The 257,635-nt window shown below is 44.4% G+C and overlaps 1 protein-coding gene and 1 pseudogene across 1 annotated transcript; one reads left to right on the top strand and one right to left on the bottom strand.

The window, feature by feature from the left end:
* Positions 1 to 27,634: 27,634 nt before the first annotated feature.
* On the bottom strand, positions 27,635 to 160,252 carry LOC124556183 (suppressor of Mek1-like). The gene is made up of 11 exons (XM_047130178.1): positions 160,237 to 160,252; positions 160,090 to 160,188; positions 159,005 to 159,103; positions 145,304 to 145,405; positions 117,465 to 117,548; positions 108,064 to 108,147; positions 91,234 to 91,320; positions 78,949 to 79,011; positions 64,678 to 64,743; positions 40,218 to 40,301; positions 27,635 to 27,786 (listed from the first exon to the last, which is right to left on the bottom strand). The coding sequence occupies exons 1-11, from the start codon at positions 160,250 to 160,252 to the stop codon at positions 27,635 to 27,637; spliced, it is 936 nt and encodes a 311-aa protein (XP_046986134.1).
* LOC124557482 lies at positions 68,453 to 68,570 on the top strand (annotated as a pseudogene).
* Positions 160,253 to 257,635: the final 97,383 nt, after the last annotated feature.

Here is a 257,635-nt window from a genome sequence, read left to right as displayed (position 1 = left end):
GCAGAGGGTTCATCGAACCATCTTCACAATTCCCTATTATTCCAATCTCGTATTGCGAGCGGAAAGAATGAACACCTATATCTTTCCGTACGAACTCTGATTTCCCTTACTTTATCGTGGTGATCGTTCCTCCCTATGTAGGTCGGTGTCAACAAAATATTTTTCCGTTCGGAGGAGAAAGTTAGTGATTGGAATTTCGTGATAATATTCCGTCGCAACGAAAAACGCCTTTCTTTTAATGATGTCCAGCCCAAATCCTATATCATTTCTGTGACACACTCTCCCATATTTCGCAATAATACAAAACGTGCTGCCCTTCTGTGAACTTTTTCGATATACTCCGTCAGTCCTATCTGGTAAGGATCCCACACCGCGCAGCAGTATTCCAAAAGAGGACGGACAAGCGTAGTGTAGGCAGTATCCTTAGTAGATCTGTTACATTTTCTAAGTGTCCTGCCAATAAAACGCAGTCTTTGGTTAGCCTTCCCCACAACATTTTCTGTGTGTTCTTTCCAACATAAGTTGTTCGTAATTGTAATACGTAGGTATTTAGCCGAATTTACGGATTTTAGATTAGACTGATTTATCGTGTAAACGAAGGTTAACGAATTCCTTTTGGCACTCTTGTGGATGACCTCACACTTCTCGTTATTTAGGGTCAACTGCCAATTTTCGCAACATTCTGATATCTTTTATAAAAAGTTTTGCAATTTGTTTTGATCTCCTGATGGCTTTATTAGTCGATAAACGACAGCGTCATCTGCAAACAACCTAAGACGGCTGCTCAGATTGTCTCCCAAATCGTTTATATAAATAAGGAACAGCAAAGAGCCTATAACAGCCAGAATTGGTACTGACGAAAACGTTGACTCGTCGGACCATATGACGTGTTTCCACTGATCAGCCGTCCGGATTTATGCTCCTGACAGCATGTTTTACGCTAATGATGTCAGTATAGCAGCTCATCCATGAATATTCGCTTTATGGAGTTCTCGCCAGACAGTATCGATAGATACGGGGTCTCGAAGATGGCTATTGATCTCTGCAGTCACTTTAGCCACCGTAGTTTCGTGTTGTTTTGACACAATTCGTGTTAGCGTACGACGATCTCTGTGATTTAGTTTTGATTTACGCCCACTATTACGTTTACACGATGATGTGTTTCCATGTTTTGCTTTGGCTGTTATGACTGTTGAAACAGTTGCTCTTGAAACATTCAATAAGTTGGTTGTCTTGGTTACTGAAACTCCAGCTAATCGGGCCCCCACACACTGCCCTCTTTGGAACTCTGTTAGGTCTTTCAGTGCACGTCGGCCTCGGCCTCTGAATGCAAATAAGAAGTGTGCACCAATCGTAAACAACCTGCACTGATACCTAGTCCGCACTGAACACGCACAGTCCAGCACGACATGTGACTTACCAGCGTTGTTGACCGTCAAACACAGCCATCCCATTACTACCGCTGTTCACATTATTTCGCCTATCCCCTGTATCTTATCTTGACCAATTTATTCCCGAAATTTCATTACTGTATATTAATTATTCCTTAGTGTAGAGATTTTTCCGTCAGGGCATATTAACAGCGTGCGGGATTTACCATACCCTGAACACAGTTCTCATGACTGTATATGGAACGCTTGTGCGTATAATTTCGCGTGTATGAGAGTCGAAGCACCAGTGCATTAGAGATTATTTTACTGCTGGTTGTGTTTATTGTCGCACGTGGTAGACATGATTCTTTTTTTATTTCCTGTAATTACCTGAAATAATGAACAGTATTCCACGTTATGGTTAGTGAGGAAATACTGCTTCCAAACTTCAAATATTTGCACATTGGTTTACACAGGTTAATCCTTTGATAAATAAATTCTGTACTGATGTGTTCCATATTTGTATACATTAATGCACTCCAGTGCTTTATTATCGGATTATTTAATATTTACTTGGAATCCGCAGTGTTGTAAGGTCATCAATCAATTATTACTTGTTGATTATAGCAAACATTTATTTCAATTAAATTATAATTCTACTGTGATGGTTACCATGATTAATTCGATAGAATTTATCCATTCATTTTATCACTAATTAATTGCTAACATGTTTATACAGTATTATACCGACAGATCAGTTTGTAAATATGTAAGGTCATTACAATACGTGAGTGCGACCAGTTCCTTTGACACAAAAAGGTGAGCCAACCATTAGTCAAGGCCTTCTCTCGTTTCATGGTCCTGCACCTGTGCAGACACTTAACAAAGGGTAAGCTTTCTGATTTATTTGGAAGGTAATTTTAATAAATAACCGCACAAGCTTCTAAATGAATGTTGCAGTAGTGCACGGTACAAGTTTGAGACTGCTAAGCACGTGTGTCGCACGCTGGCGTGGTTGAGCCGCAAGTTGGTCCCCCTGCTACAGACAGTGGGCTGCATGTGAGCCTGTCAGCTCACCAAAGAGTGTTCTGTTCACTCTGCTTACGGATTCATAGCTCCAGCTCGTTGCCTGTAGACTAACGTGACTGTCGCCTGTCTGCAACATTCTGGGAGAAAATATAACACTGATGTCGTGTATAACTTGATGTTCAGTATGTGTCAATGGATTCTTACATTGTCATCATCAGTCGTTTCAGCTTAACAGAATACAGGGCCATTAATTTAGTCACTGTTAGATTGATCTAAACAATACAGTAAGTGATACGAGGTAAGAAAGTATAAAGTGGCACTATGGTTAAGCATGCAAGTTCAAAAGTTAACTGAAATCGCCGCCCACATGCTTTTACAAATAGTTGTTAGACAAAAAAATGGGAAGTGTGTGACAAACGCATTCTTGAACATACACTGAAGTGACAAACGTCATGGGGAGACAGGCCGGCGTAGTGCAGCAACTAGGCGTCGCACGGACTCAACAAGTCGTTGGAAGTCCCCTGCGGAAATACTGAACCATGTTGTCTCTCCAGCCGTCCGTAACTGCGAACGTGTTGCCGGTGGAAGATTTTACAGCTCGTAAAAGTTCGATGGGATTCATGTTGGGAGATGTGGGTGGCTAAATCATTCACTCGAACTATCCAAAATGTTCTTCAAAGCAATCGCGAACAACTCTGGCCTGGTGACATGGCGTAGTGTCATCCATTAAAATTCCATCTTTGTTTCAGAACATTAAGTCTATGAATGGCTGAAAATGGTCTCCATGTAGCCGAACAGAACCATTTCGAGTCAATGATTGGTTCAGTTGGGCCAAAGGACGCAGTCCATACCATTTAAACACAAACCACACCATTATGGAGCCACAACTAGCTTGTACACAGCCTTGTTGACAACTTGGGTCCATGGCTTCGTGGGGTGTGCTCCACACTCCAATCCTACCATGAGGTCTTACCAACTTAAATCGTGACTCGTCTGACCAGGCCACGGTTTTCCAGTCGCCTACGGTCCCTGGCCAGGGAGCGGCACGGCAGCCAGCAGGCTCGCTTCACTGCATGGACGGAAAATGCACAAGCCGGCCAGTCTGCAGTGTTTCTCGAAAGATTTTCAAGAAACTACTCGCTAAAAACATCCTCCTCGCGCATCTCATAGCTTTGTCAGCTTCATGATGAATTGCTTCTCATTTCGTTAATTGTCGTCACAGTTATTGAGATATTTCAAAATTAAGCAAGCTACTGCAAGAAAATCGAATAGTTTGCAACGAAAAATAGATTTCACTATGAATTTGTGTTTGGTGCATGTTAGGCCATATGGTGCTGCGTATCAAATGTAGTTAACATATTGAACTAGTCTTTAAGCTTGGGATGGGATCTGTAATTCACTCCATTCTCAAGAAAAAGGGTCGTATATAACGCACTCCGTTCCGATCGCGTGCCCAGACGATAAAGCGAGAACGAAATATTCGTAACATTTTTTTATCTCACAAACAGTTTGATATCTTAAAACAATATTTTGGCAAATGGTAGCACACAAAGACGAGAGTATGTTTCCATATGGTTACCGCAAGTAACTTCCTTATGTAGCGCAATATACAAGTAACTACATGTTTTTTTTTTTTTCATGGAATAATGCAATTCTCTAAGGGTCATCGGCAGCTGATCAAACGACAATTACAGGTTCTCCGAAACCACAAGATGTTTTCGAGACAGGGCTCAGACAATAACAACAGGACTCATAACCATTGTAAGAATTCGGTGTCACCTACCAAAGTGTTGTGGGATTGCCTCCACCCATATGAGTGCCTTCTGAAGATGATTTCCCAAGCACTGCAGATGATTTATACAACATACAGACCTTTCCAAATGCAGTCGGTTACGTCGGCAGAAAACACATTTGTCTACAATGCTCAGAAAATTGTGGTACAATGTTTACTACTACAAAATATTTTCAATCAATCATCCGACAAACAGTTTCAGATCCTCACAGAAATCCGTTGTAATCGATATTCCGTGATATGTGAAAGAAAGTGAATGTGGCAGATTTCGTTCTTCTACTGTATTTCGCTTGCTGCAAGAAGGAGAGCTTAATATACCGTCAGATACCCCACTACCAAAGACATCACGTGGGTTGCCTGTTGTGTTCATTGGAGATGAGGCATATCCATTGTTGAGGTATTAAATCAACTCTTACAGTCGATTGGTTTTAGATACAGGAAAAGGACATTCAGACAAACGCTTCTCCAGACCACAAATCTTAATTGAATGTCTTTTTGGATTAATGAGCACTAATTGGGGCCAAATCTTGGAAGCCATTAAAACATTACTAGAATTTGCTGATTATATTGTGGAATGTACGTGTTCTCCACAACACTGTCATTGTCCTAGATGGATCCCTCAGTGTCGATGAAGAACATACAGTCGAAATCTACCGTTCTATACACGGCGCTCATCAGGCAGGGCGAAACTAATAGAGCTTCAAATGCAGCTGTCCAAATGAAACGGTTTTGAAAACATTTTCTCACAAAACAAAACATTATTTTCATGTGTTTGTGAACTATGCTACTTCAACTTTATTATAGCCTCCCGTTTTGAAACAATTGAAGAAATAAGAAATTAAGAAAATGCATATGCTTGTAGTTTGTAATTCTGCTGCCACTCATCATATAACTTACTCAAAATGGTCTATTGTGATAACAGTTGTTTCGCTGCTCCCATAAATGATTCCGAGTACAAACAACTGCTATCAAGGCTTCCGCTGACGCCATTTTCTCAGCCGTGCATCAAAACAAACACAAGCGCCAGCAGCAGTACTGCAGAAACAACCGAATGCTGCCGGAGTCACTCGAACGCTTTGGTCACCGCTCTCAGAAACAAACACGTTTCATTCGCTCGGCTGCTCTCTGTGCCGCTCTGCTTGCAGCGCCAGTCGCATACTGACAAGGGAAACCCCCCACCGTACCCCTCTCAGATTTAATGGTGAAGAGGGCCCAGTGGGCAGCCCGTCGAAAACTGAACGCAGATGAAGCGTAAAAACAGGAAGGAGGTGTACTCAACTGTGGGGAAAAAATGCAAAATAGAAAGAGTGAACGGTCCAAGTATAAGAAGAGTAGCCTAGAGCAATCAAACACCGATGGCGTCGTGGTAAAGTGGTCACGGTGTTGGACTGCAACGCAGGTGAGCCATGTTCAAAGCATCCTCGTATTAATTTTTTTCATGCTGTTGCTGTATTCAAATTGGTGTCTGTGTAGTGGTGTAATGTCTGTTTGCAGCAGCGAGGTGTAAGGAAAGAATCTATAATGAAATCTGATTCTCCCCAACTACTCTATTAGCAGCCGAAAGGAAGTGGCTTTCGAATGGGTACCGCAAACCTTTAATGATAAGGCCACCAGTTAACCAAATCCTCCACCGGAAAGTGCGTCTTGTATGTCATACACGGCATTAGTGATCGTACATGTGTCATATGATAGGAATTTCTTATCTACCCAACTAATTTGCACGCCGGGTGAGTGGGAGATGCCTCCTTGCCATATTTAGGTGTTAATGTGAATGTGCTCACTCCCAAGAAAATGTTTGTCACATAATCTGCAACAAATAAACGCAACAGTTTCATAATTTCACAGTTTCTCTGTGCTCTGTCAAAACAAACGTTCTAACATTTTTGAAGTTGCGTTCAGTTTTGGTAGCTTTCAATCTTGAATTCATTTGTTGTAACATAGTTCACACCCATTTATTTGTTGTTTTCATTTCTGTGAGACGTCTATGTGGTATCTCGCCTGATTTCACTATTCATCACATTTACTCGCGATGGTAATGTATGCTCACCACATGACTCATATTCTATAACCAGTGCATAGTATGACAACTGCCAAGACTACAGAAAGGTAACAAACATTTCAGTGAGTGGACGGACATTTCATAATGCTGGGGAAAGAAAATAAAAATAAATGGCGCAGGGGAGTCAACAACCCAGCCCGTCCGCTTTGTAGTCCAGCACAGTGACCATTTAACCACGACGCTGTAGCCGTTTTACTTCACTCGATGGTGTACTTGTTAAGCTTGAGACCTCCAATGTTTCTATTTTGGTTTTTCATAGTTCAATACCACTCCTTCCTGTTTTCAAATTTGATCTTCGTTCAGTTTTTGACATCCTATCAACTGGGCCATCTTACCACTAAATTTGAGGGGGTCCGACGGGAAGTTTCCCTTGTGAGTAGCAATAGTTGGTTTCGCCGCCACTGATCTGCTCGCCGCGCCGCGCTGCTCTGATCGTACCGCGCCGCTCCGCTATAACTGCAGCCGTAAGTCTCAAGGGCCAGACAGACGTGCCTGTGTGAGGGACGTGGCACGGAGCCAGACGTATGCTGAAACCTGCACCCTGCATGACTACCATAGAGACCGACGTAGAATTCTGATGTCCTAGTTGTTGTTGTTGTTGTCATCTTTAGTCCAGAAACAAGCTTGATGCTGCTCTCCATGCTACTCAATCCTGTGCAAGCTTCTTCACCTCCGAGTAACCACTGCAACCTACATTCTTCTGAATCTGCTTCGTGTATTCACCTCTTGGTCTCCCTCTACGATATTTAGCCTCGGCGCTTCCCTCCAAAACTAAATTGGTGATGCCCTAGATGCCCTAGAACGTGTCCTACCAACTGAACCCTTCTTCTAGTGAAGTTTTCCTACAAATTCCTCTTCTCTCCAATTCTGTTCCGTGCCTCCTCATTAGTTACATGAGCTACCCACCAAATCTTCAGCATTCTTCTGTAGCATCGTTTCGAAACCTTCTAGCCTCTTCTTGTCTAAACTATTTATCGCCCATATGTCGTTCTATACATGGCTACACTCCATACAAATACTTTCAGAAAGGACTTCCTGACACTTAAATCTATACTCGATGTTTTTCCCTGCTTCAGAAACGCTTTCCTTGCCATTGTCAGTCTACACTTCATATCCTCTCTACTTCGACCATCATCAGTTATTTTGCTCCCCAAATAGTAAAATTCATTTACTACTTTACGTGTCTCATTTACTAATCTAATTCCCTCAGCATCACCTGATTTAATTCGACTACATTCATTGTTGTTGTTTATCTTATATCCTCCTTTCAAGGCACTGTCCATTCCGTTCAACTGCATTTCCAAGGCCTCAGACAGAATTACAATTTCATCGGCCAACCCCAAAGTTTTTATTTCTTCTCCATGGGTTCTAATTCCTACTCCAAATTTTTCTTTTGTTTGCTTTACTGCTTCCTCAAAATACAGGTTGAATAGCATCGTGGATAGGCTACAACCCTGTCTCACTCCCTTCTCAACCATTGCATCCCTTTCATACCCCTCGACTCTTATACTTGCCATCTGGTTTGTGTACAAATTGTAAACAGCCTTTCGCTCCCTGTATTTGATCCCTGCCACTTTCAGAATTTGAACGAGAGTATTTCAGTCAACATTGTCAAAAGCTTTCTCTAAGTCTAGTAAGGTACGAAATATTGGTTGGCATCGTACTAGGAATTCTGTTTATCCTTGCCAGGTAACTATGGTCCTTTTCGTCTAGCAGAATATTCCCCTGTACATAGAGCCTCAGAGCCTTAGAATCTAGCGACTGTTATTCCAGAACAGACCAAACGGCAGGAAATTCACTATACGTATTATTCTGTCGTTTGTCGCATGATGGTGAAAGTCAAAGGCACTCTCATTCAGCTTGGCTCTTCTTCGCGGGATTATCTGCCAATATCTCTACCCAACCTGATATGAACTGCGCAAGATAACTGTGATGAGAGGTTTACTGGGTGTGGTTGCGTTTGGGCTGTTATATAAAAAATGAAGGGATAGGGTGTAATCCGGTGTCACTACATGGTCTATACCACTGCAAGAGGACCAGCGATGCTGCACGGCGTAACGTGATGCCCTGAAGAACGCATAATTATAAGCAATCTCATATGGTCTAACTCAATGAAACACATCCATAAATTCTTTTACTTTAACATAGGGCATAGACCAGCGATTTAAATTTATTCTACAGCAATTCTCCGCTTCTTGCTGCTAAATGATGGCAATGGAAGTTTCCTCCAGGAACAGGATTAAAACCGTATAAATATGAGTCAAGAAGCACAACGCAAGGGTACGCGATAAACTTCAGTTAAAGACAAATTGCACAATGATAAATCTCTTCGAAAGCTTTATAACTGATTCATCAAGTGCGGTGGCGCAGGGGATAAGGCTGCATTGCAAAGGCTGCTACACCCGTGCTACTGCCATTCCTTCGACAGGACGGTGACTCCCTTTTTCAGCTGAACAAAGAACATCCACATGCGGCTGCTGCGACGCATATGCAGCAAATAGGCTTACCAGCAAGAACCAGAGTTCTCGCCAATTGAACATGTATTGGACATGATGAAGTGGGAACTGACTCGTTCTCCAGGGCCTGCAAAAATCATAACCGAACTGCAACAAAACGAGTAAGATGCTTGGAACAATCTATCGCCGAGTGCCATTCGGCACCTCTACGATCGCTTGCATGCGAGAATACACGCCTGCGTTAACGCCCGAGGGGGTACACTGTGTGCTGATGCGACTGTTTGGTCATCCTTTACTGTGACACGTCTTTCATTTGATCTGAATTTGTTAGTATACAAGGTGAGTCACCTAACATTACCACTGGAAACACCTCCCAAACCACATCAAACACAGAGTAACCAATTCCGCAGACCGAAAGTGGGGAGGGGGCTGTTATAACTGGTTAATACAAACCATTGAGAAATGCACGGAAGTTTGATTTTCAACACATACCTATGTTTTTTAACGGAAACTTGTTATTATTTTTAGCACAACCGAAAACAGAAACAATTACTTAATCAATGCCATTTGTTCCATTGTAAAATGTTAAGTACAACCAGAGTAATTTGTAACGTAAGGTCCCAGAATTAGTATCGCTTATCGAAGGTTATAATGCACAGATAGTATTGGGAATAGAAATCTGGTTGGAGCCAGACGTCAATGACAACGAAATCGTAAGTTCAGACTGGAATGTTTATCATAAGGATAGGTTGGTCACCAATGGTGGTGGCGTGTTTAATGCAGTACAAATTCGATAAAATCTAGCGAGGTTATCACGGATTCCGAATGTGAATTAATCTGGGTGAAATTGAGTATCGATGAACAGTCAAAAATGGTGGTAGGATGCTTTTATAGACCACCTGGGTCAGGATCTGTAGTTATAGAGCGTTTCAGACAGAGTTTGCGAATATCATTAGTAATTTTCGTGATCATGCCAGGTATAGATGGGGAGTGCTATGCCATAAAAATTGGTGCCAGATACAGGGCATTGTTCTGGATGTCTTATCCGAAAATTACCTTTAGCAGATACTTAGAGAACCAACTCGTGAAGGTAACGTCTTAGACCTCCTGGCAACAAACAAACCTGAACGTATCGAATCAGTTAACGTAGAGGAAGGTATCAGTGATCACAAGGCTGTGACAGCATCTATGACGACGGGTCCTACAAGCAATGCTAAGAAAGGTAGGAAGATATGTTTTCTCAACAAGGCTGACAGGATACAAACTTCAGAATATCTCAGCAGTGAGCATCAAATATTCGGTGATGAGGATGAAGATGTTGAGAACAAATAGAAAAAAATCATAGGCATCGTTCAATATGCCCTAGACAAGTATGTTCCGGGTAAGGTTTTAAGGGATGGGAAAGATTCGCCATGGTTTAATAGCCGTGTTAGAAAAGCGCTAAGTAAACAAAGAGCACTTCATCACAGTTTCAAGAGAACTAAAACCTAACTGACAAACTAAAGCTGAACGAAGCGAAAACGAGCAATGAGAGAAGCGTTCAATGATTTCGAAAGCAAGACGTTGTCAGCCAACCTGAGTAAAAAGCGTAAGAGATTTTGGCCGCATGTAAAATCAGTAAGTAGGCCAAACGAATCTGCTCATTCTCTCAGCGACCACACCGGCACCGAAACGGAAGGTAACAACGAGAGGGCCGGAATACTGAATTCGGTCTCCCGAAGTTGTTTCATCGTGGAAGACCGTAATACTGTCCCTCCTTTCAATCGTCGTGCGAACGTCGAAATGGCAGATATTGAGATAAACGATCGCAGAATTGAAAAGCAACTACAATCGCTTGGTAGTGGAAAGGCTATAGGACTAGATGAGATACCTATAAGATTCTATAAAGATTATGCGAAAAAGCTTGCTCCCTTTCTAGCAGTAATTTATCGTAGATCACTTGAGCAACGAAAGGTACCTAACGACTGGAAAAAAGCGCACGTGATTCTCGTTTTTAAGAAAGGCCGTATTACAAATCCACACAATTATAGCCTATATCGTTGACGTCAACCTGTTGCAGAATTATGGAAGATGTTTTATGCTCAAGAGTTATGACGTTTTGGGAAAATGAACAGCCCCTCTATAAAAATCAACATGGATTCCGCAAACAGAGATCCTATGAAACTCAGCTCGCTCTGTTCCTCCATGAGATCCAAAACGCAGTGGACAACGGCGCTCAGGCTGATCCCGTGTTCCTTGGCTTCAGTAAGGCATTTGACAACGTCCCGCACTGCCATTTAATGAAAAAAATACGAGCTTACGGTCTCCGGCCATCCTGATTTGGTTTTCCGTGATTTCCCTAAATCGTTTCAGGCAAATGCCGGGATGGTTCCTTTGAAAGGGCACGGCCGATTTCCTTCCCAATCCTTCCCTAACCCGAGCTTGCGCTCCGTCTCTAATGACCTCGTTGTCGACGGGTCGTTAAACACCAACCACCACCACCACGAGCTTACGGAGTATCGGAGCAGACCTGCGATTGGATTCAACACTTCCTTGCAGATAGAACTCAACACGTCGCTCTTAACGGAACTAAATCGACAGAGGTAAAGGTAATATCCGGAGTACCACATGGAAGTGTGATAGGGCCGTTGCTGTTCACAATATATATAAATGATCTAGTAGAAAGCGTCGGATGCTCTTTAAGGCTATCCGCAGATGATGCAGTTGTTTATACCGAAGTAGCAATGCCAGAAGATGGTAAGAATTTGCAGAACGACCTGCAGAGAATTGATGAATGGTGCAGACTCTGGCAGTTGACCCTGAACGTAAATAAATGTAACACACTGCGCATACATAGGAAAAGAAATCCACTACTGTACAGCTGCACTATTGATGACAAACAGCTGCAGACAGCGTCTGCCGTAAAGTATCTTGGCGGAACTATCCAGAGCGTCCTTAAGTGGAATGACTATATAAAACAGATAGTGGGAAAAGCAGGCACAAAACTCAGATTCATCGGAAGAATCTTAAGGAAATGTAACTAATCCACGAAAGAAGTGGCTTATGAGGCGCTTGTTCGCCCGATACTTGAGTATTGTCCATCTATCTGCGATCCCTATCAGGTAGGACTGATACAGGAGATAGAGAAGATCCAACGAAGAGCGGCGCGTTTCATCACTGGTTCGTTTATGGTTCAAATGGCTCTGAGCACTATGGGACTTAACTGCTGTGGTCATCAGTCCCCTAGAACTTAGAACTACTTAAATCTAACCAACCGAAGGATATCACACACATCCATGCCCGAGGCAGGATTCGAACCTGCGACCGTAGCAGTCCCGCGGTTCCGGACTGCGCGCCTAGAACCACTAGACCACCGCGGCCGGCTGTACTCAGAATAACTGTAGTACACTGTGTTACCGGACGTCTGTGGGATTTTACTGTACGCAAGTAAGAATGGAAGTACGCATAGTAGGAACGTGGAAAGGTATACAGTGTTGTAAGAACTGTGAACATGGTGTATTCTAACTCTGCAAAGGCAGAGATTACACTCATCGATGGCGAGTGTAGACAAAACGCAGCTGCAGCCTGCAGGTTGTATACAGAAATGTATCCGGACAGAGATCACCCAACGCGCAGCACATTTGAAAACATCTAGAAACAACTGTATGCAACAGGTATGGTCGTAACATGCAAACGGATCCGTAACAAACCCATCACAGGAGAAGCAGATGCAGTTCGTGTGTTAGCAGCTGATGCCGTGAACCCACACATGAGTTCATGTGGCATCGCTACAGGCAGTGCAATGAGTCAAAGTAATGTAATGCGCATACTTCATCGTCACAAATTTCACCTGTACCATGTGTCGCTGCATCAGCAATGACATGGAGATGACTTTAATAATCTAGTGAATTTCTGTCAATGGGCATTAACAGAGAATGTGTTGCAGTTCTACCCGTTTACCGACGAAGCACGTTTTACAAACCACGGTGCAGTGAATTTACGAAACATGATTTTCTGGTCCGTGGACAACCCTCGCTTTCTTCGATAGCTAGACCGACAGCGACCGTGGAATGTAAATGTATGGTGTGGAGTAATTGGCGACCATCTCATTGGTCCTCACTTCATTGAAGGCACCTAAACAGCTGCAAAATACATCGACTTTCTACAAAATGATCTGCCAACAATGCTACAAAAAGGTCCCGCTGGAAACGCGTAGACGTATGTGGTATCAAGATGATGGTGATCCTGCACATTCTGAAATGAACACTAGGCTGACCCTTGACAGAATGTTCGACGGGCGTTTCCTAGGACGTGGCGGACGCATAATTTGGCCAGCCCGTTCTCCAGATCTTACACCTTTAGACTTCTTTCTGTGGGGTACGTTAAAAGATAATGTGTATCGTGATGTGCCTACAACCCCAGAGGATATGAAACATCGTATTGAGGCAGGCTGTGGCGACAGTACACCAGATGTACTGCGTCTTGTAAGACAGTCATTACGCGGTAGATTGCAAATGTGTGCAGCCCTGATGGTCACCACTTTGAATATTTACTGGCCTGAAATGTCAGAACACACTCTTTTACATTCTGTAATTGAAAGAAAAACAGGTTTGTAAGTTTAAATAAATTCTCATGATAATGTTCATTTTCCTCTAACAAACCAGTACTGTACTGTATTCTTCAGACAAAAAGACTAATCAAAATGTTTGCATGTGGACGCAACGCGCTGTTCAAGTCTCTTCTGTACCTACTTTCTTTTTGTATCCCTAATTCATTCAGTTCTCTCCGATACTCACGATTGAACTGCTGAGAAGTTACTAAAGCGTCAACTTTACGTTATGTCGACCGCTGTGTCCGAGCGGTTCTAGGCGCTTCAGTCCGGAACCGCGCTGCTGCTACGATCGCAGGTTCGAATCCTGCCTCGGGCATGGATGTGTGTGATGTCCTTAGGTTAGTTGGGTTTAACTAGTTCTAAGTCTAGGGTACTGATGACCTCAGATGTTAAGTCCCATAGTGCTTAGAGCCATTTGAACCATTTTCAACTTTACATTACAAATCACTCTGGATGTAATTAACATTTTACAAAGTAAGAAACGGCACTGAATAAGTATTTATTTTCTATTTTCAGTTGTGCTAAAAGTAATAACAGGTTTCCATTTAAAAATGGTTCAAATGGCTCTGAGCACTATGGGACTTAACTGCTGAGGTCATCAGTCCCCTAGAACTTAGAACTACTTAAACCTAACTAACCTAAGGACATTACACACACCCATGCCCGAGGCAGGATTCGAACCTGCGACCGTAGCGGTCTCGCGGTTCCAGCTGTAGCGCCTAGAACCGCTCTGCCACCACGGCCGGCGGTTTCCATTTTAAAAAAACGTGAAGTATGAGTTGAAAATCATACTTCTGTGCATTTGTTAGTGGTTTGTATTAACCAATTACACCAGCCCTTCTCCTCACTTCCGATCTGCGGAACTGGTTATTCTGTGTTTGTTGTGGTTTGGGGTGTGTTTCCAGTTGTAATGTTAGGTGACTCACCCTGTATACTCCTACTATGATGAACTACCTGCCACCCCACCTGCTAATAAATTGACCTTGTCCTTGAGTGTGTTGCATAATTTTTCTGTTGTGTGTAACACCCTCAAAGAAAGCAAATTACCGTCACACATTGCAGTTTCATATTTTCCATTTCTTTAACCGTCTCAGTCATTTTGAGATTGTTAAATTCTACACTGGGCATTAACTCTTAAAGTTTCCCCGTAAGTAACTGTAATAACACAACGCTGGAAAGAAGACATTATTACGAAAAAGTAAGACTGAAAGTTTCGTGCTAAACAGCATTTTCATTTCATTCGCACTTTTGTTTTCTTTAAATCGTGAAATCATATTTGAGAACATTTCGCGGAGCGATCCTCTAATCGGTACCGATGGGTCACGCAAGCCCTTTGAGGCATCTCTGTGTAAAATACCGCTGTATCTAAGCTTTTCACCTTTTTCGAGTTCAGCTTTGTTCGGCCAGTCGTGCGCGAGAGCTGTTGTGTGGGCTACGAAGTAGATAAAGTTTGAATAGACCGGAAGATGTTCTGAACTCGGTGACCTTGAGTTGTACGTAAGCTGCCTGCAGTTTGAGATTTGGTGAGATCGTTATAGTTGCTTGCAGGGATTATTAATGTTATTTCAAGATTATGTTTCAATCGAGATGTTTCAATCCAGAGCTATTAGTGCACACTAAAGTAGCTATCATTTCGGCTGCTAGTTTAATGACGAACTGTGTCGCTTGGACTTTTATTCAGTCGCGTGGTATATAAGAGGCGATCAAATAGTTTCAGTCTGAGGGCCTTGCTGCAGCGTACATGCAACTTAATGCGACTCCGATGCGGGAGATAAGCACGAACACGCAGGCTAGCGATTAGTGTGGCATTCGCTTCTTTCCCGCGTAGGTGCTATAGGCTAAAAGCGGAAACGTGAATTATGGCGACATTACTACCAAAGGTGTCCAAACAGGACCAACGTGCTGTTATACTTTTCTTGGATGCCGAAGGGCAAACACAGGTATACAGCCATCGGAGAATGAAGAATGTGTATGAGGCAGCATTTCTGTCGAAAACCGAATGGTGCGCCAAGTTCCGTCCTCATATGGCAAATTTCATAACGGATAAGTTACGCTAACTTAAGTGGGAGACACTCGAGCACCCGCTCTTCAGTCCTGATCACTCCCCCATGCGATTATCACAACTTTGGTCCCTTGAAAGAGGCCTTGAAGGGCTGGCAATTTCTGTCGAACAAGGATGCACTGCAGGCAGTTACGGACTTCTTCACCAAACGAGTATCTTCAACATTATGCATTTCCTCAATGCTCACGGCGATTCTGCCTGATTGGCTTAGTGATAGCGAGCTGTGCAGCCTTCGTACGGAAACTTTTTTATCGCCCCTTATACAAAGACTCAGAGATCGATTGATTTTCATAAGCTGGAAGCTGATTATATTTGTTTAATTATCCTATCCTGCATTTCAGCTTATTTAGTCCACTGTTGGAATACATGTATAAGTAACTTGCAATTATGCGATAGCTGAAAGTTCGACTGATGTTCATGTGTGTTATAAAGCACACGTGGGTACATCTATTGTTTGATTCTTTTGAGATTAATAAAGGGCCAATTCAGCATTGTGGCTATACATTTATGCACTTTTCAGTCACGTAATTAATTTTCGCTCATAACACTGAAGCACATGTTTCACACGCCATCTTGGTGATAACTGTTTCAAATATTCCCTTAATCATTGAATTGATAATCCATGGAACAGACATTAAAATATACTGAAGGAAACAAAAAATCGCGACACCAAGGAGGCGTTACGCGACATAAACGAAAGTTGGCAGCCGTTCTTCTAAATCTCAAAGATGACGTCTATTCAAATTTTGTTCCAGTCGCATAAGCATATGATGATGCAAATCAGATTTGCTTTAAAAGCACCCTGAAACGGCCGTGAGCATTAGATACCTTTGAAATTGGACGTGATGAGTTGATGTTAGTCAAGAATGCCGATAAGGCAACAAACACGCCATAGTCAACACTACGTTCAGTTTCGACGAGATTGTGTAAAACTGCTACAAGAAGGTGAATGTATCTTCTGAGATATTTCGCAGAGACTCGGCAGGGATGTAGCGAGAGTGAAGACCATCCCGCCCGGCGTATGGCACTGGGGCATCGTACTACATCTGCAGCAGTAATCTGAGAAGCAGTTGGCATCACAGTGACACAACGAACTCTTACAAATCGTTAAGATTCTTCTTCCGTCGCGATCCACAATCTCTAAGCGTTTAATAAAAGAATACATGTCCGTTGTAGACTGTACTATGCTTTATTAAAATCGTGCTATTAGCTAATAGTGGCTCATGGTCGAAATTATCTAATAGCACGATTTTAATAAAGCACAATACAGCCTACAATGGACAGTATATTCTTTTATTATGTTACAAAGCGGTTGCTACAAGGGCAGCTCCGAGTCATATGCCCTGTAGCGTGCATTCCGCTAACCACCAACAACCGCCAATTGCGACTTCAGTGGTGTCAAGCGAGAGCTCATTGGAGGGCAGGAAGGAGGTCTGTTGCGTTTTATGATGAAAGATAGTTGTGTCTCGGCGCCAATGATGAGTGTGTATTAGTAGGAGGAGGTGAGGGCCAGCAACCAAACGTGCCTGCGTGCTACACACATTGGACCTACACCGGGAGTTACGGCCTGGGGTGTGATTTCGTATGACAGCAGGAGCACCCTCGTGGTTATCCCATACACCCAGACTGCAAATTTATACGTCAATCTGATGATTCGACCTGCTGTGCTGCCATTCATAAACAGCGCTCCATGAGGTGTTTTCCAACTGGATAACGCTCGCCCTCATACCGCTGTTCTAACTCAACGTGATCTAAAGGGTGTCGACATGTTTCTTGGCCCGCTCTATCACCACACTTGTCTCCAATCGAGCACATATGGGACAGCATAGGACGACAACTCCAAAGTCATGCACAAAAAGCATTAACCGTCCCAGAACTGACTGACCATGTGCAACAGTCATGGAACCCCACCCCACAAACTGACATCCGGCACCTATACAACACAGTGCATGCACGTTTGCCTGCTTGCACTCTGGCGATTACACCGGTTATTAATGTAACACCAATTCACATTTCCAATGGCGTATCTCGCGCTCATAATTATCTGCGATCTTGCAATGTTAATCACTTACACATGTTACCTACTCTAATGTAATCCCGAAATTTCATTACTCCACGTTAATTATTTATTAGTGTTGCGATTTTTTCCCGGCCACTGCAGTTCAGTCAGTTTCTCCCATGAACTCGTACATCCATATACACGGTGGTCGGAAATTCCCGTACCAGAGTTCTAGGACATTTAGATGAGAGTGAGTACACCGTGAGGAGCTATGACCATTCCTTCATCTTCGCTAATGTGAAACACATCTCCTCTACTGAGCAAGGGCCGGCCGGTGTAGCCGAGCGGTTCTAGGCGCTTCAGTCTGGAATCGCGCGACCGCCACGGTCGCAGGTTCGAGTCCTGCCTCGGGCATGGATGTGTGTGATGTCCTTAGGTTAGTTAGGTTTAAGTAGTTCTAAGTTCTAGGGGACTGATGACCTTAGATGTTAAGTCCCATAGTGCTCAGAGCCATTTGAACCATTTTTTTACTGAGCAAGGTACGCACTTTAGAGCCCACGTTTACTGGACATTTTTTCTCGTTTTTGTCCACACTACCACCACACTCTTTGCAACACAAGAACCGGTACATGTATTCAACTTTCAGAGCTATCAGAACGGTTTTTGTTTATAACTTTCGACTCGTTCGTTTCCGGTACAGGGATCCCTACTTCAAATTAATACATTTGTCGTTCTCCATCATCCGAAAAAGTCTTTAACATCATCACGGAATCACCCGGTGTATAAGTACATTTATAGACGCCCGAGCCTGTAACTTTGACGCTCTGTAGTCTCGTTGCATGACGTTTCCGGAGATGGGTTCCTATTCAAAATACGATGTATTCACTCCACTCTACAAGTCCTAGAAGTCTGTTTCGGGAATTTCCGACCACCGTGTATATTGTAAAGGTGCATGGACGTATGTACGTTCCACGTCTCCTAACCCAATGGACACGCAAATAACCAGGCTATATCCAACCAGTATTTGAGAATGAGAGCGCTTAAGTTACCTGCAGCTACCTTTATACATAATTTCAAACACTTACGAGAATTTCTCTCGCTGATACGCCCACAAAATGATGAAAGGAAAAAAGTTTGTATATTACTACATTTTCGCTGTTCATGCAGTAAAACTGCACTTTTAATTTATTACTTCTATACTACACACATTTGCAGACAAGATTCACATATGCCACTGACTACACTTGCAAAAAAATATTACACGACACGTAGTTCACAAGATATTTGATAAATCAATGAGCTGTGTGAAAACGTAACTGTAGGGCGAAATTCGCCAGAGATACAGGTGAAATACGAGTAGAAATGCGTGTGAAACATGCTAAATATGTGTGAAATAGATGCGACATGTGCATACGCGGGCAAATCCACGGCTGAAGAGCTCCTCGTAAACCCCTGGATCGATTTCAGTCACACTTGGAACGCATATTACTTACTATCTGGGGGTAAAAACTGGCAACCTCCAATTTCAGTGGGTGTCATAACATGGAGAGAAGAGGATATGGACAGAGCGAGGGGTAGGAGGAGATGGCCAGAGAGGAGGGGCAACAGGATATGGACTAATAGCAGAGTGGAAGAAATACATATCCGAGCAACGCCTTCTACTCAGCTAGTTAGTAATAAACATCCCGCTCTCTGCATATGTAATTTCCAGGCTTCGGAAGGTGGGTTTCGCCGAGAATGCTGGGACGGAACTTTTCTGTTGCAGATTTTTATAAAATGTATGTTGATCATTTTCATCCAATAATGTGTACATAATAAGTTAGATGGCAAGAATAGCGTTTCTGAAGAAGGGAAATTTGATGATGACTAATATATATTTTAATGTTAGGCTGCCTTTTTTCAAGGTATTTGTCTGGAATGTAGCCTTGGAAATGAAAATTGGACGATAAACAGCTCTGACAAGAAGAGAATAGAAGCTTTTGAAATATGTTTCTGTAGAAGATTGCTTAAGATTAGATGTGTAGGTCATGTATGGAGGTACTGTGCAGAACTTCAGAGAAAAGATATTTGTGGCACAACGTGACTGAAAGAAAGGATCGGTTGATAGGACGCATTCACACACATCACGGGATCATCAAAATTAGTACTGGAGGGAAGTGTGTGTGTGTGTGTGTGTGTGTGTGTGTGTGTGTGTGTGTGTGTGCGTGCGTGCGGGGGGGGGGGGGGCGGGTTAATTATAGAGGAAGGGATGAATACAGTAAGCAAGTCGAAGAGGATGCAGTAGTTATTCGGAAATGACGATTCTTGCTCGAGATGGAGTAGCGTAGAGAGCTGCATTAAACCAGCCTTCAAACTGGTGACTACATCAACAACGTAGTGGAAAAGCCTTCGGCTTTTGCTGTAGTCTGTGTAGATTTTGTTCCATGACGATGTCATTATTCATTCACTTTAGTGAACTGTTTTCCATGCTGTACATGTTATGACGTCGACGAACGAATAATCTCCAACATGAATGACTGGTGGCCAATGCTAAATCTAAACATACAAATCTCTTCTTTGCATATACAGCAGTCGATAAGGAGTTGGCTGCATGGTCTGGGTCTACAACGACTAAAATAATTAGAAGTCGTTGGTAAAAAATAATATATTGTACATAACAGGTGGTACAGTAGTCTTCATAGTCAGGAGGAATATAATTAGAAACAGAGAGCTATAGAGGCATCACATAGGCCATACTTTAACTAAGCGCCTTGATAGAGGTTGCTTCCTATTAGCTGAAGGCTATACTACTTTCCTACTTGATGTCCCGAGTAAGAGTGCCAGAGCGGACGCTAGAGACTTGTTGCAAGCCGCGGAGCTGCGCTAGTCTCGACTCGCGTGTCCAGCGATACCAGTACGGACCGCGGGCGGTAACTGCAACCCCTAACAAGTGTGGTATCTAACGTTGATACCACAGTATCATTTCTGGATTATAGTATAGTTACTACAGTCAAGTGAAATTATCCCACAGCACCGTGCTTAGCTACTAGCTAACTACATTACATCCTGTAATTTTCAGAGGTTTTTAAGGGTGACAATGCAGCTTTTACTTTACATTTATAAAAGCTATGCTAGTCAAGTTAGTTTTCCATTGAGCAGAATTTGTGTGTGCTGTGGTGTTCACTTCTTTGATTAATTCTCAGTCATATAGTGTTTCAGAGTTTATTATTGGTTCATGAATATTCTTATAACACAGTACAGCTTCTATTAATCAGGGCTTGGTTGTTGTTGGCGACGGAGCACAGACTTGGACTGGGGAAAGATGAGGCAAGAACTCGACTATGTCTATATTAAAGTGACCATTCCGGAGCTTTCCTTCAGCAGTTTAGGAGACCACGCAAAAATTTAAACGTGGATAGCTAGACGGGGTTTCGAATCGCAATATGAGTCCAGTGCCTCAACGGCTACCCTTGCTGCAGCAATTTACTCGATGCAATTATTGCTGTTTGTTTAGTTAGTCGATAGTTAGTTCCCTGATTTCTTCAGCTCTGATATTCTCTGGTCATCCATTAGAAACGAAATACTGAAACGAACGTAGTAATGATTAGTTTTATGACACCAAAATAGTTCTTGGCGTCTAATACCTCCCATCTTTGAGTTAATGCAGTCCAATATTATATCAGAACTGCGATCTTAAGGCAAGCAAAGCTTTTCAATAAAGAATGATCATAATTTTTTTGACAACATACCTTTACTCATCCTCATGATTCTAATGGTTCTTCTCAAAGTAGTCTCTAATTAATGCGATGCACTTGTCCTAGAATCTCTGCCAGTCTTCAAATACATGCTGGAAATCATTTTTTTAGAGGACCTTCAAAATCGCCGCAACCTTCACAGTTGCTTCTGATAATTGATAATGCCTCCCACGAAGGCGTCTCTTCATGTTAGGGAATAGAAAAAAGTTACATGGGGCTAAATACGGACTATAGGGAGGGTGAGGGATGCACTTCACGTTGATTTTTGAAAGATATTCAACAAAAGCAATGTCAATAAGCGGCCGCTCATTATTGTGGTGCAGCATCCAGCCTGCTTCACGGAATTATGGTCTTTTGCGCCTGATACGGACTTGCAATGTTTCCAGGACATCCATGTAATATTGTCCAGTTACTGATGTGTGTGCAGGTACATGCTGATAAACCATTCCATGAATATCAAAGAATGAGATGACCATAACTTTCCCAGCAGAAGCAACCAATTTTGTAATCTGGGGGTTGGTGATGAAGGAGATTTCCACACTGAGCTTTGCTGTTTGCTGTCAGGATCAAAATGATGTAGCCAAGATTCATCAGCAGCGATTACATTTTAAAGAAACTGCGGATCTTCCTCTAACATCAACTTTAACTGCATGCAAACCTGCACCTGTATGTCCTTTTGTTCGGCAGTGAGTAGTCTTGGAACCCATTGCGCACAAACACATGTCATGTGTAATTTTTCTGTCACCAACGTGTGGGTGACACCCAATCAAATGTTCAGTATTTCGGAAAGTGATCTTAAGATAATTCGTCGATCCTCTCTCACAATGACAGCAGCAGTGTTGATGTTTTCTTCCGTAACTGGAGCACCGGATAGACTTCCCTTTGAAATTGATTGTCTCCCCTCTTTAAACACTGTAAACCGCCTTCGAGCTGTGCTGTATGGAAGAACAGACTCTCCATAGGCCTCCTGTAACATTGTATAAGCCTCAGCTGAAGATTTGTTGAGACGGAAGCAGAATTTCAAAGCCGCTTATTGTTCCTCGCGTGTTACCTCCATTGCAGCGGTAGGCGATACTGCACATGTCTGACGTTGCCTGCCTCACACAGGCGAGAACCATGAGTCCAAACAATGAAACTACTATGGCGTGTTTGCTGCACATTAAGCTAACAGAATATCACAAGACTAAATTTTAGCGCGAGAAATTCTGACCAAAAAAATTATGATCATTCTTTATTGAACAGTACTTGTATTTTAATCTATTAAATACAATAAATTGAAGGCTCGTTATCGCAACAGTATTCAGACCTACCAGAGAGACAAAATTAGTGAAAGTAGTAAAAATAAAGAGCAGTCAAATGAAAATGAGACAGGTAGAAAAAATAAGTAAACTGTTTATTATTTCAGAAGTAATCGCCACAACTGTTAAAACATTTATCCCACCGTGAGACAAGACGGTCTGTGTGTTCATGGGAAACTGTCTGCGGTTGCCTATACAACCATGATTGTAACCAGGCGTGCACTACTTCTTCCGAAGAAAATCGACGGCAACGAATGACGTTCATCAGGGCTCCAAAAACAAAGAGAGAGATCGGGACTGAACGGAGGATGTATAAGAGCTTCCCAGCGAAATTTCTGCAGCACTGTCGACACAACCTTGGCAACATGTGGACCCGCCCATGGGAATACAGTTATGAATTACTACCAATGCTAACATAAGAAACGTATATGGGAAAAATCTACGTAAGTCTCTACACACTATTCTACAGTGCTAAGGGGGAAGTTGAGTCTCAGTCATCCTGTACGACAGCTTTAGCGTTCTTCCGGGCCCCCACCACAGGCGCAGTTGGCTTTTCATTTGGAAGACAGTTGATACCTCCCCAGCATTTCCTGCCCCGTTGTCATGCGTGAGCAGACAAAAAGCTCCACTCGTGTCGTGTTTGTATAGCGGAGTTATTTTCAGTTTATTAAATGAGTACTTATTTGCAGTCTGTTAATTGAGCTGTTATGCAAAAACGTTCAACAGTGGGAGCTGTCAACTGTGCACTGCAGTGAATAGACTCCCAAATGTAAAGTCCTGTCAACATATGTTCGAGCAGCACCTGTGGTGCAGAAAGTTGCCTTTCCCACAAGAATTTTATGGCTTTTGTGTGGGTTGACAAGAATCAATTTTCCTGCTAGCAATGTAGAAGACTGTGCAGAGGTTTCCGTAGATTATGTCTTCCCCCTGCAACAGGAGTAGGTCACCAAAGTGTTTTGGAACTTCAGATATTTCAACAAAATTCAAACAATGTATCCCAGAAGTCTACTGTTCTGGACTTGAACATGATCAGTCCCATTCCGTCAGCTATAGTCACACCACACCCACCTTGGAAGATATACTGCGGACGTGTGGTAAGTTCCTCCACTCAGTGCTGCCCACTATACAAGTGGCAGCAGTTAGTGAATGGAAGAGATTTATGCTGTCAGTCAGTACCAGAATAAAATATACGAGAAGTGCAGTAATTCTCTGGTTATTCATTGAGTCACAACTACACAATACGCTTTCAGCTGTACATAGAAGCAAGATGCCAAATTTACCAATCCCATCTCTTTTCCACCAACACTATAAAGGTAACTGATAACGTCAAACTTACGAATTATACACACGTCAGTCACTGTTTAGCGGAACGATTTTACATAAAAGTTCACTTAAGAACTGCTAATAAGTACTCATTTAAAAAAGTGAAAATAACTCCACTATACAGACACGAGCTCAGTGAAGTTGTTTTGTCTACTAACATAAGAGAACTGGACAGGCATTGCTGCAAAGGAACCATATAGCAAAGTAGTCTGTCTGCAAAACGAAATGCGAGCAGCACTTGTGGCGCAGAAAGTTGCCTTTCCCAGATGGATTTTATGGCTTTTGTGTGGGTTGTCAAGAATTTTATACAACTGACACATTATTTTTATTATTCTGTGAGTTTTCAATCCGGTGCAACACGGAAACTATACTGACGGGAAAAAAATCGCAACACCAAGAAGAAGTTGTGCGACATTAACGAAAGTTGGTAGGCGTGTTTCGACATCTGAAAGATGATGTCCATCATAATTTCGCGCAAGTCGCTAAAGAGTGGCGATGGTAGTGCCACTATGAGGGTGTTAATCACGTTTGCTTTAAATACGTGGTGTAACGGTGGTGAGCGTTAGTTATCTCTGAGGTTGGACGGGGTGAGTTGCTACCTTTAAGTCAGCAAAGACGTCATTATCAGCGCCACACTGAGTTTGAACGACGTCGTGTAATAGGGAGACGAGAAGCTGGATGCCCCTTCTGTCTGTCATATTGCAGGACTTGCCAGAAATGTATCTATTGCACATGACTGCTGGCAGCAGCGGTCGCGAGAATGCACGGTCACAGGAAGACCGGGCTCCGGACGGCCGCATGGCACTACCGAGACATCTACGCAGTCGGCACCACAGTGACAACAAACCGTTACAGAATGGTTACTTCAAGGGCAGCTCCGAGCCAGACGCATTTTAGTGACCATTCCACTGGCCGTAATCCACCTGCATTTTCGCTAGGAGTTGCGGTTTTCGAGCTGCTAACGTAAAGGAAACAAAAGAAAAATTCGGAGTATGAATTAAAATCCATGGAGAAGAAATAAAAACTTTGAGGTTTGCCGATGACATTGTAATTCTGTCAGAGACAGCACAGGGCCTGGAAGGGCAGTTGAACGGAATAGACAGTCTTGAAAGGATGATATAAGATGAACATCAACAAGAGCAAAACGAGGATAATGGAATGTAGTCGAATTAAATCAGGTGATGCTGAGGGAATTAGATTAAGAAATGAGATACTTAAAGTAGTAGATGAATTTTGCTATTTGGAGAGCAAAATAATTGATGATGGTCGAAGTAGAGAGGATATAAAATGCAGACTGGCGATGGCAAGGAAAGCATTTCTGAAGAAGAGAAATTTGTTAACATCGAGTATAGATTTAAATGTCAGGAAGTCGTTTCTGAAAGTATTTGTGTGGAGTGTAGCCATGTATGGAAGTGAAACATGGACGATAAACATTTTAAACAAGAAAAGAGTAGAAGCTTTCGAAATGTGGTGCTACAGAACAATGTTGAATATTAGATGGGTAGACCACATAACTAATGAGAGGTATTGAACAGAATTGGGGAGAAGAGAAGTTTGTGGCACAACTTGACAAGAAGAAGGGATCGGTTGGTAGGACATGTTCTGAGGCATCAAGGGATCACCAATTTAGTATTGGAGGGCAGCGTGGAGGGTAAAAATTGTAGAGGCAGACCAAGAGATGAATACACTAAGCAGATTCAGAAAGATGTAGGTTACAGTAGGTACTGGGAGATGATGAAGCTTGCACAGGATAGAGTAGCATGGAGAGCTGCATCAAACCAGTCTCTGGACTGAAGACCACAACAACAAAGTAAAACTTTAAATTCCTCCCTCCGCATACACACCACCAGCAGGGATTTTAATAAGTTTTTCATGACTCCCCCTCCTATCCCTGTACAAAAATTTGGGGCTACGCGATGTTTCCCCCCAGTTTTCTCTCGTTCGCCTGACTAATCAGGCTTGGAATTGCCCTTTTTTTTTTTTAACTGCCATAGCGTGATGCTGATGAATTATGGTTTTAAGGGGTAAATCGTTAGAGAACATACTACCGAAATCTAAGGGGACGTTTCTGCTCCATGGCAACGCCGGCTCATTCCGCGCAGGACGCAGTCACCCACGCTGTTTCCTTGGACTACAAAATTTTGCCTCACACCCCGCGTTCTGCTGACACGGCACTCAGTGACGTCTTCCTCTTTCCTGACATGAAGAAACAACAACTGCGTGGCAGTGATTCCTAGAACGGCGACGAGATGATCTTTGAGGGGGAACATTTCTTGAACAGTCAAAATGCAGGCTTCTACAACTAAGGAGTGCACTAACCCATTAATCGTTCGGTAAATGTGTTTAATGAAGAGTGAATATATATAGAAGAATATCACTATCATTAAGTTTCATGGTCGCAGCTTGATTTTGTCGAGGGGATAATTAAAGCTTTCTGACAGCCTCGTACAGCATATGATTAACGCAGTGCTTCTGAGTATGATTTATTCGAGCTAGTGGCGTAAGTGCCTTCGGGTGCCACTGGATATCATGGACAATTCGGGCTCCATCATGTTTCAAGTGCTCTCGGCTGCAGTCGCTACATCAGAAATGTTGTAAAGCATTACTTCGTATCGTACCTTCAATGCATTTCAGGAGCGGTATTCGTACAGAGCAATGCTCACCCACGTATTACACAGCACGACGGCTATTACTTCCTCCCTGGGCTCCTCACTTAACTAACAGTTCAGCAACTGAACACAACTAGGGCTATATCGACCAGCGAAAAGTTCCGTGAAAATGTATAGCAGCTACGTAGCTACATACAGCCATTTCTATATCTACATACGTAACGCTTCAGAAACCGTATGGTGCGTGGCGGAGGATACCCTGTATTACTTATAGTCATTTTCTTTTCTGTTTCATCCGCAAATAGTGGAGGGAAAAACGACTGTGTGTGTGTGTGTGTGTGTGTGTGTGTGTGTGTGTGTGTGTGTGTGTGGCTCCGTACCAGCCCTAATCTCTCTAATCTTATTTTCATGGTCCTTATGCGAAATGTACGTTGGCGGAAGTGGAATCGTTCTGCAGTCTCAACACTGCTTCTCGAAAAGAATGTCGCCCTCCAGCCAACGATTTCTGCTTGAGTTCTCAAATCATCTCCGTAATACCTGCGTGTTGTTCCAACCTACAGGTAACAAGTCTAGCAACCCGCCTTTGAATTGCTTCGATATCTTCCTTTAATCCGACCTGGTGCAGATCCCAGTCACTCGAAGACTACTTAACAATGGGTCGCCGTAGTCATCTATATGCCGTCTCCTTTACAGGCGAACCACACTTCGCTAAAATTCTCCCAATAAACCAAAATTTATCATTCGTCCTCCCTACTACAGTTCTTACATGATCATTCCACTTCCTACTACTCTGTAACGTTACGCCTAGATATTTAACTGACTGTGTAAAGCATCTCACTACTAATACGGTATTCGAACATTATGGCTTTGTTTTTCCTACTCATCTGCATTAACTTACATTTTTCGACATTCAGAGCTAGCTGCCGTTCATCACACCAACCTGAAATTTTGTCTAACCCGCCTTGCCTCCTCCTCCAGGCACCTTCAATACACCACAATATCAACAGCAAACAACCACAGACTGCTGATTACTCTGTCCGCCGGGTCATTTGTGTGTATGCAGTAGACAGCAGTCCTGTCATACTTCCCTGGGGCACACCTGCCGATACCCTTGTCTGCGAGGAACAGTCACCGTCGAGGAAAACATGCTGGGTTCCGTTACTTGCTGTGATTCTTCTCAAGAACACATTCAAAGCCAGTGTGATTCGATTCCACGACTTAACTGTTACAGCGCTGTGTGTAGAATTCTACCAAGAAACCGAGTTAAATCGTGTTCACCTTATGTCGGATATAAGCGACAGAAGTGTGATAGTTACTCACCAGGTCCTTGTGGTACAAGGAGAGCCCCTACCACTCCAGGGCCGTTGGCGCGGTGTGCCACCACGGTAATCTCTTGCATGGGAATCCAGTTGATGTTGTTGTTGTTGTTGTTGTTGTTGTTGTTGTTGTTGTTCCCACCGTTGGCTATAGCAAAGAGCAAATTTGCTTAATACCTCAATCCGACAAGACAGTGGCAAGCACTGTTACACGAAACACATCAGCAGTATAATGCAATTTGCAAGCTAATGTAATGCATATCGAAAATGAGTATATACTGTAATTTACGGACCTTTGTGATGAATAAGCCATTAAAGCGAAAATCATCAAAACAATCAATATGAAGCACTCTACATAGTGACGTTCAGTGGAAATTGTTCTGGCTATCCTCCATGAGAAGTGATACAATATACCCTTTGTCTTATTACTAAGCTAGTTGGTAACGGCAAAGCTGTCTTTTATCGAATGCAGAGTCTCTGATTTTCTTGGGTCTTCGAAAAATGACTTGAATACATAGAACTAATACTGTTTCGGACAAGAACGACGACCTGCATTCCGAGTTCATGTAATTGGAAAAGGTGTCCCAGAAGAATGGCTATACTGAACGAAATATTAAGTTGACAATCTCTAAGAAACGAAAAAACAGAAGTAGACATCGTAAGATTATCAGCCTACAGTACTCCATCCTTTCTCCAGAGCAGCAATAATTAAAACAGGAAGATTCCAGGACGGACAAGGAACTCCATCATTTTTCTGACCACCGAAGAATATTAAAGAGATGTTGCACCCAATAAAGGGTTGGTCTAAGTGTTCCTGGTATTTATAAAATTGGGCAGTCTATGCGTACGACTTCAGTGGCCTGCACACAGCACCGACGCGACATTAAATATCCCAATTTATATAATTCTGCTGCTTCAGAAGATAGCATGATAGCCGGCCGGTGTGGCCGAGCGGTTCTAGACACTACAGTCTAGAACCGCGCGACCGCTACGGTCGCTGGTTCGAATCCTGCCTCGGGCATGGATGTGGGTGATGTCATTAGGCCAGTTTGGTTTAAGTAGTTCTAAGTTCTAGGGGACTGATGACCTCAGAAGTTAAGTCCCATAGTGCTCAGAGCCATTTGAACCAGTTTGTTAGCATGATAAACAAACATACGATTATGTTTCACGAAACGAGAATCTTATCCCATGCATCTACCTACTGTGAATCTCGTAGTCACTACTACTGAAAATGTTTCAAATGGCTCTGAGCACTATGGGAATTAACTTCTGAGGTCATCAGTCCCCTAGAACTTAGAACTACTTAAACCTAACTAACCTAAGGACATCACACACATCCATGGCCGAGGCAGGATTCGAACCTGCGACCGAAGCGGTCGCGCGGTTCCAGACTGTAGCGCTTAAAACCGCTCGGCCACTTGTGCCGGCCTAGTCACTGCTATTCGTGGATAATTTGTGGAAAGGTATATTACAATCTGCGAATATGAAAGTACAAAGATTCTCATTTGAAAGTAACTGCGAAAATTAATGTATGAAAACAAAGGATTACGGATACCGTAAACCAAAGCGGGAAGAAGACTAAATATGCTGATGCGACGAGGAAGGATACGTTTCTCAACAAAAGATAGCGAAAACTAACGATGCTGCTACATGTAAAATGTAGGAAAGATGAACGATCTACGTGGACTGTAATTTCATTTCATGGAGAAAGAAAAAAAAGGTAAAAGTGTTGGGTAACTTAGAAAAAAAATGTTTTAAGGATAAATATGCCTCTTGTTATACTATATGACTTACTAGTTATTCTTTTCGGGTGGTTGACTGACCGGTGGAGGGGGGGGGGGGCAGGTAGGAGAGGTAAGGGAAAAAAAATGAGGTCACCAGTCCCTCGATACAAGAGTGGTGCAACCGGAAGAAGAGACGTTCACTGAGAACTTTTTCTGATCTAGTCGGGAGATTCGTAACAGTAAAGGAGATAAGTCTAAAAACGTAATGGATAGCTTGTGTACCTTCGATAAAAGAAACAAGATGAAGGAGATAGGGAAGTCACAGGTGGGCGTTCCCAGGACTCTGCACACGACACGAAAAGTTCCACCCACAGCTGTCCGATCCTTGGTCCACTACAGCCAAGTGTGCCAACTATTCAGCAAACTTCGACACCCAGAATAAAAAACTGGGTCCAGCAGAAAATAGGCAAACGGAATCTAACAGCGATTAAAACAGAGTAAAAGAGGGATGAAGAAGTAGCCTGGTAGTAGGGTCGGGGATCCCACGGACCTAGCATATGGCGGGAGGTGCCCCATCACCAGCCACCCTGCTCCTGCTCCCGAGGTAGATTAAAACCTTATAACTGAGAATTAAAACCACTTTCACGGAGAACACTGAGAACTACTTGAACTATTCGTGAATCATTCGCAGTATTAGAGCCAACGAGTCGGGAAATCCAGCCGGCCGCTGTGTCCGAGCGGTGCTAGGCGCTTCAGTCTGGAACCGCGTGACCGCTACGGTCGCAGGTTCGAATCCTGCCTCGGTCATGGATGTGTGTGATGTCCTTAGGTTAGTTAGGTTTAAGTAGTTCTAAGTTCTGGGGGACTGATGACCTCAGATGTTAAGTTCCATAGGGCGCAGAGCCATTTGAACCATATTGAACCGAAAATCCATACTGAGCACGGAGGACCAAATGAAGAAATGTAGGAAGTGCTATGTCCCCTCCCTGCAGGTGTATACCTCTTAATCTCTGGCGTGGTCTAATCTCCGTGGTCTTGTGTGCCACCAGTGTTCAACAGCTGTTCCGTGTCTTGTCCTACAGGTTAGTCTCTTTACTGATTCATCAGTTCTTCCAGCATAATCTGTAGACAACCATCCTTTCAAGCAGTTTACAGAGTATGTTGGTCGGGCTAATCGGCTGGTAATTATCGAGAGCAGTTGGGTTCTTGCCTGGCTGAAGGATTGGGACATCTATGACATCTCGCCATTGCAATGGGAAGACACCTCAGAGCCAAAGATGGCTGAAGGCCCTGAACAGATGTTGCCTTTGTAGGACATTCAGGTGTTGGATTACCTGATAGTGAACTGAATCAGGGTCTGGGGCTTTGTCATGGAACGAGGCAAGAGCCTGAAGTTGTTCCCAGCACGTGAAGGGGTCACTGTAGGATTCAGGTTGGTAGGGAGTGAAACAGAAGGGGATGCCTCAGCTTATGCTTCTGCAGTAGAAAGTCAGCTAGATAGGAGGCGACAACATCAGCGTGCTAATCTGTGGCCTGAGCACCATCCACGGAGGAGTGCACTAGAAAACACTGGGAGCACATCTTGGCAGAGGAGAACAAGGTGATCTCCCACTGGCAATCTTACTCAAGGGCAGGAATGAGGAACACCATACCCACTGTATGTAACGAGAATGGGATACATCGGATGAACAGGGCACTGTCGAATGACGATTGCATAGGAGACCAAGAACATGATGGCAGAAGATCGCCACTTTAGCAAGGAGACTGTCTACAAGACAAGTGCGAAAGGCACTGGTAGACCGACACACGCCACAATGATGAAGTGGGTCTAACATTTTTAAAGCTGAAGGAGCTGCCACACCACAAACCCGACAACCGTACACGAACTGGGGCGAAAGCAAGGCCCAATAAATACAGCTAAGAACAGCACGATCTGCACCCCACGTTATAGGCTCCTAAATAGCAATCGGACAGAGTGATAGCTCATGTAACAGCAGAGGCATACAAAGGCCAACTGGCTCTGGAAAATGTGATAGTCGTCTGTTTGGCAGTGGCAAAGAAACGAAGGGTCACTGGAAAGTGGTCACTGTCACAAAACTCATTGTGTAGTGACTAATGCAGCGAAACCACAAAATTAGGGGAAGAGACAGTTTGACCAATATCTGAAAAGGTGCCATGATTGGCACTGAAGTGGTTCGGAGAACCATCATTGAAGAGGCACAGACCATGATCTGCAAAAAGCTGGTCGTTTACAAGATCCCTACAAGCTGAAGTGGTAGTCCTCCGGCCCCCCTCCCAGGGGTGGTGCGCATTGAAGTCCCCAAGCAGGAGGAAAGGAAGGGTTTGGGCGTTGGTGAATTAATGTGGTCAATTAAACATAAGTAAATGGCTTGGATGAAGGTAGGCAAACGTTGCAAATGGTAATCGCTGAAGTCATTTGCACTTGCATCGTTATTGCCTCCAATAGCTACGACGAGCAATCCATTCACCGATAGCATCGGTATGAACCAATGTGCAGACCTCTCCAAATGCCCTCTCGGGACCAGCACAGTTCTGACAAGCATGGAGCGTTGGAGAATAAATGGTTCAAATGGCTCTGAGCACTATGCGACTTAACTGCTGAGGTTTTCAATCGCCTAGAACTTAGAACTAATTAAACCTAACTAACCTAAGAACACCACACATATCCATGCCAGAGGCAGGATTCGAACCTGCGACCGTAGCAGTCGCTCGGCTCCAGACTGTATCGCCTAGAACCGCACGGCCACTCCGGCCGGCGCGTTACTTTCGTTTTGCCTTAGGTTACAGTACGAAGTAATTATGTTTCCTATATCGAGATAAAAGTTATTCTTTGATTGCTAGCAGCTTCAATACTTCGCTGGGCGAAAGGAATATTTAACGCATTTGTTTATTTCTTTTTATCATTTCACTAAGAGGTCACACGCCGTCTATATGTATACTCCTTATTCTATCCTGTACGAGTGTGAATGGGGATGAATGGAAGTCAAATGTAACGGGTGCATGGACCAAAGGGAACAGTTTAGGGGAATAGCAGTCAGTGCCAACAAGAATAACGGCAGGTAGGCCAGCGCAGCAAGCAAAGATGATAACAGGCACGAGGGGAGGTTATAAAGTTGGTGCGGGGGTGAGGTGAGTCTCCCCACCACCGCGTTTGAATAGGAACGTTGGGCGGATTTCGGCGCGTGGAGAGCACTGTGGGACTAGCCATGAGACGGACCGGACGCGGGAGCACAGCAGCTCGCAGATTTGGTGAGATAAAACTGAGGTAATATGGCTAAAAAAAAATTCACGACATGGTATGCTCATAGTACGCATTCAACATATCTTCATCGGTACAGGTTACGGTTTTAATTTATTTGCAATAGTTCTCTCGGAAATGTGTTTGTAAAATTTGCTTTGTGGTAGTGAGCATGCAACAGGAGCCATCAGCTCATGTAGCTATTTCCCAAGTTTTAAGCTTCACTTTTAGCTCAATGAGTGCAGTTTGCGTATCATATGGTAGATCGAGAAATCTCTATCGCGAAATTTAATTACTTTTGGTACTTTCTCTGTGAGTTTAGTTCGCATTTCATTTTGGCGCCAATGGTACAAAATCCGATAAAGTGGTCAGTTCTCGAGTTTTCAGTATGCTTACAGTTGTTTTCAGTGACATATTTAACCGTTATCAGTGTGCTACTGTGCTTTTAACTAAATACACTCCTGGAAATGGAAAAAAGAACACATTGACACCGGTGTGTCAGACCCACCATACTTGCTCCGGACACTGCGAGAGGGCTGTACAAGCAATGATCACACGCACGGCACAGCGGACACACCAGGAACCGCGGTGTTGGCCGTCGAATGGCGCTAGCTGCGCAGCATTTGTGCACCGCCGCCGTCAGTGTCAGCCAGTTTGCCGTGGCATACGGAGCTCCATCGCACTCTTTAACACTGGTAGCATGCCGCGACAGCGTGGACGTGAACCGTATGTGCAGTTGACGGACTTTGAGCGAGGGCGTATAGTGGGCATGCGGGAGGCCGGGTGGACGTACCGCCGAATTGCTCAACACGTGGGGCGTGAGGTCTCCACAGTACATCGATGTTGTCGCCAGTGGTCGGCGGAAGGTGCACGTGCCCGTCGACCTGGGACCGGACCGCAGCGACGCACGGATGCACGCCAAGACCGTAGGATCCTACGCAGTGCCGTAGGGGACCGCACCGCCACTTCCCAGCAAATTAGGGACACTGTTGCTCCTGGGGTATCGGCGAGGACCATTCGCAACCGTCTCCATGAAGCTGGGCTACGGTCCCGCACACCGTTAGGCCGTCTTCCACTCACGCCCCAACATCGTGCAGCCCGCCTCCAGTGGTGTCGCGACAGGCGTGAATGGAGGGACGAATGGAGACGTGTCGTCTTCAGCGATGAGAGTCGCTTCTGCCTTGGTGCCAATGATGGTCGTATGCGTGTTTGGCGCCGTGCAGGTGAGCGCCACAATCAGGACTGCATACGACCGAGGCACACAGGGCCAACACCCGGCATCATGGTGTGGGGAGCGATCTCCTACACTGGCCGTACACCACTGGTGATCGTCGAGGGGACACTGAATAGTGCACGGTACATCCAAACCGTCATCGAACCCATCGTTCTACCATTCCTAGACCGGCAAGGGAACTTGCTGTTCCAACAGGACAATGCACGTCCGCATGTATCCCGTGCCACCCAACGTGCTCTAGAAGGTGTAAGTCAACTACCCTGGCCAGCAAGATCTCCGGATCTGTCCCCCATTGAGCATGTTTGGGACTGGATGAAGCGTCGTCTCACGCGGTCTGCACGTCCAGCACGAACGCTGGTCCAACTGAGGCGCCAGGTGGAAATGGCATGGCAAGCCGTTCCACAGGACTACATCCAGCATCTCTACGATCGTCTCCATGGGAGAATAGCAGCCTGCATTGCTGCGAAAGGTGGATATACACTGTACTAGTGGCGACATTGTGCATGCTCTGTTGCCTGTGTCTATGTGCCTGTGGTTCTGTCAGTGTGATCATGTGATGTATCTGACCCCAGGAATGTGTCAATAAAGTTTCCCCTTCCTGGGACAATGAATTCACGGTGTTCTTATTTCAATTTCCAGGAGTGTATTTTATGAATTTGAGGTAGTTTCTTTGATCTCATATGATCGACCACGTGTTGGCGCCCTCAGCGTAGCACATGCTTTATAGCCTAATAATCGTTGCTACAAAGCAACTTTCAGCATTCAAAGCAAATTAATCAGTTCACCTAACAGCATTCGCTGATTATACCAGAATAAATTCTCATTCTTTCTTACTTTCGCGATGTTGGAAAGTGAATCCAGTGCATAGCCAGTACCGTGCATCTGCCTGATAATTGCGTTCCTGCTTGCACGATTTCGTCACGTATTTCCCTCACCGACAAGCCCTACCGTCTGAGCTCGTGGAGGGGGAAGAAGGGAGAACTGCGAACACGTAGCGTTTAAATGGCACAGCAGTCATACTGCGCACGACTTGGTTTTATATTTAACATCCGTCAATAACATAGATAACAAACTAAACAATTTTTTTCTATTATTCAATTATTATTGGCACGCTAAGGACATAGTATAATTTTTATCTGGTACAAACTGTCGGCTCATGGACAGACACAGACTATTTCATAGAGTTTCGCATTCAGGTTCCACGTAATCGTGACTTGTTTAGTTTCATAATGGAAAAAAGATACTTCACACAAATATTGCACCACTTTTCCACTCGAAATTGCATCACTTTCAACTAAATCGGCAAACGGTCTCGAAAAGAGATTAAAGGCTCACACTCTTCTCAAAATCTTTATAAAAACTATCCTTGTAATTCGTTAGAGGCCGCAAAGAATTCTTCAAGACAAGCATTTTCTTTGACACCACTGAGCTAAGGTAACTGGACTGCCTTTGTCAGAATGTGTCACTTCTACAACGCGAGTTTCTTTCTAAATGCATCCCCATCAAATTAGAAATAAATTACAGTATCTTGCCATGTCTTCCTTTCGGCACTGGGCAATCAAGTCCACTTAAAATCCGAAATTTGCAATCCATTCCGGGAGTTCTGATTTTCGTTCTTGCACTCCTTTTACCTTCATAAATTCAGCAATAGCGAGTTTTAAATAGAAAAATCGTTCCTTACATGTCCCTTGGCTAAACGATCGTATTTTGCAGCGATATATGACGTCTCCATACGCTTCGTTCAGTTCCACTGAAAACGGTTGCAACTGACAATGGCATAATGCGTGCAAATTCAGAAGTTTTACTATTCGTACCACCAATTTCTTCACGCGCTCTATGACTGTCGATTTAGCACAAAGTGTTTTTTTTTATGTACAGAACTATGACTCCCGTCTGTCGATTGTTGTTATTTTCTGCTCTTTCAACATAACCTAAATCTCTTAATTCCTTCTGCATCGTACTATAATGTCATTTCATAGCAAATATGCAACACCCGCCCCTTATGAGAAGTGACAATTCTCATTCATCTCTCGTTCTCTCATTCTCATCCATTTTAAAGGATTCGATAGTTCGCTAGACTGTCTCTTTTCATTCAGACAGCAACAGGACCTGTGAACATCCTTTGCACCACCCACAAATAGCGAAGAGTAAACGGCTCAGACACCACGACTGGAAAAAACACTGACTGGAGTGTCATTACGACACCAGGAAGAAAGACGATATCATGTAGTTGTCTTCTGACGAATGACAGTGAATGCTGGTTGAACTGAAGGCGCCCATTAGGAGAAAAAACTGAGTTATGGCTAATTTGAGTGGTGACGAAATCTTTCATGTTCTGCATCACCAATTATTTGAATTCATTAACTGTCCTAATGCAAAGGGGAGAATCATTTAGAAACAGATATGGAGGACAACACTGATGCTATCAAATATAAAGCAGTCCTCTGGAAAACTCACTTTGAAGTCCATGACATGGAACATTTGCTGTAACTTAATGCAGTCATTTGTGGACCAGACATGACTGACTACGATACAGTAACTGAAACATTTCCTGATGAATCCTCAAACAGATTCTAAAGCATTAGAAGACGGATTTTGATTTATTGTCTAATATTCTAGCTTTTGGCTGCTTATGTACCTCATTACTTCCCACTTGGGATGTTACCCTAAGAGCAATATTTTCGACTGCACAGAGAAGCCGCTTTTTTTTTTCTTGTTGCGAAATTGACGAAGTCCCACCAACGTTCAAATTCAACAGATGTTAGTCTGCGTAGCTCCATGCTTTTGACTATACCACGAACCACAGTTACAGCTACATTACATACTCTAAAACAAATACTAGTACAAACATAAGAACTTGATGTCAAATACCCGGATGTAAGGTTTTTGTAGCTCTCCTCGCATCTAATAAATTTATTTAATCAAGTTATAAAACTTACTGCTTTGGTAGAAAAATAAAAAGTCGAAAACACAAGTGATATACTCTTAGAAGTAGTTGCACTGTAATACAAACACGTCTTCCGAAGTTTCGCGCGTGTGCAGCCTTCGAGACATTGCCTTCTCACACACCTGATCGGAATAGAGCACTGCTGGGGAAAGCCAGAACGCCGAGTCGGTTCGGTTACGCTCACAACGTTCAAATGGTTCAAATGGCTCTGAGCACTATGGGACTCAACTGCTGTGGTCATAAGTCCCCTTGAACTTAGAACTACTTAAACCTAACTAACCTAAGGACAGCACACAACACCCAGCCATCACGAGGCAGAGAAAATCCCTGACCCCGCCGGGAATCGAACCCGGGAACCCGGGCGTGGGAAGCGAGAACGCTACCGCACGACCACGAGATGCGGGCACTCACAACGTTCCAATGATAGTATCAACAGAATATAACACCTCAGTTAAGCTACCCAAGACAGAACACGACGGTAACAAGAGTGGATAACGAATATTAAAATGTACTTTTCGGCCGGCCGGAGTGACCGAGCGGTTCTAGGCGCTACAGTCTGGAACCGCGCGACCGCTAAGGTCGCAGGTTCGAATCCTGCTTCGCGCATGCACGTGTGTGATGTCCTTAGGTTGGTTAGGTTTAAGTAGTTCTACGTTCTGGGGGACTGATGACCTCAGAAGTTAAGGCCCATAGTGCTCAGAGCCATTTGAACCATTTTGTACTTGTCTTTTGCTAAACCGTAAGCATCAGCTTTACACATCTTACACCGTCCAGCCAAAAAATTCCGAGAGTGATTCCATTCCTGGAGTATAGGTGGCATCCGTGCAGTAATTAGGGTGGCAGTTTGAACTAACAACTGTAAACACCAGATGCGCATGCGATGCACCATTGTGAACACTCATTGTTAAGCAGCGTTCGTGAGGCCGTAGTGTCTCAACACTGTTTTGCCACAAATCAGAGCGATTGAGTATCTCTAAATCAAGTGTTGAAGACATTCTGCAGACTGTTATGATTTTGCCAGGACTCCTTACGAGATGTGTGGACATCTGCCGTGACTTGATTCAAAACCAGAACACGGACACTTCATTCCTGGAAAAACATCATCTCGGGAGCAGAGACTAGATGATGTTAATAGGAACATACCACAAAACGATGAAGTATAGAATTTCTCATAAAGGGTCACTGCTAAGCGACAGTTAATTTAATGTGACGTGTGAGCTGAACAACAGTTTCAGATGGCTGTATGAACGTTCTGTGCGTTGTACTCAAGTGACGAGATACTGTGAATAATACCTGAAGCACAAAGCCACCATTTTAACTTTTCTGTAGCTTTTATTAAGCCAGTCTCTAAACTTTGTGGACTGATGGGTGTGTATTTCAGATCCAGTAAGTTAGGAAGAGTAGGAACACATACACTGTGGGGAAAAAAGTCATTGGAACTGGCATGCACATATACAGATTCCAGTTGTATCGTGTACATACGGTATAAAAGGGGAGCCCATGGGCAGAGCTGTCATTTGTACTCAGGTGATTCATGTAAAACAGTTGCCGGCCGTGGTGGCCGTGCGGTTCTAGGTGCTGCAGTCCGGAACTATGGGACTGCTATGGTCGCAGGTTCGAATCCTGCCTCGGGCATGGATGTGTGTGATGTCCTTGGGTTAGTTAGGTTTAAGTAGTTCTTAGTTCTAGGGGACTGATGACCTAAGATGTTAAGTCCCATAGTGCTCAGAGCCATTTGAACCATTTTTTTTTTTTTTTTTTTTTTTTTTTTTTTTTTTTTTTTTTTTTTGTCAAACAGTTTTCAACGTGATTACGGCCGCACGAAGGTCATTAACAGACTTGGAACGCGGAATGGTGGCTGGGTCTAGATGCATGGGACATTCAGTTCCAGAAATCATTAGCGATTTCAATATTCTGAAATCCACAAAGTCAACAGTGTGCTGCGAATACCACAATTCCGGCATTACCTCTCACGATGGACAATGTGGTGACTGACGACATTCCTTTAACGACTGAGAGAAGCGATAGTAGCGTAGAGATGCCAGTGCTAACAGACAGGAAACACTGCGTGAATTAACCTCAGAAACCAATGTTGGACGTACGATGAACGTATCCGTTAGGTCAGTGTGGCGTAATTTGGCGTTCAAGAGCTATCGCAGTAATCGCCTAACGCGAGTGCCTTCACTGACAGCATGACATCACCGGCAGCGTCTCTCCTGGGCTTGTGATGATATCGGTTGGATCCCAGACTTCTGGAAAACCGTGGCCTGATCAGATGAGTCCTGATTCCAGTTGTTCAGTATTGATAGTAGAACTCTTGACCCCTCCCAATGCCAAGAACCCAAGTCATCAACATGGCATTGTGGAAGCTGATGGTGGCTCTGTAACAGTGTTGGTTGTGATTACATGGAGTGGACATAGTGCTCTGGTCCAACTGAAACGATCACTGACTGGAAATGGCTATGTTTGGCTGCTTGGAGAACATTTGAAGCCATTCGTGGACTTCATGTTGTCAAAGACGCAGTTGTTATGGATGACAATGGGCCATGTCACTGTGCCACAACTGCTCGCTATTGGTTTGAAGAGCATTCTGGAAAATTGGAGCGAATGATTTGGTCAACCAAATCGAGCGGCATTAATCGCATTGACCATTTATGGCACATAATCGAATCTTCAAATGTGTGTGAATTCCTAAGGGACAAACTGTTGAGGTCATCGGTCCCTAGATTTACACACTACTTAAACTAACTTATGCTACGAACAACACACACACCCATGCCCGAGGGAGGACTTGAAGCTCCGGCGAGAGGGACCACACAGTCCGTGACATGGCGCCTCAAACCACATGGCAACTCTGCGCAGCGAGACATAATCCAGAGGACAATTCGTGCACAAAATTGTGCAGCGAGAACACTTTTGCAATTATGGACAGCTTTAGAGTCAGCTTGGATCAGTACTTCTGTAGGGAACTCCCAACGACTTGTTGAGTCATGCCACGTCGACTTGCTCCATTACGCCGGTCGAAAGGAGGTCCGAGAAGATTTTAGAAAGCATTCCATGACATTTATCACTTCAGTATACAGTGGATTCTAAGAATGGTTCCGATATTCAGTAATTTTTGTTCGCAGATATTAATCAAAACAGTCATTAGCAGAATGCAACTGATACTATTTAGGAACATGCAACTTACTACAGAACTTAAAGGAAGGCTACTAGTTTTGCATGGTCCTACAACCATATGTCATAAATTTTCTTAACATACACAAGAGCCCGCCGTCCTTACATCCCAACCGTCTTCGAAATATTACACTTTTAGGAACTGATGAACAGCAGTGCTCTGATTTTAATTCATACTCCCTGCACCAACATATATATGAGAGTTATCAAATCACATTTAACTATCGTCAGTACTTACCAGGCTCAATTTTGATGTTGGGTTTTGTATCTGCCCGATTTTCTTCATTATCTCCACTGGCTGGCTGTGCAGCTTCAATTGGACCTGAAAATAAAGGTACTTATAACGTAACAGTATGTAATAAGCTCATGTTTGGCATAGTTAATCACCAGATACACAGAGAGACTGGTTACAAGAGACCATCTGCCATTAACAAATGAAAGCGTTTAAGAAGAAGATTGCACTTTTGTAATCCGTATACCCATACATTTGTTTTTACAATATTTACGGTTACACGAATTTTTTAGTTCCTTTGTGCACACCTGGTGATAAATAGTAGAAACGGCTGATTTACGGCTCAAGTGACACAATCGGACCCTTGGGGATGCCTAGTTGTTGAGGAAGGGGGGGGGGGGGGGGGGGACATCAGAGGCAACCTGTAAACAGGGCGTTTCATAATTCGTTGTGAGAAGTGACCCAAGTGAAAGTATACGATAACAGAATTAAATACGTTCTAGTAAACATATCTCCGTAGACGAGACGTTTCAAAGTTAACTGTGAATGTGTTGTTGCGAACCGCCACTGACATCAGTAACAAAAATTGTCCAAATGAGTAGAAATGTATTTCAAATATAAATTTATCCATCAAACTGGACTCTAATTTCACCCAAAGACTACCTTAACAACAAACACAATCACAGTTCAAGACGATATATGCTACAATTTACAGTACTGATATATAAAGAAAAGTAGTTGTTTAACACTGTTACCAAAAATCTCGGAAAGTACTTAACCAATTTACTTCGAATATACGCGCAATACTCCAATGAACATTGGGACAGACAGAGTCTATATATATTTTTTTAATATGATTATTATATAAATAAATGTGTAATATGTAGAGAGGACGCTTTCTTACCACCAGTATCGAAAACTGCATGACCGATTTTCTTCAAATTTTCACAAAGTACTCTGATAAACATTTATACACAGATAGGTTACACTTTGTAAACAGCAATGTACGCGTCTTCCGTTAAACCGACTGCGAGAATGGAAGTGGCGCGCTGTGCTCTGCTGTGAATATGTGCTTTTTTTTTTTGACCAAAACTGTAGGGCATTTAAACCATTAGAGAAATCGTTTCTTCCATACATATGGTTTGCAAGATAAGAGGAAAATTGTATTTATGGCTTATCAGCTTATTATTAGAATACTATTACGGAATCTGAATTTGCAAGAACAACGAATAAGGCTCTAGGTCAGAGTGAGTGGGAGGAGTTGATGGACAGAGGGGAGAGGGATGAAATGGACGTAGAGGGGTGGAAAGGAGGAGCTGGTGAATGAGAGGAGGGTGGATACAATGGACAAAGAGAAGGGGAGGAGCAAATTCATTCAAGGTCAGTATTTAACCTGTCACGTGTCCACACATGCATACAGGCCAATTGCATGCCTTAAAAATGGCGGGAAAACCAACCACTCCGCTTTTTTCTCGAGAGCAGTAAAAAGACTACAGCCAAGTTCCACCTCCCCCTCGCCCCTTTTATCACTACTGCAATTCTGAGAGTTTCATCATTGGTGGTTTGTACGTCTTAGTGAAAGGTTTTTCATGTGTCTTTACTTAATATTTTTGTTTTTAAAAGACCAATGCCCTTTAACACGACACCACCAGAAATAGTGCACCAGGACAAGAAAGTGTTTGAGTTTCTATTGTCTGCACCTCCACAATAGCAGCATCCCACAGTAGCCCACCAGATTTATCGTACCTACCATTCGACTCTCCTTCATACCAGCAGCAGCAGCAGCAGATACCTGAACTGTGTGTTCAGGAAACACGGCAGGAATATCCACAGCAACCATCAGTTTTTCCTCAACATGCCAAGCTGTAATTAAGTGGTTCCAGAGTATTGCTCTTTGCCAATACTTACAACATGCCTTCCAGCAAGTCGAAAGTGTGTGAACTTAAACTTAGAACCAGATGGTGACTGATGTAATAACGGAATCTGAAAGCGCTCAAAACGCTGGTGCTAAAGCTCAGTATGCAATATGAGTGGGATTATTTACGTGCACTGGAGTCAAAAATTAAAGTAACAAACAGCTGTTTCCCCGTCCTGTGTCTAATTCACGATACAATCACACAAACTGTCAACAGATGTCTGTACGATCGTGTTCTACATGGAAAATGGCATTTCAGTCAACGGGAAACAACGCCAATGATGATATCAGGGCACCTGTCAAACGGAGTGCTGTTTGCCAGGTAGTCCCACATCCACAATCGCTGTGTACACAGTCACAGATGGTGCAATATGGCACAGAGAAGATGTCTACCAGACAATCTGAGGTCAAGGGCCATGGGAAGAATGGAAGGAGGAGTCGAAAACTCTTGGGGCCTGATGACTTAACGTGAATTTTTCTGTTCTTTCCCGGATGAGGCGATAGTTTAGAGAGACTGAAACTGTGTAAGGTGTCAAACAAATAACACACCTCACACTGAATTCGTGAAACAGTTCCGGTTAACTCGATATGTCACATGACATAGTTACGTGAAAATGTGTCAACTTTATTGATAAGTGAAGCAAATAAACAAATTGACATTTCATGAGTATAAACCACTAACGCACATACAAGTAATATCATGGAAGTAATTTCCCAGTCCCAAGCTATGAGACGCATTTCTGAGGGAAGGAGAATTCTTACAAGTGAATGCCCGTCCCACATTCAGCTGAAACTTTCACAGCATGACACCTAGCGTACACAATGAGATGCTGGAGCCACTGTGTAGGCCGCCAGCAAAAGCATCCATGGTCCCTGCTTTTAACGATGAGACTTCGGGAAACCTGTCTACAGAAACACAGCGGGAAATGCCAGATAAACGTGCGGAGAAACCCAACTCAAAACATTGGTGACTCACTGTAGCCATCTGTGTTTAAACTCACATGACAGAAAAGGCTGCTTATCTCAGTATTATGTAGCAGAAGTTAAACTCTGCCCTACAGAAGAAACGACGCCTATGATAGGCTACAAAACTCTAGTGGGTGGAGTCATAGCAAGTACAAATGCTCTGATTGGCAAGAAAGAAAATGCGTGGCCACCAGCTTTGATATAGGAAAACTACAGACAGATTAATTGGCTTCTTCTCTTGCAGTATTTGTGCAAGATGACTCGCGCCATCCTGAGACGATTACGAGAGTCATTATGTGAACACTTGTTCACAGCCCCGTCTTAACTCATAAGGAGTTAGACTCCAAAGTCTCCTAGTATGGAGAATCGCACTGAGCCTTGACAGTTAACGCTTGCTAACGATTTGAGGGCAACGACGTATACACTATTCCAGCCAAATAGCGTGTACCATGCCAATTAATTTAGCTAGGAAATAATTAGGAGTCTGGGCTTCACCAAAGATGTAGGAAATGTGTCCAACTGGCGCTGATCAGTCGACAGAGACTTAGGACAGATCCTCAGGTTCACAGCTCGTTCCAACAGCAGCCACTGTCATCACTGAAGGAAGGTAAACATGAGTGCTTGCGCTACGTCAGCAAATGATATTCAATTGACACTCAGTTCTGCGATCGTCTCCGTCTTTCCTAATTTTAGTACATTCAGCCATAGCCTGTAGTTAAATATATTCACGACTGTAGGGCTTAAATGAAGCGGAAGAGCAACATACCCAGTTTAACAAAAAGAATTTATCAACCATGGTAGAGTGCTTTATACTCTTAAGTTATGGGATTTTTTTAACTGTGTACTTCTTTTTGATTGCTCTTTACCGACCCCCATTCAATTTTGGGTATTTCCGTTGTGCATTTTAGCATAATTGAAATCTGTGGCCCCAATTGTATTTCATTTGCTCGTATTTTATCGACCCCCAAACACTGTCATGAATCATCTTACATTAAAGAACCTTATAACAGTTAGGAACTTCGCTTCACAGATGTCAACCGCAATCTCTTACCATCCTGTACGTAATTTTGCTATCATTGTTATTTCATGAATTCATACTTCGAATAAAAATAAAACTCAATAACGAAAATCGAAGATTTTCATTTTCGCTAACATACAGTTATGCCTGAACCCGTACACTAATTTCTGTTAGCGATAACGTTTCCTTTACGGGCGGAGTAGTGGGATCGACATTGAAATTATTGCCTGATGACATCACTGTCCATACTGCTGCACTCTTCTGAACTCCGCATGCGTGAGATGGTATCTTCCTACCTTATAGGCCGTAGGTTCAACTCCAAATCCCTAACACACTCACAGAGCGTCCTTGCACAACTGTGGTAGGAAGATAGATCAGAACCAGTCTCACACGTGTTAGATAATGGCGACCCCTCCAGTATGGTAAAGTAATTACTAGGACAAAAAGAATATCCTCTTAAAAAATGTGTGCAGTATCCCCATAGTATAGTTGTAACGACATTGTTAGCTTTAAGTTTTTGTTGCAAGTGCACAAGTGGCCGACACAGCTTTGGTAAGTGGGTTCTATCCCAACTGGTAAGTGACAGTCGTACAGCCTTGTTATTGTGTTAAGGGAACTAGAAACAGTAGAGAAAGGATGAAGGTAATACGTTTATGAAGCGAGTATGGTCGTATGATCGCATGATTACGCGAAGGAAACCTGCTTTCTCCGATCGCTAGACAACATTCAAAAAAATCGTATTAATGAGTTTTATCAGTTGTATAATTTTGGAACACGTATTATGTTCGAGTATAACGACTTTTCTGGAGACTAGAAATCTACTCTGTAGGAATCAGCATGGGTTTCGAAAAAGACAGTCGTGTGAAACCCAGCTCGCGCTATTCGTCCACGAGACTCAGAGGGCCATAGACACGGATTCACAGTTAGATGCCGTGTTTCTTGACTTCCGCAAGGCGTTCGATACAGTTCCCCACAGTCGTTTAATGAACAAAGTAAGAGCATATGGACTATCAGACCAATTGTGTGATTGGATTCAAGAGTTCCTAGATAATAGAACGCAGCATGTCATTCTCAATGGAGAGAAGTCTTCCGAAGTAAGAGTGATTTCAGGTGTGCCGCAGGGGAGTGTCGTAGGACCGTTGCTATTCACAATATACATAAATGACCTTGTGGATGACATCGGAAGTTCACTGAGGCTTTTTGCGGATGATGCTGTGGTATATCGAGAGGTTGTGACAATGGAAAATTGTACTGAAATGCAGGAGGATCTGCAGCGAATTGACGCATGGTGCAGGGAATGGCAATTGAATCTCAATGTAGACAAGTGTAATGTGCTGCGAATACATAGAAAGATAGATCCCTTATCATTTAGCTACAAAATAGCAGGTCAGCAACTGGAAGCAGCTAATTCCATAAATTATCTGGGAGTACGCATTAGGAGTGATTTAAAATGGAATGATCATATAAAGTTGATCGTTGGTAAAGCTGATGCTAGACTGAGATTCTTTGGAAGAATCCTAAGGAAATGCAGTCCGAAAACAAAGGAAGTAGGTTACAGTACACTTGTTCACCCACTGTTTGAATACTGCTCACTGGTGGGGGATCCGTACCAGATAGGGTTGATAGAAGAGATAGAAAAGATCCAACGGAGAGCGGCGCGCTTCGTTACAGGATCATTTAGGAATCGCGAAAGCGTTACGGAGGTGATAGGTAAACTCCAGTGGAAGACTCTGCAGGAGAGACGCTCAGTAGCTCGGGACGGGCTTTTGTTAAAGTTTCGAGAACATACTTTCACCGAAGAGTCAAGCAGTATATTGCTCCCTCCTACGTATATCTCGCGAAGAGACCATGAGGATAAAATCAGAGAGATTATAGCCCACACAGAAACATACCGGCAATCCTTTTTTCCACGAATAATACGAGACTGGAACAGAAGGGAGAATCGATAGAGGTACTCTAGGTACCCTCCGCCACACACCGTCAGGTGGCTTGCGGAGTATGGATGTAGATGTAGATGTAGATATAGATGTAGAAGGATTGACACGAGCTGTTTTAAATAGTTGTTTGAAAGCGGAATGCCTGATTCCTTTGTTCACTATTCCGCTTCTCATTTAGTTGGCAAATCCCGAGATGCGCTGGGCCAGCTGCAGAAGCGTCACCATAAGAGGATGTGTAACCTCGCAAGATTTTTGTCGTATACTGTAATCTGATCCATTTACGAACACAATGAGCGCATTTGTCGGATACAAAGCGAATGCGACCTCCCATGACCTGAGGTGCCGTAGAGGGTAAGATAGGCTGAGTTCAGACGTACCACTTCAGTATCAACGAGGGTAAATGAAACGGACTGCAGTGAGATTTTCCCAAATTTTCCTGTAATAGTGAAGCAGTAACAAGCCAGAACCTGCACAATCCACAAACGACGATGTTATTACTACTTCCCACGCCTCTCAAGTACTAAAGAGGATCATTTTGAAAAACCTGTCTCACTGCTAAATACTCACCCAGAAATTCCTGAATCACTGGGAGCCATTCTCATAATTTTGACTGAGCAGCGAACACAGCACTATTTGAGAAAGAAATGCTTAGCGGCCGTTTCTTGATCCGGTGAATTACGCCACAAAAGCAGTATTCAGATACAAATTTGCACTTTCGGGCTAGAAACATTAAAGCAAAGTCAGCTACAGAGTCTCACAAACTTTTAATAGAGTTAGTTTCTGTTTATCAATAAAGACCAGTTCGGTTATAAGCATTACGTGCATGATTAGTGCGGCCCGAGTATATCTGCATTTTTTTTTTCTGGCTGTGTACGCGTCCTATGTGATAAAACTACCACGTTGTTCCACAGCACATATGACACCGTCACGTATCGTGAAAAATCTTATTGATATCCTTAAAGCAGCCGTTAATACAGCACGGAAAAGTAGCACAAATTCTTCGCAGCCTTAATGGATTCAGACCCTCGGTTTTTATCAGACGTTATTTGAGCGCAAACATCAGGTGTGACCACAAAGAGCGACACCCATACCTGCTCCGAGTGCAGTTATCCGTTAACAACGGACTGAAATTTGAAGAAAACCTTTCAACATTCTATTGTAAGCAAATTCTCATAGAAGTAGGGAATCACAATATTCGCTGCCACAACATGAAACGGACACATATAGCTAATACAACAATATCTATTTTCAACTTGGTGTTTGGGAATTTTTATACACTTGGTACACGTAAATAATTCATATACGTACAAACAAACTGATCACTTCTCATTTCTCCTATAAATGCTTTGTGGAAGGTATCTTCCTGGCGACTTTGGCCAGGGTGGGCAGGCAGTGGAGGAACAAGCGCTGTTTTCTCCATTACTCAGGTACTTTTTTAAAGTGTCATTTAAAGAAGCATCGCTCGATTTGCAAACGGCAGACGACTACTTATCTTAACAGGCAGAAATTCTAGGTCAACCCTCTGGCACTCTGACAGAACGGACGCTAGAGGACAAATAATAGTCGACGTTACAAACGAATGTAATCTTTTCGTTTAAAACAAATCAGCCCAGCCACCAAATTACCACAGAAATAGTAGAGTAGGCAGCAACATAAACATTTCTCTGGCAAACAGCGCATCATTAATAAAGTTAGCGAACTGGCAGGTGCTCGATAAGAGAATACTCAGCGGTCATAGCTCAATAAATATACACACTAAACCAAACACAGACACATCAGAACACTCCAGGTCGCCGCTACGCAAAGGAAACTGGCACAAACTAAGTAAGGTACGTGACTGAAGAGTTTCCTCTATGTCTCACCCAAGGAATTATATATTACAGAGCTCATGTTCTTATAGTCTTAGAGAGAGCACAAGCCACAGCAATACCTGCAGCACGCGACGCCCCGTAACAAAGAGTACCATGATCAGCACTATTAACAAGATTAAAAAGAGACACTCGTGATAAACGACGATATTAAAAATCAAAGGCAGTTCATGTAAGAGAAATTAAGCTTCAACATCTGAGGGGAGCCGTTTAAACTGCAGACTGAACGTATAAAGACTATCACAGTATTATCAACATTGGAGAAACCACATGGTACTACAACAAGAGGCTGGATATGTACAGCACAGTATCTCCTCAACAAACTATTTCATGACGATGACCACACTGAGGACAACCAAATTCACACCACCATTCGCAGACCACTTCATGAAAAATATGAAAACAAAGGTATCACCATCCCCTTTACTCTTGAAGAAGTTGCACTGGCAATACACAAAATAAAAAACAAACTCGCACCGGGCTCTGATGGCATCCACCCCGAAACCATCAAGCAAGCTGCTTCACTTATCGCACCATATCTGACAGACATACTGAGTGATGCTTTACCAGAAGGACGAATATCGAATATATGAAAGACGGTAAACGCAGTTGTAATCAAGAAAGCGGAGTACGAAGACCCGACTGACCCTAAGGCACACAGACCAATATGCCTCATTAACATTCTGGGAAAGGTACAGGATAGACTGCTGTGCGACAGATTTCAGTCGCACCGACTGCTCTTCGGCTTTGGCCCATATCAGTTTGGTTTTCGACCACACAAATCCATCGACGACACAGTAAATAGGGCCATAGAAATGACACTGACAATAAATGACAAATACATAGTATCAATCGTAATTTACATAGCTGGTGCTTTCGACAACCGTTGGTGGCCGGCGCTGTTTGTGAGACTTACAGAGATGAATGTTCCACTGTCTCTATACAACAGGCTTAGAGATTCTTGTAAACAGGTTAGTGAATGAAAGACTGATTTCCAAAAGTTATAAAGAGAGTAACAAAGGGTTGTCCGCAACCCCATATGCGGACCGATTTTCTGGGACATAGCTGAATGCACTAGAAGACAACGACAAGGCAAACGTGGTGGTTGCGTTCTCTGATGACCTTATGGTCAAGGCCTCTGCAAAGATCAGGTCCCAATTAGAGAGTAAAGCCACGCGGCTTCTGGCGTTCATCCATGAATTGTGCACGAACAACAAACAATACCAACAAACAAAACTGTTTACCTACTTTTATGAGGCACTTTGAAAAGAAATCCAATTATAAAGTTAAGCAACATATCTATAAAAAGGAAAGCTATGACAATGTACCTTGGCATTTATATAGACGAACATTTACAATTTAACAAACATGCCAGACTGACAATTAACAAAGCAACGTAATAGATAAACTTGCAAGACTGAACGCTATAAGATACAGACTACTCTTTGAGACAATGAGGACATATTACACAACACTATTTGAGCCAATAACTTGTTCTGCGGTTAGTGCTTGGGCACATCGATGATTCTTAAGTACGTATAAAACCATTGTGAAGAGCGGTTAGAGGAGTTTCCTACTCAAAATCTCGGGGGCTTTCAGCACGATCTCGATTGAGGCACTGTGCGTGTTACTGGGGGTTATCGTTATAGATATTACAATTCACCACAGAGCAGCTACCTACTGCCTGAAGAGGGGAAGACGCGACAAAATAAGAGAAACAACTGGACAAGACATAACTGACAAACGTAAATTAAACAAGGGAAGAATTGATACGTGGTAGCCAGAATGGGACAACTAATAAGGGAAGACGAGTCTGCTCTTTCTTCCCCAGTACACGAGAGCGGATGAACTTGAAATACATAAATCCAACACGCGGCATGGTGCACTATCTCAAGGGCCATGGACCGTATCCTGTGCATCTACACAGGTTTGGCCTAACACAGACTCACACTTGTGCCTGTGGTGAGAATGGCACACCTGCAATGCCCTATGACACATAAGACCAAGTTTAGGAAACCAGGACATACAACAGTTAATACGCAGGCAAGATGAATGGACTCTATAAACAAAATCGTAGACGAAGTATCGCGAGCACCATATGCTGCATACAAACAATACAGACCTTGCGCTAGAATAAAACAGGCTCCATATCAGACAGATCAGCAGTACATAGTAAACGACACAAACACAAGCACAGACATGGAAACGGATGCTGTATCACACACAGGAAGTGAAGACGAGACAAACGTACAAACATAGCAAACGTAAGTGAAGATTCTACATCACTAAACTAAATCAGTCTGAAAATGTAACTCTCGATATAGTTATTTTTATACCATTTCGTAGCATGTAATAAACTACTGTCCATTAAAATTGCTACACCAAAGAAGATGACGTGCTACAGACGCGAAATTTAACCGACTGGATGAAGGTGCTGTGATATGCAAATGATTAGCTTTTCAGAGCATTCACACAAGGTTGGTGTCAGTGGCGACACCTACAACGTGCTGACATGAGGAAAGTTTCCAACCGATTTTTCGTACACAAAAGGCAGTTGACCGGCGTTGCCTCGTGAAACGTTGATGTGATGCCTCATGTAAGGAGGAGAAATGCGTACCATCACGTTTCCGACTTTGATAAAGGCCGGATTGTAGCCTATCGTGATTGCGATTTATCGTATCGCAACATTGCTGCTCGCGTTCGTCGAGATCCAATGACTGTTAGCACAATATGGAATCGGTTGGTTCCGGAGGGTAATACGGAACGCCGTGCTGGATCCCAACGCCCTCGTATCACTAGCAGTCGAGATGACAGGCATCTTACATGCAAGGCTGTAACGGATCGTGCAGCCACGTCTCGATCCCTGAGTCAACTGATGGGGACGTTTGCAAGACAACAATCTGCACGAACAGTTCGACGACGTTGGCAGCAGCATGGACTATCAGCTCGGAGACCATGGCTGCGGTTACCCTTGACGCTGTATCGCAGACAGGAGCGTCTGCTTTGGTGTACTCAACGACGAACCTGCGTGCACGAATGGCAAAACGTCATTTATTCGGTTGAATCCAGGTACTGTTTACAGCATCATGATGGTCGCATCCGTGTTTGGCGACATCGCGGTGAACGCACATTGGAAGCGTATATTCGTCATCGCCATACTGGCGTATCACCCGGCGTGATGGTATTGGGTGCCATTGGTTACACGTCTCGGTCACCTCTTGATCGCATTGACGGCGCTTTGAACAGTGGACGTTACATTTCAGATGTGTTACGACCTGTGGCTTTACCCTTCATTCGATCCCTGCGAAACCCTACATTTCAGCAGGATAATGCACGACCCCATGTTGCAGGTCCTGTATGGGCCTTTCTGGATACAGAAAATGTTCGGCTGCTGCCCTGGCCAGCACATTCTCCAGATCTCTCACCAATTGAAAACGTCTGGTCAATGGTGGTCCAGCAACTGGCTCGTCACAATACGCCAGTCACTACTCTTGATGAACTGTGGTATCGTGTTGAAGCTGCATGGCCAGCTGTACCTGTACACACCATCCAAGCTCTGTTTGACTCAATGCCCAGGCGTATCAAGGCCGTTATTACGGCCAGAAGTGGTTGTTCTGGGTACTGATTTCTCAGGATCTATGCACCAAAATTGCTTGAAAATGTAATCACATGTCAGTTCTAGTATAATATATTTGTCCAATGAATACCCGTTTATCATCTGCATTTCTTTTTGGTGTAGCAATTTTAATGGCCAGTACTGTACTACCTGAAGATATGACATTTCTTCTTCTTTCACTGCAAAAGGTGTGACTGGCTGGATGTTTTACCGAGCCCTCACACCTGATGCAGCTGACTGTGAGATTTTAAATCAAACCCCCAGTCTCCACTGGTACCTTACGTTCGTAAACACATTATAACCTAACTAACCAATACATTAAATTATTACCACTATCAAGACAACACACAAAACAGAAGTAACCCTACACGCAAAACAAGCCAAATTGCCACCTCTTGTTTCTTCCATTAATAAATAAATAAATGTCGTGTGACTATGGCCTCCCGTCGATTAGACCGTTCGCCGGGTGCAAGTCTTTCGATTTGACGCCACTTTGGCGACTTGCGCATCTATGCGGATGACATGATGATGATGATTAGGACAACACAACACCCAGTCCCAGAGCTGAAAAAAATCTCCGACCCTGCCGGGAATCGAACCCGGGCCCTTAGGATTGACATTCTGTCGCTCTGACCTCTCATCTACCGGGGGCGGATGTTTCTTCCATTAAATACACTTTTAATTTCAATTTCAAATACATGCGCAACCTATATGTATCTTATTTATTATCATTATATAAACTAGCAACAAGTTTAAACGAAATTGTGTACATGCATTTGTACTTATTTTATATATTTATATATTTTTAATTTTGTCCATTTGTGCAATTTTCGACAAAAATATGTACAAGTACTAAAACTGAATTTGTATTATATAACATGTAAGATCACATGCTATATAATAACAGACAGCAGTTTTTTTATTTGAGAAAAAAATAAATAAAAATTATATAAATTAAAGAACCAAGTATGATTTCAACTGAAGATGAGCGTTCTAGTGCCAGACTCTTCGTGTACATCAGTTAATAGAAGATGAAGAGGAAATGTTAATGGCATTATATTTTCCTTTGAGTAACTCTGTGTATTTTCATGAATACATTGTCAGACACATGCTGAACATGACAACCTTACTTCTCCTATCGGTTTACTGCCATTAACCTCCAGGATGTTGTCAGCTAAGGAATAAAGTTTGCTTTGACGTGCTAATACAGGAGTTGCACGTGAAAAAAACCAGGCAGAAGATAACGAACAAATGAGAATCTTCCTTCTCACTTCCGATCTTAACAAGACGTGGAGTTATCCAACACCAAGGGGCTAACAGAAGCAACCATCTTATACAACACGAATGGTATGGACATCATGCTCTATACACAGAGAGTGTAGACATTGCATTAGGAAGATTTTCGAAGCGTGTGCTCGAGGTTCGCGTTCTATAGACCAATGCCATGCAGTAAAATGAGGGTCGCTGAATATTCTGAAAGGAATGAGAGCGTGGAGAATGGCGGACAGAAATGAATGTCTCGTACAAATTAGACAACGAAACCTGATCATCTAGAGAAAGAAGCACACGTTGTTGTTGTTGTTGTTGTTGTTGTGGTCTTTAGTCCAAAGACTAGTTTGATGCAGCTCTCTGTGGTACTCTATCCTGTGCAAGCCTCTTCTTCTTCGAGTAGTTACTGCAACCTACATCCTTCTGAATCTGCTTAGTCTATTCACCTTTTGGTCTCCCTCTGCGATTTTTATCCTCTACACCTCCCTCAAATACTAAATTGGTGATCCCTTGATGCCTCAGAACGTATCCCATCAATGGACCCCTTCTTCTAGTCAAGTTGTGCAACAAATTCTTCTTCTCCCCAGTTGTATTCAGTACCTCTTCATTAGTTACGTGATCTTCTCATCTAACCTTCAGCATTCTTTTGTAGCACCACATTTCTAAAGCTACTATTCTCTTCTTATCTAAACTACTTATCGTCCATGTTTCCCTTCCATACATGGTTACACTCCATACAAATACTTCCACAGAAAAATTACTGACACGTAAATATATACCAGATGTTAACAAATTTCTCTTCTTCAGAAACGCTTTCCTTGTCATCGCCAATCTACAATTTATATTCTTTCTACTTCGACCATCTTCAGTTATTTGCTGGCCAAATAGCAAAACTCATCTACTACTTTAAGTGTCTCGTTTCCTAATCTAATTCCCTCAACAGCACCTGGTTACATCGACTGCATTCATTACTCTCGTTTTGCATTTGTTGATGTTCATCTTACGTCCTCCTTTCAAGACACTGTCCATTCCGTTCAACTGCTCTTCCAAGTCCTTTGCCGTCTCTGAAAGAATTACAATGTCCTCGGCAAACCTAAAGGTTTTTATTTCTTCTTCCTGTATTTTAACTTCTTCTCCAAAATTTTCCTTTGATCCCTTCATTGCCTGCTCAACATCTGGGACAGGCTACAACCCTCTCTCACTCCATCCTCAACCACTGCTTCCCTTTCGTGCCCCTCGATTATTAACTGCCATCCGGTTTCTGTACAAAAATAGTATATAGCTTTTCGCTTCCTGTATTTTACACCTGCCACCTGCACAATTTGAAAGAGAGTAGTCCGGTGAACATTGTCGAAAGCTTTCTCCAAGTCTACAAATGCTACAAACGTAGGTTTGCCTTTCCTTAACCTCCCTTCTAATCTACATCTACATCTACATCTACATCCATATGGTTACTCTGCAATTCAGACGTAAGTTCCTGGCAGAGGGTTCATCGAACCATTTTCATACTACTTCTCTACCATTCCACTCTCGAATAGTGCGTGGGAAAAAGGAACACCTATATCTTTCCGTTCGAGCTCTGATTTCTCTTATTTTATTGCGATGACCATTTCTCCCTACGTAGGTGGGTGTCAACAAAATATTTTCGCATTCGGAAGAGAAAGTTGGTGATTGAAATTTCGTAAATAGATCTCGCCGCAAAGAAAAACCGCCTTTGTTTCAGTGACTGCCACCCCAACTCGCGTATCATATCAGTGACACTCTCACACCCGTTGCACGATAACACGAAACGAGCTGCCCTTCTTTGCACTTTTTCGATGTCTTCCGCTGATCCTACCTGGTAAGGATCCCATAACGGCAGTAATATTCCAGCAGAGGACGGAAAAGTTTAATGTAGGCTGTTTCTTTAGTGGGTTTGTCGCATCTTCTAAGTGTTCTTCCAACAAAGCGCAGTCTTTGTTTCGCCTTCCCCACAACATTATCTATGTGGTCTTTCCAATTTAAGTTGCTCGTAATTGTAATTCCTAGGTATTTAGTCGAACTGACAGCCCTTAGATTTGTGTTGTTTATCGTATAGCCAAAATTTATCGGACTTCTTTTAGTACCCATGAGGATGACCTTGCACTTCTCTTTGTTTAGTGCTAATTGCCATTTCTCGCACCACACAGGAATTCTCTCTAGATCATTTTGTAATTGGAATTGATAGACTGATGATTTTACTAGACGGTAAATTACAGCGTCATCTGCAAACAATCTAAGGGGGCTGCTCAGACTATCACCTAAATCATTTATGTAAATCAGGAACAGCAGAGGGCCTATGACACTACCTTGCGGAACGCCAGATATCACTTCTGTTCTACTCGATGATTTATCGTCTATCACTAGGAAGTGTGACCTCTCTGAGAGGAAATCACGAATCCAGTCACACAACTGAGACGATACTCCATATGCACGCAATTTGATTAATAGTCGCTTGTGAGGAAAGATATTAAAAGCCCTCTGGAACTCTAGGAATATGGAATCGATCTGAGCTCCCTTGTCGACAGCACTTATTACATCATGGGAATAAAGAGCTAGCTGTGTTGCACAAGAACAATATTTTCTGAATCCGTGTTGGTTATGTATCAATAAGTCATTTTCTTCAGGTGATTCATAATGTTCGAGTACAGTATATGCTCCAAAATCCCACTGCAAATTGAGGTCAGTGATATGGGTCTGTAATTCAGTTGGTTACTCCTATTTCCTTTCTTGAATATTGGTGTGACCTGTGCTACTTTTCAGTCTTTAGGAACAGACCTTTCGTCAAGTGAGCGGTTGTATATGATTGCTAAGAAAGGCGCTATTGTGTCTGCATACTCTGAGAGGAACCTGACTGGTATACCATCTGGAACGGAAGACTTGCCTTTCTTAAGTGATTTCAGTTGCTTCGCAACACCTAAAATATCTACTTTTATGTCACTCATGCTAACAGCTGTTCTTGTTTCGAATTCTGGAATATTTACTTCGTCTTTTTTCGTGAAGGACTTACGGAAAACTGTATTTAGAAACTCCGCTTTAGTGGCACCATCATCGGTAACATTTCCATCGCTATCGCGCAGTGACGGTATTGACTGTTTTTTTGCCACTGGTGTACTTTAAATACGACCAGAATATCTTTTAGTTTCCTACCATATTTTGAGACAATATTTCATTGTGGAAACTATCAAAAGCATCTCACATCGACGTCCACACTAAATTTCGAGCTTCCGTGAAACTTAGCCAGTCTTGGGTAGTTTAGGTTGTTCTGTATTTGGCATGCTTTTTTCGTTGCTTCTACAACAGTGTTCTGACGTGTTTTGTGCGCCATGGTGGATCAGTCTCGTCTCTTATTAACTTATGCGGTATGAATCTATCTATTACTGTCGATACTTTATCTCTGAATTTGAGCCATATCTTAATTAGCCTGGAAGGAATGGAGACTCTCTCTTAGGAAGGCATCAAGCGAATTTTTATCTGTTGTTTCAAATAGATATATTTTGCGTTTGTTTTTAGTGGTTTTGGTTGATATGGTTTTGAGCCTCGCTACATTGACCTTGTGTTCACTAATCCCTGTATCCGTCATGACAGTCTCTATTAGATCGGGATTATTTGTGGCTAAGAGGTCAAGAGTGTTTTCGCAACCATTCACAATTCGTGTGGGCTCATGAACTAATTGTTCAAAGTAATTCTTAGAGAAAGCATTTAGCACAATTTCGGAAGATGTTTCCTGTCTACCACCGGCTTTGAACATGTATTTTCGCCAACAAATCGACGGTAGATTGCAGTCTTCACCAATTATAACTGTATGAGTGGGGTACTTATTTGTAATGAGATTCAAGTTTTCTTTGAACCGTCCAGCTATTATATAATCTGAGTCGGGGGGTCAGTAGAAGGAGACAACTATTAATTTGGTACGGCTGATGAGTATAACCTCTACCCATAGTAATTCGCAGGAACTATCTCTTTCATCTTCACTACTAGATAAACTACTACCAACAGACACAAACACACCACCACCTACTTTCCTTAATCTATCTTTTCTGAACACGGTTTGCGCTTCTGTAAAAATTTCGGCAGAATTTATCTCCGGCTTTAGCCAGCTTTCTGTTCCTATAACGATTTCAGTTCAGTGCTTTCTATCAGCGCTCCCAAGACTGACTAACCTAAAAAACCGCCCAGTTCACGCCACACAGCCCCTGATATCCATGTAGACGCGTCCTGTATGTAGTGGACACCTGACCTACCCGAAACCCCACCACCCTATGGCGCAAGTTAAGGAATCTGCAGCCTACACGGTCGCTGAACCGTATGAGCCTCTGATTCAGACCCTCCACTCGGCTCTGTACCAACGGCCCGCAATCGGTGCTGTCGACGAAGCTGCAGATGGTGAGCTCTGCCTTCATCTCGCTAGCAAGACTGGCAGTCTTCACCAACTCAGATAGCCGCCGGAAATCAGAGAGAATCTCTTCCGATCCATAGCGACATACATCATTAGTGCCAAAATGAGCCACCACCTGCAGTTGGCTGCACCCTGTACCCTTCATGGCATCCGGAAGGAACCTTTCCACATCTTGGATGACTCCCCCGGTATGCACACGGAGTGCACATTGGCTTTCTTCCCGTCCTTAGCTGCCACATCCCTAAGGGGCTCCATCACCCGCCTAACATTTGAGCTCCCAATGACAAGTAATCCCACCCTTAGCGCTTGTCTGGACATCTCAGGAAGACAGGCCACTGCCGCAACAGGCGAGGCCGCCCTTGTTGGCTCAGAAGTACTTTCAGCAGTGGGCAGCACCTCAAACCCGTTACGGAGGCGGCCAGCACCAACTTTCGCCTTCCGCCCAGGGATTCGCGACCCCGCCACGGTTCGCCAGTCACCGTCAGGCAAGTGTCGACCTGCAGGGACGTCCGAATCCGATGGCGCAGTTGCATCAGAGATCCCAGGCGATGCTACAGGTTCCAGAGGCGCCAAAGCGCTCGCCTCGGGTGTCCCAATGTCACCGCGGCCCAGGGCAACAGCCTGGAGCCTGTTGACCACGGCCAACACAGCTTCCAGCTGTTTACGGACAGTGGCCAATTCCCTCTGAATCCGTACACAACATGCGCAGTCCCTATCCATCTCTAACAATTTTTTTCCTCTCTTTTATCTCACAAGCCGTTCAAAACTAACAGAGATGACTGACGACTACGCTAATTTACACTATTCAGGTACTAAAACGCGATGCTACAACTCTCAAATACTATAATACGCCCGAAATTAATGAATTAAACTATGCAAGTACCCAAAAACACGCAGATAAATTAAAAATTAAACTGTGAAACAAATAAGTGAGCTAAGAGTATACGACTTGCTGCTGACTGCTGCTTATCGAACGGCGACAGGGTGCTCACACTTTGTAATGTACGTTGTAGGGTCAGTATTCGCTCGCGTGTTTCTGATTTTCTACGGCATCCAAACAGATCTTCCCCTAGATCGGCTTCTGCCAGTCTTTCCATTCGTCTGTAAACAATTCGTGAGAATATTTTGCAACCATGACTTATTAAACTGATAATTCGAAAATTTTCACATCTTTCAGCACCTGCCTTCTTTGGAACTGGAATTACTAAATTCTTCTTGAAGTCTGAGGGTATTTCGCCTGTCTCATCATTTTGCTCACCAGATTGCTGGCTCTCCCAAGGCAATCAGCAATTCCAACAGAATATTGTCTACTCCTGGGGTTTTGTTTCGACTTATGTCTTTCACCGCTCTGTCAAATTCTTCACGCTGTATCATATCTCCCATCTCATCTTCATCTACGTCCTCTTTCATTTCCATAATATTGCCCTCAAGTACTGCCCCTTGTATAGAGCCTCTATATACTCCTTCCACCTTTCTGCTTTTTGCTTTCCCTTCTTTGCTTACGGCTGGTTTTCCATTTGAGCTCTTGGTATTCACACAGGTGGTTCCCTTTTCTCCAAAGTTCTCTTTAATTTTCCTGTACGCGGCATCTGTCTTACCCCTAGCGATATATGCTTCTACATCCTTACATTTGACCTATAGCCATTCCTGCTTAGCCATTTTGCACTTCTTGCCGATCTCATTTTTGAGACGCTTGCATTGCATTTCACCTGTTTCATTTACTGCACACCTCCCGCCAGACACAAATCCTCAGTTTATCCACATACTACTGATGTAGTGCTCCTTGCCCATTATCTTCGTTACTCGCGGCATTTCGCCGATTCCCGTACGAGTTCGAGCGTGGTGTGCATTCGCCCTGAAGTGATCATCGGCCGTCTTTGTTGTATTATGTACAGGGGGTTCCGTGTGAGGTACTTCTAGAGGTTGTCGTGGAGAGTAAGTCGATCAAGTTTAACCTAGGAATCCACGTCCGGGAACGTCATCCAACGACGCTACAGAGCGTCAAAGTTATAGGCTCCTATATACTACATATACAAGGCTGATCCCGTGGTGATGTTACAAACTTTCTAGGATGAAGGAGAAAGATAAGTGTATCAATCTGAGGTAAGGGTCCCTGGCCCGTAAACGAACGAGTTGAAAGTTATAAGCGAAAAGCGTTCTGATATCTCTAAAGTGGAGTACATGTAATGATAGTGTTATTGCTAAGAATATACGGTAGGCAACTTTCAGAGGTGGTAGTATGGATCAAAACAAGAAAAACATTCCTGGTAAACATGAGCTCTAAAGTGCATAGCTTAAGATATATGGGCACTTGTTAGACAGAGAAGATGTCTTTCAGAATAGCGAAGATGAACAAATGCTCATAGTTCCTCAGGTATGCATTTTAGAGTCCATGTTTACTGGACTTTTTTCCTTTTTTTGGTCCATACTACCACCTCTGAAAGTTTACAGAATGAGATTTTCACTCTGCAGCGGGGTGTGCGCTGATATGAAACTTCCTGGCAGATTAAAACTGAGTGCCGGACCGAGACTCGAACTCGGGACCTTTGCCTTTCGCGGGCAAGTGCTCTACCAACTGAGCTACCCAAGCACGACTTACGCCCCGTCCTCACAGCTTTACTTCTGCCAATATCTCGTCTCCTACCTTCCAAACTTTGCAGAAGCTCTCCTGCGAACCTTGCAGAACTAGCACTCCTGAAAGAAAGGATATTGCGGAGACTTGGCTTAGCCACAGCCTGGGGGCTGTTTCCAGAATGAGATTTTCACTCTTGAAAGGAGTGTGCGCTGATATGAAACTTCCCGTGAGGACGAGGCATGAGTCATGGTTGGGTAGCTCAGTTGGTAGAGCACTTGCCCGCGAAAGGCAAATGCCTCGAGTTCGAGTCTCGGTACGGCTTACAGTTTTAATCTGCCACGAAGTTTCAAAAATGGTTCAAATGGCTCTGAGCACTATGGGACTGAACATCAATGGTCATCAGTCCCCCAGAACTTAGAACTACTTAAACCTAAGGACATCACACAACACCCAGTCATCACGAGGCAGAGAAAATCCCTGACCCCACCGGGAATCGAACCCGGGAACCCGGGCGTGGGACCACGAAGTTTCATCTCTGAAAGTTGCCTACCCTGTAATCTTAGCAACAGCAGTACCAGTACATGTATTCCACTATCAGAGGTACCAAAATAGTTTTCGCTCACAACTTTCGACTCGTTCGTTTCCGCTAGAAGGACCCTTACCTCAAATTGGTAAATTTGTCCTCCACAACCCTAGAAAATTTTTATCATCACCGAACCACGCTGTCCATACATACTTTTACAGGCGCCGGCGCCTATTACTTTGGCGTTCTGCAGCGTCATTGGACGACGTTTACGGACACGGGTTCCTACGTAAAGCTTCATCTACACTACTGGCCATTAAATTTGCTACACCAAAGAAGATGACGTGCTACAAACGCGAAATTTAACCGACAGGAAGAAGATGCTGTGATATGCAAATGATTAGCTTTTCAGAGCAATCACACAAGGTTGGTGTTAGTGGCGATACCTACAACGTGCTGACATGAGGAAAGTTTCCAACCGATTTCTCATACACAAACAGCAGTTGACCGGCGTTGCCTGGTGAAACGTTGTTGTGATGCCTCGTGTAAGGAGGAGAAATGCGTACCATCACGTTTCCGACTTTGATAAAGGCCGGATTGTAGCCTATCGCAATTGCGGTTTATCGTATCGCAACATTGCTGCTCGCGTTGGTCGAGATCCAATGACTGTTAGCACAATATGGAATCGGTGGGTTCAGGAGGGTAATACGGAACGCCGTGCTGGATCCCAACGGCCTCGTGTCACAAGCAGTCGGGATGACAGGCATCTTATGCGCATGGCTGTAACGGATCGTGCAGCCACGTCTCGATCCCTGAGTCAACTGATGGGGACGCTTGCAAGAAAACAACCATCTGCACGAACAGTTCGACGACGTTTGCAGCAGCGTGGACTATCAGCTCGGAAACCATGGCTGCGGTTACCTTCGACGCTGCATCACAGACAGCAGAGCCTGCGATGGTGTACTCAGCGACGAACCTCGGTGCACGAATGGCGAAACGTCATTTTTTCGGATGAATCCAGGTACTGTTTACAGCATCATGATGGTCGCATCCGCGTTTGGCGACATCGCGGTGAACGCACATTGGAAGCATGTATTCGTCATTGCTATACTGGCGTATCACCCGGCGTGATGGTATGGGGTACCATTCGTTACACGTCTAGGTCACCTCTTGTTCACATTGACGGCACTTTGAACAGTGGACGTTACATTTCAAATGTGTTACGACCCATGGCTCTACCCTTCATTCGATCCCTGCGAATTCAGCAGGATAATGCACGACCGCATGTTGCAGGTCCTGTACGGGCCTTTCTTGATACAGAAAATGTTCGACTGCTGCCCTGGCCAGCACATTCTCCACATCTCTCACCAATTGAAAACGTCTGGTCAATGGTGGCCGAGCAACAGGCTCGTCACAATACGCCAGTCACTACTCTTGATGAACTGTGGTATCGTGTTGAAGCTGCATGGCCAGCTGTACCTGTACACACCATCCAAGCTCTGTTTGACTCAATGCCCAGGCGTATCAAGGCCGTTATTACGGCCAGAGGTGGTTGTTCTGGGTACTGATTTCTCACGATCTTTGCGCTCACATTGCGTGAAAATGTAATCACATGTCAGTTCTAGTATAATATATTTGTCCAATGAATACCCGTTTATCGCCTGCATTTCTTCTTGGTGTAGCAATTTTAATAGACAGTAGTGTACTAAGTCCTTTCCACAATCTATAGAATCGTGTAACATGATTTGTGACACACCAGCATGTGGTGTCTGTTCTTTCAGAAATACCCAAAAGAACAGACACCATTTTGATCTACAGTCACTTCAAACCAAGACAAAAGGAATCAATGGCATCAGCTGCCTCTGGGCATTTATTTAAATAGATGGGAAAAGTTGAAAATTTATGGTGAGCTGGGATTAGAACCCAGGTCTCTTACTTACCAGTCAGCTGCACTGAACAATGTGCCATCTGGACACAGTGGTCAGTGCATCTATCTAGTATACAGGGAACCCAGGTTCGAATCCTGATCAAGCACAGATTTTCAACTTTCTCCGTTGATTTAAATCAATGCCCACTGGCAACTAATCTCATTAATTCCATGTGTCTTGATTCATAGTGGTTGCAGAATCAAAATGGTGCCGGAGATGTCCGAAAGAACAGACACCAAATATTACAAGGGTCACTCCAAAAGAAATGCACACTATTTTTGTAAAAATACTAATTTCATTCTGCATGTGTGAAAGTTTTACTGTGTGTAGATAAATGCTTCCCGCTTGTTTTCAAACTTAGTTCAACCTGTTACCGTGAGTGGTGCTGTCACAGCATGTCTCGAAGATGGCTACTGCACTTGACGTTCGTCAGAAGCAACGTGCGGTCATAGAATTCCTGTGCTGTGAAAACGAGACAGTGGGAAACATCCGCAAGAGGTTGAAAATGGTGTATGGAGATTCTGCTGTCGATCGCAGTACAGTTAATCGGTGGGCAAGCAGGTTACGTGATGAAAGCGGGCACGGCAACATTGAGGATTGTCCTCGCAGCGGCAGGCCTCGTACTGCACACACTCCAGACAATGTGCAGAGAGTTAACGAATTGGTGCCAAGTGGAACCACATAAATCCTGATGCATATGTGGCAACACTGAAGAAACTTCAAGCTAGACTGAGTCGTGATCGACCACATGGGCAAAAGCAGGATGTTTTGCTGTTGCATGACAATGCACGGCCACATGTCAGTCAAAAAATCATGGAAGCGATCACAAAACTCGGATGGACAACACTGAAACACCCGCCTTACAGTCCTGACCTGGTTCCATGTGACTATCATCTCTTTGGGAAACTGAAAGACTCTATTCGTGGAACAAGGTTTGAAGATGATGACTCCCTTGTGCACGCTGCCAAACAGTGACTCCAACAGGTTCGTCCGGAATTTTACCGTGTGGGTATACAGGCGCTGGTTCCAAGATGGCGTAAGGCAATTGAGAGGGATGGAAATTATGTGGAGAAATGGAAATATTGTTCCTAAAGGATGTATCTACACACTGTAAAACTTTCAAACATGTAGAATAAAAGACGGATTTTTAAAAATATAGTGTGCATTTCTTTTGGAGTGACCCTCGTAATATTTTACGCTTCTACTCATAAATTTCCCTATAATTATAAACGATTATTTTCGTACGGATCGGACCCAGAGAAGCACCTAATGTTACCCACCGGCCGAGTTAAGTCCACAGCCTGCCGGTATCTGATAGACACCGAGCTCTAAAATCCAAAAGTCAATATATTTTCTTATAAACGATGTTAGAAATAGAGAAATTGACATTTATTTAGGTATTAGACGAAGATATGGTGACAATAACTTGTCAGCTAATAAAAACTAAAAAGTTCATTTCATTCGTCATAATCGATATTTTTGAAAAGCCTATAGTTGTGTCATTCGTGATTTAAATAATCAATCACTGCATCCGTTACGTATTTATCCATGCTTACCACGATGCATTTCGAAAATTTATTCTCACTGTCAAGTGCATTTGCTTACATTTTGCGTGATGTTGGCACTAGTGTTTTTCTGCCTCTCTCGCACTATAGTCGTCTTTTGAAGTAGTACTGCAATCGGAAAATTGGGCAAAATATATCATCGGATGCTTTTTATATGCTAAAATTGGAAATAGTATTTTGTCTGGTTACTTACAGGTGCAGTGCCTCTTCCAATACGCAGAATACCACACATACAAAGAACATCACGCCTCGGACTGAACCCACACTCTTTTTTGTGAAACCATACTCTCATATCTCTGTAAAATCTGATTTAAAAAACAGTTTGAATTATGGTTTGCATATGTGTAGTATAATGCGTTATGGAAGAGGCGCAGTACCTGTAAGTAGGCAACGAGAAATACTATTTCTAACATTAGCATTTAAAAATCATCCCAAGAATTATTTTGTCTGAATTTCCGACTGAAATACTACCCCGAGCACAGGACAACTGTGCAAGAGGGGCACAAAAAACCACATGCAAACATCACTCAAAATACTAATGTACACAAGTGCGCCTGACAATGACGATACATTCTCGAAACCCACCATGCTAAATATTAAAGAATTTGTAATGGTGCAGTCTTTTTTAATTTTTTCTGATAAATAATGGAAATTGGGCTATATCTGGAGTAAAGGTGAGTTTAGTAACTTTGATGAGATTATTTTAATCACTGTAAAATTCGGAAATTGTGTCATACCAGTAATCCTCCTTATCAGACTTTCAATGGGAATTAGCGACGTAAATGTCCCATAAAAGTTAAATTTATAAATTTTTAAAGATAGATGGGCAAATTTAAAAATATACAGTAGTTTTTGAAGGCATTGCTCACCTCCTTCTTCTTTAATTGCTGGTCCATCGTTTGGTCCGTTTCCTGGCTCGGATTCCATCCCAACATCTGTAACCCAAATACAGAACAAACTGTAAAATTATTTGTTTAATGAAATGTGGAGAATACAAATGGGTGCTTCGTAATTTAACACATTATAAGCCGGGGGCTTCAAGAATCGTTGAAACAGAGCTATTAACGGCATTGGTGAGTGTACAACACGACACACGACTGCGTGTGGTACCACTGAACAAAGAAAGAAAGGCATTTTGTAGCATAAGGAAGCTGAAGAAACAAGTTAAACATATAAGAGGAAGCTAAAGAAAACGCGACGGGAAATACTAACTGAAAATACCGGGTGATCAAAAAGTCAGTATAAATTTGAAAACTAAATAAATCATGGAATAATGTAGATAGAGAAATTGACACACATGCTTGGAATGACATGGGGTTTTATTAGAACCAAAAAAAAAATACAAAAGTTCAAGAAATGTCCGACAGATGGTGCCTCATCTGATCAGAATAGCAATCATTAGCATAACAAAGTAAAATAAAGCAAAAATGATGTTCTTTATAGGAAATGCTCAATATGTCCACCATCATTTCTCAACAATAGCTGTAGTCGAGGAATAATGTTGTGAACAGCACTGTAAAGCATGTCCGGAGTTATGGTGAGGCATTGGCGTCGGATTTTGTCTTTCAGCATCCCTAGAGATGTCGGTCGATCCCGATACACTTGCGACTTCAGGTAACCCCAAAGCCAATAGCCGCACGGACTGAGGTCTGGAGACCTGGGAGGCCAAGCATGACGAAAGTGGTGGCTGAGCACATGATCACCACCAAACGACGCGCATCTGTCGGACATTTTGTGAACTTTGTTTTTTTTGTTCTAATAAAACCCCATGTCATTCGAAGCAAGTGTGTTAAATTTTACTTCTCTATCTACATTATTCCGTGGTTTATTAAGTTTTGCCGGCCGTAGTGGCCGAGCGGTTCTAGGCGCTACAGTCTGGAACCGAGCGACCGCTACGGTCGCATGTTCGAATCCTGCCTCGGGCATGGATGTGTGTGATGTCCTCAGGTTAGTTCGGCTTAACTAGTTCTAAGTTCTAGGGGACTGATGACCTCAGAAGTTAAGTCCCATAGTGGTCAGAGCCATTTGAACCATTTTATTAAGTTTTCAAATTTATAGTGACTTTTTGATCACCCGGTATGAAATGAAGTGAGAAAATACTGCCGCCATTTAATTGCTATTGTGTTCCGTCACCCAACGATGAAAAATTGTTGATATAAAGTGCAATAAATAGCCTTCATATAACTTTACTGTTACGCCCAAGGATTATTGTGGCATGAGTGACTATTTCTCACTCAGTAATCACGTGAACGAAGCCTTTTTACTTTACTTTTCGTATCATGCATAAATTTATGTTTTCCTGCATTTAGAGTTACTCGTCCATCTGGATAGGGATAATTTTTTGTTAGGATATTAATTCAAATTTTGTCGGGTAACAATTCCTCACAGATAACTGCATCATTTGTAAGAAGACAGATATTGAAGATAATAATATTTGCTAAATGAATAACGTAGAACATGAGCATTAACGGTTATTTGTCGCTATCTGAAGCACTTCAAATTTTGCTTATGTGTCTGTAGAGGACTCTTCAACTAGGATAGTGTGCTGCGGTGTGCCTGGCACAAACATTCAAATCCAGACGCCTAATCCCAATATTAAAAAATATCTTTGTATATTCTACATACAGTCATCAGGAAAGGTGACGCAGTGGCACGACCATGGAACCGTACTGGGGAGGACGGCAGTTCAAACCCCCATGCAGCCATTCATATTTACGACTTTCGTGATTTCATCGCTTGAGGAAAGTACTGGGATGTTTACTTTGAAAGTACACAACCAAATTCCTTCCCTATCCATCCTCAGTCTGAGTTTATGCTCCGTCTCCAATGACATCATCGACGGGAAGCTAAACCCTAATCATTCTTCCTTCGCATAGTAAGCTAAATGAGTAGGGGACATTCAAGTGTAATGAACACTTGGAGAGTGCGCAAGTGTGAAGATGTTTTTACTCAAAAATAAACAAACGGAAAAAATCGCAACACCAAAATGGAGTTGTGCGACGAAAACGAATGTTGGTGGGCGTGTTTCTACATCAGAAAGATAATGTTTAATCAAATTTCTCCCCAGTCGCAGCCGGCCGGAGTGGCCGAGCGGTTAAAGGCGCTACAGTCAGGAAACGCACGACCGCTACGGACGCAGGTTCGAATCCTGACTCGGGCATGGATGCGTGTGATGTCCTTAGGTTAGTTAGGTTTAAGTAGGTCTAAGTTCTAGGGGACTTATGACCACAGCAGTTGAGTCCCATAGTGCGCAGAGCCATTTTTTTGAACCCCCAGTCGCATAAGAGTGGCGACAGTTGTGCCACTATGAGAATGCAAATGAGGTTTGCTTTAAATACACGCTGTAACGTCGTGAGCGTTTGTTACATTTGAGATTCGACGTGGTGAGACGATATTACCCCAGAATTCCTTTCAGGCTAGAAAGACTCCATTACCTGCTGGTAATTGGTTAGTTGATTGATTTGGGGGAGGGATCCGAACAGCGAAGTTACCGGTCCAGTCGGATTAGGGAAGGATGGGAAAGAAATCAGCCGTGCCCTTTCAAAGGAACAACGCTGGAATTTGCCTGAAGCGATCACGGCCGGACGCGGATTTGAGCCGTCGTGCTCCCGAATGAGAGTCCAGTGTGCTAACCACTGCGACACCCGCTCGGTGCACCACACTGAATTTGAACGCGGTCGCGTAATAGGGCTACGAGAAGCTGGACGATCCTTCTACGACACTGCAGAAATACTTGGCAGGAAAGTAGCCACTGTAGATGATTACTGGAAGTGGTGGTCACGGGCAGGTACTCACTCAAGACAACCCGTCTCCGGGTGGCCACGTGGTACCAGTGAGAGGGAAGACCGTTGTGTTTGGCATTTGGCTGTGGCACATCGTTCTGGGTCTGCAGCAGAAATTTAAGCAGCAGTTGCCACCACTGCAAACTGTCACAAATCAGTTATTTCAAAGCCAGCTCCGAGCCACCCGGCCTGTAGCGTGCATTCCACTGACCGTAATCCACCGCCATTTGCGGTTTCAGTGTCACACGACAGTTCATTAGATGGTGGAGTGGAGTTCTGTTTTGTTTGCTGGTGGAAGCTGGGTCTGTCTCGGTGGCAGTGATGGCCCTGTGTTGGTTAGGAGGAGGTCAGGTGAGCGCCGCAAACCAGTCTGTTTGATGCCTAGACACAATGGACTTACTCCTGGAGTTATGGTCTGAGGTGCGATTTCATATGACAGGAGGAGACTCTTGAGGTTATCCCACGCACCCTAACCGCAAATTTGTACGTCAGTCTGGTGATTCGACCTGTTGTGCTGCCATTCATGGACAGAATTCCAGAGGCTGTTTTCCAACAGGATAGCACTCGCCCACATACCGCTGTTGTAACCCAACATGCTCTCTACAGAGTCGACACGTTGCGTTGGCCGACTCGATTACCAATAATCGGGGACATATGGGACATCATCGCACCACGACTCCAGCGTCATCCACAAACAGCGTTAACCGTCCCAGTATTCATCAACAAAGTGCAACAGGCATGAAATTTCATCCCACAAACTGAAATCCTTCGCCTGTACAATACAATGCATGCACGTTTGCATGCTTTCATTCAACATTCTGTCGGTTGCACCGGATATTAAAGTACCAGCATTTCATATTTAGCAAACGGCCTTGCCGCAGTGGTAACACCGGTTCCCGTCAGATCACCGAAGTTAAGCGCTGTCGGGCTGGGCTAGCACCTGAATGAGTGACCATCCGGTCTGCCGAGCGCTGTTGGCAAATGGGGTGCACTCAGCCCTTGTGAGGCAAACTAAGGAGCAGCTTTATTGAGAAGTGGCGGCTCCAGAAACTGACATACGGCCGGGAGAGCGGTGTGCTGAACACAAGCCGCTACAGATCCCCATCCAGTGACGCCTATGGGCTGAGGATGACACGGCGGCCGGTCGGTACCGTTGGGCCTTCATGGCCTGTTCGGGAGGAGTTATTTCATATTTGCATTGGCTTATCTCGCGCTTACATTAACCAGTCATAATGCAATGTTACTTACACAAATGTATTCTCGAAAGTCATTACTCTACATTAATTATGTTTTGGTGTTGAGATTGTTTTCCCGTCCATGAACGTTAAAATGCGAAAACTCTTAGGAATTTTTTTTAGGTAGTACAAAAGTAGCTGGTAACTAACTTTTTAATCAGATCCTTTTAAATGAAAAGAAACATATTCGTAATTTTGTGAGCCGACAGGAGCATTTTTCCGCTGGTTCCCTACTTTTCTCTGCTGCTGCAGGGCATGGGCATGTTACTCGTATGAAAAAAAAGTATAGGTCAGTAACATTTAGATAGTTTACTTGTGTGAAACGGAAATAGTGTAAAACTAATTTGACACCTCAGACCGGATTTTACGCGCAAATCAATTTTACATGTGCTTCAGTACCACAGTATGTAGTTCCCAGACGACAACGGAGACACTTTACAGCGTATTTCTCCGCGCTATGTCACTTTCCGAACTAAGTTTTCGCCTCATACCGCATTCTACTTGTAGAAGTAGTGTAAATTTGAACCTCTGTATCGTGGAAACGGATAAAGATATCTACAAAACTCTCAAGTTTGCTCGAAACCGGAAGCTTAGGAACATATTGTAAACATTTCAGCCATTTTCTGTGCATAGCCGTCTTGGAATCCTCGGATTGGGTTTGATCCTCCGGGGACGGCGAAAATACAGAAAAAAAAATTTTTTTTGCAGTTTTCCGAGGTACCACCCATGCACTAATAGTATCTCCGTAAGTCCCAACTAGCCCATCGTCAACTGCAAAAAGAACAAAACGATTTGTGGTCCCTACCTTTTTATCACCAACAGAACCCGAGGTATGAGCACCGGAAAACCCCATTTCTTATGTGCGGCTTTTCGAATATATCAGGTACACACACTGTCGCATACATACCGATATAGCGGACAATATGTGATTAGTTCATTAATTTTATTTGCAGTCGTCTCTAAGATCTCATATTTCTGCTACAGGTGTTATAAGTCCATGCTGTAAGGCGTGCTACACGTCTTTCACCATAACCTGCTAATTTCAAGGTGACGTTCATTGCTAAGATTAGTCAAAGGGATTTTCAGCCTTATTCGCTAATTCTTTTCGTGAAGTGGGTGGATCTGCCAGGAGTAAAGGCATTGTTAGAGGAGTAAATGTGGTAGGCATTGAATTCAATAACGTGATGTATATCGATTCAACGCGTTGACACTTAGGCTACCCGTGGGCTACTCCGTCGACCTTGGTAGTAATAGAGTTGATACGATTAAGTAGCTTTGATACATTTTATACAGGGTGTTACAAAAAGGTACGGCCAAACTTTCAGCAAACATTCCTCACACACAAAGAAAGAAAATATGTTATGTGGACATGTGTCCGGAAACGCTTACTTTCCATGCTAGAGCTCATTTTATTACTTCTCTTCAAATCACATTAATCATGGAATGGAAACACACAGCAACAGAACGTACCAGCGTGACTTCAAACACTTTGTTACAGGAAATGTTCAAAGTGTCCTCCGTTAGCGAGAATACATGTATCCACCCTCCGTCGCATGGAATCCCTGATGCGCTGATGCAGCCCTGGGGAATGGCGTATTGTATCACAGACGTCCACAATACGAGCACGAAGAGTCTCTACATTTGGTACCGGAGTTGCGTAGACAAGAGCTTTCAAATGCCCCCATAAATGAAAGTCAAGAGGGTTGAGGTCAGGAGAGCGCGGAGGCCATGGAATTGGTCCACCTCTACCAATCCATCGGTCACCGAATCTGTTGTTGAGAAGCGTACGAACACTTCGACTGAAATGTGCAGGAGCTCCATCGTGCATGTACCACATGTTGTCGTACTTGTAAAGGCACATGTTCTAGCAGCACAGGTAGAATATCCCGTATGAAATCATGATAACGTGCTCCATTGAGCGTAGGTGGAAGAACGTGGGGCCCAATCAAGACATCACCAACAATGTCTGCCCAAACGTTCACAGCAAATCTGTGTTGATGACGTGATTGCACAATTGCGTGCGGATTCTCGTCAGCCCACACATGTTGATTGTAAAAATTTACAATTTTATCACGTTGGAATGAAGACTCATCCGTAAAGAGAACATTTGCACTGAAATGAGGATTTACACATTGTTGGATGAACCATTCGCAGAAGTTTACCCGTGGAGGCCAATCAGCTGCTGATAGTACCTGCACACGCTGTACATGGTACAGAAACAACTGGTTCTCCCGTAGCACTCTCCATACTTGGTCAACGTTAACTTGTACAGCAGCAACTTCTCTGACGCTGACATTAGGGTTATCGTCAACTGCACGAAGAATTGCCTCGTCCATTGCAGGTGTCCTCGTCGTTCTAGGTCTTCCCCAGTGGCGAGTCATAGGCTGGAATGTTCCGTGCTCCCTAAGACGCCGATCTATTGCTTCGAACGTCTTCCTGTCGGGACACCTTCGTTCTGGAAATCTGTCTCGATACAAACGTACTGCGCCACGGCTATCGCCCCGTGTTAATCCATACATCAAATGGGCATCTGCCAACTCCGCATTTGTAAACATTGCACTGACTGCAAAACCACGTTCGTGGTGAAGACTAACCTGTTGATATTACGTACTGATGTGCTTGATGCTAGTACTGTAGAGCAATGAGTCGCATGTCAACACAAGCACCGAAGTCAACATTACCTTCCTTCAATTGGGCCAACTGGCAGTGAATCGAGGAAGTACAGTACATACTGACGAAACTAAAATGAGCTCTAACATGGAAATTAAGCGTTTCCGGACACATGTCCACATAACATCTTTTCTTTATTTGTGTGTGAGGAATGTTTCCTGAAAGTTTGGCCGTACCTTTTTATAACACCCTGTATAAAGTGATGGTGGAAAGGGGGGGAGGTGGGAAGAAAGCAAAGGAAAGGGAAGGTAAGAAATTATTGATGTCAGCTGCATAGGGAGTTTATGCGATGAGAGAAAATGTGTGCAAGACCGGGACTCGAGCCCTGCATCTCCTGCTTACTTGGCATTTGCGTTAACCACTGTTCCAGCCAGACACAGTATTTATCGCAACAGCGCGAACCATCTCAGCACACGGCCCGGCCGAGCCACACTCTCACCATGCGCCACTTTTCCACAGTCCCCGTCCGTGTCCTCCGTGCTGGTTACTTTGAGATTCTCACAGCAGGTCGAACGTGACTGCGCATCGGCAGTGGAGGTGGTGGATCCGTGGCCCATAGAGGCAAATCAATTAAATGAAAGCGTGGCGCCTGTTGTTTCATGACCGGATCATGGAGTTGGCACCCTCCTCTCGAATAGCGCCGGCTCCGGTGGCTCGCATCTCACAGCCGCTACCACACATGCGTACTTTTTTGGCGAATAGAGATATGTATAGACACTGACTACCACGATTGCAATGGTACGTGATATATATCGATATTTATAGCTTATTGTCACGAGAACGGCCATGTAATACCGTAGAGAGACGGCAACCAACAGTAAATTGGTCAGTTGCATGGCGTTCAGTGATCTATGTCTTTCTTGATACAGTGACGGATGCGCTATGGTATCTGGTAGTAAATGCGAAGTATGTGACGCGATTCAGTTATGTGCTATTCATATGATGGATACTCCACTGTGCCTTCAGTGCAATGGTTTGGACACTGTTGCACACTGCGTGATGTGTAGAACTTCTGCAGAAGTGTAGTGTTTGGCACAAAAATTACCGCTTTCTTGTTCCGAGTTGTGCCGCAAGCTATCGAAACACAGATATTTCTTTAATACGATAAGACATACTACCACCAAGTGAAGACTAATGCAGTGACTTGGATTCGGATGGTGACAGTGTTTTATCTTTACCAAGATGGCAATAAGAATGTATTTCTGGACCTTTCTGCAAGAACGTCATTCTTTGCTTTTGAAACATCCGATGTGTAAACTATATTGCGCTAACCTTTTAGGAAATGCCTAGCTAGATCCCCCACGCAGTTTGAGTGTACCGGGTAGGAGAATCTAATTAATATATTTGTTGATTTAGAACAAGAATAGACCAGTACAGCGGAGCGGTCTTTATAATGTCACGAGTAGACGTGCCCGACTCCAGTATGAGGAGCATCGGGGATCAGCGAGACAACACTTCTAATATGTGATCATCAGACGGTTACTGTTTCGTAATGAAAGAAAAGCGTTTGTGTGTTTAATTTGTTAATTTAATTATGTACTTACAACATGTTTTCGCCTCCTATTTCTAATATGTAAAAAAAGAATGAACAGAGTCACTGCTGTTACAAGGACTATTCAATAAAATAGCACGCTGAATGCAGTTCATGTCGGAGTAGCAATTGCAATCTGGGTCCTCAATTATCTGTTGGATGTACTCCAATCTCGGTTTTCCTTTACAGTTTTTACACTCTACAGCTCACTCTGCTACCATGCAAGTTATTCCATCACGTCTTAGCAGATATCCTAACATCCTGTCCCTTCTTCTTGTCAGTGCTTTTCTATAAATTCCTCTCCTCACCGATTCTGTGGAGAACTTCCTGATTCCTTACCTTATCAGTCCATCTAATTTTCAATATTCTTCTCTAACACCACATCTCTACGTCTACATCTAGGTTATTACTCTGCTATTCACAATAAGGTGCCTGGCAGAGGGCTCAATGAACCACCTTCAAGCTGTCTCTCTATCGGTCCACTCTCGAAAGACGCGGGGGAAAACGGAGCACTTAAACTTTTCTGTGCGAGCCCTGATTTCTCTTATTTTATCGTGATGATCTTTTCTCCCTATGTAAGTGCGTGCTAACAGAATGTTTTCGTAGTCGACGGAGAAAACTGGTGATTGAAATTTCATGAGAAGACCCCGTCGCAACCAAAAATGTCTTTCTTTTAATGATTGCCACTCCAATTCAATATCATGTCTGTGGCACTATCTCCCCTATTTTGCGATAATACAAAACAAGCTGCCCATCTTTGAACTTTTTCGATGTCGTCCGTCAGTACCACCCGATGCGGATCCCACACTGCACAGCAATACTCCAGAATAGGGCGGACAAGCGTGGTGTAAGCAGCCCCTTTAGTAGACCTGTTGCACCTTCTAAGTGTTCTGCCAATGAACAATTGGTTACCTCTACCCACAACATTATCTACGTGATCGTTCCAATTTAGGTTATTTGTAGTTGTAATCCTTAAGTATTTAGTTGAATTTACAGCCTTCAGATTTGTGTGACTTATCACATAATCAAAATTTAGTGGATTTCTTTTAGCACTCATGTCAATAATTTCACACTTTTCTTTTCTTTATTCAGGGCCAATTGCAACTTTTTGCACCTTACCTAAATCATTTTGCAATTCTTTTTGGTCATCTGATGACTTTAAAAGACGGTAAATGACAGCATCATCTGCAAATAATCTAAGAGGGCTACTCAGATTGTCTCCTATGTCGTTAATATAGATCAGGAACAATAGAGGGCCTATAACACTTTCTTGGGGAACGCCGAATATTACTTCTATTTCACTCAATGACTTTCTGTCTATTACTACGAACTGTCACCTTCCTAACAGGAAATCACAAATCTAGTCGCACAACTGAGGCGACATTCCATAGGCAGACAGTTTGGTTAGAAGACGCTTATGAGGAACGGACATTCTCAGAAATTTCCTCTTCAAATTAAGGTCAATGTTTAGTACTAGTAGACTTCTCTTGGCTAGAAATGACTTTTTGGCAATGCTAGACTGCTTTTAATGTCCTCCTTGCCTCGACTGTCATGGATTATTTTGCTGCCTAAGTATCAGAATTCCTTAGCTTTATCAACTTCGTGATCACCATTCCTGATGTTAAGTTTCTCGTTGTTCTCGTTTCTGCTACTTCTCATTACTTTCGTTTTGCTACGATATACTCTCAATCCATATTCTATACTCATTACACTGTTCATTCCATTCAGCAGATCCTATGATTCTTCTTCACTTTCATTCAGGATGGCAGTGCCGTCAACGAATCTTATCATTGACATCCTTTCACCTTCAATATTAACTCCACTCTTGAACCTTACTTTTATTTCCGTAATTTCTTCTTCGATGTATAGACTGAACAGTAAGGGCTAAAGACTACAACCCTGTGTTACACCCTTTTTAATCCGAGGGCTCGTTCCTCGTCTCCCACTCTTACTGTTCCCTCTTGCTTCTTTTACATATTGTATATTATTCATTTTTCTCTATAGATTTTCCCTATTTTTCTCAGAATTTCGAACATCTTGCACAATTTTATATTGTCGAACGCTTTTCCTCGTCAACAAATCCAGTAAACGTGTCTTGCATTTTCTTCAGTCTAGACATTATCAAACGCTATGTCAGAATTGCCTCTCTGGTGCATTTACCTTTCCTAAACACAAACTGATCCTCCTCAAACGCATCTTCAATTTTCTCTTCAGCTCTTCTGTATATTATCTTTGTCGGTAACCTTGATGCATGAACTGTTAAGCAGATTGCGAGATAATTCTTATTCGATAGTAAGTCTTCCAAAGTTCTTTCAAATTCTGATTCTAATGCTGATTACCATATTTCTTCTGTACCGACTCCTATTTCTTCCCCTATCACGTCATCACACAAGTCTTCCACCTCATAGAGGACTCCAGTGTACTCTTTCCTCCTATCCGCCCTTTCCTCTGTATTTAACAGTAGAATTTCGATTGCACTCTTAATGTACCACCCTTGCTCTTAATTTCATAGAAGGCTGTTTTAACTTTTCTGTATCCTGAGTCAGTCCTTCCGACAATTATTTCTTTTTCGATTTCATCACATTTCTCCTGCTGCCATTTCGCATTAGTTTCCCTGCAGTTCTACTTACTTCATTCCGAAGTGACTTTTATTTCTGCATTCCTGAATTTTCTAAACATTTTTGTGCTTCCTTCTTGCTTCTGCTACTCAGGGTTTCTTCGAAATTACCTTCTTTGGATCCATGTTTTTCTTTCCAACTTGTGTGATTGCCCTTTTTAGAGCTGTTCATTCCTCTCCTCTTGAACTGTACTGACTACTGAGCTATTCCTCATTGCTGTTTCTACAGTCTTAGAGAACTTCAAGCGTGTCTCGTCACTTCTTAGTACTTCCGTATTCCACTTCTTTGAGCATTGATTCTTCCTCATTAATCTCTTAAACGTCCGCCTACTCTGCATCATTAGTAAATTGTGATCTGTGCCTATATTGTTTGCTCCTGGAAACGCCTTACAATCCAGTATCTAATTTCAGACTTTCTACTTGACCATGATGTAATCTAGCTGAACTCTTCCTTTATCTCCTCCCATTTTTCCAAGTATACTTCTTCCGCTTGTGATTATTGAACGAAGTATTCGCTATTACTGACTGAAGTTATTGTAGAACTCAATTAGACTTCTTTCTCTCTCATTCCTAGTACCAAGCCCATATTTTCTAGTAACCATTTCTTCTATTCTTTCCCCTACAACCGCATTCCATTCCCCCATGACTATTAGATTTTTATCTCCCATTACGTACTTAATTACCTGTTCAGTATCCTCATATATTTCCTCTATCTGCTGATCGTCAGCTTGCGACGTCGGCATGTATATCTGATATATTGCTGTCGATTCTGATGAGAAGTACATTGCCACTGAACTGTTCACAGTAACTCCCTTTTTGCTCTACCTTCCTGTTCATAACGAATGCTACTCCCGTTATATCATTTTCTGCTGCTGTTGGTATCACTCTTTACTCATCTGAAGAGAAGTATGTGTCGTCTTTCTATTTCAGTTCACTGATCCCTACTAGTTTTAATTAGATCGTAAGCAATTACCAACATATTCATGTGCAAGTTCAGACCTCAGCCTTCATTCCCTATTATTCATTGTTGTAACATTTATTCAAAGCAAAAACGGTTTTCTCTTGTTCCCCTCTAACCGCAGCCCACATAGACACTCTTAAGTAGACGTATACTTAAACGCTGGATACTTTTCGCCGAATTTCAGTTCATACTTGCTTTATTACTGTGGCGATCACACGTAGAACAGTTGCTGAGCGCCAAGGTGCCTGCTGGCATACGCTTGGGGATCCTTGCCTTAACCACAGCGACATCTGCGCAGCTCTCACACATCTCTTGATATTCACATCTCTCAGAAATGTACTACAGCTTAAGCCGGCACTCAATCCTGCAATGTGTACCAGTCACGCCATAGTGAAATGAGTTACTTCGTCATTTACGCAAGGTAACGGCCTCAGCACGTTTCAAATTAGCATGGACAACATACAATAAAGCGCCAAAGAAACTGGTGTAGCCATGTGTATTCAACTACAGAGAGATGTAAACAGGTAGAATACGGCGCTGCTGTCGTCAACACCTATATAAGACTACAAGTGCGTATTAATGGTTAATCCTAACCAGACGTACGCAAACATCGCAGTACCCACATCCTGCGACACCTCACTTTAGTGAATACTAACCCTTATGCAGAGATGGCAGTAGACCTTTTGTGTTGGCCATCATGCCGGTGTGGGCGTGGAGGGACTCCACTTCTATATAATGTGTTGGCACAGTTGTTAGATTGGTTACTGCTGCTACAATGGCAGGTTCTCAAGATATAAGTGAATTTGACCGCAGTGTTATAGTCGGCGCACGAGCAATGGGACACAGCATCTCCGTGGTAGCGACGAAGCGGAGATTTTCCCGTACGACTATTTCCCGAGTGGACCATGAATATCAGGAATCCGGTAAAACACCAAATCTCTGACATCGCGGCGGCCGTAAAAAAGCCTCCAAGAACGGGACCAACGATGACTAAGGCGAATCGTTCAACGTGACAGAAGTGCAACGCTTCCGCAAACTGCTCCAGATTTCAATGCTGGGCCATCAAGTATCAGCGTGCGAAACATTCAACGAAGCATCATCGATATGTGATTTCGGAGTACCCTTGATGAATGCACGACACAAATCTTTACACCTTGCCTGGGTCTGTCAACACCGCCATTGGACTGTTGATGACTGGAAACATGTTGGCTGGTCTGGTTTCAAATTATATCGAGCGGATGGACGTGTACGGGTATGGAGGCAACCTCATGAATCCATACACCGTGCATCTCAGCAGGGGACTGTTCAAGCTGGTGGAGGCTCTGTAATGGTGTGGGGCGTATGCAGCTCAAGTGATATGGAACCTCTGATACGTCTAGATACGACTCTGACAGGTGACACGTATGTAAGCATCCTGCCTGATCACCTGCATCCATTCATGTCCATTGTGCAGTCCGACGAGCTTGGGGAATTCCAGCAGGACAATGTGACACCCCACACGTCCAGACTGCTACAGAGTGGCTCCAGGAACACACTTCTGAGATTAAACACTTCCACTGGCCACCAAACTCCCCAGACATGAACATTATTGGGCATATGTGGGATGCTTTGGAACGTGCTGTTGAGAAGAGATCTGTACCCCCACGTACTCGTACGAATTTATGAACAGCCCTGCAGGATTCATGATGTCAGTTCCCTCCATCACTACTTCAGAACTTAGTCGAGTCCATGCATCGTCGTTTTGCGACACTTCAGCGTGCTCGCGGGAGCCCCACACGATATTATACAGTTGTACCAGATTTTTTGTCTCTTCAGTGTAATATCCAATAGTGTAATTGTTTCATAAGTTCTGTAATTATTCATTGAACGCTGTCAAGTAATGCCTGTAGATTTTAGTGCGGACAGAACTGAAGGGAGTAGTTTGTTAGCCGGACGTTGTGGCCGAGCGGTTCTAGGAGCTTCAGACTAGAACCTCACGACCGCTACGGTCGCAGGTTCGAATCCTGCCTCGGGCATGAATGTGTGTCATGTCTTTAGGTTTGTTAGGTTTAAGTAGTTCTAAGTTCTAGGCGACTGATGACCTCAGATGTTAAGTTCCATAGTGCTCAGAGCCATTTGGAGGAGTTTGTTATGATGAATCATACAATAATAAGTTTCTCAGGTGTATAGTGCTTTCTAGTGTCCGTTACGTCGTCTTCTATAACAAAGATTGGTGTAACCCATTTTATATGAGTGCACTTAAAATACTGAGATATTTAAATGCAAATTAAACTATGTTTTTCGGAAATGATTGACATCAGGATTAATATTTTAAGCTACTAGTCACAAGACTCTTGAGACTGACCTTCATCCTTGATGGCAGGACCCTGAGAAGCAGGCTCCTTTCCGAGATAATCTTCTCCGAGATCTGAAATACAAAGGGAAATTCATTTTTTTTATCTTAATAACCAGATAAAAACGAGAAAAGCTTTTCTCAAGTAATGCACAAAATCGTAATTACTTAAGAAATGCCTCATAAAACAAAATTGGGAAATTACTCCTTAGGCACCTTCCTAAAATATATAAAATTACATATAACTCTGCCAAATTATGAAATAAAGACTATTCTTTGAATACAGTAGAGCTTGGTACTTATGATAATATTATTGTAGTCCATACAAAATTTGGAATTTGTTACTGTTACCACCTTTATAGTTTTAACTGCTAATCTAGATAGCCAGTGAAACTTTCTCTCAGTCCACTGGATATGTCTTAAAATGTGAATGATACGGTGAAATCCTCAATTCATGCTTACCTATCTCCTCTTTAATAACGACATTGCTATAATCCTCTGAATTGTTTGCAACGTCATGATTGGTCTCTGGGATTAATCCTGAAAATCAAAACCAAATAAAACGATGAAATATAACTGAAGTTGCACGGCACATAAGAGCGCAGAAAACAAGTGTATACTGAGTATTTGTCTATAAGGTATGCGTGAGAATTTTATTTAATGATTATCGTATTGAAATATTTTAAATTCGTTTCGTGAAAAAATTCTACAGTATCGAATATTCATAATAAGCAAGGAGATTTCCGCACCAAATACCAGTTAAGCATTGCTTTGCAGCCATTAGAAGTCCAAGTTCTTAGTCTACGGAGTACCTCTCACGATACAGACACTTTCACCCACTTACCATACTGATACAAGTTCTTCATGGTTTCCCTACAGCTGTTCAGACAAACGGTGGAATGACTTAACTTGTCTCTCGGTCTGAGATAAACAGCGACTCTAAAACGAATATTAAAACCGCGCAACCGTTCGTCGCGGTCAGCACCAGGCGGGCCACGCCACGAGCTCTGAACAAAGTTCTGTACAGGCAAAGTATGGACAGCTTTTGGGTCCATTGCACTGCGGCTTATTCACTGACTGCTACAGTGTACTGAGCCGTTTTTATCAAAGAAGCTAGTTTCTCTACCCAAGTATTAGTAAGGTAGTGCACTAGCTTCAAACTGAACGTCTTCAATTCCTAGCAACAAATAATTGTAGAAAAACATGTCTGAAAATAGTTTTTGTGAGGAGGATAAGTTCTGATTTTCGTGGAGCTGGCATTTATCAAAAATATAGCGACAAATTTCACAGTTCTCGTTACAGAAGCGAGTTCAAGTGATCGGCGTTGTCTTAAGCAGCTCTAACTGACCATCCTGAATGCTCAGAAGCAGAAAAAGGTAACCAATATTATGTCCAAATACATTGTACTGACAAGGAAAAAAAAATCATCACAATTCTGAATATCCTTGTCATTATTGAAAGAAGACAATGACGATTATGACATATTTAAAAGGACGGAACGTGAATCATAAAATAAGTAAGGACAAACAAAATTTTTAAAGTGACAATGTATAACGTGATTTTTCACGTAGGAGAAGCAGGACTTAAACGTTAAAAAATAGAACCGGTGCAATATGCGTATGTAAGAGGGCAAGCCGTTGAGCTTTATATGGACCATCGATTGTACTCTTCTCCCGATAGCAGGATGTTTATGTTGCTAGTCATTTGCATGGCGGTGTCGAAACGGCTCAGAAATAGTGACCCACCAACCTCACTGGCGACTTACGGAGCGTATCCGGTGAACGAGGACTCTCAGGGTGCAGGCAGGGCGTGACTTAATGAGTGAGTAGTTTGCAGGAATACTCGGTGCAAATTTCCCTGGGCGCATTATCCACATCTCCGCGTTGTCAAATGGAAGCAACAGACCATGATCGGTGGGACTCGTGTTAAACCCTCATCAACGTGTGTCCGTGTCAAGCTGAGGGTAACAAATGAGACTGTAATTGCCCTCATTCCTCTAATACACGAATTAATCCCATTTTATGGACAGTCTTTCCTTCATATCTGACCTCAGTTCTAGTCCGAGTGATTTCCGTGAGTTTAGGAGGCGGCTGGGCTCTTAAGAACTAGGAAGCTTGGACTGAGGCTTAAGCGTCTCGTGGCGACCATGACTCGACTCACAGCCTTCGTTATCAAGGCAAAGCTAGGTGCTACAGGCTACTACGGAGGTGTCCCGAATTCAACTGCTCAAGAAAGACTGTCCCAGAGCATAATATGTTGTCGCAATAACGACATCAGCAGCATAAAATCTGCCCCATGGAATCGGATAAAGTGAGCTCTATTGTGAAAACCAACGAAATATAACTAAAAACTGTTCAACAGTCGAGATTTCAACAGACTGTGCTCTCATTTTCAGGTCTTAAATTCTTTTGTTATAAAGCATGTTCATTTTACGCTGATCTCATGTGCAAGATGTTAAGTTGATATAAATAGTACATTCTAAAATATCTGTCATCGCTAAAATATTTAAAAACATAAAGCACCCCGTGCAACAGGCTATGCCCAAATACAGGGTGGTCCAAAAGTCCGGACACACCAGGATAAAATCCAAATGAAGTAGAAAACAAGGAAACAGAGCCCCTACACACGAGGAAGGGGAATGGGGAAACTTTATAGGCTATGCCACCAACATGGCGGCCATCTTTAAAGCCGCCATCTTGGATTCAACTCCAAAATTTCAAATGGGAATGTGGTCATGTGACATATCAAACAGATAGAGAATTTCACCAGAAAAACAATGCCGTTGTTATTTTAAACATAGCTTTATTCGTTCTCGGGTTATAGCCAGCTACATGTGGCAGCAGTGGGATGCTCGGCAGCGTTAGTATTACGTACTGAGAAGTCATAAAATGGAGTCTGTAACGGTGCAAAGTGACTATCCCATGCCTGATATGTTACATGTGTTTAACTGTTAGGTATCATTTACTCATGCTAACGTTTTAATCATTGTTTCCTTATTTACAGGTTACAAAACGTCCTTAACACATGAAGAGCGCATTGAAATCTTCTTGATATCAGGAGAAAGAATTGCTGAGGACTTCAACAGTCGTCACCCAACCAGACAGCCCATCACTCACAGCGCAGTTGCCAAGCTTTTGGCCAAATTCCGAGCAACAGGTTCTGTCGCAGATCAACCTAAGGCTGGAAGACCAAAATCCGCCACCGATGAAGCGACAACAGTGAGCGTGTTGGCATCATTTAGCAAGATTCCGCAACGGAGTACTCGTCGCCTGTCGTAAGAATGTGGGGTTAGCCGTACCTCCATACTGCGAATTTTATCGCAGCACAAATGGCACCCATACAAAATTCACCTGCTCCAACACCTGAACGAGGATGACCCAGACCGTTGGGTACAGTTCGCAGAATGGGTGACACAGCAGCTGCAGATAAACCCAGCCGGCCGAAGTGGCCGTGCGGTTAAAGGCGCTGCAGTCTGGAACCGCAAGACCGCTACGGTCGCAGGTTCGAATCCTGCCTCGGGCATGGACGTTTGTGATGTCCTTAGGTTAGTTAGGTTTAACTAGTTCTAAGTTCTAGGGGACTAATGACCTCAGCAGTTGAGTCCCATAGTGCTCAGAGCCATTTTTTGCAGATAAACCCACGTTTCCCCTATCAGGTGCTGTTCAGTGATGAAGCCAATTTCTTTATCAATGGTGAAGTGAACAAGCAGAATCACAGATACTGGTCCGACACAAATCCGCACTGGATTGATGCTTCCAAAACGGTCGACTCACAAAAAGTGATGGTCTGGTGAGGTGCGTGGGGTACCAAAGTCGTTGGATCTTTTTTTTATTGATGGCACGTTAACAGCCAATGGTTATCTGAAGCTATTGGATGAAGAAGTGTTTCCCTCGTTGTTAACAGAGGACGGGACATTTATGGAATTCTTCCACCATGATGGAGACCCAGCACATTATGGGCACAATGTGCGAGCATACCTGGATGTGCAGTTCCCTCAAAAGTGGATTGGTCGTAGGGGTGCTGTGGAGCGGCCACCACGTTCATCAGATTTGACTCCTTTGGATTTTTACCTTTGGGGTCATGTCAAAGCTCTGGTTTATTCTGTGAAAATACGGGATTTGCATCATCTAAAGCAGCGCATTGCTGATGCGTGTGGTCAAATTCAGCCAGATGTGTTGGCCAAAGTTCATCAGGACTGGGTTCGGAGGATAGCATTAACAATCCAACATAATGGACAACATATCGAGCCATTCCTATGCCTGTTGGTGGTCTCTCGGGACTGTGTAACATCGGCGTAATGTCTCTTCGGCACATAACACACATGCTGCCCAGCGTCCCACCGGTGCCACATGTAGTTGGCTATAACCCGAGAATGAATAAAGCTATGTTTAAAATAACAACGGCATTGTTTTTCTGGTGAAATTCTCTATCTGTTTGATATGTCACATGACCAAATTCCCATTTGAAATTTTGGAGTTAAATCCAAGATGGCGGCTTTCAAGATGGCCGCCATGTTGGTGGCATAGCCTATAAAGTTTCCCCCTTCCCGTTCCTCGTGCGTAGGGAATCTGTCTCCTTGTTTGCTACTCCATTTGAATTTTATGAGGGTGTTTCCGGACTTTTGGACCGCCCTGTACATATTGCTCACAGTTGCTTGTTGCATCATGCAAACATGGTACACAATGGCACAAATGTTTCCATATGTTCAGCATATGTAAACAGTTGTGCTATTATGAACCGTGTTTGTATGATGCAACAAACAACTGTGAGCAATATGTACACTATGTAATCAAAAGTATCCGGACACCCCCAAAACATATCTTTTTCATATTAGGTGCATTGTACTGCTACCTACTGCCAGATAATCCATATCTGCGACCCCAGTAGTCATCAGACATAGTGAGACAGCAGAATGGGGCGCTCTGCGGAACTCACGGACCTCGAACGTGGTCAGGTGATTGGATGTCACTTGTGTCGTATGCCTGTACGCGAGATTTCCACGCTCCTAAACATCCCTAGGTCCACTGTTTCCTGTTACGGTGCTCGCTTATTTCCAAGTCCGTATCGATCTTAGTGCTGAGTTTTCACTCAGACGGCGCTTTGGCGTTAGGCGGTTGTTTCCGTGTGTGATCGCTGGCCGGAGCTTAGCTGGAGGCGTGTGAGGAGGTAAGAGGGGGCTGCCTTAGCTTGAAGACAGTTCAAAATGGTTAAAATGGCTCTGAGCACTATGGGACTCAACTGCTGAGGTCATTAGTCCCCTAGAACTTAGAACTAGTTAAACGTAACTAACCTAAGGACATCACAAACATCCATGCCCGAGGCAGGATTCGAACCTGCGACCGTAGCGGTCTTGCGGTTCCAGACTGCAGCGCCTTTAACCGCACGGCCACTTCGGCCGGCGAAGACAGTTCGGCTCGGCTGGGGTTGTTTGCGTCTGGACGCCGAGTGGGGCCCGATGGGAAGTATGGACCGTGATTTTACGGTTAATAGTGTGGACAGCGGCGTAGTGTGCCGTTTAACTTGATTCGCAAGGGGAGCAAAATCTCGCCTGTTGTAGTTTGTCGAGCCTGAGTTTGAAATACCTTCTATGTGCGGCGGGATGTCATTTCGTCCTCCTGTCTCTCCGTCGCTGGGATTGCTATCCTCGTTTACCGTCCCATGGATGTATATCGATGGGGTACTCTACTAGACGCTGGTGGTGGAAGTGCGTCGTTCAGCGGCACGCTAGTCTGGGTGCTTTATGTTTGATCTTCAAGTGCATAGTCACCACACACAACACAATGATGGCAATCTACGCGGATGACACCGCCATCCTTGCGCAAGATTGGAAACCATCAAACATTACCTCACGCCTACAGACTGCACTCAGAGTGGCCGAGCCTTGGTTGGAGAAATGGCGTGTTAGAGTAAACGTCGACAAGTGCGAAGCCGTTCTGTTCACTAAAAGACCGAAGCAACTGCGCAAACACCGCTACTGCAGACCAATAACTCTACATACACGTCCAATACGTTTCCGCGAGAAAGCCAAATACCTCGGTGTCTGGCTGGACCGGAAATTACTCTGGGGGGACCACATACAACACATGATCAACCGAGCTAGCGCGAGGCTCAAACAGCTCTATCCTATGCTCAACAGGCGTAGCACACTAAACAGAAGGGTGTCGAGGTCCATGTACATGACACTTATCCGACCCCTGATGACGTACGCAGCTCCCGTCTGGGGATACGCTGCGCCTACACGCCTGCGCCGTCTGCAGCTCATACAAAACAAAGTATTCAAAATCATAAGCAATGCTCCACGATACACACGCATCGCAGACCTTCACCGGGAATACCGACTTGAGACTCTCACGGAGGTAATCCACAAACTCACCACAAGACTATACAGAAACTCCAGACATTCGCAGAACCCGTTTATTCTGAATCTGGGGAACTACGACCACAACCATAGATGGAAACATAAAAGACCAAAAGACATACTTGCAAGGACATAACATCTATGGCCAAGCATACGCAAACATAACGGCACAGGCGAGCCCCTGTTAATCAGACGCACTTACTGGATATCCAGCTGAAATACACTGCCGAATAACTGGCACCACACAGGGAAGCCGTACCGTACACTGCATGCAAACAAGCTCCACACATCCCCCACACAGTGAGATGATCTATGGCCGATCTCCCACTACTGTATAACGATCTTGATTGTTCCAGGAATGTAGCAGCTGCAGCAACTGGGACACATCGCCATCGCTTGTCACGGTAATGATGCATGATACCTATACTAACAAATCCAGCCTTGCATGAGCTATCGCAGCTAGTAAGCCACTACTGCTCTTACTACCCATCCCACTGTCGCAGAGGTTTTTTTCCCACGGCACGAGCCATGGCACTTTTTTCCCTCTGCTCTTCAAATCGCTACCCTCACTCGCGTTTCGTCCACTATCTATCACCTGATGACCGTGTTAATGCGTAGCCTTACCCAGACGCACGGACAACATCACAGCCCAGCATCCTGTGATCCACTTACTAGATAACTAACATGTTTACGGAGGTGACAGTAGAACTTTTAGTTTGGTCACCACGTTGGTGCGGGGGTGGAGGGGCCCCATCTCTAAAAAAAAAAAAAAAAAAAAAGTGCATAGCCTTCGAGTGGCACTCCTTAGAGTTTGCCTTGCGCAGTTATATTGGAGTTTATTTTGTTTTGTGGTGCTTCCGCTTTCCGTTAACGAAGGTTAAGCTTGATTCGGCACTCTGTACGACTCTTGGCACCTCAGCAGGCGGGTCGGAGCCACCTTCGAAACTAAACGGAAGCCTTTGTATTGAGAGCTCTTGTGTTTTGCATATTGTTCATAAATTGTTGTTTTGGTATTAAACTGGCTGAGGTTTCTTATGGATTTCCCGGCATTTGGTCTGTTGTCCGGCCCGGGCTAGGTCTCGTTGTTTTAAAAGTCGGTCCTTGTTTTGGCTTAGTACGATTTTGGTTTACTGCCTGGTGGTTCTGGTAGTACGCCGGGTCGCTGTGGTTGGGTTGCATTTTGTATGGGGCTGTGTGCTCGGAACCGTGGAGTACCATTTGTGTAAACTGCTTCACTGGGGAGTACTGATCGGGCCATTCTTGGTTCTCTGCTGTATGAAATGATTTTATTATTATTTTAAAGTAACATTATCACCTAAATGATTTAATTCTTGTTGCGTTAATTGCAACTTGGCTACTGAGAAATTTAGTAGTGTAATTACGGAAGATTTAATAGTGGCACATGCCCCTTTACCTGTTTCGTAATCTGTTATTTACCGAAAGACCTTAAGCTCATAGTCATATGATATGATTTTGGTTCAAATGGCTCTAAGCACTATGGGACTTAACATCTGAGGTCATCAGTCCCCTAGACTTAGAACTACTTAAACATAACTAACCTAAGGACATCACACACATCCATGCCTGAGGCAGGATTCGAACCTGCGACCGTAGCGGTCGTGCGGTTCCACACTGTAGCACCTAGAACCGCTCGGCCACTCGGGCCGGCCGATGTGATTTTCTTAAATTATTGTATTTCTATGTCATGTTATTTTTTTTTTAATTTTCTGATCAGTGGTGTACTGTTCCAAGTATTAAAATGTTTCAGGTAGCTATTACTTGCGTGGAACGCGCGGAACCGTAACGGAGAGAGTAGTTGCGTGCCTTACGTGTCCGTTGTTGGCGCGGCCTGGTGCCCGTTGTTTGTTTTGGTGTATCTGGGTTCAGTATTGTGTTGCCTCCTCCCTTGCGGCCGCGTCGTGTTCTTCTCATAAACATTTCCTTCAAGGCATTTTAATTAATTTTATGCTAGTATTATTTTAATTTCTTACATTGGTAAAATTGTTGGGCCTTCATTATGCACACTGTTTGTCATAGCGGAGTTGATGTGCCATTGTAATTTCTTAAACTCCATTGTGTGTGCCCTTCGTGATACATATTGTTTGTCATAATAGATTTGAGTATGGCAATTATAATGTTTCATATATCGTGATGTGCCTGTGTAATGGTGCAACAAATGGATGATTGTTATTTCGGTTTTTGGCGCTCTTCATGCCTTCTTTCTTGTCCCTATTGGTACGCTATCCTTGTACTTGTGTTGGTAAACCACATCATTTCCGATGTGATACAAAAGTGGAAACGGGAAGGGACACATACAGCACAAAAACGTACAGGCCGACCTCGTCTGTTGACTGACAGAGACCGCCAACAGTTGCAGAGCGTCGTAACGTGTAATAGGCAGGCGTCTATCCAGACCATCACACAGGAATTCTAAACTGCATCAGGATCCACTACAAGTACTATGGGAGTTAGGCGGGAGGAGAGAAAACTTGGATTTCATGATCGAGAGGCTGCTCATAAGCCACACAACACGCCGGTAAGTGCCAAACGACGCCTCGCTTGGTGTAGGGAGCGTGAACATTGGACGATTGAACAGTGGAAAAACGTTGTGTGGAGTGACGAATCACGGCACACAATGTGACGATCCGATGGAAGGGTGTGGGTATGGCGCCCTCGCTTGGTGTAGGGAGCATAAACATTGGACGATTGAACAGTGGAAAAACGTTGTGTGGAGTGACGAATCACGGCACACAATGTGACGATCCGATGGAAGGGTGTGGGTATGGCGAATGCCCGGTGAACATCATCTGCCAGTGTGTGTAGTGGCAACAGTAAAATTCGGAGGCGGTGGTGTTACTGTGTGGTCGTGTTTTTCATGGAGGGGGCTTGCACTCTTTGTTGTTTTGCGTGGCACTATCACAGCACAAGCCTACAATGATGTTTTAAGCACCTTCTTACTTCCCACTGCTGAAGAGCAATTCGGGGATAGTGATTGCATCTTTCAACACGATCGAGCACCAGTTCATAATTCACGGCCTGTGGAGGAGTGGTTACACGACAATAACATCCCTGTAATGTACTAGCCTGCACAGAACTCTGATCTGAATCCTACAGAACACTTTTGGGAGATTTTGGAACGCCGATTTCGTGCCAGGTCTCACCGACCAACATCGATGCGTCTCATCAGTACAGCACTCCGTAAAGAATGGGCTTCCATTCCCCCAAGAAACCTTCCAGCACCTGATTGAACGTATGCCTGCGTGAGTTGAAGCTGTCATCTAGGCTAAGGGTGGACCAACACCATACTGAATTCCAGCATTACCGATGCAGGGCGCCACGAGTTTTTAAGTCATTTTCAGTCAGGTGTCCGGATACTTTTGATTACATAGCGTATATAGACATAGCCTGCTGCGTCGGCAGTTCCTGTTCTAGTGGCTAGCGTTGCTACCTCTGGATCACGGGAACTAGGTTCGATTCCTGGCCGGGTTGGGGATTTTCTCTGCCCAGGGACTGGGTGTTTGTGTTTCCCTCATCATTTCACCACCACCACCACCACCACCACCATTCGTGACAGTGGCTAAATTGGACTGAGTAAGGAAATTGGACTGTGTGAAAAATTGGGACTTTGTATGGGCGCTGATGACCGCGCAGTTGAGCGCCCAACAAAACCAAACATCATCATCATCATCATCATCATCATCATAGCCTGTTGCACAAGGTGCTCTATGTTTTTAAATATTTTAGCCACGATAAATATTTTGGAATATGATATTTATATCCACTTGACATCTTACGCGCGAGGCCACCGTAGAATGAACATGCTTTATAACAAAAGATTTTCAGACCTGAAAATGATAGCATAGTCTGTTGAAAACGCTTGTCTTAAATAAAAAAAATATTTTATGCAATCCTGGTTGTTGATTTGTTTTTAAACGGATTGCCCTTCAGTTCTCTCAAGATAGGAAAATTCAGTCGAATATAGCGAAACTTAGCAACCGTTCTTGCAAAGAGATAATGATCCAGTTAACAACCAGCATCGATAGATGTATATTAATACATATTCTTAAGTAATGTCTAAACAATAAAACTACAAATACTAGTCCAAAGAAACATATACGACGACAATGTGAAACTTTCTCGGTCTGGAATGAGAGGTGTGTCTACCAGCCATCAAAGCGCCGGTATGCCTACGCTGTAATAGGCAGACTTCATGTATCGGAAAGGTAATGCTCAACTTTCTCGGAGATACCTTTATGAGATTATAAACGGAAAAATAATGACGACTACAAAAGTTTATGGCGTAAGTAAAACACCACCTCAGCTACTGTTATATAAAAAATGGTTCAAATAGCTCTGAGCACTATGGGACTTAACATCTGTGGTCATTAGTCTCCTAGAACTTAGAACTACTTAAACCTAACTAACGTAAGGACATCACATACATCCATGCCCGAGGCAGGATTCGAACCTGCGACCGTAGGGGTCACGCGGTTCCAGACTGAAGCGCCTAGAACCGCACGTACTGTTATATAATTTCCCCTCACGATTACGTTCGATGAACATCTTCAGGTGTCCTGCATTATATCATAAGGTAAGGACATTCAATAAACCGTTATATTACAGTACTCACTGATGTCCGTGACTTCGTCGGGTGGTTTGATACATATCAAAGTAGTTTCAGTTTCACGTGGTCTTGCGCCAAGCCCTATGATAGAATAATGAGGAAGAGGCACGCCGAAATGATTCAGCTATACACCGTACTTGCCCATAAGCAGGTTGAAAACAATTCGTGTTGGTGTAAGTAATGGAAAAGGTTGCTCTAGTCTGAGCACCAGGGAAATAAACTGTATGTAAATGTGATTTGACGCCGGTCTTACTGTCGAAAACAAAATATCGATTTCCGAGTACTTTTAACCTAAGATTGTATATAGTACGAGAGAGCAACATTTGATCTTCCTAATAATGAATAAATTACGACTAAAAAAGTAGAGAGACAATATACAATATAATGAGTCCTGTAAAGACAACAACGCCACTCTTAAGAAATACCGAGAAGCTTGATAATAAAACTGTTTTTAAATTATAAATAGCAAAGCACACAAACATATTAAGTATACTATATTGACAGAACCACCAATGATGAAGCTTTTTAAATAAAATCGAAATGATTTGGTGTAAAATTAAGTCAAATTGTCATTGTTAACTAGGACAACCTGTGTGTCGGCAACGATTCTCTTGCAAAACAATGAAACAGAAGCACGAATCGTTGGAACATGCACTCTGTTCAACAGATTTGACATCGGCTGATTCAGACTTATTGACCAACATGTGTGCATGGTCAGTAATAATCGATCCAATTCGTAAACAGTTTTGTACTAGTGAAGGAGGAGAAACAACATAAAAAGCAAAGTTTCATAGTGGATTTTTCGTTAGAAATAACTTGACAGCAGGTCACCGAATTATTTAAGAAAATCTAAAATCAACGTTAATATCATACCTTTTAAATAACGGAAATGTAGTGTGTTCTAGTGAAGACAGTTTCGCAAACTTAACTGACATGGGAATAAAGAAAATCTGTAAGACTGATAACATTTACAGTGTGCACCACGAAACGTTTCGGAATGAGTAAATTTGACTTGAGGCTATTCATCGAAATTACGAAACGAAAAATGCGACAAAAGCCAGTTTCGAATATGCAAATGACTATCGAATTTAAAGAAACCTGATGATCCTGCAACGTCCTGCCATTGTGCGGCACTCATTTCCTATACACAGTGAAGGCCTAGACTATTTTCAATTGTAATTTCTTCGAAATGTTCAATTTTCACGAACCGATGAATGGCGATGCCCTGATACGAAAACGGCTTAGTACTTCACTGATTTCGCTGTCACGATCTATCCTAGTTACCAAATTCCAATTAATTAGCCTAATTACTTACCGTGTTCCTGTTTTATGTTTGGTTTTCTTTCCATGGTGTAGCCTGCCTGGCCCACACCATCCCCATCGGCCTCAGCTTTAACTGGGACTGTAAAGAAAGACAATTACGACCATTACAGTACACCCAAAATTCTCGCTTGCCACTGTTCAGTACTAAATAGAGAAGTTCATTAGTTACAATCGAGAATCAGTGACAACGAATGAAATAAGATGAGAGTATCGTGCACTTTAGCGGTCTTAGCACCCACACATAAATTTTTGCCATTACAAACAAAATCACACAATGTTGTGCAGGTTTTCTAAGTTACTCCTGTGAACACAAAAAGGAAAATGTGTACCTTCTTTAATATACAGATATTCAGAAACTTGACTGCTGGCCATTAAAATTGCAACAGGGAGAACACAGTAACGAAATTTTACTTACTTCTCATCTACAGCAGTGTAAGATGAATACACAATTAAATTTTTAGGTGACATTTGGGTATATAGCGTGCGCATTTAGTATAGAGCTGCCAACACTGACAGCGACAACGGCTCTAACTCTTCTGTGCATGAAGTCAAAATGAACTGGATGACTGGTACGAGTATGTCATTCCACGCTGCTTAAACACTGTGCCAGAAATCATCAATAGCGTTGATTGGCGAATGGCGGCATAACTGTCTCTAGGCCCACGACCAGATGTTTCCAATCTCTTATACACTTGAAGGATGTTCTGGCCATGGCAACAACACGACAACACAGGAAGTATGCATTGTTTCGTAATATTCTTGAAAGATAACATCAAAGAGACCTCGAAGATAGAGCACATAGACCGGCATAGCACGTCAGAAAAGTAATGCCGACTGTCCGAAATACACGCTATGCGAAACACAGGTGATCTTAACCAATGTTGAAATGTAGGTTCAACCACCTTCCACCATGCAAAAGCACTGAAATCGACGCGTTTCGCAGAAGGAAGCCTTCATCGTCAGAAATGTTACATAAAAGTGCATAAAAATGATAAATATAGAGATAAAAACATTAATATTTCGTTGTCACTTCCCTTGTAACCTTGTCTTCCTAATATGTGCTTCTATATCATTCGTTTAGTCGATGAAACAAAGTAAAAAGAATCGGAGTATGCTGTCCTGAATATCGACAGCCTTACAGCAACAAGTAATCGCGTGTACAGTCAATATACCTCAAGCAAGGAGACACTGGAAGGTCTCTGTTGGATTCCTTTCATGTTAATTTCTTAAATCTGTTGTCATTTACGGCATACATTCCACTTCTAAATTTACTGTGGTGTTTCTGACTCCATCTGGGAGGAGACTGAGCAGTGGAGCATGTTACTTTTACACATAAACAAGAACGATCTGTCACACTACTACACTTTAAAACACAGTTTACATGTAATTCATGTCACACAGTCTCAAATGGAACCTACATCCGCTTTCTTTTATATAGTGTATATGATAAGATACTGTCATCCCCCTTCCCTTCTGTGTGAAAGGATGAATGAGCAAATGTATTTCTAGTTGCATGCTTGATGGTAGCAGACAAGCCTGTCTGCTAGAGAACAGCCGGGCGAAGTGGCCGTGCGGTTAAAGGCGCTGCAGTCTGGAACAGCAAGACCGCTACGGTCGCAGGTTCGAATCCTGCCTCGGGCATGGATGTTTGTGATGTCCTTAGGTTAGTTAGGTTTAACTAGTTCTAAGTTCTAGGGGACTAATGAACTCAGCAGTTGAGTCCCATAGTGCTCAGAGCCATTTGAACCATTTGCTAGAGAACAGTAGGACCAATGTTGGAACAGGTAGCTACGCTTTCTAAAAACAAAGAGGTTTATATTCTTGGTATGGTCCTGTCCATCCCTTGTCATGTTGGTATAGGAAGCTGCCTCTCTGGTCACTTCCGATTGTATCTGTGAGGCACCCTCGGTAGGGGCCCACGCCAGTCGGTCTGCAGCGAGCGTCTGAAGTGGTAAGATCTCCGGCTAAGCGCGTCTCTGCTAAATCCGTAGGACAACGGATTTCTTAAATTCAGCCTAACTGAAAATTAAATCACCTTTGTTTCAGGTTTATATCTAAAATATATTACGTTATCTTAAATTGCAGTGCAGTGTAATTCGAGTGTGAAGTTCAGAATATCTTCCAGTAGTTGCTTTGTCACTACTTTGTGAGTAAAGTGGAACCACACGTTGATGATCCGTAACTCTAACTAAGATCATCAATCTTACATGCGAATGTGTGTGAGATTATAACGTTTCGTATTGACAATATTTTTCAATATAGCAACTTTTCTTTATGTTCAACCCACGTGGGGTGTACTTTGTGAGACCAGTACCATGTGCTTATATAATTGTTTGACCCATCAGGTTAATAGTATGACGATAGTAACCAGTTCGAGGTTTTTCTTTTGCAAATTGCGTTTCGATGTAATTTATTTTAATTATCAAAATTATTGTGGAGTTACACTCTTTGTGTAAACTAAGTTGACCACGTGAAGCATGTGGTGTAATCATCAAAGTAGCCCTCAGCTATTCTTTTCGGGAAGATTTCACAGAGAGTTAGTATGAATTTAGTATACCAGTTTGTGGTAATTTCATGACGGACAGGATTGCGCTACGAACGTAACTTCTTTGGGTGAAAATTGAATCAGCTGGTTGTGGTTAATTTCCTCTTGCATATGTTTCAACGTTCTTCATGTGTTATTTTATGAATGCAGTGCTGTATGCAGTCTCCCAATCTTGGCTCCATATTTGATGTGTTCCGTAAGATTACAAATTCACATTTGCACAATCCTAAATAAGGCAACAGTTTAGTTATGAATCAAGTTTAATTTGCTGAAATTTTAATGGAACAATGATCAATGTTAAAATAAATGTCCAAATATAAACTGATTTATTTCTTTTTATTTAAATTCTCGTATATATATATATATATATATATATATATATATATATATATATCACCGGTTGTCGTAAGATGACTATTAAAGGTTTGTAATTAATCTTAATCTGGTTGGCAATTTGGTAAACTAGACTGGATACCTGGTGAAACAGTTGCTCAGTAATGCAAGGATAACTTCCCCAGATATCTCCCAGCTTTTAACCCGCTTTTATTATCTTGAACATCAGCACCGCTTTCAGAACAACTTAATGCATCAACTTCACAACACCCTAAATATAAGCGCATAAGCAGCATGAGTGAGCACTTCGTGATCGTAAACAAGAAATAGTAGAGATATCAATGATCAAAGATAATGCAGAGCTCTGTGCAGATGCTTAGGAGTTCGAATCTCTTCACGAACCTAATACGAGCAGTACCTAACGCGCGTATTACACTGTGGAAAATTTTTGTCAAATATCTTCTATAAAAAACGTTTTACAACATCTTTGATGGTGTACTGTAGGGTACTTTTACCATACTTTTTTTAAAACAGGAGTTAGAGCGCGATATTAGCTTTTATAAAAGGTTTGTCGAAGAAATTGTCTATGAAAAAACCTACATGGGAATTAAAAAAATCAAAATTAAGTATTATTTAACGAATCATTTAAAAAGGAGAAAAAGATAACCGCAAGAAATTGTCTATGAAAAAACCTACATCGGAATTTAAAAAATCAAAATTAAGTATTATTTAACGAATCATTTAAAAAGGAGAAAAAGATAACCGCAAGAGGAGAGTTCCCTAACAGTTATAATGTTCAGCGAAAGAAATTTAGCGAATTGTTGTCCGACATTGACGGCCCACAAATACATCGACGGAAAAAAAAACTCAGCACCAAAAAATAATTACAGTAATCAAATTTTGGGAATACCTTTGTCTAAGTAACATATTTAGGTGATCAACATTGCAAGATCACAGGTAAGCGCGAGATAAGCCACTGCAAATGTGAAATAGTGGTACATTAATAGCCGTGTAACCGCCAATATGTTGAATGCAAGCAATCAAACATGTCAATCTGTCGGATGGAGTCCCATGCCTGTTGCACCTGGTCAGTCAGCAAAAGGACGGTTAATGCTGTTTGTGGATGATTGTCGTCCGTCATACGAAATCACACCCCCGACCATGGAAATGGAAATGAGCGTTTGGCGTCATTGGCCGGGAGGCCCCTCGCGGGGCAGGTCCGGCCGCCATATCGCAGGTCTTATTACATTCGGCGCCACATTGGGCGACCTGCACGCCGGATGGGGATGAAATGATGATGAACACAACACAACACCCAGTCCCTGAGCGGAGAAAATCTCCGACCCAGCCGGGAATCGAACCCGGGCCCAGAGGACGGCAACCCGTCACGCTGACCACTCAGCTACTGGGGCGGACACCCCCGACCATAACTCCAGGTGTAGATCCAGTGTTTCTAGCGCGCAGACACGTTGGTTGCAGGCACCCAACTGCCTTCCTCCTAACCAACACACAGCCATCACCGGCACTGAGGCAGAACCAGCGTTCATCAGAAAACACAACAGAGCTGGATCCTGCCCTCCAATGGCCTCTCGCTTGACACCACTGAAATCACAAATGGTGGTGGTTTAAGGTCAGTGAAATGCACGTTACAGAGCGTCTGGCTCGGAGCTAACCTTGAAGTAACCGATTTAAAACAGTCTGTTGCGGCACTGTGGTGCCAACTGCTGCTCAGATTGCCGCTGCAGATGTAGTACGATCCGACAGAGCCATAGGCCGAACAAGACGGCCTTCCCTCTCGGGAGTGGTAGTCCGGAGCCCAGTCTTCTTGAGGCAGTACATTCCCGTGACCATAGCTGCCAGCAATCATGTACAGTGGCTACATTCCTGCTAAGTCTTTCTGCAATATCGCAGAAGGAACCTCCAGCTTCCCGTAGCCCTATTACACCTCCTCGTTCATCAGTGAGATGTTGGTAATTGTGTCGTTGTCGCCTTAACATCAACTCGCCAAGTCCAATCTCAAACGTAACTAACGCTCACGACCTTTACAGCGTGTATTTAAAGCAAACCTGATTTGCATCCTCTTTGCGGCGCTACTAGCGCCACTCTTATGTGACTAGTGGAAAATCTGAATAGACGTTTCTTAGATGTAGAAGCACATCCACCAACTTTCGTTTGTGTCGCATATCTCTTTTTTGATGTTCCGATTTTTCCCGTCAGTGTATATTGCAGTAATTCTTGTTAAATAATACTGCTGTAGTTTACCACGTAAAAGTGATGATTATTACGGGGATGCGGTAAAAATGCGTATCGTCTCCTTGTTGACTGAGGCACTGCTGGTCGACCATGTAGAACACGTGTAATCCGTGCTGAATGACGTAATGTTTGCTAACGTCACTGATGTAAGAAGCACTGGCAATCAATGTTAGAACTTTATAGTTTTTTGTATGTGGTACACATCTCGGCTTATGTACTCAATACTAAAATCAGTTCATTCGGTAAACTTGTCCTTTTACAGTCGCTGCTTTCATATTCCTGCACGATATAGCAGTTCACGATAAGAGACACATCTGAACATTGGAATTTTAACTTGGCAGTCTACGTTCTCTCTCGAAAAGAGTTTCGTTAATACACGTGTCTTTGCACTACTCCAATGTCGCAGCCTTTATAATATTGGGTGGAAAATGAATCCATAGCGCCTAACATTTAAATACACTTTTTCCATCATTGGTCACAGTCAACAATACATTGAAAAATTGTCTGTATGTTGGTGGTAACAAATTCACCATCCGTGCCCGTCCACCAGCCAACAACCAACCTTTCACAATTGCGGTCCTCTCATTTTATCAAAACTCGCTACATAACAACATACATCTAGACTCTCTCTCTTGCAGGATATTACCACAATTAAATCTTATTAAACTTTTTGAATTTAAACACGTACAAATCACTTCAAGATTGACAAAAATATTAAATAAAAAACAATAAAAGCAGCAAAATAAAACCCATTCAGTCTGTGACAGTGATAAAGGAAACACAAAGTGGGGTGTATTACATTACAGAAGGGGTGTATTACATTACAGATGTTAACAGGGGACCTAGAAACGACGGAGAGGCTCCGTCCCCGACGCAACCGCAGTGGTCCACAACCCCTCGACGACTACCGCAGTCCACTTCACACCTCCGCCGCCCCACACCGAACCCAGGGTTATTGTGCGGTTCGGCTCCCGGTGGACCCCCCTCCCACCCCCACCCCCCGGCCCACTAGGGAAGGAAGGTCTCATACCAGACGAGTGTAACCCCTATGTTTGCGTGGTAGAGTAATGGTGGTGTACGCGTACGTGTTCCTGTTCGGAAGGAGTTATACACCCCGGCCGACTCGCCGCGCATGCACGAGCAGCAGCACAGCTGCCCTCAAATGCAAGAGAAATAATAGCGTGCAGTTGGAAGAAACAGGGAAAGCGTACTTCTTTGCGCAGCAATCGCCGACATAGTGTAGCTGAGGCGGGATAAGGGGAACCAGCCCGCATTCGCCGAGGCAGATGGAAAGGCGCCTAAGAACCATCCACAGACTGGCCGGCTCACCGGACCTCGACCCAAGTCCGCCGGGCGGATTCTTGCCGGAGACCAGGCGCTCCATCCCGCTCCGGAAAGCCGTGCGTTAGACCGCTCGGCTAACCGGGTGGGCATGCATGTGTATAGACGGACTTACGCTGTTATCTTCAGAAATAACATTACCAGTAGTCGAAAGGGGTAGCTTCAGAAGAGTTGAAATATCCCTGATGGATTTGCTACTCAAGTGACATCTAACGACTTCTCAACATTCGAAGTCTGCTGTAACTGCTTCTATTGTGTCAACACAATACTCCCCGCCACCTTTTATACTGGAGGGTTCGCCTCTCGTGGCATGGTCAACTGCACATTACATAGGGGTGTCCGGACACTTCTTATCACGTAGACCTACCTACTTTGTGCGGTTGCGCTGAAATTCTAATCATTTAATAATACACTTCACTCCCATTTGAACCGAATTGATTGTCATCTTCATATTACTGCAATTTTAATGGCCAGCAGTGTATGAGCACTTAGTAAGAACACTGAGTATAATTAGTACATTATCTGACGTCGACACAGCCAGTTCTTTGAAAAGATATGCTGACTATGACAAAATTTGATATCAGTAATGGACCAGCTCTTACGGCCACGAGGACAGATAATGAACACGTAAATCACAAAACTGCAGTCTCGACTACATCTAAAACAAGCTATTACTTCAGTCAGGGGAAGTTTACGTCTACGGTGGGCGGTGGAACTGGGTTGTCAGAGGTCAGGAAGCCAGTAATTATTTAGAGTTTCCTAGCGTAATGATTGATGATACTCATCTCGGGTATACAGCCGGATAACGTCATCATCTTGGCACAATATTTCGAAGGAACAACTGGCCGCCATCTTTAGGTGAGTATGCTGATGCACAATCTCGCCGTAACTGAGTTCCAGCAGAATTACCAGCTCCTTTATACACCGCGTCAAAGGCCTCGTCGCAGTGGTAACACCGGTTTCCGTTATATCAAGGAAGTTAAGCGCTTTCGGGCTTGACTAGCAATTGGGTGGGTGATCGCCCGAGTCTGCCGAGAGCTGTTGGTTGCGGGGTGTAGTTGGCCCTTGTGAGGCCAAATGAGGAGCTACTTGACTGAGAAGTAGTGACTACGGTCACGAAAACTGACAACAACCGGAGAGCGGTATGCTGACTACTTGCCACTCCGTATCCGCGTCCAGTGAAGTCTATCGACTGAGGATGACATGGCGGTCGGTCGTTATGTTGCACTTTCGAGACCTGTTCGGAAGGAGTTACACACCGTGGCCGACTCACCGCGCAAGCACGAGCAGCAGCACAGCTACCCTCAAATGCAAGAGAAATAGTGGCGTACAGTTGGAAGAAATAGGCAAAGCGATATTTGGATATATGGCTAGCACCACATCAATTAAAAGAATTCGCTGATCTAATTGAAGACCGCTGTTGTTTAATGTCAGATGAAATTGGAGTCCGCATCTTACTTACACTTGTCCCTACTAAAAATATTATCGGGTAATCTAATTTCAGTGGAGTCCTTCAGAACACGTTCCCAGTAAAGAGAAAGAGGAGCAACTATTGGAGTCTCATTATAAAACGTCTTGTTTCCCTCATTAAGACAATGTTCAAAAATGGTTCAAATGGTTCTGAGCACTATGGGACTTAACTACTGAGGTCATCAGTCCTCTAGAACTTAGAACTACTTAAACCTAACTAACCTAAGGACATCACACACATCCATGCCCGAGGCAGGATTCGAACCTGCGACCGTAGCGGTCACGCGGTTCCAAACTGACGCGCTTAGAACCACACGGCCACACCGGCCGGCAAGACAATGTTCTGCCACTGCGGATTTCTCTGGTGGAGCAAACCAGTGTGACGATCGTGTTCTAGACATCATTGTTGAATTGTTCTGATAATAGTCTGGCCAATACAAGCCTTCCCTCAGTGACCAGAAATTATGCATACTCCGCGTTTCCTCAGTCCCAAGTTATCCAAGACGGGCTGTAATCTTAGCTGATGGTTTCACCGGCGGTCCGAACTGAGGGCACAACGTGTTTGCTGGTCGATATGACCATTCTCCTTAAAAACAACTTTAAGATGGTCCAGTTTCAATATCAAATTTTCTGCATCGAAAATGGCATAGGCTCTCGTCACCTAAGTCCGCAAGACTCCTGTGCTTCGGCGTGGTTGATGATAGATGGTGACATGCAGATAACGACCAGAATGTGTAGTTTTAGGATATACACTACGCCCCCAAAGCCCCATCGTCATTTCTTTGAATCAAAACATCAACAAATGAAAGTTTGCCATACTTTTCAACTTCCGCTTTAAATTCGATACTAGGATGAAGACAACTGAAATGTTCTGGAAAAAAAGATTTAAAGCATTAGTTCCATGAGGCGAAACCATAAAAGTATCATCAACGTATTTAAAAAACCAGGTGAGTTTTAGAAACGAAGTTCTGAGCGCCTTGTCTTCAAAATCTTCCATAAAAAGTTTGGTAACTATGTGGGAAAGGGGGCTTCCCATAGCCACTCCGTCATTCTGCTCAAAATACGTATCATCAAATAAGAAATACGTCGATGTCAGCACATGACATAACTCAGTTGTAGGAGGAGGTGGAGATTTGAGTTTTACGTCCCGCCGACAACCAGGTCATTAGAGACGGAGCATAAGCTCGGATTGGGGAACGGCGGAGAAGGAAGTCGGCCGCGCCATTTCACAGGAGCCATCCGGGCATTTGCCTTAAGCGATTTAGAGAAATCACGGGAAACCTAAATCTGGATGGCCGGGTGCGGACTTGAGTCGCCCTCCCGAATGCGAGTCCAATACGCTAACGACCGCGCTACCTCGCTTGGTACGACTTAGTTGTTTCATCGTCGAGTTCTTACCAATTAAGAACAGGGACTCTTCCAGAGGAGCCCAGGGAATATGTGTCAAGATGACTACATTATCCGGCTGCGTTCCCAGGAGAGTATCATCAGGATGCCAGTAGTTCACCACCCTGGGAGAAGCTCGGAGTAGCCATCAACCCCAAGGCGTTAGCTGTATACGACCCGCGGAGAGAAAGTGCTGCGGTCAGCAAGCAACCTGTTGTCACTGGCAGCTTGCGGCATCGCTCGGCAGGTGGAACGATGACGCAAGCGACTCGTCTAGGGTGCTGCTGATGGTGGGCACACGCTATGGCCTGGGGCAACCACGCAGCTCTGGATGGGGCGCGCTAGAGCGCACGGAATCACGCCATGGACCCAGCGTGAATGAGACGGTTTCCACCAACAGTGCCTGCGCATGCAAGCGGAGGCAGAGATCATTGACTTTGGGTGCACAGGCGATGGTGGCTGAGCGGCTGCACGGCTCCGGGTTCGAACTACAGGTCACTGCGGTAGGGGGCCAGCTGAAGTAGGCCCACAGCTGGCCCACCAGTTGGAGAACGCTAAGTCAGCAGCATCAGAGTCAGCACGAACAACAGGACTGCAGTTCGCAGTGGCTGAGTTCAGAGGTGGCGGCTAGCTGATCCATGCAGACTCATAAACCCGCGTAGGTCCTTCCTCCGAAGTGGTGGCTGTCAGACTGCATACGTGTGTCGAGAGATGATTAGCATTTATACGGCTTGGATCGTCCTTGTTTTGGCAAGGCTTCGGTTCCCATCATGTAAGCCACAACAAAGTGACGTCGCACTGGGCGGCTATCAATCACGGGTTTTGCATAAGCTCAGGTATGTTGCAGAGGGAACTGTCCTGAGTACGTGGCGAGCGGCTTTTCAGGCGACGGCCTCCAATTTCCGAAAAAATCGACTCTAAAGTTTTATGCGCACCTACTACACCTGTGACTTAAGTAAAGTTTCAACCAAGACAGCATGGACCAGCGGCTAAAATTCACGCCCATTATGCTAGCAGTAAGGGGACAGCTATACTTGTGTATCTTTTTCTCTTCAATTTCATGGTACAATATCATTAAGTAGTATATGTCATACAAAATTATTAAAAAATAGTCATTTTCGCCCTAGTAACTTTTTTAATAAATCAACTATTATAACAAACTTCCTTCAAATACGTAATCCGTTAGTTATAAAATAGATTAGAGAATCGTCTTATTCGCTATCGCTTCCATCATTTGCTGTGTTAGAATTGAATTCAGGATGATATTTGTCGTAGAAGCAACCGAAACACAAAGCGATACCGTGAAAAGCAGTTCCTCTAAATTCAGAGAGATTGCTCTTTCTTCAATTCACTTCGTTGCGAAAGACGTGTATATGATAATTCCTGTGAAAGCAGGTGCACTAAACTGATGCAAAATTAAATAATATATTTTTAAGGAACCTTCTCTCGAAGCGATTTCCCTGCTAGCCTCTATGACGTCGGGAGCATTTTGAATGTTTCTGTAAAAATTTCAACCTGCTTATAAAAACTAACATCAGAGGGTTGTAAAAGTGTAGTATATTTGGGTGGGGTAATTTTTACGGTGCAAATGCATGCTTTACTTTCATCTACAAAGATCCGATCGTAAAGTAGCTGATCAGTCTAACCTCCCCAGAATCAATAATGTGAAGAAATTTTTCTTGTCGCGCGTATGGTAGAATGACAGATTTAAAAACTCTTCGAACAGCGCTATCAAAATGGCTCTGAGCACTATGGGACTTAACTTCTGAGGTCATCAGTCCCCTAGAACTTAGAACTACTTAAACCTCACTAACCTAAGGACATCACACACCTCCATGCCCGAGGCAGGAGTCGAACCTGCGACCGTAGCAGTCGCACGGTTCCAGACTGTAGCGCCTAGAACCGCTCGGCCACTCCGGCCGGCGAACAGCGCTATCGTCAAATTCCCTGATTGTATACGGGTCACAACATTAAATGTTTTGTTTTAAGAGTCAACCAGTCAATTCTACAGGCCGACCTAATTTCCCGGATATTTCTTGCATGCTTACGAAAACGTAAGGAAATATCTTTACTGACGCAGTTATACAGGATGGCGCAGTTAAAACAAGCACGCTCCCCCTTCGGATGCGAATGCAGTATATAATGAAATAGAGTAAGCAGCTACAACAACGGACAGTTTATGCAATAATCATTTGTTAGCACTTTTCAGTCAGCATTTCAGTTTATTTCATAAGTGAATTTACACTTTTTTTGTGGTTTGCAAAATGGCTTTCTCGATAGAAGAAAAAATTGAAATTGTGGAAGCGTATGTGAAAACAAGTTCGATGAAGGAAATTCGCGAAACTCTCGGAGTCAAGTATCCGTATAGGGGAATACCAGAAAATAGGGCAATACGGAGTCTGTATAAGAAATTAGAGCACCTACGGATCTGTGTAAGATGTAAAACGACAAAGAATTCCTTCAGTTCGCACACCAGACTTTACTGTATAATTTGCTGACGAATTATTCAGAGCCCAAAGAAATCTACACCCAAATTGGCCCAACACGTGCATGGTAAGTAAGAGGATTAGCCAGCGGATACTGAAAACTCTTAATTTGAAGCCATGTCGTGTGACGGTTGTGAAGCAATTAGGGACGGATGATAGTCAGAAACGTGTGGCTTCTGAATAACGTCAGTGATGGTTTGTTAGATCCTTTCCATTACATCACGAGAAGCATGATTTCATCTTTCCGGTCACGTGAATTCACAGAACACGAGATACTGGGTTAAGGAGAATACTAAAATCGTGTGTCAGCAACTACTCCATGATGAAAAAATTGGCGTTTGGTGCGGTGTCGCGCATCATTGGTCCAATATTTTTTGACACTACCGTCAACACAGTTGCGCATACGGAAATTTTTGATACATTTTGTGAACAACCAACTGAACATGAAAGACAATACTGCTTCTTCCACAGGAGTAACATGCCACACGTCTAAGGTATCCCTGGAACGAGTCGATGATGTCTTCGCTGAGGAATGAACTGTCAGCAAACATTTATGACCACCGCGTTCGCCAGAACGAACAACATCTGATTTTTTCCTGTGGGGACACTTGAAGAGAAAGGTCTATGAAACAAATCCACACAGAATACAGAAACTGAAAGAAACATCGGCCGTAAAGTTGCCTCCATCGATATGCGAACTTTACGCCGTGTGTATCTGAATGCATAGCTGTGTCTTGATGTTGCAGTGGGTCACTTTCACCATCTTCTACAAATGTATTTTTCACTGTATTTTTAATTGTAAGTTAATGTAAGTCCATTTCAGTTTCACGGGTGTGTAGCCTTCGAGACATTGCCTTCTCACACACCTGATCGGAATAGAACACTGCTGGGGAAAGCCAGAACGCCGAGTCGGTTCGTTACGCTCACAACGTTCCACTGATAGTACCAACAGAATATAACACCTCAGTTAAGTTATCCAAGACAGAGCACGACGGTAACAAGACTGGATAAACAATATTAAAATGTACTTCTCATTTGCTAAAGCGTAAGCATCAGCTTTACACATCTTACACCGTCCGGCCAAAAAATTCCGAGAGTGATTTCATTCCTGGAGTATAGGCGACATCCGTGCAGTAATTAGGGTGGCAGTTTGAACTAACAACTGTAATGCAGCATTATGAACACTCATTGTTAAGCAGCATTCGTGAGGCCGTAGTGTCTTAACATTGTTTTGTCACAAATCAGAACGATTCAGTATCTCTAAATCAAGAGTTGAAGACATTCTGTAGACTGTTATGACTTTGACAGGACTCATAAGCAGTCCTGGCAGAAAAAAAGAGGCGTGGACGCCTGCCGTGACTTGATTCAAAAGCAGAACACGGACACTTCATTGCTGGAAAAACATCATCTCGGGTGCAGAGAATAAATGTTGCTAATACGAACATACCACAAAACGATAAAGTATAGAATTCCTTATGAAGGGTCACTGCTAACCGACAGTTTTATTTAATGTAACGTGCGAGATGAACAACAGTTTCAGATGGCTGTATGAACGTACTGTGCGTTGTACTCAAGTGGCGAGATACTGTGAATAATACCTGAAGCACAAAGCCACCATTTTAACTTTTCTGTAGCTTTTATTAAGTCAGTCTCTAAACTTTGTGGACTGATGGGTGTATATTTCAGATCCAGTAAGTTAGGAAGAGTAGGAACACATACACTGTGGTGAAAAAAGTCATTGGAACTGGCATGCACATATACTGATTCCAGTTGTATCGTGTACATACGGTATAAAAGGGGAGCACATGGGCAGAGCGGTCATTTGTACTCAGGTGATTCATGAAAAACAGTTTTCGACGTGATTACGGCCGCACGAAGGTCATTAACAGACTTGGAACGCGGAATGGTGGCTGGGGCTAGATGCATGGGACATTCAGTTCCAGAAATCGTTAGCGATTTCAATATTCTGAAACCCACAGAGTCAACACTGTGCCGCGAATACCACATTTCCGGCATTACCTCCCACAATGGACAATGTAGTGACCGATGGCCTTCCTTTAACGACTGAGAGAGGCGAAAGTTCGTAGAGATGCCAGTGCTAACAGACAGGAAACACTGCGTGAATTAACCTCAGAAACCAATGTTGGACGTACGATGAACGTATCCGTTAGGTCAGTGTGGCGTAATTTGGCGTTCATGGGCTATCGCAGTAAACGACCAACGCGAGTGTCTTCGCTAACAGCATGACATCACCGGCAGCGTCTCTCCTCGGCTTGTGATGATATCGGTTGGACCCCAGACGTCTGGAAAACCGTGGCCTGATCAGATGAGTCCTGATTTGAGTTATTCAGTATTGATAGTAGGACCCTTGACCCCTCCCAAAGCCAAGAAACCAAGTTGTCAACATGGCATTGTGGAAGCTGATGGTGGCTCCGTAATAGTGTCGGCTGTGATTACATGGAGTGGACATAGTGCTCTGGTCCAACTGAAACGATCACTGACTGGAAATAGCTATGTTTGGCTCCTTGGAGACCATTTGAAGTCATTCGTAGACTTCATGTTCTCAAAGACGCAGTTTTTATGGATAACAATGGGCCATGTCACCGTGTCACAACTGCTCGCTAGTGGTTTGAAGAGCATTCTGGAAAATTGGAGCGAATGATTTGGTCAACCAAATCGAGCAGCATGAATCGCATTGACCATTTATGGCACATAATCGAATCTTCAAATGTGTGTGAATTCCTAAGGGACAAACTGTTGAGGTCATTGGTCCCTAGATTTACACACTACTTAAACTAACTTATGCTACGAACAACACACACACCCATGCCCGAGGGAGGACTCGAACCTCCGGCGAGAGGGACCGCGCAGTCCATGACATGGCTCCTCAAACCACACGGCAAATCTGCGCAGCGGGACATAATCGAGAGGACAATTCGTGCACAAAATTGTACACCGAGAACACTTTCGCAATTATGGACAGCTTTAGAGGCAGCTTGGCTCAGTACTTCTGCAGGGAACTCCCAACGACTTGTTGAGTCATGCCACGTCGACTTGCTCCATTACACCGGACGAAAGGAGGTCCGAAAAGATATTAGCAAGCATGCCATGACATTTATCACCTCAGTAAACAATGGATTCTAAGAATGGTTCCGATATTCACTAATTTTTGTTCGCAGATGTTAATCAAAATAGTCATTAGCAGCATGCAACTGACACTACACTACTGGCCATTAAAATTGCTACACCACGAAGTTGACATGCTACAGACGCGAAATTTAACCGATAGGAAGAAGATGCTGTGATACGCAAATGTTTAGCTTTTCAGAGCATTCACACAAGGTTGGCGCCGGTGGCGACATCTAAAACGTGCTGACATTAGGAAAGTTTCCAAACGATTTACCATACACGGACAATGGACCAGCGTTGCCTGGTGAAACGTTGTTGTGATGCCTCGTGTTAGGAGCAGAAATGCGTACCATCACGTTTCCGACTTTGATAAAGGTCGGATTCTAGCCTATCGCGATTGCGGTTTATCATATCGCGACATTGCTGCTCGCGTTGGTCGAGAGCGCTGTGCTGGATCCCAACGGCCTCGTATCACTAGCAGTTGAGATGACAGGCATCTTATCCGCATGGCTGTAACAGATCGTGCAGCCACGTCTCGATCCCTGAGTCAACAGATGGGGATGTTTGCAAGACAACAACCATCTGCACGAACAGTTCGACGACGTTTGCAGTAGCATGGACTATCAGCTCGGAGACCATAGCTGCGGTTACCGTTGATGCTGCATCACAGACAGGAGCGCCTGCGATGGTGTACTCAACGACGAACCTGGGTGCACAAATGGCAAAACGTAATTTTTTCTAAAGAATTTAAGTTCTGTTTACAGCATCATGATGGTCGCATCCGTGTTTGGCGACATCGCAGTGAACGCACATTTTAAGCGTGTGTTCGTCATTGCCATACTGGCGTATCACCCGGCGTGATGGTATGGTGTACCATTGGTTTCGCGTCTCGGTCACCTCTTGTCCGCACTGACGGCACTTTGAACAGTGGACGTTACATTTCAGATGTGTTACGACCCGTGGCTCTACCCTTCATTCGATCCCTGCGAAACCCTACATTTCAGCAGGATAATGCACGACCGCATGTTGCAGGTCCTGTACGGGCCTTTCTGGACTGTTGCCCTGGCCAGCGCATTCTCCAGATCTTTCACCAATTGAATACGTCTGGTCAATGGTGCCGAGCAACTGTCTCGTCACAATACGCTAGTCACTACTCTTGAAGAACTGTGGTATCGTTTTGAAGCTGCATGTGCAGCTGTTCCTGTGCACGCCATCAAAGCTCTGTTAGACTCAATGCCCAGGCGTATCAAGGCCATTATTGCGGCCAGAGGTGGTTCAAAAATGGCTCTGAGCAATATGTGACTTAACTTCTGAGGTCATCAGTCACCTAGAACTTAGATCTAATTAAACCTAACTAACATAAGGACATCACACACATCTATGCCCGACGCAGGATTCGAACCTGCGACCGTAGCGGTCGCTCGGTTCCAGACTGTAGCGCCTAGAACCGCACGGCCACTCCGGCCGGCAGCCAGAGGATGTTGTTCTGGGTACTGATTTCTCAGGATCTATGCACCCTAACTGCGTGAAAATGTAATCACATGGCAGTTCTAGTATAATACATTTGTCAAATGAATACCCGTTTATCATCTGCATTTCTTCTTGGTGTAGCAATTTTAATGGCCAGTAGTGTATTTGGGAACATGCACCTTACTACAGAACTTAAAAGAAGGCTACTGATTGTGCATGGTCCTACAACCATATGTCATAAATTTTCTTAACATACACAAGAGCCCGCCGTCCTTACATCCCAACCGTCTTCGAAATATTACACTTTTAGGAACTGATGAACAGCAGTGCTCTGATTTTAATTCATACTCCCTGCACCAACTTATATATGAGAGTTATCAAATCACATTTAATTATCGTCAGTACTTACCAGGCTCAATTTTGATGTTGGGTTTTGTATCTGCCTGATTTTCTTCATTACCTCCACTGGCTGGCTGTGCAGCTTCAATTGAACCTGAAAATAAAGGTACTTATAACGTAACAGTATGTAATAAGCTCATGTTTGGCATAGTTAATCACCAGATACACAGAGAGACTGGTTACAAGAGACCATCTGCCATTAACAAATGAAAGCGTTTAAGAAGAAGACTGCAGTTTTGTAATCCGTATACGCATACGTTTGTTTTTACAATATTTACGGTTACACTGATTTTTTAGTTCCTTTGTGCACACCTGTAGATAAATAGTAGAAACGGTTGATTTACGGCTGATGTGACACAATCGGCCCCTTGGGATGCCTAGTTGTTGAGGAAGGGGGGGGGTCAGAGGCAACCTGTAAACAGGGCGTTTCATAATTCGTTGTGAGAAGTGACCCAAGTGAAAGTATACGATAACAGAATTAAATACGTTCTAGTAAACATATCTCCGTAGACGAGACGTTTCAAAGTTAACTGCGAATGTGTTGTTGCGAACTGCCACTGATATCAGTAACAAAAATTGTCCAAGTGAGTAGAAATGTATTTCAAATATAAATTTATCCATCAAACTGGAAACTAATTTCACCCAAAGACTGCCTTAACAACAAACACAGTCACATTTCAAGACGTTATATGCTACAATTTACAGTACTGATATATAAAGAAAAGTCGTTGTTTAACGTTGTTACCAAAAATCTCAGAAAGTACTTAACCAATTTACTTAGAATATACGCGCAATACTCCAATGAACATTGGGACAGACAGAGTCTATATATTTTTTTTAATATGATTAATATGTAAATAAATGTGTAATATGTAGAGAGGACGCTTTCTTACCACGAGTATCGAAAACTGCATGACCGATTTTCTTCAAATTTTTACAGAGTACTCTAATAAACATTCATACACAGATAGGTTACACTTTTTAAAAAACAATGTACGCGACTTCCGTTAAACCGACTGCGAAAAAGGAAGTGGCACACTGTTCTGTGCTGTGAATATGTACAGTTTTTTAAAAACTATAATAGTGGTACATTCTATCCATTACAGATATCATTTCTTCCATACATATGGTTTGCAAGATAAAAGGAAAATTGTATTTATGGCTTATCAGCTTATTATTAGAATACTATTACGAAATCTGAATTTGCAAGAACAACGAACAAGGCTGAAGGTCAGAGAGAGCGGGAGTAGTAGACGGACAGAGGGGAGAGGGATGAAATGAACGTAGAGGGGTGGAAAGGAGGAGCTGGAGAATGAGAGGAGCAAGGAGAAAATGGACAAAGAGAGGGGAGGAGGAGATTGGGACGTATTTCCAATTCCTAAACATGTTTAGCAATTGTGAAGCATTATCAGGTTCGCTAACGTTATATACACCTTGTCCAATGACATTAAACGTGAACGTCTGACATATGCCTGAAACTCCACGTTTTGAGGACTGCTGTTTGGAGTTGCAGGAATTGAGTCAGTCAGGTTCCGCAAAGTATCGACAGGTATGTGGAACTATACAAATTGCATTGCCTTAGCGAGCTTCACTTGGTATCGGGGCTGAGGATCCATGACGCTAACTGCCCAATCAGGATTGTCCTACAGATTCTCGTTCGGTTTTAAATCTGGGGAGTTTGGTGGCCAGGGTAGTATGGTAAGGCCATCCCGGTGCTCATCGGACTACAGATGTACAATGTAACCTGTGTGGCACGTTGCGTTATTTGACAGGTGGATCCCATCATGCCAAGGAAAAACAAACTGCATGAAGGGTCGACGTGGCCCTCAAGGATAGATGCATACTTGTGTTGATTCCAGAATGACATCACCCAGGGTATGTCATGGGTATTTCACACTTACACGCCAAAGTCCACCTGTACGATGGAGAACAAAACGTCATTCATCCGAAAAGGCCATCTGTCGCCATTCAGTGGACATCCATTCGCGGTACTGGCGTTCAAAATGCAGCCTTCGTCGCCCATGAATAGCGGTCAACATGGGTGCATGAACCAAACGTCTGCTGTCGAGGCCCATTATCAGCAAGGTTCGCTGAACAGTCGTTGAGGAGAGACAGTTTGGTAGCACCTTGGTTCGTCTGGGCGCTCAGTTGTTCAACATTTGCGCATCTATTCGCCTGTAGGCATCTCCGAAGCTGCTGGTAACCAGTGTTCTCTATGGCCTGTTAGGCACTACAATTACATTGGCGACAGATTTGGATAACGCTATTTTGCCATGCACGATATACATAAACCATAGCGGACCGTGATTGGTTTAAAAACTCACCAATTTCACAAATGCCCCCCCCCCCGCTTGGCCCCAACGCCAATGATCATGCCCTTTTGAAGTCAGATAAATAGCTCCCTTTCTGCATTACGGCAACGACTGTTCTGTTTTCGGCGTCACCCCTGACATGCTTCATATACCCTCCATTGCTCTTGCTGCCACCTATGAATGGTTACAGCACATAGGCAACGAACATTGGCGGTCGTCAGATTAATGTGAGCGGACCAAACTTAAGTTACTGCCTTAGACCGACAATACTTTATTATAATTGGTTACCGGTTTCGACTTTGCAGCAATCATTAGATCTAAAAATTTAGTAGTGTCACGTACGTGGTTTGTTAGTACACTACTGGCCATTAAAACTGCTACAGCACGAAGATGACGTGCTACAGACGCGAAATTTAACCAACAGGAAGAAGATGCTGTGATATGCAATTGATTAGCTTTTCAGTGTAGTCACACAAGATTTGCGCCGGTGGCGACACCTACAACGTGCTGACATGAGGAAAGTTTCCAACCGATTTCTCATACACAAACAGCAGCTGACTGGCGTTGCCTGGTGAAACGTTCTTGTGATGCCTCGTGTAAGGAGGAGAAATGCGTACCATCACGTTTCCAACTTCGATAAAGGTCGGATTGTAGCCTATCGCGATTGTGGTTTATCGTATCGCGACATTGCTGCTCGCGTTGGTCGAGTTCCAATGACTGTTAGCAGGATATGGAATCGGTAGGTTCAGGAGGGTAATACGGAACGCCGTGCTGCATCCCAAAGGCCTCTTATCACAAGCAGTAGAGATGACAGGCATCTTATGCGCATGGCTGTAACAGATCGTGCAGCCACGTCTCGATCCCTGAGTCAACAGATGGGGACGTTTGCAAGACAACAACCATCTGCACCAACAGTTCGAAGACGTTTGCAGCAGCGTGGACAATCAGCTCGGAGACCACGGCTGCAGTTACTCTTGTCGCTGCATCACAGACAGGACAGTCTGCGATAGTGGTGTACTCAACGACGAACCCGAGTGAACGAATGGCAAAACGTCATTTTTTCGGATGAATCTAGGGTCTGTTTACAGCATCATGATGGTCGCATCCGTGTTTGGCGACATCGCAGTGAACGCACATTGGAAGCGTGTGTTCGTCATTGCCATACTGGCGTATCACCCGGCGTGATGGTATGGTGTACCATTGGTTTCACGTCTCGGTCACCTCTTGTCCGCACTGACGGCACTTCGAACAGTGGACGTTAGATTTCAGATGTGTTACGACCCGTGGCTCTACCCTTCATTCGATCCCTGTGAAACCCTACATTTCAGCAGGATAATGCACGACCGCATGTTGCAGGTCCTGTACGGGCCTTTCTGGATACAGAAAATGTTCGACTGTTGCCCTGGCCAGCGCATTCTCCAGATCTCTCACCAATTGAATACGTCTGGTCAATGGTGGCCGAGCAACTGTCTCGTCACAATACGCTAGTCACTACTCTTGAAGAACTGTGGAATCGTGTTGAAGCTGAGTGGGCAGCTGTACCTGTACACGCCATCCAAGCTCTGTTTGACTCAATGCCCAGGCGTATCAAGGCCGTTATTGCGGCCAGAGGTGGTTGTTCTGGGTACTGATTTCTCACGATCTATGCACCCAAAATGCGTGAAAATGTAATCACGTGTCAGTTCTAGTATCATACATTTGTCAAATGAGTACCCGTCTATCATCTGCATATCTTCCCGGTGTAGGAATTTTAATGGGCAGTATTGTATATGACCAGAAAGAATTCGTTCCCACTTGAAAGAACCGTTTCAATTGTTTGTCCGACACATTTTGTAACATAAACGTCGACCAGTTGCGGCACCAAGCTTTCAAAGCGTTTCCCAAAACTAAATTCTGCGTTATAGCTATCGATAACATTTCAACACATTTTTTTGCAAGCTTCAGAAGTTCGGACACTCAGTAACGTATTCACCCATTCGAACAAGGTCAGTGTTTTCGTTTTTGGTGTTGTTATTGTTTCCTGTTCGAATGCTAGTTTGATGCTAGTCTATCCAGTGAAAACTTCTTTATCTCTGCGTAACTACTGAAGCTACTTCAGTCAACTTGTTTGCTTCTGTAGCATTATACACTAAAAATTTCTATTCGCTTGTCATTTATACAGCACCAAGTTTAATTTCCATATAAGACCATATTCTAGGCAAATATTTTCAGAAAAAGGTTTCCTAACAATTCTATAGTGAACATTAAAATATTTCTCTTTTCAGAAACGCTTCACTTTCTGTTACCAGTTCCACATTATGTCCTCTCTCCTTCAGCAATAGGCTGCTATTTTGCTGCGCAAATAGCATAGCTTCTTCAGCTCTTTTAGTGATTCATTCCAAAATCAGCTAACGTAATGTAAGTGCACTTTGTTACGTTCTTATACTTCTGCTGACATTATTTTTACAACCTGTTTTCAAGACTTTCCATTCCGTTCAACTGTTCTATCAATTTCTTAGCAGTCTTTGACAGAATTACAATATCAACGACAACCTAAATTTTTTAAATTCTTTTGCCTGTACTGGTAACGAGACAGTAAATTCTAATTACTGGAATATAAATTAATATCACTTTTTAATTCATTGTAAACTTGCTTGTGAACCATCTTAATATATGCGCCGATGTACAATCAAATTAAGCTATCAAGTGCTACCCATGAGTGGCGCATACTACTAAGCTGTACCAATAATAACTATCTATAATTCTTAAGCTGTATGTGATAAGTAACATACACCTGTTTATGTAATATTTACTGCAACATACATAGCAGAATATTTGAGGCGAACAGAAAACAATGTGAAATTTCTATTAACATTTCAATAAACTTCATTAAGCTGACAAATACTTCAAAGATTAATTTTGATATTACGCACTGACAAGGGTTGAAACACAGACAGAAAGTGATCAGAGTCTGTGAGTGGTTGCCAACGATGGTCATCCGAGGTTGTGATGTTCCATTAGCATCAGATCACGTCTTTTGGATGCTTCAGCTTATTCACATATGGTGCATTTGGAGTAGTGCCTTGACTGGGAAGCATGAACTGCTGTAAAATGACATCACAATGCATGCAGCGATGAATCGCTGTTCTGCATAACCTAGGATGACCATCACTGGCAACCACTGTGGCGACCTTGCAAGAGGTGGACTTCTTGCAGTGATCTGGAAATGATGTTCATGATGATGTTTGGTTTCAGAGGTGCTCAACTGCGCGGTCATCAGTGCCCGTACAAATTCCCAATTTTTACGCAGTCCATTTTTTTTCACAGTCTAGTCTAGCCACTGCTACGAATGATTATGTTGATGAAATGATGAGGACAACTCAACACCCAGTCCCCGAGCAGAGAAAATCCCCAACCCGCCTGACAATCGAACCTGGGATCTCGTGATCCAGAGGCAGCAACGCTACCCGTTAGACCACAACCTGCGGACACGATATGAAGAGGCACAGCAGTGTTACTTCTGGCATCATGGCGTGGGGAACCAATGGTTGTGACTTCTGGTCATGCCTAGTAGTAATTTAAGTAAACTGATATCATAACGGTACATGATGTACATCTTTCATCCTCATGTGTTACTACGATGGTGACAGTATCGTCATGGTGCCATTTTTAAATGGGACAAAGTTCGTCCACACATAGCACTTGTATCTATGAATTGTATGTGTGATCTTTATGGATCCTGGTCGAAGAAGTTTCAACGTCAGGTTCACAAATGAGCTCATTCAGATACAGTCATTAAAAATTTAACTCTGTTTGGCAATCACTAAAATAACATAACATAGGCCCTCTCCCGTCAGGCCATGCAGTTTCCTTTTGCTACCTCCTCCACTTTCGGGTGCTTCTCTTTTTTCTCCCCCACACGTTGTATATCTATACTATATTCCATATTTTTCCATATCGAGATTTCCTGGATTATTGTCATTGAGAAAACCACCACATGGAATGACAATATACAGGGTGCTACAAAAAGGTACGGCCAAACTTTCAGGAAACATTCCTCACACATAAAAAAAGAAAATATGTTATGTGGACATGTGTCCGGAAACGCTTACATTCCATGTTAGAGCTCATTTTATTACTTCTCTTCAAATCACATTAATCATGGAATGGAAACACACAGCAACAGAACGTACCAGCGTGACTTCAAACACTTTGTTACAGGAAATGTTCAAAATGTCCTCCGTTAGCGAGGATACATGCATCCACCCTCCATTGCATGGAATCCCTGATGCGCTGATGCAGCCCTGGAGAATGGCGTATTGTATCACAGACGTCCACAATACGAGCACGAAGAGTCTCTACATTTGGTACCGAGGTTGCGTAGACAAGAGCTTTCAAGTGCCCCATAAATGAAAGTCAAGAGGGTTGAGGTCAGGAGAGCGTGGAGGCCATGGAATTGGTCCGCCTCTACCAATCCATCGGTCACCGAATCTGTTTTTGAGAAGCGTATGAACACTTCGGCTGAAATGTCCAGGGGCTCCATCGTGCATGAACCACATGTTGTGTCGTACTTGTAAAGGCACATGTTCTAGCAGCACAGGTAGAGTATCCTGTATGAAATCATGGCGGTGAATCGAGGAAGTACAGTACACACTGACGAAACTAAAGTGAGCTCTAACATGGAAATTAAGCGTTTCTGGACACATTTCCACATAACATTTTTTCTTTATTTGTGTATGAGGAATGTTTCCTGAAAGTTTGGCCGTACCTTTTTGTAACACCCTGTATATGGAGTCTTAATGTTTATCAATGATCTACCAGAGCTGCTCTTTTTACTATTATATATATTTTTTCGCTTCACCCCAACAGCCATTAAGAAAGTAGGGCGCAACCAAAAGCGAATTGTGGCGCATGTCTGAAAATATGATACATGTTGTCTGGGCTTCGCGGTCATACTGAGATAATTCAGCAACTGACAGAGAAGGTTGAGAAGACCAGCCTTACTCACGGAGTTTCAGCGAGACAGATAATTTACGGCATTGCCCCTGAATTAATCATGGCACTCTGGACCTGACAAGGGAATTGACTACTGCGGCATTTCGAAACCTACCCTGAAATTTCTCGCACACGAAGAATACACCGATAGAAATGCAGTCTAAAAATTTTAGCTGCTAAAGTGCAATGCTACTGTTTTTTAAGAAAACTTTAAAGTTATTCTTTTTGCTGCACGAAGTGACAGTGGTTTGTACACACTTCATGCATACCGCTGAATCGAGTAAACAAACGGAGTCCAAAGTGGCCGAGCGGTTAAAGGCGCTACAGTCTGGAACCGCACGACCGCTACGGTCGCAGGTTCGAATTCTGCCTCGGGCATGGATGTGTGTGATGTCCTTAGGTTAGTTAGGTTTAAGTAGTTCTAAGTTCTAGGGGACTGATGACCTCAGACGTTAAGTCCCATAGTGGTCAGAGCCATTTGAAACATTTTCTTTTTTTTTTTAAACAGTTTTCGACGTGATTACGGCCGCACGAAGGTCATTAACAGACTTGGAACGCGGAATGGTGGCTGGGGCTAGATGCATGGGACATTCAGTTCCAGAAATCATTAGCGATTTCAATATTCTGAAATCCACAGAGTCAACAGTGTGCTGCGAATACCACAATTCCGGCATTACCTCTCACGATGGACAATGTAGTGACTGACGACATTCCTTTAACGACTGAGAGAAGCGTTAGTTGCGTAGAGATGCCAGTGCTAACAGACAGGAAACACTGCGTGAATTAACCTCAGAAACCAATGTTGGACGTACGATGAACGTATCCGTTAGGTCAGTGTGGCGTAATTTGGCGTTCAAGAGCTATCGCAGTAATCGCCTAACGCGAGTGCCTTCACTAACAGCATGACATCACCGGCAGCGTCTCTCCTGGGCTTGTGATGATATCGGTTGGATCCCAGACTTCTGGAAAACCGTGGCCTCATCAGATGAGTCCTGATTCCAGTTGTTCAGAATTGATAGTAGAACTCTTGACCCCTCCCAATGCCAAGAACCCAAGTCAACAACATGGCATTGTGGAAGCTGATGGTGGCTCCGTAACAGTGTTGGTTGTGATTACATGGAGTGAACATAGTGATCTGGTCCAACTGAAACGATCACTGACTGGAAATGGCTATGTTTGGCTGCTTGGAGAACATTTGAAGCCATTCGTGGACTTCATGTTGTCAAAGACGCAGTTTTTATGGATGACAATGGGCCATGTCACTGTGCCACAACTGCTGGCTATTGGTTTGAAGAGCATTCTGGAAAATTGGAGCGAATGATTTGGTCAACCAAATCGAGCGGCATTAATCGCATTGACCATTTATGGCACATAATCGAATCTTCAAATGTGTGTGAATTCCTAAGGGACAAACTGTTGAGGTCATCGGTCCCTAGATTTACACACTACTTAAACTAACTTGTGCTACGAACAACACACACACCCATGCCCGAGGGAGGACTTGAACCTCCGGCGAGAGGGACCACACAGTCCGTGACATGGCGCCTCAAACCACATGGCAACTCTGCGCAGCGAGACATAATCCAGAGGACAATTCGTGCACAAAATTGTGCAGCGAGAACACCTTTGCAATTATGGACAGCTTTAGAGTGAGCTTGGATCAGTACTTCTGCAGGGAACTCCCAATGACTTGTTGAGTCATGCCACGTCGACTTGCTCCATTACGCCGGTCGAAAGGAGGTCCATGAAGATTTTAGAAAGCATGCCATGACATTTATCACTTCAGTATACAATGGATTCTAAGAATGGTTCCGATATTCAGTAATTTTTGTTCGCAGATATTAATCAAAACAGTCATTAGCAGAATGCAACTGATACTATTTAGGAACATGCAACTTACTACAGAACTTAAAGGAAGGCTATTAGTTTTGCATGGTCCTACAACCATATGTCATAAATTTTCTTAACATACACAAGAGCCCGCCGTCCTTACATCCCAACCGTCTTCGAAATATTACACTTTTAGGAACTGATGAACAGCAGTGCTCTGATTTTAATTCATACTCCCTGCACCAACATATATATGAGAGTTATCAAATCACATTTAATTATCGTCAGTACTCACCAGGCTCAATTTTGATGTTGGGTTTTGTATCTGCCTGATTTTCTTCATTACCTCCACTGGCTGGCTGTGCAGCTTCAATTGGACCTGAAAATAAAGGTACTTATAACGTAACAGTTTGTAATAAGCTCATGTTTGGCATAGTTAATCACCAGATACACAGAGAGACTGGTTACAAGAGACCATCTGCCATTAACAAATGAAAGCGTTTAAGAAGAAAATTGCACTTTTGTAATCCGTATACCCATACGTTTGTTTTTACAATATTTACAGTTACACGAATTTTTTAGTTCCTTTGTGCACACCTGGTGATAAATAGTAGAAACGGCTGATTTACGGCTCAAGTGACACAATCGGCCCCTTGGGGATGCCTAGTTGTTGAGGAAGGGGGGGGGGGGGGGGGGGGGGACATCAGAGGCAACCTGTATACAGGGCGTTTCATAATTCGTTGTGAGAGGTGACCCGAGTGAAAGTATACGATAACAGAATTAAATATGTTCTAGTAAACATATCTCCATAGACGAGACGTTTCAAAGTTAACTGCGAATGTGTTGTTGCGAACCGCCACTGACGTCAGTAACAAAAATTGTCCAAACGAGTAGAAATGTATTTCAAATATAAATTTATCCATCAAACTGGAAACTAATTTCACCCAAAGACTACCTTAACAACAAACACAATCATAGTTCAAGACGATATATGCTACAATTTACAGTACTGATATATAAAGAAAAGTCGTTGTTTAACGTTGTTACCAAAAATCTCGGAAAGTACTTAACCAATTTACTTCGAATATACGCCCAATACTCCAATGAACAATGGGACAGACAGAGTCTATATATATTTTTAATATGATTATTATATAAATAAATGTGTAATATGTAGAGAAAACTGCATGACCGATTTTCTTCAAATTTTCATAAAGTACTCTGATAAACATTCATACACAGATAGGTTACACTTTGTAAACAGCAATGTACGCGTTTTCCGTTAAACCGACTGCGAGAAAGGAAGTGGCGCACTGTGCTCTGCTGTGAATATGTGCTTTTTTTTTTAACCAAAACTGTGGGGCATTTAAACCATTAGAGAAATCGTTTCTTCCATACATATGGTTTGCAAGATAAGAGGAAAATTGTATTTATGGCTTATCAGCTTATTATTGGAATACTATTACAGAATCTGAATTTGCAAGAACAACGAACAAGGCTCAAGGTCAGAGAGAGTGGGAGGAGTTGATGGACAGAGGGGAGAGGGATGAAATGGACGTAGAGGGGTGGAAAGGAGGAGCTAGTGAATGAGAGGAGGGTGGATACAATGGACAAAGAGAAGGGGAGGAGGAAATTCATGCAAGGTCAGTATTTAACCTGTCACGTGTCCACACATGCATACAGGCCAATTGCATGCCTTAAAAATGGCGGGAAAACCAACCACTCCGCTTTTTTCTCGAGAGTAGTAAAAAGACTACAGTCAAGTTCCACCTCCCCCTCGCCCCTTTTATCACTATTGCAATTCTGAGAGTTTCATCATTGGTGGTTTGTATGTCTTAGTGAAAGGTTTTTCATGTGTCTTTACTTAATATTTTTGTTTTTAAAAGACCAATGCCCTTTAACACGGCACCACCAGAAATAGTGGACCAGGACAAGCAAGTGTTTGAGTTTCTATTGTCTGCACCACCACAATAGCAGCATGCCACAGTAGCCCACCAGATTTATCGTACCTGCCATTCGAGTCTCCTTCATACCAGCAGCAGCAGCAGATACCTGAACTGTGTGTTCAGGAAACTCGGCAGGAATATCCACAGCAACCATCAGTTTTTCCTCAACATGCCAAGCTGTAATTAAGTGGTTCCAAACTATTGCTCTTTGCCAATACTTAGAACATGCCTTCCAGCAAGTCGAAAGTGTGTGAACTTAGACTTAGAACCAGATGGTGACTGATGTAATAACGGAATCTGAAAGCGCTCAAAACGCTGGTGCTAAAGTGCAGTATGCAATATGAGTGGGACTATTTACGTGCACTGGAGTCAAAAATTAAAGTAACAAACAGCTGTTTCCCCATCCTGTGTCTAATTCACGATACAATCACACAAACTGTCAACAGATGTCTGTACGATCGTGTTCTACATGGAAAATGGCATTTCAGTCAACGGGAAACAACGTCAATGATGATATCGGGGCACCTGTCAAACGGAGTGCTGTTTGCCAGGTAGTCCCACATCCACAATCGCTGTGTACACAGTCACAGATGGTGCAATATGGCACAGAGAAGATGTCTACCAGACAATCTGAGGTCAAGGGCCATAGGAAGAATGGAAGGAGGAGTCGAAAACTGTTGGGGCCTGATGACTTAACGTGAATTTTTCTGTTCTTTCCCGGATGAGGCGATAGTTTAGAGAGACTGAAATTGTGTAAGATGTCAAACAAATAATACACCTTACACTGAATTCGTGAAACAGTTCCGGTTAACTCGATATGTCACATGACATAGTTACGTGAAAATGTGTCAATTTTATTGATAAGTGAAGCAAATAAACAAATTGACATTTCATGAGTATAAACCACTAACACACATACAAGTAATATCATGCAAGTAATTTCCCAGTCCCAAGCTATGAGACGCTTTTCTGAGGGAAGGAGAATTCTTACAAGTGAATGCCCGTCCCACATTCAGCTGAAACTTTCACAGCATGACACCTAGCGTACGCAATGAGATGCTGGAGCCACTGTGTAGGCCGCCAGCAAAAGCATCCATGGTCCCTGCTTTTAACGATGAGACTTCGGGAAACCTGTCTACAGGAACACAGCGGGAAATGCCAGATAAACGTGTGGAGAAACCCAACTCAAAACATTGGTGACTCACTGTAGCCATCTGTGTTTAAACTCACATGAAAGAAAAGGCTGCTTATCTCAGTATTATGTAGCAGAAGTTAAACTCTGCCCTACAGAAGAAACGACGCCTATAGTAGGCTACAAAACTCTAGTGGGTGGAGTCACAGCAAGTACAAATGCTCTGATTGGCAAGAAAGAAAATGCGTGGCCACCAGCTTTGATATAGGCAAATTGCAGACAGATTAATTGGCTTCTTCTCTTGCAGTATTTGTGCAAGATGACTCGCGCCATCCTGAGACGATTACGAGAGTCATTATGTGAACACTTGTTCACAGCCTCGTCTTAACTCATGAGGAGTTAGACTCCAAAGTCTCCTAGTATGGAGAATCGCACTGAGCCTTGGCAGTTAACGCTTGCTAACGATTTGAGGGCAACGACGTATGCACTATTCCAGCCAAATAGCGTGTACCATGCCAATTAATTTAGCTAGGAAATAATTAGGAGTCTGGGCTTCACCAAAGATGTAGGAAATGTGTCCAACTGGCGTTGAACAGTCGACAGAGACTTCGGACAGATTCTCAGGTTCACAGCTCGTTCCAACAGCAGCCACTGTCAGCACTGAAGAAAGGTAAACGTGAGTGCTTGCGCTACGTCAGCAAATGATATTCAATTGACACTCAGTTCTGCGATCGTCTCCGTCTTTCCTAATTTTAGTACATTCATCCATGGCCTGTAGTTAAATATATTCACGACTGTAGGGCTTAAATGAAGCGGCAGAGCAACATACCCAGTTTAACAAAAAGAATTTATCAACCATGGTAGAGTGCTTTATACTCTTAAGTAATGGAATATTTTTAACTGTGTACTTCTTTTTGATTGCTCTTTACCGACCCCCATTCAATTTTGGGTATTTCCGTTGTGCATTTTAGCATAATTGAAATCTGTGGCCCCAATTGTATTTCATTTGCTCGTATTTTATCGACCCCCAAACACTGTCATGAATCATCTTACCATTAAAGAACCTTATAACAGTTAGGAACTTCGCTTCACAGTTGTCAACCGCAATATCTTACCATCCTGTACGTAATTTTGCTATCATTGTTATTTCATGAAGTCATACTTAGAATAAAAATAAAACTCAATAACGAAAATCTAAGATTTTCATTTTCGCTAACATACAGTTATGCCTGAACCCGTACACTAATTTCTGTTAGCGATAACGTTTCCTTTACAGGCGGAGTAGTGGGATCGACATTGAAATTATTGCCTGATGACATCACTGTCCATACTGCTGCACTCTTCTGAACTCCGCATGCGTGAGATTGTATCTTCCTACCTTATAGGCCGTAGGTTCAACTCCAAATCCCTAACACACTCACAGAGCGTCCTTGCACAACTGTGGTAGGAAGATAGATCAGAACCAGTCTCACACGTGTTAGATAATGGCGACCCCTCCAGTATGGTAAAGTAATTACTAGGACAAAAAGAATATCCTCTTAAAAAAATGTATGCAGTATCCCCATAGTATAGTTGTAACGACATTGTTAGCTTTAAGTTTTTGTTGCAAGCGCACAAGTGGCCGACACAGCTTTGGTAAGTGGGTTCTATCCCAACTGGTAAGTGACAGTCGTACAGCCTTGTTATTGTGTTAAGGGAACTAGAAACAGTAGAGAAAGGATGAAGGTAATACGTTTATGAAGCGAGTATGGTCGTATGATCGCATGATTACGCGAAGGAAACCTGCTTTCTCCGATCGCTAGACAACATTCAAAAAAATCGTATTAATGAGTTTTATCAGTTGTATAATTTTGGAACACGTATTATGTTCGAGTATAACGACTTTTCTGGAGACTAGAAATCTACTCTGTAGGAATCAGCATGGGTTTCGAAAAAGACGGTCGTGTGAAACCCAGCACGCGCTATTCGTCCACGAGACTCAGAGGGCCATAGACACGGATTCACAGTTAGATGCCGTGTTTCTTGACTTCCGCAAGGCGTTCGATACAGTTCCCCACAGTCGTTTAATGAACAAAGTAAGAGTATATGGACTATCAGACCAATTGTGTGATTGGATTCAAGAGTTCCTAGATAATAGAACGCAGCATGTCATTCTCAATGGAGAGAAGTCTTCCGAAGTAAGAGTGATTTCAGGTGTGCCGCAGGGGAGTGTCGTAGGACCGATGCTATTCACAATATACATAAATGACCTTGTGGATAACATCGGAAGTTCACTGAGGCTTTTTGCGGATGATGCTGTGGTATATCGAGAGATTGTGACAATGGAAAATTGTACTGAAATGCACGAGGATCTGCAGCGAATTGACGCATGGTGCAGGGAATGGCAATGGAATCTCAATGTAGACAAGTGTAATGTGCTGCGAATACATAGAAAGATAGATCCCTTATCATTTAGCTACAAAATAGCAGGTCAGCAACTGGAAGCAACTAATTCCATAAATTATCTGGGAGTACGCATTAGGAGTGATTTAAAATGGAATGATCATATAAAGTTGATCGTTGGTAAAGCTGATGCTAGACTGAGATTCATTGGAAGAATCCTAAGGAAATGCAATCCGAAAACAAAGGAAGTGGGTTACAGTACCCTTGTTCGCCCACTGCTTGAATACTGCTCAGCAGTGTGGGATCCGTACCAGATAGGGTTGATAGAGGAGATAGAGAAGATCCAACGGAGAGCAGCGCGCTTCGTTACAGGATCGTTTAGTAATCGTGAAAGCGTTACGGAGATGATTGATAAACTCCAGTGGAAGACTCTGCAGGAGAGACGCTCAGTAGCTCGGGACGGGCTTTTGTTAAAGTTTCGAGAACATACCTTCACCGAAGAGTCAAGCAGTATATTGCTCCCTCCTACGTATATCTCGCGAAGAGACCATGAGGATAAAATCAGAGAGATTAGAGCCCACACAGAAACATACCGGTAATCCTTTTTTCCACGAATAATACGAGACTGGAATAGAAGGGAGAACCGATAGAGGTACTCAAGGTACCCTCCCCCACACACCGTCAGGTGGCTTGCGGAGTATGGATGTAGATGTAGATGAAAAAATACAGTACTTAACCTGTGTTACACAGATGCGTCGCAATCAAAGGATGACAGACAAAATAAGCAGTGTTCTTCAGTACAAGCAATTCTAAGTCTGTGTGACATTAACAGTACATGCAAAGTAACGAGCGTTGACGCTTCTATCCAACCCGTTAATCTTGAAGCTACTGTGGAACTAGGCCGCGACCAGTCGGACACGGTGCTTATGTCCTCTTCACGTCTGGGCCGCTGCTGTCGCGTTGTCGTTCTTGAGAGGGGTCTGTCAGCGTGCGATTGGCTGACATATGCTCACAACCATCTCTTCTTTATCGTTCCCGACTGGCGTGCCGGCGCTTGATTTTACGCCGTAAGAGAGGCCATTTCACGAGGCGTACGTGGGAATAAGTAATATGTTGTCTGACTCTTACTGGAAAGGACTCTCTCGAAATTTCAACTTCTCCATGATGCACAACGCCTCTCTTGTATCGTCTGCAACTGGAAGTCGTTGAGAATCTCTAACACTCACGCGGCAGCTAAACGATCCCGAGGAAAAACGTGCCGCTCTTCGATGGATCTGCTCTATCAGTCCAATCTGGTAATAGTCCAACAGTGATGAACAATACTCAAGAATGGGTGGAACAAGCGCCTTGTAAGCGCTTCCTTAGTGGATAACTTACATTTCTTTAGGACTGTTGCTACTAATCTGACATCTGCTTTTCCTACTGTTTGGTTTGTGTGTCATTCCAATTATGGTCGCTGTGGATAGTTACTCTTGTTTCCAACAGTTTGTCATAAATAGTTTAACTGTAGGGTAGTGGACGTGTTTTCCTATTTATGAGCAGTATGCTGCATTTATTTACGCTCAGGGTCAACTACCAGAGCCTGCACCATTCATCAATCCTCTGTAAGTCCTCCTGCAAATCGTTACTGTCTTCTGGTGTTGCTACATTCTTATATACACCTTCCGCAAACAGCCTTAAAGAGCTTTCAACCCACTCTGCTACATCATTTACATACGGGATGTAAATCGTAACGGTTCCTATCACACTTCCTCGCGGTATTCCTGAAATTACCTATACAACTGTTGAGAGCGACAGCCATGAAGCTGATTTGGTGAATTAACCTGAAAGGAAGTCATAATCTTCAGGGCCTCAATATCGGGAACACTCCAGGAGACGGCGGGTTATAAGTTTTGTTATTGCACTATCAGATATTGTTTGTTCTTGGTGGATTTAGTATGCGTTTGTACGATTTTAAATCCCACTAACGATTGCAGATGCCTGAAAATTATTTGAGCGTACATCCATAAAGTAATCGAGAAGCCTGCTGTTAATATCCAGTCTGCAAGTCCACAATCCAGATCACCTAACTGGAATAAAATGTTCTAACTCTGTATTTATAATCAAAAGGCGTGAGGAACTATGACAATAAATGAAAGTTTACTGTTTTAAGAAATCAACGTATAGAAGAAAACTTCAAATCCTCAAATTAATATTTTTATAATTCACTGAAGTTTTCCTATCGTAATTATCACTCGATACAGTTCAGAGACGTCCTCTACTCGAAGTTAGAATGTTTCTTAATTATCGCTCGATCTGTTAATTAAGTACAGTTAACTGCACTCCTTAAAAGTGGCGAATAAGCTGCGCCATTTGCTATGTGGTTTTCTATAACACTACAGGTGACACATAAGATAAAAGCACCTAAACTAAAACACAGATTTTCCAGTAAATTATCAACTCACGAAAGTTCACCTCTACATACTTCCATAAATATGCATGGTAACTACAGCGCGCTCCCGCCAAAGCTCAGAAGTTCATGTGACGTCTAAGGTGGGTTAACGATGTCACAGTGGCACCAAAATTCGCCACGATTTTTTTTTTTTTTCCGAGCACTATGGGACTCAACTGCTGAGGTCATTAGTCTCCTAGAACTTAGAACTAGTTAAACCTAACTAACCTAAGGACATCACAAACATCCATGCCCGAGGCAGGATTCAAACCTGCGACCGTAGCGGTCTTGCGGTTCCAGACTGCAGCGCCTTTAACCGCACGGCCATTTCGGCCGGCTCGCCACGATTCTGCCAACGCCACCGTGGACATACCACACGATGGTGACGTCATCACACCCTATCTTACCCACATTTCACCTATTCTTTGGACACCTCTACGAAGGAGGTCAGAACTGCAATGCCTCGAACTGAAATTACCCGATTTTCTTGTGGGTGGGCCGCGTGGTTTGAGGCGTTATGACACGGACTGTGCGGCCCCTCCCGCCGGAGGTTCGAATCCTTCCTCGGGCATGGGTGTGTATGTTGTTCTTAGCGTAAGTTAGTTTAAGTTAGGTTAAGTGGTGTGTAAGTCTAGGGACCGATGACCTAAGCAGTTTGGTTCCTTAGGAATTCACACACATTCGAACATTTCTTGTGGGTGGCCGCACAGACACACTGCCGCTCAGTATCGACAAGAAAAGGTCTCAGGGGGTGGTACAAAGGACGTAATGAAATCACCGCTCCCTTTGGGGCGTTGATTCCCTCATATTTCGCTGTGGAAGAGAATGGTCACAGCCGGCCGGAGTGGCCATGCGGTTCTAGGCGCTGCAGTCCGGAACCGAGCGACCGCTACGGTCGCAGGTTCGAATCCTGCCTCGCGCATGGATGTGTGTGATGTCCTTGGGTTAGTTAGGTTTAATTAGTTCTAAGTTCTAGGCGACTGATGACCTCAGAAGTTAAGTCGCATAGTGCTCAGAGCCAGAATGGTCACAGTGCTATAAGCAACAGGACGACATTCTCCATAACCTGTGACACTGCTCACACCCCACGGTCGATTCAACCCTTCTCCAACTAAATCTTCGGCCTGCAACCCCACTATACATGATCGTACCCCTCCGGAGAGCAGCGCGACCACGATTTCTTCTCTGGTATACGGGGTCTCTTCATCTACGTCTGCATCTACATCTAAATCTATACTCTGAAAGCCACCTGACCTAGTGTGCCGGAGGGTACTTCTCGTGCCACTAACTGCTCCTCCCTTACCTGTTAGACTGGCGAATTGCGTGTGGGAAGAATGGTTGTCGGTAAGCCTCTGTATTGGCTCCAGTTCCTCGAATTTTTCATCTTGGTCAATTCGCGAGATGTACGAGGAGAACAGTATTATGTTGGCCGACTGTTTCTGGCTCTGAGCACTATGGGACTTAACATCAATGGTCATCAGTCCCCTAGAACTTTGAACTACTTAAACCTAACTAACCTAAGGACATCACACAACACCCAGCCATCACGAGGCAGAGAAAATCCCTGACCTCGCCGGACTGTTTCTGGAAAGTATTCTCTCGAAATTTCAGTAGTAAACCTGTCCGTAATGCATAACGTCTCTCCTGTAGCGACTGCCACTGGATTTTGTTCTGTAACATACTCACGCCGACTAAACGATCCCGTGACGAAACGCGACGCTCTTCGTTGGATCTTCTCTATCCCTTCTCTCATTCCTACCTGCTACGGGACCCAGACTGATGAACCATACTCAGTTCTTAAAGATTTTCCTATGAGCCTGGGTCTGCTCTTCCTGCTACATGTATTTTTACGTAATCATTCAACTTATGGTCACTGTGGATAGTTAAGCAATACGTTGAGTTCTATCTGTAAGGAAATGCTGAATCCAGTCGCTAATCTGGTCCATTACTCGGTAAATTTGTACGTTTTTTACTAGGCGGCAGTGCGGGACGGTGTTGAATTCATTCCTGCAGCAACAAACAATGTACCAACCTGAGCGCCGATATCCACAGCGCTATGGATGTCATGGAGACACAGAGCGAGCTGAGTTTTCCAAGATCTCTGCTTGCGGCGTCCATGTTGGTTTTTGTAGAGGAGATTTTCATTCTCCCAAAACGTCACCATTCCTTAGCATAAAACATGTTCCATAATCCTGCAACTGATTGACGTCACTGATATAGATCTAAAGTTGTGTGCAATGTCCCACGGCCTTTCCTGAAGAATAGAATGACCTGCTCTTTTTTCCAATCGCTAGGTACCCTTCGTAGCTCCAGTGATCTACAATTAACTGTTTCTAGGAGGGGATTCTTTCGGACAATCTATGTAGAATCTAACAGGTGTCTCAACTGATCCTGATGCCTTTCCACTATTAATCGATTGCAGTTGATTTTCTATTCCGCAATCGGTTATCTCAGTATCTGGTATTACAACGTCCGTACGATGATTGAAATTAGGGAACTATTACGATTTTCCGCGATGTAACAATTTCGGAAGACCGAATTCGGTATTTTGGCCTTCTCTCTGTTACCCTCCGTTTCAGTGCCTTTATGGTCATTGGGTGACTGAATAGATGATTACGACCTGCTTACTGACTTTATTTTCAGTCAGACCGATTGAAAAAAATTACTTTAACGTCATCAAACTGTTGTTTCATTGATCTTCTTCTTAAGCTCATTTTCGCTTAGTTCAGCTTTTGTTTCTCTGCTAGATTTTGACTTCTCTTGAATCTGTGATGAGGCTCTCTTTGTTTCATACCATTTTTCTAACACGGCTATTAAGCCACGGTGAGTCTTTACCCATAGTCGTAGTTGCTCTCACAGACTTACGACCACTGGTACCTTCCTCTACGTGAACTGATTCGACAAGTTCAAGAATGTTTGTAGTTGGGAGGTCTAAGACGCTTCCTCCTCGAGGTCGTTTTCTAATTATGTGTGAGAAATAATTTTCAGACAATACATTCAGAATAACGTCGCATGAACTCCTGTCTCTATCAACAGTTTTGATAGCATAACTCTCCCAATTTATACCTGGCAAGTTGAAGTCACCCCTTATTACAATGGCATGATCAGAAAAGTTATTAACAATATTCTACAACTTCTCTCTGAAGCGCTCTACAACTACAGCTCCTGACACAGGCGGTCTATGAAAGCACCCAGTAACTTCGCCGAGATTAATTCACAGTCTCAATCTATCTAAGTCTACATCCACATGATTAGTTCTAGGGGACTGATGACCGCAGATATTAAGTCGCATAGTGCTCAGAGCCATTTGAACCATTTTTTTCTTCTCAGCTCCTAAACGCCCTGAAACGAACGCTCTCTCCACAACCGCAACTTACCAAGTAGATCAGAGGTAAGTGAAATCCCTAGCCACAGGGAAGAAGCCCCACGGTTTCAGCGTACGGTTTTGATTGATGGTAACAGGCGAAAAACGTCCCAAGAAAACTGATAAATGGGTGGGGGGGGGGGGGGAGGGGAATGACTGTCCTGTGTGTTTATCTAACAGTAACGGACAAGAAATTCCTTCCCCAAACCGCGATCACAGCGTTCAGAATCAGAGCCCGCCCAGCGACCGGTGAAGAAACAGGTTCCGAGTACATCCCACACTATGGTGGCATCGCAGGAAGCATGTGATTGTTAAGGCAAGTTGTGTGTCACCTGCCGAAGACGCATGACAGCCAGTGGACGCTGAATGAAAGACACTTTAAAAACGTTCTAAAATAATTTTTATTACACGGCTCATGTATGTTGTTCAGTACATCTGAGAGCTGCTTGATTTGCCCATACAGTATTTACTGATAAAAACAGATTGATACATTGCTACATGTACTCGGTGCAAAAATATCATGACGTTTAACACGTTCGGTGCTCCCCGCCAGGCGTGGTAGCCGTACCCCGAGCTATCACGTCTGGTGGGGTGAGGGCACCGAACGTTTTAAAGCGCTGGACGTTACGTTTTTCTCACAAATCCTCCTCTCTCCGGGTTCCCACATATCGTTAGAGCTCCAACAACGTCCCACCTATGACAATGTCATTGCAGACTAAGCACAAATCAGCTAATATCGGAGCCAAGTCCATAGCCTGGCGCTGCCAACAGGAGAAGGCAGTAGGTAGGACAACACAAACCTTCTTCTTCTTCTTCTTCTTCCTTTTTTTGGACTCTTGAAAGGCGGTAAATGTGATAATTCCGTTGGCAAATGCCCATAAACCTCGCATGTGATGTTTTCCTCTTATAGCTAGCACTCTTCTGGGTAAGTTGTTTAGGGACCATACCTTTAAGATAGGTTGCGCGATAATTGTATACCATATCAATTAATATAACCTGGTTTGAGTCTCAGACGGACGAGAAAATACCCTAATGTGGTTTATAAGGTTGCTGCCCACGCTTCATAGCAATGAATCTTTCGCTTCTTGCAGAAATGCTGTAAAACACTCCTTACTATGTTGAAGACTTTTCCGAAAACCAATAACGGAATGCTGAACTTGTTACCGGAAGATTCAAACAACATGCTAGCATTACGTGAACTCAAATTGAACAACGCACTTTTCATGGAAACACTATTGAGAATTGACATGCGCAACCAGAGTAAGATAAGAGAGAATTAGGACTCGTACTGACACATGTTTTCCTATCTAGCCCAATTTGTTTGAGTGGCACAAGGTAGCATATGGTGTGTGTGTGTGTGTGTGTGTGTGTGTGTGTGTGTAAGAAAAATTGAGGAAGAGGCGTCATGATCGCGTAATCGTCTTGTAAGCAATAAGCGATCTATAGCTCGGACAAGCATGAATCTATGCGCACGTGCGTTTATGTAAATTTTTTTCGGAAATATAAGTACCTAAACACTGGACTGGCAGTAAAATAGGCTTATACAGGGTGTTACAAAAAGGTACGGCCAAACTTTCAGGAAACATTCCTCACACACAAATAAAGAAGAGATGTTATGTGGACATGTGTCCGGAAACGCTTAATTTCCATGTTAGAGCTCATTTTAGTTTCGTCAGTATGTGCTGTACTTCCTCGATTCACCGCCAGTTGGCCCAATTGAAGGAAGGTAATGTTGACTTCGGTGCTTGCTCTACAATACTAGCATCAAGCACATCAGTACGTAGCATCAACAGGTTAGTGTTCATCACGAACGTGGTTTTGCAGTCAGTGCAATGTTTACAAATGCGGAGTTGGCAGATGCCCATTTGATGTATGGATTAGGACTGGGCAATAGCCGTGGCGCGGTACGTTTGTATCGAGACAGATTTCCAGAACGAAGGTGTTCCGACAGGAAGACGTTCGAAGCAATTGATCGGCGTCTTAGGGAGCACGGAACATTCCAGCCTATGACTCGCGACTGGGGAAGACCTAGAACGACGAGGACATCTGCAATGGACGAGGCAATTCTTCGTGCAGTTGACGATAACCCTAATGTTAGCGTCAGAGAAGTTGCTGCTGTACAAGGTAACTTTGACCATGTCACTGTATGGAGAGTGCTACGGGAGAACCAGTTGTTCCGTACCATGTACAGAGTGTGCAGGCACTATCAGCAGCTGATTGGCCTCCATGGGTACACTTCTGCGAATGGCTCATCCAACAATGTGTCAATCCTCATTTCAGCGCAAGTGTTCTCTTTACGGATGAGGCACAATCAACATGTGTGGGCTGACGAGAATCCGCACGCAATTGTGCAATCACATCATCAACACAGATTTTCTGTGAACATTTGGGCAGGCATTGTTGGTGATGTCTTGATTGGGCCCCATGTTCTTCCACCTACGCTCAATGGAGCACGTTATCATGATTTCATACGACATACTCTACCTGTGCTGCTAGAACATGTGCCTTTACAAGTACGACACAACATGTGGTTCATGCACGATGGAGCTCCTGCACATTTCAGTCGAAGTGTTCGTACGCTTCTCAACAACAGATTCGGTGACCGATTGATTGGTAGAGGCGGACCAATTACCAATTCCATGGCCTCCACGCTCTCCTGACCTCAACCCTCTTGACTTTCATTTATGGGGGCATTTGAAAGATCTTGTCTACGCAACTCCGGTACCAAATGTAGAGACTCTTCGTGCTCGTATTGTGGACGGCTGTGATACAATACGCCATTCTCCAGGGCTGCATCAGTGCATCAGGGATTCCATGCGACGGAGGGTGGATGCATGTATACTCGCTAACGGAGGACATTTTGAACATTTCCTGTAACAAAGTGTTTGAAGTCACGCTGGTACGTTCTGTTGCTGTGTGTTTCCATTCCATGATTAATGTGATTTGAAGAGAAGTAATAAAATGAGCTCTAACATGGAATGTAAGCGTTTCCGGACACATGCCCACATAACATATTTTCTTTCTTTGTGTGTGAGGAATGTTTCCTGAAAGTTTGGCCGTACCTTTTTGTAACACCCTGTATAAGGAAGGAGAGCTAAAGTATACCTCGTAAGTGTCTCAGACTGACGAGTAATTTTATAGTAACACACCACAAAAATCTTAAACTTGTTATGTTTCTCATAAATAAATATAGATTCGATGGATAACCGTAGGTATTTAATTGCAACACCTTTCTGCCATTGGCGCTGAGTGGTGGAATCCTAATACAACTGGGAAGATGATGTTTCTGCCAGCCATATCTGCGAGTGCATAACAAAGCAGTTTTCCCCAGTCTTGGTTCCATAGAAAGTAGCAGACTCTAGTAACATGGCGGAACAACTGATTTCGGTCACCCGACAGAATAACAATGAATTCCACCAATATATAGTCCACACAAGAACTGTCAGTAGTATAACCGTGTGTGTGTGTGTGTGTGTGTGTGTGTGTGTGTGTGTGTGTGTGTGTGTGTAGTCGATTTCCACATCAAAATAAGTAGATCTGTAGACATAAAGTGCACAGTTTTCTAACGCATTATACATCGTGATTGTCTTTTTAAGTAGAGGATCGAGGTTCAAAATGGTTCAAATGGCTCTGAGCACTATGGGACTTAACATCTGTGGTCATCAGTCCCCTAGAACTTAGAACTACTTAAACCTAACTAACCTGAGGACATCACACACATCCATGCCCGAGGCAGGATTCGAACCTGCGACCGTAGCAGTCGCGCGGTTCCGGACTGAGCGCCTAGAACCGCGAGACCACCGCGGCCGCCTGAGGATCGAGGTATGGTGTTGCATCTTGCTATTACCGAACAGTCCATTAAAACTACAGTCTTCCATATTCCGTAACATGTACACACCAGCTAAAAATACGACAATTATACATTCTAATTTTAGGACTAATTACAGTAAAAAGACTTCATGATCGCCTGATCAAGAACATAAAAGTTTGTATTACATCCCAATAGACAAAATTGCCAAACGACCTTAGGACTACATATAGGAAAATGTTAATAGGTAATGGCTTAAGTCTGCACAAAACGCATTGCCTCCTTTACGTATCAGGACGGAATAATTAGTTCTATATGTTTGCCAGCAAACAAACAAGCCCTCTAGAGATGTATAGCAATCCTTTTTGCCGGCCGGTGTGGCCGAGCGGTTCTAGGCGCTACAGTCTGGAACTGGGCGACCGCTACGGTCGCGGGTTCGAATCCTGCCTCGGGCATGGATGTGTGTGATGTCCTTAGGTTAGTTAGGTTTAAGTAGTTCTAAGTTCTAGGGGACTGATGACCTCAGAAGTTAAGTCCCATAGTGCTCAGAGCCATTTCAACCATTTGAGCAATTCTTTGCATTCATCTACATCTACCACGTTCTCTGTAAGCCACCTAACAGTGTGCGACGGAGGGTACTTCTTGTTCCACTAACTGATCCACCCTTCCCTGTTCGCGAATGGCGCCTAGGAAGAATGGTTGTCGATTAGCCTCTGTATTAGCTCTAATTTCTCGAAATTCCTCGTCGTGCTAATTTCGCGAGGTGTACGTGGGAAGTAGTAATACGTTGTCTGAATTTTTCCGAAAAGTGTTCTCTCGAGATTTTAATAGCAAATCTGTCAGTGACGAACAACGCCTCTCTTTTATCGTCTGCCACTAGTTTCTTGAGAATCTCTGTAACGCTCTCGCGCCAACTAAACGATCCCCTGGCGAAACGCGCCGCTCTTCATTGGATCTTCATCGAGCCACCTTCAGCCTATTTCTCTACCGTTCCACTCTCTAGCAGAGCGCAGGAAAAATGAACACTTAAATCTTTCATACGTGCTCTGATTTCTCATATGTTACTGTGATGATCATCTCTTCCCGTGTAGGCAGGCAATAATAAAGTATTTTCGCATTTAGAGGAGAAAGTTGTTGATTGAAATTTCGTGAAAAATTTCGCAATCGCCTTTGTTTCAATGAATCCCATCCCAAATCGCTTATCAATTCCGTGACACTCTCTCCTGTGCTGCGCGATAATACGAAACGAGCTGACCTCCTTTGAACTACTTCGTCGTCGTCCTCCGTCAGTCCTATCTCGTAAGAATTCCAAGCAGCACATAACTGCTCTAGCTGAAGACGAACAAGCGTAGTGTAAGCAGTCTCTTCAGCAGACCTGTTGCATCTTCTATGTGTTCTGCCAATTAAGCATAGTATGTGGTTTGCCTTCTCAAGAACATTATCTGCGAGATCGTTGCAACTTAAGTTGTTCCTAATTGTAATCCCTAGGCATTTAATCGAATTGACAGCTTTTACATTTGTGTAATTTATTATGTAATCAAAATTCAATGGGTTTCTTTTTGTACTCATGTGCGTGACCCCAGACTTTTCCTTATTGAGAGACATTGCCACTTTTCGCACCCTTAAGATATTGTGTCTAAGACATTTTGCAATTGGTTTTGACCTTCTGATGACAGTATCATCTGCAAAAAATCTAAAACGACCGCTCGGATGATCTCCTAAATCGTACATGTAGCTTAGGAACAGCAGAGGCTCTGTAACACTTTCTTGGCGAATGCCGGATATTATTTCTGTTTACTCGACGCCTTTCCATAAATTACTACTAACTGTGCCCTTTCTGAGAGAAAATTTCGGGTGTAGTAGCGTAGTTAAAGCAATACTACATAGACACGCAATTTGACTAGAAGTCTCTCTTGAGGAACGGTGGCAAAAGTCTTCTGGGAGTCTAGAAATATGGAATGAATTTGAGATCCCCTGTCGATAACACTCATTACTTCGTGCGAATAAAGAGCTCTGGTTTATTGTCACTAGAATTTTCCATATTCTTAACACTAGCAAAAAAGCCTCTGGGAAGATATCGTCTCTGATTTGCTTACGACGAATAGATAGTTATCCACCAAGAGAGGGAATACCTCTGAGCCATGGTGTGGGGCGAGGGTACACAAAGGACAAGCAACAAGCATAGTGCTAGTCTGCGCACCAATAATTCATACTTAGCGATGTACATTTATTAAAGTATCGTCCCCGATTACTATAAAAAAAATTGAGATGACACGTCGAAAACCGACAACCATATGCAAAAACGTTATAATGCTACCCTAGCAAGGAGGTTTGTCATAATGTATAGATGACTGATTCCGTTTTGAGGAGAACTAAATGTGTATTTTGATAAAATAAGACGCACAATCTAGACTTAGGAACACACACCTGCGCTTATGCTGACTCTGTTGTAGCAGTAAACGTCACAGAATACATTATTTTATACGACCACCTTAGCAACATGAGTTTATTGTAATATTATTTGTACCAATATGAGAACAAGCTCATTTAAACGCATAGTAGTACTGTAGGGATGACTTTGCAAGAGTTTGCATTTCAAGCTGTGCTATTTCCGCTAGGTTTTCCCACCTGATGTCACCCAAGTGAAGGACGCACACAATTCACCTAGATGCGTAGATGGACTAACTTTTTGCAGAAACATCTTTCAACATGCAAAAATCAGGTTTAGAAACATTTTATTTCTTTGTGATGAACATGTTTGAGTCTTTCAACTTACTGGACAAACTTTTTGCGCCATTTTTGCACAATATATCGTGCTGTCATTAATTCTGCCACACACTGCAGAGTCATAGTGTCCAGTACAATAAATTACGATATTATTTATAACCCTTTGGCATAATATATCATTATGGCATTATTTCTACCAACCTGTTCATTTCTAACACTTAAAGGACAACCCCCCCCCCCCCCACACACACACACACACACACAACAGTAATGAAGTGGTGGCTCAGCAGTGTTAAATACATTAGGAACAGGCTGCATTGTGGTTGCCAGAGAACATCATGACGTCGACACGACATGATGATGACGTAACGTTTAGGACAGTGGGACAGAACTCATGTAATATGATAAAAGTGCGGAAAAAATGAAAATAATGTGGAAAAATACGTAAAACTGTGGAATAGTGAGCGTAGTTACATATCTGCCTTGGTCTGGCCTCTGTTAGTGCCTCTAATATCCAAAATAGCACAATATTAATCTGTTATTAACAAACAGGCATCAAGTGATGCAAGAATGTAATTACAATAACTTGTTACTAACAAACAGGCACAGCCTTATCCTGTCCCTGTGCTGCCCAGCTCCAGAGTGAAGCCACCCACTGATTTACCACAGTTACACAAGATAAAGATATGGAGGGAGCATTTGTGTCTCATTGGTCTAGAGGGGAAGGGGAGGGGTGAAAATGGAGGAGAGGGGGAAGATAGGGGTTTAGGTTCCCCTGGATGACCTTGATCAATTCGCAGTGGTTCCCCAGGGGGAAGCGCTTATCAGTGCCCTTGAAGTAAGATAGTTACCGCTCCTAGTATGCTCACTGATAACCTACTCCTCTGCAACAAAACGAGGTGCGTCCCTAGTGGTATTTGCCCTTTTAACGACAACATCTGTACAGCTGAAAATCTGAACTATGGAATACAAGTGTGGTATTCGTCACTATCAAAATCTCCGCACCGAGCAGCGGGGCGCTCCATTACGCGCCGCCGAGATATGCATCGTTGGCCGCGCTTCTCCGTGCGCGGCCCGCTGCAAACATCGCAGGTCGCCTTCGCGCTCGCCCTTCAAATCACAGCGACTGGCCATCCATAAGACCCAGCGAATGGCCGGCCAGAACATACAGGGACCCCAGCCGCCGGCTCCATTAACTATGGAGCCTTATTTAACGCCGCTCCAGACGTCTACAAGCTAGTTCTCATAGTGCTATGTTTCTACTCCACTACTCGTAAGTACCACGCTGCGGTGGACCTGTTGTTCGATGTTTGGTTGCGCTGTGGTTTTAGAAACCGAATACTATGCTGGAACTCGGACTTCAACGTTCACTAGGCTTAGTATGTCAACGGACTTGTGATTTCCACCGGAATTGTGCATTTCACTTGCACTTCCTGGACATTGGTATAACCACCATCAGTTTACATAATTTTCCATAAAGTGTTCATCTACAACGTGGCGCTTGGTAACCGAATTATTTGTATCAGTGGGTATCAGTGCTGTGTCAATAAACTATAGAACGGTGATATATTTTATTGTGTTACTCCTTGTTATAACAATAAAATGGCGACGAGCCAGTAACCATCCACGCTGGAAGTTCTACTCACACAACTTATTCATCAGCAGGACGAGAACCAGAAGCTGCTACTGAACACCCTCCAACCACACCTTCAAAGCTTTCTGCAAACGCAAGCAACACAGTAAGTGTTGGCTTTTCGTTCCCTTGATGAGACTTCAGAGAACTGAGAAGCCTACGAATTAAAATTACTGGAGCATTTCCAAGCATTCAAGGTAACTGACGCCAGGCTCATGAAACCTTTGTTTTTGTCATGGTCAAAACTTGAGATTTATTGGCTACTGTGCAAGTTGGCCCCCTCATCTAAGCCTTCAGAGATCATCTTTTCAAATTTTCGTTCGTTACTGACTAGGTATTACCAGCGGCATACCCATGTTATTTCGTCCTGGGTAGCATTTTACCTGTGCAAGAAACAGCCAAACCAGACTCATAGAAATGGGCTGCAGCGCTGCAAGGTTTAGGGCCCAAATTTCATTTTGTTACCCCTAAAAGGAAACAGTCATATGCAGAAGAAATGATCAGGGACATGACCATCCAGGCTACTCCAAACAGGGATCTCCTGTACAAGGCACTTCAACTCGAAGACCCGTCACTAGACGAAGTTTTGGACTTAGCACAAAGCTTCGAAGTGACCCCAGGAAAGAAACGGGAATCGCGGATCGACATAGCAGCCGTTAACGTGTACACATCCGAGCCAGCAGCCAGTGGCCACACTTGAAGCAACTGTTCAGCTTGCGAGCGCGCCTTCCACAAGTTGAAATCCTAGTTACTGACGGCCCTGTGCCTCGCACGTTTTGCTCCAACAAAGCAGATAGTTATTGGAACGGACACATCTGATACAAGCATCGGAGCGGTCCTGGCATACAGGGAGGCGGATGGCTCTGAGCACCCTGTGGCCTATGCATCGAAAACATTGACTGACACCCAACGCAGGTACTCCTAAATAGAAAAACAAGCACTGGCTATCATGTTCGGATTAAAGAAATTATACGTTTTCGTTTATGCCACAAAGTTTCACCTCGTAACAGGCCATACCCGCTGATCTCCCGGTTCAATTCAGCAGCGAAGATTTTGGACAGGACTGCTCACCGCCTCCAGACCTGGGCTTTATTTTTGGCTCACTACCAGTATGAGATTCACTTTCGTAATACGACTGAGCATGCCAACGCTGATGCCCTCTCCCGCCTTCCATGGGGGCCCTATCCAGAGTTCGACAAAGAAGAAATTCTGTGATGAAGAAGCAGAAGCAGCCGTAGATTTTTTTCCAATTACCAACTCCCGGGTCGCAGACGCAACCGCTAGCGACGGGGTATTCCAACAAATCCGGAGTCATATACTTCATGGATGGCCAAAACGACAACCTCCCATGGCTTCCGCAGCATTCCGCCAGTTCTTTAATGCCCGCCATCAGCTCTTGCTGATCGATGGAGTAATTGCAGTTGTTTCCGACTAGGGACACGCACAAGTAGTCATTCCTCATTCTTTACGTTAGTATGTCCTTCAACTATTGCACCAAGGTCACTAGGGGTATCCCGAACTAAACTCCTCGCTCGCAGGTTCACTTACTGGCCAGGAGATTGAAAGACTCACACAAACATATCCATCATACCAAAGCCAACAGGCAGCCCCCGACATTCATTTGTTTCTTGACCACCATGTGCTCGCCCTTGGGAGCATGTACACATTTATTTTGCCGGGCCACTGTTTAACGCCATGTTCTTGATAATGGTCGATGCTTACTCCCGATTTTCGTACATTGTCCGATGCAATGCCACGTCAACTGCTAACACCATCACAGTCTTAGAAAAACATATTGCGATTGAAGGCCTTCTGGAAGTGCTCGTAACTGACAATAGTCCATAATTCCATAGCGAAGAGTTTCGTGGTTTCTGTACCCGCCATGGCATTCGCCACATTCCAATGCTCATCTTCCATCCACAATCGAATGGAGAAACCAAGAGGATGGTCTGCAGTTTCAAAACTCGGATAAAGACATGTCTCCAGGATCTCTCCACCGATGTATCTTTTTTTTTTTTTTGAGCAGTTACAGGTCCACACCCATCAGAGACAAAAGTTATATGGAACCTCTCCACAGACGGCAGCCCCGGACCCTCTTGAGCCTGCTCGTGCTGACGCCACAGCCAGCACCACCACCACTACCTGCTTCCAAATTCTGCCCTTGGTGTGGGCAAAAGGATTTGGCCAGCAATCAGCCTGGAACAATTGTCCAGCGCCGGGGCAGGAAGATCTTCAGGGTGCAGCTTCCGGACTGGGTTGTTCTGCGACATGCCAATCAGCTTCATCTATAATAGTTTTTTCCGTCACCTTCTGCGAACTACCATTACCAGTCACTTAGTTCCCATCCTACCCCTAGCCACCCAGCCAGAGTAACACCAGACCTTCCTGGGCTACGAGATATCGCCTGGTCATCAACCAAGGGTAATTTCTGATGAGTATCAAGACATGCCGCTGACTTCTCCTGCTCCATTGGCTCCCCTGCTGAAGTCAACACCATACAATCTTTGCCCCCGGCCGGAGCGTTTTCGTCCGTATGCTCCTGTGACCTGGGCCACCAACGCCGCTGAGGACTCGGAGGAAGACCCCACGGATGTGGCGTTCATTAGCGGCAGATGCTTCCCCAGTGGGGAAGGCGTGTGGTATCCACCACTATTAAAATCTCCGCACCGAGCGCAGGCACGCTCCAATACGCGCGGCCGAGGTATGCATCTTTGGCCGCACTTCGTGCGCGGCCCCCCGCTAACATCGCAGGCCGCCTTAGCGCGGTTGCTTCCAAACACAGCGACTGGATGCCCAGAATATACAGCCATAACTATGAGGCCTTATTTAACGCCGGTCCAGATGTCTACAGGCCAGTTCTCATAGTGCTAAGTTTCTACTCCACTACTCATAAGTACTCTGCTGCGGTGGACGTGCTGTTCGATGTTGATTCGGCTGTGCTGTGGTCTTAGGATCCGAATGCTATGCTGGAACTTGGACTTCAACATTCACTAGGCTTATCATGTCAACGGACTTTTGGTTTACGCCTGAATTCTGCATTTCACTTGCACTTTCTGGACATCGATATAACCGCCATCAACTTACATAATTTCCCCTAAAGTGTTCATCTACAACCTGGTGCTTGGTAACCGAATTATCTGTATCAGTGCTGTGTGAATAAACCGTACAACGGTTGTGTTACTCCTAGTTATAACAACAAGCATAACTTCCTCCACACTGATTGGTCACACACCAACTACCTACAGCAGCAAACTTAAACAATTCACATTTGGTTTTTGCATCACTTGCTGTTCTTTCTAGGATTGTTGGTTTTTGTGCAGTGATACGGCGCTGAAACTGCGCCACTCGCTGTGCCTTGTGGTGTTGATCGACTCGAAAAACAGTAATCCAAGATGCTGTAGACTGCCGTCTCGAACACCAATTTTTCGGGGATAACGTAGCTTTTTATCCTCTATGCACGCGTACTCGTCACACATTTGTTCGTAATTGTGCCTCATTACAATGTTCCAACGTTCACCGGTTCGTGTGTTCTTCGCAAAAAGAGCAAACCCTTCCATGGTAAGTCAACTGTAACCTCCCTTATCCTACATTTCTTTTCTCATGCTTCATTGCAACAGTTAAGTTTGTGGCGATCGACAAAGGTGAGAGATGGTTAACAAACAAAGCTTTTTTTGCTGCGAAACTTGACATGTTCCTAAATGAAAATATGTCTTTACTTTGTGAATATTGAAGTTACTCCAATTTTGGAGGAAAAATGTTATCTGAATGGATAACAGTACATACTATTTTATTTCATTTATTTATTTAGTAAGTAACACACTATGTAACAAGGCTTAGACCCAACCACGCTCGTATTATTAGTTTTCAACTGACCTTTGTCATTGCTGCACTGCTTTTCCAAATTCATCTTCCACGCTATGACAATCCACGGTAGCCTTAGCCACTGTTCAGGTGGCAGTATATCTCGCCAACAGATACTACTAACTAAGGATAATGACATTGATTCGTCCACTGATTAAGTGCATCCTCCAAGAATAATTATTCATTGTTGATTTACCAATGGACGGAAAACTTCCAAACCCATATTTCGTCACCTCAACAAACTGTTCAAATAATTTTGGTGCGAATCAACTGCGTGCGACTTATCCGGGCGAAAGTTGAACGTCTCCCAACTCGCATTCTGATGAGTGGTCGGTAGCCCTTGGGGGTATTTTTGAACCTAACAGCCACACAATGCACTTGCTGGAAAAGGCACACTCATCTACATCATACACCGCAAGCCACCTAATGGTGTGTGGCGGAGGGTACTTTCGGTACCACTATCTGACCCCTCAACCCTGTTCCACTCGCGAATAGTGCGTGGGAAGAATGATTGTCGATAAGTCTCTGCATTGACTCTAATTTGTCGAATTTTCCCCTCATGGTCAATTCGCGAGATGTTTGTGGGGTAAGTAATATGTTCTCCAATTCCTCCTGAAAAGTGCTGTCATAAAATTTCAATAGTAAATCTCTCCGTGATGCACAACGTCTCTCTTGTAACGTCTGCCAGTGGAGATTGCTTATCATCTCCGTAACGCTCTCTCACCAGCTAAACAACCCCGTAACGAAACGCGCGGCTCTCCGTTGGATCTTCTCTATCTCCTCTACCAGTCCTACCTGATAGGGACCCCAGATAGATGAGCGATACTCATGAATAAGCCACTTCTTTCGTGGATGAGTTACATTTCCTTAAGATTCTTTCGATGAATCTGAGTCTGGTGTCTGCTTTCCCACTATATGTTTTATATGATCATTCCACTTTAGTTCGCTCTGCATAGTTTCGCCTCGATATTTTACGGCAGACGCTGTCTCCAGCTGTTTGTCATCAATAGTGCAACTGTACAGTAGTGGATTTCTTTTCCTATGTATGCCCAATATGTTACTCAGCTCTGAAAATTTCAGAGAAAGAGCAGTGCTTGAGAGAGCACTATTTTATACGTTATAGCACTATCTACAGCGGTACACTTTTCAACGTCTTTCACAGCAGCACTTGCTATCTGCAAAGAGAAAAATTTGTTGAATCATCGTATGTTCAGCGGCAGGTTAGTGATTAGCTAAATGGATGGAAGATTAGTCACCACGGTCCGCACGCACAGATGAATCGTTAAGCCTTTGCAGATGGCGCAGCGACTTAATCACTCGCTCAACCGCACGCCCCCTGCCTCTAAATTAGCATAAGGCAGTAGCGATAATTCAGACATTCACGTTCCAAGTGGCCACTGTACGTAAACATTAGTAAATGTAAGGACGTGATACAGAGGCAAAAAGGGCATTTGTGTTTGGCTGTGTCCCTGGCCATATGGTGTGTCAAGTTGCTGAATTTGTTGGTGTTTCGTGGTGGACTGTTCTACATATGCAGAAGCAGTGCTGTAACGCACCTGGCCACGAAACACGACGGAGAAAGATCGTAACTGAGAGACACCGAAGATCTCAAAATCGCTTCCTAACACGATAGGAATTGCTGTAGGCAGTGAATGAAGGGCCATTCCCATCTGTTGGCGGGAGCATATTGCGACGGGAACTGCATGCAATAAACATTGCTCACACAAGCACATAAATAAAACAACAGCAAAATTCGTAGGGTTGGAAGAATATGTGACTCCTTTTCTGAACCCCACCCCACCATAACGTATTACAGCTCGATTGGCCTGCAAAATTACCTGACTTAAACCCGACAGAAAAACTGTGGAACTTGTTGGAACTGTGGGAAAAATGCCGACATCAGCATCCCCGAAACTGCGTGATAAAATCCTCGGTGAGTGTCTTTAACTTGGATGCGACGTACTTGCACAACCTTGTGGACTCACTTTCTAACCGAATCCAGGCGGTTATGAAGTCCAGGGACGTAATTACACAGTATTACATAATGCATGTAATGATTTCTCTACGGGAGACTAATTTTATGATCGGTGAACTTACATGTTAAGGAAAGCAACGCACCTACAACTGAACCCTGTAGCAACTCCTACTTGAGACGCTCCCGGTCAGATTCAAATCCATACATACCATAAAAAACATGTATGTATGTACGTTTCACGTCTCGTCCTAAACTACTGGATCGATTCCAAACAAACTTGGTATACACATCATTTCCTGTCTAGAAAGAAGCGCTTTGGTGTGTGGTGGGGGAGGGGGGGGAGGGGTAAGAACCACCTACTTACCGAAGGGATGGGGGCTGAAAAACAAGCGTTCCCCACAACGCACAAATACCCAGACTTTGTTCATCCATTATTTGAGAATGAGAGGACTTAGTGAGTTCCAACAACCTTTGCGCTTAATTGCAATCCTTTTCGAGAATTTCTCGCTCACACCCCCCACAAAATTATGAAAGAAACGATGTCTACCGCTTTACATTTTCGCTGTTCAAACGGTAAAACTGTCGCTTCCGATGTGACGTTTTAATTTATTACTTCTTTACCACGAAATCTACTTGCGACATGTTTCGCAGACAGCAATCACATGTACCACTGAATGTACTAGCAGAATTACACTTACGTGACAAAAGTCAAGGGACTGCGATTTACACATATACAGATGGCAGTAGTATCGCGTGCACAAGGTATAAAAGGGCACTGCACAGGTGGAGCTGTCATTTGTACTCAGTTGATTCATGTGAAAATGTTTCCGACGTGATTGTAGCCGCACGACGGGAATTAACAGACTCTGAACACGGAATGGTAGTTCGAGCTAGACGTATGGGACATCCCATTTCGGAAATTCCCATTTCGGGAATTCACTATTACGAGATCCATAGTGTCAAGAGTGTGCCGAGAATACAAAATTTCAGGCATTAACCTCTCATCACGGATAACTCAGTGGCAGACGGCCTTCACTTAACGACCAAGAGCAGTGGCATTTGCATAGAGTTGTCTGAGCTAAGAGACAAGCAACACTGCGTGAAATAACCGCAGAAATCACCGTGAGACGTACGATGAACGCATTCGTTATGACAGAGCGGTGAAATTTGGCGTTAATGGCCTATGGTAGCAGATGATCGACGCGAGTGCCTTTTCTAACAGCACATCCCCCGCAGTGCCTCTCCCGGGTTCGTGACCATATCGGATGGACCCTAGACGACTGGAAAATCTTGGCTTGGTCAGGTGAGTCCCAATTTCAGTTGGTAAGAGCTGATGGTAGGGAACGATGTGGGCTATGTTTACGTAACTTGGACTAGGTCCTCTGGATGTTCGGCTACTTGGAGACCATTTGTAGCCATTCATGGACGTCATGTTTCCAAACAACGATGGAATTTTTGTGGATGACAATGTGTCATGTCACTAGTTCAAATGGTTTAAATGGCTTTAAGCACTGTGGGACTTAACATCTGAGGTCATCAGTACCCTAGACTTAGAACTACTTAAACCTAACCAACCTAAGGACATCCCACACATCCATGCCCGAGGCAGGATTCGAACGTGCGACCGTAGCAGCAGCGCGGTTCTGGATTGAAGCGCCTAGAACAGCTCTGCCACAGCGGCCGGCCATGTCACTGGCCCACATTTGTTCGTAACTGGTTTGAACAAAATTCTGGACAATTCGAGCATATGGTTTGGCCACCCAGATCGCCGGACATGAATCCAAATGAAAATTTGTGGGACATAATAGAGAGGTCAGTTCGTGCACAAAAGCCTGCACCAGCAACACTTTCGCAATGTAGAGACAGCACGGCTTAATATTTCTGCAGTGAACTTCGGACGACTTGTTGAGTCCATGCCACGTCGAGTTACTGCACTGCGTCGGGCAAAAGGAGGTGCGACACGATATTAGGTGATGTCCCATGACTTTTGTCCCCTCATTGTATAACTTTGAACGACGCATAGTTCAGGGGATACAGAGTGCAGCGTGAAAATGGAAAAGGTGAAATGTGTGGAATGCATGTGACATGTGCGTAAATGTGTGAAGTTTTGGGTAAAAACTCCCCCTAAATTCCTGGATCGATATAAACCATACTTGGTTCACGCTTTACTTGGTATCTGGAAAGAAATCCTGTAGGATGAAAAACCTCCAACCTCCTACTGGGGCGGGCGTGTGGCCAGAGGAGAGTGGCCAGGGAGAGTCAGAGAGGGGGGAGGGGGAGGGAGAAGGCAGCCAGACTTAACGAGAGGGGCAGATGGACAGAGAGAGAGAGAAGAGGAAGATATGGACATATGGGAGGAGGACATGTATATATGAGAAGTGGAGATTGACAGAATGACAGAACAGAGGCCGGAAGATATGGGCAGAGAAAAGGGGGGGGGGCAGGAGGAGATGCACAAAATATGCAGAGAGAGAGGGAAGGTGGAGATGGTCTAAAAGAAGACATGAATAATTACATACCCGTGCAATGCTGGGTACTCAGCTGGTGTATGTATAATGAAGGGTTTCGAAATTCAGCAGTTTTGATTCTGCGGTTGTTCATCGATATAGCACGCAGAACGCGACTGAAGCTTCTTTGAAACAACCAACTTGTCACAGTACGCAAAGAAAACTGCTAGACTTGCATCGCGAGTCACAAATTTCCTTAACACACTGAATGCTTTAACGACGTTACATCCATACTATCTTTGACAAGCTTTGCTTATAAGAATTGATCGCAGGAGATGCACCAATACGAACACTTCTTGATATTATCGTTTCCATTCTCAAGATTTATACGAGTTATAAAATTACAGTTAACTAGTTTCAAGGCTCACCTTGTTCCACTTTGATGTTTGGCTTGGTTTCCACGAGGGAGCCTTGATCAAGTGCTGCCACAGAGCTTCCGTTGCTTCTATCAGCAACCATCGGAGATTCCACTTTCATTGAAAAGATACAAAGTAATGGCCATAAAAGTACACCTAAAGCTTATATTTTGTGCAGGTCATTGTTAAACATGTAAGAGAACTGATTATAACGATAGTTCAACATTAAAAGGATGAAAGTCTTTATGTTCTTCACGGGTATGCTGCCGGATATGATTGTCTTCATTACACGATATCCTTTAAGCAAGATATGGAACCCTATTTTGTCTGATATAAAACAAGAACGGTCTGGTTTTCGACCAGCTACATCTTAATTTGTGATTTATTACTTTCGCTAGATTCTCCCGCCAGCGACGCTGCAATTCTTCGCTTCGCAGGGGGCAGTTCCTCCGCTTCTCACGCAGGCGCAGTGGCCTGGACCCGGCGTATAAAGGAGACGCCGTTTCTGATGTTCATTCAGTTCCGGCGTGATTGTGTACTCAGCGGTTCCACCTGAAGATAGCGGCCAGATGGATCGCCGAAATATCGTGTAGTGAAGAAGATATTATCCGGCAGCATACCCGTGAAGAGCAGAAACATATAAGACGCCAGGAACATCCACGGAATCACAACGGATGAAAGTGTTTATATGTGCACTGTGGAACACAATTAAAGGATCAATTTTTCGAAACACCGTAATGTCTCCCATTGCGAAGCAGAAATTTGAAATTTGGCTCAAAGGTGCCTACACCATTCTTCTGTAATGATGCGAAAACGTGGCGCCCTGCAACTTCACCCTCGGTCTCGACGACGGTTCAAACCTTAAGGTCTCGACAAATGCGAAAAAAGGCCAGAGTTCAGTTCATGTGAGGTGTTAGGTGGATTAATTATGTCACATTGTCACCAGATTTCACCACAATTCTGCCCAACGCCATTGTCGACAGATCACACGATGGAAAGGTCGTCGCACCCCATCTTGCCAACATTTCGCCCCTTCTTTTGACGCCTCCGTTGAAATCACGCGGTTTTCTTAGGGATAGCCGAGAAAAACATTTCAGACAAACCGCCGCTCAGAAACAGACTGGAAAAGACCTCATGGGTCGGCATAAAAGGCATCAATAAGCCCCTCCCTCTTTCCTTGGGGAGTTGATTCCCACCCATTTCGCTATAAAAGACGACATTTCGTAGCGCTGTGAGCGACAAGACGACGTTCTTGATAACCATTGACATTGCCGACACACGCGAACGTTTCAATCCTCCCCTAAGGACATTGTAGGACCGCATCCCTATTCAGCGTGATTTTATCCCTTTGGGGTGCAGCACGGCCGCAGTTTTTGTTCTCGTGGGACCACTAAGGACCATTCAAGACCATTCGATGAAGTATGAAGGTGATCCAAAGCAGCGTAGAGAACTTGTGCATTTTCAGCCTTTCGCGCGCTCCTGTGACGTCATCATGATGGGCTGCGACACTGACACACGCATGAATAAGACTGCAACTGATCCCGCTAAGACCCCTCAGTTCGGTAACACCCTCGGTTTCACCTGCCCACCTTTACCGAGTATTTTAAAAATGTGCCTGTACAGAGAGAACCTGTAAGGTAGTCCTAGGCATCTGCAGCAGGCAAACCCTGACATCCTTTTGGCTCCTGATGCCTGCCCGGACGCGCCTACGACTACTTCACAGAGTAAACAACTAGCTGTCAATCTTGACTTTCTACAAGTGTCAGACAGTAAAAAACGTATTCTAACATACGTGCAACAGCAAATTACTGAACAGCTGTAAAACGTTGCTGAAAAAATAATATTACAACCAACAACTACAGACAGCAGTAATGGTTTATTCAGAGCTCCCCACAAACCCGATTTACTTAGTAAGACCGGGAATAACAGTCATAACATCTTTGCCTAATTCTTTGTTTTCTCACTGAAAAGTATTTGTTAGTGGCAACATAACTGTTACTTTAAGAACGAAGTCTTTCGCGACGGGACTTTTGTATAAAACATACTCGGACTTCTTGCCCCATCACGGCAAAACCTCGAGCTTTCGACAATTTCCACCATCGTCTTCGTCAGGAGCAACTGATTGTCGAAATTGCAGGTGTGGTGGCCATATATAGTCCAAAGACGGTTTCTGATTAGTTGTTAGTTACGTCATGCTGATGCACTTGGTGTCAACGTCTGCGCTGTTATAGCCCCACCGCTCCTGTCGTAGCGTAAACATTGCGACGAATATATCTAGCTCTTCTCTGCATCGAGAGCTCGTTTCCATGCACCGCTAGATTCTATCCGCTGTCACAGTTGTAGGTTTTCTCACTCATTCTTATTTCTACAGCCTCTTTAGTTATAGAGTCTCAGTGCGTGGGAGCCTAGGACAAAACTTTTGTTTCGTCAAACAGTATTTTATGTTTGTTTGTGAGGCTGTGCTCAGGAACTGAAGATTTCTCCAGTTCTCGATTTTTAATATGCCGCTGATGCTCTGCACAGCGGTCGGAAACGCTGCGTATGGACTGACCATTGAAACTGCTTCTGCATTCAAATGGGATGTTGTAAATTCCAGGAATCCTGAGCCAGAGACTGTCCTTAACAGGGCGTAGCATCTGCTGTATCTTCTTAGGAGATAGGAAAATAGATCTGATACCTCGTCTTCCCAGGACTCTGCATATTTTGCTGGATGTAGTGCCGCTACAGTCAGTTGCTCCTGACGAAGACGACGGTTGAAATCATCGAAAGTTTGAGGTTTTAACCTGAATTGAAGTGGCAAGAAGTCCGAGAATATTTATATAACTGCTACTTTGTTTTTGGGTCATCAGTAGTCCGGATCGCGGGGCCGGCCACAACTTTTCTGCTGTGCCAGACTCTTCATCTCAAAGTAACACTCCAGTAGGAATTCAGTGGTGGGTCTGGATGAAAAACAGTCATAGTGTGTACTGTCCTCCTTTGTTCATAACGTCATAACCCTCACCGATGACTCCGCCTCCGCCGAATGCCGGACATTTGCCACACTTGCCCCTTCGCCAGGTAGCTATCCCTCAGGTAAGGGACGTCCTTCCTCGTACTACTTCTGTCCGCTTTCAAACCGCCGTCTCCACATCTTACTCGATACAACCAATACGTAAGGGACTTTCTTCTTCCAGATCCTGGTCAAATACAGAGCTTCTTTTACGAATCGAAATATTTATAACTTTTGGGAAGTGAAGGCAATACCGATGATTATGCCAGTATGTAATTAGTTCTGCCAAGTATAAGTATAGATTCCTCTGTCTGTACGGTAGCTTCCTTTCACGCTTACTGATTGAGTTAGAAACAGTCCATCGCCATGGGAGCAACAAGAAAGGAACGATGTAAACAGAATGCGAATGTACGCTAATCATTTCTTTTTGATCACTGCATTTGTACCTACTTTAATTACTACAACTGCATGCCCAAAAGACAACAAGGAAAGAAGAAATGAGTATGTGAATGATTGAAAAGAAGAACGACATACTCCATATTAATTTACTCTCTAAAATGCGATATCCCTCGCGGTGAAACATTAGTTAATAAAGTGTAGCGGGACAATGTTCAAAACATGACTGAAAATACGTTCACTAAATAGAGATAAGAACATCTATGACTGACATGCAATCTAAAGTCGACGTACAATTTTAAAATGTTAGAAATAAGGAAATGAAGTAATACAGAATGCTATGCTTGTAATGTACGTCGTTGTTCTACATTGTTTAGCTCTTGGATTTACAGGGTCACAGAGGAAGCATCCTAGGTTTTGGTGGGAAAAGCCATAATTGTAATGATCTGCACTACAACAGAAACAAGAAGCACAACTTAAGGAAAAATAATGTAATGTGTGTTCCAGCTCACAAGCGACACTGAAGCAGATAGTTCCTGTAACTTAGTATGGGCAGACGTTATATTCGACAACCGGAATAAATTAGTAACTGGCTCCTTTGCCGACCCCCGGTCTCAGATTAAACAGCTGCTTAACAGTTCAAAGAAGACTTGAGTCTCATCACAAATAGGTACCCTACTCATACAATTATAGTTGGCAGTGCTTCAATCTACCTTCCGTATGTTGACAAAAATACATTTTCAGACCCTATTGTAGATAGAAAACAATTTCCGTAATTGTTCTAAATGCTTTTTTAAAATTATTTTGAAGAATTAGATCATGAGGCCATTCAGATTGTATGTGGTTGCGAAAACACACTTGACCTCTTAGCCACAAATAATCCTGAGCATCACGACGTACAGAGATTAGTGAACACACAGTCGTAGCGAGGCTCAATTCCTTAACAAAGAAATTCACCAAAACTAAACGTGAAATATACCTATTTATAAAAGCAACTAAAAATTCGGTTGACGTATTTCTAAGAGACAGTCTCCAATCCTTCCAAACTATGTGAGTGAAGACCATATGTGGCTTAAGTTCAAAGAAATAGTATCAACAGCACTCGATAGATTCATACCAAATAAATTAATAAGAGACGGAACTGATCCCCCATGGTACACAAAACACGACAGAAAGCTGCTGCAGGAACACCGAAAAAGGCAAGTATAATTTAGACGAACGCAAAATCTCCAAGATTGGCAAAGTTTTCTGAGGCTCGAAATTTGGTGCGGATTTCAATGAGAGATGCATTTACTAGTTTCCACAACGAAACTCTCTCTAGACACGTGGCGGAAAATCCAAAGAGATTCTGGTTCTATGTTAAGTAAACCTGCGGAAAGGCTCATTTCAATGGCTCTGAGCACTATGCGACTTAACATCTATGGCCATCAGTCCCCTAGAACTTAGAACTACTTAAACCTAACTAACCTAAGGACAGCACACAACACCCAGTCATCACGAGGCAGAGAAAATCCCTGACCCCGCCGGGAATCGAACCCGGGAACCCGGGCGTGGGAAGCGAGAACGCTACCGCACGACTACGAGCTGCGGACTAAAGGCTCAGTAAGCAATGCGGAGGAGGAGGAAGAGGAGGAGGGGGAGACAAGGGACCCAACCCTTCGGAGCAGGTAAAATCGTGGCAAATGTCCGGCGTGGCAAATGTCCGCACACCGACTCCGTCACCCTCTGCAGTGACGTCAACGAAGTCGTCGTCGTCGCCCCTACTGCCGCCACAGCCAGAAGCCTAGCCACTCTCCCCCATCCCTCTCCCCTCTCAAGCTAATCTCAGCGTATTATTCTCTCTCTCTCTCTCTCTCTCTCTCTCTCTCTCTCTCTCTCTCTCTCTCTCACACACACACACACACACACACACACACACACACACACATACACACTATCCTAAACAAAATATTGCCAGTATTCGAATATTTCCAAAAAAATTTGCTGAATTATGTTCTCAGGTTAAAAGGCAAGCTCAGTATAACTGCACAGCTCCTGTGTCACCGTGTACCTTCCCGCGGCTATTTTGAGACGGACATATTGAGGGAATCTTGGTTCAAATGGCTCTGAGCACTATGGGACTTAACATCTATGGTCATCAGTCCCCTAGAACTTAGAACTACTTAAACCTAACTAACCTAAGGACAGCACACAACACCCAGCCATCACGAGGCAGAGAAAATCCCCGACCCCGCCGGGAATCGAACCCGGGAACCCGGGCGTGGGAAGCGAGAACGCTACCGCACGACCACGAGATGCGGGCTGAGGGAATCTTGCAAGGTTCAAATGTTGGCTGTAGTAGTTACGTAAGAGATGAAGAGACTTGTGCACAACAGACTAGTTTGGAGAGCTGCGTGTTACCTATCTACGGACTGAGGACCAAAAAACAACAACAACAACAAGGAGAACAGGAACATAACCATCACTCTATAAGTACTTCATATGATAACATACGGAGGCGTGTTGAAAAGTAATGCCTCCGAATTTTTTTTGTGAAAACACGTCAAGCTTTTTAAATAAACCAAACGTTATTAACATTCTGCATGTTTATTCTTCACGTCTACGTATTTGCAGTGCTCTGCTGTTAGACGGCTCCGAATTGTAGCGTGTAACATGGCGGTGTGTAAGGTAGTTACGTCGCCGCGGGAGAAACAGCGTGCTGTAATAGAGTTCCGAATTCGAAGAGTTCGTCCACTCATGACAATGCCAGACCACAGACGAGCGCTGTGACATCAGCAACAGTCTCACGCCTTGATTTCACTGTCGCCGATCATCCTTCATACAGACCCCCGACTTTGCCCTATCCGATTTTCATCTGTTCCCAAACCTTGAAGAACACCTTCGAAGACTTCTCTTTGATAGCGATGCAGCGGCACAAATAGAAACTGGGTTAAGGCTCCGACAACAAAGTCAAACATTTTACGGCGACGGTACCAACAAATTGGTCTGTCGCTGGGAGAAATGCGTTCGACTCAGAGTGACTATGACAAGAAATAAATATGTAAACATGAGGAAAAAAGGTGTAAAATGTTAATCACTTTTGTACTATTTAAAATAGCCTGAACAGTTTTCACATAAAAAAATTGCTAGGCATTACTTTGCAGCAAGCACTTTTATAAGGCATCAAGCAAATTTATGGTTTCTTTTCCGGTTAATACCTCCTTGGTGACTTCTGTGACTTTACTGCTCATAACTGTCTGTTACACAAATTTTTTGTTCAGCGACTTGGACTTCTGAAGACGTTAGATTCGTTAATATTCAAAAACTGACTACACAAATTCAGGGCTTTAGAGATAATTGCTTTTGAGTGGTGGTAGAGCAGACGTATCTTCGTATTCTAAAATAACGTTTGTTCTGTTTTAGTTGTTTCGTTAGAACAATGGCTGCTCTGTTGAAAGATACTGATGTGTGCTTGGCGTGGCCCTCGCACGCTGCAGTCCACTGTCTGCAACTTGATGTATTCGAAGCACTTGGCGCCTGCACTAAGGCAAACACGTTACTGCACTAATACAAACACGTTATTAACAGTTCCGAGCTCCCGCTGCGGAATTACATGTAAAATACGTATGAATATATGTTTGTGATGTGATTCCATAAACTGTTTCAGGCACGTGTACGCTTTAGCCCACGACGGTAGTTCGTGCGGAAGCAAAAGAGGTCTTCCTGGAAATGGACAGTTAGCTGCTCGTTAGAACCTGTCTTGACACACCCCTCTGCACTCTAGTTCGTTTACTTAGACACTGCAAACGTCTGTTTCTAGAGAACGACTCCGACACGATGGAAAAATAGACTAACGCGCCGCTAGAATATTGATAGTCGAAGGAAAGCTCTCCATCCTAGAAGGAACTTTCCCTGGGCAGAAGGCAAAGGTCCCGAGTTAGAGTCTCGGTCCGGCACACAGTTTTAATCTGCCAGAAAATTTCAATTTCTTCTTTGTTTGCAAGTACACGACTACAGTTCTGGAATACAAACAAACAAATCCTCGTTCCACAGTACCGTATCGAGGCCCTAGAGGAGGTATAACAAAATTACGCAGCGCATTGATAACGTATAGAGCGTGCGGTGATTCGTTTTCAGCATCAGGGGAGTTTTGGAGCTGTGTTAGCCCAAAACAGACGGGTGAAGCAAACTGGGTGGCCTGACGCAACAGCATCAGTTTCGCTGATGCCAAAAACGAATTACCGCACTATACCCCACTCTATCAACGTGCTGTGCCATTTTGTTTTCGTTCCCCTAGCAGTGTGCCGTGGTACTGTGGCGGTAGGATTTCGATGTGTATCGGGACTGCAGATATGTACTTCGAAAACAAACAAAAAATTAATTTCAAAAATGGCTCTGAGCACTATGGGGCTCAACTGCTGAGGTCATTAGTCCCCTAGAACTTAGAACTAGTTAAACCTAACTAACCTAAGGACATCACACACATCCATGCCCTAGGCAGGATTCGAACCTGCGACCGTAGCGGTCTCGCGGTTCCAGACTGCAGCGCCAGAACCGCGCGGCCACTTCGGCCGGCAAATTAATTTCGTAATTTTATTTTTCCGAGGTGATAGTTAAAACTCTACGACTCCGCAACATACTTGACAATGTTTATGTTTCATTTCCTGTTGCTCCATATTTCCGCATCACCAAGCATTTTTTCTCTCTGTGTAATTTCATACTGTAGCAGGCTTTAAATGGCTTGTAGTAACCAGCCTGGCGCCCTTATTACTACATTAATTGAACCCCTAAAGTAATAAATCTAGTCCTCGACGGCGAGTGTTCATCACACAAGAGTATCGTTGAAAGTACCCCAGGAAGAGTGATACGAGAGCTCTTATTCTCTGTATACATAAGTGATCTGATGGATAGCGCAATAAGAAATTTGCTGCTCTTTTTGATGATGCTATTTTTCACGGGAAGTTGTCGTTGAGTGACTGGTGGACATAAAACGTCTTAGACAACATTTCTAATTCTTGTGGTGAATGGCTCTAAATGTCTCTAAATGTGGGAAAATGTAAGTTCGATCAACACTCAAGTATAACGGAGATTCTTCGTGAACTCAAATGGAAATCCCTCGACGGAAGGCGACATTGATTTCGCGGAACAGTACTGAGAAAATTCAGAGTTCCGGGATATGAAGCTGACTGCAGAGGAATTCTACTGTCGACAAGGTACATGTTACGTAAGGACCACGAAGTGAAGAGAAATTTGGCCTCATACGGAGGCATATAGAGAGTCGTTCTTCCCTTTCTCTATTTGCGAATGGAGCGGCAATGACCCTCCGCCGGTACCATACGGTGACTTGCGTAGTATGTACACTACTGGCCATTAAAATTGCTACACTACGAAGATAACGTGCTACAGACACGAAATTTAACCGACAGGAAGAAGATGCTGTGAGATGCAAATGATTAGCTTTTCAGAGCATTCACACAAGGTTGGCGCCGGTGGCGACACCTACGACATGCTGACATGAGGAAAGTTTCCAACCGATTTCTCATACACAAACAGCAGTTGACGGGCGTTGCCTCGTGAAACGCTGTTATGATGCTTCGTGTAAGGAGGAGAAATGAGTACCACGTCTCGATCCATGAGTCAACAGATGGAGACGTTTGCAAGACAACAGCCATCTTCACGATCAGTTCGACGACGTTTGCAGCAGCATGGACTATCAGCTCGGAGACCATGGCTGCGGTTACCTTTGACGCTGCATCACAGAGAGGAGAGCCTGCGATGGTGTACTCAACGACGAACCTGGGTGTACGAATGGCAAAACGTCATTTTTTCGGATGAATCTAGGTTCTGTTTACAGCATCATGATGGTCGCATCCGTGTTTGGCGACATCGCGGTGAACGCACATTGGAAGCGTGTATTCGTCATCGCCATACTGGCATGGGGTGCCATTGGTTACACGTGTCGGTCACCTCTTGTTCACATTGACGGCACTTTCAACAGTGGACGTTACATTTCAGATGTGTTATGACCCGTGGCTCTACCCTTCATTCGATCCCTGCGAAACCCTACATTTCAGCAGGATAATGCACAACCACATGTTGCAGGTCCTGTACGGGCCTTTCTGGATACGGAAAATGTTCGACTGCTGCCCTCCAGATCTCTTACCAATTGAAAACGTCTGGTCAATTGTGGTCGAGCAACTGGCTCGTCACAATACAACAGTCACTACTCCTGATGAACTGCGTTACCGTGTTGAAGCTGCATGGGCAGCTTTTCACGTTTTTTTAATATCGCATATACGAAAAGAGCCGCGAAATATCTGTTAATAATGCTGTGCTTTGCTTTTCTTTATCATCATTACCCTTTAGCGGAATAAAATGTATATATGGAAGTCTTATTGTTCTGTATCTGGCCTACAATTTAAGGAACGATTTTTCGTAACTGCAACTCATGCTAAGAATCAATATATCTTCCCTACTTCATAGTGATTAAAAGTTGAAATTACTTTGTTATGAGCACTGATGTTACAGACCGTGTGATCGTTCAAAAACACAAGTTCGCAGTGGATTTTATTTCTCGTTAAAATGCTATTTCATACCACGACTAGCCCAAGAACATGAGACTCTCATTAAAAAATACGTTGTCACTATAAAGTTTGCCAGATCAGAACGGAGCACAGCAAGATTCCTATCAGATTCTGAAGGTACATTAAATTATTTGCACTGTAAATTATATCCTATCAGCAGCCCGCGTCAATCTGCAACACATCATAAAATCTGCTGATCTTCACTGCCAGTCTGGGAGCTAAAAGAAATAATATTATTTTACTATTATTTTACCGCTTCCTTGCGGTATGCTCGACTATATTGTAAGTCGTTTAAATACGCCGCGGCAGCGGCTCTTCGTTCTCCACGCAGCTCAGCACCACAGATAATATTTATATAACTGAAAAATGTCTCAACAGGATGGGATAATATGCAAGCAAGCTTAACAATAAATAATACAAGTTTTCATTTAAACAACTCTATTAAAACCTTTAAATATCTCAGTGATTACAGACCTTTGTGAATTCACACGTAATGGCGTACATTGCTTAGTCTCGACAAAAGAATGCTACACTAGCGTTCGCTACTACGACACAGGGTATCTTACTCGTTCGACTCCCAGATGAAGAAGACAAAGAAATTGCTATTCGTCACGTATTATATACTAGTTACTCATTTTAATCTTTGTTCGACATTTATCGTCTGTGGCGGTTTCATTACTCGCCGACGCAGATATTCTCAAAAATAAATAATAAAAAAAAATACATAATTTTATACAATAACACAATATGATACATATAATTTTCTCGTTACTACATAATATGTTGTTTTTGTTTCTTACTAGACGTTACAAGCTGTACCTGTACACGCCATCCAAGCTCTGTTTGACTCAATGCCCAGGCGTATCAAGGCCGTTATTACGGCCAGAGGTGGTTGTTCTGGGTACTGATTTCTCAGGATCTATGCACCCAAATTGCGTGAAAATGTAATCACACGTCATTTCTTCTTAGTGTAGCAATTTTAATGGCCAGTACTGTATGTAGATGCAGGAAACATACACCAGGATTGTACGACTTAATTATCCTATAAATTCAAGCCTCAAAGTCCATTTTGTCAATTCACAATAAATTTTTCTGTTTAGAAGACGCCAGAATATTGCGCGCTCGAATCAGCAATGGCAACCTAAACAAATCTCTGGATAGCAGCGCAATGATTGACAAATCTGCACTCTAGGAGAAACGGACACAAAAATACCTTCTTGGCAACGTATCGACGCTTTTGAGCAACAGGCAGTCTTCAAACTGAATGTATTGGCGACGTAAGGCATGATGTGAGAGCATCAGATTTTGAGGATGTTCTAATTCACAGATTCAAAAACGCAACGTTAAACATGATTTGCGCTGATATATGTGCTATGAGTGTTCCAACTCCAGAAGCTACTGCAACTCCGACCGCCCTATTTTCACCTCAAATAGATGTTACACCGCGATTTCTTCTTAAAAATGACACACAGACGCGCTTGCTACTCAGGGATGCTTACTTAGTGGTCGGAATATTCACACATCTAGGAAGATGTGAACTCTGCATCTTGTCGCTGTTCAGTCAGACCAACAGAGCTTTTCCGTAAACATTTGTGACAGAATGGTCGATAAACTACTTCGAGCATTAGTACTTCCGTCAGCACGCTTAACTACAGCAGTTTACCATCAGCTTCCGCATATCACACTTACGGAACAGCTAAACACAATACCACTTGCCGTGCTAACAGACTTTGGTTCCCACATGATGGAACCCCATCACACTTCAGCGCTGATGCGTCAGCCCAGGAGATTTAATTTGGGGAACCCCGGATAGGTCGGCATGACTTATTTGTTGTTCACGTATTTTATAAGCCATGCTTTTTATTTATTTATTTATTTTGGTGCGGTTTAAGTCACAAAATTTGTTGTGATTGGCAGAATCAGTTGTGTATTTCCCAATATGGAACAGAATATTCCTAAGTTTATCCGAGGTTAACAGTTGTCTCTACCAAGGTGTGAAGCGTGTAATGAGTCCTAGGGCAAACTGTATGAATATATGTTACAAATTTAATCTAACATTCATGTAAAAACTTAAATAAAAGATAATTATTACTATTACTCATAGGCGTCTATGGAGGTGTCATGCGCATAACTCAAACTACACTCCTGGAAATTGAAATAAGAACACCGTGAATTCATTGTCCCAGGAAGGGGAAACTTTATTGACACATTCCTGGGGTCAGATACATCACATGATCACACTGACAGAACCACAGGCACATAGACACAGGCAACAGAGCATGCACAATGTCGGCACTAGTACAGTGTATATCCACCTTTCGCAGCAATGCAGGCTGCTATTCTCCCATGGAGACGATCTTAAAGATGCTGGATGTAGTCCTGTGGAACGGCTTGCCATGCCATTTCCACCTGGCGCCTCAGTTGGACCAGCGTTCGTGCTGGACGTGCAGACCGCGTGAGACGACGCTTCATCCAGTCCCAAACATGCTCAATGGGGGACAGATCCGGAGATCTTGCTGGCCAGGGTAGTTGACTTACACCTTCTAGAGCACGTTGGGTGGCACGGGATACATGCGGACGTGCATTGTCCTGTTGGAACAGCAAGTTCCCTTGCCGGTCTAGGATTGGTAGAACGATGGGTTCGATGACGGTTTGGATGTACCGTGCACTATTCAGTGTCCCCTCGACGATCACCAGTGGTGTACGGCCAGTGTTGGAGATCGCTCCCCACACCATGATGCCGGGTGTTGGCCCTGTGTCCCTCGATCGTATGCAGTCCTGATTGTGGCGCTCACCTGCACGGCGCCAAACACGCGTACGACCATCATTGGCACCAAGGCAGAAGTGACTCTCATCGCTGAAGACGACACGTCTCCATTCGTCCCTCCATTCACGCCTGTCGCGACACCACTGGAGGCGGGCTGCACGATGTTGGGGCGTGAGCGGAAGACGGCCTAACGGTGTGCGGGACCGTAGCCCAGCTTCATGGAGACGGTTGCGAATGGTCCTCGCCGATACCCCAGGAGCAACAGTGTCCCTAATTTGCTGGGAAGTGGCGGTGCGGTCCCCTACGGCACTGCGTAGGATCCTACGGTCTTGGCGTGCATCCGTGCGTCGCTGCGGTCCGGTCCCAGGTCGACGGGCACGTGCACCTTCCGCCGACCACTGGCGACAACATCGATGTACTGTGGAGACCTCACGCCCCACGTGTTGAGCAATTCGGCGGTACGTCCACCCGGCCTCCCGCATGCCCACTATACGCCCTCGCTCAAAGTCCGTCAACTGCACATACGGTTCACGTCCACGCTGTCGCGGCATGCTATCAGTGTTAAAGACTGCGATGGAGCTCCGTATGCCACGGCAAACTGGCTGACACTGACGGCGGCGGTGCACAAATGCTGCGCAGCTAGCGCCATTCGACGGCCAACACCGCGGTTCCTGGTGTGTCCGCTGTGCCGTGCGTGTGATCATTGCTTGTACAGCCCTCTCGCAGTGTCCGGAGCAAGTATGGTGGGTCTGACACACCGGTGTCAATGTGTTCTTTTTTCCATTTCCAGGAGTGTATAAATTCAAAGAAAACTTCTTAACCGAAAACAATAGTCTGCGTGTGATTTATCGTTTGTAGGTGACGTCCTGAAATTACTTCAAATGTGAAAATGATAACTGTTGATAGACTATTTCGATGATTACATATCAGCTCCATTGTTTTCAGTTAAGGGTGTACTGTGAAACGAAAATTCCTACTTATGTAGCTTGACTTCTTACCTGCCTCTTCCTTAACAGTCACTGAATTTTCAATTTTCTCTCCTTCGCCACCTGTATCTCCATCTTCATCGTCTGCAAATTCAGAGTCGGAATTATCTTCTGAAAGGAAGAGAGATTACGAAGAATATAGAACACATGACACTCACTATTCCTACTATGACTTATCAAATACCGGGTATAGGGTTGCATAAAATACTATCTTAATCAGTGGCTCATAGAGCTACCAAAATGTAGAGGATGGCTGTTCCCAGAGCTCGACTAGTGCATATGCCGTCGCTTATGGTGCTTAATGTTAAGCGAAGTCTCGCAGTCACTGGCCATTTTTATATTACTACAATACATTTAGCTTCTAGTTTTGTTAAAGAAATCACAGGCACAGTAAATCGATAATGTACTAGGAGGTACGAAATAGTACTATGTCACATAGTACATATAGTAGCGCGCCAAATTTATTAGTCGGCTCCCAGACACTATCCAGCATACGTCTCACTGTTGGCTATGAGTGTAATCTTCTTCCATTTTCGAGCTAACCGTGTTTATTAATATTAGAAGCGTATTATTGTAATGTTCATAGTGTTTATTTACAACAAAACATCTTGATGGCAACCGAATCACTGGATTAGAGTTGGCGCCGCGCTTAGATATACCTGTTTTGTAAACAGGCAGATTATGGATATTAGCAAAATACAGTGTGGCGTAAAATGAATTTTATACAAACAGTGAATAATGTCTAAAAATACGAAATAAATTATTGCGTAAAAGCTTTATGTGTACAGTTGTGTTGGGAATAGTGACAGATGTGGTGGTGGTTTGTCGTTGCAATGGTAATAGTAGTCTAAGAACCATCTTTGCGACTCCTACAGTTAAAAACAACATGTTTCTCTGCACAAAATTATCTCCGTGTGACCTACCATGTGTCCTCGAGGCCCTGAAACACTCTATATTGCCGTTGTGGGCTTGGAATTCTGAAGAGATACGAATTGATAACTGTCGTTGATTCGACGATTGCTTGTCAGTATCACTGTTTTGCCTGTCACGGTTTGTTTTAACGCACCAAGACCTATTTACATAGTTTCGTTACTTACCTCTCTCTGTACTGTCAGACATTGAATCTTCTGTTTCCTCTTCGAAATCGTCGAAATCTTCCTGCCCCTCAGGTGAAGACTTTGATTCTGATTGATTATCTGAAAAGAAAAAGGGATTATAACCAACACAGTGTACATGAACCTCACTTTCCGAGCCGTTCATCGTCAAATACAGGGTCTACAGATGCAGATCGCAAAACTGAAAATAACAGTCTATTATACGGCCATCCATAACCAAACTTTTGCATGTTGAATGAAAACCGCTGCAGCTGTTGTAAATACTTTATTAAAGCCACGACCAGTTTCGTAATTTTAAATTACTTCATCTGGCGCAAATATTAAGTGGTCAAGCCACCGTCATATTCCTACCCTTATCCTTTCTTTAAAATTTGATAAATTTCACAAAAAGCGATAGTGATGGATTAGAACGCGACAATGAAACTAGAACCGTAGCTGAAGCCGCCCCGGGACGGAACGCTGCGACTGCGTGTATGGCACTAGTCACGATTGATTTTCGTACCGCTGCTAGAGCGCAGGGAAATGCAGCGATTTTTTAACCTTTCTGACCGCACCAGTCGAAGAGTGCACGCCGATACTCTGGCGTGAGTGGAAGACGGGCTATAGTTCTGTATGCTCGTAGTTCCACTGGTGATAACCGGTTGGCGACAGGTCGTGTTGACAAGTCTGGAGTCACAAGCCCTCTTACTTGTGCTATGGTAGATGTACGACCTGCCACTGTGCCCTTACAATACGACGATCCTGGAGCGCATCTGTACTGCGTGGACGTACTGAGCCTCGCTACAGGTGTGAGAATGTTCGCGTGACCACTGATATCAGTATCGTTGCACAACAGATGCAGCACGTCAGACGTGTGTGGCAAGTCTCCGAAAGGACCATTCGGCCAGTCTAAAACCCAAAATCTGACACCTTTCAAACTCGGTCAGTTGGCTGTGGGAGGCACGAGTGCGTTTTTGTGGCATGGTTGCTCGCTTGCTTCACACATTTGCGCCACGCTGCGCATTCCTGTTAGTACTACACTGAGCATTCCTATTAAAGGGTAGACACAGATGGCACTCTGGTAGCTATGCCACTACGCTAGCTGTTGGCGGACGACGTTCAAACCATTGCCAGAACATCTACTATACCCCAGGTGGCCTGTGCCGACATATGATCAAAATCGACGTCGTCTTTCCAGGTGCACTAATTTTTTCCGGCAGTGTAACTTAAATCATTTTCTCATATTTGCCTTTTATTCAGACTTACGTGTGAATATTTTGTTCAAATGGCTCTAAGCACTATGGGACTTAACATTTGAGGTCATCAGTCCCCTAGACTTAGAACTACTTACACTTAACTAACCTAAGGACATCACACACATCCATGCCCGTGGCAGGATTCGAGCCTGAGACCGTAGCAGCAGCGCGGTTCCGGACTGAAGCGCCTAGAACCACTCGTCCACAGCTGCCGGCGAACATTTTGTCTCGTTACTGCTTTACAACACACTTTTAATTATTACATGATTTCAGTGTCAATTCAGTCATTAACAGTTGGCAAATTTTGCTCACTTTTGAGCTGGCGATCATAAATTGTTAATCTGAAATCAGAATTCCACACAGTTTCAGTTACTTAGTCAAAACTTTGGCTAGCTACAGTGCATGATTTGTTTCAACCAATCTTTCGGTTAGCATTGTTCTTCGGGATCTATTCCTTTTCTTGTTAAATAAGGAACATTAGGTACACCGGTCATTTGAATCACTTATTACCGGATGCTGTAGGCATGAATATCCCGCTAAGAGTGTAGTGTGTGCTGTTATTCGATTTCATCATAGTGAGGAGCTACGCCTGATTTCATGCAGTCCACTTAATGTCACTGTCAAACGTGGCAATGAACTGCGGCAATGCTGCTGGAATTTTGAAGAAGGACGTACAGACGTTCATGCTGCAATTGGTCAGGGAAGAAAGTGTGTATCAACCGGTGATCTTTTCCAGCGAGTGGATATGTCGATTCGAGAAAATCGTCTACTAAGGGCAGTTCAGAACAAGCGAAGAGTGATGTCATTAGCACCGTCTATTCTCATTATAATGCTAGGCCGCTCATTGCAGCTACAACAACCATGCTGCTGCAGCGTTTCCGATGGCTAGTATTTTATCACCCACCATTAAACCCCGACATGGCTCCCTCTAATTTTCATCTCTTCACTCACATGCACCACTGGCTATGAGGGCGTCATTTTGGCACAGACAGTGAACGGCCTATCAGTACAGAGAATTGGGGGAAAGCACAGGCGGCTGCCTTCGATGACGGGGTGTATTGGAGAGTTGGTACCACGCTATGACAGAGAAGTAGCTGAAAAGTGTATCTAACTGTTCCAATTTTTTTAAATTTTGGCTGTGGTTCCCATTCCACGACCAGTCTGATCTTGGAAAAAAAAAATGCTCTCGTATATTCTGCGATATTGCTGCTCGCGTCACTGTCACTCGAGTGTAGAATCGATGGGTGCACGAGAACCATACTCAACGCCATGTACAATGTTAATGGCCCCACACAACTAGCGCCCGATAGGATGGACGTCGTTCGCTCACCTGTCCAGCGTCTTAAAGACACGTCAAGCGCCCTTACATAGGACGCGGGCTTGTTTACAGCAAGACAAGTATCCAAACGGACTGTGGAAGGATTCTAGACCACCACAGACTGTCAAAGCGAAAACTGTTGCAGCTTCTCTTGACGTGGCAACGGAGAGAGGGACGCAGGCACCTGTGTGCCCAACGACAACACTAGAGAAAGGAACTGCACCACGTCTGGTTTTCAGACGAGTGCCAGCTTTTTGTCCCTCATCACGATGGATGTGTCAATGTGTGGAGGCTCCGATAACGAACGAACGTTGCCAGATTGCATTATTAATCGCTATACGGTTCCAGCATGTTGCTGTGGGCCATCTTTGACTTCTCCGTGACGTCATCTACAAACAAAGGAACATACGACCACATGTTGCCAATGTTTTGGCGGTCTACCTCGATACAGAGAGTTTTCGATATCTGCCCTTACCAAAACATTCTCCAGATTCTTCACCGAGTGACAATAGCAGGTCATGCCGAGAGAGTGTCACGGATCCACTATCCAGCAACTAGGATTGATGAACCCTGGTAGAGATTTGTAGCAGCAAGGCTGTACTTGTATCATCCATCAAACGAAGAGAACACAACGCGTGCCAGATTTCCTAGACTTCGCTCAGTGATATACGGTTCAATATGAGCGAATTGTCTTTCTTATCCGTAGATACTTGACCATTTCTGAGAAAAAGACGGTCAAAGTTTTCAAGGTACTTTATGTGACTTTTAGCGATTAATTAATTCGACCGAAGTGGTGGCGCAGTGGTTAGTGTGACGGCTTCATACTTTTGCGCTCCGTATTCGAAACCCAATAATCATTTTTATTTTTATTTTTGTTTTCCATGTATCTACCCATGTCCGTAGAAGATCACTACACGGATGTTTTCCGGTGTGTACTGAACTGACGTTGTCCTTCTTCGTCTACTAATTGTATGTCTGGTGAAAGAATTAAATAAAACAAAAAATAATAAATTCTTCGAAAAATTATTTGAAATTGTTTTCCGTGAAATTCCTGTTGTGTATCCTGATTCACAGTCAGTTACAAGCACGAGTTTTCCGAAAAGTTATCCGTTATACGTGCTTTCCCGCAAAATTATTGCCAACGCGTGATATCTTCAGCTAAGTGAAAGATGTTTTTCCCAGAGTGAAATTCAAACGAAATAATGTCACTGTGCCAAATCAGCCTACGCGCGATGCTCGTGCTGCGAGGAGTTTCTATGTTTACTATGTTTCTACGATGGGTATCATCTACGGGAATGCACCCAATCATCCTGAAGAACAAACATAAAAATAAAACATATTAGAATTAAGAATGAAATATAACAATATGAGAATTTAAAAAGATTGTAAACAGTGAAAATACTACACACACACACACACACACACACACACACACACACACACACACACACACACACATATATATATATATATATATATATATATATATATATATATATATATATATATATATATTCGTGAACCCCAGTTATAATTTCACAGTAAATGTAACGCACTTGTATGCCGTAACTTGATAAGAAACGTTCGTGTAGTAACCTTCTTCAGGCATGGATAGATAAATGAAAGGAAAAAAATGACATAAATAAAACAATAATCGGCTTTCGAACACGGGACACGAAAGAGAAAGTCTGCGACACTAGCCACTGTGTAACCAGTCGGGGTGAGCTGATATCTAGCTAAAATGCATTTAAATTAGGTCCAAAACTTTGACTGTCATTTCCTCAGAAACGAGCGAATATCTACGGATACACCAAGACACGTATTCGCTTATTTTACTTTCTCTTCCATTGACCGAAGTTTGTGGTTATGGCACTTGCCGTGTTCTCCTCGTAAGATCAGTTCTTTTCGATGCAGAGCTGCACTGATTTTGAGAGATGGTAACTATGTGTGGTAAATTTCTTAACCTGTACATCCCTAAATCACAAATTTAATCATGTATTTTTTTATATGCACAAAAATTAAAATTTCGTTATTTACTGTACATCATGGTCTTGCAACTATACTGATGCACTGTGTACTTCCTCTACAAGACATCAAGCCATAGTCTTATTTCTTACTTCACTTCACGTCACGATGAATGTGACGAGCGCACATAGTGTGTTTTGTTACGTTGGCGACATGTCTTAGGGCCGAAATGTTGTGCCCGTTGGACACTATGAACTGGCAGTACACCCGTGGATTTTTCGATCAACAAATAGGCATGGAGCAACTGAAAAATCATACGTTTATTTTGTTACTGGTCAAGGAAGAGGGTGAAACTTGGAGCACATAGCCTTCTTCTCTATAAATTGCACCAATGGAGGGGTGAGTAGTTTATGCGGTCTGTAAGGGTTCTATATCGAGCGAGGGGAGCAAAGTTCTTTGGGAGACGGACTTACTTTGGGCATTGTAGTCTCGACAACGCGAGTTTTCGGAGCTGAGCTCACTTGCGTTTTCAAGTTACCAGTATGAGCTAGAGGGTGAGAGCTGACGGCCAGGGATGAAAGAGTGGCGCGATAGGAGGTACAGACAATCTTAAATGAAACGAGTTATACTGAATATCGTGAGCGTTCAGACTGAGATAATTGACGACTATAGTTAAGAACGGAAGTATGATAAAAGGAAACGTATTAAAGAATTCAGATAAAAGTAGAGTAATGAAGAATTATGAAAGAAATGTGTCGGAACTTCAGTGGCTGGTGTGTTTAAAATCAATTATAGCGCCTGTGATGAGAAATGATACTTGCCCGAAATGTTATATAAGATCAACTAAATTTCAAGAGAAATATTACAGAGTGACTACAATCAGATAAAATTAATGTTGTTAAGACAATGCGATTGTGGGTGCAAACTGAATTATTATTAGGATAAAATTCTTATCTAATAAATATGACTTTAATTGCAAGTGCTTGTAAATTACTAATTGTAACCAAGAACATTACGTTTTCCATTAAAGCACAACACAAAAATGTCACCAACTATATCAAAATACCGAAAGATGCATATGGGAGAGGTAATAATTTCCGAAGCACTTAATGAAATTTTCGATCACTAATGAGAGGAGTGGGGGGGGGGGGGGGGGGGGGAGGGTGTGAAGTATCAGGAAGCCTATAAATATATTCGGCAACAAACACAACCCTACAGTCATTCGTGACAGCCAAATATTGCACTATTTGATCAAAAGTATCGGGACATCCGTATGTAACGTGGGATTGATCACTAGGTTACATGAGAGGTGGACCCGCCAGTATAAAAGAAGGCAGCGAGTTTAGTGTTATAAGTAGAGAAGCAGTAAAAGTAGAGCTGGTCGGTCAGGGAAGCTCTGTCTTCGAATGCGGGGCAGTCACTGGATATTATTTGGGTAACTAATACTTCAAGGACATTTCAACTCTTCTAAAGCTGCCCAAGACGACTGTTGGTAACTCAAATGGGAAGTGGAATCGCGAAGGAACAACCATAGCTAACCCAAGACCACGCAGAACTGCTGACGGGTAGACACCGCCGAGTACTGCAGGGGGTGATAAAAAAAATCGCATGAAATCAGAGGAAGAAACCACTCGTGATATTTGAAGTGCTGCCGACAGTCCAGCTAGCACATTGACTGTGCGTTGGGAGTTAGAAAGAATGGGGTAAAATGGTCGGGCAGCTCTCCGTAAGTCATACATTTCTGTAGTCAGTGCTAAATGACGCCTTAGGTAGTATAAATAACGGCGGCGCTCGACAATGGAAAACTGAGAATGATTGATTTAGAATCGTGAATCATGCTGTACTCTGTGGCAATCCTGTGAAAGGATTTCGGTTTGGGGAGTGTCTGGAGAACTTCACCTAGCGTCACGCGTAGTGCCACGAATGAAATACGGAGGAGGTGGTGTTACGGTATGAGGCTGTTTTTCGCGGTTAGAGTGTGGTCCTTTTACTACGTTTTATTTAACGTTGAACGTGAAAGAATGTGAACAGATTTTACACCACTGTGCACTGCGAAGAGTAGAGGAACAGTTCGCAGACGACAACTGTTTGTATCAACTTGACAGTGCACCCTGCCATAAAGCAGCACCAATAAGATAATGGTTTGTGGACAGTAACATTCCCGAAATGGACTGGCCTGCCCAGAGTACTGATCTGAACCCAACGATACATCTTTCGGATGAGTTAGAACGTCGATTTCGTTCCAGACGCCGCCGTCAGTGTCAGTACCTTCTCTGGTTTCGACTCTTGAGGAAGAATGACCTGCCATTCCTCCACAGACGTTCAGATCTCATTTATAGCATCACCAGCAGAGCAGAAGCCGTCATAAAGGCGAAGGGTGGAAACATCGCATATTGATGTCCACTAACAAGTGTCCGGATACTTCTGATCGAGCGTGTTATATGAGTGGTACAATATAGTGACAATGCAGCGTCTACTGTATCGTACAAGTGACACAGAACTGATTTTTTTTCTCGTTGAATGATTGAGATAGCAACTGAAGATTAGCTCGAATGATAATATTATCGCCGGCCGAAGTGGCCGTGCGGTTAAAGGCGCTGCAGTCTGGAACCGCAAGACCGCTACGGTCGCAGGTTCGAATCCTGCCTCGGGCATGGATGTTTGTGATGTCCTTAGGTTAGTTAGGTTTAACTAGTACTAAGTTCTAGGGGACTAATGACCTCAGCAGTTGAGTCCCATAGTGCTCAGAGCCATTTGAACCAGAACCAGAACCAGATAATATTATCTATTTACTTCTTACCTCTCCTCTTACGCTATTCATGAGATAATCTGCTCAAAAAAAGTACGTGTGTACGCTTAGATTCAAGTGAAGCCTTATGATAGTAAATAAAGACATTTCTGTGAAATATAGACCAAAAATTATCGGTACAGAGGCAGCCCTTTCGGTGGAGCATTTCTTTTCACATCTGTGAAAAGACTATCTGCTATTGATAACATTCAAGGCGTGTTGACCAATCTCATATATTTTTAACATGCTTGGATCACACTTGGCACACTTGGCACACTGTCCACTAGGTGGTCTAGAGGTTGGCGCTCCACCATGTCCCACACTTCGACGGTGATGCTCCGTAGGTTGTGTGGTGTAAGAGGGGGGGTTGCTGCGACGATGCATTCCACGTTTCAGTCATGCGAGATATACTCAATCTGGTTCATGTCAACAGAGACTGTAGGCCAGTCCATTCGGTTGCTTCATGCCTTGTCGAAGTGCGTTTCGCGTGGTTGGCGCATTGTACTTGTGCATTTTCTGTTTGAAAGACATCCCATCGACGAAATGTTTAATACTATATCTCGAAACTGCAAAGGCCTCAAATTATCGTCGATAGCGATGAGAGACCTAAGGCATCCGTAAATGATACCAACCCAAAAGACAACTGACCCACCTCTCGCCAAGCGGAGTGGCCGCGCGGTGAGAGCCGCCATGTCACGCATTGCGCTGCCCCTCCAGCCGGAGGTTCGAGTCCTCCCTCAGGCGTGTGTGTGTGTGTGTGTGTGTGTTCTTAGCATAAGTTAGTTTAAGTAGCGTGTAAGTTTAAGGACGATGACCTCAGCAGTTTGGTCCCTTAGGAATTCACACAAATTTGAACATTTGAACCCACCTCTCTGCTGCAATCGTGGAACTGCATATCTGAGATAGGCATTGGTACTTAGACGGTTCCACCTCTTTCTGTATCAATCATCATGGATCATACGAATGTAGCCCTCGAAGACGAACAAAACGATACGCCGCTGCTCCAGGTTCTCTTCCATATGTTCCCTCGTCTACCTTCTTCTCGCACCAAGTTATTTCGGAGTTTATAGTGTTGTTCACAATGGACGCCTAGAGACTAAATTATAGCTTGGTAATGGTTATTTATTATCAACACAGCCCACCTAGTTGTTTTCAAAAAGGCAAATTTGGAAATTTGTGGTAAGGTCTTATGGGACCAAGCTGCCGAGGTCATCGATCCCTAAGCCTACACGCTACTTAATCTAACTTAAACTAACTTATGCTACGGACAAGACACACAACCATGCCCGGGGGAGGAATCCAACCTCCGACGGGGGGAGCCGCACGGACCGTGACAAGGCGCGTCAGACCTCGCGGCTACCCCGCGCGGCGCAAAAAGGCAGCTTGCAATTCTGCTGCTTTCTCTTCCGAGTACGTTGGTGGCAAAGTTTGTAGGTTGCGATCATCGGCTGACGTTGGTGATTTTCAGCGAACATTACGAGGTATATCATCAATCTCTTGTGCTCTGATAATTCTTGCTATAAAGTGACGATGTTAGCACGGTCTAAACATGATAACAACCTTCGAGGCATATTGAAACACTGGAATGTGCACGGAAGTCTTATTGTCCCGTTCGCAACTGGAAGAAAAGAGCGCACTTCTGAACATGCATTACGTAGGTGGCTGTAAGATGCGAGTTCCTGTAGTTACGAGGGTATTTAGGAAGAGGTATCCGGACAACATCACAAACCATACATATTACAAATATGGTGCAAAACAGTTTTGAGGAGTTTAAATGTAATCTAGATGCATTAACATGTAACAATATGGTCTTACAATTAGCTCTTAACAACGACAAATGCAGACATTAAGAGGAAAGCACTAGCAAAGAAAGGGGAAAGAGGAATCAATCCGAAACGAATGAGGAAAATATTGCAAGGCTTAGAAAAAGAAAACAAAACATTAGGAACAGAAGCTATTAAGGAAACACAGAAATGGGAAGGATAGGGAGTGTAACAAAAACGTTGTCTTGAACTGAAAATTGGCTAGAGGATAATCATTAAACAAAAACGTTACTGATACTCGATTTTTTTATGCACGCTCTCAGTTGTAATTAATTTTCTTGAGAAACACCTGTGACTGGCCATTTATTTTCAAGGAACAGACTTTGACATAATTTTGATATAATGTCTTTGAGTATTCTTGGTGTGCCCACTATGAAAATATGGTCCGTATTCTACTGCCAATACACTGGCCGAGGTAACTGCTATATACCAGCGGCGTTAGATATAACGCAGAGAATAATGTAATAAAAAAATTCATCGACTAAAGAACAAGAATATCTATAGCACGATTAATACCGCAAACGCAACGCTGAACCAGTACGTATGCGTTAGAAGTGTCAGGTGAAGGCGGAGCTTACCTGTTGCTGAATCGGATCGCTTTAAAAGGAATCAAGTGGCACAAATTCTTGTTATGTCTCAATAAAAAAGTCCCTGTTTCCCAGCGAACTACCACGACATTCAAAGGAACTTTCCGGTTGGCTATAGAAGAAATTATTGACCTATGTGGTACAGTGGCTAATACAATGGACTCGTATATGGATGTAATGGGATGCAAACCCCGTCTCATAAACCATGTTTAGATTGTGAGGGGCTTCTCGAATGATTTCAGTAACATTTGTGATGATTACTCTAGCAGATCATGACCACTTTCTTTTTCCATTCTACTGTAACTGGGTGCTTCTCTCCACTAATCTCGATGTCGACGTTCTCAAGACATGAAAAAGCTACACCATACTACTTCGTTGGTCTGAAAATAGATACTAAGGATCTGGTGCATGAATACTCGTATTACCATGTTAGCCTTGAATTTGTGCTCCCCACATGCACTGGTATAATTTGTTCTTAGTTTTTTTGACCCAACTTTTTCTGCTATTGCACTTAGTTCCCTTACACGTTTCGTTCTCTTGATAAGAAAATTTATATTTTTCTTAACTTAATAAATTTTTCCCTGCATGTTCACGATTTCCATTCAATGCTGACCTGTTCTCCTTTCAATATTTTACAGGCACTTTGGGGAATTGCGCCAATGACAATATTCTTAAACGTAACTGTTTTCAAGTCCACAAAATCAGAAGAAAACTAGTATTACATTTTCGTGATGTGTACAATGTAGCCACTGGTGATGCTTTGTCCAAAAAATGAACTTCACTTTGCACTGCACTTACAACAAAGAAAAAAAATAATGACAGCTACTGCTCTGAAGCTACAGTATTCAGGTTGCAGTCTGTGCAAATTAACATTACACCTCGCTGCGCGCCGGGCGTTGTGGCCGAGCGGTTCTAGGCGCTTCAGTCTGGAACCCCGCCACCGCTACGGTCGGAGGTTCGAATCCTGCCTCGGGCATGGATGTGTGTGATGTCCTTAGGTTAGTTAGGTTTAAGTAGTTCTAAGTTCTAGGGGACTGATGATCTCAGATGTTAAGTCCCATAGTGCTCAGAGCCATTTTTGCACCTCCTACGCTTTAGTTCCTCACCCTAATTACAGAAAAGAGAATAAAACTCATTAGTCAATGGTTTTGTTATTTTAATTCCCAATCAAGTCGGCAGCCGCCTATGCCGCATCCTGGGTGCCTGGCAGCGCAGACCGAGTGATTCTCAGTGCAACATGGTTTGAGCCCACTCAAGGAACAGTTCGGATACGTAAACATATTTTCCTAGCTGCAAGCGTAAGAGAGACTTGATGACATTATCGAAATTTTAGTCAACTCCGTGACGGTCGACTTACTACGGGAAAGGTGTTATATTGTTGTCCGCAGCTCGTGGTCGTGCGGTAGCGTTCTCGCTTCTCGCGCCCGGGTTCGATTCCCGGCGGGGTCAGGGATTTTCTCTGCCTCTTGATGACTGGGTGTTGTGTGCTGTCCTTAGGTTAGTTAGGTTTAAGTAGTTCTAAGTTCTAGGGGACTGATGACCATAGATGTTAAGTCCCATAGTGCTCAGAGCCATTTTTTTTTGTTATATTGTCCTCCTAAATTAACTTCATATTTCCTTGTCATATCAATGACATATTCTGAATTATTCTCATTTAAGATGTAACTTTGATTTATTAGACATCACCATGGCAGTGAGAGAGTCTACACAGCATCGGTTCAATAGCTCCGAAAGTGAAAAGATTATGAAATGGCAAGATTATACACTTGCTAATGTTTGTATCTTTCTCGCTTCAACCAGCATGATTTTCTGCATTTTTGTGAATCCACAGTTGAATTCCAATATGCATCTACTATTACGACTACGACTACGACGACGACGACGATGACCTCCACCCACCACCACCTTTTCGCGGTTTTCCTGAAGAGTTACACTTGCCTGACAAGACTACACATGGACACAACAAAATTCAAGGTGAAAAATGCGTTGTATCAGGCAATAGTATTCAAACTCTCCTGCTACAGACAGTCCTTATAACATTTAGGTAAGATATATAACGCGTCACCTCAGCGTCTTCTGTGCAAACTTCTCGTAAAAGACGTACGTCAACGGTATAACAATTCAGATAATATTAAAGAACAAATATACACCATGTACTCGAGAATTTGTTTGCATTTCTAGTTCCAGTATTAAAGGTTCACCCGTCTGTACTCTCTGGCAATTTGGAGCTGAAATTTTAGAATTCGCCTGAGTTGTCTGGGGATGACTTTGCACAGGAATGCTATTTTTATCGTTGCAAGGTATCATAATTCCTGATATATGTCTGACACATTTTCCTTGGTTTTTTTTCTGTTTTCACCCTAGGTTCACATCTAGGCTTTCAGCGGGCTTTCTCACCGGATTCGTAAGGGCGCTGTTTGTGTCCTGATTCATTACCTGTGCGTAGCTATGGTAGTTCATGCAATATTTTTCTCTGTTGCCTAAGAGTTGTTTCCTGAGTCATTGGCCTATGAAATGTCCATTTCACAGTTCTCAGACCAGAACTCCTTGTCTTCCCCGTTTACTCCGCTTACGTCGTAATTTGTTACCCTGTTGTTCATTTGTTCCATGCATGTTCTCCATCATTCACACCTGTGTTGTCATAGCTGTTGGCAACACTTTACTATCAGGTTGAGGGCTACCAGTCATTTCCATTTTTTAAATTTCTTGTCGAATATTTGAGTTTGTTACTTTTCGAACATTTCATTGTCTCACTGCGTTGCATCTTTAATTATTTCCATATCTTGACATTGATTTTCTATGTTATTTTCACCCAGTTTAGATAAAGTAGAGTAATGTTACTGTCATTGCTCTTTCATATCCGCTGCACTGTTTTTGCTTGAATCTGTTCCGTACAACTCACTTTTCCAGTCTCCGTTACACTGATCCCTTTAAGCTGGAAGAAACTGTTGTGTAAGTGAAATGTTTCTCTCTTCCACAAGAAAGTTGCACTGATCTGTAATTGCGAAATTCTCTAAAATGCAAAGTTGAGTTACCTATGGAATGTATGCAGGGCTGTTGTTAGTATGTTACATAACCCTACGACCAAAGGTAAACAAAACTAAAAGTTGATTTGGGAATTCAGTTTGGCGCCTTAATTCCAGTAATCCTGCAATATGTTCATTTGAGGAGGATATTAGTGTTAACGTCCCGTCGATAACGAGGTCGTCAGAGACGGAGCACAAGTTCGTTGGTTGGTTGTTTGAGGTTTAAGGGACCAAACAGCAAGGTCATCAGTCCCTTGTTTCAAATATACTCCATTCTGCTAATGGGACATCTCAGAAAAGTCAGAACAATAAAACGGAAAAAGGGAAACCCGTAAAGGGGCAGTCACGTTGTCATTGGTAAAAAAAATAAAACAAAATGAGGAAAGTCGGCAAGAGAACGAACCCAACACTATGCTGAAGCAGCATAGGCAAGACCACCTGTGACTTAAAAGGTACAACTGCTATAAAGCAGAAAGTACGTATGGGAATAGAAAGACTAACCAAGCCTTAAAAAAAAAGGGTAAAAACAGAGTAAAAGGGGAAGAAAAGAGGATTCCGGTCAGGGAGGTGAATCGGGAATCTCTGAACACTGCCTACAGTGGGAGACACCCAAATACTCACCGCCCTGCCCCAACACCAGAGAGAGATTAAAAAACTTAAAACTGAGAATAAAAACCACTCTCCCGGAGGAAACCGAGAACCAGAGAGACCATCCGGGAATCGTCAGCCAACATCAAAGGTAAAGTGTGGGGGAGTCTGTACTTAGCACGCAGAGCCAAAAGAAGGGGGCATTCAACCAAAATGTGGGCCACTGACTGGAAGGCTCCACAACCACATAGCGGGGGTGGCTCATCACGCAAAAGAAAACCATGGGTCAGCCTGGTATGGCCAATGCGGAGACGACACAGTGTGGTCGAGTCCTTTCGGGAGAGGCGAAAGGAAGAACGCCATGGGCCTGGTGTCACCTTAATTGCACGAAGTTTATTAGACAGGGGAGTAGCCTCCCAAGAATTGGCCCATAACTGTGCGAAGTGGGATTTGATGTGAAGTCGTAAATCCGCTGCAGGAGGGGTTACAGAAAACGGGGGGGGGGGGGGGGTAAGTAACTGCTCCCCCAGCCAAACGATCAGTGAGCTCATTACCCGGGATACCCACATGGCCAGGGACCCAAAGGAAGTCAATGGAACAAGCAGCACGGTGAATATCAGCGAGATGGTCATGGATGGCAGAGACCAAGGGATGGCGCGAAAAACACCGGTCAATAGCAAGAAAGCCACTCATCGAGTCCGTACATAACAAAACGCGGTGGTGTTGGGATTGTTTAATAAAGGTAAGGGCCTGGGAAATTGCCATCAATTCCGCAGTAAACACTCCACATGTAGGTGGCAGCAGATGACTTTCCGTTCCAACAGAGGACGCGAAGGCATACCCAACATGATCAGCAGATTAAGAGCCATCAGTGCAAAAAACAACAGCATCCCGAAACTCCCATAAAATTTGGCGGAAAAAGGAACGGAACACCACCGGGGGGATGGAATCTTTCAGACCTCGGCGGAGATCCATCCGAATTCGAGGCCGAGGAACTAACCAAGGAGGGGTGGAGGGGAGGGAGCGAGGAAGACAGGACAAAGAAGGAAGCTGAAAATCACGGCAAAGAGACGCAAGGCGCAGCCCAACCGGTAAACCCGCCCGAGGGCGGGAGTCGGGTGGGCGACGTCCATGGTATGGGAACAGGATAGAATAGGAAGGATGAGTGGGAGAAGAACGGATAGTGAGGGCATAAGACACCAGAAGCTGGGACCGCCGAACAGAAAGGGGGTGGATCCCAGCTTCAACCAGGAGACTATCAACATGGCTAGTAGGGAAGGCACCGGTGGCCAAACGGATACCATGAAGGTGGACTGGATCCAGCACGTGCAGTGTGGAAGGAGCAGCTGGACCATAAACTTGACAACCATAGTCCAAGCGAGACAGAACTCGAGCACGATAAAGACGGAGGAGGAGGGAACGGTCCGCACCCCAAGAGGAGTGGGCAAGGAAGTGAAGAACATTGAGTTTACGGAAACAACCTTCAGGAGTCTGATATGGGGCAGCCAAGTGAGCTTGTTGTCGAAAAGAAGACCCAGGAAACGAAATTGTGGAACCACAGGCAATCGTTGTGCAGCGAGATAGAGCTCTGGATCAGGGTGGATCGTAGTACGGCGACAGAAGTGGACCACCCGCGATTTTAAAGGAGAGAATTGAAACCCGTGTGAGAGGGTCCATGCAGAGGCACGCCATATAGCCACCTGGAGCTGCCGTTCTGCAGATGCCATCGAAGAGGAACTAACCCAAATGCAGAAATCATCCACATACAGGGCAGGGGCGACCAAGGGACCGACAGAGGCCACAAGTCCATCGATAGCAATGAGGAAAAGAAGGACACTCAAGACAGAACCCTGTGAGATGCCCGTCTCCTGGGTCCGTGGAGAACTAAAAGCAGTACCAACTCGAACTCCGAATGACCGATGGATCAGGAACTGGCGGATAAAAATCGGGAGTGGGCCCCGACGACCCCACTGATGAAGGGTTAGTAAGATGTGATGGCGCCAGGCCGTGTCATAGGCCTTGCAAAGGTCAAAAAACACTGCAACCAAATGGCGGCGCTGGGAAAAAGCCTGCCGAACAGCGGATTCCAAGCGAAGTAAATGATCGATTGGAGATCGTCCCTCTCGAAAGCCACACTGGTAAGGGGACAATAGATCCCGAGATTCGATGACCCAATTGAGCCGACGGGCTACCATCCGTTCAAGTAACTTACAAACAACATTGGTCAAACTAATTGGCCGATAGCTGTCAACAGATAGGGGGTTCTTACCAGGCTTAAGGACAGGAACCACAATGCTATCCCTCCACTGAGAAGGGAAGTCACCCTGGAGCCAGATACGGTTAAACACCCGAAGAAGATGTTGCCATTGTGGAGCACTGAGATGTTGAAGCAGTTGGTTATGAATGGAATCTGGGCCAGGGGCCGTATCATGAGAAGAAGATAGAGCAGAAAGAACTTCCCATTCAGTAAAAGGTTCGTTGTAAGATTCTGACTCACAAGTGGTGAAACATAAGGTGGGAGCTTTAGCCTGCTGTTTTTGATGAAGGAAAGCAGCTGGATAGGAGGCTGACGCTGATGCCACTGCAAAATGGGTCGCAAGATGTTCTGCAAGAACTAATGGGTCCGTACAAATGACATCTGGGAAGTGAAGGCCTGGGAGGGTGGACTGCCGATGGCAACCTTGGAGAGAGCGAAGTGTAGCCCATACCCGTGACAGAGGGACAGTGAAACCAAGGGAAGACACGAATCGTTCCCAACATATCCGCTTGCTCTGTTTGATTAAATAACGGGCTTTAACGCGACGGCTTTTAAAGGTAGTAAGACTGGCTACGGATGGGTGCCTCTTAAAGTGTTGCAAAGCTCGACGGCGATCACGGATGGCAATGGCAATAGCCGTTCTCCACCGGGGGACTTGCCGGCGACGAAATGGTCCAGATGAGTGCGGGACAGCAAGCCTAGCAGCGCGAACAATCGCGTCAGACACGTCACGGAGGACGTCATCAATACAACCCGACAAAGAGGGAGAAAACGCGACCTGTGCAGTGTATAGAGGCCAATCGGCGCGTTGGAAAGACCAACGAGGCAACCTGGCCATCGGGGAATGGGAAGGGAGCGTGATAATCAACGGGAAATGGTCACTATCACAAAGGTCGTCGTGTGGCGACCAGTGTAATGAAGGGAGGAGAGAGGGAAAAGAAAGAGAAAGATCAATGGCAGAAAAGGTACCATGACCGGCACTAAAATACACTCCTGGAAATGGAAAAAAGAACACATTGACACCGGTGTGTCAGACCCACCATACTTGCTCCGGACACTGCGAGAGGGCTGTACAAGCAATTATCACACGCACGGCACAGCGGACGCACCAGGAACCGCGGTGTTGGCCGTCGAATGGCGCTAGCTGCGCAACATTTGTGCACCGCCGCCGTCAGTGTCAGCCAGTTTGCCGTGGCATACGGAGCTCCATCGCAGTCTTTAACACTGGTAGCATGCCGCGACAGCGTGGACGTGAACCGTATGTGCAGTTGACGGACTTTGAGCGAGGGCGTATAGTGGGCATGCGGGAGGCCGGGTGGACGTACCGCCGAATTGCTCAACACGTGGGGCGTGAGGTCTCCACAGTACATCGATGTTGTCGCCAGTGGTCGGCGGAAGGTGCACATGCCCGTCGACCTGGGACCGGACCGCAGCGACGCACGGATGCACGCCAAGACCGTAGGATCCTACGCAGTGCCGTAGGGGACCGCGCCGCCACTTCCCAGCAAATTAGGGACACTGTTGCTCCTGGGGTATCGGCGAGGACCATTCGCAACCGTCTCCATGAAGCTGAGCTATGGTCCCGCACACCGTTAGGCCGTCTTCCGCTCACGCCCCAACATCGTGCAGCCCGCCTCCAGTGGTGTCGCGACAGGCGTGAGTGGAGGGACGAATGGAGACGTGTCGTCTTCAGCGATGAGAGTCGCTTCTGCCTTGGTGCCAATGATGGTCGTATGCGTGTTTGGCGCCGTGCAGGTGAGCGCCACAATCAGGACTGCATACGACCGAGGCACACAGGGCCAACACCCGGCATCATGGTGTGGGGAGCGATCTCCTACACTGGCCGTACACCACTGGTGATCGTCGAGGGGACACTGAATAGTGCACGGTACATCCAAACCGTCATCGAACCCATCGCTCTACCATTCCTAGACCGGCAAGGGAACTTGCTGTTCCAACAGGATAATGCACGTCCGCATGTACCCCGTGCCACCCAACGTGCTCTAGAAGGTGTAAGTCAACTACCCTGGCCAGCAAGATCTCCGGATCTGTCCCCCATTGAGCATGTTTGGGACTGGATGAAGGGTCGTCTCACGTGGTCTGCACGTCCAGCACGAACGCTGGCCCAACTGAGGCGCCAGGTGGAAATGGCATGGCAAGCCGTTCCACAGGACTACATCCAGCATCTCTACGATCGTCTCCATGGGAGAATAGCAGCCTGCATTGCTGCGAAAGGTGGATATACACTGTACTAGTGCCGACATTGTGTGTGCTCTGTTGCCTGTGTCTATGTGCCTGTGGTTCTGTCAGTGTGATCATGTGATGTATCTGACCCCAGGAATGTGTCAATAAAGTTTCCCCTTCCTGGGACAATGAATTCACGGTGTTCTTATTTCAATTTCCAGGAGTGTATGTAGGGGAGCCATCATTAAGAAGGTACAGGTCGTGGTCTGCAATAAATTGGTCTATAAGAAGACCTCGTCTAGATGGAAAGGCACTGCCCCACAAAGGATGATGAGCATTAAAATCCCCAAGGAGGAGGAAGGGAGGAGGAAGTTGCTGAAGAAGGGTGGTTAAGGTAGCAGGTGTAAGAGTCCTGTCAGGAGGGAGATAAAGATTGCAAACCGTGATTGCAGAGTCGAAGTGGACCCTAACAGCAACCGCTTCCAATGTAGTTTGAAGAGGAATCCACGTGCTAGCAATGTCTGTACGGACCAATGTACAAACGCCACCAGAAGCCCACAGGGGTCCGACCCGATTTCGACAGAAAACACGGAACCCACGGAGGGTTGGTGAGTGAGCATCAGTAAAATGAGATTCCTGGAGAACCACACAAGCTGCAGAGTAGGACGAAAGAAGGGATTTCAATTCCGGAAGGTGACGATAGTATCCATTACAATTCCATTGGAGAACCACAGAACGATGGTTTGAATGGGGGCTGAACACTTTAAATCCAGTCATACCGCCGGGTCCCCACCCGTCACCGACAAGGAGGGGGCGACATCCATGAACGACAGGTCAGAATCCGGTTGTGAAGTCGGGGAAGGGACCTCCGGTGACACCAGAGGCTCTTTGTCCTGGGACGTATGTTTCTTCTTTCGTTCAGGCTGAGATCAAGGAGGGCTGTGTGGCATGAAGGATCCAGCTGCAGCAAGATCAGGAACAGAAAGAGACCGGGCGACCTGGAGGCCGACAGACCGCGGCTCTCGTGGTCGTCGCGCGGCAGCAGACCTTTGGCCTGGAAGGTGCTGGGAGGGGGCATCCCGGAAGAGGCGCCCTTGACCGGCAGACGCCAAAGGAGTGGGGCACTTCTCCGGCTGGGGAGGGGGAGCAGCGCCCATAGGAAAAGGTGTGGGAGCAACAGGGGAGGGGGGAGGAGAGGGGTCCGGGATGGGGGTAAGGAAAGGGGAGGAAGGGGTGAAGATGTAACCAAGGCGTAACTAGATGCCATGGACACAGGGTGAAGTCTTGCATATTTCTTACGGGCCTCTGTGTAGGTTAAACGATCGAGGGACTTATACTCCTGTATCTTTTTTTCCTTCTTATATACGGGGCAATCTGGTGAACGTGGAGAATGACTACCATGACCATTTACACATACAGGAGGGGGAACACAGGGACTCCCCTCATGGAGTGGACGTCCAGTCACCACAGAGAGGGGCCTGGGAACAGCGGGAAGACATGTGACGAAACCGCAAGCACTTAAAACACCTTATAGGAGGTGGGATGTACGGCTTCACATCACAGCGGTAGACCATAATCTTAACTTTCTCAGGAAGGGTATCCCCTTCAAACGCCAGGATAAAGGCACCAGTATCAATACGATTGTCTTTAGGACCCTTCTGAACACGCCGAACAAAGTGAACACCCCGCCGTCTGAGATTGTCCCGAAGTTCCTCATCAGTTTTAAGGATGAGATCCCTGTGAAAAATCACACCTTGTACCATATTTAGAGACTGGTGGGGGGGTAATGGACACATGAATTGTGCCAAGATGGGTACAGGCACGAAGGGCTGCAGATTGGGAAGCTGAAGTAGTTTGTATCAGCAACGAACCCAACCGCATCTTGCTCAAGGAGTCCACTTCGCCAAACTTGTCTTCAATGTGTTCCACAAAGAATAAAGGTTTGACACTGGTGAAAGTATCTCCATCAGTCCTGGTGCAAACTAGATAACGGGGGAAAGGTTTTGCCCCTAGACGACGGGCCTGACCCTCTTCCCAGGGGGTAGCCATGGAAGGGAAGGCCGAAGGGGCAAGAGAAGCAGCACTTGAGGAATCAGTTCCCCGCAAAGAGATGGCCGCAGAAGAACAGCCAGAGTTCTGGACTCGTATGCATTTCATTTGCATAGCGTCCGCCCTGATACCACCCACTCCGATCAGGGGCTCTCCTCACGGGCGCCACCCAGCCACAGCAAGGGCCGTCTGGCACGGCGGCCATTGCCGGGAGTTCCGATGCTCCAGGATGACGAGCAACCACTCCAAGGCATGCATGAGGAGGTCACAGCTCAGGTATCAGAAGTGTGATCCCTGTGTGTTCAGGGGGCTCAACCAAAAGGGTACATAGCGACCCCACCACACGGGCTGGCTACCGTGCTGGCTATGCACCCTAGCATCAGACAACGACGTGAAAGAAAAGGTGGAATGTACTAGGAGGGCGCACGTTGGAGACACTAGGTAAGGTGCTCTTCCCCAAATGGCTCACACTACGGAGGAGAAATTTTGTAATGGAGGTCAAACCCCGGAGGGGGACCAAGGAATGCCAAAAGGAGGAGATGATTACGCAACAAAGCCAGAGTGTAAAACCAACAGAACCAGGAGGATAGCGGGGGCCAACATAAGCAAGGACACCAAGAGAGGGAGAGGAGAGGGCGACGGGAAAAGAGCAAGGAGGGGAAAGGAGGGGAAGGGGAAGGAAATGCAGCCCTGGAGAGAAAGAAGGCTGCAATAGCTCGGGGCCCCGTGCTCGCCACGCACGTATCCACAAAAGAGTTGTGGACCCCCTGTGGGGGCACAAGTTCATGTTAGGGAAGGGTAGAAATGGAAAGCGACCGTTCCCTTTCAAAGAAATCATTCCGCAATTTGCCTTAAGCGATTTAGCGAAATCACGGAAAACCTAAATCAGGATGACCGGACGCGAGTTTCAACCGTCATCCCCCCTATAGCGAGTCCAGTGTGCTAACCAGTGGGCTACCTCTCTCGGTAAAGCTTGCATTTAACTGATCCCGTATCCTGTCTAACGTAGTAAACAGTGCAGTGCCGTAATCTCGAAGAAAATTACGTGATAAAGTCGTAACTTAAATGGTCTATTAAGAGAAATTTGATTGTAGTGTTGCTAAAATTACGAATTGTCATTCATCCTTTCTCAATGGAGAAATCAAAACGCGCTTTTCGCTAAACTAGAGGCACATTGGGTAATCAACCACGAAGCCACTTCCACCGAAGAGACCCCTACCGGCATCAACATGAACCGGTAACTACACGGTTGTGCCAAGGCGAACTTTTAGTTTCGACTCGTAGGTCAGATTTCATCCCAAGTTTAAATCTTCACTAGTTGAGTACCCGGCGTTGCCCAGATATGTACTGGGTTGTCTCATAGGTTCGTCCGTCTTTCTCGCGCGTTCCATCTATAGGCACCATTGGACATGTCAGTGGATGAAAGAGCGTGAACGTATATTTACAAGTTATGAAAACCAAGAAGGAACGTTTCCGGCATCTTATGTTATTTTACTATCGTCAGGGCAAAACCGCCTCACAATGCCGGCAGAAGATTTGCGCTGTGTAACGGTTCCAGCATGTCGAAAGTACTTTAGTCGATTTCGAGTTTAGAATTATGTCGCTCCTGCTACTGTAGCCAGGAACTTGAAGGAGCTGCGTCACGTAAATATTTGCGGTGTTTGAGTTCCTCATGAACTTGATTCAGCACTTGTCCATCTGTGACTTCTTATTGAGACGCAACCAGAATGTTCCTTTTCTTGAACGGTTGGTAGCTGGAAATGAGAAGAAGATCGTGTACAACAACTCTCGGAAGAGTAAATAGTGGTGCAATACAAGACAGCTAACACTGTCGGTTACTAAACCAGGGCTGCATCCGAGAGAGGTTCTTTTATGCGTCTGGTGGGACTGCAAATGCGTACTGTATAACGAGCTCCGTCCGAATGAGACCATCAATTCCGAGAAATACTGTTCGCACTTGGATCGTCTCAAGAAAGCCATTGATGAGGTACAACCAGATTTGGGACCCGATGTTGTCTTTCATCACGACAACGCTAGACCGCAGACCTTTAAAGTGACCCGTCAAAAGCTGCGTTCTTTCGAGTGGGATGTGTTACCGCAGTCGTCGTATTCGCCAGACATTGACCCTTCCGACTTTGATCTATTCCGTTCCCTGCAGAATTTCCTGAATGGCAAACGCCTCACCAGCTTGAAGGACTGCAGACAATCTCGAAGAGCTTGTCAACATGAAAACCCCCACATTTTGGAAGAATGGCCTTTCTAAACTTTCAGAGAAATGGCAATATATTGTCAACAATGAAGGATGTATAATGCAGAAAATAAACAGTTTGTTTACAAAACTGATCAGCCTTATTTATTTATAACGTGCACGACCGTGTGGGTGAACTGTGTAAGCAGACAGGCCGGCAACACCTCTGTCGTAGCTATGCTGTGGAGAGGTGTGTTCCCAGGCGCTCTTTGTGATTGCACTGTAACGAAAAGCGCAAGAACTTCAATTCGTAGTTTACTCCAATCTTCTATTAGTACGTCTCCTTCTCTCCCCTCTCTCTGTCCATCCCCTCCTCCTCCTCCTCCTCCTCCTCCTCCTCCTCTCTGTCCATTTTCTCCTCCCCATCCTCTCTCCACGTTGTAACGCACACCCCTATAGGATGCTCCTGGTTCTTACCCCCACAGTATTTCTTTCCAGTAATATGTGTACCAAGTCCAGCTGAAATCGTTCTAGGGACTTAAGAGGAATTTCCTACCCGTAGCTTTGCCCACGAACGCACATGTCAAATATTGCACATATATTTGTACACATATTTCACTTGCATCTCTATGGCATTTCGCCCTGTCATTTCGTTCTCATGGAGCTCAATGTTTATGACATCGTATCCCCCTGAACAATGTGTCGAAAAATGACAATATTTTGCAGCCATATCCAGTGGTATACACTCCTGGAAATGGAAAAAAGAACACATTGACACCGGTGTGTCAGACCCACCATACTTGCTCCGGACACTGCGAGAGGGCTGTACAAGCAATGATCACACGCACGGCACAGCGGACACACCAGGAACCGCGGTGTTGGCCGTCGAATGGCGCTAGCTGCGCAGCATTTGTGCACCGCCGCCGTCAGTGTCAGCCAGAGTGCCGTGGCATACGGAGCTCCATCGCAGTCTTTAACACTGGTAGCACGCCGCGACAGCGTGGACGTGAACCGTATGTGCAGTTGACGGACTTTGAGCGAGGGCGTATAGTGGGCATGCGGGAGGCCGGGTGGACGTACCGCCGAATTGCTCAACACGTGGGGCGTGAGGTCTCCACAGTACATCGATGTTGTCGCCAGTGGTCGGCGGAAGGTGCACGTGCCCGTCGACCTGGGACCGGACCGCAGCGACGCACGGATGCACGCCAAGACCGTAGCATCCTACGCAGTGCCGTAGGGGACCGCGCCGCCACTTCCCAGCAAATTAGGGACACTGTTGCTCCTGGGGTATCGGCGAGGACCATTCGCAACCGTCTCCATGAAGCTGGGCTACGGTCCCGCACACCGTTAGGCCGTCTTCCGCTCACGCCCCAACATCGTGCAGCCCGCCTCCAGTGGTGTCGCGACAGGCGTGAGTGGAGGGACGAATGGAGACGTGTCGTCTTCAGCGATGAGAGTCGCTTCTGCCTTGGTGCCAATGATGGTCGTATGCGTGTTTGGCGCCGTGCAGGTGAGCGCCACAATCAGGACTGCATACGACCGAGGCACACAGGGCCAACACCCAGCATCATGGTGTGGGGAGCGATCTCCTACACTGGCCGTACACCACTGTTGATCGTCGAGGGGACACTGAATAGTGCACGGTACATCCAAACCGTCATCGAACCCATCGCTCTACCATTCCTAGACCGGCAAGGGAACTTGCTGTTCCAACAGGACAATGCACGTCCGCATGTATCCCGTGCCACCCAACGTGCTCTAGAAGGTGTAAGTCAACTACCCCGGCCAGCAAGATCTCCGGATCTGTCCCCCATTGAGCATGTTTGGGACTGGATGAAGCGTCGTCTCACACGGTCTGCACGTCCAGCACGAACGCTGGTCCAACTGAGGCGCCAGGTGGAAATGGCATGGCAAGCCGTTCCACAGGACTACATCCAGCATCTCTACGATCGTCTCCATGGGAGAATAGCAGCCTGCATTGCTGCGAAAGGTGGATATACACTGTACTAGTGCCGACATTGTGCATGCTCTGTTGCCTGTGTCTATGTGCCTGTGGTTCTGTCAGTGTGATCATGTGATGTATCTGACCCCAGGAATGTGTCAATAAAGTTTCCCCTTCCTGGGACAATGAATTCACGGTGTTCTTATTTCAATTTCCAGGAGTGTATTTTGATTCTCTCTACGAAATATGTTGCGAACAGAGTGAGCAAAAAAATGGTTCAAATGGCTCTGAGCACTATGGGACTTAACATCTATGGCCATCAGTCCCCTAGAACTTAAAACTACTTAAACCTAACTAATCTAAGGACATCACGCAACACCCAGTCATCACGAGGGAGAGAAAATCCCTGACCCCGTCGGGAATCGAACCCGGGAACCCGGGCACAGGAAGCGAGAACGCTACCGCACGACCACGAGCTGCGGACACAGAGTTAGCAGTACAGAAGTAATGAATTAAAACATCATGCACGATGCAGCAGTTTTTCACACTGTATTTATGTCGCCATATCTCTTGAAATAAGTGCCGCACAATGATCTAGTTTTGCGTATATGTAAACTTACGTTGTTCATTATTACCGCGTTTAAGGAGACATCCTAACGCATAAATTTAATTGTATCGTTGGTTTTTCTTAGTAGTCGTTCACAGACATTACCACAGAAACAGTAAACGAATACGCTCACCAGCACTTTAACCATTATTTCCTCTGTTTTGTGAACAACACTTTTTAATTGTTCTTACAATGCCGAGATCAGCGGCAAGAGCGCTTGATCTGAAAACAAACTCCGACGAAATAAGTCGCAGCACAAGTCTCAGTCTCGCAGCTTCCAGGAAAAATTTGCCGCAGTTAATGAGACCCGCCTCACACCCCAACTCTAAGCTTCGAGCTGCAAGTCCTCATCTTGTTCGTTAGGAGCTACGTCGCGAAGACTACACAAACAGTTCGGTTATTAACAGAACTGCCCGCGAAAGATGACGCTCCAATACACGGTTGTAATAGATTACAACATTTCTTAATATCGTATACTATATGGTTAAGTGAAAGATTTGAGCTGGCAGGAGACGATTGTTAAAATATAGGAATCCACCTACAGTAATCCAAAAATTCTTGTCTCTCAAAAAGAATGCTGTGCCTGATTTTTCGTAATACAGGAAATATCGAAATGTATGGTACACGACTCTTAAAAAACTTTCACTTGGAAGTCGTACGTGGAACGACATATGCTTGAAGGCGACAAAGCGCTTAAAGCGTCCCGTCTGAGAACTTTGAACAAGAGATTTACGAACTTCGAGGGAGTGTTTCAAGTGTATCCGTCTTTGATATTCCAACCAACAATACTACTTCCACAGCGAGAAGTCCTGTCCATTGTCGATTATCTGTACAATATTTCTCCACATTCTGTTCTTCTCCATTCTAGCAACAACCTGTCAGTTGCAATAGATAATTTGAAGGCTAGAGGAGTGGGCGAAGACGACAGGTCTGGCTCGCCCCAGCTGTGACTTAAGAACACTGTTGCCACGTAAACCATATCGGTGACAGAAGTATGTATGAATTCTCCGCTCTGCGAGCTTTCCGTCTCACTAGAAATCTGCAAACTGTCCGCCTCGTACCTGCGTCCATTGTGTTGTCATTCCTGCCTTCAGCAATAAGGAGTGCTTGAACATATTTAAATTACCTTTTCTAGCGTGTGAAGTTTGATGTTTTGCGAGTGAATGTCAATAAAATGAATCCAGCTCTTGGCAAGTCTCTGTGCCCACTTGAGTGGACGCTCCATTTGAGTCGTCGTCAGGCGTGCGTCTAGCTGCACTCACTATAGCTTAGATCTTGTCCTTCCAACCAGAATGAGCTCTCATATTCGGTATTACAGGAATTCTTTTGTGAATTAATGTAGATACAAGTCACCCTTTCGCCTTGTAGCGTACCCCTAGCTAACTGTTGGTGCCACGGATGTGCATGAGGTGAAACGTTTCCATAAGCAAATCCCGTTTCGCAGCGTGTAATGAGGCTTTCCAATGTTGATCATTTCACAAATTAATTTTACCCTTCGACGTCACATGTCCCTAAAGGACTAAAGCACTTAGGTTCAATAATATAACGTTCTGTTAACGTCTTGTTGAATATAACTTGTGGAAATAAATTATTTTTACTGTCAATCTCTATAATTTCTAATTCCCTTCTCTGGTGGAACAAATATTTGATAACGTCGGTGTACTCGGCATGCATCCCAAGATGAACTAAAATCGTCACTACAAGACATGAAAGTCTCTTCGGGTTTGCTGCCGGATCCTAAAATCAACTTGACTCGATATTTCGGCGATCCAACTGGTCACCATCTTCAGGAAAATGCTGCTTCTGCTGAGGAGTCCCGCCGAGAACTGACGCCAGGTTACAAATCGACGTCCTATATAGGCCACCGTTCAGTACACGGCGCATGCGCCGCCGATCACGGTTTCTGCCTTCCAAAACAGGGAGGTGGCGCCGCCCTTAGTGAAACACTGCTGGCAACGATATATCGCAATCAAGGCCGTATCGAAGAACGTTCAGTTTTGATGCGAGATAATACAGGATTCCACGTTTTGCTAAGAGGAAACCCATTGTCTCTGTTGATTAAATTATCAGCCAACCTAATTTCAATCGCCTCTTTATAGACACTGTTCCAAAAACCGGAAATGTTAGCAACCACAACAGTTTCCTCAAATTTCATTTTGGGTCCCTCATTTAGGCAGTGTTCTGCTACCGCCGATTTTTCCGGCTGTTGTAGCCTCGTATGACGGCGATGTTCCACATACCTGTCATGCACTGACGTAAGATGATGGAAGAAACCAATTGCGCAGCCAGAAATTCATACAAATGGTTTTGTCAGAGGAAAAGCGAAAGCCATTGTCAATGCTCCATGAGTAAAGACGACCGAGACATCGCTGAAGACGCCACTCAAGGAGACAAGTCCGTGGAGAACAGCAATAGATCGTCACATCGTCCACGAAAAGGGAGCCGGAGATACCCGGCGGGAGACAGGCCATTATAGGGTTAACGGCGATAGCAAAGAGGACGACGCGACGCTCAGGACGTAAGCCTGAGCCACACCGTTTTCGTGGATAAATGTGTCCGACAAGGCAGAACCCACACGTACTCCATTTTAAAAATTCCTTAAGGAAACGGGGCATGCGACCACGGAAGCCACACGTGTAGAGAATACGGAGGAAACCAGTCCTCCAGCAGCTGTCTTAGACACTTTTCAAATCGTTTTTCCTCAAAAAAATCATTCATGACATTTGTTGACAAATTGACGATATGGTCAACTGCAGAAAGGCCCGCTCAAAATTCACACTATGCAGTGGTTAGTAAATTGAGAGACTCGAGCCACCATACTAGCCAGACATGAATGAGACGTTCCATCACCTTGCAAACACAGCTGGTGAGAGAAACGGGGCGATAACAAGAAGGAAGATGTTTGGGTACGACAGTGGCTCCACGCCAGAGTCTGGGAAACGCGCACTTTACCTAGATGCGATTGTAAGTATGAAGGAGAAAGTGCTTTCCTGCAAGAGAAAGGTTCTGCAACGTCTGAATGTGAACATCGTCCAGTCCTGGCGTGGGGGATCGGGATGATGTGAGAGCATGACCTAGCTCCCTCATAGTAAAGGTGGCACTGTAGCACTCACGATTCTGAGAGGAGAAGGGTATCGCTTGAGCCGCCTCCACTCGTTTCCGATGGAGGAGGGCAGGGTGATGGTGGTTGGAGCTAGAAATCTTCGCAAGAAAGCGGCCAAAGGTCTTGGAGATAGCAATAGGTTCCATTACGACATCATCAGCGACTGTCAGGCCGGAAATTAGGGAATGGACCTTGGTCCCAGAGAGCCGTCGGAGGATGGCCCACTCAACGGAAGAGGGAGTAGAAGTGTTAGAAGAACTAGTAAAGGAAATCCAGCTAGCTTTTTTGCCATCCCAAAGAGCGTGACGACACTGTGCACACAACTGTATACAACGAATGCAGTTTTTCATTGAAGGATGATGGTTAAAAACGTGGAGAGCACGTCTCCGCGCGAGAATTGCGTCGCGGCACGCCTCAAGCCACTAAGGGACCGGGACATGTAGTGGCAAAAATGGCTCTGAGCACTATGGGACTCAACTGCTGAGGTCATTAGTCCCCTAGAACTTAGAACTAGTTAAACCTAACTAACCTAAGGACATCACAAACATCCATGCCCGAGGCAGGATTCGAACCTGCGACCGTAGCGGTCTTGCGGTTCCAGACTGCAGCGCCTTTAACCGCACGGCCACTTCGGCCGGCTGACATGTAGTGGTAAAGGGGAAGTGCGAGGAATGGAAGGTTCCGCAACGGTAAGGATAACGTTTGTAAGATATTCTATCTGGGGAAATGTTGTTCGTCGAAGGTCGCCAGGGAGTAGTAAAGCCTCCAGTCGGCCTTAGAAAGCCACCATTTCGATATGCACGTAGCTGGGGTAGGAGTAAGAAAACGGATAGCACACGGGAAATGGTCACTCTATCATATGCCAGAGAGAATGGACCGCTCGAGACGATGGCCAAGCTGGGCAGTGCAGAAGAAGAGGTCCAAATGGGAATAGGTGTGCGTAGAGTCTGAAAGGAACGTGGGTGCTCCAGTGTTAAGGCAGATGAAGTTAAGTTGATTGAGAAGGTCAGCCAAGAGGGCACCTTTCAGACAGGTTCTGGGAGAACTCCAAAGGGGCTAGTGCACATTAAAGTCACCGGGCAGCAGAAAGGGGTGAGGGAGTTGCCCAGTAAGCTGGACGAAGTCTACCCTGGCGACACCGAATAACGGCTGAATGTAATAGGTACAAAGAGAAAAGGTCAAGTGAGGAAGGACTGCAACAGCTTGAAGTCGGGTAGTGAGGGAGATGGGTTGACTATTAACGTCATCCTGGATGAGCAGCATGACTTCCCCATGAGATGGAATACTGTCGTCGGTGAGAATGTCAAATCATACCGGGAAGAAATCCGACAGCTAAGAGCGGGCGTGAGGATGCAATTTTGTCCCCTGCAAGCAGAGAACAGCCGAACATTGCGATTCCAAGAGCAGCTGTAAGTCCTCTTTGTTGGATCGAAGGTCGCGAACGTTCTATTGGAGGAGAGTCATGACAAGGAAAGAGGAGGAGGGAAAGAATGACGGGGTGTCACCTTGGCGGCTGCTGAGTGCCACCCTTGTAAGACTCACTGCTACAGGGAGCAGAGGCTGAACGATCCTGCTTCATGAGATCTACAGAGGCGTCGGCATTCTCCTACTGTCGGTCTGCGGAGTCCAGAGTAGAAAAACGGTTGGCGGTGCTCACCGGCGACATGGAGGTCGGCTGGGAAAGGGTATCACGTGACGACACCGTCAAATTGATCTCGTAGTCGGCGAAGGAGAAGACCGTTTGCCTTTGTTTGATTTCTTGAAGCCTTTACTGTTGGCAGAGAAATACTCAGATGCTTGTTGGCTGGAGGGACGTAAGAAGTCTTCGCGGGAGTATTCCTTTTGACCTTTCTGGCCTGCCGGTTGTATAGCAGGTGACTTCGCCCCGTGAGGCAAAAGTTTGGTAGCTTGTTGCACAGCTGGAGTAGGGGACGGGGATGCTTCCATGGCAATGGGCGATTTTACAACCGTGGTGCTGAATTTGAGGTCGCTTGTCTGCGGGGCCAAGTCCTTTGTGAAGCGAGATGTAGCAAGAAGAGTACTGTAAGCACCGGATGGTAGAATGCAGGGTTTCCGCCTAGTCAATAACTTGCTAGCGACGGGATAAGGCACTTTTTCCATCATCCGGATCTCCAGGACGGCCCGCTCATCGAGATACCTGGGACAATCTTGGGAGGAGGCGGACAATCACCCTCGTGAGCATTCCTACCACGCGACGCGACATTCGAGTGTGGTTGTAACGATGACACTGGTAGCAGCGCATAGGGTTCGGAAAGTACGGTCGGATAGTCATAACTTCATAGCCTGCTTTGATCTCGGACGGAAGCACCATTCTATTAAAAGTGAAAAAAAAGAGTGTGTGTGGGCACTAAGGATGCATGTACCTTTTTCATTACCCGATGAACTGCAATGAGAACCTGATTGGTGAGACACGGTTGGATTTCTGCCTCGGTCAGACCATCGAACACCCTAGTGTAAATAACACCACAGGAAGAATTCAGTGTACAGTGGGCCTCGACACGAACAGTATTACACTGGACTCCCGTCTCCAGCCATCCTGGTTTAGGTTTTCCTTGATTTCCCTAAATCGTTTTAGGCAAATGCCGGGATGGTTCCTTTGAAAGGGCACGGCCGATTTCCTTCCCAATCCTTCCCTAACCCGAGCTTGCGCTCCGTCTCTAATGACCTCGTTGTCGACGGGACGTTAAACACTAACCACTACCACGAACAGTATAGCCGTGGAGGCACGAAGCTGCAAGCAGTTGTTGTGCTTGAGAATCAGAAGTAGGTTCCAAAAGCGAAGTACCATTGCGTAAACGAGAGCAGGATTTCACAGGTCCGTGAAATAATGAACGGATTTACCGTAGCGAAGGACTGACAGTCTTCAGTACTTGAAGTCAAGAGGGACCGTGGTGCAGCTGGTATGGCTCATTGCGAGAAAATTCCCCATGATTGCTAGCGTCTCCGACGGCGCGCTCCTTCCAACTGTCCCAACCCCCCCCCCCCCCCCCCCCCCCCTCAGATGGGGACGTACCCGCCTTAGATGGTTGTTCGCACCTCAGGACACACCTCCCGAACACTTGACAGAGGAACCAATCGGCAATTTGGGAAGGTAGCAGCTCGCGCAATCACCACTCCCTGGGCCTGGCCTGTACCAATGGGTACATGCGTACCCTACCAGTCGACCCGGGGCTGAGAATTACGCGTTACTCATCACTCGTCACGCGCCAGACGCGTGGGCCGGCCTTCAGGAGTGCACAGGGAGGAAGATGAAAAAGAGGAACCTCAAATCCTCAAATGCCGAAGCGAAGGAAGGATACGAGAAGGGAGACGAAAAAAGAAAGAAAAAAAGAACAAAAACAGTGGAGAGATTGTTCTAATATTTATTTATTTACACGTCTAATTCCGTAGGACCAAACTGAGGGGCAAATCTCCAAGATCATGGAACATGTCAGTACATGAAACTACATTATAAAACTAATAATAGATAAAATAAAATGTTTATGAACCCGTAAAAAACTCAATCCGTAAGTTTAAGTAAACGTAATCCACAATATGACATAAGAATTAGCTTAATTTTTAAGGAACTCCTCAACAGAATAAAAGGAGAGACCCAAGATTAAACTCTTCAGTTTGGATTTAAAAGTACGTGGATTACTGCATAGATCTTTTGAATTCTTGTGGTAGGTTATTGAAAATGGATGCAAAAGTCTATTGCACACCTTTCTGCACAAGAGTTATGGAAGTGCAATTCAAATGCAGATTGAATTTCTGCCGAATATTAACTGAGTGAAAGCTGCTAATTCTTGGGAATAAGCTGATATTTTAACAAGAAACGACTGTAAAGAACATATACATTGAGAGGCCAATGTCAAAATACCCAGACTAGTGAACAAGGATCGACAAGAGGTTCGCGAACTTACACCACTTACTGCCCGAATTGCCTGTTTCTGGGCGAAAATATCTTTTTAGAAGGGGAAAAGTTACCCCAAAATATAATACCATACGGCATAAGCGATTGAAAATAAGCAAAGTAGACTAATTTTCGTGTCGAGCGATCACTTACTTCAGATACCAATCGAATAGTGAAAATGGCAGCATTAAGTCTTTGAATAAGATCCTGAACGTGGGCTTTCCACGGCAGTTTACTATCTATCTGAACACCTAGAAATTCGAACTGTTCAGTTTCACTAATCACATTCCCGGTCTGTGAAAATAAGACGTCGGGTTTTGTTGAACTGTTTGTTAGAAACTGTAAAAACTGAGTCATACTGTGATTTAGCGTTAGTTTATTTTCTACAAGCAATGAACTTATGTCATGAACTGCACTATTTGGACAGAGCCAGCGTTGCGCACAACATCCTTCACTAACGAGCAAACAGAAATATTTTAGAATTACCCGTAATACTAGAGGGGATATCATTTATATAAATAAGGAACAGGAGTGGCCCCGACACTGATCCCTGGGCACCCCTCATTTGACCGTAACTCACTCAGACCCCACATCACAGCCGTTCTCAACACTGTGAATAATGAGTGACCTTTTGCTGTCTGTTGTTAAAGTAAGAGGTGAACCAACTGTGACCTACTCCCCGTATTCCATAATGGTCCAACTTCTGGAGCAATATTTTATGATCAACACAATCAAAGGCGTTAGTTAAATGAAAAAAGATGCCTGGCATTGGAAATCTTTTGTTTAATCCATCCAGTACCGCACAGAGAAAAGAGAATAAAGCATTTTCACTTTTTAAACGACTTCTAAAGCTGAACTGTACATCTGATAGCAAATTATGCGATATAAAATGATCAATTATCCATACATACCCAGCCTTTTCAGTGACTATAGCCGCGCGTGGTAGCTGCGTGGCCTCAGGCGCCTTGATACGGTTCGCGCTCCTCCCCCCGTCGGAGGTTCCAGTCCTCTCTAGGGCGAGGGTGTGTCTGTTGTCCTTAGCGTTAAGTTAGTTTAAGTTAGGTTAAGTTGTGTGTAAGCCTAGGGACCGATGACCTCAGCAGTTTGGTCTCATACGAGGTTACAACCACAATAACTTTAGCAAACACTGATGGCATAGAAATAGGTCTTGAATTGTCTACATTATCCCTTTCTCCCTCTTATAAAGCGTCTTTATTACTTAGTACTTTAATCGTTCAAGAGATTAACGATTTTGAAAGGAAAAATTACAAAATGGCTAAGTACAGGGCTAATATGTGCCGCACAGTACTTTAATATTCTGCTAGGCATTCCACCATATCCATGAGAGTCCTTAGTCTTCAGTGATTTAATTATTGACTCAATCTACCCCTTGTCAGTATCACAGAGTTGTATTTCAGACATCAATCTAGGAAAGGCATTTTCCAAAATAGTTATCTGATTCCCTGTAGAAACTATTTTTTTTATTTTATTCATTAACAACGCTCAAAAAATGACTGTTAAATAGTCTACATATATCTGACTTATTAGTAACAGAAATATTTTTACTACGAACTGACTATATATCAAATGAATTTTATCCATAGTGGATGCTGTTGAACTCCGTGACTGCTCCTTTATAGGGAGTAGAAAAATTTCCGCTACTAGTCACAATAAAAGGTTATTTATTTGTCACACGACCGGTTTCGGGCTTGTGCCCAGGTTCAGGTGTTTATACATTCATGTACATATTTATATTCCTGGAGATCACTGTATAAAATCTTGTATTTATACAGCGATCTCCAGAACTATAGCCGGCCGGAGTGGCCATGCGGCTCTAGGCGCTACAGTCTGGAGCCGAGCGACGGCTACGGTCGCAGGTTCGAATCCTGCCTCGGGCATGGATGTGTGTGATGTCCTTAGGTTAGTTAGGTTTAATTACTTCTAAGTTCTAGGCGACTGATGACCTCAGAAGTTAAGTCGCATAGCGCTCAGAGCCATCTGAACCAGAACTATAAACACGTACATGAATGGATAAACACCTGAGGATAGGCATAAGCCCGATAACAGATAATAAAAAAAGCTCAGTCCCTCCACTCTTCGCTGCTTTTCTGAAAAGTGGTAAGTGGGTAAATACTTTAAAAAGCACCATTATTCTCCTCCTGACTCCTGTTTTTTTTTTTAAACTCTGCTGAAAAATCATGTTATAATAGAGGATTGTACAACCATTTATGCCAACATGAATATCCAACGCTAAAGGGTGAAAACTGAGGTTGGAGAAATCTGTTAATCACGTTAGTTTTTCCGTTTTCAAGGGCTACAAGCAGAGACAGTCATACTATGTAGAAACAAACAACAAGTAAGCTACTTTGTATTTTTATTGTTAACTGTATGATGTCGCAAGTTCTTTGTGGTTCTTACCTTTCTTAATCTTTTAAAGAAAATAGAGCATTGTACTTCATTGATTCCGCACTTCGTAAAATACTTCCAGACTAGGGATGTTGTCATTCTGTGACACAAGTAATGACCGACAACAGCGAGAAATTACCGTATAGACCAGAAAGGGCACCCGCATACTCCATATACAAGCATACTATCCAACAGACCACGCCGTATGGTAACAGATACATTATTGCTTAGCAGTGCTGTACCAATTCTTATGCCATGTTGTTGTTGGTCGATTCTGTCGACACTGTTATTGAAGTAGCACTGATAATTTTTCCCATTTTCTATAGTAACTCAATATTTCAAAACAATGGATATTTCATGAATAAAATCGTCTGGTTTTTTAAAACAATTACATTTAAAAACAAAACAATTTAGCACTGCTGCTATGGCTAATTGACATTTCAGTATTTTAGCCGGCTGTTAGTTAAAATTAAAAAAAAACTGTTACAACCGAGAGCCAACAAATACACGAAAATCCCGGTTATTCAGAATTAAAATACCGGTATCGGTCTTAACTGGTATGTTTTTCCCATCCGTATCTCACACTGCTAAGTTCTAGAGCGTGCTGAAAAGTAATGCCTACGATTTTTTTGTAAAAACTCTTGAGGCTTTTTAAACAAAACAAGTATTATTAAGATTCTGCTGTTAGATGGCTCCGAACTCTAGCGTGTAGCAAGGCGATGTGTAACGTAGCTATGTCGGTGCGTGAGGAACAGCGAGCTGTGATCGAGTTCCGAATTCTAAGAGTTCGTCCACACATGGAGCACCCTCTCCTTCAGCATGACAATCCCAGACCACACACGAACGCTGCGACGTCTGCAACAATCCGTTTCTTGGGTTCACTTTCATCGATCATCTTCCACACAGTCCCCACGCACCCCATCCGGTTTCCATTTGTTTCCAAAACTTAAAGAACATATTCGAGCACTTTGATGGTGACGAAGCGGTGTAAGCAAAGGCATGGTTTTCGCTTCGTCAACAGTGTCAAACATTCTACAGTGACGATATCAACAAAATGGTCTCTTGCTGGGAGAAATATGTTCGTCGAGAGAATGACTATGTTGAGAAAATAAATGTTCACGTGAAGAATAAAGTTGTAGAGTGTTAATGACGTTTGTTTTCTTATCAAGCCTTGAGAGTTTTCACATAAAAAGTTCGGAGGCATTACTTTTCAGAGTGTCCTCGTAAATCTGATTCAATTTTCTAATCGTGCAATGACATCACCTATCCTCTCATCAGTTAAGTTTCATTTCTTTTCCGCCTCACTTTCTGATGCTTCACTTTTTTTGTTAGGCAGTGCATCATCAGAAATGCGGATCACGAAGCAGACAACGTCAAGGAATTCTTGTATCTATGCAGCAAAATAACTCACGACAGGCGGAGCAAGGAGGATACAAAAAGCAGACTAGCAGTGGAAAAAAGGTCATTCCTGGCCAAGAGAAATCTACTGGTATGAAACACAGGCCTTAATATGTGGAAGAAATTTGTGGTAAGGTCTTATGGTACCAAACTGCTGAGGTCATCGGTCCCTAAGCTTACATACTACTTAATCTAACTTAAACTAACTTACGCTAAGGACGACACGGCGACACACACACCCATGCCCGAGGGAGGACTCGAACCTCCGACGTGGGGAGCCGCACGGACCGTGACAAGACGCCCTAGACCGCGCGGCTACCCCGCGCGGCGAAATTTCTGAGAATGTACTTTTGGAGTACAGTATGCATGGTAGTGAAACATGAACTGTGGGGGGGGGGGGGGGGGGGGGACAGAAGACAATCGAAGCATTTGGGATGTGGTGCTGCAGAAGAATATTGACAGTTAGGGGGACTGATAAGGTCAAGAATGAGGAGGTTCTCCGCAGAATCTGTGAGGAAAATAATAGACGGAAAATACTGGCAAGAAGAAGGGACAGGATGATAGGACACCTTTTAAGAAATCAGTGATTGACCTCCATTGTACTAGATGGAGCTATAGAGGGTAAAAAGTGAAGGGGAAGACAGAGATTTGAATACACTCGACAAATAATTGAGGACGTAGGTTGCAAGGGCTACTCTGAGATGGGAAGGTTGCCACAGGAGAGGAATTCGTGGCGGGCCGCGTCAAACCAGTCAGAAGACCGATGACGAGAAACAAAGAGGCAGTTTTTGTTATCTTCCCCTCGTCTGGCTGCTGCTGCATTGCACAAGGAACGGATGGCACCGGGCACAAGCTACAACGCCGCATCACGATTAGGACAGCCTACTTACGCATTGCCATGCGGTTGGGCCGGCCATCCGCTGCAAAGGAATGCGGGCATTCCACTGCCTTAGTTACCCACTGTGGCACGCCAGACTGACATGCTTCAGCGATTTCAGTGCCTTCCGCTTCGTTTCAAGCCGACAGGCATTATCTAACCTACTCGGAAGTCGCGCAAGTGAGTGTGAGTCACTAGTTTCCAAATTAGGGCTTCACGAAGTGTAAATGAAGATAAAATGACCATACTCTCAGTGTACCAAAACAACGTTATGAAGAATATATCCGAAAACACAAATTTTACAAAAAGCAATAAAATAAATCACAAGTAGTGACTGCAAAATTAAATTTAACATTCTGGATCCCGTAGTGACTAGATTTATATTCACTCCTTTTTTGTTGATAATTTGTTTACTTAATGGCGTCATAAACATCTGAATGCCGTAATCAAACGCTAGTATGAAGATCAATAATATTGAAGAATATTGTGGTGTCACCGCCAGACACCACACTTGCTAGATGGTAGCCTTTAAATCGGCCGCGGTCCATTAGTATACGCCGGACCCGCGTGTCGCCACTGTCAGTGATAGCAGACCGAGCGCCACCACACGGCAGGTCTAGAGAGACTTACTAGCACTCGCCCCAGTTGTACAGCCGACTTTGCAAGGAAAGGTTCACTGACAAATACGATCTCATTTGCCGAGACCATAGTTAGCATAGCCTTCAGCTACATTTGCTACGACCTAGCAAGGCGCCATTACCATTGTATAGTGAAATGGAGATTATATCTGTACAAGAGCGATGTACACCGATTATGGATTAAAGTTAAGTATTCCAGAAGCTACGTACTTTTCTTTATAGCATTCATTACGTATCCTGTTTCAGACCTCACGCTAGCCTGGGTGAGTTTAAGCGCGTGCCTTTCGGCTTCCTCTCATTGTGTCTAGGCTGTCTTGTCTAGACACACAAATATGTTCTGAACATTCTGTGGCAAAAATGTTTTATGGTACCATATGATTTTTCTTCCTTATTCTGTATGAGTAATGTACATTTACAATGCTTTTTATCTATCTGCAACAGATCTTATTGTTACTTTGGAATCCACAGTACTACGTTTCGTCCTGTGTCTCATATCTGAAGACCTGTGTCGTCCTCCACTGTGTTACAACGTATTCAAGTTTTTAGAACGAGTCCAAATATGACAGTCAGCGAATAGATTTCCTACAGGCATTTGGACGACAAAATTCAAAGGTGATTTGCTGTCTTTTATATCAAAGTCTTCTTGCTAAGTGAAAATATGAGCATCGAGTTAAAGGCAGCTCTGTGCCGTTTGGTGATATACAAGGTGAGTCAGAAGGAAAGGTACATGCTTTGAGGGGTGATAGTATTAGTGATTCTGAACAAAAACTTCATATGGGCGTATGCCCTGTTCCGAATGGTTTCCGAGAGAGAACACATTTAATATCAATTTTGTACGTTTTCCTTGAATAACTCGAAAACCGCACCCTACAGCTAAAACGTGTCGCAGTACAAAATTAAACTATATTAAATTTCCTACAAAAAAGGTCCTATTCATTTTTTTCTGTGGAACTAATGGTTTGTGCGAAGAGAGCGCGAGAATGTTGAAAAATTCGCTCGACGCGCATACGCTGTAGCTTGTGTAGTTTCTGTAGGCCAATTTGAGACAACATATTGAGGTAGCAGCTGAGACGAACAGCTTGATACGGGACACTTGTGGTCTATCAAGTCGGGAAACTACCTCAAATTGGCCTACAAAAATTACGTAAGCTACAGTTCATGCGCGTCGAGCGAGTTTTTCAACATTCTCGCGCTCTCTTGGCACAAACCATTAGTTCCACAGAGAAAATGAATAGGACCTTTTTTGTAGGAAACTTAAGATCGTTTAATTTTGTACTGCGACACGTTTTCGCCGGAGGGTCCGGTTTTCAAGTTATTCAAGAAAAACGAACAACAGTGGTATTAAATGTGTTCTATCTCGGAATCCATTCGGAATAGGGCAGAAGTTTTTTGTTTCCTCCTGATTCACCCTGTATAGAAGAACAGATGTGGCCAGACAAAGCTACACAAAATAACAGAAAGTAAAAGCAGTCTGGGCATACTGCAGCTGAGGTTTTAACAAAATATAGCTAGTAACTTGCGAATTTAGTCACAAATAGGGTACTATAATTATAGGAAATGTGCCACCGAGAGATAAAGTGACACGTGACGTGAAAAAGCAGGGAGTTATATCTACTATAGTTGTAAACAAATAGAGGGACAGAAAAGCGGATTATACCATGAAAAACCAGAAAGCATCCAATTGCTAAAGACAATCAGAACTAATGATGACCATCGTTATTACTTTTGTTATTAAGCATTATAAAATTGTACAACAAGCACAATTTTGGTATTAAGAAGTATAAGACAATCTGAACGCTAGTTGAACACGACAGCATTTAGTTTGGTGTTGTGTTTGGAATACGGTCGGACTCTGAGAGGCGTTCTTTCTTTGCGTAGGCTGCAGTCATATTAGCCAATAACTAAGTACGAAATGAATGCCACGAGAACAGAAATCAAGATATATTTCTGCAGTTATACACTCTCCTCTTACGTATCAGCTATTTGAAATTTCCAAAGTGATCCACTGCTTTTCAAGAGCTGGAGGAGGCAAAGTTATACAGGCACCCTGATCACCTTTTTCTTGGGTTTCTAAAGTAACTTCAAACGAATGATGCAGCAAGTGTTTCGTTTTCTCCTTTACTCCTCGTCAAATGGAGCTACACCTTAGCTCCCTTACTCGTGAGAAGTCTGGAATCTGAGTATTTTACGTATCTCATTTGCAACGAAGGATAGGCACTCAGCAATAAGTCGCAATACCATTAGTTTTTATTATTCTTGAAAACCTAGATTTCGGATATAAATAGCTACTTCAGTGTATCTGAATTACAGTTCAACAGACTCACGGCAGTACATATCACCATATGTCCTCACAGGTGCATAGGCAGGAGGAAATTCCTTCTGCCTGTACAAGTATAAAAACATACGCTGACATGTGCTGCCCCGAGTCTATTGAATTGTGGCTCAAATGCACTGAAGATTGCTATTTATAGCCGAAATCTACATATGAAAGAATAATAATAATTAATGGGATTGTGACTGACTGCTCTTTGGCTCTCCATCCTTATAGTTTACGCTCGCCGTGCACAACGGTTCCTTCTGGAATAAAAGTTGGTTGAAAACCAGGTAGAACACCTTTGTTTTGGTTGATTCTCTCAAGGATCTTTACAGTACTTATGAAATTTCATCTACTTCAGGTTCCTTGTTTCGAGCCGGCCGAAGTGGCCGTGCGGTTAAAGGCGCTGCAGTCTGGAACCGCAAGACCACTACGGTCGCAGGTTCGAATCCTGCCTCGGGCATGGATGTTTGTGATGTCCTTAGGTTAGTTAGGTTTAACTAGTTCTAAGTTCTAGGGGACTAATGACCTCAGCAGTTGAGTCCCATAGTGCTCAGAGCCATTTGAACCATTTGAACCTTGTTTCGATCAGGTCTTTCAAAGCTCTGTCAAAATCTTTTCGCAGTATCTCATCCCCAGTCTCATCTTCATCCACTCCCCCTTCTCTTTCTTTAACATGGTCTCCAAATTTATTTTCTTTATTCAGCCCCTCTACACAGGGTGAGGCAGCTATGACTGGCCATACCAAGTATACACTCAGCTAGTAAATATAGCGAGGAACGGATTTCCAAGTTATAGCTAACTATGTGGCGAATTTTCGGATGTACGTAAGGTGCCGAATTATGATGACTTTTTTAATAGAGTTATGTACTTTTCTCCTCTCTGAAAGTGTTCACTATAGTATGAGATACCAGTTCGGTCCTAAGCTCGATGAAAAGAAAATACCGATGCTCACCTTGTAACGTTACGAGTGTGTAGGCGAGCTAATCAGCCGCCCGATACTGGTACGAGATAAGCTGAAATTGTTGGACGGCTGAACGCTAGCCCAGGGCTCAGGGCTCAGTGCGCGCCGCGACAAGTCCGGCTAGGTGACCGGTACAGGCGAGTCAGGAACAAAGACGACCAGAGTCGCCGGAAAAGTGTGAATCCCAAAGCTGTGATTTTGGACGGCTGTTGCTCGCATATCCTTAGTGCAGGAGATGCACCAAACATGGCGGAGTGTCAGACAAGGTGAAAGATGGCTTTTTACATCTCTTTGAGAATCTATAATAACTTACAGCCAAGTATTAAAGAAAATATGAATGCATTTACAATCTCAGAAAAATGAGGTACTTTCAATGACACAACAATATTTTCAATATCTTTAAAACTACAGAAGTTAATGTTTCACAGTGACTAAACGTTTTCACATTGTACCTCTGAATTAAGAACTAGGGATCGATGACCTCAGCAGTTTGGTCCCATAAGACCTTACTACAAATTTCCAAAAAAATAAACAACTTTTAAACACTTCAAGTGACTTCAACAAACGATATCTCAGACAATAGCACTGCACGATGGCTATCATCCCAGAAAGCCACTCATCTATATCTATTTTATTTATTGGCTTGTGAAGTCTTTTACATCTTTTTCTATTACTCAAATGTTTGGCAGAACATCGCAGTCTCCACTTTTGCACAGCATACGAATGCAGCATGAGTATCTCGTGTCTCGACATACTTGTGTAGATATTTAATGAACAGCCGGCCGGGGTGACCGAGCGGTTCTAGGCGCTACAGTCTGGAATCGCGCGACCGCTACGGTCGCAGGTTCGAATCCTGCCTCAGACATGGATGTGTGTGATGTCGTTAGGTTAGTTAGGTTTAAGTATTTCTAAGTTCTAGGGGGCTGATGATCTCAGAAGTTAAGTCCCATAGTGCTCAGAGCCATTTGAAGCAATATTTAATGAACAGTTTACTATTTTGACAGTAACTTTGTTCAAATGTTGATTTCAAGTGCTATTAAAAAGGTGTGCTAATTTGAAAGTGGTCAGTCACTTGTGTTATCGGACACCACAATTGAAAAGAGACCCAATAGACGCTTCTGCCACGAAGGCATAAATGATTGCTTAAGTAATATTTAACGACAATCCGTTGTCATTTAATGTGAGCGCACTTGTGCAAGATTATTAGCTCATTTGTTTATGAACAAACCTTCATTTGTAATTATTGTGAATGATTTGAGTGTGACTAAATATTTATAATACTTCTTTATTAAAATATTGTTACATTAGTTTAGTCTAGGAACCAGTCATGTTGAGTCAACACATATCTGCAAAAGTTAAGAACTATATTTTGGAGGGGATGGCCTTCAGCCAATGGAAAAGCAAACAGCACTGAAACGCTATGGGTGTCAAATTGACACCTGGAGTTTTCGGATAATTTTTTTTTTTTTTTTTGGTGGGGTTTAAGGGCGCTCAACTACTGAGGTCATTAGCGCCCAGTCACAGTTGTTAGAGCACATGGAATCTAGTAAAACTCAAGGGGAGGGGGGGGGGGGACACCAGAAAGTCCTGACAAAGATGCAGATAAAATAAGTAAAAAAGTTATATGTCTTTGGACAAGCCAGTCAAAGTTATAAAACGCAGAACACGAGCAGCTGCTCGAGCGTCATCAGCTAAAATATCCGGTAAAGTAGATGGCAGGGACAGGACAACACGAGATTGACTAAAGCGGGGACACGACAATAAAACGTGGCGCACTGTTAATGCTTGACCACAAGGGCACTGCGGGGCTGGGTCACTGGAGAGCAGGTAGCGGTGGCTAAACCGGCAATGCCCAATCCGCAACCTGGTCAGAAGGACCTCTTCTCGCCGAGATGGTCGGGAGGAGGTTGTCCAAGCAGTTGTGAGCGGTTTTACTGCCCGGAGCTTGTTTCCATGGAGGGATGACCAAGCATCCCACCACAACGACACAAGCCTCTTACAAACAACCCCACGAACGTCAGATGACGGGACACAATGGGAGGCTGGCCGAGGCAGGAGGACTGCAGCCTTGGCTGCAGCATCTGCAGCCTCATTCCCAGGCACTCCTACATGTCCGGGAACCCACAGAAAGCTGACAGGAGAACCACTATCAGCGAAAGAATGGAGGGACTGCTGGATCCGTTGCACCAAGGGATGAACCGGATAGGGAGCTCCAAAGCTCTGAAGAGCACTGAGGGAATTAGAGCAGAGTACATACGATGAATGGCGGTGGCGGCGGGCATACTGAACGGCCTGATGGAGAGCAAAAAGCTCGGCCGTAAAGCTGGAACATTGGTCAAGGAGCCGGTATTTAAAGGTGGCGGCCCCGACGACAAAGGCACAGCCGACACCATCATCAGTTTTGGAGCCATCGGTGTAAATAAAGGTGTGACCGGCAAGTCGAGCACGAAGTTCGACAAACCGTGAGCAATACACTGCAGCCAGAGTACCCTCCTTCGGGAGTGAGCTGAGGTCGAGATAAATAGGAACCGGAGCCTGGAGCCAGGGTGGTGTCGGGCTCTCACCCTCTCTGAAAGTGGTAGGGAGGGCAAAATCCAATTGTCGAAGCAGGCGACGGAAGCGGACTCAGGGGGCAGCAGGGCAGACACATACAACCGGTACTGACGGTCGAGAGAATCGGCGAAGAAGGACTGATAAGAAGGGTGGTCGGGCATTGACAACAGCCGGCAGGCATACCGACACAGCAGTATGTCGCGCCGGTAGGTTAATGGTAAATCGGCAGCTTCAGCATAAAGACTCTCGACAGGACTAGTGTAGAAGGCTCCGGTCGCAAGACGTAACCCCCGATGGTGGATGGAGTTGAGACGGCGTAAGAGGGATGGCCGAGTAGACGAAGCTCCTATAATCCAGCTTCGATCGGACTATGGACCGATACAAGCAAAGCAGGACAGTGCGATCCGCTCCCCAAGATGAACCACTAAGAACTCTGAGGACATTAGGGAACGTGTACAACGGGCCGCCAAATAAGAGACATGCGGAGACCAACAAAGTTTCCTGTCCAATGTGAGCCCTAGAGACTTAGTTGTTTCCACGAATGGGAGAACAACGGGACCGAAATGTAAGGATGGCGGAAGGAACGCTTTATATCGCCAAAAGTTGATACAAACCGTCCTCTCTTCAGAGAACCGGAAGCTATTTGCCACGCTCCATGAGTATAGGCTGTCTAGACAACGCTGAAGGCAGCACTCCAGGAGGCATGTTCCCTGGGCACTGCAGTAGATCGCGAAGTCATCGACAAAGAGAGAGCCTGATACATTAGGTGGAATGCAATCCATAATTGGATTGATCGCGATGGCAAAAAGGGCTATGCTCAAGACGGAGCCTTGAGGCACTCCGTTCTCCTGGAGTCGGACAATACGGAACCCACACGTACCCTAAACTTTCGATCCGTTAAAAAGGAATCAATAAAAAGGGGCACGCGACCGCGTAGGCCCCACCTGTGCATAGTGCGGAGGATACCTCCTCTCCAACAGGTGTCATAAGCCTTCTCCAAATCGAAGAACACGGCTACCGTTTGGCGCCTTCCCAAAAAGTTGTTCATGATGAATGTCGACAAGGTCACAAGGTGGTCAACAGCGGAGCGGCGGCGACGAAAGTCGCATTGGACATTGGTAAGTAGCCGTCGAGATTCAAGAATCCAGACTAACCGAGCATTAAACATGCGCTCCATCACCTTACAGACACAGCTTGTAAGAGAAATGGGGCGGTAACTAGAAGGAAGGTGTCTATCCTTCCCGGGTTTGGGTATAGGAACAACAACGGCGTCACGCCAACGCATGGGGACCTGACCTTCGGTCCAGACGCGATTGTAGGTACGAAGAAGAAAGCTTTTGCCCGCCGAAGAAAGGTGTGCCAGCATCTGAACGTGAATGGCATCTGGCCCCGGAGCAGAGGACCAGGACAGTGCAAGCGCACATTCGAGGTCCCGCATAGTAAAGGGGGCATTATAAGTTTCCAGATTCAGCGAGTGGAAGGAAGGTCGCCGAGCCTCTTCTGCCTCTTTCCTGGGAAGGAAGGCAGGGTGGTAATGGGCGGAGCTTGAAACCTCCGCGAAAAAGCGGCCGAAGGCGTTGGAGACAGCCACAGGATCAACAAGGACCTCATTACCTGAGGTCAGGCCAAGTACCGAGGAGTGGGCCTTAATGCCCGACAGCCGGCGCAGGCCACCCCAAACGACGGAAGAGGGAGTAAAACTGTCAAAGGAGCTGATGAAAGAGGCCCAACAAGCTTTTTTGCTGTCTTTGATGACTCTACGGCATTGCGCTCGGAGTCGTTTGTATCCAATACAATTCGCCAACGTAGGATGGCGGCGAAAGGTGCGTAAAGCACGTCGTCGAGCACGGATAGCGTCTCGACAAGCCTCATTCCACCAGGGGACAGAAACGCGACGTGAAGAGGTAGTATGAGGAATGGAACGTTCGGCAGCATTGACGATAACAGCCGTGAGGTATTCGACCTGACTGTCACAACTGAGAAAATCGTGGTCCAGAAAGGTCGCCAGGGAGGAGTAAAGTCCCCAGTCAGCTTTCGGTATGTTCCAGCTCGAAGGACGTGGGCATGGGGTGTGGTGCAGGAGACGAACGACACAGGGGAAGTGGTCGCTCGAATAGGTGTCAGAAAGGACATACCACTCGAACCAACGGGCAAGAGTGGTAGAACAGATCGAGAGGTCCAAGTGCGAGTAGGTATGAGTAGAGTCCGAGAGGAAAGTCGGGGCGCCAGTATTGAGGCAGACAAGATTGAGATGGTTGAAGACATCCGCCAAGAGTGAGCCTCTTTGACAGGATGCAGGAGAGCCCCAAAGGGGATGATGGGCATTAAAGTCACCAAACAATAAAAACGGCGGAGGAAGCTGAACAATCAGGTGCATCATGTCAGCCCGACTAACTGCGGATGACGATGGAGTGTAGATGGTACAAACTGAAAAAGTAAAAGCAGAAAGAGTAATACGGACAGCTATTGCTTGGAGTGGGGTGGTCAATGGGATGGGATGGTAATAGACATCGTCCCGAACGAGCAACTTGACCCCACCATGAGCTGGGATACCGTCCACAGGGGTGAGGTCATGCCGCTCCGAGGTATAGTGGGTAAAGGCAATACGGTTAGTCGGGCGCAACTTGGTTTGCTGGAGACCAAGGACGAGCGGACAGTGCAGGCGGAGGAGCAGTTGTAATTCCTCCCAATTAGATCGAATACCTCTTATGTTCCAATGTAGCAAGGCCATCGCTAGTCAAAAAAGAGGGGGAACGAGACGGGGGAAGAGCTGGTCACCTCAACGGCCGCAGAGGGCCAGGTTTCGAGGGAACAACGCTACAACCGGCGGGAGGCGGATCCTGTCGATTCGCCGCCAGCTGCGGCCGCTGTCCCGGGTTGTGTAGGAGGGGCAGCATCATTTGCCGACGAGAGGCCAGCTGAGCGCCTGGCAGCAGAGCGTCCCGGTGAAACTGAGGACGGCCGGGAGCAGTGACTCACGGATGGAGCATCAGACGAAACGCGCTGGGGTGGAGAGGGGGATAGAGACTTCTTCTTGGAGGCCTTCTTGGAAGTCCGAGGAGGCACAGGGATGGTGGGCTGGACCTGAAGAAGGTCCTCACGTGCGGGGTCCGTTTTGGAACGCCGGACCTCGGAAGCTGGGGTCCGGAACGTTTCCTCAATGGACTCCTGAGAAGAGGATCGCTTCTCAGGTGGCGGGGGGGGGGGGGGGGAGGAGGAGGAAGGGTGGCCCCTGGGGCAGAGGGGGCGGGGGCCACGGGGAGGAGGATTTGGAAGGGAGGGATTTGGGAGGCGGAGGCATAGACCCAGGATGGGGGGAGGAGGTGGAGGGGGGACAGGATAGGGGTGAGGATACCGTGGAAGGAGTGGACACGACTGAAGCAAACAAAGTGGTCAACGTCACAGGATGGAGGCGGTCATACTTCTTCCTGGCCTCAGAATAAGAGAGACGATCCAAAGTTTTGAGTTCTTGAATCTTCTTCTCCTTCTGATACGCGGGGCAGTCTAAGGATCTAGGCGAGTGGATGCCAGGACAATTAACGCACCAAGGTGGTGGGGTGCAAGTATTTTCCTCACGAAGAGGACGTCCACAATCGCCACAAAGGGGCTCAGCCTCACATCGTGACGACATGTGCCCAAAGCGCAAACACCGAAAACAGCGCATAGGAGGCGGGATGTAAGGTCGCACGTCGCACTGGTAGCACATCACCTAAACCTTCCCCGGAAGAACGTCCCCCTCGAAGGCGAGGATAAAGGCCCCGTTGTCGATGCGACGGTCTTTGAGACCGCGCTGGACTCGCCGGACGAAATGCACGCCTCGGCGCTCCAGGTTGGCCCTGAGCTCCTCATCAGATTGCAGCAGGAGGTCCCAATGAAAAATAACCCCCTGCGTCCTATTCGGTGCCAGATGTGGGACAATGGACACTGGGATGTCCCCTAGTCGGTCGCACGCCTGGAGCGCCGCCGACTGTGTGGCGGAGGTGGTCTTTATAAGAACGGACCCCGAACGCATTTTACTGAGAGCCTCGATTTCCCCGAAGATGTCCTCAGTGTGCTGAACAAAGAACATGGGCTTGGAGGTGGCGAACGTCCCCCCATCAGTTCGAGAACAGACCAAATAGCGGGGGAAGTACTTCGCCCCAAGTCGGCAGGCCTGTCCTTCCTCCCAGGGAGTGGCCAAGGGGGAAAGGGCAGGAGAACCAGAACCAGAGACAGTACCTTTCCTTTTAAAAGACTCGGCCACAGAGCGACCTGATACATGTTGACGTTTCATCTGCGAAACGTCCGCCCCGATACCACCCACTCCGACCAGGGGCTCTCCCCACGGGCGCCACCCAGCCTCAGCAAGGGCCACCTGGCAGGATGACCGTTGCCGGGAGTCCTGATGCCCCAAGGAGACGGGCATCCACTCCTTGGCCAACGTGGGGAGGGTGCAGCTCAGGTATCGGCAGTACGATCCCTGTGTTGTCAGGGGGCTACAACCTAGAGGGTACATGACGACCCCACCACAACGGGCTGGCTACCGTGCTGGATTTCGGGTGCCATGGAAAGTCCATCATGATCATAGGTGCAGATGGGGACGCACTATGGGCGTAAGTTGTACAACCTATCAGGCGTTTGGGCCCAATTTGAGGAATAGTGGGTATGGTTACAACGCTGTTACAATGCTGAGTGCCAAGGTCTTAGTGCACTGAGGACCAGTGGTACACCACGTAAGGCGTCCTTCCCCAAAAGGCTCGTACTTCTGTAGAATTTTGAAAAATGGAGGTCAAACCGCAAGGGGGACCTTCACATGGAAGGCCGAAACGGTTGAAACTCCTTTTAGTCGCCTCTTACGACAGGCAGGAATACCTTGGGCCTATTCTTACCCCGGACCCGCAGGGGGGGTTTTCGGATAAAGAGCCCAAAGGAGCGATTGTGGACTTGGATGTTTATTCTGGGCGATGGATGGCCGCTATGAGACTTCAACTTTTGCGGACGTATTAGGTGGAGATCTGGTGGAATACAAACCTACCTGGGGGTAACGTGTAACATTCTGTCGTTTCAGTGATAGGCTCTGGGTAGTGAACAGTCACTAGAATAGTCTTACTTTTGAAGGGACTTCACATTTCGAGAGGTCTGAATGTGCTCCAGCGTAGGACTCTAACGTTTCCCGCTTGTTTACAGAATTGAGGATAGACAGGGTACGAGTTTCTACTCATCATCTGGTGTGTGTGAATTTGTAAATCAATATGTTGAACTCTAAACACTGTTTCGAGCTGGTAAACATTTCGCATATTGAGATTACGAAATGGACTTAGATTTGCCTGTCTTGGATGAATATTTAGTTTGGGGATTTTGCTGTCACTTTCCTAACGCTCTCAACGTAACTTTACTGTATTTGATAAGGGTATTTTCTGGCTGTATTTTAACTGAATATCGCAGGACCACTTCCCGTTCATCTGAGGTGTCCTTTTTTGAATCAACATTATTCAACATAATTCTCTGTCGTCTACATCAATTACCGACTTTAGAACAGAACCCTTGCCATTAAATTATTCCTATACCTTTTATTTTGTACTTCTATGTGTTTTATTCAGTCGCATTTCTAGACAATGCATAGACTATTTGACTGCAGGATCACAGCTACAGGCTATTACTTGTAGCGAATTAGCTGCAGGGCACGAAAGCAGACGTGTGCGGCTCGATACTATGACTACATCGAGCTAATCTTTATAAATACAGCACTGCACAGCCCAAGTACCTAAGTTACGATTAACTGCAGGTAGACACAAATGGTTTGCTCGTATGACATGCTGTTTGGAAGAGCAACTACACTGGCAGTAACCGTAAGGTACAGTCGCAAACTCCCCGTGGTAGAAAGGGGACAACGTTTGTGTCAAAAAACGACTACAGCTGTCCTCACGCGCCACTTGTTCCGCATCAAGAAGTACGCCGGACATGATATCCGTCGTGACTGTAGCATACTCTGAAATTACCTGCTACACCTTACGGAACGTGCTCCTCATCGTGATATGCGACAGTTGTCGGCTGAATTTGGAGCGCAAATAATACAGGTTGCTTACCAGAATGGACGTGCCTAAAATAGCAGCATTAACTCTCTTAGCGGTCGTGGAAGAAGAGCGGAGAAAATCGCGAAGAAGATTCTGGACTTATCTATGATTTGAACAGTGAATTGTTGGTAGAGGAACACTACATATGTTGTAATTGTCAATGACAAACAAAATGTACTGCATATCACTTTTGTCAGAAATTATATTATAAAATAATATGGTCCACTGCTCTTGCTCTCTTATTTTTCTGTTTTCCACGTTGTACACATTTAAAATTTTTGTTTGGCATTCCTTTTAAGTCAACAGTCTCGACTCGATGAATTTCACTTTGTTAAACACATAGGATGGTGTCTCGGCTCAACAACGTTTGTTGCGATAGTTCTTTTCTTATAAGCATAAGTTATGTTAGCACTGTTTCTCCTTGGTTGAGTCTATTAGGACGCACATTTATTCTCGTGGCCGCATGCTACCCCCGTTGTTCTCTTTGTGGTATGGACTGACCTGCACAGAGTCCTGATCTGAATCCTACAGAACACCTTTGGGATATTTTTGAACGCCGCCTTCGTGCCAGGCCTTACGACCGACATCGATACCTCTCCTTAGTGTAGCACTCTGTGAAGAATGGGCTGCCATTCCACAAGAAGCCTTCCAATACCTGACTTAATGTATGCCTGAGAGAGTGGAAGCTGTCATCTAGGCTAAGAGTGGGCCAACACCATATTGAATTCCAGCGTTATCGATGAAGGGTGCCACGAACTTGTAAGTCATTTTCAGCCAGGTGCCCGGATACTTTTGATCACGTAGTGTATCTTATGCCTACGCGGCTCGCGACCGTAAATACACGCTGTTGTTCCATTTGGCTCGTCTAGCATAATAAAGAAACCGTTACTTCTGTACGTACTTCTGTCACCGATATGGTTTACGTAGCAACAGTGTTCGTAAGTCACACAGCAGCGACCTACACAGCTCGCTCATGTTCACTTATTACGTTTTTGCTGCCATTTCGTTGCGGCATTGTACGATCCCAGATCGAAGAGCGGAAGCATGAGGATGTGTTCCTTGACCGAAGGTTTCCGATTTTTGCCGATCGCTGCCGACGGTGGACGAGGGAGAGGAGTCTGTGGAACAAGCAAGTAAAGAGAAAGGAGTACGGTGTAATCAATATTACTTGCCCCTTTGTAAGTACTTTTACTGCTACCAACGTTCGGATATCAACATCTGCTGCGTAAATAAAAATTAATTCAAGAACAAGCCTTCTAAGGCTGATGAATACTAGTAAACGGGTTCTCAGTGATTGTTCTTATAGACAGCTATATTCTATTCACGTCAGTTGAACCTTCGTGTGAAGAAGCGTATGCACCGCCATTGGTCATCGGCTACATTGCTCAAACTTCTGGTGTCGAAAGGCCTTTGAAATCAGACCATAATTTGGTTGTTATTCTAGTGCGAATGAAATTCTTATACACGTTAAAGTACAGAAATTCTTAAGTTTCTTTGCTAACCACTGTGCTAAAAGTTTAATCAATGTTCGAGATAGTGCTGAAAAGCAATGTCTCCGAATTTTTATGTGAAAACTCTTAAATGCTTATATGCAGATTGAAGCGGCGAACGAAAATTTGTATCAATGCCGGGTTTCGAACCCGGTTCTCCTGCATTTACTTGTTAGAGACTTGAAAATCTGTCTGAAACCACAGACTTTCATTTGATTAAAACTCCTAAAGCTTTTAAAATGAAGCAAATTTCATTAATATTCTACATATTTATTCTTCATGTCTACATATTTATTTCTCAACAGTCACACTAGCAACGAACACACTTCTCGCAACGAGAGAGCAGTTTGTTGACACCGTCACTATACATGGTGTCCCATTTATCGTGACCGCCCTAAATAACTGTTTATCCATATGCAAATTACAAATTGTTTCAAGCAAATGTTCTTTAGCCGTCAGAGGGACATCAGTCAGCATGACTGCCTTCGTTGTAGCTTTGTTTTTTACAAAGATGTGAACAGCGGTATAACTCTTGAAAGGTGGCTACACTGAGCCACTGCGCCAGAGATTGCGCCAAAGAGTATTATTAAGCCGCCTACACAGTGCTTGGGGAGAGCTCGTAGCAGTCAGTGCCTGTCGAGGACTCGTGGTAGTCAGTACTTGTTAAGAACTCGTAGCAGAGAGTGTTTGTAGGCAGTGCTTGCTGAGATGTGATATTGGAGAGTTCTGGTTGAGATGTGACAATAACGAGTCGGTGTGGAGAGATTGTAATGATTAGAGTGCTTTTCATCAATATAAATTAAGGTAACAAACTACTTTTCTTTTTAGTATTTGTACGCAATCTGACTGCATAGAATAACAACAAACAATGAAAGAAAAATTTTCGTTAACACTGTTAATTAATTAAGTCCCCAGCAACTATAAAACCTACTAAACCAAAGCACAAGTGTAATTGTTCTGTGTGTGGGAGTGTGACTCAACGTACACATCTGGCACGGTTCTTCTTCAACAAGACAAGAAATTTTAAATACCATTTATACTGAAGTAACTAAAAAATAGAAATACTATAATTGCGTAAGGAAAGCAGAATTACACTCTAATACAAGAACACAAGCCAGATGCTTTGTTGACTGAACCTGTAATGACGCATTATTCAGGACATTGAAATAATGAAAAAAAAAGAAAAGTAGTTTGTTACCTTAATTTATATTGATGAAAAGCACTCTAATCATTACAATCTCTCCACACCGACTCGTTACTATCACATCTCAACCAGAACTCTCCAATATCACATCTCAGCAAGCACTGCCTACAAACACTCTCTGCTACGAGTTCTTAACAAGTACTGACTACCACGAGTCCTCGACAGGCGCTGACTGCTACGAGCTCTCCCCAAGCACTGTGTAGGCGGCTTAATAATACTCTTTGGCGCAATCTCTGGCGCAGTGGCTCAGTGTAGCCACCTTTCACTCTTTTAAATGGCACTCTGTATTTTTTATTCGGTAATTCATTTCCTCTCCTAAAGACCTATTCAAAAATGTATCACAGTGTACCACTCTCTGAAACACAACGTTATTAATTACATAAGACAACACCGACTTTGAGCCCGGGTTCACAAACTCGTCCACTTGGTGGAGTCGTCAAAAAACAAATACAAACAAAGTAAAAACATAACAAAAAATTAACTGTAACTCTCCTGTACCATTGCCCAGGAGTAGAACATTCAAAGGTGCTCAAAGTGGTGACTCTGGACACGGATACACTGCTGCATTCGTTGAATAAAAGAATTATTTACTGCTTCCAGTGATGCCTGCTGAAGAGAATTACAAGCAAGCACGATACATTCCTACATGTCCTCTAGAGTTGTTGGAATATCGCGATAGACAACGTCTTTAATGCATCCCCAAAGAAAAAAGTCCAGAGGATTTAAATCAGCAGAGCTACCAGGCCAAGTAACTGTTCCTCCTCGACCAATCCATCTGGAAGGATACCTTCGATTCAGAACACGACGTGCACGCAAGGCATTATGTGCTGGACATCCATCGTGTTGATACCACATAAGCATTCTGGTTCTTAGCGGCACTTCATCCAGAAGAGGAGAAAGAATTCGTCTGAGGAAGTTGGCATACGCTGTGCCGTTTAGACTACCATTTATGAAATAAGGGCCAATAATTGTAGTACCAAGCATCCTACACCAGACGTTAACTCTCCATTGATGCTGATGTTCCACCTGTCTAAGCCCTCGTGGTTTGTCGCTGGACCAATAATGCATGTTCCTTGTATTTACCTGTCCTTTGTTTGAGAAGGAACATTCATCGGTAAACAGAACATTGGAGAAGTAGTTCGGGTTGGCGAGGATGTGCTGCTGTGCCCACTGACAAAACTGTGCACGATTCTGGAAATCATTCCCATGTAATTCTTGTACATGGTAAGGTGAAACCGGTGACGTGTAAGAATATGATGTAAACTGGTTTTAAGAATGCCAATCTCGTGTTCAAGCTATCGTGTGCTCACATGCGGATTCATAGCAACGGAAGCGAGAACAGTAACTTCGGGAGCTTCGTCTGTGCGAGTGCTTCGACGATTGCGTTTTCGTGGGTTGAAACTTCCCGTCTCCTGAAGCGTCGCAACAAGACGAGAAAGCATCCGTCGGGAAGATGGGTTCTTGTCAGGATATCGCTCTCTGTACAGTTCCTCTGCCTGCGTAGCATTTCGCCTACCTTCAACAAAAACAACAACAATAAAAGAAACGTTTGTCGATGCAGTTTGTAGGAAGGACAGCCTTTACTGTGTGCCTACTCTACACAACAGTATTTAAAAGCACTAAACTACTGTATCAAATGTACCCATACATAAGAAAACAGTATTGCAGTTACTGTTCTGCTAACTTCCATTCCCCATAGATGAGTAGCATTTCTACCTTCTCTTCGTTGGTGTACATTCTACTCACACAACTCTTCAACTGACGATGGTTGACGGAATGACGGGTGTGCATTCTACTTATGTTTACATTTGTCTTCTGTCAACGTCAGCAAGTGGATGTGTTCTATTACCCCGAGTACCTGCACAAAGCGACGGCCGGTGTGGCCGAGCGGTTCTAGGCGCTACAGTCTGGAACCGAGTGACCGCTACGGTCGCAGGTTAGAATCCTACCTCGGGCATGGATGTGTGTGATGTCCTTAGGTTAGTTAGGTTTAAGTAGTTCTAAGTTCTAGGGGACTGATGACCTCAGAAATTAAGTCCCATAGTGCTCAGAGCCATTTGAACCATAGGACGTTACACACTTCCATGTTACACGCTACAATTCGGAGCCCTCTAGCAGCAGAGGGTTCCAACTTGGGTCAGCGAAGCGGTAAAGTCGACCGATTAATATGGATGAAGTTCAATGCCTGACAAATACACCGAAACAGAAAACGTAATTAGTTGACTGGAGGCGGACATAATTATTTTGTCAGAAACAAAAAAGAAGGGACAAGGGAATGAGAAATTTGGAAATTTCATCCATTTTTGGTCTGGAGTTGATAAACACAAACGAGCAAAAGCAGGCGTTTCCATTCTAATTATCAAAGCTCTGAGCGCTTACATCAAGGATTATGCATTTATATGCGAAAGAATTGTCACTATTACCAAGTTATATGGGACTGAAACAGTTATAATAGGGGTGTATGCACCAAATGACGATGTGACACAGCAAACCGAAGACCATTTTTACCAGAAATTAGACCATATACTCAACCAAGTCATAAATCACCAAGAAGTAATAACAGCAGAAGATTTTAATGCGAGAGTTGGCTCACAAGTAAATGATGCAGTAGTAGGAAGATATGGAGAAAATCTTGAAGAATTCTGTAATCAATATGACCTGAAGATTCTGAACACACACTATTCACATAAAGATATCCACAGATATACATGGGAGAGACCATCATTACAGCAGAAATCAATAATTTATTACATCATTACCAAGAAACGGCCAAAAATGGTAGTTCAAGACAGTGGAGTCATGCAGGGAGCCAACTGTGGATCTGATCACTACTTAGTTTTAGCAAAGTTGACATACCCATTTAGGAGAAAACCGTCAAGAACTGGACAAGTCGCTGACCACAGCAATCATGAGAAATTAGAGCAGGCAAGTTATAAGCTCCTTCTCCTGAAGCAGTTTAGCATCAAGGATTTGTTTCAATGTAGATTAGAAAATGAACTAAAAACTATTCCAGAAGATGACAATGTTGAAGTAGAATATGAAAATATTAAAAAATAACTTACATAGATTTCTCTATAGGTACTAGGGACTGAGAGTAAGAGTCTAGGTAAACAGCATCCTCCCTGGATGTCTGATCACCTGAAAATGTTGATTAGGGAAAAGAAAAATCTCTACAAACAATTGTTAGACTAAATCACTACAGGACAGGCAAAACTACCAGACAACAAATTACGAATTAAGAAACAGAATTAAATTAGAAAAGAACAAGATGTAGGAACAGAAATGTATTGAAATTAAGAGTCTAATAGGTGAATCAGAAACAACAGAAGTGTGGAGGACAATTACCAGTATGAAGAAAATACAAGTAAACAAAGCAGTAGACAATCTGATTCCCTTAAAGGAGTGGAAAACGCATTATGCAGACCTTTTAACTGAAGATAGACCATATTACACATAAGGGACTGAAGAGAAGATGGATATACCTGATCGAAATATAAACATTGCAATAGAGGAAGTGAACTGTGCATTAATTGAAACGAAGATTGGCCGATCACCTGGTCCAGGAAACATTCCTGTTGAATTATCAAAGGCTGGAGGAAGATACCTGAAGAAACGAATAACCTGCCTGATGAACAACTGTTGTCAAAGGATTGAAAGTCCCTCAGAATGGAAAACGTCATATACGGTTTCTATTTTCAAAACAGGGAACAGAAAAGACACAAACTGCTATAGAGGTATCAGTGTCAACAGTACAATGAACCGATTATTTGGCAAGATAATGTTTGAAAAAATTAGACAAAATATTGGCCACCATACTGGGGAAGACCAGAGCGTGATTAGGTACAACAGATCATGTATAGATAATCTATTTATTTAATAACAACTAATAGAGAAATTTATAGCAGTAGGGAAGGAACTACACATTGCCTTTGTAGATTTAGGAAAAGCTTACGATACAGTCCCTAGATCTAAGCTGTGGGAAACTATGAAAGATATAGGTATGGATGATCAACTTTTACATATTATTATTAAAATGTTCATGGATAATGTGGTACAGATTAAACGAGGTTCAAAGTTATCAAAACCTGTTAATGTCACTAAAGGTTTGCGACAAGGTTGCAGTGTGTCACCCATCTTGTTCAATTTATATGTAGAAGTGGCTCTCAGAAATTGGAAGAACAGCTGCAAAGGAATGAGAATCACTGTCAACGATGTACAGATATTTTTATTAAGTTTTGCTGACGATCTAGCTATTATAGCACAAGATGATAATGACCTTGAGTTCATGATACGACGATTATATCAGGAATACAACAGATGGAGACTACAAATGAGTCAAACAAAAACAGAGTATCTGGTGGTGAATAGTGATGCTAAATTTGAAGTATACATAAATGACAAAGCAGTTATGAGACAGGTAGAGAAATTTAAATTTCTCGGGGCACATATTGATAAAAATGGATTGGGCCATACAGAAGTAAAATATAGAATACAGCAAAGCAGAAAGGTATTAGAGTGTATGAATTCTTTTTGGTGGGATAAGATTATTTCCAACAGCAGTAAGAAAGAGTAGGTAAGATAACAGTTGAATCAGTGCTATGCTATGGATCAGGACTATGGATCTTAAATGCAGCTCTCAAAAGAAGGCTAATAGCTGTGGAAGTGGATTACTTGCTTACGAGTGCAGAATATCACGAATCGAAAGGAAAACTAATGATGATGTAAGAGCTAGAATGAAGGAAAACGATACAGTGATAGACAGAATTGAAAGAAAATCATTAAAATGGTATGGGCATATGATGAGAATGCCAGATCATCGGTGGTCAAAGGTGGTTTATGAATGCAAACCACTTGGCAGATGTAAGCATCGCAGACCACGACGTTCTCGGACACACCACATAAATGGAGTTATGGAACTTCGCAGCATCAACAAGAAAGATGCGCTGGATAAAGAGGCTTGGCGGAGGATAACAGGAATACAACAAGATGTTGTTATTAATTAATCTTTGTATTGATTAATCCTCTAATAATAATAATAATAGTAATAATAATACCCAGTTTGCATTGAGTTGCCTTCGTTACCTTGTGTGTCACGTGTATCCTCTGCGGAAATTTAAGAAGATTCAATAATACAAGTGTTTGCGCTGGGAGTATTGATAATGTTTAAACTCCAACCACTTAGGTCCTCCTGGGGTGGGCGCTAGTCCATGGCCGGCTGGTCTCTCTCTGCCTGACTCGCGCTTCTGCGGCTGCGGCCATGGTCCGTGTTTACGGTGGCAGTATCCTCTGTCGGCGCTGTACTGCAGCACGGTGAGTACGTGGGATTTATTTGACGATCTGTAGACCACTTTTTGTAGGGTTTAATTGTCAGTGCAATAAGGCGATCTGTACAAAACAATTTTTGCTGCTGAAAGTCTCGTCTGCAGAAAAAAAGCGGACAGTGCTCCCACTCTGTCAGCACCAGCAGTTTCACGGGTAAATTCAGTAAGAGACGGGTTGTCCCATTAGGATAATCAGGAAGAATGCATTCGGTGTTATTCGGGATATTTTCGTAAACAGGTCCTGTTAGGACAAGAATTTCCATGCAGGCAAGCTGAGACATCACGAAAGCTGTTACAAAAGCAATCGTTAACTATTTCTACAGCACTTTTCAGTTTCTGAGAGGTCGACTTGGCTCTTATTTAAATAGCCATGTGACGTCAGTATAACATTGAGGACCTTTTAGATGGTGAGTCGCCACGCGATCACTTCGCGGAGATGCGCTTGGCAGGTAAACACGCGTGTACGGCTAGACGCAGCTCGCATGTCCCGTTAGGATCGCTAGGAACAATGCACCCTGAGCTCTTCTGGGAAGCATTGGAACAGATTTCCACAGCGCTGGACCTGCAGTTCTGGATCATAGCGCCAGCAACGGTAAATAGTTGAACACGTATTTCGACAGGTATTTCTCAGTTGTCATGTATCCAAGTATGTCGCCACCTCATCCTTGTGGGACCCGAACTGAAACCTACGCGTGGTTCGGCAGCTGACGGCCGCGTCGTCACTTCGTGGGGGCCGCCGGTGCATCCCGACTCCTGGGAGCTTGTGCAGTAGCATCCTGTGCGGTCCAGTGGACAGGGGACGGCGGGTGGTGCGTGCTTCGCGATCGAAAGATTTTTAGCTACGTGTAATTGAGTGTGATGAATGTTTCATGACGGTATTCCTTGCGCAATCGGAATAAAAAAAGAAATCGATCGATGTAATTACTTCTTACCAGACCCGCATCTTTCCAAATAGCAGAGAATGAAGAGAAAGTGAAATCCAAGCCCTGCAAACTGATTTTTTTATAAAAAAAGTTTACCCTTGAATTTCCCTGCATGAGATCCTTCCTCTCCATCGCAGAGCCGCCAATTTCCAGGTAAAGGAGGGGAGGGAGAGAGGGGAGGGGGCGAGAAGGGTGGGGATAGGGTGGAGGGGGTGGTGATCGATTTCTGAAAAATTCTTTAATTAAATAAACTATATTCCATACACTGCCATAAATAACTAAACAGTATTCTATACATTGTCTAAACTGTTTAAACAATATTCCATACACTACAATCGAATTCCCTCCAAATGGCCGATCAACTGAGTCTTTTTCCCGCCAATTTTGGGTTCAAATGGTTCAAATGGCTCTGAGCACTATGGGACCTAACATCTGAGGTCATCAGTCCCCTAGAACTTAGAACTACTTAAACCTAACTAACCTAACGACATCACACACATCCATGCCCGAGGCAGGATTCGAACCTGCGACCGTAGCGGTCGCGCGGTTCCAGACTGAAGCGCCTAGAACCAGTCGGCCACAAAGGCCGGCGCCAATTTCCGGAAAGGAGGGTGGGAGGGGAGGGGTTTACCGGAGGGGAGAGGTTAATTAATTGATCAATTTAGTTAAGTAGTCGATCAAATTGATAAGAGTGAGTGGGGCTATTGCAATAACTGAGACCTGAAAGTGTACCTGTAGCAGCGAAGGGGGAGGTTTTTTGAGGGGTGGGGGGAGGAGGGGGAGGGGGTGGGGGAATAATAGGTTAAGGACTTTTCAATCAAAAGGAAGGATCCTTTTAGCAGAACAATACGTTAAGGATCTGTCAATCAAAGGAGAACAATAGGTTTGCCTCTGATGTAGGCAACCCGCGCTAACCAATTGCGCTTGCTCTCTTTTTGTTCCATTACAAGTAGTGCCCTATTTTTATTGTATGCTTTAATGTTTAGGACATACTTCTGTTTTTAATATATGTGCTTGTATGAATATCGAAACGCTTATCTTCGTCCGTACTTCGGAGCTTCCATCACAACTGCGAAGTTCCAGTCACGACAGCGGCCACAATTCACGCACTCTCATGGCGATGTGCGATGCGTGAGGCAAATCATGGGACGTACTCCTTCGTACATTTACCCAAAAACGTTTGCTGCGGATCCAGATTATTTCTCTCCGCGGCTGGCAGCTGGCCCCTACCACTCGACTCACCGAAACGTCAGTCACAAAGTTATTTGAATCGCAGCACCGCCTCCAGCTGGCCACTAGGAACTACTCCTAATAATCTGCATAACAACCAAACAAGAATAATTCAGAGTCATAAGCGGAATAGGCACAAAAGAGTCTCAATTTCCAAGTGGGTTTTACGAATTACGCCAAAGAACTTTTATTTTGTTTAACCACACTCATCTCTGTACATGTTAGCAAGAGCGCTAAAGACTCATCGTCATCGTCATCCTCCTCACCCTCATCACCCTCAGGAAGGATCCTTTTAGAAATTCTCTTTGTAGATAACATTACAATGTACATAAAAACACTGTTGCTATATTTTTAAAGATATAAATAACAGAAATCATGTCATTGACCTAGTTATTACACTGCTGCCAGAACTGTTAACACTGTTGTAAATAGGATAAGGATACCTATTTCTGTGATTTTTTTAGCTACTGTTGGGCAATGTTCGTAAATGAAGAAAGGTCATTTAATCAGCAACTCATGGCGACAGATTGAACATTCTAGAATTTCCTTTATTTGTCTGTGTATCGTTAATGATAATGAAATGAAAATGATTAGAAATTAATTTATGAGAGTGGCTCCTAAACGCGTGACAAGATTCCAAAATCCGTGATACTGACTCAAATGGCTCTGAGCACTATGGGACTTAACTTCTGAGGTGATCAGTCCCCTAGAACTTAGAACTACTTAAACCTAACTAACCTAAGGACATCACACACATCCATGCCCGAGGCAGGATTCCAACCTGCGACCGTAGCGGTAGCACGGTTCCAGACTGTAGCGCCTAGAACCGCTCGGCCACTCCAGCCGGCCCGTGATAGTGGTATCATAATTCCGTAAGATCAAAAGCAATGAACATGAAATACATGAAACTAAAAGCTGTTAACATTACATCATAATCCACTGCACTGCGTTAATTCTGCTAAGATGTTAATGTAATAAAAAAGGCCTAAATGGCCAAATTCACACAAAAGGAATTTCGCCTAAAGCAAAAGGTATCATACGTCAGGAAAAAAGTAAGGAGATGTACAAATGGCAAAAAACAAACCAAATAAATCGATTACTAAACCTAATACAGGAGGATAAACCAAATGTGGTCTTTTTGTTCAGTCTAAATCATTAACCTGCACATACTCAACCCACAAAAACGTCTTCGTCATAATCATCCCTTAGACTTGTCGTACCACTGAAGACAAAAACGACATTTTATCCACTCTGCTCCACACAGTCCGTCAGTGTAATAAAACGAAGGACACGAGCAGCTGCTCGAGCGTCATCAGCTGAAAGTTCATGTAAGATAGACGGCAGACACAGGACAACACGAGTGTGAATAAAACGGGGACAGGACAATAAAACATGGCGCACAGTCAATGGATGACCACAGGGGCACTGCAGGGCGGGGTTACCGGACAACAGGTAGCGGTGGCTAAATCGGCAATGCCCAATCCGCAACCTGGCCAAAATGACCTCCTGTCGCCGGGAAGGGTGTGAGGAGGTCGTCCAAGCCGTCGGGATCGATTTGATGGCCCTAAGCTTATTTTCATGGAGAGAGGTCCAAGCCTCATTCCACCCACAATGATAAAACGCGCCGACAAAGAACCCCACTAACAACAGTTGATGGGACACAAAAGGAAGCTGTACGAGGCAGGAGGACAGCAGCGTTGGCCGCAGCATCGTTGCCAGGCACACCAACGTGGCCAGGAATCCACACAAAAAGGACACGAGCGCCGGTATCATCTAGCGACTGAAGGGACCGTTGAATTCGTTGCACGAGAGGGTGGTCCGAATATGGTTCACGGAGACTCTAAATGGCGCTCAAAGAATCAGAGCAGATGGCATAGGGAGAATGACGATGGCGGCGGATATACTGAACAGCCTGATAGAGAGGAAAAAGCTCAGCTGTAAAGCTTGAACACTGGTCAAGGAGCCGGTATTGAAAGGTATTATCTCCAACGACAAAGGCACATCCGACGCCAGCAGTAGTTTTAGAGCCATCTGTGTAAATATAGACGTTATTAGCGAGTCTCGAACGAAGTTCGACAAACCCCAAGCGGTATGTCGAATCCGCGGTCCTCTCCTTTGGGAGCGAGCTGAGTTCAAGGTGAACGTGAACCTGAGCCTGGAGTCAAGGTGGCGTCGGGCTCTCACCCACTCTAAAAGTCGTAGTGAGGGTAAATCAAGTTGCTGAAGAAAGCGACGAAAGCGAACTCCGGGATGTAACAGGGCAGAGACATACAGCCCCTATTGGCGGTCGAGAGAGTCGTCAAAGAAAGAGAAATATGACGGGTGGTCGGGCATTGACATCAGTCGGCAGGCGTACCGACAAAGCAACATATCGCGCCGGTAGTGTAGCGGTAATTCGGCAGCTTAGGCATACAGACTCTCAACAGGGCTGGTGTAGAATGCTCCAGTCGCCAGACGTAACCCCCGATGGTCGATAGAGTTTAGACGGCGTAAGATAGACGGCCGGGCAGAAGAGTAGACAATGCTCCCATAATCTAGCTTTGATCGGACAATGGACCGATATAAGCGAAGCAGGACCATTCGATTTGCTCCCCATGACGTACCGCTGAGAACACGGAGGACATTTAGGGAACGGGTACAACGAGCAGCCAAGTAAGACAAATGTGGAGACCAGCAAAGTTTCCTGTCAAATGTAAGACCTAAAAATTTTGTTGTCTCCACGAATGGGAGAGCAACGGGACCGAGATGTAAGGATGGTGGAAGAAACTGTTTGTAACGCCAGAAGTTCATAAAGACCGTTTTCTCACCGGAAAAACGGAAACCGTTAGCGACACTCCAGGAATATAGACGGTCTAGACAACGCTGAGGACAGCGCTCCAGGAGACATGTTCTCTGAGCGCTGCAGTATATAGTAAAGTCGTCCACGAAAACGGAGCCTGAAACGTCAGCTGGAAGGCAATCCATTATTGGACTGATAGCTATGGCAAAAAGGGCCACGCTCAAAACGGAGTCCTGGGGCACCCAATTCTCCTGGCGAAAGTCATCTGACAAAACAGAACCCACACGTACCCTGAAGATTCAATCCATTAAAAATGCATTAATAAAAAGAGGAAGGCGGCCGCGAAGGCCCCAAGCGCGCATGGTGCGGAGAATGCCCGCCCTCCAACAGGTGTCGTAAGCCTTCTCCAAATCGAAGAACACAGCCACCGTCTGGCGCTTACGCAAAAAGTTGTTCATAATGAAGGTCGACAAGGTAGCTAGGTGGTCAACAGCAGAGCGGCGCCTACGAAAGCCACATTGGTCATTGGTAAGGAGGCGTCGAGGTTCAAGGAGCCAAACCAATCGAGAATTTACCATGCGCCCCATCACCTTGCAGACGCAGCTGGTAAGGGAGATGGGGCGATAACTGGAATGAAGGTGTTTGTCCTTTCCTGGTTTGGGTATGGGAACAACAATTGCTTCACGCCAGCGTGCGGGAACATGACCTTCAGTCCAGATGCAATTATAGGCGCGAAGAAGAAAGCTTTTACCTACAGGAGAAAGGTTCTTCAGCATTTGAAAATGGATACCATCGGGCTCCGGAGCAAAGGATCGGGACCGGTCGAGTGCACTTTCGAGTTCCTGCACGGTGAAGGTGGCATTGTAACTTTCACGATTCAAAGACTGGAAAGAAGGTGGCCGTGCCTCCTCCGCTTGTTTTCGGGGGAGGAAAGCAGAGTGGTAATGGACAGAGCTCGAAACCTCCGCGAAAAAGCGGCCGAAGGCATTGGAGATATCCTCAGAATCCACAAGGACTTCATTCTCTACAGTCAGGCCAGAAATCGGGGAGTGGACATTGGTGCCAGATAGCCGGCGCAGCCCCCCCCCCCCCCCCCCCCCCCAGACAACCGAAGAAGGAGTAGAACTGTTGAATGAGCTGGTGAAAGCCACCCAGCAAGCCTTTTTGCTTTCTTTGATAACACGACGACATTGTGCACGGAGCCGTTTGTAACTGATACAGTTCGCTATTGTAGGGTGGCGATGGAAGGTGCGTAAAGCACGTCGTCGAGAACGAATAGCATCGCTGCATGCCGTAGTCCACTAGGGGACTGGGACTCGACGGGGATAAGAGGAAGTACGAGGGATGGAATATTCAGTAGCAGTGAGAATAACGTCCGTGAGGTATGCGACCTGACTATCACAGCTGGAGAAGTCTTGATCATGGAAGGTCGCCAGGGAGGTGAAAAGCCCCCAGTCGGCTTTGGAGATGTTCCAGCTAGTGGAACGTGGAGAAGGGGTGTGATGCAGGAGATGGATTACGCAGGGGAAATGGTCGCTCGAGTATGTGTCAGACAGAGCATACTACTCGAACCGACGTGCAAGTTGGATAGTGGATAATGAGAGGTCCAAGTGGGAATAGGTATGCGTTGCGTCCGAAAGGAAGGTAGGTGCACCGGTTTTTAAGCAGACTAGAATGAGGTGGTTGAAAAGGTCTGCCAAGAGGGAGCCTCTCGGGCAGGATGCTGGAGAGCCCCAAAGGGGATGGTGGGCATTAAAGTCTCCAATCAACAAAATTGGTGTAGGAAGCTGAGCAATCAGTTGTATCATGTCTGCAGACGATGATGGAGTGTAGACAGTCCAAATGGAAAATGTGAAAGTGAGGAGAGTAATTCGGACGGCAACTGCCTGCAGATCTGTGTACAATGCTGAGGGAGGGAGCACTGCTGCTGCAATCGATAGGCGGTGAGTCATGGTCCATCAACTCAACAGTTGCGTCTGCCACCTTTCTGAGCTGGTCAGGAGGGGTAGCTTCCTCCGCCGGTGAAAGGCCAAATGTTCGACTACCAGCAGTGCAGCCTGGCGAAACTGAAGATAGCCATGGACGGCAACCGCTGGGTGGCGCAGGAGAAGAAAGGCGCCTCGGCGGAGATGAAGAACTCTTTTTACTATGAGCCTTCTTTGAAGAATTACGTTTGATCGAAAGAACAGTTGATGGCTGTGAAGTTCGGGTACGCAAGAAATCTTCGCGTGTCGGTTCTTTTTTGAAGGTCCGAGCATCTGATTTAGAGGACCTCGTCTTAGCAGTAGCAGATGATGATGTTTGAGCCTTAGGGTTGGTGGGAGGAAGAGGAGACGTTGATCGGGCGATCTTGGCACTGGCCGATCTGACAACCGAATCGCTAAATGTTAGATCGCATGTCTGTGTGGCCTTGATAGGCCGATGAGAGGCGAGAACGGTACTTTATTTACCTGCCGGAAGCACAGTGGGCTTTCTGCTATTGAATAACTTGCGAGCAGCCAAGGTCGACACCTTCTCTTTCGTTCGAATTTCCTGTGTACTTTCCTCATCTTTGTAGACGGGGCAGTCGCAAGAAGAGGCAGCATGGTCGCCCATGCAGTTGACGCTACGAAGGGACAGAGGAGGACAGTAACCCTCATGAGCGTTCCTGCCACAGGTAACGCATTTAGCCGCACTTGAACAAGACTGCCGTGTATGGTTAAACCGGTGACATTGGTAACACCTCGTAGGGCTGCGTACATACGGCCGAACAGATGTGATCTCATAAATCGCTTTAATTCGTGAAGGCAATTGCACATTGTCGACTGTGAGGAACATGGTTCGGGTCGGTATGAGGTCCTTGTCGACCCTTTTCACGACCCGATGGACGGCTGTCACTTCCTGATCAGAGAGGAAAGACAAAATCTCCTCATCAGTTAGTCCATCGAGTGACCTGGTATACACCACGCCACGCGACGAATTCAAAGTGCGGTGGGCCTCCACCCATACAGGGAATGTGTGTAAGATTGGGTGGTTGGCTGGTGTTGAAGGGACCAAACAGCAAGGTCATCAGTCCCTTGTTTCAAATGTGGTCCATCCCACCTCTGAAGCAGCAGAGGCAAGACCACCTGCGACTTAAAAGGTGCAACCACTAGAATGTAGAAGTGCGTATGGGAAAAGGAGACTAACCAATCCTAAAAAATGATAAAAACAGAGTAAAAGGGGAAGAAAAGTGGATCTCGGCCAGGGAGGGGAGTCGGGAATCTCCAAACACGGCTTACAGTGGGAGATACCCCAACACTCACCGCCCTGCCCCAACACCAGAGAGAGATGAAAAACCTTAAAACTGAGAATAAAAACCACTTTCCTGGAGAAAACCGAGAACCAGGTAGACCATCCGGGAATCATCACCCAACATCAAAGGCAAAGTGTGGGGGAGTCTGTACTTAGCCACCAGAGCCAAAAGAAGGGGGCATTCAACCAAAATGTGGGCTACTGACTGGAAGCCTCCACAACCACATAGTCGGGGTGGTTCATCGCGCAAAAGAAAACCATGGGTCAGCCTGGTATGGCCAATGCAGAGACGACACAGTGAGGTCGAGTCCTTTCGGGAGAGGCGAAAGGAAGAACGCCACAGGCCTGGCGTCACCTTGATCGCACGAAGTTTATTAGACAGGGAAGTAGCCTCCCAAGAGTTGGCCCATGATTGTGCGAAGTGGGATTTGATGTGAAGCCGTAAATCCGCTGCAGGAGGGGTTACAGGAAACGAGGGGTAAGTGACTGCTCCCCCAGCCAAACTATCAGCGAGCTCATTACCCGGGATAGCCACATGGCCAGGGATCCAAAGGAAGTCAACGGAACAAGCAGCACGGTGAATATCAGCGAGATGGTCATGGATGGCAGAGACCAAGGGATGGCGCGAAAAACACCGGTCAATAGCCAGAATGCCACTCATTGAGTCCGTACATAACAAAACGCGGTTGTGTTGGGACTGTTTAACAAAGGTAAGGGCCTGGGAAATTGCCATCAATTCTGCAGTAAACACCCCAAATGTAGGTGACAGCAGATGATTTTCCATTCCAACAGAGGACGTGAAGGCATATCCCACATGATCAGCAGATTTAGAGCCATTAGTGTAAAAAACAACAGCATCCCGAAACTCCCATAAAATTCGGCGGAAAAAGGAACGTAACACCATCGGGGGGATGGAATCTTTCGGACCTCGGCGAAGATCCATCCGAATTCGAGGCCGAGGAACTAACCAATAGGGAAGGGGGGGGGTGGTATGGTGGAGGGGAGGGAGCGAAAAAGACAGGACAAAGAAGGAAGCTGAAAATCACGGCAAAGAGACGCAAGGCGGAGCCCAACCGGTAAACCCGCCTGAGGGCGGGAATCAGGTGGGCGACGTCTATGGTCTTGGAACAGGATAGAATAGGAAGGATGAGTGGGAGAGGAACGGACAGCGAGTGCATAAGACACCAGAAGCTGGGACCGCCGAACAGAAAGGGGGGGGAGATCCCAGCTTCAACCAGGAGACTATCAACAGGGCTAGTAGGGAAGGCACCGGTGGCCAAACGGATACCACGATGGTGGACTGGATCCAACACATGCAGTGTTGAAGGAGCAGCCGAACCATAAACTTGACAACCATAGTTCAAGCGAGACAGAACTAAAGCACGATAAAGACAGAGAAGGAGGGAGTGGTCCGCACCCCAAGAGGAGTGGGCAAGGAAGCGAAGGACATTGAGTTTACGGAAACATCCTACCTTCAGAAGTCTGATATGGGGCAGCCAAGTGAGCTTGTTGTCGAAAAGAAAACCCAGGAAACGAAACTGTGCGACCACAGCAATCGTTGTGCATCGAGATAGAGCTCTGGATCAGGTTGGATCGTAGTACGACGACAGAAGTGGACCACCCACGATTTTAAAGGAGAGAATTGAAACCCGTTTGGGAGGGTCCATGCAGAGGCACGTCGTATAGCTCCCTGGAGCTGCCGCTCTGCAGAGGCCATCGAAGAGGAACTAACCCAAATGCAGAAATCGTCCACATACAGGGCAGGGGTGACCAAAGGACCGACAGAGGCCACAAGTCCATCGATAGCAATGAGGAAAAGAAGGACACTCAAGACAGAACCCTGTGGGATGCTCGTCTCCTGGGTCTGTGGAGAACTAAAAACAGTACCAACCCGAACCCTGAATGACCGATGGAACAGGAACTGGCGGATAAAAATCGGGAGTGGGCCCCAAAGACCTCACTGATGAAGTGTAAGAAAGATGTGATGGCGCCAGGCCATGTCATAGGCCTTGCGAAGTTCAAAAAATACTGCAACGAAATGGCGGCGCTGGGAAAAAGTCTGACGAACTGCAGATTCCAAGAGACCATCCCTCTCGGAAGCCACACTGGTAATGGGACAATAGATCCCGAGATTCGAGGACCCAATTGAACAGACGGGCTACCATCCATTCAAGTAATTTACAAACAACATTGGTCAGACTAATTGGCCGATAGCTGTCAACAAATAGGGGGTTCTTACCATGCTTAATGACAGGAACCACGATGCTATCCCTCCACTGAGAAGGGAAGTCACCCTGGAGCCAGATATGGTTAAACACCCGGAGAAGATGTTGCCATTGTGGAGCACTGAGATGTTGAAGCAGTTGGTTATGAATGGAGTCTGGGCCAGGTGCCGTATCATGAGAAGAAGCAAGTGCGGAAAGAAATTCCCATTCAGTAAAAGGTTCGTTGCAAGATTCTGACTGACAAGGGGTAAAACATAAGGTGGAAGCTTCAACCCGCTGTTTCCGGTGAAGGAAAGCAGCCGGATAGGAGGCTGATGCTGAAGCCATTGCAAAATGGGTCACAAGTTGTTCCGCAAGAATCAACGGGTCCATACAAAGGCCATCTGGAAGCTGAAGGCCTGGGAGGGTAGACTGCCGATGGCAACCTTGGAGAAAGCGAAGTGTAGCCCATACCTGTGACATAGCAACAGTAGAACCGAGGAAAGAAACAAATCGTTCCCAACATATCCGTTTGCTCTGTTTGATTAAATAACGGGCTTCAGCGCAATGTGTGTAAGAGAGTGGCTCGAAGTAATTTTTGGGCCTGAAAGGCGCTCTCTGTCTCCAACAGCAAGGTACGGTTGCGCAGCCGAGTACAAGATTTCACTGGTCCTGCAATCGATGACGAAAGGGTTGACTGTTGAAAAATCGTGACCGTCAGATCTTGTGACAACAAGAAACTTCTGTGCTGGTGGTAGAATTTTCGGAACAGGAGTTTCATCTAACTTTCTTTTTTGGGTAGAAGACAGGAAAGAAAAAGAAGAGAAATCCATTGTGGATGAATACCCCATGATTGCCAGCGTCTCCGATGGCGCGCTCCTTCCTCGTGGGGGCCCCCTCAGAGGGCACTCCCGCCTTAGGTGATAGGTCACACCTCAGGTCACACCTCCCGAGAAACGGACGGAGGGACCAATCGGCACGTTCGGAAGGTAACAGCTCAGGCAATCACCCCTCCCCGGGCCTGGCCTTTACCAGGAGGTACTTGCGTGCCTTACTTGTCGACCCAGGGCGGAGAATTACGCGTTATCTCGACACCAGGTACGCGTGCGAACGCGTGGGTCGGCCTTCAGACACTCACAGGGAGGAAAGAGAGAGAGGGATAGAAGAAAGAGTCTCAAACGCCCTAGCGGAGAATAGGACAAGGAAAAGCAGACAAGGATAATAGGGCAAGGAGATGGGGCAGAGAGAGAAGTAAGGGCATAAAAGCAAGGAGAAGAGTGAACGTTGGGAAAGACCAATAGAGGAAGAAAGCGTGACAATGGAGAGAAACAAAGGAAACAGGATAGTGGAGTGTTCAAACGTCCATCTCCGGACGAAAGCTCGATACATTACTCCCAAGAAGAGGGAGTATGAAGGGAGGTAAGGGGGGGGGGAGGATTGGGGACGAGGAGGGATGGGGAAAGGGGGTAGGGCAGCCCGGAAAGGAAGGAGATCTGCACTAGCTCAGGTCCCCGTGCTCGCCACGCATGTATCCACAAAAGAGTTGTGGACCCCCTGGGGGGTATCACTGTGATGTGAGTGTTAGACTTATGGCTATCTTGGTAATGATAATGTTAATGGCAGTTTAGAGATGGAGCTGAGTGTTGTGATACTACTTGATTGGTAGTTTCAATAGCCAACACTCACAGATTGAAATACATGATCTTAACATAGCAAATACTGAGGATCAACTGTCAGACATTTTCAATTATAAACAAATCACTATCAGATAACAGATAATGTACTGTTATTACAACAAACAGCGTTTAGGTACTGCAACATGCAACACTAAAAGCTGTTATGAAAGTAACAGTAAGTTTCTGTTCTGGGGCGATCGGTTTTCTAAATGAGATAGTGAACTATCATGGATGGTAGTCATGAAATATGTTCATGGTAAAATAAGAAAACATGAATAACGATACGTGAAAGAGTACATTGTAAAAAAAATAAAAAAACTGGTATGTCTTTACCCAACTTCGTCTTTCTTTCATGTAGGTTCACGGTATAGTCAATCAACCGCACGCCCGACCGAGGCCTACGAGAAAGATAGGCTGCGGCGCGTACGTCACGAAGGTAGTCCTGCGCTCGCTCGCTCAAATCAGCAGACAAACTACGTTTCTGCACCTGTTAACTCGTAACTAGGCGTGTCCGTACAGACGAAAACTGAATTTTCTACTGGAATCCGCTAATATGGATTCTTACTGTTATTAGTCCTATAATGATGGGAAGTCCATGGGCCTATTTATAATTTGTTACAGAATAAAATAAAATCATGCTAAAATGATTATCAGTTGCATAAGGCACCACTTCCAGCATGTAATGAGTACTGTTAAGCAGAAGGGACTAAATGCTATAAACACGCCGTTATACCATGTATATCGAGTACTGATCTTAAATTAAATTTTTCTGTAGTACTGTTAATCAGTAAGACTTCATAATAGCAGATTCCAGTGGAAGATGCAATTCTCGTTAGTACTTACACGCCCAGCTCCGAGTTAACAGGTTGAGAAACGCATTTTGTCTGCCGAGCTGAGCGAGCGAGTTCAGGACTACGTTCGTGACGTTCGCCGCGGCCTGTCTTTCTCGTGGGCCTCGCGGCCCGACATTGGCTACCGCTTGCGTCTGCCGCTTCCAGACGGGAACGCCAATTCCGCGAACCGCCGCGTAAACGCGGGAAACGCTTGCCTCTGCCGTTGCCGCGCGCCGCGCTACCGCGCTGTAGTGGGAATCGGCCTTTAGCTTGTGCGCTGCGCGTTACGCTATACGAACAGGCCGTGAGGGAACTACGCCTATTATTAAATAAAAAGAATGTAGCTTACTTCCGAATGACACACAGCTTAGTACGTACCAGATATGTATGGCTGAAATTGAGAAGAAAATGGAATTGGGTTTAGGTACAGCCATACCGCTGGTTCTGTTCAGTTATGGCAACAAATTAGTTATCTGATATGGGACGAGAGGTATCGAAGAGCCTAGCGACTCATTAATCGATGAAGAAGAGACAGTGTCTGAACATCATTTCGCTCTTCCGGCCACATCCTCCACAACCTAACATAAAAAGGGCTAACATGATCAATCACCCGAATATTATAAGCATGTCTTACGGAAACTGATTCATCTACCTAATCACACTAAACGGCTACGATATAAAGATTCGCGTAACAATAATAGTAGACAGTAGACAACAAATTAGCTTCGTAGAATAAGTAGAAGACAAAGTATCACAATATCAGATGCCGAAAGTTGATACTGGAAAATTTATTTCCCAACTTTATCCAACTCTGCTTCCTCAACTGAAACACCAGCTATACATAAAAAAAAATTATGAAGAAATGGAACATATAAATTGTTAATTAGAGCAACAGCATTGGAAATAATAGCCGGCCGCGGTGGCCGAGCGGTTCTAGGCGCTTCAGTCCGCAACCGTGCGACTTCTACAGTCGCAGGTTTGAATCCTGCCTCGGGCATCGATGTGTGTGATGTCCTTAGGGTAGTTAGGTTTAAGTAGTTCTAAGTTCTAGGGGACTGATGACCTTCGATGTTAAGTCCCATAGTGCTCAGAGCCATTTGAACCATTTGAAAATAATAAATTTTCAAGAACAGTTAAAACGATACAATAAAATTTAATGTGAGGGAAAAATCTGGAAAAACCACATGGATGCCTCAGTAGTGCCTAATGGACCAAGAAGACAAGCAGTAGCTATATCGCGCTTGGCTAGTGGACATGATTGTTAGGTCACTCATCTCGATAAGATCTCCATCCTACCATCTCCAGAATGTGTTCTGTGTCATAAGATTTGTTCGATCATGAACAAAGAACATTAAAAAGAGTGTACAAAATTAAGTGACTTTAACTCAATCGTAACAACGTTTTACTGGGAATCAACAAGAAAGTTAATAATTGTCAGAACATCAAAATAACAATAATAATAATATCTTACGCAAGCACTCATGAAATTTTCACTATTGTGCAGTGTCACATTACATTAGAGCAGTAGAGGTACAGTAGAACTAATGGCTGCCGTAACTTTGTTTTTCTTTATGTGCGGACATGTTCCGAAATTATTGAATTGCAGAGAGGAAAGTGAGAGATATTCTTCTTTCTGTCCCGACTGTGCTGCTAAATCTAAATACTAATTCAGATTTATGCCGAGGTTTCATATCTTCACAAAAGTATTTTAAGGACAAGCACATCTGCTGCGATAGCACTTGATAAAAAGGTATTATTGCTAAGGCTAAACGTGTTACGTTAGAAAGCAAACTGCAAGCTGTGGATTTACCGCCTGAATTCCAACCCTTTTGGCTCTGGGCCTTGAGTTTCGTTACCGTTAGCTAAAATAACCCGTGATATGACTGAACGAGTGAGCGAGCCACGTATGTATGAATGTGTGGTAAGGGCCTCCATTCATCTGTCGCCTACACCAGTGAATAATTTCCAATTTGGTACTTTTATTTTGTGTAACAAGCATTGACGATTACATTATGTCACATGGATAGATAGAACCACACGGTAATTAAATGAACCACGTACTATTTTTTTGCCACAATTTTTTCAATGTATTCCCGTGTTCACAAAAAAGTGCTCACTAATATCGCATAAATACCAATAGCAAAAGATATTTAAAAACTGGCAGAATTTACTGAATTACAACTTGTGTGGAAGATTTGCTTACACTGTGTACCACATCGCACAAACTGTTCGTAGCCAAAACCTAAAGGTAACAAGGGCAATCCTCTCTCATTTTATTATGTATAGCTGATTGTTAAATATTCTTGACTCATAACTATTAGTCTTAAATTAATTTTGTGACGATTTTAACGTAAGGTGCTGTTCGTGAAACCACTCTGACGAATCCACGTTTTCACAATGAAGCCATTGCACGGTACTTTCATTCCATTTCATCCTCCCAGAATATTCTGAAAAGGACTCCAAATAATTGGTTGACTACTATAGGCATCATCAGGTTTCGTGTTTTTTTCTATATTATCCTCTGACATTAACATTCCGCACGAAGAATGGCTTATAACGGCGGTTTGTACAGCCCTTCCTGCCTAGAGCGCGATCGGCGAATAAGTAGACGCAGTCTTGGCATGAGCACGTTGCGTAAAGTCCAAAGTGTACACATGCGCATTTTAAACACTTAAATCATACTCAACATTTCTCAGATTATTAATTTTTTTGAATAACTTGCAGTTCATGCTGACAGACCAACTGTTGTAGATGTGTTTGTTACACAAGTGACTAACAGAAGAAAGAAAATCAAGGCAGTGTATGATGGTACATCACAGACGACTTCCATCAAACAAGACTTTAATTTGTTGACATTAAGTATTTTATAACAGTTCCTGTAGCACAGTTCTTACAACAATTTTTGAATACTGTACATTTTACTAACAAGGAAAAACTTCTGTTTATTCCTTGTAATTGTCACAAAAATGCGAAATAACTATTGGGTGACCCAAGCATTTTCGTTATACCAAGCACACCTGACAAAATAATAATGCGTTCAGGCACTTTACAGTAGTTACTAGTTTTATTTATACAAAAGTGGAATGGTAAAGAAACGGTCGTGACAGTTGTTCTGCAAATTGTGCTGCGTATTTGGCATATTTGGTCATATATGTAAAGTGTTAAGATGCAAACTGACAACGCAGACATGACTGAGGTTAACAGTTCTGTTCCCCTGATAGACCTGAAACGACGAAGAACTACTGAAAATTACATTGTCCGAGAGGAGGCTGAATCACATTTTTAGTTCTGGGTGGAATCCAAATTACTTATATTAACAGTCGTTTCGTCGTTTTGCTAAATACAGAGGTGTAGCTATGTCCAGGCCAAGAGTGCAACAAAAGCAATGAATTACTTTCTGCAAATGGGAATAAGACGTTTCGGATGTAACATTTAAAATTGTTCTCTCTCATTTTTCATATTTTGCTACTTAGATTACAAGAATTTTGGAAATACACAGTCGTTTTTTTAAATTTTTGTCCTAATTTGATTGATGTTCCTGAAGACTGGTATAAAGCTACGGAAATAGTAATTAACTGATACTTATCACTGGCATTGTTGTATATGAATGTGTCATAGCATTTATCGACTACACAAGCGACTGTTCTTTCCGCTCAAAGTGATAACATGCGATTTGCGTGCAGTTTTTGCACGAAAGCTAACTGATTGGTTTTATACAAGCCATTTTTGGGGTAGACAAGAAGACTCGTTTTCACGTCAGCTACGAATTTCTCTACAGCATTACCTATTCATGACATCTTCTCTACACGTTTACTTTATGTAAGCTTCATAATTTTACTACTCCCTTTCCGTATAATTTCCTGAATTTGTTTAATCACGTCAGAGAAGCCTGGTAATCATTAATGTTCATCTCACTGGTAATTCAATGAGCCCAGTTTCTTATATCTCCCTCGGTAACAGTGCACTGACTATCACAAGCACTTCTGGCACATATTCCGTGCTTAGTGTAAATCTTTCTTCCATTTATACAATTCATGTTCAGATTTTACGAAACAAAACTGGTTTTGCACACTGCTTAAGTTCGAGTGTTCTGTCCCCCTTTCGTTTAACCAAAAAATTTACAGGGCTTTCTTTGTCACTGAAAGCTATTACTGCACATGTTTTCTTTGAGCTTCTAAGGTAACCTATTTTTATTCTGGACTTTAATTAGCAGAAAAATCGCCCTTCGAACTACAGTTCACGGAATCGTCCCAGTTATTTTCTGTTTCTTTTAATATTCATATTTCCACAATTTCGACGTTATTCGAATGAATGTCCAAGAAAATAATTAATAACACATATGTACATCTTGAAGACAAGTAGGTGATTTCCATTGCAGATTGCGTCCTTCATATCTCAGCTTTGCAAGGTTGAAAACATTAACTGAATTCAACATTTCGGTGAAACTCTGAAACCAGCACTAAGGCAGACGCTATTAGCAACCACTGCTAATTAATGCTAATTAAATGAGTTGCAAATCTGTGTGAACAGTGACTGAACAACCGTGTCGTAGAAAGTACCAACGGAAACTGAAATTCGCTTTACGAATTACGATCAATTTGTGTCACGTTATCTGTTTACTGTTTTTATCGATGAGCTGTCGACCAAGGATAGTGCCCCCCCCCCCCCCCCCCCCCCCACACACACACACACACACCAATTTTGCCCGTGCGCTGTCTGCTACAGCTACGGCAGGCGTATCCATTTCTCCAACCAGCTAGCGAGCTACGAATTTGGCAATTTTCAACATTTTTTTAAAGTGCTTGCAGTGTGTGTTAGCAGTTAAAATTTTTACATTGTGTTTCATTCGGTCCATTTTCGTGTATAAAACATTTCAGGGCAGATTTCGGCATGTCAAATTGAGCTGTTCCTTGCGAGAATATAAGGAAGGAATGGAAGAGAGAATTTCAACATGCTGAATAAGTAACGTTGCAAAACGATAAGAGAATGGACTCGTATGTGGCTGGACAGCGGTCGAAATCCTCGTCCAGCCACCTTGATTTAGCTTACCTTCCTTATGTTTCCCCAAGCCATGCTTGCGCACCGTTTCTAATGACATCGTTGTCAGTGTGACTTTAAGTCCTAATCTTCCTTCCTTGCTTCTACAAACTGAGTGGAAACTGAATAGTTAACGGGTATGTGATACTTACTGCGGATTTTCTTGATGGAATCCTCATCGGCCGTTGAAGGCCCAGCTATAGGTTCCTCCTTGAACGGGTATTGGCCTTTTCCATAAACTGAAAAGACAATCCAGAGTTAAAAGAAATTTTCTTCAAAAAGCTCATTTCGATAAGTATGTAGATTAACAAAAAGTACTTTATTATTTCGTTGATGCTTAACCAAATCAATATTGTATAATATTATTAAACATGAGAGCATACGTTATGAGCCGGCCGCGGTGGTCTTGCGGTTCTAGGTGCGCAGTCCGGAACCGTGCGACTGCTACGGTCGCAGGTTCGAATCCTGCCTCGGGCATGGATGTGTGTGATGTCCTTAGGTTAGTTAGGTTTAAGTAGTTCTAAGTTCTAGGGGACTGATGACCACAGATGTTAAGTCCCATAGTGCTCAGAGCCATTTGAACCATTTTGAGCCATACGTTATGAACCTTATCTGGCGAGAAAGTTGCAATCTGCTGCAATGACAATATTTAGCGAAATACCACGCTTTGTGTAAAGGTAAGCATTCACTTCACTCCAACATCACATGCAAGAGGGTATACTTCTACATACAATCCAACAGGTGCACTGTGTGACTCAGCGCAGGAGAGGCCAAATTTTGCACCAAACTGATAATTCAGAAACAAGCGAAACAACCGTAATTACTAGACCTATTTGCCGAATTTTGCTCTGCCATGTGGAGTGTGTTAACTAACGTTATCAACGAGTTGCTGATGTATTAATTTACTACTGGCCAGCTCTGTAATCTTTTTAGGAATTACTGGCCCAACTAGCAGCAAACATCTTCGAAACGATATCCAGATGTGATAGCAGGTACTCCGGTGCCCCCAATATTCGGATGATAGCCTCAGCATATACCTTGCCCTGCACCAACAGCGTTTATGGGGATAAACGATGATAATAGTAAAAGGAAGGAGGAACTTTAGAGTTTAACTTTTTCGTCAGCAAAGAAAGAATGCGAGTGACATCATAATACATCAGTAGATAAGGCTACTGAATTCGTCTCCATAGTTTGGAATATTAAGAGAACAGCGTCGGAAGTCGTGGGTGCCCAGAAGGCCGTTTGCTGATACTGTTTAATGCTAATTCTGACGACTAAGTTCAAATCACCGCCCACCATTTCAGTTTTAGGTTTCTCATGGTTCCATAAAATCGTTTGAAGTGAACGCCAGGATCGTCCGTTACGAAAGGACATACAATTTCTTGCCTCTTCCTTTTCCAATCCGAGCTTGTACTTTGTATCTAACGATACAATCGTTAACGTGATCTTAAATCCTGATCTTCCACCTTTCCCAGCATAGGAACGTGTCTTATAGGCCCGCACATTGACGTTGAGCGTGCCACAAAAATTGTAGGGAATCGGTCTTTGTGCTGGGCCGGTTAAGGCCTAAGTGACTTAACTGGACGCTTGGGTTGCCAAGCAGTACAAAATTTGTACAAGGGTTGTATCATAATGCATAGCGAAAACAACCTATTTCCGTGATCTCTTGATTTTCATCCATTTTAAAGGGCCTGAGCCCAATAATTAGGCAACGCAGTTAAGGACTCACATTTTCGGAACACCGTAATTGTCTGCCAGCACGGGATTAGCCGAGCGGTCTTAGGCGCTGCAGTCAGGGACTGTGTGGCTGGTTCCGGCGGAGGTTCGAATCCTACCTCGGGCATGGATGTGTGTGTTTGTCCTTAGGATAATTTAGGTTAAGTAGTGTGTAAGCTTAGGGACTGATGACCTTAGCAGTTAAGTCCCATAAGATTTCACACATATTTGAACATTTGAATTGTCTCCCACTGCGAAGCAGAAGTTTGAAATTTGACTCAAAATTGTCTTTATTTGTGCAAAAGCTTGGCTCCCTGCAAAGGTGCCCTCGAGCTCTGCGACGCTTCAAAAAAACGTCAAAGCGTCGACACACGCGAAAAAATGGCCAGAGCTCAGAAGTCTATGTGAGGTGTAAGTTGGTTTAATGATGTCACATTGGCACCAAATTCCACCGCAATTCTGACCAACATCACTATGGATACATCTTACCCACATTTCACTCCATCCTTTGATACCTCTACTCTGGTGATCAGAACCGCGACGCCCAGCGTTAAAATCTCATGGCTACGCCGCTCAGAATCTATACGAAAAGGGGTTGGTATAAAGAGCATCAATGAAATTACGCCTTCCCTTGAGGTGTTGATTCACACACATTTTGCGATCGTAAACGACAGTTCCAAGTGCGATGTGCAGCAGGATGATATTCTTGACAACCTTTGATACTGTTGTCACTTTCCCGACGAGTCAAACCTTCTCTAAGATCATCGTGGGTTTGCAATCCCATATACAAGTTGGAAGACGAAGAAATGTTCAAAAGCATCCGATGAAATTGGAATGTGATCCAACGCAGCAAAGTGTGTGCATGCGGAGAGGAATGCGACACTGACACGTGCGTGAATAAAATACCAAAGGGCCCGGCTTAGAACCGCAAATTTGGAAACACCATTCATGTCACCGGCAAAACTTTGTTGAGTTTAGAAAGGTACCAATACAGAGACACGCCGTGATGGATTCCTCGACACACCTCACATTCCGTATGGTTGCAAGCATGTACTTCAGCAGCAATGTAGCAACACTCTCCTGAAGGGTGTATTTTGTAAACTTTGACAGCAATATCACTTCTGAAAATCGTTTCCGTTCATTCCGGTATACATGCTAATGTTGCAGAAGCAACGAAAAAAGCATGTCAAATTTAAAAGAAAACGATATTCCTGGGACTGGTGATGTTTTACTGAAGCTTGAAACTTAGTGCGGACTTCAATGCAAGACGCTTTTAATGGTTTCCACAACGGAACTCTGACTCGAAATCTGGCAGAAAATCCAGAGAGATTCTGGTCATATGTAATAGTAAATATTCCAGAATTAGAATCAAGAACGGCTGTCAATGTGAGTAAATTAGAAGAAGTTATCCTCGGTGTAGCGAAGCAGTTCAAATCACTTAATAAAGGCTAGTCTTCTGGTTCATATAGCATACCCTCTAGATTCATTTCAGAGTATGCCGCTGCTCGTACAATAGCCCCATACTTAGCATTCATCCAGAACCGCTAGCTCTACTGAAGATCTGTACCTAAAGACTGGAAAGTTACATAGCTCGCGTCAGCACTCAAGGAAGGAAACGTAACTCAAGTCGATTCGCAATAGGATTCTGGAACATATACTGTGTTCGAACATTATACATTAACTCGAAGGTAACGGTCTACTGACACATACATCTACATCGACATCTACACAGATGCTCCACAATCCACTGTACGGTGCGTGGCGGAGGTTACCCTGCACATAGCACGGATTTGAAAAATATCGTTATTGTGAAACACAAATAGCTCTTCATTCACACAAAGTAAAGAGTGCTACCGATAGGGGATCTCAAACTGATTCTATATTTCTAGATTTTCAGAAGGCTTTTGACACCTTCCCTCAAATGAAATTTCCAACCAAATAGCGTGCCTATGGTGTATCGTTTCAGTTGTACGACTGGATGCATGATTTTCTGTCAGAAAGATCATACTACGCAGTGATCGACGGAGTGTCGTCGAGCAAAACAGAATTGGTATCTGCTGCTCACCAAGGAAATGTTACACTCCCTCTGCTGTTCCTAATCTATATAAACGATTTAGGAGCAGCCCTCTTAGATTGTTTGCAGACGATGGTGTCATTTACCGTCTATTAAAATCATCAGTAGTCAAACCCAATTTCAAAATGACTTAGTCATTACATCTGTATGGTGCGAAAAGTGGCAAGTGGCTCCGAATAAGGAGAAGTGCGAGGTCATCCATATGAGTACAAAAGAACTCTGCTGGATTTCGGTTTTACGATACATCACACAAATATGAGGGCTTTCAGTTCAACTAAATACCTTTGAATTACAATGACGAACAACTTAATGTGGAACGATGAGGTGAAGGCAAACCAAAGACTGCTTTTATTGGCGGAACACTTAGAAGATGCAACAGGTCTAATAAAGAGACTGCCTACACTATGCATGTCTGTCCTCTGCTACAGTGTTGCTGTGCGGTATGGGATCCTTACCAGATAGGATTGACGGAAGACATCGAAAAAGTCCAAAGAAGGACATCTCGTTTTTTATTATCGCGAAATAGGGGAGAGAGTGTCACGCATATGATGAGCGAATTGGGCTGGGGTGGGAATCATTAAAACAAAGGCATTTTTCGTAGCAGCTAGATCTTTTCACGAAATTTCAATAACCAACTTTCCCTTCTGAATGCGAAAATACTTTATCGCCGCCAATCTACGTATGGAGATATGATCATCATAATAAAACGAGAGAAATCAGAGGTTTACGGAAAGACTGAAGCGTTCATTTCTCCCAAGAGCTATTACAGAGTGGAACGGTAGAGAAATTGTCTGATACATAAATATTAATTGCACGGTAATTATGCAGAAGTAGATGTAGATGTGAATAGCGAATATTTCCTCCTTTCTTCTATTTGTTGACAATTCAGCTTAAGTCAGCATTAGAGGGCTACGATCATGAAGTGAACTTAGGCCATACGAAGTCGATTGCTGCGGCGTAGTATTGAATTTTGCGCATTTTGTAGAAAACATATCGTGTTTCATTTAGTTTTCTCCTTCAACGCCGGTGTATATTGTCCCCATTTTTCGCAAATTACCACTGTGTTCGACATTGTTACACGAATCTATTAGTTAAGATAACCTCGACAAAAGCTGAAAATCAAATTTGGCTTCAAGTAATCAGTTAATTTTTTTCCAGGTTTTGCTCCGTTTGGATGTTGTAGCTTCAGATCTTAGAGGGAACTCGCAGTCCTTGTACCGTAACAGATTCTGAAATTAAGAAGGATCATCAAGGTTAATTTAAAGTTATTTCTTTAGTTTGCAGATAAACACTGCTCCAGTTGGAATGTGGCCCCACAGTGAATGCTGCTCTCAGACACGGAATGAGTAAGTTGCTATTCCTGAGCAGCTTGAAATCGCTCTGGCTGCTGGCAAGGGATGGGAATCTTCTACACATGGGTGTATTGAGCGAACTCAGAAAACTCATATACGAGAGAACGTACATCACGTACTATCCTCACTCGTGGATAACGTCTCCTCTGCTGGGCAATATGGGACCTATCAGCACTGGACAACTTGACTACGAGTGGCGAGTCAGTGGTAGATCAAGGGGCCCAGTGTAGGGGAAGCAGGGACTAGAGGGAAATCAGTATACTAAACTCATCTCTCTGACGAAAGGTGACAAGCTGTTGTGTCCCACTGAAACAAACTAAGGCAGTATGATACTTAACCTTTAGGGAAACCTGCTGTCCCTCTTGTTGGGAAAGCAAACACAAAAGGGTAGGAGTGTTAATGGTCAGCGGTTGAAGAAGAACAGCGAATAATGGTACGTCATAGGCGAGGGGATGAGAGTGCAACCAGCTGCAGATTGTGGAGCACTTCGAACGAACGACGCTTTTCGCCTGATCTCTTATTTAACACTTGGGTCATTCCACCGACTTGAGAAGTTAGAGAAGACCAGCCTCGCCCTAGAATTTCAACTAAGCTCATAATCAGCAGCAATTTTCCCATAACTGGTTGTTGCCCTCTGTTTCTAAGTCGAGCAGAAGGCCTGAACCAGATACTTTGAAGATTCTCTGAAAACTTTGCCTGTGACTTCCTGGACTTGGGCCATAGGTCTCAGAACTGTAGGGTCCCGTTCACCGGGTCAGGGGCATGCTGTACATCAGAAACTGCTACCCATATGGCTCTGTGTGTGTGTGTGTGTGTGTGTGTGTGTGTGTGTGTGTGTGTGTGTGTCCTGTCTTAGTCATCAAAGGCCAAGAGTCTGAAGTGATTCTAAAAAGCAACGGAGCTCACATAATAATAGGCACAGAAAGTTAGTTAAACCCTGAAATGAAGGCAGATTTTTGAGGTGAATTTATGTGTATATCGAAGGGATAAGTTAATGGAAATGGAGGTGACGCATTTGTTATATTAGAGAAGAATCTCAGATGCAGTGAGATGGAAGCTGAAGCTGCATGTGAGATTTAGGCGCAAAACCTTGTTTCAAGAGTGGGCGTAAACTTACAACTGCATCCTTTTGTCGATCACCAGATTCACCCACAGAATAGCAGAAAACTTGAGGTAACGCCCCAGTTAGCTAACGCACGTCTTCCACAAACACACACTTATTAATGGAGGAAATTTCAATCATGTAACAATTGACTGGGATGATTACACTTTCATTAGTGATGTGAGTGACGAGACATCCTGTGGAATTATACTAAATTTTCTCTCTCCATAAGTGCTTGGAACGAATATTTCGGAACTCCATTTGTTAAGGACGTATATTACATCAAATAGGAACAAATTCAGTCAACGTCGTTGATGATATTCATATAATAAAACTGGTATCAGTGACCATGAGGCAGTTGCAGCAACAATGATTACTGAAGTAAAGGAGGCATTATAACAAGCATATAAAAGATCTGTAGGTTCATATCTCCAAGGGGAACTCAACAAATTTAGTACTGGGCAGGGGCATGTAGAGCGACCATGGCTCAGTTTTAAAAAACTGGTTGACCAAGCACTGGGTAGACATTTACCTAGCAAAAAAGCTTATGATGGCCAGGACCATAAATTTACTGCAAAGAAATCTCTAAAGATACAGCGACCACTACTCAGTAGCTGTGAAACCGGATAGGAGGCAGTCTGTGGCAGACCTGATGAAAGAATACAATGTTGGTGAAAGCACAAGTGTTTTAGAGCTCATTGTTCAGCACACATTGTTGTTCACAGACGACCTGTCCGTGCAATTATGTTTTTCCAACCACCTCGTCAATAACAACTGAAGTACACACGAGACCATCAAGACCGAAAAGTAGATCAGTGGAAACGTGTAGCCTGGTCGAGTGAATCGCTTTTCTTGTTACACTACGTTGATATTCGTGTCCGGAACGCCCTATTCCGGACGATCAGCTGTGAAACCGGATAGGAGGCAGTCTGTGGCAGACCTGATGAAAGAATACAATGTTGGTGAAAGCACAAGTGTTTTAGAAAAAATTGTTCAAATGGCTCTGAGCACTATGGGACTTAACATCTATGGTCATCAGTCCCCTAGAACTTAGAACTACTTAAACCTAACTAACCTAAGGACATCACACACATCCATGCCCGAGGCAGGGTTCGAACCTGCGACCGTAGCAAAGTGTTTTAGAGTTCATTGTTCAGCACACATTGTTGTTCACAGACGACCTGTCCGTGCTTTCATGTTTTTCCAACCACCTCGTCAATAACAACTGAAGTACACACGAAACCATCGAGACCGAAAAGTGGATCAGTGGAAACGTGTAGCCTGGTCGAGTGAATCGCTTTTCTTGTTACACTACGTTGATATTCGTGTCCGGAACGCCCTATTCCAGACGATCAGCTGTTCTAAACACGCACCGCGCCAGGGGCAGTATTATGCTATCGGGGACACTCTTCTGGGCTTCCACTGCTTCTGCAGTAATAGTCAAAGGAACCAAGACAGCTGTGGATTAGAGACCAGGAAAGAGCTCTGTAAAGTGGCTTTAAAGTCCCCAGCGGGTCCTGTGAAGTCATCTGCAAACTCACCGTCTTCACACGCTCGGAGTCTCGACTCGCCAGTCTCCACTGCCCGTTTAACCGAAAACGCGTCAATTGATTTTTTTTCCGCTAAAAGTAAAGAAGAGCGAGCAGACGAGTTAGCACGTATAACCGAGGTCTCGCGTCATTGCCGCGACACACAATACAGTTGACATTGACAATTATCTATACATATTATAAAGTGTGCCTTTGGTTCTTTTTCTGTCTATATGTGAAACCTAATCTCAGGAGCTACTGTAGGGATGGAAATACTATCGACGACAGTGCTGCTAAAGCGAAGTTACTAAACACAGCCTTCCGAAATTCCTTCACCAAAGAAGACGAAGTAAATATTCCAGAATTCGAATCAAGAACAGATGCCACCATGAGTAACTTAGAAGTAGATATCCTAGAAGTAGTGAAGCAACTTATATCACTTGATAAAGTCAAGTCTTGTGGTTCATACTGTACACCAATTAGGTTCCTTTCAGAGTATTCTGATGCAATAGCTCCATACTTAACAATAATAGACAATCGCTCGCTATACGAAAGACTGAAAGGTTGCACACGTAACATCAATGTTCAAGAAAGGTAATAGGAGTAATCCGCTAAATTACAGGCCCGTATCATTAACGTCTGTATGCAGCAGGATTTTGGAACAAATATTGTGTTCGACCGTTATGAATTTGACATTTGCTTCCAAAGTAAGAGCTAATGACTTCCCAGTCACATGCCACGCCGAATTACTCTAATCGCCATGATGGAAGAAGTGGTCTCTGAAACACAGCTCCTCGCTCTTACTCAACAGTTCTTTAATGTATCTAACTTCGATGCTGACTCCAGACCATTCTGGCGACCGATTTCATATTTGGCGAGCAAATCACGTCCAATTCGCCATATCATGGTATCTGCAAGCCTTTTATTTGGTAACGATGTACATGACACCAGATGGACATGCATAGCTAATTTAGTTCTTCAGACACGGTGAAGTGGCTTCCCAGACAGGAATGTTAAGGTTGTTATCCGCGGAAGACATGAGCCAGTACCTCACCTGAGATCACATGACGACTGTAACACGATTACGGTCTTACTATAAGAACTATAATGAGATTTTCTCTCTGCAGCGGAGTGTAGAAGGTATGAGACGAGGTTCTGGCAGAAGTAAATCTGTGAGCACAGGGCGTGAGTCGTGCTTGGTTAGCTCAGATGGTAGAGCACTTGCCCTTGAATGGCAAAGGTCCCGAGTCTCGGTCCGGCACACAGTTTGAATCTGCCAGGAAGTTACTATAAGAACTGTTGTCAGACTGTAAAATTTATTTCTAGTGGTTACAAGTTGAGTCCGAAAGGATGCATGTGGTTTGAAACACTGTTGATTGTGCCATCTGCAACAGCCACAGATCGAACACAGATTTTGATGAGTGTCCATCTTGCATATTACTGCTATCAATAACCTGTGCATACTTCTCAGTGCATGGGTAGCAATTAATATTTTACTGGAATAAAGTGAATTCTGGCTTAATTACTAGCATTAATCAACAGGAAGCCAGTGTCATTTCATGAGGCAACCCATTCCCATGATTCCACTAACGATGGTTCAGTTACCAAATCAATCGTAACTGGCGACATCGTGAACAATACAGGATGACACATGCAGATTGTCAACTACGGAAAACCATCTGCAACAATACATCATGAATGGTGTTTTTGATAATGTTTTAGTGCACTGTCAGATGCATCACAGGTTGCCACATATTCTTCTTAGCGGAACGGTGAAACATTATACGGGGGCATTCTTTTATGGGGGCCAAAAATACACCTCGCTGCGCCACCAGAAAATACCTTCACTTTAAAATAACTCCCACAGGAAAAACTGCTTTTACGATCATAACACATTTTTCATTGTTAGTATATTACCTTTAAAACATTGCGACATGCATAGAAAATTCTGTTGCTGCTGTCTGTTTTACAAACCAAATATTCTGAATACTAATCTCAATTCTATGCACACAAAAGATGCTGCTTTTTTTTTTTTTTTTCAAAGTACAATTATAAAAAGGACCCATAACTTTATTGCAGAAGCATCAGAGAAGTTTACAATACTTACGATCCAACATACGCTGCACCATTTTGGACTGCGCCTGAAACAAAGACAAAACATTATTTTAGAGTCTATGGTATCTATCCGTCACAGTGTTAAACTGCGACTCAACCAGACAAAGTAATGGGTTTTCTACACCACAGAATCCCTCTCGGGTAGACTTTACTTAAAGGTACTGAATATGTGAGATTTTGCGATAATGACAACAAATGCCGGCATATCTATTAAGTAAGGACTGTTTGAAAACGTGGGTCTAGTAGCGTCGCGGAAATCTATCTAGCTCCTAACTGTATCATTTTCAACGTTTTAGAAATTCATACGCAGCAGTCATCCTTCTCGCTTGCAGACTTCCATTCTCCGTCTAAGTCAACGTAAACAAGTAATCTTAGTCAAGCCAGAGCTATGCTCATATGAGCTCGTGTGTGTGTGTGTGTGTGTGTGTGTGTGTGTGTGTGTGTGTGTATGACTGACTGCAAACTGTGTGAAAAGCCTTCAACAATATGGTTATTAGTGTCCTTTCTAAAATAATCTCATGTAAATAGGGTTAAAAGGTATGAAGCATAAAAATGTTGTCAGAATATTCTTTGCTTAACTTAGGATGAAACCAGAATGCAAATTGTCAAGTTACATGAAACATCGCAGGTAACTAATGCCGCTCCAAGGTAGAACACTATAATCACCTTGACAATGCTTCCACAAACATGTAGCCATTCGTTCTTCACTTGGTAACGTTGGAGGAATCTAGAACTAATTTTGTTTTAGTCAAAAAGAACAAAATAAACAACTCACGTACAATTTTTATGTTCGAACTACGAAGTATTTCTGTGGATACAGTACTGATGAAGACTTGTGGAATTTGTTTTAATGACGATTAAGCAGCACTATTTTCAGAAGGTGCCATTAAAGTAACATCATGAATGACAAAGGGACCGAGCGAGGTGGCGCAGTGGCTAGCACATTAGACTCGCATTCGGGAGAACGACGGTTCGATCCCGCGTCCGGTCATCCTGATTTAGGTTTTCTGTGATTTCTCTAAATCGCTCCAGGCAAATGCCGGGATGGTTCCTTTGAAAGGGCACGGTCGACTTCCTTCCCCGTCCTTCCCTAATCCGATGAGACCGATGATCTCCTCCCCCAAACAACCCCAACGACAAAGAATAAAGAAACAGCATTACTCAACACACAAATTATATCCAAAATATAACTTCCGTCTTGTGCAGTACGAGATGAATACGAAATTAATACAGTACGAGCATCGTACCAAATATTTGCTGTCAGCACTGAGAGTAATCAATGAAATTTTACGTTTTCGGCGTACACCAGATCACCCATAACATTTGGGACTTTTTCTTTTTCTTTTTTTTTTTTTTTGAAAAATCAGTCATGTTACAGCTCTAATGTTTTACTGAGTATTTCGACAACTAATCTAGTCAGCTAGTTTACCGTGATAAAGAATGAATCCTGTAATTCAACCGAGAACCTATAAAATTTCTGAATTAGCAATCACGTTGGAAGATTTAGAAACTTCGCAGCATACGTTAGGCGTTTAGAAGTATAACTAAAGAAAATTACTATGACAAATCATAAAATGTTATAAATAAATAAATAAAAAAAGTAGAAAATAAAAATTTAGGTCAAATACATGTTCAGTGCAAATAGCAATAACAGATTCCATGACACTTTTTTTAAACATGGTATTTGGTATTCATAGCTTTTGAACCTCCTGCTGGAAATGACAATTTTACTACCGATAAAAGGCATTCTAGGAGTGAAAAATACATGAAAGCGGAATCATAATTAATACAAGCACATATCGCTAGGAATAGATATTTGAAATTCACGAATAACAGCCACCCTCTTGTTCCATTTGTAGTCAACGATAAAAAGGATCGGGACTATCTTAAATTAAAGCATCCATGAGCCCTCTGTTTGATAATTCTACTCCATAGACAATGACATTTCTTCTTCTTCTTTTTCTTATGCTTTTGTCCTGCATCAGGGCAGGGTCGACGTTATTACCAACAGGGTTGGCGTGGTTAAAGCAAGCGGTGACTGATGCTCTTCATGTCGCCACCGCGTTACAAATTCTATAAAAGGACGCCTAGCGTCACCAGTAAGTGTCAGCGGACATTATCTCTCTAAAAAGTTATTTCTCATGATGAGATCCATCACCCCTAGACGTTTGTCGCAAACACTTTGAAACACACTGTCTACGGTCAAAAAATGATTCAAATGGCTCTGAGCACTATGGGACTTAACATCTGAAGTTATCAGTCCCCTAGACTTAGAACTACTTAAACCGAACTAACCAAAGGACATCACACACATCCATGCCCAAGGCAGGATTCGAGCCTGCCACCGTAGCAGCAGCGCGGTTCCGAACTGAAGCACTCGGCTACAACGACCGGCTGTCTACGGTCAACTGATAATTTTTTCCAAACCAGGGGCCAAAGCTGGGATAAGACTAGGACGAAGATTAGAGGCCGTATCCTTTTCAAAGGAAGCGTCCTGGCATTTACCTTAGTCAATTTAGGAAAACTATGAATAATTTAAATCCGGATGGACAGATGAGGATTCGCATTGCGCTCTGCCAGTACGCACGTGTAGTGTAGTAACTAGTGGGACACGTTGCTTCTTTATAAGCTCTGTGGCCCAGTGAAGCTTATTCAATGTGGTCTGAAAGATCTGCAATGATGATAAATAAAGGTTCTGTTGTAAATACAGCAGTACTATTACGGCACATTGATGACACTCCACAGACATCATTGGAGTATTGTTTTACAGCTGGCAATCGACTACTACTCTCTCTTCGAACAGGCCTCAGAAGGGCCAACATTAATGACTGACAGCAGTGTCATTCTCAGCCGACAGATATCACTGGATGCGGATATGGAGAGGCATTTGGTCAGCACACAGCTCTCCCGGCCGGTGTCAGTTTTCGTGACCGGAGCCGCTACTTCTGAATCAAGTAGCTTCTCAACTGGCCTCACATGGGCTGAGAGCACCCTGCTTGCCAACAGCACTCGGAAGACCCGGTCGGTCGCCCATGCAAGTACTAACCAAGCGCGACAGCGCTTAACTTCAGTGACCTGACGGGAAACGGTGTTACCAATGTAGCAAAGCTGTTGGCTAAATCAAATATTGCTGTGCAGGAGAGATAAGGTCGTCATCAGCGAAGTGCTGTAGTTAAGCCACATTGCCCTTTGGGGATGGATGGCGGTTAAATCACTGTTCAATCTCCTGACGCAGATGTCACTTTGAAGGAAATGGCGGAATGATTAAAATAGTGAACTCGCATTCATGAACAAGCAAATTCCCATCCGTACTTCCATATTCGATTTGTCAGTCCTTTCCTGAATCGCTTGAAGAAAATACCGGTATCGTTTAATTGAGATCGACAAGACTAGTTCGCCGGCCGTTGTGGCCGAGCGGTTCTAGGCACTACAGTCTGGAACCGTGCGACCGCTACGGTTGCAGGTTCGAATCCTGCCTCGGGCATGGATGTGTGTGATGTCCTTAGGTTATACAAAATTGTTCAGGCCTTCGTGGCCACTTGTTGACAAACTGCCTATTGGCTTCTGTCTCGGGTTCTTCGGCCGACGTTCATCTAATGATTTTATCACGTTTCGCCAGCACGAGTGGCTGGCATTGTCAAAGATTCACCCTCCATTGCCGGTGGTGAACTGGAGCCGAGCTCGCGGCCGCAGACTATATGTACCTGGCGCGCCAACGTCCGAGGGCTTCTCCGCGGTCATCTCCGGTGCGGTTCTCAAAATGGTTCAAATGGCTCTGAGCACTATGGGACTTAACAGCTGTGGTCATCAGTCCCCTAGAACTCAGAACTACTTAAACCTAACTAACCTAAGGACATCACACACATCCATGCCCGAGGTAGGATTCGAACCTGCGACCGTAGCAGTCGCGCGGTTCCGGACTGAGCGCCTAGAACCGCTAGACCACCGCGGCCGACGTGCGGTTCTCATCTTGCTACCTGCGACGGTCGTTCGCTGCAGTACGGGAAGCCAGGATCCGTTTACCTTAAGGCTTTCCTCTTTCTTGTTCAAACTGTTCGCGTGTTTTTGTATTTCTACAGCTTCTCTGAACAAGCGCGTGTGATAGTGCTTCTCTACAGCCAGAGCTTCCGTGTCGGCGAATTCTATTACGTGGTCGGTCTCATTCAGTGCGTGCTCTGCAGGTGGAGAAATCGACCGTGGCAGAGCACGGACTGAATCAGACCGACCACGTAATAAAATTCGCCGACACGGAAGTTCTGGCTGTAGAGAAGCACTATCACACGCGCTTGTTCAGAGAAGCTGTAGAAATACAATAACACGCGAACAGTTTGAACAAAAAAGAGGAAAACCTTAAGGTAAACGGATCCTGGCTTCCCGTACTGCAGCGAACGACCGTCGCAGGTAGCAAGAGGAGAACCGCACCGGAAATAACCGCGGAGAAGCCCTCGGACGTTGGTGCGCCAGGTACATAGAGTCTGCGGCCGCGAGCTCGGCTCCAGTTCACCACCGGCAATGGAGGGTGAAGCTTTGACAATGCCAGCCACTCGTGCTGGCGAAACGTCAGAAAAATCATTAGATGAACGTCAGCCAAAAACCCGAGACAGAAGCCAATAGGCAGTTTGTCCTTAGGTTAGTTAGGTTTAAGTAGTTCTAAGTTCTAGGGGACTGATGACCTGAGATGTTAAGTCCCATAGTGCTCAGAGCCATTTTGACAAGACTAGTTCCCTTTCCCGGCGTTATAGAGTCGGAGCTTGTGGGTTTTTTTCTTTTTTGTTTGTTTTAGGGCGCAAAACTGCTGTGTTCATTAGCGCCCGGTCTGTGACTTAGGAAAAGGTAAAAAACGAAAATGGAAACCAGCAGCAATGGGAACGAAACTCAAAAAATTGGAGAAACTAAAAGCAGGAGAGCTTAAAAAACCACTACAGAAAGGGGTTGGTTGTCCCCAAAAAGAGCTTCAAATGACTGACGTCATCTCACTGGCACTAATAAACTCGAGAACGCGATCGGCTGAGCGCGTGTCATCTGCTAAAATGGACGATATTACAGGCGACAGCTGTAGACGGCCGCCTAACGGAGTAAATCAGGGGCACTCAAGTAAAAGGTGGCTTACCGTCCACAGCTGAGAGCAGTGGGGACAGAGTGGGAGAGGATCGCCGCTTAAAATATGCCGATGGCTAAAAAGACAGTGCCCTATCCGGAGTCTAGTTAAAATTACCTCCTCCCGACGACGCGTTCGGGAGGAAGAGGTCCAAGCACAGGGAAGAGCTTTCACGTCCTGTAATTTATTATGGGGAAGTGTCGACCAACGTGCCTGCCATAAAAGAGCAACATGACGACATAAAACACTCCGTAGATCGGCGAAGGGAATCGTGCGAATAGGTGGCCGAAGAAGAGAGACTGCAGCCTCGGCCGCTATATCGGCCGCCTCATTTCCACAGATACCAACGTGTCCTGGGATCCAGAGAAACGCCACCGAGACGCCCCCCAAGTGGAGCAAGCGTAGGCAGTCCTGAATCCGGTGGACCAGAGGGTGGACAGGGTAGAGAGCTTGGAGACTGAGGAGAGAGCTGAGAGAATCTGAACAGATAACATACTGTATCCGCTGATGGCGACGGATGTATTGGATAGCCTGGAGAACAGCGTAAAGCTCCGCACTATAAACCGAACACTGGTCGGGAAGTCGAAATCGATTTGGGGTGTCGCCAACAATATAGGCACTCCCTACACCAAACGATGTTTTTGAGCCATCAGTGTAAATAAATGTGGCTTCCTTCATTTGTGCACATAGAGCAGAAAATGCCCGACGATAAACAAGTGAAGGGGTACCATCCTTGGCAAACTGACAAAGGTCACGGAGCAGGCAGGTCCGGGAACGGAGCCAAGGCGGTGCTGTACCCCAAGTTGTCAAGAAAGTTTTAGGACAGCGGAAGGAAAGAGAATGGAGCAGTTGACGGAAGCGGACTCCCAGTGGTAGTAGGGAGGAAGGTCGGCCTGCATACCCTATATCCAAGGAGGCGTCGAAAAAGTGTCATGGGCCGGATTAGCAGGCATGGAAGCATGGCTAGCATAACGACTTAGAAGTACAGCTCGCCGATTGGACAGCGGAGGTTCAGCAGTCGCAGCATAAAGGCTTTCCACAGGGCTGGTGTAAAAAGCTCCAGACACTAAACATAATCCACGGTAGTGGATAGAGTCGAGACGCCGAAGAACAGACGGCCGAGCAGAGGAGTAAACTATGCTTCCATAGTCCAATTTCGAGCGCACTAAGGCGCGATAGAGGCGGAGAAGGTCCACTCGGTCCGCTCCCCAGGAGGTACCATTCAGGACACGGAGGGTGTTGAGGGATCGCAGACAGCGAGCCGAAAGATAGGAAACGTGGGAGGACCAGCACAGTTTTCTGTCAAACATAAGACCAAAGAATTTAGCGACGTCCGAAAACGGAAGGTTGACAGGTCCTAGATGTAAGGAAGGTGGAAGAAACTCCGTACGACGCCAAAAATTAACACAAACGGTCTTACTGGGAGAAAAGCGGAAGCCTGTTTCGATGCTCCAAGAGTGGAGGTGATCGAGACAGCCTTGAAGACGTCGTTCAAGAAGGCTGGTCCGTTGAGAGCTGTAGTAGATCGCAAAATCGCCCACAAAGAGGGAGCCCGAGACATCAGGAAGGAGACAATCCATAATTGGATTTATGGCAATGGCAAACAGTACAACGCTTAGCACGGAGCCCTGAGGTACCCCGTTTTCTTGGGAGAAAGTACGGGAGAGAGTAGTGTTCACCCGCACTTTAAATGTGCGCTCTGCCATAAATTAGCGAAGAAAAAGGTGCAACCGACCGCGAAAGCCCCAAGAGAACAGTGTGCGGAGGATGCCTGTCCTCTAACAGGTATCGTATGCTCTCTCCAGATCAAAAAATATTGCTACTGTTTGGCGTTTCCGGAGAAAATTGTTCATGATATAAGTGGAGAGAGCAACAAGATGGTCAACTGCAGAACGATGCTTTCGGAAACCGCATTGGGCAGGTGTTAAAAGACTGCGGGACTCCAGCCATCAAGGTAAACGGCAATTCACCATACGCTCCAAAACCTTACATACACTACTCGTGAGAGAAATGGGGCCATAGCTAGAGGGGAGATGTATGTCCTTTCCAGGTTTCGGAACAGGAACGACGATAGCTTCCCGCCATCGTCTGGGAAAAGTACTGTCGGTCCAAAGTCGATTATAGAGGCGAAGGAGGTAACGCAGACTATGGTATGATAAATGCAGCAACATATGGATGTGGATACCATCCGGTCCTGGGGCGGAGGAGCGAGAAGAAGAGAGTGCATGTTGGAGTTTCCCGCATGGAGAAAACAGTATTGTAGCTTTCGCGATTTTGAGAGGAGAAAGCAAGAGGTCGCACTTCCGCTACACGTTTCTTCGGGAGAAACGCTGGCGGGTAATTTGAAGAGCTCGAAATCTCAGCAAAGTGTTGACCCAATGAGATAGAAATTTCGACGGGGTCCACTAATTTATCATGCGCGACAGTGAGCGCAGAGACCGGGGAGAAACTAGGCACGCCTGATAACCGTCGAATCCGACTCCAAACTTCCGAGGAGGGAGTGAAGGTGTTAAATGAGCTAGTAAAGAAGTCCCAGCTTGCCTTCTTGCTATCGCGGATGACGCAACGGCACCGCGCACGGAACTGCTTATAGCGGATACAATTAGCTAAAGTAGGATGGTATCTGAAAACGCGAAGAGCACGTCGCCGCTCACGTATTGCGTCACGGCATGCCTCGTTCCACCAAGGAACTGGGGGGCGCCAGGGCAATTCGGAGGTGCGAGGTATTGAACGTTCCGCAGCTGTAAGAATAACGTCTGTAATATGAGTGACCTCATCGTCGACGCTAGGAAAGTGACGGTCATCGAATGTCGCTAGAGACGAAAAAAGTGTCCAATCGGCTTGGGCAAACTTCCACCGTCTCGGGCGCATATATGGCAGTTGTGGCTGCAATCGAAGGACACATGGAGAGTGGTCACTCGAGTGTGTATCAGCAAGGGCGAACCATTCGAAGCGCCGAGCTAGCGGAACAGTACCGACCGAAAGGTCCAAATGAGAGAAATTTGTCGTGGAGGCAGACAAAAATGTAGGGACCTCAGTGTTGAGGCAAACAAGATCCACTTGGTAGAAGACGTCTAGCAATTGTGAGCCACGCGGACAAGGACGTGGAGATCCCCAAAGCGGGTGGTGGGCATTGAAGTCCCCAACCAGCAAATAGGGGGGTGGAAGCTGACCAAGAAGATGAAGGAGATCAGCTCATGCCATTGGTGTGGACGATGGAATGTATACAGTACAAAGAGAGAAGGTGTATCCAGAAAGGGAAAGACGGACAGTGACAGCTTGGAAGGAAGTGTTTAAGGGGATTGGGTGATAATGGAGAGTATCATGGAGAAGGATCATGAGTCCTTCATGTGCTGGAGTGCCTTCAACAGAGGGGAGATCAAATCGGACTGACTGAAAATGGGGGAAAACAAAGCGGTCATGGGGACGCAGCTTTGTTTCCTGAAGACAGAAGATGACTGGCGAGTAGGATCTTAAGAGGATCGTCAATTCATCCCGATTGGCTCGAATGCCGCGGATATTCCAATGGATAATGGACATAGGGTGGACAGAAAATTGAAGAATGTGACCAAGGTTGCCGTCAACGACTGCTCAGAGTGTGCGACCGACAGCGTGGAACGGCACTCAGCCGAAGGCAGAAGATCCTGATCCATAGGTTGTTCAGAAGCAGCCCCTGCCACCAGCGATCGGCCGGTTGATCGGCCGCCAGCAGTGCGCCTCGGCGACACAGAAGATGGCCGAGGGCGGTTACCGCCAGGTGGTGCTGTAGATGAGACTCGCCGTGGCGGAGAAGGAGAGGAACTGGGTTTCGTATTAACCTTCTTGGAAACATGATGTTTAGATGAAGGAGGAACCGATGGTTGTGAAGTTGGGGTACGTAAAAAATCTTCACGAGTATGCTCTTTTTTGGAAGTCCGGGTGTCTGACTTTTGGGATCGAGATTTAGCAGAACCCGATGAAGGATGAGCCATAGAGTGAGCAGGCGAAAGTGGGGAGGTTGAACGGGCGATCTTTTTACTGGCCGATCTGACGACCGTGTCACTAAAGATGAGATCACAAGTCTGCGTGGCTACCTCCTTTGTTGGCCGAGGAAAGACAAGGACAGTGCTGTATTTTCCTGTCTGAGGCACAGTGGGCTTTCGACTGGCGAATAATTTTCGAGCAGCAAAGGTCGACACCTTTTCCTTAACTCTGATTTCCTGAATGAGCTTTTCGTCTTTAAAAATGGGGCAATCTCGAGAGGAAGCAGCGTAGTTGATGCAACGAGGGGATGGAGGTGGACAAGCACCCTCGTGGGCGTCCTTGCCACACATAACACATTTGGCCAGGTTGGAACACGACTGGCTGGTATGATTGAACCGCTGAGACCGATAGCAACGCGTAGGGTTTGGGACGTAGGGGCGAACGGAAATTAATTCATAGCCCGCTTTTATGTTTGATGGGAGTTGAACTCTGTCAAATGTCAAGAAGACAATATGGGTTGGAACGATGTTCGTGTCAACTCTTTTCATGACTCTATGAGCAGCCGTTACGCCCTGGTCAGACAGGTAATGTTGAATTTCATCGTCGGACAATCCGTCGAGGGAGCGTGTATAAACGACTCCATGTGAGGAATTTAAAGTGCGGTGCACTTCCACCCGGACAGGGAAGGTGTGGAGCAGTGAAGTACGCAGCAATTTTTGTGCCTGGAGGGTACTGACTGTTTCTAACAACAAGGTGCCATTCCGTAATCTGAAACAAGACTTTACAGGACCTGCAATTGCGTCGACACCTTTCTGAATAATGAAGGGTTGACCGTGGAGAAGCCTTGACCTTCGTCAGACCGAGAAACAACAAGGAACTGTGGCAACGATGGAAGAACTGTCTGTGGCTGAGACTCAGTGAACTTACGCTTGTGAGCACACATAGTGGAAGATGAGGAAACCATTGCGGAAGTATCCCCCATGATTACTGGCGTCTCCGATGGCGCGCTCCTCCCTTGTGGGGTCCCTCTCTGAGGGCACTCCCGCCTTAGGTGATTGTTCACACCTCAGGTCACACCTCCCGAGAAGCGGATGGAGGGACCAATCCACACTTTCGGAAGGTATCAGCTAGGGTAATCGCCCCTCCCTGGGCCTGGCCGTTACCAGGAGGTACATACGTGTCCTACCTGTCTACCCGGGGCGGGGAATTACGCGTTACCCCGTCACCAGCTACGCATAAAAATGCGTGGGTCGGCCTTCAGACACGCACAGGGAGGAAAAAAGAGAAAGGGAAAAGCAAATAAAGGGAAAGGAAAGGAAAGAAGAGAGGTCTCAAAGGCCGCAGCGGAGAAATGGGTAAAGAGAAGAGGTAAGGAAAAGAGAAGGACAAAGGAAGGATGAAGACGTGCAAGCAGAGAAAGCGAAGAAGGTGTTACATTTTCGAGCGTCCGTCTCCGGATGTAGGCACAAAACATACTCCCAGAGGGGGAGAAAGGGAAGGAAAGAGCCGGAGATGAGGGGAGGGGGGGGGGGGCCAAGATGGGGGATAGGGAAGGATGCGGAAAAGGAAGGTATGCAGCCCAGAAAGGAAGGAGGGCCACATTAGCTCGGGGTCCCATGCTCGCTACGCACATATCCACAAAACAGTTGTGGACCCCCTAGGGGAGAGCTTGTGTTTAGTCTGTAGTGACATGTTGTCGATGGGATACCGAATCGTAATGTCCCTTTTTCTTTCGCGTGGTTCATCTAAATCACTCCAAGTGAATGCTGGGATGGATCCTGAAGTAGCTATGGCGATCTTCTTTCGCGCACCTTGGCTTAACTGGAATAGTGCACAGCCTGTAATAACCTCTAAGTCGATGGATTTTATAAAGACAGCCCAAACCACCTCGTGCTCGCCGTCTGCTTCCTCCTCTGCAATGGTGTGCGACACCTTTCTGTAAAAGGATGTGGCTGGATATATTTTATGATTTATAGAACTATGTCACAATTTTCAGACGAATCTTGTGACAGGTTTCACTTGTCTCAAAAGTACCTGCTACCAATAGGTTACCGTGTCTCAAATAGACAGAAACCAGACCGTATCTGAGCTTGATCTTAATCTTTCGCGGATGGCGGGATGTCCTACCAGTTACCATCCCCCCTCACCAGGACGGAATTTGTTGTGTACCCCACAATGGTTCAAATGGTTCTAATCACTATGGGACTTAACATCTGAGGTCATCAGACCCCTAGACTTAGAACTGCTTAAACCTAACTAACCTAAGGACATCACACACATGCATGCCCGAGGCAGGATTCGAACCTGCGACCATAGCAGCAGCGCCGTTCAGGACTGAAGCGCCTCGAACCGCTCGGCCACAGCGGCCGGCTTTGTGTACCCCACCTGTCTGCGTCTAGTGTTATCCCATGTGTGAGAAGGCATTTCGAAATGTTCGCGAATCGTGTGACTGAGGCAAAACGTGGGTACTAGCCCAGTATTCACGTACTTCTATGTGGAAAATCGCCTAAAACCAGACACATCGGCCCTCGTTATTAATCCGCTTTACTGAACGGATCCGCAGCCTACGCCGCCACCCCTCCCCTTTCCCCAAATCCCGGAAACGGCGTGCTAAAGCGCGCGGCTATCTGGGTAGGTCCCAGGGAGGACTGTCCTGCGAAAAAAATACTTACTGCAGTTGAATATTAGCTACTAAAACAGTGAATACGCCAGAAAAAATTAACTGCGTATGATAGCATGGATTTTTTATCCACAGTCGAGTATACGTTATATTCGTAGTAAGTGACAAGAAGACGAGTGTTAGGTCAACACCAATACTCGAACCCGGCCACCTGCGTTTCGTGAACATTTCGCTGGCATGTCAGACAGTTATAATTTCATTACAGAATATTTCTGTCATTAAATTAGGAATAAAACAAGCATAGCTAATCTGTATTATAACATTATCTACAATTACGGATCGCTATTTTCCAGAATAACGTGAATATTTATCAGTAAAATAATAGATATCCAGCTGTGAGACACACAGAAAAATATCACGCAACATGTCGCCTGATTTTCTTCATCTTATAGCATCTGTTGTGAGATATAGGATACTTCAAGAGGACGTCGTGAACAAAGAAAAGGTTTGAAGCTGCTTCGAAGACCTCTCTGAAATTGTACCAAATTATAGTAGTTGTATGCTTACGATCGTTAAGTAAAGGAGTGTATAGTTCTTTCTACACAGTACCATGGCATGACATTTTAAGACACATCCAGCGGTTTTGATTGAAACAACAGCCTTTCCAAACACAGAAGAGTTAGCCCATGAAAAGAAATCAACCCGCGGAGTATTACTGTCAGAGGAATCCATCCGACACACCCACAAATGAGTTTATAAGTCAGTTAATAATTACGGAGCCCAATAGATTAATTGCCGGTACAGATGGTGTTCAGTTGCCTACGTAGTTCATTAGTGGACTGGATTGTTTGTGGGAAGAGACCAAACAGCGAGGTCATCGGTCTCATCGGATTAGGGAAGGAGGGGGAAGGAAATCGGCCGTGCCCTTTCAAAGGAACCATCCCGGCATTTGCCTGGGATGATTTAGGGAAGTCATGGAAAACCAAAATCAGAATGGCCGAACGCGGAGTTCATTAGTGGTACTGTATGTTTTACGTTCAGAGGGTGAACATACCCTGTATAGCGCATTTCGTGCTAGAGAGTCTCTTTGTAAATATCACAGTTAAAAGTGACCTACTTCTTCAGCTAACAAATCTATTTTCGGAGCCTACAATTTTATGCTGTAGATCTTTGGGACAGAAATAAAGGACGACACCTTAGATAATCCAACCCG

This window comes from Schistocerca americana, chromosome X (genome assembly GCF_021461395.2).
Source record: "Schistocerca americana isolate TAMUIC-IGC-003095 chromosome X, iqSchAmer2.1, whole genome shotgun sequence".
NCBI lineage: Eukaryota > Metazoa > Arthropoda > Insecta > Orthoptera > Acrididae > Schistocerca > Schistocerca americana.
The sequence above is the reverse complement of the archived record's forward strand: the minus strand, read 5'-3'. Positions and strand labels throughout refer to the sequence as shown.

What these genes read in the sequence shown, in the direction of transcription:
- LOC124556183 (XM_047130178.1), bottom strand. An exon ending in GTCTGACAGTACAGAGAGAG is followed by an intron (nt 159,104 to 160,089) that starts GTAAGTAACGAA and finishes TCTTCCTTTCAG; the next exon opens with AAGATAATTCCGACTCTGAA. An exon ending in TCCTGCCATCAAGGATGAAG is followed by an intron (nt 64,744 to 78,948) that starts GTCAGTCTCAAG and finishes TTTGGGTTACAG; the next exon opens with ATGTTGGGATGGAATCCGAG.